The sequence below is a fragment of the Ambystoma mexicanum genome, chromosome 10 (genome assembly GCF_040938575.1).
Source record: "Ambystoma mexicanum isolate Mex_15411 chromosome 10, UKY_AmexF1_1, whole genome shotgun sequence".
Classification (NCBI taxonomy): domain Eukaryota; kingdom Metazoa; phylum Chordata; class Amphibia; order Caudata; family Ambystomatidae; genus Ambystoma; species Ambystoma mexicanum.
Window position 1 is genome coordinate 1,492,832,315 of NC_090932.1, and position 288,358 is coordinate 1,493,120,672.

Consider the following 288,358-nt stretch of genomic DNA (forward strand, 5'->3'; position numbering starts at 1 on the left):
GAAAGCAAAAAAGACAGAACCACAGGAATGTCACATTAAAAAGGATCCACATTCTTTACCCTGCACCAGTTGCAGAACTTTCTCCAACGGCAAAGGTACAGGGACTTTGTTGCCAGCCATCTGGCTGAAAGCAACACCTCCATCACGTCTTCAGGGAGGTCTCAATCCTTCTACCTCAACCTTTCAGAAGCCAAGCGTGAAGGTTGAGGGATCTGACCTCTGGATGGAGAACCTGACCCCCCCTCCCGTGAGAGCAGATCGTCTCGGTAGGGAAGACGACGTGGAGGGCAGATGGATAAGTCGAGGAGGTCCGGGTACCACGTCCTCCGGGGCAATGAGGATCATCCGGGAACCGAACCTCCGTAACCTCCGCAGCACTTGCGGGATGACAGGGACTGGAGGAAACGCATACAGCCGTGGGAAGGACCACTCCACCACGAACGCGTCTCCTAAGGCTCCTCTTGGAGGAAAATCCCGTGAGCAGAACCTTTCGCACTTCCGGTTGACACTGGAGGCAAAGAGATCCACCTGAGGGGTCCCCAAAGGGTGAAGATCTCCAGGAGAATCTCCTGAGCCAACTCCCACTCGTAAGAGATCGCGCTCTGCCTGCTCAGAGCATCCGCCGTCTCGTTTTCGTCTCTGGCCAGATGGACTGCCGAGATCGAAATTTCCTGCTGGATGGCCCAGAACCAGAGCTGCATCGCCTCCCTGCATGGAGGAAGTGACCCTGCCCCCCCTTTTTGTTGAGGTAGTGTGTAATAACTTGGAAGCTGATGAACACCCGAGCCAGCAGGTAAGTTATTAAGTAGATTTATTGTAGTTCAAAGCCCGGAACAAAAACATTGGCATGTCCTTTCCAAGTCAGCATAACTCCAACTGCCAAGCATAGAACCCCCACACACCAACACTCCTCTCACACTGACATCACTAGATTCCATTCAGTAGTGATGTCACCCACTCAGCTTGTAAGACACATTACAACACTTCTCCCTCCTTTACTTTGTTGGAACAGAGAATGATCACACCAAAACCATCACCAGACAAAAACCCCTACATGTACGTGTGGCCAGCACGTAATGCACCAACTAGTAACACCACTGGCGACAAGAAACTGCCCCCAGAGAACACCAAAACCCCGACACTCCAAGGAAGATCAAGGAAACAGGAAAGTGCTCCACCAAAGAAATAAGAACCCAATAAAACCTACATGGCACCCCCAGGATACTAACACTGTGCCATCACGTTGGGCAAATTGGCACTTATATCAACCAAACCCTTATACCAAGTCCTACGCCCAACTATACACCACTTCCACTCCTCCCTTTAACAAAACAGAGAGGAACCCAACGCAGTCTACAAAGGGCTCACTCCTTTCATAACAGAACTGGACAACCTTCAAGAAAAAAAAATAAAAACTACGCACCTCCACCTGTTCCAAGCTGCCCCTTGGAACCTAGGTCCTGCCACGACCCAGCGTCCACAACAGATAACTACCTAACACTCCTCAACCCTCAGTGCACAAACATCCTCCCATCCTAGTCTGCCCCCTAGGACACCAGGGCTGCCACCCCCGGGCACGAACCACACGGCTCAACAGAGCAACAACAAGCACAACAACGAAACAGTTCACCACAGCACCCCTGAGGTACCACAACACTACCAAAACCCAAACCATAGAAAACACAAACAGGACCAACCACCTACTCCACACCACTCACCTAGGACCCCCGGTCCAGCCTACTGCCACCCGCATACCTTGGACCCCAGGCCCAGCCTACTACCACCAGCAGCACACCTACTACAAACCCTGGACCCCAGGTCCAGCCTACTGCCAGCCGCAGCACACCACTCGATACCTTGGACCCCAGGCCCAGCCTACTACCACCAGCAGCACACCTACTACAAACCCTGGACCCCAGGTCCAGCCTACTGCCAGCCGCAGCACACCTACTACACACCTTGGACCCCAGGTCCAGCCTACTGCACCCCGCAGCACACCTACTACATACCATGGACCCCTGGTCCAGCCTCCTGCGAACGCAAAACGCAGCACACTTCACCATGGACCCCTGGTCCAGCCAAACTGCAACAACGCAGCACCTCACCACTCACCACTCACCATGGACCCCAGGTCCAGCCTCACCTACTGCATCACAGCAGAACGCCTCAATAACCAACCACTCCCACTCCTGCACAACGCAATGTTCACCTCACGCACCATATGCAAACCCCCAAAAACAGAATGGGTGGCATACACGCAAAACACTTCACACATGTTCAAATACAAAATGATGTGTAAAATGCATTATTTCAGTTAATTATTGGTAAAAGATAACTGTAAGTGCTGTTCACAAAGAAGCAATTCAACCCGCAAGTGCCCCCACCCACGAGTCCGTACAACCCAATAATGGAAATCCAACCTGCAAGAAAACATATTAAGTATTGAACAGTCCCACCTGCAAAGAATCATTGGATCAGAGACAACACTACGCAATTTAATGCAATATAATGCAGGAACACACTCAACAACATCTAATTAGCACACAAGATTGCAAATTGTCAAAACAACACAAAGCAATCACCCATACACAACTCTCAGCGTGCGCATTCACTCACTCACTCACACAGGCCCATGAAACTCACACACACACAGCAGTTAAACACAACAGTAGTATCACAAATTAGCACTAGTGAAACCTGCCCGTAGGCAGGAAAGTCCTCTTGCTCGCACCGAGCTGCCGCAACATTGGGCCTGAACTCTCCATAACCCATGTAGAACAACGAATCCAATCGCAGACCAATCGCCGAACCCACACATTCACCTGGTCTGTGGAAAAACAGCACCTTGAACGCTCCTGGCTGAATTCCATAGACGCGGGATCACAATTATGTGCAGAGTACTCACGTATGGTTACACTGGCCCCATTACTGCCATCAAGGCCATCCACAACGTGGGCATTATACAAAAGTTGAACTCTCCGAACAACTTCCGAAGGATAAACAGAAAACCGCGTGCTAGTAACGCAGCACAGTCCTTCCTTACGTTCCAGCAGCTGGCGCCTCTTTCGAGAGGCAAGATGGACATCTGTTGCCTGCTCCATAACGATGCCCAATTAACTTTCCTTTTCCTCTCTCAAACCCCCAGAACGCTGCACGTCCTTATGACATTGCGCTTCTCCGATGATCACATATTGTCCTGGGGCTCATTAGCCCGCTCCGCCATCACAACCTAACAGTGCCACCATACACCAAATACCACTGGACGGGCACTGCGAAGGCACAGGCGGGTACAGATACGCCACGGCAGTTTGAAAGAGAAAAAAAAAAAAACTTGCAACGTCCTGCTGCTGCCGCTGGCGGCCGCGCACCACAGCGCCCCCACAGGCTGCAGGGGGCAACGAACCATAAACTGAAAATCTCACTCCTGGCAACTCTGTCACTGGGCGCCGGGATCCCAGGAGTTAAATCGCGGCGCTCAGATGCCGCTCGGGAACCGCTCGCTCTTCACAAAGCTGGAAAGCAGAAGCCGCCTCCCTCTCCGAGGCTCCCGTGCTAGCACCAGCCACTTTCGAGCAGCTCACCTCAGGTGTTGACGGTGCGGGGCTCTGAACTGGACATCTGGAGCCAGAACAACAACTCCTCAAGGCTCCGCACACCAACCTGTGTGCCGTACGACTCCAGGCACGAAAGCAGAAGCCGCCTCCCTCTCCGAGGCTCCCGTGCTAGCACCAGCCACTTCCGAGCAGCTCACCTCAGGTGTTGACGGTGCAGGGCTCTGAACTGGACATCTGGAGCCAGAACAACAACTCCTCAAGGCTCCGCACACCGACCTGTGTGCCGTACGACTCCAGGCACTGGCCGGGCTAACGCCAGCCACAAGCCCCACTCGGCCGACTCCTTCATCACGGCAGACGCTCTCAAACTACCGCACACCGACCTGTGTGCCGGCTGGTTTTCCAAGGCACCAGTTGAGGATCTGCCTACCACAAACTCCACCCGGCAGCTTGGTCCTGACGGCAGACACTCCTCAGATCACTGCACACCGACCCGTGTGCCGAACAGCTGCTCACAACACCTCCCAGCACCACCCGGTCACTGGGCAAGGCAGCTTCTGGAGCAACAGAGCCAAACAGCACTGCACCCGGACCTGAGTGCCGACCCGGCTCCACCTTCAGCACCACCCGGCCTGCTGAAGAATCTTAGACAGCCCAATTAAAACACCTTGGGCTCCAACTTGCTGTCAACTTGGCACATGGACATGAATTCACTGGAGGGCAATGTTTTCCTGTTTCTGGACTGTCCCCTCCTCGACAGGATCCCATCCTCGTCGCCAGTGTAATAACTTGGAAGCTGATGAACACCAGAGCCAGCAGGTAAGTTATTAAGTAGATTTATTGTAGTTCAAAGCCAGGAACAAAAACATTGGCATGTCCTTTCCAAGTCAGCATAACTCCAACTGCCAAGCATAGAACCCCCACACACCAACACTCCTCTCACACTGACATCACTAGATTCCATTCAGTAGTGATGTCACCCACTCAGCTTGTAAGACACATTACAACATAGTGCATGGCCACTGTGTTTTGTCCATCAGAATCAGGACATTTTTTCCTCGCACAGTTGGCAGAAAAGCCTTCAGGGCAAGCCTGACGGCCCTCAGCTCCAACAGATTGATATGGAGTCTGGACTCCGACAGAGACCAACAACCGCTGACTGTCAGCTGGTTGGCATGAGCTCCCCATCCCGTGAGGGACGCGTCCGTCACGATCATCACCTCCGGCCAGGGTAGCCAAAACGGAGCCCCCCTCATCAGATTGCCTTTGACGGCCCACCACAGAAGGTCCTGGGCGACCGAGGGCGGCACCTGAACGGGGTCCGACATCTTGCCGGAGGACTGTGACCACTGGAGCTTGAGAGCCCATTGCAGAGATCTCATCCGCAACCTGGCCTCGGGCACCAGAAGAATGCAGGATGCCATGAGGCCGAGCAACCTCAAGAACTTGAACACTGGGAGACTCTGGGCATGTTGAAACTTGTGCACCATCTGCTGAATGTGATGAGCCCTCGGCTGGGGAGGACAACACTGCCCCAGGGATGTGTCGAGCACTGCTCCGATGTACTGGAGCCGCTGAGTTGGCGTCAAGTGGGACTTCTTTAAGTTGAGGGAGAAGCCCAGCTTGTGAAGGGAGTGGCAGGTGACGGACAGATGATCCAGGACTTGCTCGGGAGAGCGCGCCCTGATCAACCAATTGTCCAGGTAGGGGTAGACGTGAATCCCCCCTTTCGTGAGATACGCTGCCACCACCACCATGAGCTTGGTGAAGACCCTCGGGGCAGAGGTCAATCCGAACGGCAGGACCCAAAACTGAAAGTGCGAGTCGCCAACCGCGAACCTCAGGTACTTCTTGTGCTTGGGATGGATCGGCACATGAAAATAAGCATCCTTGAGGCCTAGAGACGCCAACCAGTCCTGAGGTTGAAGGGCCTGGAGGACTTGAGAAAGAGTAGCCATCTTGAACTTGTCCTTCCTGAGGAGCTTCTTCAAACCGCGCAAGTCCATGATGGGGCTGAAACCCCCGTCTTTCTTCGAAATCAAAAAATAAGGGGAATATCATCCCTTGTTCCTCTCCGCTACAGGCACCAGTTCTATGGCGCCTTTCTCCAGCAGGGATTGTATTTCCTGTGCAAGGAGCGGATCCAGACTCTTCGAAGAGAGATTCCCTGGTGGATTGTCGTGAGGCCTCTGCCGGAAAGGAAGATAGTAGCCGTGGGCTATGATCTCCAGAACCCACACATCTGAAGTAATGGCATGCCATTCTACAAGATGCTGCGCCAGCCTTCCCCTAACCGGCGAAGCATGGGCCTCATGACTGAGCTGAAGCGGCTGCGGCAATACCTGAGGGCAAAGAGGCAACTGCTCGAGCGGCCTTGGCAACTCGAGTACCTTGTTTTCCACCCCTGGCACTCCTACGGTTGCCCCTTTGACTTGCAGCTCCTCTCGATTTACTAAAGGATGAGTAATATCGAAAGGAACCTCCCCTCCATTGCTGTCCCCTAGGACGAAATGTCGGAGGTTGGCGAACTGCAGTGCCCAATGACTTTGCTGCAGCTTTGGAGGTCTGCAACCTTTCAAGACTCATCAGCCTTGCTGCCAAAAGGATGTTCACCATTAAAGGGCATGTTGAGGAGCCGGGCTTGCACATCAGGACCAAACCCCGACTTCCTCAACCACGCAAACCTGCGTATTATGGTGTTCGCCGCCATGGACCGGCTGACGAAATCAACCATGTCCAGACCCGACTGAACAGATTCACACATGGCATCCTTGCCATCCTGCACGATAGCAAGAAAACCATCCCATTCCTCCCCTTCGGGAATATGATCAGCCGCTAAGGAAATACAGTTCCACAGAGTGTGCGTGAAACGAGAAAAGGCACAAACGGAGTTGGCAGCCTGAAGCGCCATACCCCCAGAACAAAACACCTTCTTCGCCCAGCCGTCAAAACGTTTGTCGTCCCTAACAGGAGGGATGGTAGGGTACGACGCCTGCTTTGCGGGGGCCATAGCCGCCTGCACCACCAAACTCTCCGGAGTGGGGTGCGCGTTCAAGTAGCAGGGGCCGCCACTGGCTGGGCGATATTTCTTCGGCAAGGACTTAATCACTGCCGGGAGACTCTCCGGAGAAGTCCAAGCCGTAGCCACCCTTCTCTGCAAGGCCATATGGAATGGCAGCACCGGGTCAGTTGGTGGACCTTGGTTGAGGATATCAGTCAGGTCATCCTGCTGAAAATCCCCAGGGGGGGCCGACCACCCCAGGTAATCCGTGACCCTCGACATCAGGTGCCGGTATGAGGATGCAGCATCCGTGCCAGGCTCAGGCCTACCAAACTCCACCTCCGGAGAGGTGTCTAGACCACTGGCGTCATGCAACAACTGACGCAGGTCCTCAAGTTGGCATATGACCAGAAAGGAGGTCATCGGGAACCTCTGCAGGAACCTCACCTTCCTCAGACCCATCATCCACCTCAGAAATATAATCCAGAGACTGGAAGAAGGGTACAGAAAAAGGAACAAAGACCTGTTTAGCCTTGGCCAGAGCCTATCTGGGGGGTTCCACTGTGCCACAGGGTAACCCCGACAACGCTGCGTCGAAAGGTGTTGAGGGCGTCGACGGAATCAGCGCTGACGTCGAGCGCGGCGCTGACAGCTTTGACGGCGTCGACACAGGCCTTGAGGGCGGAGCCCCGAGCGTGTCTCTCGACTGCCTGGGCGCCGATGGCGTCGACGACTTCCTCTGAGGCAGAGCCTCGAGAGAGTCCGTCGACGACCTCGGTGCCGCAGGCATCGATGTCTTCTTCGAAGACTTCACAGGTTCTCGCGGTCTCAAGGGCGTTGAGGACCGGGACCTGGTACGGGCATGTCTAGAGCGACCATCCTTGTCCGACCGGGACCTCGAAGGCGTCCGGTGGTCGCGACGACCGCTCGGGCCCGAAGACGTACGAGCAGCGTCTCTAGAACGGTCACGGGCGGTGTCTTTCGACGGCGCGGACGGCCAGAGCCCTGCGATTGGAAAATCGCCAACATCTCCTTTCGGAAGGAATCCCATTCCTCAGGAGTGGAATGCTTGTTGGGACAAGCAACCCGCCGATGGGCGGAGTCCTCGGACGAGGTACGGGGAAGGCGACCTGTGACGGCGCTTCCTGGAGTGCCTCGAAGAGGCAGAGGACTGGCGGGACCGACTCCCAGACCAAGAACCCCCGGACTCACGACGACGATGCGGAGAGTCGCCCCTCGAATCATCCGTCGAAAGACCATTGGAACGCGACTTCTGGGGCTTAGCCACCTTACCGACTGACAGCTTCTTCTTACGCTCCCGCAAGGCCTTCAATGTGAGCGATTGGCAGTCGACACAGTCATCCGTATCGTGGTCCTCCCCGAGGCACCAGAGGCAAGCGTTGTGCGTGCCCGTCAGTGACATCTTGGACCCGCACACCTGACACTTCTTAAACCCGGACCGCGGGGTGGAAGAAGCCAAAGACATCATACAATATCAAGGAAGAAAACAGTTTCGAAGAACCGAAAGAACAGGATTCAGTAGAATCGAGGCACGCTGAGATCTCTGAAGAGAACACGTTCGCGGGAAAAACGGAACTGAGGCTACGGGCGTCGTGCGTCCTACTTATAACATCCGGTGACGTCGGCTCGACGGAGGCCCTCGAGGACAGCGTATCGACGTCATCGACGCAGGACGCAGAAAGATTTTCCGAAGCAGCACAGCTGTGGTGATTACTATCATAGATATGGAATACGTCGGAGGACCCAATCCCCTCGAAAGGGACTTCTATTATTGGTAATGGGTTTAGAGGGGCAGGTAAGAGAATATGTGAGCTGGTTTTTTGGCATATCTCGCATGTCTGAATGAAGATATTTATGTCAGCATGGATACCCGGTAATAGAATTTCCCACTATGTGAGTTTGGGTTTTAGATTGTCCCAAGTATCCCCCTGTCAAATGAGAATGTGCAATCTCTAGCACGATCTTGCAATGAGTTTTGGCTATTATTAACTAAGTTTTACTTAGGCCTTCACTGGAGGTTTTCCTTCTATATAGTAATCCTTGTTTCAGGAAGAACAAGGGGCTCCCATTTTCTTGTCCTTCTGCCTCAGTAATCACTTGTGAGAAAACCTCTGCGAGTACTGGTTCATTTCGCTGGGCGAAGACTAGATCGGGAAGGATGGTAGCCTGTTCTTCCCTTTTTACTTCGATGATACGTGGCTCAACTAGATCTGGAGCATGCACCGAAGAAGCTGGTTCTCAACTGCGGTCAGAAGGACCATATCCCTTCCAGACAATCAGATATTGTAAATGACCACAGTGGTACCTAGAGTCACAAAGTCCAACAGCCTCATATTCTGGGCTGGATGTTGTGTCCACTGGAGGAGGTTTACTCCTTGTATTGCGTAGGAAGCTATCTGGAACATGAGGTTTTAACTGAGAAACGTGAAAAACAGGGTGTATCCTAGACCATGACATGGGTAACTGAAGTCATTGGGCAACTGGTGCCACAGAAAAATAATTTTAAAGGGTCCAAAAATTCTGGTAGAAAGTTTGGACGGAACCAAGTATTTGGGTAAAAATTGGGAAGCCAACCAAACCAGATCTCCTGCCTAAATTATAGGTTCTTTGGAGTGTTTTAAATCTGCATATTTCTTGGTTTTAAACAAGACGCATTGAGAGCTGTCAGAGCCTTTTCATGTCCTGCTTGGATATCCAAAATCAAGTCTTCTGCAGAAGGTGACTTGCAGGAGGTGGGATTAGTAGACGGAAGACTGGAGGCATGGAATCCAAATGTACATTGAAAGGGGCTTACTCCTATGGAGGTATGTAGGGTATTGTTATATGCAAACTCCGCCAGGGGGAGTAAGTCTCTCCAATTGTCCTGGGATGCTGGAGCAAAGCAGCAGAGGTATTGCTCCAAGGATTAGATAATGCGCTCAGTTTGTCTGTTAGTCCGGGGGTGAAAACCTGAACTATGGGCTCATTGTATACCCAGTGTCTTACAGATAATAGACCAGTGTTTGGAAGTGTATTGTGGACCGCGGTCTGAAATAATGTTAGTCGGTAGTGTTGAGGTAGATTTTCATTTCTATGCCAAATCTTCCTCACTTGTGAGATCCCCAGAATCTTTTGCTGGACGTGTGGCTTCTTTTTCCTTGTTCCTGAGTGAGTTGGGAACCTTTTTCCCCACTCACCCTTTCATTTACTCTTTTTATGGGTGTCATGTTGCTGACTCTCCATAGTGTATTTTTGTTTCCTATGATTTTGTGGGCCTCTACCTTTCTGTGCAGTGCTGCTGGGTTGCCCTTGTGGCTTCCCTTTTTATTTGTTCTTGATTTAACTTGTGTGAACTACTTTTCCCAAGGGTAGAGAGGGATTTCCAATCACTTTACATTTTTATATAGTGAGACCAGCACACCCCAATTTATGTGGAGTTCTGGTGAGAGACATCCTATCCCCTTTCTCACTGTTCAAGTAAAATTTATGTTACTGTGACAAGCTAACTCTTATGGCTGGTGGCAGTGGACAAACTTTAATGGCTTTTGTGTTAAGATTACACGCAGGCTGTCAAACCAGCCGCTGTAATGCACAGACGGGTCACCATTCTGCTAGAATTGTGGCTTCTTTCTTTTTTTCGTCATCTGTAGTGTGCTTGCCCTTTCTTAGGTCGTCATCTGCCGTCCTGGGTGGGGCAGGTTCTGGTAGAAATGTTGTCTTCGGCGGGAACTCTTTGTATAGACTACAGCGGTTCCAGAGTGTCTGTGAAGGCAGGAAGTGAGGGAGGAAATGTAGAGAAGCCACTCAACGCTCTCACCAGAGAAAATACACCCCATTAGGGAAAAAGGCTCTAGCACAGCTCTTGCAAGAACATTTTTTTTATTATACACTAATACAAAAGTGCACCAGCAAAGAACTCTGCTGCCACGGAACATTCTGGCAAAAAGTAGTATGAGCAGCACCTTATGAAGGCACACAGTGGGCCTCATTACAACCCTGGCGGTCCGGAAATAACGGTGGCGGTAAACCCGCCGCCACCGTTGTTTCCGGACCGCCTGATCCCGACCCCTGCAGGCGGGAGGTGATGTTCCCGCCAGGTCTGACCTGGCGGGTTTAACACCTCCCTCATGCAGGCGGACGAGGAAACACCGGCAGCATTACAAGATACTGCCGGTGTTTCCATGATCCCGATTCCCATTGAGTCCCATAGGACTCAATGGGAATGGGGATTTACACCATTCCGCCTCCGTGATTCCCGGAAAACCGGGGTTGTAATGTCCCGGTAATTCCGGGAATCACGGAGGCGGAATGGTAATACGAGTCCGGCGGTAACCAGGCGGTTTTACCGCCGCGGTTACCGCCGGACTCGTAATGAGGCCCAGTGTCATATATGACGTAAGTGACATAATGTACAAATCCAAATGGCTGCTTGGTATGACCCTATACATAGGCTACCTGCTCCATAGGGGATGCCAGGCCATTGGGCCAAGCCTCTTTTGTCCATCTTCTTGCACGTGGGCTCCTCCTGACATGTTATCGGGCACACAGTCATGAATAATTATCAATTAAGAAAAAAAACAATGCACTATACATCTCTAACCTATTGTGTACCAGGTATTGCAGACAAAGGCTAAGAAGATACGGAGACTAAACTGTTAAGGGCAGAGTGCACTCCTTATTTTTTGAATGAATGGATGTGGTTGCCTAAATTGCAACGGAAAAATGGGACTAGGTTGCTTGATTTGGGTGTAAATATGTGGCAGAGAGCCTGCCAAGTAATGGGAAATCTGTTCCCGTGTTCCCCACAGATACCGCTGGTGGCGCTGGAAGGGATGGATGTACAATTGAGGAGGCCCATCAGAGGGCCTTGGGAAACATCAGGTATAGCGACCCTGGGGGATATATTGTAAGATGGGAAGGTGATAGAGTTTGATACACTGAGAGAGGATACAGGGTTACATCAAGGACAAAATATCACATACGCTAGACTGGTAAAAATGATAAAAAGCATGTGGTCGGAGGCAGAGCTGACCCGACAGCCGGATGCTGCCATAGAGACATTTTGTCATGTGTCAGACAAATATATTAACTAATGATGTCCAGAGTTGGGAAGGAGGTAACTCAGACGAGACGGGGGTGTGAAGAGGAGGCAGGGGAGCCGATAGGAGATGCACTGCCGGCCAAGGTACAGGGATACCATAAGGAAGTGTTGAGGAATGCGATGTTGCAACAGATTCAGTTATATGTTACCCATAGAGCATATATGACTCAGAAGAAGATAGCCAAGTAAAAAATGCCAGAACACAGACATGTCCGAAATGTGGGGAGGGGGATGTGGGAATGATGCATATGTTCTGGGCATGCCCTGAAATAAGGAGATTCTGGGGGGAGGTGGCTCACCTCTTGGCGGGTAAAGGGATACATTTGGAAGTGGACTCCCTATGGGCATGTGTGGTGGGGGTATTCCCCAGGCTGCGTAAACTCAAACATGTGAGTAAACTCAAGGACTTGGCATGTATATTGGCATATATATTGGCTAAACGCAGGATAGCGATGTGCTGGAAAGCGAGTAACAGACCAAAAGTAGAGGCTTGGTGGCGGGACCTTCAGAAATGGGCGGATGCTGAGACAGTGGTATAGAGTGAAGCAGTAAGCAGGGGTGGGGAGGATGAAGGGGACATGTTGATGGCCTGGAGATATTTGGTTGCCACACTGTCTGGGTCTGCACAGGCTGACCCAATAGGGGATAGCCCCATGGGAGAGGAGGGAAGAGAGATCCCTGAAGAAGAGGTGGAGGAGGCTGAAGTTAGACTCTGGGAGGGGGTGGGACTGTTGGGGGGGAGAAAATGACATGAAACTGTATATGATTATTGAAATGCATCCTTGTTGATACATTGTATGGTGCTCAGGTCGAAATCAATTATTATTTAAAAAAAAATTCCAGACACGTCGGTGCCCGTCCAAAGCTACCCACCCTCGTTTTGGCTATGTTGTTTTATCCCTCCCATCACCTCGCAGCACAAATCACATGATCTATGGTGAAGACGACTCGTCCCTGCCTTCTGACCTTTTCTGATCGATTGGGAAGTCTAACAGTTTTATGGTTGGTGGTCTGGGACAGACTGGTACCTCAGAATGCTGGAGGTCCTAGGATGGGGCATTTGGGTGCTATTACTTAGAGCTGGGACAGGGAAGGCCGGATGCTCGTACCCTCCTTCTCTTGGGATCATTCATTACAGTGAGATCTCAACCCCCTTGTGGCCTTGCAGGGCGTATTATTTCTGAGATACGAATGCTGGCAACATGAGACAATGAAAGATCAACAGCTCTGGCCTTTCTCACCGGTGCCCATGCTACAACCTATTCTCGCATGCAAAGCACTTATTTCCCCACGTGTACCTTGGGGCCTGCGGCCATAACTGCAGCGCAACGCTATGCCTCAATTCCATTATGGCTGTGGTTATCTAAGATGCTGTTTGATTCCCAGTATGCTTTAAAGCTAAAACATGCACTACCCTTTCCACGCTATAGTCCCTATTAATACCCCCTCACCCCTGTGACCTCCCAGAGCCCTACTACTCAATTCTAAGCCTCTGCTGCATCTGAAAGCACTTGGGGGGCTGGGACAATCGTCCGTCCTTCCCAACATTCTACCCTTTCATTAATACTTCATTAACAAACTCCCATGCCAGCTTCTCTCCCTCCTTTCCTTTACCATCCTTTCTTCCTCCAATCTTTCAGCTTCTAAGTACCGCGGGGATCCCTCCTTTGGTACCCATGACCTGCATACGTGCCGTAAACTTCCCCCCATCTGGGTGTATTTTTCAGGAATACATGTCATATCTATATATATTTATATATATATATAGCCGTTCCCCTATAGCAACCATGCGTGGCTTGATTGGGTCATCAGTCTGCACTGCACTTTCTTAAGTCCATAGGAATCATCCCTCTTTTCCCAGGAGGAATAGTGACGTCTCTGCAGCTACAAATATCAACGCCTATGGTTTTGTTCGTGGCAATAGAGGGGTCCGAAGCTCTGTGACCACGTTTCTGGAATTTTAGGGTTCCCCAATCTGTCTCAATTTTAAGTCACATCCCACTTCTTACATCACATGTAAGGAAGGCATGGTATCAAACAGTGAAGACAGACACAAGTGATCACAATTCAAGGGTGTTTATTGAACTTCAGTGGGTTGGTTGAACGCCTGTCTAACCATAAATCTAAAGATGGGAGCAAGCTACGACCATCAAATAATAAATAACACAGTCCTAGTGGAGTCTCTGTCAAAATAAAAGGGCCTATATGAAAAAAAAAAACAATTGCCAATCCTTCCCTCTAAGAGCAATTAGTGTGGGAAAATAATGTATGCAAAAGAAAAGTGTTCAAGAAATAATGTGTCAGGATGGATAGTTGAGCCGTTAGCTTCCCTTCCCCACCTTTTCAGCACGGGACAAGGTGGCACACTCGAGCTTTGCACACACTCTGGCTTCTCTAGTACGAGGATGCAGTTTAAAACATAGATATCCGGGCCTTCTGCGCTGAAGTCTCTTTCCCAATAAAAGTCTCTTATTAGCAGAGTGCCTGGATTAACAAACAAATGCCAAAGTTCCTTTCTCATCAGGTCTTTTCACATTCACTAGTTCTCGGGTTTACTGTTCATCACGGGTCTCCCTCCGTCGGGCTCAGACCCCGTTAAACACAAGTTCACAATGGGTCTCCCTCGGCCAGGCTCGGACCTTGCAATCTCACTATCCTTGCTTTCCACACTTTTTCAAAAATAAAGACTTTCGACTGTGCAGTGGATTTTGCATAAACTGTTGCAGGACCACTTCGATTCACTTTATTCATAAGTTTCCCCTAAAACTCTACTTTCGCGTTTGCCACTTCTTGGCTGGATACCTCAAACAAAGACCTTCGATTGAGCACACCTGCGGTGCCGGACCACTCTGTTACTTTGTATCGTACCTCCTCTGATTCATATTAAAGTTCCCAACCAATGTAAAAAGAAACTAAGAGAATTAGACTGGATCAAAACTCTAGAAGGAGCGAGTAGGTATCAATCAGAAGCCCACATTTCTGCTGAACCACGTCAACTAGATACCACATGTGAATATCTGAAACTATGTCTAGATAAGAACGCAAGAGAACAATTCTTAAGAACTGGATTTAATTTGCTACCAACAAACGAAGTTAAACATCTGTGTGGTTTAAGCACATGAAAGTACTTGCCGTTTTTGCAAAAATCCATCTGAAACAGAAAATCTGAAACATTGGGTAACATCTTGCTCAGCTCTGAACAAAAGACAAACAACTTTCTTCAATCATTTCTTTTCCGATTTTCCAAAACAAGACATGGACGCATGTTGGACAACCCTGATTACAGGACACAAAACATCTTACGTCTTACGTCGTAGCTCTAATTACATTTTTAGAACCCTTGTACGATGAAGTGTAACGAAACCTTTTAATTTCGATGATGATTGAATGAATCATTTCTCGTTCTTTTATTTCTTTGCGAAAAAAATTGATTTCAATTTGAATGCAAATAAAATAATAATATTAAAGTTCAAACATCCATCAGCAATTGAGCTTTACTCGCATCTTTCATCACATGTGTTAATATTCTTCTCTCTTAATAGAATGTTGCCGCTTGCAACCTTGCCTTCAACACAGACCGGTCTTGTATCGATCTCCCCAACTCACTGGCTGTGTTGATTTCTCTGGCGCTGCTTTGATCCTGGAGCCAAGAACGATACCACAGCGGCTGCTGCTCCTCCACGACTCGGACAGTCATGCAGGAATGCCCAGGTATCTTCGACACACAATGCAGGATTCTTCAGTCTGGTTTCCTGGCCTTATATCTTTTAATCTGAAGGATTCTGGAAAGTAATGCTTTTTTGCCGACAAAGTCACGGGTATCTCCCTCCTCGTTGTCCCTTCTCAGTCTGCCACATTTCTCCCCTCATTCAGCTGCTGCCTGGAAAACGCTGCTTGTTTGTGTGTTTTACCTCGCTCAGAGTGTGCTCTCGTGTTCTGCCTTTTATTTGTGTGGGAAAGCTTAATGGAAGTCAGGTGTGAGTTGTCAAAAGTAAATTGCCTGACTTTGCCTGACCATAGCAGTAGGCCATGTCATGTGCATTGCTCGGGTATGAATCTGTTTTCTCCCAGAGCAGACTGTGCAAAAGTGTCCATGTAGGAAAAGGGGAGGTGGTTTAAGTTCCCAGGTGTCCTACCTGGTAGGATGGGGTGAAGGTGTTGCGGGGGCTACCGCATCTCGCCATCAGGTGTCCCACTCCCACTCCACGAAGACCCCTCACCCAGGTGATCCTCCCGCACTGGTCCACCCCCAGGTTCTGGATCTAAAGGCGATGGCCGTGCCCTGGCCACCTGAGAGAGAGATCCCCAGGAACTAGCGGGTGAGACACCATCTGGTTTCTCACAACTCGCTCTTGCTGTGTGCGCTGGTTAGTGAAGCTGCTCCAGTGCCACTTTCAATAATGCTGGAGGCATAACTGGCTTTTCAGTGCTATCCTGTCTCCATAAAGCCTCAGTGGGGGATAAAGAACACCCCCTTTGTTTTTTCAGTATGTCCTGCTCTTCCTGTGGGGCTCCACCTTGCAAAAGTTATAAATGGTTGGGGAAAATGCTGCCCTTTTAGCTTCTCCATCGGCGGTTTCGTTACTGCGAGAAATACAATCTGCCCTTTTAGTATGGGCTGCACATTTCATGGCTGCAATAGCCAATGGAAGCTTCAATACTTGAATAAGCTTGTCCAGTAGAGGTGTATGTTGCACGGGTGAGCTGTTGGTGTGGAGGAAACCCCTCCTTTTCCAACGTGACAATCCTGCATGTATGGTTGACGTCACATAGGGGGAGTCAGAGTACACTGTCACTTCCTCATCCTCAAATCTCTGGAGTGCAGCGATAAGCACCACTAATTCTGCAACTTGTACTGAACAAGCGACTTGTCTCGCACTTGTCACTACCTCAAATTCACCATTCTTTTTTTACTTCACTACTGCTGTCCCCAGTATGCCTTTCGCCAGATGTTTGATTCATTTTTGAAGAACCATCAATAAAGAGAACGCCACCACTCCGAGGGCATTTTCTCTCACACAGAGAATATAATCACAGAACTCAGTATACGTAGTGCAGTCATGTACATAATCCTCTTTCCCTATTAATACTGCTAGTAATGTTGCTGGATTGACTGTTCTACATCTAACAATTTTGATCGCTGGATTCAAAATAATCACCTCATATCCTGATGCTCTTTGTGTAGTCAATGTTCTTCTGGGTTTCTCTAAAATAGCAAATAGTGCGTGCTCGACAAATTATGTCATTGAGCATCCCATCGTAATACTTGCAGCCTTTTCAATTGCAAAAGTGACAGCAGCTAAATCTTGTTCGCAAGGATAATGTAATTTCATTAGTGGGTCCAAAATCCCACTGTAGTCAGCGAATGGTTTGTGCCCAAGCCGTTTTCTGTGTGCAAACTGCTGTCATTAACTCTCCATTTGAGTGTGAAAACAAATACAATTCTTCATTGTAATCTGGAATTCCTAACACAGGGGCATTGCAAATTGCTCCTTTTAATTCTTCAAATCCCTCCGTCATTTCTTCTGTCCATGTTATTTTATTGCCCACCCGTGCTACCCTGAGTCCTTTTAAAGGTGGTTGAATGTAAGTGCTGTAATCAAAGACCCAGGCTCTATAGTAATTACATAGCCCTACAAATTGCTCCATCTCTCTTACTGTCTCTGGTTTAGGAGTGTTTTGAATCGCTTCCACTCTCTCAGGTGTCACTTTTCTTCCATCTTGAGAGACCAATTGTCCTATGTACAAGACCTCTTCCTGACAATATTGTAGCTTTTCTTTGTTTACCTTGTATCCTTTCTCTGTTAGTATGGTCATGAGTCAAACTGAGTCTTCTCTACGTCTTTCTTCTGTCTTGCTGCACACTAATATGTCATCTACATCTGAATTGGTGCACTCTCAAGCTGTACATTACCCATATCGATCTGAAGAACCCTATTAAAGATTGAGGGGGACTCAAAGTACCCCTGTGGCAAACAGGTATTTTTCTGGCACGTATTTCTATACAATAATTAGGTCAAATCCTGTGAGTTCTCATGAAGGGGAATTGAGAATAATGCGTTTTTTAAATCTATGACTGTAAAATATTTAGCTGTGGCTGGAATATTGCATAATATTGTAGCTGGATTTGGAATTAGAGGAAACTCTGCTTCAACAACATTATTAAGAGGGTGGAGATCTTGAATACATCTCCATGACCTCCCTTTCGATTTCTTCACGGGGTACACAGCTCTGTTGCACAGCAAATCTGATGGCACCAAATCTCCTTGCTGCATTAAAGCAGCAATGGTTTCAAATATGCCCTCAGCCGCTTCTCTGGACATGTGGTACTGCTTTTCTCATGGCAGGATAGCTCCAGGCTTGAGCTTGATTTTAACTGCTCCTACTCCTTTGATAGACCTACATCATAAGGACTACTAGTCCACAAGATGCTTAGCACCTCTTCTAAATCTTCCAGAAAAATGATAGTTTCTTTCTCACTAATACCAGTCCCTGTGGTATGTCTCTGTTCTCCATTTTAATCCAGTAAGTAAGACTTATAAAGAATACTAATTCATCGTCTGAGTAGTCATCTCTGAACCACTCCTCGTCTGTCAAATCTGTCATCCTTCACCAAAGGCTATCACTGCTCTCCATGCCCTTCCCTCATCATCTCTCCCATGGACAACCAACCTTTCTTCTTTGACTGCTGTTGCATCTAACTCTAGGGGAATTATCTGTCCGTATTCACCAACCATAGGTATTTCTGGTCTGAACAAAAATTCATCAGGTATTCTCAATATTTTACCTACTAATCTGTGAAGCCATGTTAAAAAAACAGTCACTCCATACAAGAATACCTCAGAGTCTAAAGGAACCCCTCGTAATACCTTCTGGCCTGCAAATACCAATATTAACTCTTGCATTCGGAAGTATTCCTGGAGTAGAACACACAATCCCTTTGTCTGTAAAAGATACTGTCATGTTTAATTTTGTCATCAAATCACGTCCTAATATGTTTACTTGTGTCTTTTGAGAAAGCAATTTTGGCATAGACACGTCATGTTCTCCTATGGAAATTGGTTATTCGTCAGTAAAAGGAACTAAACTCATCGCCCCAGAGAATCCCTAAGCATTCATGGCAAATCCAAACATTGGGTATTTTCCCTCTCGAACACAGGATCGAATTGCTCCAGTGTCTACAAGAAACAAACATGTCTTGCCTCCTATCATTACTGTGAACGTTGGTTCCTCTTGGGGGTCTGGTGTCACAGATAGTACTGAACACATCAGGTCACTCTGTGGGGTGTCCTATTGGGGATATAAATTCATCCCTCTACCTGTGAAAGGATTTCCTCCTACCACGGTTACACTCCCTAATCTAGCTGTAGATGTTTACGGGGCTCCTGCATTCGTATTCCATTGAGGTGCCACTGCTAGCTGTATCGGTACTTGCTGTGCTTGTATAGGCGCTTGCTGTAGATGCATTTGTGGCATCTGCACTTGTGCTGGGCTCTGTTAAGCCTGCTGTATTTGCGGCGCTTGTGTCTGATTCTGTGTGTGATCTTGGGCATAATACTCATGTGGTTCTGTATTATACTGTGGGGAATAGCCCATCCCCCCTCTTGGAGCCTGCCAGTTCTGCTGCACATCCTCTCTACTCCTGCACATTCAGGCTATGAGTCCCATTCTCCCAAAATTCCAACATTGCTGCGGCTGTCCTCCAATAAAGCCTCCTCCTCCATGGGGGTTCTGAAATCCCCCCCAAGTCCTCCTTTAGGCGCATTCCCTCTGCCTCATGGCCAAAATTGTATCCATCTTTGATCTGCAGGATACCCTACATTGCTTGACTGTACTGGCTGTACTCCTTGTGTTACCACACCTTCACCACTTGTCAAAACCGCTCCTTCTATAGCAAATTTTGACAGTTTTTTCAGGAACTAACTTTGCTTCCTCTTGCTTTCTGCCCTCAGCTTTTTTCTTGTTCTTTTCTTACAACAATCGACAATTATGTAGAATAATCAACTGTATTTCTGCCCATGGTTTTGCTTCCATTCCTACCAGTTTCTTCATCTGCCTTTGCACTGGTTCAGACAGTCCCTGATGCAAAATGTGGTAAAATAATGCAACTGTTGTATCCCACTGTTCTCTCGTCTGAAGCCTCCAGTGCTCTTCAATCTCATGAATAAAGGCAACAGGGTCTTCATCCTCCCCCATTTTCCTTGTCATAATCGCACCCATGTCTGATATGTCAGGGTACTGTACTCTAAGCGCTCTCCAAACATCTGCTCTACAATTATTAAATGGTGCTTCATCATATGTTGTGTTTTGTGCTGTTACACTCGCATACCCTGCTCATCTCCAAATGTCATCAGCTCTCTCTCCTAGTATGGCTTTTAGCAGGCTCTTTACGTCACCCACTGCTAAAGTCCTTCCCGCTGTCATCCTTTGTAACTCATAGATCAATTTTCCCGTACCTGCAGTCAAAGTAGGTAGTTTACATTGCAAGTAATCTTTATTCATCTGTGGACATGGTATATATTGCGGTCATCCTCCCCCTTTCTCTAGTAAGGGGGATTGTGTATACTGTCGCCCATAATCATACCCACCTACACGTCTCATTTTCCAGGTGGGACTAGTTTCGCCCGTCTGGCTTCATCCTGGCAGCGACCTTAATCTGCTCACATATGGCAGGGATGTATCCCCTGCACTGCACGGTCGTGCTGGGGGCCGTTCAGAATATGGTGTTGGTTCCAGAGTCTTTTAAATCTGAGCATTTTACCCCTTGTTCTGTACTTGGATCTATTGAGAAACCACATGCAGCCTCTCTCTGTACCTACTCGTTTTGCTCCCTTTCTTTGTCTGACATCGTTATACCACAGCTTGTATGGCTATCATCCCTAGTCCTCATCATTAAGATCTAACCCACTTACGAACAGTGCTCTATGTTCGTCTGCCATTATGTCACCCAATCTACTTCCGATTCCTTTTGATAAACATCCCTCATTGTTCCCTTTAGTTTTATAGCCATCCTTGTCCCTCATTTGCCTGTATAGATCCCCAATCCTTTTTCCTATGCCTTCTTCCTCCTGTTCGTCAGCCCATGTCTGTATTCTCAGTATTCCCTGCAGCTCTGTATAAGGCTGTTGTGATCTTCTCTCTTCTTCCCACCATTCTCGTGCTTCAACTGGTAGTATGCATCTGTTAACAAGATAATCTATTGCGCACTCTTTTTGCTCCCTGCTCCTTCTCATTTCTTCCTCCCTTCTCCTCATCTCCCTGTTTTCTTCCTCTCGCCTTCTTTGCAACCTATGTTCTTTCATTGTCTGGGCTTCTATTTCGCTGAATGTCTTCTCCTCTATTCTCTTTTTCTGTTTCTTTTGTTCCTTATACCTTCTTCGTTCTTCCCTTTGTTTTCTCTTTCTCCTTCTGCTCTTTGTATGCTCTTTCATGTTCCTTTTCTTTCTCTTCTCGTTCTTCCCTCTCTCTAACACCATTGATACCTTTTCCGTCTAACTTGAGTAATATCTGTCCTCCCATCCATTTGTTTTGCACTACGATCCTGCTTGGCTCTTCGTTCTCCTCTTTTTGCCTTTTGACATCCTCCTCTATTTCTACTTCTTCGTTCTTCACTCTCTTTATATTCATCGCGTGCCGATATATTGTTTCGTTCTTTAATCTTACTTTCTTCCATGCTGTCTTTAATACTATAAGCGGGAGGTGCGTATGGTGAATTAACATACCCCGCCGCTGCCTTCAGTTCTTTAAAGAATACATTCCCAGTTTATCTTATGTTATGCTATCGTTTTTGGGAGGCGTAAGAGGAGCTGAGGGTGTTATGGTCTCCTCTTTATGCTGATTAAGCATCCACTCCTTCTCAGGAGGATCTTCTTTGTCGCTCTGATACATTTTCCACAATTCTAGAATAGCTAATCTATTTTGTAGCTTCATCCCCATATATGTAGGATACAAATATGTTGCCATATGTTGCAATACCTTTTTTGACAACAAACCTTCTTGAGAGCACAGTATGAGTGTTTTATTAGTTGTGCCCTGTGCCATAGTGGTAGCTTTGCATAATGTTAAGCCTATTCAGTATCTATTGCATAATAGCCATGTCTACGTTCCTTGTCACTAGCAATCAGGACTGCCACAGTGGAGTCCCCCCATGTGAGTCAGCATTTATCCTACCAAATATGTCAGATTCAATTAACAACTCTGACCACATCGGCTCAAAGTACCATGTTGTACCAGGACCAGTAGCCTATGCTTCCCAGCCTAGCTCAACCAATGATAGAAATAACAAATTACATGCCAGACTCAACAAATTACACAAGCTGCCCAGAAGACTTCTCCCTCCTACAAAACGTGAAATGAAACACCAACATAATAGGGAATGTAATGCTCACAATTTCCCTCCTGCCCCACTAGCTACAACGAATTCCCAAACCCTTAAATTTAAGCTTAAGTCTAGTGCTAGAAGTATACTAAATTCTGTACAAATCAAAGTGGAAACAGAAGCTCATTCCTACAAAGGAGCGCTTCTTAAGGTAAGATCACTAGTTGCCCACGCCCTTGATATAGCTGACCTAATCAGTGAAGCCAACTTGGACTTCATTGCTATAACCGAGACCTGGCTACATAACGCGGCAGGGCCGTCACTTATGCTGGCCATCCCCGACGGCTATACTATATCTAGGCAAGACCGAGAGGGCTTTCGCGGAGGTGGCATTGCCATCATATCCAAAACAAACTTATCGCTAAGGCTAGCCCCTACCCAAACCTTGCAATCTTGTGAAGCCCTTACCGCTAAACTCCCTATAAATAACACCCAATCACTAACCATTCACCTAATCTACAGACCACCAGGCATGTCTGGGACCTTTGAGGAGGATCTGCACAGCTTATTAACCAACAACGTTAAAACCACCTCACAACTGCTGGTACTAGGGGACTTTAACCTAGGATTTAATGACCAAGCAGATGTGCACGCTTCGACCATTACTAACACTTTCAACTCACTAGGTCTATCCCAAAAAGTTAACAATCCTACCCATTTGAAGGGTAGAATATTATATTGGGTCGCCGATTCCAACTGTACAGCTGCCATCTCTTCCATCTCGACATTACCCTGGACCGACCATTCCCTGGTGTCCTTTAATCTCCTAACCACCCGACCATCCACCACAGCCTTACCTACGGCACCATCCTGCCTAACCAGAAACAAAAAGAATGACAGTGGCCAACATCATTCCTGCTATCCTCCCAACTCTAAATGCACTGTCTGTCAACTTAGACCCTAGTGCACTAGTTCACAAATACAATAAAATCATGCTTGATACTATGGACAAAATTGCCCCACTTAAATTGCGGACAAGTAAACCCAAGGCCCATTTAAATAAATGGTTCACGCCTGAATTGAAGGCCTTACGCCTAACAAAGAGAAAATGTGAATCGACCTGGAAACTATGCCCAACTGATGAGAATAAGGCTAACTTAACCTCTATCTCTCGCTACTATAAAAATGAAGTCTGCCTGGCAAAGCGAAACTCCTACAATGATCGCATTGCCAACTCTAATTCGAGTATGAAGGAACTATTTTCCATACTGAAAGAACTTGAGTCACCTATTGCCACACCAGACACTTGCACTAAGGATCAGACCCTGTGTGCAGATATCCAAAACGCATTAGCAAATAAAATAAACACTCTCCAAAATAAAATCCAACTAAAAAAAGACTTGCTAAACCTTCCTAACCAGCCCCAGTCACTGCCTAATGTTATCCTCAACGGCCAAACCAACAATTTTAAAGTCTCTACGATATTGTTTCTCTTTATTGCTTCGTTTATAGTTCTGTCGACTGTATCTGGCTTGTTGTTCTATTATTGTCACCGCAAGAACCTTTATTTAACTTTTGCTATTTTATTCTCAGATTTTATCCTTCTCTGATTGACGTCAATCGCTTGATTTTAAGGCCTGATATTCAACTGATTTTATTACTATCGTTTAATATTTCTTAGTTTGTACACACCAAAAGTGTTATACTGACGTATTTATAACCCCAAATAAACGAGCACTTTTCTTTTTCTGTGATCACCCTCCTTTACTATCCCTTAGTAAATGTATCTCATCTCATTATTTACCCCATTTTGGAGTTTAATATAAAACCAGATATTCTTCCTCTTAATTGGCACTTGCCTCAGGAATCCCCATCATATACTCTACTTGGAGTTTAATGCATATTCTTTGCTCCCATTGCAACCCGAAAATGAGGTATCTCCCTTTAAACACAAATCCTGTTACCATATATATATATATATATATATATATATATATATATATATATATATACACACATATACACTTTATAATATAGCCCCTTCCCTTTATTTGCCACTTTCAATGCTCTACCTACATCCATGGCTCAGCTCGAGGCCCTCGGCATCGACTCTTCCCCAATCGACCAGTTCGCCCCCAGTCCGCGGGATACCTTTGGGTACCAGACAGGTATTTTGTCAAAGGGGCACATGTTGACCACTTCTTTCCACACATGTGTATTGCACGCCGCTCTCCACAGGAAGCTCCACGATCTTCTGGTTAATGGCGAAAGTCGTCGATCGTCCGAGAGTCTAGATCTGGGCCTAGGTATCTGGATCTTGAACCATCCGCACCGCTATCAAAATGTGCACTAGCACCCTGGAGCGTGTCCCAGACGCAAAATGGAATTTCCATAATAAATTACCTCGCACCCAAATAACTGGACAGACTCAAAGAATATGGCAAAGTACTACTTTGTCAGCTCAAATAAAGTAGGGAAATCTGGTGACGATACAAAATACTCACTCTCATCAAAGTTTTAATTACTCAAAGGCTTTATACTTCAAAGTGCGTCAGCTTTGACATCATCCTACGTGGCAAACAGTAAAACCTATCGAGGGGAGGGATTGGTTAAGGGAACATATATACCTATAATATGTATAAGTGTTAATAACATGAGTGGCTGCCCCTTATCTAGTAGGCACACCTCAAAATACGTATAATACTACTGATTATGATAATAATAGCAGATTGGTTTCTGCAACATTGTATAGTATATCGCTACATAGCCACTCATGGTTTGTTGGCATACTCTCCCAACCTTGGACATTCGGCTTGCTAGCAGCTCGTGAACAGACCGAAACTCAGGTGCAGAAAACAACATCAAGACCACTGCCCACATATGTCAATTAGCCTACCATCTCTCATCAGTCAGTCCATGAGCCAAGTCTTCTCCTTTGTAGTTGACCTTTCTGGCTGTTTTCTTCTCTGGGATTTTTAAGGGTGTCAGGGTACACTACTACCTTCGTCTGAGGCTTAATGAATAGACCTTATTTTTGAGCCCTGCATCACGTGTCAGTAGGCCAAGAATTTGTCAATTTCGCCCTGTTATTTACTGCTATTTGATTTAATTATGCTGGGTGCTGTTACTCCTATTGGCCTCTGGAGACTTGGTTGCTCTGTGTTACATGTCATTTCTGCCTGTGTTACATGTCATTTCTGCACTCTTGAATGTCCATTACTTGGCACTTGCAGATGTTGTTGCTTCTGCTTAAACTAAGGGATATGTGCCCTTCGTTCATAGCTTATCCTGGTTAACTCCCTTTGCACTTTCCAATTATGCGTTGTTGTGTCATCCTTCGTTTTGGTAAAACAGATATTCCTTGTTCCTCGAATGAAGCTGTTTCCTGCAGCGTTTCGGATCTGCGCTCCTGGTTTGTCTCTGAGGTAGTTTTGACACGATCCATTGTCCATCTTTTCATCATGGCCTCTTTCCTCACATCATATTTTCTACTGCATCAAGCTTCTATGTAACTCAGCTACCTTGCGTTTCTAAATATATACATTTGTTGAGCTTCATCTCACTTGTCTTCTCAGCATAGATGATTTCTTCATCTCTTTATACTTGATTAAATTGTTATTTGGATTACACCTTCATTCATAAAGTATTCTTATATTGTTTCTGTGCGTCATTGTGTCTTCCCTTTATGACATCACTTTACTCTCATCTATTCACACTTACAGCTCTTCTATGTCTGATGGTGTATGCCAACATCCTTCCATCACTTCAGTGTGAGGGTACATTCGATAAGGTTGTCTGAGTGCATAACGTCTCTCATATCTTTAGTGTGGTATTGGGACAATACCTAGTGCCATGCACAGAGTCTTCCTGCTTTGCTTCCAGTATGACGGAGGTGATGGGGTGGGCACTAGAGATGACATCATCTGTTCCTCTACAACCTAAAGTAGGCCCAACTACGGCGAAGCACAAGCACAAATCCAGCTTGCTAACGAAACATAAAAACAGCCAGCCGAAGGAAAAAAACATAAGACCATCTCGTCGACGGACAGGCCCATCAATGCCTATGGGGACGACTTCAGGATAGGAAAAATCCCTGTCGATTGGGCACAAAAAGTCACAAAAGAGCATCTTGTCGCTGATGGAAAATTTGCAAGGAGCGGCAGGGCTTGCACTGGTCCCAGGACCTAGTCACCTAGAGGTCAAGCAAAGGGAAATACCGGCGTTGCTGTCGAACCTGCAAGCCTTGCTGTCCATACACGTACTTTCGTAGCACTGATGAGGCCAGCACTACCAGCCTTACAGCCGCCTCCCTAGCAACCTCCACCTCAGCCGACCACACCACAACCTTCACCGCCCAAGTCCAGGTCTAGGTCAGTTGGCAGGTCCACAAGGTCCTTTAGAGGCAGTTCACGATCCAGATCAATCTCTCACATCGCCCTCACATAAGAGAAGCCACACTATCTAACCACTTGGGCGGACAGTACCTGAGGAGGGGGAATTAACAGACACTGGCTCAGACAAGCCCCATGATACGACGTCCTCATCGTCTCACTCCCCACGCCGGGACGATGATTGGGTCACAGATTCCCAACAGGAGTGTCCACCAAACGAGGAGCCAGCAAAACCTTCCCCTCTGGGGGGCCTTCTCGCCTCGGAAGACAAGAAGGAATGTTTCAAATGGATTGTGTCCTCCAATGTATTCCACATCTTTGACATGTAATGTCCACAGCTGTGATGCTTTGGAACATTTTTCAGTAGAGGTCGTCCTGCGTCGATGGCGTCAGGTCGATGTCCCTCGAAGGCCTCCGGGGAGGGTGACGTCACCGGATATTATAAATAGGATGCACCGCGCCCGTACCCTCATTTCCGTTTTTTCCGCAAACGTGTTTGCTTCGAGAATTCAGCGCGCCTCGTGGTAGAAGATCCTCGTGTTAGAAAATGTCTTCATCTTCTACCCCTCCGAATCCGCGATCTGGGTTTAAGACATGCCGGGACTGTAAGTCCAAAATTTCTATTACGGACCCGCACCGCATCTGCTTGTGGTGTCTGGGTGAAAGTCATGATACCGACGACTGCTCGAAGTGCCAGTCGTTGACTGCCAAGGCCTTGCGGGACCGTAAGGGGAAGTTGCAGGTAGGTCAGGTTTCCAAACCTCGTAAAACCAAAAAATCTACAAGTATTTCCACTGACGATTCGAGGGGTGACTCCCTGTTGGAAGGAAGTGGTTCCTGCCACTCGTCCTCCTCGTCGAGGCACTCCCGGAAGCGGCGTCACCATTCGCCTTCCCCGTCCTCGTCGGATGATGGCTACGTGAGGAAAGTGGCTTGCCCCACTAAATCCGTTACTCCAGAGGAATGGGAGGCGTTCAGGGAGCACATGCTGACGATCTTTCAATCCAAGGGCACAGTTCCGTCCGCGCCTTTGATGGAAGCTGGCAGGGAACGGTCTCGGTCCGATGCTCGCGCGCCCTCGGGCCCGGGCAGTCGGCGCGATAAGCATCAGGAACCATTGAGGTCCCGTTCGGACAAGGTTCCGGTGGATCGCCAGAGACCTGCCAGATCTAGATCTTTGTCTCCATCCCCAACGAAACCGCAGAAGTCTGGAAAGGGCTCGAGGACTGCGTCGACCCCGTCGCCGCCGTATCCGTCGAGTGAGGTTGTCGGGGCTTTGCCTTCGGGCTGGCCCTTGGAGACATCAGCGCCCTTGTTGACGTCAACGCAGAGAAGGTCGACGCCCTCAGGGGCAAAATGGCCAGAATTTGCCTTTGGAAGCCCTTGTGATTGTAGATCCTCTAAGAAAGGCTCTGTCTAAGATGGTGAGGCCTGTTTTTGTCTCCAAGACCACTCCTGTCCCTAGGAAGGAGTTTTTTAATTCTCTGCAGGACATTTATGAGGATGAGGAGAGGTCTGAGGTGGAGTTGGAGCCCTTTGATAATCCTGGTGTAGCACCTAAGGCTCCTGACATGGTCTTTTCTGAGGATAGTCAGTTGGAAGATCTGCATCAGTCTCTACATGATGCCAGTGGCCTTGACACTTTTCCAGAGAGGTTGATGTCGAGGGTTACGGAGTACCTAGGGTGGTCCGGCCCTCAGGTTGCATTCAATCAGGATGACATGACTGATATTTTAGATCAGGGTCCATCCACTGACCCAGTGTTGCCTTTTCATTTGGCATCACAGAAAAGGGTGGAGGCTACTTGGCAGACTCTGGAGTCTCTTCCGGTGGTCAACAAGTCGTTAACTAAGATATACTTCCCATCCAGTAGCGACCCCGGCTACCTATCCACTCACCTCACTCCTGAGAGTTTGGTAGTTCAGGCGGCCAGGGTCACCTCGAGGCAGGCTGCTTACCCTACCATCCCGCCTGATAGGGACAACAAGCGATTCGATGGTTGGACACGCAAGGTATTTTCAGCTGGAGCTGGGAGTATAGCACTGAAGTCGACCAACTACACCTGTGCCTTGGCAAGGTTTTCACACAATATGTAGAATTGTCTCTCTCTAGCGGCTGAGCATATTCCTGAGGGGGAAAAAAGGGATGGGTTCCTTGCTCTTGTGCAGGATGGCAAGGATGCCATGTGTGAATCCCTTCAGTCTGCGTTGGACACAGCTGATGGTGTTAGCCGGTCCATGGCTGCGAGAACTGTGATACGCAGGTTTGCGTGGTTGCGAAAGTTGGGCTTTGCTCCAGATGTGCAAGCCCGTCTTCTCAACATGCCCTTTGATGGTTCGCATTTGTGTGGCAGCAAGGCTGACGAGAGCCTTGAGAGGTTGCAGACCTCCATAGCAGCTGCTAAGTCTTTGGGCGCTGTTGTGCGTCAACCTCTGCCTTTTTTGTCCTAGGGAACAGCAGTGGAGGGGGGTTCCTTTAGTTACTACTCCTCTTTTGGTAGAGCGAAAGGAGCCACTAATAAAAGGGGGAACTGTAAAAGTACCCGTGGTGGACGGGGAAGAGGAACAGCTATGAGGCCAGATCCCATTGTTTGCCGGTTGGGGGCAGACTGTCTCAGCATCTAGAAGACTGGCGAGCCATTACTTCAGATGCGTGGGTTCTGGAAACAATAGCCCACAGCTACTGCCTTCCCTTCCTAAAGCGGCCTCACGGTAATCCACCAGGGAATCTCTCTTTGAAATTTCCAGATCCGTTCCTGGTGCAGGAAATATTGACCTTGCTGGAGAAAGGCGCTATAGAACTAGGGCCTGTGGGGGAGAGGAACAAGGGCTGCTATTCCCCATATTTTTTGATTCTCGAGAAAGACGGAGGACTGAGACCCATCTTGGATTTACGGCCCTTGAACGAGTTCCTCAGGAAGGACAAGTTGAAGATTGTCACTCTTTCTCAGGTCCTTCAGGCCGTTGGACTTCAGGATTGGTTGGTGTCTCTGGACCTACAGGATGCTTATTTTCATGTGCCCATCCATCCAAAGCACAGAAAATACCGGAGGTTTGCGGCTGGCAACTCGGACCTTCAGTTTTGGGTTCTGCCATTCGAATTGACCTCCGCCCGAGGGTCTTCACCAAGATAATGGTGGTGGTGGCAGCGTATCTCTGGAGGGGGGCGGTTTACGTCTTCCCCTACCTGGACGACTGGCAGATCCGGGCAAGTTCTCCCGAACAAGCTTTGGATCATCTCAGCCTCACCTGCCGCTCCCTTCACTAGCTGGGCTCCTCCCTCAATTTCAAGAAGTCCCATATGACACCTTCCCAGCTGCTCCTGTACATCTGGGCTGTGTTGGACACGTCTTTGGGGAAGTGCTCGCCTCCCAAGGTGAGGGCTCATCACATTGTACAGATGGTCAACAAATTCCAACCGGTTGCTCGGCCTCAAGGCATCCTGCATTTCTCTGGTGCCAGAGGCCAGACTGAGAATGAGATCCCTGTGATTGGATCTCAAGTTGCAGTGGTCACAATTCTCAGGCATGATGTCGGATCCGATTCAGATTCCACTCTCGGTCTCGCAGGATCTTCTGTAGTGGGCCAGCAATGATGAAGGGGGAGCCTTTTTGGCAACCATGGCCGGAGATGACAGTGGTGACGGACGCTTCCCTCACAGGATGGGGAGCTCATGCGAACGAGCTGACTACCATCAGTCGTTGGTCTCCGTTGGAGTCCAGACTCCACATAAAACCTTTGGAGCTGAGGGCCATCAGGCTTGCCCTGAAGGCTTTTCTGCCGTCTGTGCAGGGGAACCATGACGGACAACACAGTGGCCATGCATTACCTCTACAAAAAAGGGGATGTGGGGTCACTCCCGCTGTGCAGAGAGGCAATGCAGCTCTGGTTCTGGGCGACACAGCAAGGAATCTCACACTCGGCAGTTCATCGAGCCGGAGTGGAGAATGTGGCGGCGGACACTCTGAGCAGGCAGAGCAGTCTCCCACGAGTGGGAGTCGGCTCAGGAAGTCCTTCAGGAGATGTTCGCCCTTTGGGGAACCCCTCAAGTGGATCTGTTTGTGACCGGTGCCAACCGGAAGTGCGAGAGATATTGCTCAAGGGAATTTCCTCAAAGAGGAGCCTTAGGGGACGTGTTTGTCATGGATTGGTCGTTCCCAGTTCTATACGCGTTTCCTCCGGCCCCCATCATTCCTCAGGTGCTAAGGAGGTTGCAGAGATTCGGGTCCCACTTGATCCGGATTGGGCCAGGAGAGTGTCCTCCACGCCGCCTTCCCCACAGAGAGGACCTTCTCTAGCGCAAGAGGGTCGGGGGGCGGGTTCTCCATCCAGAACTCAAGACTCTCAACCTTCATGCTTGGTTTCTGAAAGGTTGAGATATAAGGATTGGGACCTCCCGGATGACGTGATGGAGGTGTTGCTTTCGGCCAGGCAGCCGGCGACCAAATCCCTGTACCATTGCCTTTGGCGTAAGTTTTGCGACTGGTGCAGAGGAAACAATGTTGATCCTTTTCAGTGTTCCAGTCCGATGGTTCTTTCTTGATTTCTTTGGCCCACAGGGGTCTTCAAGTGGGTACCAATAAAGGTTACCTGGCGGCGCTGTATATTTTCAAGCGCTCGTCTGAGGAATGTTCTTATTTTAAGAGTCCTTATTTTTTCCAATTTCTAAAGGGGCTCACGAATGTGTTCCCGCCGTCCCCTTTTCAGGTGCCGGTTTGGGATCTGAATTTAGTCTTGAAATTCCTGATGGGTTCTCCGTTTGAACCTCTGCACTCTTGTCCTTTGAGACTGTTGTCTTTCAAGACGGTTTTCTTGGTTGCTGTTCATCTGCTCGCAGAGTGAGTGAATTGCAGGCACTTTCATCTAAGCCACCCTTTACTGTGTCCTACAAGGATAGGATTATACTGAGGGTACGTCCATCCTTTCTACCTAAGGTAGTGTCTGAGTTTCATTTGAGCCAGAAAGTGGTACTTCCTGCTTTCTATTCTCCCCCTCATCCTGGAAAGGAAGAGGAGCGACTCCAGAGGTTGGACCCTAGGAGAGCTTTGAGCTTTTATATTTCTAGGATGTCCAGGGTCAGAGTGGACGACCAACTTTTTGTGGGGGTGCACTGGACACCGATTGGGCCAGGCTGTTTCCAAACAGACCTTGTCCAGGTTGATTATCCTCACCATTACTGAATGCTACAGATTAGCAGGCAATGACCCTCCTGAGGGGTTGCAAGCTCACTCCACTAGGGGAGTGCCTACATCCACAACCCTGCAGTCGGGAGTTCCTATTAGAAATTTTGTGATGCAGCGACCTGGTCAAACATTACTCCCTGGAAACACTTCATGGTCAGGATATGGCCTTTGGCAAAGCAGTGCTTTATTCTGCTGTCTGTCTGGGTATTCTAAATTCTTCTCCCTCCTCCTCCATTCACTGATACTGCTTTGGGAGTCTGTCAAAGATGTGGAATACTTTGGAGGATACAATACATTTGAAGAACTAGTTACTTACCAACAGGTAACGTTCTTTCGACTGGATGTTCCTCCAACGTATTCCACATCGCCCTCCCAGCCTGCCCCTCTAAAGAATTTCCTATGCTATTGCAGCTTGTGTTCCCTCAAGGCTTTGTGCAGTCATGCAGGCTTTGTGTACGAGCATGTCACACGTTATGGGGGAAAAACATAAACTTGAAGCTACTGGGTGCCGTGCGTCCTATTTCTAACATCCGGTGACGTCACACTCGACGGAGGCTTTCGAGGGACATCGACCCGACGCCATTGACTTAGGACGCCCTCTGCCAAAAAATTTCAGAAGCAGCACAGCTGTGGAAATTACATGTCAAAGATGTGGAATACGTTGGAGGAACATTCAGTCGAAAGAACGTTACCAGTTGGTAAGTAACTAGTTCTTCTTGTTCGACCACATGGGAAAAAGGAGGAAGGCAGTGAAATCAATACCTATCCTTGATCACGTCTGGCAGTAGGGCCTCAGAACGATGAAGTATCTATTCACGGCTTCAGCAGTGAAAGGGCGGCTGAACAAGAAATATAACCCACCGGAAAACGCACCCAAGTGCCTAACTTCTCAACTTTCACCTCAGTCAGTGATATCCGCAGCGGTGAGCCGCAAGGCCAAGTCTGACGAGCAGAAATGCACATTCCCTTGGGATAACGAGACACACAAGCAAGAAGCATTTGGGAAGAAGGTGCTGGCGCTAGGAACCACAACGGTAGAGGCGGCCAATTCCCTTGCCCTCATCGCCAGGTATACTAGAGAAATGTGCCACAAACTAGCACCGATCCTGGAGAATCTTCTGAAGGAAAAACGGAAAGAAGCAAAGGCAATCCTTAAGGAGGGGGAGGAGGCCTCCAACCTGAGTATCAATATGGTGGTGGACCCCGCAGAGATGCGGTTCAAACAGGTGAGAAATTGAGCTGCCCTGAGACAGCAAGCATGGCTCAAATGAACGGACTTAAGCACTGACGTCCACCATAAGGTGGTGGACATGCCATTCGAGGGAGATGAGCTCTTCAGCCCGAAGATCAATGAAGCCCTCAATAAAGGGTGTCTCGGCCATCCGACCTATGCCCGGACGAGCTATAATAAATCACAACCAGAGGGTGAAACTCAAATCTGTCTCTTGTTTGCAGTATTAAGGGCGAATTTACAACCTACTTTCCATCAATTCTGGGGTGGAGGTATACATAAATAACAAAATCCCAATAACATAATCCCAATTGTAGTAAAATATTTAAACATTAATTAGATGCTAACAAAGTACATGATATTAGTTAATTTCACATAAAAACACAGCTAAAACACATAATAGCCCACTTAAAAACACCAGAAAAACTATTAAAGTGCTCAATGACTATCTTCATACCCTATCCCAACTCTTTAAGTAACCACAAAGAGTTCTCTGATTGGGTGGCGTCTTATAAATTAGTGATCCGTCCTCCCTGCTGCTCAACATGTTTCTGTTCTTTGACCCATCAAATGGTGAACATTCCTCAGGAGCTTAGCAGGCCGATTCATGGAATTAATGTACGCTGAAAATTTCAGCGCAAGCGTGCGAATCGCAGTGCCAGTGCGAAAATCGCAGCGAAACCCGCGCACAGCGATTCATGGAAGTCTGTGTGCGTGTAAATCCCAGGATGTACGCCAAAATTCTGCGTGGCGCACGCTGGCGCACACGTCTCCAAACAGCGTGCGCTACGCGCACAGCGAAATCGCACATAGCGCGGCGCACACAACAAAAGTAGGAGGAACAGAGGGCGTGACACGCGGAATGGGGAACAACGCGTGAAAATGTGGGCGTCACGGGGGAAGTACAGGAGGCAAATGCGCGGAACGCCCACACGCACGTTCAAAACACGTATTCATGGATTCGAACTGGGCTAACGCGTGCGCCAAAAAAGACGCGCTAATCCGGAAACACGTACGCCAGCAGAAAGCAGGCATACGTGGACCCACGCAGCATAAAAGTGCACGTAAACAACAAACAAGCTCAGACGCCAGGATGAATATACCGTTCCTAGCAGCAGTGGTCGTGGGATACCGCAGGAGTAGGAGGTGGATAGTCAGGCCCAGAATGTTCACACCAGAACAGCCTTTTTGGGATGCCTGATGACCAGGTGTATGGGAGGTACAGGTTTCCACCTCACATAATACTCGACCTGGTGAGTGAGTGGGAGGATGACCTCACATCACCCACCCTGTGCTCCCAAGCACTCAGCCCCCTGGAGAAGTTCCGCAATGTACTGCACTTCTTGGCCACTGGATCATTTCAGCGGACAAGTGCTATAGTGGGGGGTGGGGGTGTCACAGGCCACGCAGTCACGCTGCCTACACCAGGTCTTGGCCATCATGACTGCACGCCCATCAGTCCGCAGGCACATATACCTGCCCAGAACACCTGCATAAAGGCAGGCTGCCGTCCGGGATTTCTACAGGGTGGCACAATTCCCCAAAGTCCTAGGTGCCATTGATTGCACCCATATGGCTCTACGTCCCCCCAGGGCATCAGAGCACATCTATAGAAACCGAAAGCACTGGCATTCCATCAACGTGCAGGTAGTATGTGATGCCAAGGGAATCATCACCTCAGTATATGCCAACTATCCAGGGTCCACCCACAACAGTTTTATTTACAGAATGTCAACCCTAAACCAGGACCTAGAAGCTGGGCGGCATGGCGATACATGGCTGCTCGGTGAGTATAAATACCACAGCACATGCATGCATGTCAGATACTGAGTAATATCACAACCCCACTAATGATACCCATCACCACCTCCCCAGGGGACAGTGCCTACCCTCTGAGCATCCACATGATAAAGCCAATTCGGAACCCCACCACGCCACCCGAGGTAAGATACAACACAGCCCACATTGCAACCCGAGGCATAGTGGAGCGCACATTCGGAGTGCTCAAGTCACGCTTTCGCTCCCTTGACCGTTCTAGCGGGCAGCTGTTATACGCTCCCCCAGTAGTGTGCAGGATCATAGTGGCAGCATGTGTCCTGCACAACGTTGCAACACGTCGGGGCTGCCCGTGGATATGGTGGTGCCCCCACATCCCCAACCACATGCACGCCCGCTGCACATGGGAGGGGAAAGGGCACGGGGTGAGGCAGCCTGTACGCAGCTGGTGGCTAATTACTTCACCTAAAATCACACCCCTGTGGAGTGCACACAGCCCCGGCACATACCATCTGACAATCAATGATGATGACATAAGGGACAGTCAACTGTCACAACCATACCAGCCTGGATTGGTCATCTGGAAGTGTTACATTGTGTGCATCCCTACCTACACAAACGCCACCAATGCTGTGTCATCAAAAGACACACTTCTATGCTGCTAAATTCATTACCCCCTTGCAAAATACAACATGACAACAGTGCCATGTCACCCAACCGCTCCCCAGCACCGCCACCCAACACACCATGGCATGTCATGCTATGTGAGAGCAAAGCAATCCCCAAAACATGACACAAGTGTCACAAAGTACAGTGTCCCTAATGGAAACTGGCCACACACAATATGCTCCCAGTAATGTAGAACTAACAACACACATGACCAAATACTTACCAACAATACAATGCAGCTACACAACCTCAAACATAGCATAAACATGATAGTACTAAGTTAAAGTAGTCGTAGTCTTACAACCTGATTATGCCAGCACATCGACCACTTCCAATTGTACAGTACTGCTGCCACGCAAATGTGTAAGTGCACTGCTTACAACATGAACTCCATCTTCAAAGTAGATGGCCTTGTGAAGACATGAGGAATGAACCTGCAAATTAGGAGGAAGACATGGATGCACAAGCACATATCAATACACCATGCAGTGTACAATGCAACAACAATATCCACTAGGAATGTATACACAGTATTGACTACAGACTGCCCACACAGCTCATGGGAGTCCAACGTCACTGTGTAAGTCACTGTCACTTGGGCACACTCTTTGCAAGCCCATGGAAACTGGAAGCAGGAGGGGTGTGTGTCTCACGAACCCAAGCATCTAACCCAAACTCAGGACAAGCCTGCATGTGCCGAGCCACACAAGGCAACACACTGGAAAAAAAAAAAATCAAAAATGGCCATGTGGGGGCCGGCCGGGGTGGGGGGGGTGGAAGGCCACCCAGGAGGTCCCAGGACAGGGTGCACACCAACAGCCACCTGTGTGGATGTTGGGAAAAAAACACCTCCATGGGCTCATGGCCTGCATGGCTATGCCAATGTGGGAGAACTGCTGCTGTCGCTCTCATCACCCTCTGCTGCTGCCACAGGAGGTGGTGGTGCTATGGGAGGCAGCCCACGCAAAGCCCTGGTATGGTCCCCCATGGCAGCAAGCATGCGGGTCTCGTTCTGAAGGATTATAGTGCGGTGATCCCCATGCACTACCTGACGTGATGCCCGGATCTCCTCCCGAGTTGCCTGCATCTCAGCTGAGAGTGAACGTGTGAGCCGCTCCAGCTGCTGTTCTGTCCTCAAGTTAGTGGAAGCCTCAGGGTCAACAAGAGTCTCCCTGAGGTGATGGAGTTCTACCCTCAGGGCTTCCCTGTGGCCCTAGGACTCTATTGATATCGATTGGCGTAGAGTCTCCAGTGCCGCCCGTCTGTCCCTGGTGGACGCCAACATGTCCTCCCTGTGTGATTGGCAAATGGAGTCTGTTGCCTGCTGTAGTTGCTCCATCTGCCTTTCAGGGGGGACAATGGAAGTGGCCACCCTCTCCATTGCTTGAGCCATCATCTCAACTGATGCTGCCTGTTGGGTTGCCATACCGTACATGGATTGTTCCCATGCGGTATTGCCTGGTGGCGTATTGCCACCGAGTCAGCGGGCACCACACCTGTTTGGGGCAAGGCGATCTGCGCCTTGCTGTGCCGGCACTGCCTGAGGCTGCAGGACTGCATTCCCCCTCTGATCTGCTGGCCCAGGAACAGGATCAGATGTTGTGGAGTGTGACCCTGCATCCGTAACCGCCAAAGGCGGACTTACCAACACTGACATCCCCATAGAGGATTCTACCCCTGGTGCAGGTGGGTTGGACAGAACAGAATCCCTGCCAGAAACACTTACCTGCGACGCCACATAGGTCTCATCATCCGAATCAGCACCTGAATAGAGGTCTGGGGAGGTGCACCCAGAGACACCCCTGGACAGAATGGTCTGCAGCAAGATTGGGTTCTCACCCACCACCACACCACGTCCCCCACTGGTGCCCGGTTGTGCCTGAGATCCCTCCTGGGTCTGCACCATCTCCTCAACCTCAACAGCATCAAGTGCGTCATCCCCTGCAAAAACATGAAAGACAAAAAATGGAAACAGGCATTAGCACCATAGCACACAAATAGGCCTGACAAGCTACAGAACCAGTACAAGATTTACACATGTCCCACATGACTATAACCCTCCCATGCATGCATTGTCACTGAGTTGGAAGGGGAGGCAAAAGGCAGACACTGATGACACCAAGATGGAAGAGCAACACATTTGCTGCATGCTGGGTAGCACTGCCAGCACACATTGGCCTGTGAGTGGCATGTCCAATACACATACATGACACATGCCATCACACAGATGGAATGTACCATATCCATGGTACATTCCACAAGTACATCCATATGTCGGTGAATTAATACTGTCAGCCATCCATGTGAGACGGACATGATGAGATGAAAAATGCTACATAGTGTGACAAAATAAGCATGTGCCACACACTGCAACACATCCAGTGTACAAAAATACAGTGATTGCAGGCCGATGTACACATCAATGGTTGTACACTTCAACGTGACAGGAAACAACTATCATGTTCCACATTCAAACAGGCCCCAAATATGTACGTGATTAGGCCAATACTCAATCAGCCTGAATGGTCAAATCATTCACCTAACAAGGTAACACATGTGGGCCAATGTGGGGTTCATCAATGACAGAAGTATGTCACAAATGTGACAATAGGGCTGAGGAATGCATAGCAAAAGTGGGAGGATTGAAACAATCAGCCTGAACGAACACTAAAAAATACAAACAATGTTGTTGCAAGATGCCACTTCAAGGGCAACTGCCGTAATGTTGCGCTAAATTACTACTGCGGGCAGAAGGGATACTGTCACCATTGGTATTGGTGGCTGCCTTTGTCTAAAACCAACACAAGTTTTTTGTAGGTCTAGGTATTTTTGTATAGAGTTCTCTATTTGAATTTGGACATCAGCTAGGATGGAGGCTTGGCATTCCTCTCGTTCAACAACCCTGGTATTTTCCTGCTCATCAGTTGTACTCATATGATAGAGTTGCAACTCAGGAGAAGTCACTTGTGCAGAAGAGATCGAAGCTATTAGGTCATTGAGCAGAGGATAATCTTCACCCTCGTTAGGTTTCTCAACAACATTCTTGGTGCCTGTTACTAAAAGAGGTGATTTTTTAGATTTCTGCACACGTGTTTTAAACCCTGGTTTCATTTGACGAGCCAATCGTTTTATAAATTCTTTTATATTTGCTCTGGCTCGCAACGGTAAAGCTTTTTCATTTTTGTTTTTTTTAAGCATACCAGGTTGCTCGCCTCCTTGTATTCTTGCCTCTTTTACTCGGAACAGATTATAAGAAATCTTTTTTGGCACTGACTCAACTGACAGAGCATCATCGATGTTTATAGTTTCACAATTCAATGATGGAATGTGCTCTGAAAATACCAATGACTTTTCTGTATTGTTTTGTTGGGAACTGGGGCTAATAACAATTCTATGAGGCTGCTCATTCAAGACCTTAGAATCAATGGGTTGAAAAGGTTCACCTGCAGTGTTGGGCGTCAGTCCCCACACTGCACCCCAGAGATACCACCATCGGCTCTAACTGCAATGGCCAAAGGCTCCATTGCCAGAGCATACAAAAGAGGAGAGAGGGGGCACCCCTGCTGAGTGCCTCTGTAGAGTGAAAAACCGGCCCAAGTACAGCCATTCACCAATACCCGCGCCGAGGGGCCATTGTACAAGGCGGCAACCTACCCGCAGAAATTGGCACCCAGACCCATCTTACGCAGCACCCTCCCCATGTATGGCCATTCGACACGATCAAAGGCTTTTTCAGAGTCAAGCGAGAGAAGGTAAGCCTCCGAACCCCGCTTCGACACCTTATACATAAGGTCCACGGTTTTCCTTACCGTATCAGAGCCCTGACGTCCGGGGATGAAGCCTACTTGGTCTCCATGGACCAGAGAGGGAAGGAGATAGGACAGTCGATTCGCCAGCAGTTTAGCTAAAATTTTAACATCAACATTAAGAAGAGAAATGGGCCTATAGGATTGACATAACGAGGGATCCTTCCCTTCTTTAGGGAGCACCACTATGAGTGCCGACATCATGGTCTCTGGGAGAGAGCCAGAGTCCAGGGCCGCGTTGTACACTCTAGATAGAAAGGGGGCCAACGAGGATCGGAAGGTCTTATAAAAGCAGACCGAGAAACCGTCGTCTCCTGGTGCAGTACCACTCTTCAAAGATGCGATAGTATCAATTACTTCCTGAGACGAGATAGGGTGCTCTAGAGATTCCGAGGTTTCCCGAGCTAGGCAAGGGATAGGAAGGGAGTCCAGGAAATGGTCTACTTCCGTACCATCCCCACAATATTCAGAAGCATAGAGACCCTCATAATACTGCCTAAACTGCTCCGCTATTTGGCCATCTTGCAAAACTTTCTCCCCCCCCGGGCAGAGAGCCAATGAACCCTCCTGCTGTTACGCCACTCTCGCAGCCTCCAAGCTAGAATCTTGTCTGCTTTTTCCCCTCTCTCAATGTATCGCTGTTGAAAGAACGCCAGATTTCTCTCGGTCTGGCCTACTAGGAGGGCGGATAGTTTCGCCCTGAGGCTCTGAAGCGCCTCTCGCTGACTCGGGGCAATCTACGATTTCAACTTACCCCCCGGTTGGATAGCGGCGATCTGCTCCCTCAGCTTACACTCCTTCCTCGCCTTCTCCCTCTTTCTATTAGCGCCCATTTCCATCAGGTTACCTCTAATTGTGGCCTTAAATGCGTCCCAAACACAACTGAACTCCACCTCCCTGTGTCGTTAAGGCTAAAGAACTCCTCTATAGAAGCCAGTAGGAGGGACTGCCTCAGCTCCTTATCCATTAACGAGTCATTGCATATCCACCTCGACTTACTCCGGGCAGGGGATGGGATTCCCAAACTAACTCGGACCAGATTGTGATCGGACCATGGAACAGTCACAACCCCAAAATCAGAAACACAATCACGTATCGCAGAATCCACCAGAAGATAATCAATCCTAGAGAAGGATTGATGCACTCTGGAATAATACGTAAAGAGGGAACCGTGATTGCGTCCAACAGGGTGCGCATCTACAAGGCCCAGCTCACCATTGATCCGATTGAATGAGTCTGCCATCTTACATTGGGATCTTAGGTCGGGGCAGGGGTTGGGGGACCTCCTATCGTAATCCGGACTCAAACCATGTTAAAGTCCCCCCCAACTATTAAGGCACCTTCGGCAAATCCCCTGATTTTCTCCCTCAGCCCTTCCCAAAAGACATCTTGCCCTTCATTCGGAGCATACACACCCACAAAAGTGAACAGACGGCCTTTCATCTCGCCCTTGACCATGATGTAACGCCCTTCCGGGTCAGCTTTGTGAGATTTAGGGGAGAAGAGGGCATTATGAGAAATCAAAAGGGCAACCCCCTGCTTTTTCGCCACATAAGAAGCTCGAAACACTTGCTGGACAGCCCTAAACCTAAACGCAGGCTCCCTCCCTTTAACCCAGTGAGATTCCTGCAGAAAGAGGAAATGAAAGAGCAAATTCCCTCAACACCAAGGATCTCTTAGTAGGAGAGTTCAGGCACCGCACATTTAAGGACCTCACCAACACCAACTAAAGAGAATCATCCATAAGAAAAGCCAAATAAAACTTCCACCTCCACAAGGGAGACTAAAGGAATTGCCCGACCCCCCCGAACTCTGTGCCCATATGCAGCCCCAATAAGGACTTGTGCAACCCCAAAAACCAGGTAGACCCAAAAGCAAGAAACAACCCACCCCAACCCCCAAAAAGAATCCCCACTTCAAACATCCACCTCCGTACCCTTCCCCACCAAACCGAACCCCATCCATCACCCACCCAACCTATCCCTGAGCGCCTGGAACGGTCGCGACATTCCAGTTGCCGCACCACCAGGCCTCCAAGGATCGCCTCCACATGGGCGAATTCTGCCAACTGAAATCTGAAATTCTGGGCCCCCCCTACCAAGGAATCACAACCCAGCAGTTTGAACTCCTGCAACGAAGTGAAGACCTGCGGACCCATCCCAAGAGAGTCACAACATTCTTAAACATGGCAAAATAAACAGCCAGATGGTCCCAGGGCTCACAACCATTAATCAGAGACAGGACCCTCCACATCAAGGGCGCGCCGTCAACTGCTCCGGGGAGGGAGGCGCAACTTTTCTGTACTTCCTGTGACCTCGGACTCAGCACCGCCCTGAAGCACCCAAAGGTTCCTTATGACTCCCCTCCCTCCCGCCTTCCACAGCGCGACCTGATGACATGGCCCCCATTAAGTTACTTGACACTTTCTGAATCTCAGACTCCGTAGTTGGGGAGTACTTATAGCCATCCAACTCAAACGTAAGTGAGAACGGGTGTCCCCGCCTATAACGCACTCCCTTCGTTTGCAGCCACTTTGTCAGAGGTACACACAGTCTCCGGCGGGCAAGGGTGAGCGCCGATAAATCCTGGTACATCGCTATTTTGACACCCTCCCACTCAATAGGGCCCTTTCTTTTTTGCCAATTCCAAAATCTTTGATTTCTCTACGTAGTAAGGAAATTTGACCAGAACGGATCTCGGCCTACCCACACGGCCTCCCGCTCTGTGGGCTCTATCAATCGTGGGCTCGCTGGTGTTTTCTCCGATAAATAGTTTGCTTATGATTGACTTGACTCTCAATGCAATGTCCATTTGGGTCTCCCCCTCCCGTTCCGGGATACCCAGAAACCTGAGGTTGGAGCGCTGCTCCCTATTTTCCAGGTCATCAAGCTTGAGAGCGACCTTCTCCTCTCACCTCTCCAACTCCGCCAGGCGCATGTCAAATTGGGTCTCGAAGAGATCTGCCGAGGTCTGATTGGCCTCTAGGGCTTGGACCCGGTCCTCAACATCATCCACCTTTTTATCTAGAGAGTCGAGCCGTCTTCCAATGTCTGCCCTGAAACCGCAGATCTCCTCCAACAGGGCAGCCATGTTCTGGCTCATGGAGTGAGCCTCCGCTGTCTCCGACAGACCCGCGGGCTGCATACTGGCCCCCTCCAGTGACTGTTCAGGGGCACGTCTAAACTTCTGTGCCCAGTTCATCCAAGAACCAGGGAGGCGTGGATTGCCTACGAAACTCCAATGGCAGGTGCCAAGACGTCACCCCACTGACAATACTGCTGCACCTCTCCACAGGAGACCGAAACCCCACTGCCAACTGATCGCTGCTCTGCCACCGCACTCAGAGTTAGTATCCGGCAGGCCCCATCCGCGAGCTTGATCCAGGAGATCAGGTAAAAAACTCAAATAAGAGTCTCACCTTCAGCACTCCAGGGGGCCCGGACCGAGACCCACTCCAGGCCTAATCTCACCCACTCACCAGCCTTTCACTAGATGGTTTCAGTGTGGAAGACAACAGCCAACTTCACCACTCAGCCTCCAGGGACCCGCCACTGGCCAACAGAAGCTCCCAGTCGGACCACCCCAGTGCTTGGGGTCTAAATTGCGGATGCAGGACGCTAGCAGGGCCACGTGAATTTCCCTGGAGCTTCCTCTGTGAGCCAAATGCAGCCGCGCGCCGCAGAACCGTCAGACCAACCACTCCCCCAGGCAACGGGGGGCACCTGGTCCAGACCAAGTACACAGACTACTTTCCAGACAAAATTCAGGGCAGGACCACCTGATACGGCGAACACAGGCGAGCTGGAGGCCCAAGATGCAGTCTCAGAGGGCTGCCACGGCCTGGCGAAAATGTGTTGAAGATGGGGACATCAGGAGGGCCTCACGGCAGCAGGCCGCACGGGGCAGCACCGTGTATTCAACCGTCGGGTCCCTCCAGGCTCTTAACGGGACCCGACACCCCCGATCAAACGGGCGCAGCCTCAGGTCCGATGGGGCTGCTCCAACCTTCCTCCTTCAGGCCCCTGCGAGGATCGCGGCCGTCCCGCAAAAGCTCTTCTCGGCAGGGGAATGGTCCGCGGCAGAGGCTCCTGTCCCTCCCCCTCCGACAGGCAGCCGGCGCTCACGCAGCCCCTGCAGCTGGGCAAGCCTGTCCACCACCACCGCTCACCACAGGCGGACGGCCGAACTCCGGCTTGCAGGCACGCAGCTGCACCGGAGGCACGGCCCACAGGAGCACACCCACACAAGCTCCAACTGGGGGGGTCCAACCTCGACTCCCGAGGGGTTGGGAGGCCCAAATCACAAAAAATCTGAGGAGATCAGCCGAGACCCGTCACCTCATCTCGGCACCCCCTAGCGGCTGTCTGTGGAGTAGATTTTAAAACCAGCGAAGTGCTGAAGTTTTTAAAGCCTTCGGCATGTCTGTTGTAAGCAAATAGCCTCAAAACGCCATGAGTACTTGGCTATCCAAATTAAGCTGTATCCTAAGCAGAATGCCGCTATTACGAACCAAAGAGATTTTATTTTTTGTTCTTCTTTTTTTTCCCCTTTTTTTTCCCCAAAGAAGGGGTGGGGAGCTGGGTGCCCGTTGATTGGACGGAAGCTCAAAGGGACTAGCCCCGTAGTTGCTGCCAATCCGCGTTCACCACACACTTATAGCAGGCTGCTTCTTATAGGTTTCATATGCTGTGCAGCCAGATTTATGTGAGTGACCGACAATGTAGTCCACCGGTGCCCGTTGTAGCTGTATAGCAACCAAATGCTTTTCAGAACACGCTGCCACCGACTGTTCAAAGGGACTAGCCCTACAGTTGCAGTCAGACGGTGTGAATGTGTATTCGTGAGGCAAAGAAGTCTTAATGGATGTAGCAATGGACTCTGAAGGTTGAGACAATGCCATTTGGTTTATCTTCTGTTGCAGATAACAATAGAACTAAGGTACAGGATCAGCGATGAAACACGCATGGCTGTCAAAAAAAAGTCAGTGTTCTGGAAGAATGCAACTCTTACCGCACAGATCCAATCGAGTAACGAGTAAGGAACGCCGCCTCCCGCCGGACACTGGATACCAGACACACTGCTAGCACACCGCGAAGCGCTCTGCGCATGCGCGGTGTTGTTATAGTCTGAGAACAGGCAATCCAGTGAAATAGAAAGAGGACTAACGTTTTCTTCAACGCTGTTGTGAAAAGTCCTTCAAAGTCTGGGGAGAAATGCACAGCACCTTCTCCCAACACCAGCTCCAGACACACTGCCAGCACACCGCGCCACATTTTTATATCCGGGGCAACCTTCGATTTCCAATGATACAGTATACATTTTTTGGCGATCAAACAACCGAGATTGAAGAGGCGACATATTTTAACAGATACCTTGCCAATGTCACCAAACAAGTATTTGTGGGGTAAGAGCGTGGGAGGGACATCTGTGATTTCATACAAACTATTTGCAACCACCTGCCAGAACTGGGCTACCCGTGGGCAGTTCCAGTACATGTGATAAGAATCTGCCACATTTGACACAGCCGCCATCAGCCGTGGGCGCGAACCTAGCGATTCTTGCGGGGGTATAAGGAAACCTATTTAGTATCTTGAATTGGATCAGCCTGTGTCTGGCGTTAAGTGATACCTCTTTGGTTAAGCGACACCAGCTGAGCCACTGAACATCATCCACTGACCTGTTTAAATCTGCCTCCCGCTTTCCTTGACACTTTGAGCTAAAATCTGAACACCCTGACATTTCCCATACAGCCTGGATACCAACCCTCTAGGATTTCCATCAGTAACCACAGTCCCTAGTATTTCACATTTGTTGGGCTTGGCAGGGAACGATGGGAAACACCTCCTGGCCTCTCCTCTCATCCTATAGTATTGTAATGATTGAATTGGATTATTATCCAGTTTCCCAGAAAAATCTGCGTGAGTGACAAAGGAGCCATCAAAAAAAGATCATGCAGTGTCAGTGTTCCCTCGAAGTCCCACCCTCTCTGTATGTCCTTGTCATATGTTGGGGGGAGTCCCGGGCAGTTCCAGAGAGGGAGTGAACTGAAACAGGGGGAAGAGGCACCAACCCTCTTGAATATTCGGGCCCAAGCGTTCACGGTTGTGCGGACCGGGTCGAATGTGCATGTGTCCACGTGTTGGTTGGCAAGGAGAATAGTACTCAAACTCCAAGGGGAGGCACTGTAGTTCTCCAGGGCCACGTGTATCGGCCGTTCTTGTAGAGAGTACCAGTAACCGGCAAATTGTGCCTGTGATACCTCAAAATATAGTTCAAAGTCTGGGGCCTGTAGGTCGCCCTGTTCAAACAGTCTGGTCATACCCTCCCATCTCATCCGTGAGGTTCCAGTGCCCCATGTAAAGCCGATTGCCAATGATCGTAGTCTATCAAAAAACATGCGCCCAGGCCAAACCGGAATATTAGTGAAGTAATACAGCAATTTGGGAACCACAATCATTTTTAATAAGGAGGGTCTGCCGTATAGGGAGATGGGAAGCCTGGCCCAGAGACTCAACTTGTCTGCCAACGTTTGTAGATATTTCTCATGATTTTCAGCCAATAGGGAGCGATGTGTGCATGAAACCACTATGCCTAGATATTTAATTTTGCCCGGGACCCATCTGAATCCCGCCAGATCTGGCGGGGCAGTAGAAATATTGTTCAGCGGAAATAGCTCTAGCTTAGATTCGTTGATACAATATCCTGAGTAGGTGGAGAACTTCCTCCTCCAATATCGGGGCCAGATTTGAAGTCAGATTCCATATGTACAGCAGCGTATTGTCAGCGTAAAGAGACATTATTTGTGGCAGACCAGCTATATGCAAGCGACAGTGAATGTGCTTGAGCATTATGCACGCAAGGGGCTTTATAGTGAGCACAAATAGTAATGGGGACAGCGGGCAGCCCTGCCTCATGCCATGCCCCAGGAGAAATGTGGGAGAGAGTGGGACCCCAGTGCGGACCCTGGCAGTCAGTGAAGCATACAGCAAGCAGACACATTGAATAAAGAAATCCCTCATTCCTATCCGACACAGCACTGAGAATAGAAACTGCCAGGAGGCCGAATCAAAAGCCTTCTCAGCATCGAGTGAGGCAGCAACCGCCTGCGCTTGCGGGCTCAGCTGCGATTTAATATTGAATAGTCTTAGCAGATTAAACGCTGTTGAACACCCAGGGATAAATCCCGATTGATCAGGGTGAACCAGCTTCGACATGTATGGAAAGAGCCGTGAGGACAACAATTTAGCAAAAATGTTAATGTCTGAATTGATCAGGGATAATGACCTGTATGAGTCCAAGTCAGAGGCGGGTCTGTTTGGCTTCAGCAGCACTCTAATTACCGCTACAGAAAGGGATAAGGGAAGTTGGCCAAACCGGAGCGACTCCTCACACACACGCATCAGGGTAGGGACAAGGGTGACACGCTGCTCCTTGTAGAATTCGATGCCCAAACTGTCTGGGTCAGGCGCCTTACCAGATGGAAGTGACATAATGGCATCAGTAATCGGAGGTTAGTTGCTGATTAATTGACAGTCGCGCCTTAAACGGTAATTCGGAAAGCGGTATCTCATAGAGAGATTCATAGAACCCATGGAATTCATCATTTATCGCCTTCGGGGTGGTAAGAGTGATTCCAGAGGATCTCTTTATCCCCTTGATATGCTGCACCCCTTTCCCAGATCTAACCGCATTAGCAAGAAGTCAGCCCTGTCTATCAGCCTCACTGTATCTACGCGCTCGATTGGGATAATACATCAAATGGACCTCCGTATCTGCCGATTCCCTAAACTTCAAAAGATTACCCTTAATACAACCCAACAAGGCCGATCTTGTGTGTTCCATATTCGTCTTCTAACTTCTTGAGGTCTGTTTCTACCCGGCCCAGCTCCCGTCTGGTGTCCTTCAGGGCACCTGAATCAATAGAGATCATCTCTACCCTGACCCACACCTTGAGGGCCTCCCAAACCGTGCTGTGATGCTGTACCGTTCCTTCATTTCTTTGAAAAAATTCTACCACTCCACTATGAAGCATATCCAGGAAGACCGGGGCATTCGCCATGGGGGACGTGGAGTGGCCTGTCCATCCCACATCAACGTCATAGTGACAGTGGTTTGGCCATAAATTGTGCAAGGGAGTATCTTGCTATCTTTTACCTGTGCCATCTGTGTGGCAGGTATCAGCCAATAATCAGTTCTTGAATGGGCATCATGGACCGACGAATAGTATGTGTACTCACGTGTATCAGGGTTACGGTCTCTCCATACGTCTATAAGATCATGGTTTTGCATTATGTTTAAAACTGTGCGGCCTGCATTGGTTAGTTCCCGTTGAGTGGATCTGGATCTATCCAACACACAGTCTAATGTCAGATTAAAGTCCCCACCCAGATAATGCGCCTGTGGGCTCCCCCTAATAGGACGTCCAAAACCTGACCATAGAACTCAGGGTCATCAACATTTGGGCCATATGTGTTCACTAAGGCTGTGGCCACACCCACCAATTCACCCCATAGAATGACATATCTACCTAGTGAGTCTATGTAGCGTTTAGTTTCTTGAAAAGGGATAGAGCGGTGTATCAACATCATTACCCCACGGGATTGTGATGAATAATTCGTGTATCCTCGCTGAGGCCCCCAGGCCGCAGCAAACCCTTCGTTATGGACCCCCAGGGCGTGCGTCTCCTGTAGCATCACCACCCTTGGGGCTTGGCGGTTCATGTACGACACAACCCTTTGTGACTTAATCGGGTGATTGAACCCTCGGATATTCCATGACATGAATGAAATATTATTGTCCATTATTTCTTAACTGTAACTGATTGGGGCCCCAGTATGGATGAGCAAAACCTAGGACAAGATTGTAACGTGTAGTCGAGGAGCAGTTTGCACTGTTTTTCAACACTGTAGTTAACAACATCACTGATTTTCGATACGATATTTAACAACATCAAAACAAAACTTATGAAATCGTTACACCAATGATTTACTTGCATGTCATTTACCCGCAACTTGACACTCCCCCTCCCCACCTCCCACATCATCACCCCCAACTCGGAGTTGGAACCCAAAAGAAACAAAAACACACTTGGATATCCTCTGGGGAGCACCATGAGCGGGGAACGATGCTTTCCAGATGACCGCTCTGCTTCAGCCCACCCCATTTCATGAAATGTGTGTACCCATGGTCAGTGAAGGAGGGTGATACAGGAATATGTGTGTCGATCAGTCATTGTCCATATTATAAGGCTCATTATTGCTCAAGGGGAGGCTGCCCTGCTTCCCCGGTCTCATCTCGGAAGCGGTATAGGAATGGAGGACTCAATGTAGGCTGTTGTTGTTAATGGGTTTTCAAAAAAATGCGCACGTCCTACATGTTGAATACGCAATTTTACCGGATATAGTATTGCATATGGGATTTGTCTCATGCACAATAGCTATTTGACTGAGTCATACGATTTGGGCTTTGCCTGTACGTTGGCGGAGAAGTAAGGATATATATGTATATCGGACAATTCATATTGCAGGGAACCTTTTTCTCTGGCCATGCGCAGGATAAGGTCCCTGTCCCGATAGTGGAGAAGCTTTGCAAGGGTAGTGCGGGGAGGGGCCCCAGACTTGGGAGCGGGGGCCAGCACACGGTGCGCTCTCTCCATAAGTAAGTGATGTGAGAATTTATATGGGTCGAACATTGATTTCAATAAGTTCTCGACAAATTGTTCCATCGGGCCCTTACAGGCCGCCTCTGGGATCCCAATGATATAGATCTTGTTGCATGGGGGGCGTGACTCCAAGTCTTTACACTTATTGTAGATCTTGCTGACCTCCTGTTGCAGATGTGCTATATTGTGCTCGTGTTTATCAACTTTGTCCTCAGTCTTGCCAATCCTCGTCTCCGGCTCTGTGATACGGGCGCCCTCTTTCTCTAGCTTGGACTTCAGAGAGCCTATGGTCAATACAATATTGTCTAGCTTCATGTTAACTGCCATGAATCAATTTTCATGGCCGCAAGGAGGTGGTCATCCCTGGTGGAATTAGAAGCTGAAGGCTGTTCATCACTGGGTGGTGACTTAATAGGCCCCAGAGTTTTAGCAAGGGTATTACTATACGTATCCATTGGACCCTTTTTCTTGGCTCCAGAACCCTTTGTCATGTTGCCTCCCCACGGAGTCAAAGCAGAACACGTGATTTTAGCCGGGGTGCCAACCAGTTTTCAGACGCCCCGCTTGAGAGTCTTTGCCCCAAGGGGCGATGTACCAGTTATCTGCCAGCAGAAGGCCCACCTATCTGTGTGCAGGGCGCCGCAACAGCAGGAATGAGGGCGAATAGGACTTGCCCGTGAGTCGTGTGCTCCGGAGGTGGGGCCCCCAGAGTGTTAGATGACGTATTTGGACACCACTGTTTAGAACTCCTCTGGCCCCTGGCTGTATCCTATAACTCAGGCTATCGTGTCGGCATCCTCTTTAAATCCCAGCCCAGGATTGACAACCTGACGTGGGCTTCTCAGGACACAGCCTCCACTCCATGTGCCGCACACCACGGCGTTGCCTCCGGAGTTCCCTACATGTTTCCGCAGGGGTCAGCACCGGTGCCATTCCTGTATACCCCTCAGGGTCCCCCGTGCCATCGCAGATGTGGATTCGAAGGGGGATTGGGTCCACCCCAGTGCCCTCTCCAGGGACGCCTGCCAGCCCAGTTCAGCGCTCCCGCAGCAGGCCATGCAATGCATCCGGCGTTGATATCACTCAGGGCACATCAGCGGGGAGGGCTACGCAGCTAGCACAATACCCCTTAGGTCCCCCAAATGTCCAAGTCAGATATTATCCGGGGGATTCAGTAAGCACTCTCTGACCCTGGTGAGTTGCATGCGCCAGTCATGAGTTCACTAGGAAGTGAACCGTATCTCCCAGGGCCCCACCCGCATCCACATTGTCACCCCAGTTCAATGGGTGGCGAGACAGTAGGCTTTCGCAGCGGAGGGGGGTAATCAGGACCCCGCACTCAACACAGTTTTAGCTCCCGAATTGGTGGAAACACCCCGCCAAAGATGATTGATGAATGTTGTAGGAGAGATGGCCCAGCTCTAGCCCCACGCCACTTGAGTTGAGGCCTCACAATGCCAACTGCGTGGTGCAGAGCAGCGTGGGCTCCAGTCAAGGTCCAACTGCAGTCCGGCCAATACTGTAGGTCCACCACTGTGCATCAGCAATGCCTTTTGTAGGAACTTAGTATGCAGGGCCAGTCCCCCGCAGTCGCGTCAACTTGCCGCCGCCTACCTCAGATCCACGCCAGGAACCAAGACTCAAAACCTAGCGTTCAGCTGATCAAGTGGCTGGGTAGCAGCCGGCAATGCATAGTGACTGCAGATAGACTGTGCACGGCTGGCGCCACAGGGTGTATCACCTTTGTCGAGAAGCAGCCTCAGCTGAAATCTGCCCCAGAGGGCAGGTAGCCCACGTCACAAACCCTCCTGATCCCCCACCACACCAGCCAGGGCATGCGGAAGGGCCGAGGCACAGGGTCGGTAGTCACCAGGTCGGGGACAGCCCCTCTGCAGTTGCGCCACACCAGCAGCGATCGTTGTGATCAGCAACTCCACAGCCAGGCGTCCCCTTCTGACACCACAGTAAAGTCAATGCGGGTCTACAGCACTTCAGTTCACTTCACTTCTCCCTTCCCAGGAGAAGCCCGGCCCGCCTGCGGAAGCAGAGCCTACCACAGGGGCTCCCCCACAGCACCAGTCATGGAGTCCTGCAGTCCCCACAGGTGTCCTGCCTCAGGGATCCCCACACAGCTCAAGGTGTCGGCCTCCGACCCAAACCTGGCCGGCCCTGGCTGCGTCAGAGCGGATGTTCGTTGTGGCCAGCTTGCTGCGGGCGGTGTATCGGTCCCAGTCAGCGCCGCCTATGAATGCCTCCAGCGCTTAAACATACAGCCATTCAGCACAGGCATGGGTCTGCAGGTGCTGTGTGCTTAACGCCAGCCTCGGCTGGCAGCAGAATGTCAAGAGAGTGAGATTAGCAGGAGTTATTTGGTCATCAGGATGTCGTGGGCCATGAGCTTCCAGATGAGATGGCCATCTTCCTGGCTGCTTGACAGCGCCCACCAGGAGTCCCTTTTGAGAGGGTGGGGATTGACATTGTTGGTCCTCTGGACCCTCCAACTTTTTCAGGCAACCGATTTATATTAGTTGTGGTAGACCATGCTACCAGGTATCCTGAAGCAATACATATAAGAACTATTACTGTTCAGGCAGTGGCTAAGGCCCTCCTTTGTATCTTTACCAGGGTACGTTTTCCTAAGGAGGTCATCTCTGACAGGGGGACACATTTTATGTCCCACTACATGCAGACCATGTGGAAAAACTGTGGCGTGACCTACAAGTTCTCAACAGCCTACCATCCCCAAACCAATGGGCTGGTGGGAAGGTTTAACATATAGGCGCTTTAGAGGAACCCCTTAGAAGAAAGTGGGACCTTCTACTGCCATGCCTTTTCTTTGCTTATAGAGATGTCCCTCAAGCAGGGGTTGGGTACAGCCCCCTTGAACTTATCTATGGTCATCCGGTCAGAGGCCCTTTGGCCCTGATCAAGTAAGGATTGGACCGTGCTCCATCCCTACAGCCAGTGAGAGTCACTGACTATGTGCTGGGCCGCAGGAAGAGGATGGCACAAATGATGACAGCAGCTTCAGATAACCTGAAAACACGTCAGGGTCTGGTCAAACATTGGCATGACCAGAAGGCCAAAATGGTGGAGTTTACTTCAGACCAGCTAGTTTTGGTTATGGTACCTACAAGGCATAGGGCCTTACAGGACACATGGATTGGATCCTTCAAGGTTGTGGGTAAACTTGGAGAGGCCAATTATTTAGTGGACTTGGGCAATCCCAAGGAGGCCCCTAGGTTCTATAACACTAACCGTCTGAAGACTTATGTTTCCAGACGAAAACTAGGAGCTTTGCTTCTAGCCTCTGATCAAGAGGAGAAGGAGAGTGAGCCTCTCCCTGATCAACTCAGGGGACAACCTTCAGATGAGACAATTGAAGGTGTGAAACTCTCTTCAGATTTGACTGTGCAACAACAGGAGGAGTGCAAGTTAAATGTTAAATCAGTTTTCCTCCCTGTTCTCACTGACACCAGGCTTGACCCCTTGGGGCCAGCATGCTATTCTCACTGGTGACAGTCTCCCTGTCAAAAGCAGGGGTTACAGAATGTCAGATCATGTAAGATCCCACATAAAGGAAGAGGTCAAGAAGATGCTTGATCTTGGGGTTATTGAGCTATCTACAAGTCCATGGGCTAGTCCAGTTGTACTAGTACCAAAAGCAGGAACCAAAGAGTTGAGATTCTGTGTGGACTATAGAGCTCTTGATGCAGTCACGACGACTGATGCCCATCCTTTACCCAGGACAGATGAGCTGGTGGACAAACCTGGTTCAGACAAGTTCCTCAGTACATTTGACCTGACCATGGCAAGGACAAAACTGCACTTTCCACCCCAGGTGGCCTCTACCAGTTTAAGGTCATGCCTTTTGGACTACAAAATGCACCTGCTACATTTCAGAGGATGGTGAATCAAGTTCTGAATGGGATGGAGGACTTCTGCATGGCATACTTGGATGAAATTGCAGTGTTCAGCCCCACTTGGGAAGAGCATCTTCACCATCTTGGATATGTTTTGCAGGCTCTTGAAAAGGCCCATCGGACCATAAAGGCTAGTAAATGTCAAATTAGTCAGAGTAAAGTGGTCATTGGACATTTTATTTATTTATTTATTTATTTGCATTTTTAAAGCGCTCACACAGCTCGGGGCCATCGAGGTGCTGATACAAGAATATGTTTCTTAGTTGCGTATTTATAACCTGCTACGTTTTTTTAAAAGCGCGGACCCGGGGATCGAACCTGTGCTGCTTCGTGTCATCTTGTTTCCAAGGTGAGCACATTGCCGCTGGGCTATCCTCCCGGGATATGAGGTAGGAGGAGGTGAAATAAGGCCATTGCCTAGCAAAATACAGGCTGTACAGGACTGGGCCACCCCTACTACTCAGACCCAAGTGAGAGCCTTTCTAGGTCTCACTGGGTACTACTGGAACTTCATAGAGAACTATGGGACCATAGCTTCTCCCTTGAATGCAATCTCCTCACCCAAATTCCCCATGAAGGTCAGGTGGAATGAGGAGTGCACTAAGGCGTTTGAAGGATTGAAGAAAGCCCTTTGTCAAGCTACAGTCTTGAGAGCTTCTGACTACAATCAATCCTTCATTGTACAGACCGATGCTTCTAACACAGGGATAGGTCTATCAGTAGAAAACTGAAGGACCGTGAGACAAGGTGGGCAACTATTGAACGTGAGTGTTTGCCATTGTGTGCTTTCTGAAGAAGTTTAGACCATACTTGGATGGTTCTACTTTTGTTATTCAGACAGCCCACTAGCCCTTGAGATATGAAGGGGGAGAATCCAACATAGTTAAGATGGTCAATCAGCCTCCAAGGGTTTGATTTAACCATAGAACACAGGTCAGGTTGTAAGCACAAAAATGCTGATGGTCTCTCCAGAAAGTATGACCGACTGGAGTAAGGACATTCATCCAGGGGTGGATTAAATCCTCCTGTCCCTTAGTCTGGGGGGGGGGTGACTGTTTGGGAGAAATCTCAGTTCGGTGCTAATTCCCTTCAACCTTAGAGACCCCCAGCCCTTTTGCTAGACTTTAGGACTTTTAATTTTTACGCTGGATTGAGTGAGACATTTTTTCTCACTCTCTCATGTAGTTTGATCCGATTTGGATTATGTGTTTCCATTGTTTTAGTAGTCTGACAAACTGCATAGGCATCTACTTTTTGTATGGTGACACTCAGCACCTTCAGTGCAGTGCCACAGAGAAATGCTTCAGATTTCTCCTAAGGTTTAAATACCTTTTCTTGGGTGAACTACAGTTCCCAAGAATAATACATTGAAATTGACTTTACTTACCTTTTCTATCAGTAGGTCCACCACACAACATTTTATGTGGAGCGCTGGGGGGTTACTTAGTAGCCCCTTTTCCTACTTACACATGTAAAAAAATGTATGTTACCCTCACTATAATAAATGGCTGGTGGCAGTGGTTTAATTTTCCTACCATTGTGCTTTTCTACCACAGGCTGACTCCTCAGCTGGCAGTATAGCACCCATGGGTGACCATTGTGTCAAAATGACCCTGGTCTTCTTTTTTTGCCATTTCTTGTTTATGAGGTCTTTCTTGGGTTTTACTCTGCGCCAAACCAGGTTTAACCCCTTTGTTCGTTTTGCCTTTGGCGGGCTTCAGTACTGAAACTCGCCTCTGGCTCCAGTGTGTCTGGCCGGGCAAGAAGTGAGGGAGGTGCCCGAAACTCCCCTGTCCTTAGTCTCCAGGGAAACCTGAATGCACACAGTGCTGATTGGCTGGCTGGATGTCTGTGCAGGACAGCCACTCTGCTGTGTGAGTGACAGCTAGGCTTTGAATGAATGGGAGAAACCTGCATAAAAAGAGAGGCTTCTTGGACTGAATGTAGAGTCGACCACTGAAAGAAACATCCGATGAAGGAATCGTGACGAGAAACTTGCTGCATCCTCCTGGACCGTTGAACTGCCTGGTGAAGCTGTGCTGCTCTGCTGAAGCTCCTTTTTCTAATTGACAAGAGAAGCTCCGCTAAGGACGACTTCTTCCCTTGGATTAGTGGGACCAACTAGCCCCGAGACGAACTTTGCTGGAAGACCTTCGCCAACGGGCTGTACTTCTTTGCTGCTACTGGAACCGAGTGCCAGGGGTCGAGACATACGTAGTCGAGTGCAACGTCTTTAAGCTAGATCAAAGCTCCAGGAAGATCCTGAGGACCCTCGCGAAGCAGGGTGATCCAAGCTTGAGTCACCTCACCAGAGTGCTGGACTCCAAGAGTGAAGGAAGCCCATTGAGTGTCCAAGATCCACGGTAGTTTTATTTGCCGGTAGCTGAAACCGCGAAGTGCTGCTGAACTGAAAAGAACCCGTAGCTGCCGCTGACCTCTGAACTGCTCTGCAGGGGTCCTCCAGACATCCTCCCTCTTGTCCCCACAATTTAGGCCCAAGAACACAGGATCGGCAACACTGCAACCAAGACAGAAGCCAGCTGGATCCACTTCTTCTAACCTAAGGTACTTTTCTGACTAAGGGGTACTTACCTCTTTGTAGCTTGCTGTTCTCAGTTGAGACTTGCAGTAGCTGCGTTTGTAGAGTTGTGCTCAGCTCTAACTCTCACAAGTTTAACAGCTTATGGCCCAAAAGTGATTTTCTACAACTCTCTAACTTTGTGCAAGGCGTTTTGCTATCTAAGAAGTGCCTCAGCTCCATAATACTTTGCAAATTGACTTTAGCTGTCCTGGCTCCCTGCAGACCCTTCTAGCCCATTGACTTTGATTCTTACTGTCCCTCTTAGGTGATACATTGGTTTTTAACTAATATGTGCTGGGAAAGGTTTTTATCTAGACTTCAATGGGAGATTTGAAAGTGTTTGCATGCTCTGAGAACCTGTTAACCTTTTTCCTTACTCTAACCTTTCCTTTTTGCCAAACCTCAGAATTTACCAAGTACACAAGTGATATATAAATGCCATTACTGTCCTAGTTATTGAAGTCACCTCAGGGTGTAGGAAGTGTGTATGAAGCATCTCTAAAGAGTAGCTACTTGCTTGACTTGATTCTGAGAAAGTAATTCGAAGTGTATTTGTATTGTTGCACATTGCTCATTTAAAATTGACTGTTACATAAATAATTATTTTACTAGTAAACCTTGAGTGTAATTGTTATTTAGATACTTGTATTTGTGGATTTCGATGCTACAGCTCTACAGCCCACATTTACCCCCTTGAGATATGTCTGGCTGCTCAGACACACTACCAACTTGTGTAGTACAGACCTATACCAATAGGTGGGTTACCTAATACCAAGGACAAGACTGGTGTAGTTTTTTCTTATTATTTTTTTTTCATTGAATTTTAGCTATTAATCAACTTTTTTCAATTTCCAAGTTACAGATAAAAGGTGTAGTCTTCCACAGGGTTACTGCATCAATTCTTGCCTAACACTCTTCTATCGACCATATGCGTGTACACATAGGCTGCATTTCTACTCACCTTGGTGATGTGCCACTTCCCACTGTACCGCAGTTTTCAGTCTGTGCAGTGCTGCAAACCTTCTGCTATCCGGGGGCACTGCATCATCCCCAAAGTGGTGGAAGCTTCAATCTCCAGCATACATAAGTAAGAGCAGAACTTTACAAAAATGCTAATTTGAAAACACCCTTATCTAAATATCAAGGTTTTCGTAAGTCGCCCCATTTACCTCACTGCATTTGCACCATCAAGTACTGGCTAGTCTCTTCCTCTTGCTACGGGTAGCCCGAGTGTTAGGAAAGTGCCGCCCCCAACTTAGTTGTTCTTGTTCATAGAGTAGCATCTGGGCATCTTGGACAGGGATCCATAGACCTCTGCTGGCAGCCGTCTTGGAGCGGGTACTTTCGACCCACATTATGCATGTTTCCAGGTTGGCCCTATCGGTCCTCCTATCTAGACCCCTCCATATGGTGTAAATCTCTGTAGCCACTCCCAAAAATCTTTACGGTGCCACATAATTTATATATAAAAAATATATAAAATAGTCTGAAATTCTCTACACAGAATTTTCTCTCAAGTGTAGATCTCTAGTATTACTAAAAATAATTTTCAATAAAATATACAGGTGCAAATATATATAAAAGCTACCTATAGCCAAAGTGTAATCTTGTAACATTGAACTCCCTTATGTCAATATGTCTATAGTTACCATGGTTTAATGGGGGCCTACCTACTATTGGAACCCCATAGACACCCACTTTGTTGAAACAAAAGTATATGCAGTTGGGGTTAGGCACACAATCAAATGTTATGCCATTCTACATCCTCATTGAGTCCTCCACTATTGCTCTTAGTGAGGAATGTAAGTTCCTGTTTCCTCCAGATAAGTTTCTTCTCCTTATCCTTTAGAGTCGGGCCATGTTTTTTTGCCGCCCGGTCCACGAAAAATATTCCCTGCTGTTTTTTTTCCAAATTAAATTCTTCACGATTGGTGCCTGCTCAGTCTAGTTCTTTAGACGGCTACGGTGTTCCATTATCTGTATTTTAACTTTTCTATTTGTTTTTCCTATATAATTCAGCCCATAAGGACATGTAATCATGTAAACTATGTGTTCTGAATTACAGTTAGTGAAGGCATTCTGCGTCCAACGTTTATTCAAACCAATTTCCACTGTTCTCGTTTTTTTGGTATGTTTACACGCCCCACAGTTTCCACACAGGAAATGACCTTTCAAAGGACTCAGTCCCCACATGCTCTGTTTAGTGCTTGTTTTCTCAACATTGTTGGACAACCTGCTCTTACTGACAATATTGCCGATTGAGGCACTGTTTTGCTATGCAAAAAGTGGTTGTTCGCTTTTAGTGCTGCCTTTAAAAAAAAACCACCAATGTTTATTCATTATATTGTGGATTTTGAAACTTAGGTTTGTGTATGTCGACACATACATCAATCTGTTCTCAATAATATTTTTTAATTATTTTTTTCTAATAGACCCTCAACGTGATTATTATAGGCCCGCTTAGCTGCTCTTTTTACCACCTTTTTTGGAAAACTCCTCTCTCAACTTTTTAGAGAGGATGCAAACCTCTTCCTCAAAAGCTGCTTTGGTACTACTATTACGCTTTAAGTGTAAGAATTGTCAAAAAGGTAGGTTGTCACATAGATGTTTAATGTGATGACTTGTATAATTAAGTAGGGAGTTTGTATCGGTCGGCGTATGGTAAGGTTTCACCTATAATCTCCCCTCTTTGTGTCAGATCGTAATCTCCAGAAAGTCAATTTTCTTTATACTATATACCATAGTGAATTTAAGATGGTTGTTTTTAGTATTTAACCAATTAAAGAATGTATTAGCCAGCCTTTCTGGACCCTCCCACTCCATTAGAACATCATCAATGTATCTAGTCCATTCTTTAACATGATGTCTGTATTGGTTGGTACCTGCATAAATTACAGCTTTTTTCGAAACTTTCAACATATACATTTGCGAGTCTCGGTGCAATCGTTGTGCCCATTGCAGTCCCCTCTATTTGTTGATACATGTTGCCTCCAAACTCAAAATAGTTTTGAGTTAGCGCAAGTTCCGCACACCACCACAAAATGAGTTGGGAACCGATCCTGATCGTTCTTGCCCACAAAACCTCTTCTATTTACTCTACTCGGTCGCTTTTTGCAGAATGTTGGAATAGAGTGAAACCACATCCAACCCAATTAACAGATGTTTATTAGGGTCAAATTCAAAGTCTCAATTTTCTTTATTGCACTAGTGGTATCCTTCACATACAATCTTATAGTCAACACAAAACCCTTTATGTAGTGGTCCACAAATTGTGACACCGCTACCTAAAGGGTTTTGTGTTGACTATGAGATCATATTTGAAACCAAAAGAATGCCTGACACAATCAGTTGTCCCGGGGGTTCACTCAATGTCTTATGTAGGTAAGCAGTAAAAGGTGAGGATAGCTGGGTCTTCCTTGCACAGGAAGGCTGCCTCTTGTTTTCCAATCTACCTTCTATCCAGTGCCTTTGTTACTTTGGCCTATATTGTTTTCTTTAGAAGGTTGGTGCGATCAGTGATCAAGACCTTGTAACTATTGGAATCTCCCAGTTGTCTGTGACATTCATTCACATAGTCAACTTAATTTTGTTTAACAATACCACCCCCTTTGTCTGCTTTTTTAATTACAATAGAATAATTGTTTCCCAACGACTTTGCTGCCCATAATTCTCTTGTGCTCAGGTTATGGAATACTGCGTGTGTCTGGCTTTCTAGCTTTGCTATTTCAGCTAATACTTTCTTTTCAAAAACATTTGACTCAGGGGAGTATGTATGGGCTGGTGACATGAACACAGAAGGTTTTCCTAAACGCGTAGCATTATCTGGTTGTGGGCATTCATTCACTGCAAATAACTCTTTGAGATGTATTTTTCTCATGAATTTCATAAATTCACCCCAAAACTCAAAAGGGTCATGTTCTTTGGAGAGGACAAATCCCAAACCTTTATTAAGTACTTCTACTTCCATTTCATCAAGGACATAGTCCGATATATTAACTACGAGAGTGCCCCGCTTCGGGTCACCCTTCTATCCTCCCACTGATCTCTGTTGTGGCCCTATTGAAAAAAAAGCTGATTGCCATTCCTCCTGGTGCCTCTACCCCTCTGTCTGTTATATTGTCCATGCCCACTGTTAAACGGAGGTTGTGTGTTTATTGTGCCTTTATCTGGATCTTCTGTCTCACTTCTATCACCCCTGGTGCTATACGAGGTATCACAAAATCTAACTCGGAAGACGAAGAGGTCCCTGAAGCCTTCATGGGATATGCAGGTCCGACTGTCTCTGATCCAAGAGGGAGCAGGAAATATCATACCAGAACAAAAGCAAGCAGTGAGGAGGGTCAAGTGAGACAAAAGCCTGGCTTTGACCTCAACACCTACTTATCTTCCCCCTGTTCAGACCTTAGGGGGTGCTATCAAGACCAGTTCTTTCATGGCAGGGTACCAGGGGTAAGGAGTAATCAAACTAAAAGGGAATCGCCCCAGTTGTACTGTGCCCAGGGATTCCCCTCTCTCCTCAGTCAATCACCCTATGATTATTCAGCCTATAAATATCGGTTTTCTTCTTGTCCTGTTTCCTCCTCCCATTTCCATCATGTACTCGAATGAGGAAGAGGCAACTGAGAGTTAGAAAGATTATCCATGTGAGAAGTACTGTGAAGAGGAACATGAATGGAGAGGCCTACATTCTACCACTAACATGTCCCCTTAATAGAGTCAGGCAGGGTCAGGCACTTGACACCAACATACACACCTGACTCGAATTGACACTCAGTTAAGGTATAAAAGGTGGAGTTCTGCCAGATAAACGAGCAAGCTGGGGTTGCTGGTTGGATTGCGGAACAGGGAACAGGAGGCTGCAGCTGGAGGAGCCCAAAGGATCTAGAGGAGAACAGGACACCAGGACGCTGACCCAGTGTGTCAGAGGGGTTGCAGCGTGGCAAGGGAGCCATGTCTCCATGGAGCTGGATTGGGGAAAGCTGTGCCCTGTTGACTGTATCCAGGCTTGGTCCGTTCCCCTAGGATGTGTGCAGGTCCCAGGGATGTCTGAGGAGCAGGTGGTGAGACCCAGACCTTGACACACACATCCTGGGGAAACTACCCACCAGCGCTGCGCTACTCAGTGAGTTTCATGAGAGAGAGAAACTCAGTATTGTGCGGGTAGCTAGAGCAGGAGCAGTAGCCGTGGCAGGTGAAACCGGCACGATAATAGAAAAGCAAGAGAAAGCAAAAGAAAAAAGGTTTGCGGGCGGCGCGAAAGCAGGTAAAAAATGAAACAATACGTTGTGAAGGACAGAAAGAAAAGTGAGGGTGTGAGCGACCTGAAGAAAGAAGAAAAAGTGAGAAAGGTGCAAGCAGCACGAAGCAAACAGAGAGAAAGTGTGCGAGCGGCACAACAAGGCAAAGGAAGTGTGCAAGAGGCACGGCAAAACAAAGAAATTGTTCAAGAGGCACAGAAAGACAGAAGGTGCCCGAGAAGTGTGCAAGAGGCACAGAAGGATAAAAAGGTGAAGAAGGAAAGGGTGCAAGAGACACAGAGAAGAAAAAGGTGCCAAAAGGTGTAAGGCGAGGGGCCAGGAATCAGAGTGGTCCCTGCATTCTCGAAAGTCTCTGATACTACCCTGTTGTTCACCAAAGAAGGTGTACAGCGCCAGGTGGAAAAAGGGGGAGCTACACTTAGAGTGAAGTGGGAGTGAAACCCTCCAAAGTGAAGGAAAGGCTATTGTGACCTCACCAGAAAGAACTGTGCTTTGAGAGGTGCATCCTGAAAGGTGAACTTTTCGTGTTTTGTGTTTGTGAATTTGTAAGTGAACTTTGTGATGCAAGAGGGGCCTATGCTTGAGAAAGGGAACCCTGAGAGGCATGAAAGGAACTGTGAATCTTCATTTGAGTTATAAAGTAGGAAAGTGTGAATCATTCTGAGCCAGAGAGGCCTGAGCCTGGGGAGGGGAACCCTGAGAGGCCCAAAGGAAACTGTGAGAGACATTGTTGAAAAGAGATAGGCCTAGAATTGGGCAAGGGAACCCTGAGAGCCCTAAAAGGAAATGTGACTTTTCTTTTGGAACCAGGGGGATCGGAGCTTGGGGAAGGGAACCCCAAGAGACCCAGAGACATTGTGAGCTGTATTGTCCTGCTGCAAGAGCCCTACCTGGAAGGTCCCAAGGGCACCCCTTTTGGGTTGAACTATTTTTAAACTGGCAGAACTAAACATGACGGTAAGGCTACCTGAAACCAGCCTTAGTTTGCATTTCTTTTTGAACCACCATTTTTCTTTAAGAAAACCTAACATCACATTTGTTTTAAGAGTGAGGGCAAGCATAGGTTTGGGCACAGACAGGCTTTGGTTTTGGACTTACGGACTTCAACAGCACTTAGAAGCATCAGTTAAGGGAACAACCCCGTTACAGTTAGAGCCAGTTAGACATTACACCAACCGTAAAAGGTTTTATAATAAAGTTTTTCAAACTGTTACTTTTGAGCCGATGTCTCTTGATACCATGCCTGCCTCACAGGTCCCTGGATCTCCAGGATGCATACTTCCACATTCCCATCCACCCCAGGCACCAGAAATATCTCTGGTTCGTGGTCAACAATTACCACTATCAGTTCTGGGTGCTAGCATTTGGCCTCAGGTCTGCTCCCTACACCTTTACAAAGTGCCTCGCGCCAGTGGCAGCCAGTCTCCACAAGCAGGGCCATCACGTCTGTCCATATTCAGACGACTGGTTACTATGCGCCCCATCTAAAACAAGAGCGAGGATATCCATTGCAGCGACAGTAGGTCGCATTCAAACCCTTGACTTTGTCATCAATTACAGCCATCGAAGAAGCTGTTTCTTGGAGTGGAGTTCTCAACTCAGGGGCCCAAAGTACACCCCTCACGGGAAAGGTTAGACACCCTGGGGGTGCTGCTCAGGTCATTCACCCCGAACAAGAGAAGGACGGTACGCTACTGCATGCGACTGCTCGGGATAATTGCTTTGTGCATACCCCTCATCCCGCACTGCAGTCATTGCATGAGGCCGCTACAGGAGTTCCTTGCAGCAAACTGGTCCCAGGTGTCCGGATCATGGGGAGACAAGGTACAAATCCCCTTCCAACTCCTCCCAACTCCAATGGTGGGCCAACAAGACCAATATCAGCAAGGGGCAGTGTTACAAGAGCCCGAGGATGGGGTGCACACGTGGATCAGATGCACATCAGAGGGCTATGGGCTACCTACGAGAATGAGATGTCCCTCCATATGAATGTGCTTCAGCTCAGAGCGGTTCGGTGGACACTCAGGTCTTTTATTCCAATACTCAGAGGTTGGACAGTCAAGGTTCTAACAGACAATAAAACCACAATGCTGCGAAAGCAGAGAGGGACACGGTTCAAGACTCTATCGCAAGAAGCCCAACTAACCTGGCATTGGGCCATCGCACTCAACACAACATCACCATACAAGCGTTCCATCTTCCAGGAGTACAGAACCAGACTGTAGACCGCTTCAGCAGGCGGAGTTCGCAGAGCTATGAATGGGAGCTCAACCTTGCAACAGTGCAATTACTATTCTGGCACTAGGGCCACCCATCGGTTGACTTAATTGCCACAATCCACAACAAGAAATGTCCCAAATACACCAGCAGGACGTTCCACCAGGGCTCAATGGGAGATGCTTTTGCCTTCCCATAGAATAGCCTTTTCTCGTACGCTTTTCCACCATTCCCAGTCCTGCGCAGAACAATACAGATGATCAAGAGGCAACCGTGCAAAATAAGCCTCATTGCCTCGAACTGGCCACACCAGACCTGGTACTCAGACCTCGTTCAGCTGTCCAGGGACAAGCACATCCGGCTCAGCGGTCGCCCAGACCTCATCACCCAGGGCCTGGGGAAGATACTACATCATGATCTGCAGTCACTCCGCCTAACAGCGTGGCTCCTTTTTTGCCGAGTTTGGAGGGCTAACAATCTCTCAAGAATGCACAGACATTTTGTTGGCCACCAGGGCCCCCTCCATCAACAAATCAAATGGCCTGAAGTGGAAAAGGTTTGGCAAATGGTGTGAAAACCAACGTGGGGTTGGCCAAGAGAGGCTTACAATTCCATAAGGGTGCACCTAGCTTATACAAGATGGAGTAACGGGCTAGAGTGGTCAAGCACTTCTTGAAGGGCTTGTTCCGGACCTTCCCCCAGTGAAATGGATACCACCAGAGTGGAGCCTTAACACTGTCTTATCAGGGATTATGAAGTAGCCATTTGAACCTATAGCCACAATATCGATCAGATACCTGTTGTGGAAGGTGGCTTTTCTGGTGGTGGTGACATCGGCCAGAAGAGTATCCGAACTACAAACACTCAAAGTCAACCAACCATATCTACATTTTCTAAAAGATAAAGTGCTTTCAATGACAAACCCGTGGTTTATTGCCGAAGTCCCCAAGGACTTCCACAAGAACACAGTGATCGCCTTATCTGTTTTCTTCAACAAACCGACGTCCTTGGCTGAAGTAGCCCTGCATTCGCTGGACGTCAAGCAGGCGATAATATACTATATTGATCGAACTCAGTCCTTCTGGAGCTCAACACAGCTCTTTCTAGCATAAGGACCTACTAACAAAGGCAAAGCGCTTTCAAAGCAAGGCATAGCAAGATGGATCTCCTCTGATATGATATGATAAGTAATAGGTCATTTATAATGCGCCTGTACACAAGTGTTTCTAGGCGCAACAAGACAAGGGAGGGAAGACTGAGGCAGGACAAGACAAACAATCTTACTAGGCCTTGTGTCAATCAGATCGTTCAAGTGGGAGAATGAGAAGTGCAAGGGGAAAGGGAGGGAGGAAGTACAGAGGAGAGGAGAGGGGAAAACAGGGCAGCAATGCTCTGAGTAACTACAGCCAGGGCCGCAGCTCTGAGTAGTGCAAGAAGAACAAGGTACTGTAGGGTTATAGTTACAGCCCCTAAGTGCGCGGTAGGCCCAGAGGCAGTGCAAGGGTGACTGATCAACAAAGAGCCTGCCATTGCATTCTGTCATAAATCAGCGGGGAAGCTTCTGCATGCTCCTCACATGTACACTCTACAAGAGCCACAGCGGCCTCAACAGCATTATGTTCGGGGGTTCCGATCGCAGACATCTGCCAAGCTGCTACCTGGTTGGTGCTTCATGCATTCACAAGGATGTGCAGGCGGGAAGAGCAGTCCTGCAGTGCCTGTTTCTCACAACACTGCTAGCTCTGCGACTCATGCCTACCTGCCATGGAGAGCCTGCTGGCGGCTCCGTGATCACCTCTCCCTGGGCCCGTCATGGTCCCCAGCGTCCCCAAATGGGGGCCGCCATGTTGGATGCGGTGTGAAAGCGCAGTGGACACGCAGCCCGGTTTTGCGCATGCGCAATCCGTTTGTATACAGGGGATTGCCATGGTGACCGTTTTGAGGGATGAGCTGTCCCTCACCACTATATATTGCGAACCTACACCACACTCTGTGCGTCGTCTTCCGTGTGCATGAGTGACGCTCCTTGTTCTTTTTCTGTTCTTGCTCTTTTCTTGCTGCCTTGGTCTTGCCTATTGGAGGTCTGCATTCCTCTGATTCCTGCTTGCGCCTGGCGCTTCCTGTCTTCATTATCCTTTCTGCCTTCTGGAACCTTACCATATCTGTTCATCTGGTTGATTGCCATTTCTGGACATCTACGTCAGAGCTCCATGCAGTTCCAGCCACACATTAAACCAGTGGATGTTCTTCTGCTTTCTGTGGTGCTGGAAGAGGGTTCCCAGTTCCCAGCTGTGTTTCACTACGCAGCTTGGGGGCCACGGGCGCTTTCCATAACCATACTACGCTGTGACCTGGACAGGGCAACAGGACATCGTGGAAGCTGGACCACCACAGATCGAGGAGTTCAGGTACAAGGGATTCCCGGGAGTCACTGCTTGACACTGTTTCAATAAGGAACGCACCTATGTTTTGCAATGGGAAATGTACTGGTTTTTGCCTTTACTCAGCTCCAACTGCTGTGTAATGCTACGTAATCTATTCACAGCATGTGAATCTTTGAAAGATCCAGTGCTGGAGAAGATGAAAGTTTCTTACCTGTAACTCCTGTTCTCCATCATTGGTATCTTTCATAGATTCACATGCGTCCTCCTTCCAACCCGTTAAGTACAAACCACACACGCCCTCTGTGCGGCGGTGTGAGGAACTCATGGTGACAACAGTAAGACAGACACAAGTGATCACAGTTCAAGGGTGTTTATTTAACTGTATGCAGGGTGGAAATACGCCTAAATCTAAAATGGGAACAAGCGTCGACCATCAAATGAAAAATAATGCAGTCCTTATGACGCTGTGTCAAATAATAAAGGCCTATACTAAGTGACCTATTACCAAACCTCACAACTTATTCAAAAAGGGTGTGGGATAGTTTTTAAGAAAAGAAAGAAGTGTTTGTAAATAATATGTCAGGATGCAGTAGCTTGGAAATCCCTTCCCCACGTTTGAAGCATGGGTAACATGGGAGCTTGGAGCACAGCACACACTCGAGCTTTCTCAGCACAAGTTAACAGTTCCAATGGCAGCAATCAGGACCGTTGATGGCCAAGTCTAATTTCATTTTGAAAGTCTCTTGCCTTCGAGGGACTTAGGTATTCACAAAACAAACAAACATAAAGTTCTCTTTGCAATTCACGTCAGGTGATGATTTCACCCTCGTGTCCCCCTCTTCTGGGGCTGACCCTTCAAAACTGTTCCTCTTCTTAATGGATTTTGGATGATGACTTCACCCATGGATCTCCCTCGTTCGGGCTCGGATCCGTCTCGACTGTTGGCCTCCCTCCGCCGGGTTCCTTATGGCTTTCAACAAGTCTTCCTGCTATTGTTCTCACAAACAGAAAAATCCGTTCAACAGTTCACTGTGAACCTCCCTTGCTCTGGTTCACGTACTTGCTTTACATATTTTCAGGGAGTTAGCCTTCCACCCCTGGATCTCCCTCTGCCGGGTTCGGACCCTCTATGACAAGAGGGACAATGTACTTCTGTCGTACGGTGCCTCTTGGTTTTTCCCTTGGTCGGGATCAGATTCCAAACAACCAGCAGGACAGTGTACTTCTCTTGTCCCTTCCTGAGTGACTCAATGTCTTTTCAAACATCAACACACTGATTCTTGGGACTTTAGACGTTGCTCCTCCTCGTTAGCACCCCTCTTCTGAGTTCACTCTCGCCAACTTCACATTCACTTGTAATGTTTACAGGATTCACTTTCCCCTTTTTACTTTCACCATGCAGGATTCACTTCCCTATTACTTTCACAAGGTTATAGATCAAAGTCTTTCAATTGTATGAGAATTTGACTAGACCTCCATTATGACCACTTTGACCACTTCTAGCGGCTCTCCTACGGCCTCCTTGTTTCTTTAGTTTCACTCAAACCAGCGGGATCGACCAGAGTCTCTCGGAGTGACACCCACATGGTGTCTGTTCCCTCTGCAGCTGGTCTACCCTCAACACTTTTACAGTTCTTTCACAGTTCATTGAAGCTAAGTTCAAACTTGCCACTTTGCGTTCATCATTCAACACAGCCCCGCTCTTATCGGTTCTCTCCTCGACGCACCGGCTGTGATGAACTGCTTGGCTTTCTGCTTTATTGGAGTCAAGGCCGGTACCATGGTAGCAGGAGTTTCCCTCGCTCCCGCTTATCAGCATCAACACGCTCGGTGTACCGTTGACATCTGCTGCTAGATATTTGTGCTTTTGTTCGTGGTCTCAGGCTCTCCTCTACCAAGGTTCCACGGGTCTGGGACGAAAAGGTCAAGATCACTTCTCTCCTTGCCACCCCCTCGCTTCCTGCTGCCTTTTTCCTCCTCTTGAAACTGCTGCGCCTGCTTAGTCGTCTCATCGTGCTGTCTGCCGTGCTCTCTTGCTCCACCTTTTATCCCTGTGGGGAAAGGAAAGGGCTATCAGGTGGGTGTGATTATCGCCAGTAATTACCTGACTCTGCATGACCCTTGGTTTGGGACATGACAGGTAAACAGTTGCTTCTTTTTGTTTTTATCGTGTTTAGCCAATTTATCAGCTTTTTACAAAAGCTAGAAATATACAATTTAAAACAAATTTGTCTTAACGATAAAACGTTGCATTTTTTTTTATGGTCTAGTTTAATTATAAACTTTTTCATTTGTCTGAGAAGACGAATTACAGAATAGTGTGTCTTAGCTAATTGTTGTTTTTTTCAGCTCCAAGATGATATGGAGAAATAAGTTGATTGTGTAGAGTATTTGTTGTTTTGGCCACTAAGTAACGCAGCCCATCTTTCTTGAGTGTCCATTTGTTGTGCTGAAAGTTCTAAAAAGGTGCCAAATTGTTGCTTTTACTTCTCGCAAATTCATATTCAAAAAGAAAGAAAAAGGAACAAAAAAAAGAGAGATCTGCAAAAACAAAAAAATATAAGAAAAGGAGACACTAAAAAAAACATTTTTAACCTAAAATAGATTAATACCAATCCAACAGCAAGAAAGAACCATAGCAATCCAACAGACTTCAGTAGTCATAAAACCCCCACACTAATGTTATTGTTATATTCAGAGGCAGCCCTTTCCTAACAAGCAGAGGTAGCAAGCCAGTCTTCGCTGGGAACAAATTGTGAAAGATATCTAGCTCTTATTTCTCTCAGAGCAGTGCATTCAATCACAATGTGTCATAAAGTTTGAATCTACCCAGCACCACACTCCAAGCAAAAACAGTTTTCCATACCAGTATTATCTCTAGCAGCCCTTACCTCGGCGGTCTAGATGGTATTCAGGCGAAACCCTCTGACTCGGAAATTTGATTAGGTAACCCAGAAGCGAGCCCCTAGATTTATCAAGAAACGAGAATGGCTTAGCCAGGTTGAAGTTCCGTACCTTATCGATTATCTTAATCCAATCTCGATCTAATAGAGCTTTTTTCAAGCTCTCCGGGTACCCCAACAAATCCTCAGGGCTTTTGTCCAGCTCGTTTAAACAGTTTAGGACAATTTCTTTCAGTCTCATTAATTCTGTATATTTACACTGTCTGAGGTGAACCGCCAGGTCTTCATACAGAGACCTCTTTGGAACCAGAATAGAACAATACAATACAATACAAGTATCCTTTGCTCCAATAAAGCCGCAAGGGACGACAGGCCCAGCTCGTATCTTATGCTGGAGATTGGGAGAGACTGTGGTAGGTTTAATACCCTCTTCCAAATTCGCCCCTTTAGTCTCTCCCAATTAACCTCCCACGCCTGAAAGTTTGACTCTAGCCCAGAGAGCAGTTTGGGAATCACCATTCCCCTATAATAACGTATAAAGGGGACCACAGAAAATGTGCAATATTTTGACAAGAGTATTTTCATCTGGCAAATTAGTTGATCAATTACTGATTACAAACGAGCTGTTACTTTAGAAATTGAGAAGTTAGCATAGAGCATCAGTCCCAAATAGTTGATCTCCTTCTTTACTGGAATAGCAAGACCGTTCAATCTCCATTCAAACTTAGGGATACTTTTGCAGAGTTTGAAAAACAAACAACGCTTGTCTTTGAGGGTTTGATTATTAAGTTGTTGATCACGGCATAGCTCTCAAACCCCTTTATGAGGCATTGAAGGCTATTGGGGAGTGATCCACTAGGACTACATCGTCCGCATATGCTAACCAGCTCAGTGGTTGAGTCCCGATTTTGCGTGCTGCCACAGCACAAAGAATGAGGGCCTTACGCAGGTCAGAGATGTATAGATTAAATAGGCAGGGAGCCAAAATGCAACCCTGCCTAACACCTCTGCAAGTCATGATCAAGCCAGAAAGGTTGCCATTGGCATCCAATCTCACCTGTATCTTCGTGTCCTCATGAAGGCTGTCGAACAATAGCCAAGAACCAAGGCGGGATACCCCAAGCATTCAACTTAGCCCACAGCCTATTTCTGTTAATTGTGTCAAAAGCCATGGACTGGTTGATCCAAGCGCCATATAGGACCGGCCCTCCCCTGGCCCATGATTTACCAATCAGGGTGTGCATCAAAACCCCATTGCGTGAAGTTGACAGGCCTCTTCTAAACCCAGTCTGATGTTTCTGGAGGATTCCACAACCCTCCGCTCAGGCTTCCAGTTCCACCAGAATCAATGAATCAAAGATTTTACTATCAGCGTCAAGGAGGGCGATCGGGCGATAGTTTACTGCCACAGCCCGATCGCCCCCCTTGAATATGGGGACAACTACTGCTGAGCTCCAAGAGGGAGGTGTTTCCTCATACTCAATGATATTCTCGAAGAGGTTATACAGCACCACTGACCAAGCTGGGGCGTTGGATTTCAAGGTCGAATTTGATAGGCCATTCGGCCCTGGGACTCTTGAAGACAAAGCTTTAAGTATCAAGCCTTCAATTCGTTCCCAAGTAATGGTCAATTTACACCGAGCCTTTATTAGATAGGGAACACTTTCCTCAATTACAGAACCGTACAGCTTGCTCCGAGACCGCATTACACTGGAGACCCAACTGTAATTTTTTACCAAAGTTGACTATTTCCCAGAAATTCTGGAATTACTTTTAGAAAGAGCACTCAACATAATTTCCCCATCCCTTTGCAGTCTTGTGGCCCTTTGGCCTTTCCAACAATTTTTATAGCCATTCAACAGGGATTTCCGCTTCAGAGCTACGGCCTGCGGGTCTCCTTGGCAGTACTTCAGTGCGCAAATTGCTCTTCTAAGTTCTTTTTTCTTCCAGTGGGTTACTTCATCAAAATCGTGTTGATGACGAGACCCACCCTTTATGCTCATCGAATTGGGAGCTTCCAATCCGCAGATAAGGTCACTGTAATTATATGGGGTACACGCCCGAAAAAGATCTATAGCGGTCAAGGAGGCGATCAAGTTTCAAATTTAGAGATTCCCCCCCCCCCCTTTGAAACTTAACTGCCCTATTTCCACCTGGTTCACTTCCAGCAGTAACTGATACACCTCACGTATCGAACCACTACCCAAGTTGAGGCTTGTTGTTAAGATGTTATGGTCGCTTCTGTCTGTCTCATTGATCTTGAAGTCAACACAACAGTCCAATAGAAATCTAGACAAAAACAAATAATCGGTCACTGAGTTGTTATGACTATTTGACCAGGTTGGCCTCAATGCTTCCTCTCCCCCAATATAGCCATTCACCATATTTAAGTTCCATTCAGACACAAAATCCAATCACTTTTCACCATTCAACAGAGAGTTCGCATTTACATTACCATTAGTCTTAATTGTAAAACAAGAGGCATTCAGGTCCCTTGCCCCAATATTATTTCCATAGACGCCTCCTCTTTCATTGCGAGCGAGAGGAGAGAAGAGATCAGACAGAGCTGAGATTGCGGGGTTGCAGTAGACGTTGATCACAACTAAACAAAACACCTGGCCATGTACCCTAAAGTGAGCACATGCTGCGCAAATACCTTGATTATTGAATTGAATTTCTACTGCATTCAGTAATATTGAATTCCTGATGGCTATTAATAGGCCGCCGGACGGACGCCCCCCATTCCTGTGTGTTGCTTTCCGACCTATGATGGTGAAGCCATCTATGTTAATGGAATTCAATTACCACATTTCCTGGAACAAAATCAGGTCCAAACCTCCAATGATAAATTGGAGCATAGTGGTATTCTTAAAACGACTGGAACCCTGCATATTCCAACTCAGAAACCTAATCTGATCTTTAACTAGAGCGGCTCCTCAGTCAACCCACATCGATGTTAAAGTTCGATCAGGATAGTTGGGAGGGCGTCAAGAATGCTATCCTTCTTCAGACCAGTCAGGCTACTCTCCCCGCCCCAACCACAGCCCAATCCTCCTTTGGGGTTTCTCCATTGACCTTAGAGTTTAATGGGAGAGAGTTTGAAATTGCCAGACCCTGCGTCTCCAGATCATCCGCTGTTGCCCATAGAGCTTCGACTCCCCCCAGGCGGGATTTCAAACCCCATTCCACTAGTTCAGTTCTCGAGTCATATGGGAAAAACACATATTCAATGTCATATGTGGAGAGCAGGCAGAATGATAGAATTATTTTGGTAATAATCAAGATCGTACTCCTGTTCAGAACCTGCCCCTGACGTTTCTTTGTTATAGACTCTAGCCACATTTTAGGAATCCCAAAAGGAACAGATGTACTTTCATTGGCTGCGAGAGCTGACACAACTCCCACAGTAGACGCTACCGCTGCTGTTGGTACAAGGCCTACGCTACTATGGGAATTCGCAGCCAGGGAATCCAACGATACTGGAGCGGAGTTCTCGACGGGTAGGTGACCCGCAGGTAAAGATCTGTTACTGAATTCCTTCCCCTGCAGAAGATCGGGCCAGCTTGATTGTCTTTTTCAAAATCTCAAGGGTAGGGGTTACCTCGACCGGAACCAAGGTCAAGAAGTCATCAGTTTGGGATGCCGACTCCACACAATGTGTGTCAATGTTAGCCGGTAAGATAGCACAGCGAATAGAGTGCTCGCTTTGACATCTGTGCAGAGCCTGCTGTCACAGGTTCGAATCCCGGCAGGGCCAAACTCAGCCTTTCATCCTTCCGAGGTCGATAAATGAGCACCACACACCGTGGGTAATGCCTGAGTGCTCAGATACCTGAGGGTTCATAGTGCTATATAAATGCAAATTATTATTATTATTATTATTATTATTATTATTATTATTATTATTAAGGTGGTTTACTGACAGGATAGAGGCACGATTGCTCTCTGGTCTGTTCCTAAGATTTGACTTTCCTTTTCTCTTTTGAGCCTTCAAGGAAGTAGCTTGAGGCAAAGGGTTGAATACTTCTGTGGTTTCAGTGGCCTTATCCATGGCATTGAAAAATTGCCTCTTTCCTGCTCTCCTCGATTTCTTTAAATTTCTGGTTCTTAGTTTTCCTCTGTGCCGAACAGGGGCTACTATTTCCCTGATCACTTTCCGTTTAGATTTCTTCTGTTGGATTTCATCCAATACAGATTCCTCAATGATTATCGGGGGCTGGTCCAAGGCTTGATTCTCATTGGATGTACTCTGAGGCTCAGATCCAAACACTAGAGCATCTTTTTTGATTTGATTCGATTTTTTGCTTTTGTAACGCGCACATGACGGAAAACCGTGTAGAGGTGCAGATGGAAGCAAAAATTGAACAAACGTTGAGCTCAAATTCGGCGAAAGGATAGTTCATGTAGGAATGGAGGAATGGGCTCTCTGAATAGGTGGGATCTGAGCAAGCCTAATAAACTCCTCCATTGTGGACGTAGAAAGCAGAGAGTCATCCAACATATCTGATTGCAAAGACGGCCTGGGAGCTGAATCTGTAAATTTCAAGCTGGATAGTAGATCTAACGTTCTGTCAGCTTGCTCGTTTAAATTGATGGTTTAAAGATTAAGGGACTGAACCATTACCTGAAGGGCAGCAAGATTAGAGGACTACAGGAGAACCTCTTTCTTAATTGGAAGAAGACTTTCTATAAGTAATGAGTTAACCACAGTGTTTAACCCAACTATAGGTTTCACAGCCCCCCTACTTCCTTTGTAAATTCCAATTGTGTGCCAGCTTGCACGTGGACTTCTCCATTTAATAGTTTGAAGACCTTGACCATAGATGTTAGTACAAAGTTCAGAGCCACTAATACGGACTGGGGAGGTGAAGCAGAGTCTGAAAGAGCAAAGGCATATATCATTATTTCAGGCGAAGGGGGTGACCCACGATCCATTGGAGTATTCAGGGCCGCTGAATCCAGCTCAGTCAGATCATTTAAAGAACAAGGAGGGCTCAGTTGTGGAACTTTGCTGATATTCAAAGAGGGAATTCCCAAAACCCTAGTGTCCTCCTGATGCACAGGAAATGAATCAAGAGACTTCCTTGCTGTAGAGGTAATTGAGGGAAGACCGTCAAGAATATCGCTTTCTTAAGAGTATGGTTGCTCGCTTTCAGAGGGTGCTTATTCAGCCACCAACCGTTTTTTATCGATAGGAAGACACTCATTGATTTTTCTTTTGATGGAGGAGGAGGAGGACAAGGTGTAATCTAAAGAGTTCCCAAAGGGTTGTTTGCCCCTTTGCGCCAACAAACGCTGACTATGGTGGCTCGTCATGGGTGGGCGGGCTACTCGAGAGTTCCTGGAATAAGAGGCAGAACAGCTTCCGAGAGAGCTGAGCCAGTGTTTTCATGATCCACCTCTATGACAAGTCTATCGTCCCTATAGACCACGCTCCTCAAGTTATAAATGTGGCGCTGCTAGGTATTCCCCCAATGCAGTCAAGTTGTAATGCCCAAATAGATTACTTATTCAGCCAAAGGGGTGTCAACAAAGAGAAGTTCAAAATCCAGCAGCCAAAATGAGGTTGAAATAAAGCAGCTTCCGGGACTCACCAAGTGGCTACACCATAAAGTATAATTCAAAATTGAGATAAAAAATCACCTCCCCCGCTCCCGCGAAACCGAGGAAGCTTCCAAATAACACAATTTCTCCAGCCAGTGCAGTTTCCATACAGCGGGCCCCTTGTTAAGATTTGTTGGAGGAGGTGCAAGTCCGGGCTAGGCAAATTTTCCAGGCTACAGGGGCTCAAACGTAACCTGTACCAGCAGTCACCCCGGTGCCCTCAATTAGATCGACAGTTCACACCGTGACCTAGCCCAGCATAGAAAATACCAGCAATAGATGTATTAAAATCAGCAGGAAATGTGGGGAGAGAAAAGAGAGAGCAAGGCACTTACTGATGCGGATGTGCCTTCACCGTCGAACACGACAGAACACTTCTGCCACACTTCACTACGCTTCAAGTAGCTTGGGGGTTTAAAAGTCCTTCCCCCTTAAAGCTGCAGTACACGCTCCAGCCAGCGAGCAGGCTGAAAGTATCAATTTGCTGGTGAAAACTCTCTCTAACGTAAACAGTTTCATCATTAGTCCATTTTCTATCACAGTAACAAAAAGTATTTGTATTGGAAAAAGAAGGTGTTAGAGCTTTCGAGTGTCTTACGGGGTAGGATGAGGAAGGTTTGTGAAATGGACGAGACGGACCGGGATGCAGAACAGAGCATAGGGGATCGTGGGACCAGTAGTATTCTGTCATAGGAGATTGGGGTTTCAAAAGATGACAATCAGAAGGACAGGATTGGCAGGGTTTGCTGTGTCCGTGGAAATAGTGGGGTTCGTGACATGAACAAAGGGGATTGTGGGAATTGTAGTGTTTTGACCGATCAGGTTGGGAATGCGGAAAATGATAATTAGAGGGACGGGAAGAATGATGGGGAGTATTCAAATGGAGACTGGTGAAACTAGGCGCTAGCTACTCGAGGTCCCATTGGTTGGGACCAAAACCACCCATAATAAGGGTGATAGGCCACAAATTTGAGGCAAGGGAAATCTAAAGGTAACAGAAGATTCCTGGCCTGACGGCGGGGAATATTCACTGCATGTAAATCTATGAAAGATACCAATTCTGGAGAACAGGAGTTACAGGTAAGAAACGTTCTCCTTCTCTGGCTGATCTCCGCTCTTCGTTCGTGCCTTCTGGGTCTCTCGCCCCTGCTTTGGCACCTCCTTCTCTCTCTGCTATGCGATGGTGCCACAGCAGCTTTCTGCTTTCGGGCGGCATGCTCCGTGTGTAGCACACGCTCCAGTTCCTTCGTCCAGCTGGTTGCCCTCTGGCTTCCTCCTTCTACTCGACCGTAGTAGATCCGCCAGGGATGCCTCTGCCGGTGGGCAAGCGTCCCTTTCATTGCACTTTCAGCGTCCCAGTCACTCCAGCGACTCACAAAGCTTCAGGTTCCTCGAGGGAGGATCTCTCTCCCGGTTCGGATTTCCCTCTTCTATTTCATGTATTGTCACAAGTCTCTCCCCTTCTCACCTTTCTTTCCTGTTTGCTTGCGACCTTCTTTTGTGACTTCTTTCGCACGGTCTGGGATTTGTATAAGCCTGTGCACGGGTCTTCAGATTCCAGCGTGCTTCGTTCAGATTGTCCAGGACGGAACCAGGAGGGAACAATGTCCGTGCGCAGAGGCACGGAAGCCGTGACTCGAGCGCGGGCGTAAATCCTGGAAAGTTCGGTAAGGTTTGAGGGATGAAAGGAAAGGAGGAGGAATCAAGGAACCGGGATACAGAAATCAGCAAATTAGCCCCAAGCGAACTCCGGCAGCACACGTCCAGCTACGGCGAGCAGTAGCATTGAGATGCGCAGAGCCGCGGCGGTGTGTCTGTTTAGTAGTGCGCCGAACGTGGAGCGCAAAGGCTGGCAAGCAGCGTTTCGTATTCGACGGCCATGTTGGGAGGGTTACTGCATTCAGTGCTCTATGGGTCAGGGACCACGAGGTCCAGAAGGGACGCAGAAGACGGTTCATGACAGGTATGTTCTCACCAATAGAAAGTCTGTGTTGACTAGACCGCTCAGAATGGTTTCTAAAGATTATCTTCATTCTTCTGCACTTCGTTCTCATCCCAGTACTGATCTTGCAAACTCCCATTGTGTCAGTTGGTCTCTCCCTCTTCTCAATACATAGGGGATATAAGTCCCTTTTGGAGTCTACACTTTTCCTCATCCCAGTACTTTTACATTACTGATATGGCAAAGGTACATGGGTACACTAGGGAAGGTGTTACAGTTAGGGGGGTAGGAAGGTGTTTTGGGGTTAGGTGAGCTATGGGTATACCATGTTCTCCCCAAGTCATCATTATTCCAATAGGGGTTTTCCTCTCCATGAGATTCACCCGCTGAGTACCACGCGCTGTGTACCACCCACATGGGGACTATCGGGTAGCAGCCTCGCCTCTTTGGCCTCATGGAAAGGGGCTTGCCCTAGGGGACGACAACATCCGGGGATTGGTCACAGGGCAGAAATTCTCACCTCCACCTATCTTGAATATAAGCAAGCGACCAGCCCAACCCATCCTCTGGCGAACACATTTTACAGCACTTGTTTTTTTATAAGGAATTGAAAAAATTCATAGCATTTACAGCAGTTTTACATATATATCACATCTGCAACAATCGCTCAACCTCATTGGCTACCCTGGTAGCCTTCTACTGTAAGGAATGTAATATCCCCTCCTATGTGCTGAAAAGTAGGGTGGATGTGACGTGAAGCCCTGAATGAAAGGGCACGTCTCTTACACAGGCGGGCAGTTTCACACCACCTTATGAGTGTCATGTATCTTTGGTCCGGAGCCACACTGGGACTACAACAACTTGGCGACGAGGTGGTAGCTTGGGACACGTGACCAGAACGCCACTGCATACTGTGAGGAGTCAGAAATATGAGGCGGACGACTTTGTAAAGAGTTTTCAAATTCTCCATTCTATTAAATCAAAAAGGTTGGATAAACGCCTCAAGGTCCCTACCCTAATGAAGATTTCCCTGCCTAAAGTAACTAACAGAAAGACTATAACAAAAGATATCTGTCCCTCACGCTTATACATTCAACAAATCAATAAGGTAATACATGGCAGTTCAGCACAACAAATAATATCTCAATTGAACCTGTAATATGACCACAGTCCTGGCTTATGATCTGGGTGAATTACCCTTCCCCAGATTCAACCAGGGTTCTTGCTTCACAATTCAAAAGAAAATAAGAATGTTGCTGTTTTGCTGGAAGCTGACTGTGTTTTTGCTGACCCTGGGCCTCATTAGGAGTTTGGAGGTAACCATGGCGCTAATAGCGCCATGGCTGCCTCCAAACCCTTACCGACTCCGCCCTGGTGAATGGAGCTATTAATGCCCCATTCCAAGGTTGGCGGGGGCGGTAATTCCCCATTCACCAAGGCCCTTCCCCATTCCCATTTGAGCCCCTGTAGGGCTCAATGGGAATGGGGAAGGCGCTAATAATGGTACCGCAAATTGCGGTACCGTTATTAGCTCCAAAGTCCCTTTGCGGGTCCCGTCCTTAACGCCTGGAAAAACCAGCTGTTAAGTGAGGACCCGCAGAGGGAACTCGTAATAGGGCGCCTTACCGGTGCCGGTAATCCCTTACCGCCCACCTCATAATGAGGCCCCATGTGTTTAATCTAAACACTGCCAGTTTAAGAGACCATTTTAAAACAGAATTTTGTCAGGGAGCGCCGGCACGTAGTTCCGCAACGAGTTCAATCGCTCGTCAGTCGGCCGTCGGGACTGCCGGGGGAGTTGTCTGAAGGAGGGCAGGACCCTGAGAAGCACTAAACTAAGGTGCCCAACAACACTTCAACTTGGCTCAAGACGACAACTATCGGGTAAGGGCAGTTCGCATATCGATTCTGTCAACACATGCAAGTCCTTGAACAATGATTGCAATGCGTGTGCAGGAGGCCCACCTTACCAACAAAACAACTGTAGTCCTTTTAAAGTCTATGGTTCCGGCAAATCAGCCACAGTTATCAGCTTTATCACTTAACTCCAGGCTGGTATCTCCCACGGCACCCACTGTGCAGTGCACACTCCTTGAGCCTGTAACTCTAGCGATATGTCTTCCGAGTGCCCCTCTGCTTTTCCTGTTTCTACTCTTACGCTGAGAGCGGCATGCCCCTCAAAAACAACAAACTGGATGAGGGGGCTATGCACAAAGCAGGCCATGCACTGCCTTCCCCAAGCGGGACAAGGGTGTGGTCAGAGTGCAGGATCCTGAGACTTCAAAAACGGATGGTTTTTTGAGCGAGCAAACTCCCCCCACCCCAAGGTTGTCTTGCATATGGAGTCACAAGAAGCAACCTCCCTACCCCCAAGTCAAAGTGCTCCCCTGCAACCAACTTCCCCCCTTTCAAAAACAAGTAACTGCACAAATACACAATACTGAGTGCCCCTCGATCCATTAATTTTCTTCATCTATTCTTCAGATGTCCTCCGTACCTTGGTCAGAGTCTCCATCTTTTACATGGGAAACCGTGGGTGACGTTAGCCTATTAGTAAATAACCCAGGTCAAATAATTCCTTATGGTCCAGAGTCAGAGGAAACCTGGGCAAGGTCCACAAGGGTCAATGCCAACTTAAAAGACCTTTTGGAGACAGTTGGGCCAGTGGGGGCAAGTCCAGCCCTCTGCCAGGTTCCCGGGGCCTCTGCAGCGGAGGCATCGTTGGGTAGCACGACCACACTGGAGAATGTAGTGACAGCTCCAATAAAAAAAAAAACATATGCTATGGAGAGAAAGCGAACCAGCCATGCTAGGCTAGAAACCTACTAATGTTTTCTACTTTTCGGCTAAATCGACAAAAAGGAATTGCACCATGGACACCGCCTGCGAAATGTCTGATGCTGAAATTCTGGAGGTTGCTGGAGAGGGCAACCCGAGGTCGACGCCTGAGATCTTTAAGACTGCTAAGGAATTGGCTGTTAGGGGCTTGGCCCCTGTCCTACCAAGCCCTTGCAGATCATATAGGCCTGATGGAAGTCAGAGTAATAGTTCTGTAGAAACGACTTCAAGGGACCTAAACATCGACCATGCTGCTCCAAGAGGTGGGAGGCCACTGCCTATGAAATCGACGCTGAAATCCAACAAGACACTCAATCAAACCATTGGAAAATTCTCAAGGTGGGAGAGTGAGAACAGGAGTAAAGTAGTTGAAGCAGGAGCTATCTGATTTCCCGGCAGAACAAACAAAGTCTACAACAGCCAAACTCGAACTTCAGGCACATACACAGCCTGGATCCTCTGTCGTGCAAGCACCTGACACCTCCGCCTCCAAGTCCCTGCAGCAACGGAGGCCTAGATCAACGTACGCTGCATCCCTCAGCGGCTTCTATCGGATGGTGGCAAAGTGGCAAGGTCTGCTCCTGACCTCAGCGTGGCTGCAAATTGGCGCTGCACTCCAGGGTAGCCGGCTCCCGACTCACTGCCAGCTCTGCTCCCACGGGTGCCCACACAGGCCCTCCGTGGTAATCAAACACTCAACTGCCGGCGGCCAGGACCAGCAGGGCATCACCATTCCCCCGCAGCCCACCGCCATCCAGGCCGCCCCAGCGGAGCAACAGATCTTGCGAGCTGAGATCTCTATTATGAGGCCAGGTGAAAGAGTGCCATTTTGAGGGCAGGCAGCCTGCCTTTCGTCACGGCTGATCTCTGGTCTGCAGCCACTATTTGCTGTCAGAGAAGCACTCAGAGGTAGAGTGGATACTTAGTCTGCTCACATCTATGTCTTCCAGCGGCAGCACTTTGCCATGAGAGGGGTACTTTATGATTCTTGCCCTCACTTCATCAGAGGCCCTCAGGCAGCCATCTTTCTCAATGATGCTCCTGGCCACACCCAACAGGGGATCCTTCCCATACCTCCCCCAGACCCATGCTTCACTGGCGTAGGGAGTCACCAGGCCTCCTAAATCACACCACTTGATGTCCCAACAGTCAGGCATATGATCTTGTTGCACACTGTGACAAATCAAGAGTATTTGTCCCTTCTCCCCAAGGGGGAGCCACCCCCTTTGAGGCTTGGGAGGTGAGCCTGCTCTGCAAGACCCTCCCTAGGGGTCGGAGCAAGTGGCACCTCACTGGGAGAGACTCCACCTTAGGGGACAAGGACTCCCGTTCTTGTAAGGAATTCCCTAAACCCTCCACCATTGTGGCATATATGGGACTATCAGATATGAGGAATATTGCAAGGGCCAAAGACTTGGCTGAAGGTAAAACTGAATAACCTGTTATTCACAAGAAGAATGGGCTGTCTCCATAAGAGGAGACACACAAATAATGGAAATGAGGAGGCTGGGAGAGGAGAACATGCTGAGCTAAGGAGCAGTGCGAACAGAGAGAGTAGAGCGTAAGGGAGCAGGTGCATAAAAGAGAAAATCCAATACCAAGAACCCATCAGGGGGGAATTTATAATTTGGATTAGGTCATACAAAACCAAGGGAACGTTAACCCTGAAGATTTTAAAAGATATACAAGTAACAACCCGAGTCTGAGAAAATATTTCAAAAAAAGTGTTGTAAAGTTGGTATTAAAGAGAATACAAGGCCCACAAGTATATGGGAAGAGCTACATGAGCTCATGAAGGAAACCTCAAGAGACTATCACGGAAGATAACTTAAACCTATATTCTAAAGAGAGACATTTGTGTATCAAAAACCACAGGAGAAAAGACACAGACTCAAAGAGAAAGCTGATGGGAAGAAAGCAAGAAGAGAGACTACCAGGACAAGAGAGACATCCTCTTGGTCTATTTTGAGTTCTTCAAGTTAGTGGTAGGGTCAGGAAAATTAGACTTTTTAACTTCCTGACGACAAATGAGCACCTTTAGTTAATTTAGATAGGCAGTTTGATCCGTTTAGTAATAGAGAGAGATAGGTATTTCCCTTATATTTTCATAAGCGAAAGGTAACATGTACCTCAATGTATCCGACTCCTTCTTCTGACCCGCCACAACACCTGTTTCGAGGGGATTGGGTCCTCCGACGTATTCCACATCTATGACAGGTAATCACCACAGCTGTGCTGCTTCGGAAACTTTTTTCGGCGTCTGCGTCCTGCGTCGATGACGTCGATGGGCCGTCGTCGAGGACCTCCTCCGACGTCCGACGTCATCCGATGTGATAAGTAGGACGCACGACGCCCGTAGCCTCAGTTCCGTTTTTTCCGCGAACGTGTTGCTTCGTGAATCTCGGTTAACGCCTCGACTCTTTGGAGTTCTGTTCTTCTCGGTTCTTCGAACCTGTTCGTTTTGTGAAAATCCTTCGTGTGAAGATGTCTTCTACTTCGTCTTCGACCCCGCGTCCGGGCTTCAAGAAGTGCGGGGAGTGTGGGTCCAAGATGTCGGTGACGGATTCGCACAACACCTGCCTTTGATGCCTCGGGGAGGCCCACGACACGGATGACTGTATCGACTGCCAGTCGCTCACGTCCAAAGCCTTACGTGAACGTAAGAAGAAGTTGTCGGTAGGTCGGGTGTCCAAGCCCTGGAAGTCGAAGTCTGCGGGGCTTTCGACGGATGATTCGAGAGGAGACTCTCCGCGTCATTGTCGGAAGTCTCGTGGGTCTCCTTCTAGGAGTCGGTCTCGCCACTCCTCGGCCCAATCGAGGCATTCTCGGAAGCGCCGACAGCGGTCGTCTTCCAGGTCCTCTTTGGAGGACTCTGCCCGGCACGTCGCTTACCCCACCAGCCTTGCGACGCCGGAGGAATGGGCTTCCTTCGGGAAGAAAATGCTGGCGATTCTCGAGTCGCAGGGTACTAAGCCGTCCGCGCCCCCGAGTGGGGTCGGTCGTGAGAGGTCGAGAGACACTGCTCGCAAGAGTGGTCGGCACGAGTCACTGGAGAGGTCCTGTTCGGACAAGGTGACTCGTTCTCGACGTGCCCGTTCCAGGTCCCGGTCCTCGACGCGTTCGAGACCGTGTGCACCTGTGATGTCTTCGAGGAAGACATCGCCGTCTGGGGCGTCGACAGGCTTTCTCGAGGCTCCGAGGAAGTCGTCGAAGCCGTCGACGCTCAGGTTGTCGAAGGACACGCTCGGAGCTCCGGCTTCGAGGACTGTGTCGACGCCGTCGATGCTGGCGGCGCTGCATCTGACGTCGACGCCGATTTACTCGACGTCGACGCCGATCCTCTCGGCGCCGATGCCTGTTCTCTCGACGCCAGCGCCGATTCACTCGACGCCCTCGACGCCTTTCGAGGCCGGGGTGTCGGAGGTACCCCGTGGCACGGGGGAACCCCCTAGGAAGGCTCTGGTTAAGAGCAAGCACTCTTGCGTGCCTTCTTTTCGCCACCTGGAATATATTTCGGAGGTGGATGAGGATTCTGATGGCCTGGATTCCAAGTCAGGTTCCAGAAGAAATTGTCTCGGGCCATAGTCAGTGTGACGATTTGAGGCAGTCACTGCATGATGCCAGTGGACTGGACACCTCTCCGGAGGTGGAGTTTTGTAGGCCTGAGCCTGGCTCTCATGCCGATTCCTCGTACCGGCGCCTTATGGCCAGGGTTTCCGAGTACTTGGGATGGTCTGCTCCCCCAAGGGAGTTTGTGCAGGATGATCTCACGGACATCCTTGATGTTGGTCCCCCAACTGACCCGGTACTGCCGTTCCATATGGCTTTACAGAGAAGGGTGGCGGCGGCTTGGACTGCTCCGGAGAGTCTCCCGGCGGTGGGCAGGTCCTTGTCGCGAAAATATCGTCCAGCCAGTAGCGACCCCTGCTACTTGACCATGCACCCCACTCCGGAGAGTTTGGTGGTACAGGCGGCCACGGCCCCGGCAAAGCAGGCGTCGTACCCTACCATCCCTCCTGATAGGGACGACAAACGTTTTGATGGCTGGGCGAAGAAAGTGTTTTCTTCTGGTGGTATAGCGCTTCAGGCGGCCAACTCCATTTGTGCCTTGTCTCGTTTCACACACACTCTGTGGAACTGTGTTGCGTTAGCGGCTGAACATATTCCCGAAGGGGACAAACGGGATGGTTTCCTTGCTATGGTCCAGGATGGTAAGGATGCCGTGTGTGAGTCCGTTCAGTCGGGTTTGGACATGGCTGAATGCGTCAGCAGGTCCATGGCGGCGAGCACCGTGATGCGCAGGTTTGCGTGGTTGCGGAAGTCGGGGTTTGCTCCTGATGTGCAGTCCCGGCTCCTCAACATGCCCTTTGACGGTGAACACCTTTTTGGCAGCAAGGCTGACGAGAGCCTTGAGAGGTTGCAGACCTCAAAAGCTGCAGCAAAGTCGTTGGGCGCTGCAGTTCGCCAACCTCCGCCTTTTCGTCCTAGAGGACAGCAATGGAGGGGTGGTTCCTTTCGCTATTACTCGTCCTTCAATAAAGCGAGAGGAGCTGGCAGTCAAAGAGGCCAACGCAGGGGTACCAGAGGTGGACGACAGGGTACCCGTGGTGCCAAGGCCGCTCGGGCAGTTGCCTCTTTGCCCTCAGGTAACACCGCAGCCGCTACCACTCAGTCATGAGGCAATGTCCCATGGTTCGCCGGTTGGGGGAAGGCTGGCGCAGCATCTTGTAGAGTGGCGTGCCATTACTTCAAATGTGTGGGTTCTGGAGATCATAACCCACGCTACTGTCTTCCCTTTCGGCACAGGCCTCGCGACAATCCACCGGGGAACCTCTCTTTGCAGAGTCCGGATCCGCTCCTTGCGCAGGAAATTCAAGCCCTGCTGGAGAAAGGCGCCATAGAACTGGTGCCTGTAGCGGAGAGGAACAAGGGATGGTATTCCCCTTATTTTTTGATTTCGAAGAAAGACGGGGGATTGAGACCCATCATGGACTTGCGTGGTTTGAACAAACTCCTCAGGAAGGACAAGTTCAAGATGGTTACTCTCTCCCAAGTCCTCCAGGCCCTTCAGCTTCAGGACTGGTTGGTGTCTCTCGACCTCAAGGTTGCTTACTTCCATGTGCCGATCCATCCCAAGCACAAGAAGTACCTGAGGTTCGCGGTTGGCGACTCGCACTTTCAGTTTCGGGTCCTGCCGTTCGGATTGACCTCCGCCCCGAGGGTTTTCACCAAGTTCATGGTGGTGGTGGCAGCGCATCTCAGGCAAGGGGGGATTCACGTCTACCCCTACCTGGACGATTGGTTGATCAGGGGGATCTCTCCCGAGCAAGTCCTGGAACATCTGTCCGTCACCTGCCACTCCCTTCACAGGCTGGGCTTCGCCCTCAATTTAAAGAAGTCCCATTTGACGCCAACACAGCGGCTCCAGTACATCGGAGCAGTGCTCGACACTTCCCTGGGGCAGTGTTTTCCTCCCCAGGTGAGGGCTCTTCACATTCAGCAGAGGGTGCACAAGTTTCGGCATGCCCAGACGCTCCCAGCGTTCGAGTTCTTGAGGTTGCTCGGCCTCATGGCATCCTGCATTCTTCTGGTGCCAGAGGCTCGCCTGCGGATGAGATCTTTGCAGTGGGCACTCAAGACGCAATGGTCGCAGTCCTCCGGCAGGATGTCGGACCCGGTTCAGGTGCCGCCCTCGGTCGCCCGGGACCTTCTGTGGTGGGCCGTCGAAGGCAACTTGATGAAGGGGGCTCCATTTTGGCTTCCCTGGCCGGAGGTGACGATCGTGACGGATGCATCCCTCACGGGATGGGGAGCTCATGCCAACGGGCTGACAGTCAACGGTCGTTGGTCTCCGTCGGAGTCCAGACTCCATATCAATCTGTTGGAGCTGAGGGCTGTCAGGCTAGCCCTGAAGGCTTTTCTGCCGACTGTGCGAGGAAAGAATGTCCTGATCCTGACGGACAACACAGTGGCCATGCACTACCTCAACAAAAAGGGGGGGGCAGGGTCACTTCCTCTGTGCAGGGAGGCGATGCAGCTCAAGTTCTGGGCCATCTAGCAGGAAGTTTCGATCTCGGCAGTTCATCTGGCCGGAGACGAAAACGTGACGGCGGACGCTCTGAGCAGGCAGAGCATGATCTCTCACGAGTGGGAGTTGGCTCAGGAGATTCTCTTGGAGATCTTGGCCCTTTGGGGGACCCCTCAAGTGGATCTCTTCGCCTCCAGTGTCAACCGGAAGTGCGAGAGGTTCTGCTCGCGGGAATTTCCTCCAAAAGGAGCCTTAGGAGACGCGTTCGTGGTGGAGTGGTAATTCCCGCTGCTGTACGCGTTTCCTCCAGTCCCCGTCATCCCGCAAGTGCTGCGGAGGTTACGGAAGTTCGGTTCCTGGATGATCCTCATTGCTCCGGCGTGGGCTCGGAGGACGTGGTACCCGGACCTTCTCGACTTGTCCATCTGCCCTCCACGTCGTCTTCCCTACCGAGACGATCTGCTCTCACGGGAGGGGGGTCAGGTTCTCCATCCAGAGGTCAGATCCCACAACCTTCACGCTTGGCTTCTGAAAGGTTGAGGTATAAGGATTGGGACCTCCCTGAAGACGTGATGGAGGTGTTGCTCTCGGCCCGAAGGCCAGCAACAAAGTCTCTGTACCGTTGCCGTTGGCGTAAGTTCTGCGACTGGTGCAGAGTTCAGAATGTGGATCCTTTTGCATATGACATCCCCATGGTTCTGTCCTTTTTACTTTCTTTGGCCCCCAGGGGCTTGCAAGTGGGTACCATTAAAGGTTACCTGGCAGCGCTGTCCATCTTTAAGCGTTCGTCTGAAGAGTGTTCCTACTTTAAAATCCCTTTAATTTCACAGTTTCTGAAAGGGCTCACTAATGTGTTCCCTCCGTCACCTTTCCTGGTGCCCGGTTGGGATTTAAACCTTGTTGTTAGGTTTCTTATGGGTGCTCCGTTTGAGCCTTTGCATTCTTGCCCTTTGAGGCTGTTAACTCTGGTTGCACTAGTTGCGGTTACATCCGCTCGCAGAGTGAGTGAGTTACAGGCACTTTCAGTTAAGCCACCCTTCACTGTATTCCATAAGGACAGGGTTGTCCTTAGGGTTCGTCCTTCTTTTCTTCCGAAGGTGGTTTCGGAATTTCATTTGGCCCAGAAGGTTGTTCTTCCGGCATTCTATCCTCCTCCGCATCCTGGTAAGGAAGAGGAGAGGCTCCGTAGGCTTGATCCTAGGAGAGCTTTAAGCTTTTATGTTTCACGCATGTCCTGGGTCAGAGTGGACGATCAACTCTTTATTGGTTAAGCTGAAAAGTGTTTGGGACAGGCTGTGACGAAACAGACTTTGTCTCGCTGGATTATTTTGGCCATCTCAGAGTGTTACCGCTTGGTGGGTAAGGACCCGCCGGCTGGCTTGCGGGCCCATTCTACCAGGGGTATGGCTGCATCTACTGCCCTGCAGAGGGGTGTTCCTATTCGCAACATCTGTGATGCAGCCACCTGGGCTTCTGTACATAAATTTGTACGTCACTATTCCCTCGATTCCATCTGGGGACAGGATCTGGCCTTTGGCAAGGCGGTCCTTTGCTCTGCTATTTGATTGGCAATTCTAAATTTTGATTCTAAATTCTTTCCCTCCTCCTTGCCCTGGTACTGCTTTTGGAGTCTGTCATAGATATGGAATACGTCGGAGACCCAATCCCCTCGAAGAACAAGTTACTTTCTTACCTGGTAACGTTCTTTCGATGGGATGGTCCGACGACATATTCCATATCGCTCCCTCCCTGCCTTCCCCGCTGCAGAATTTCTTTTGCAATTGCAGTTTACGTTCCGCAAGGCTTTGTGTCTGACTGGCAGTTGACTAATGTCACACGTTCTGGGGGAAAAAACTACAACTGAGGCTACGGGCGTCGTGCGTCCTACTTATCACATCGGATGACGTCGGACGTCGGAGGAGGTCCTCGACGACGGCGCATCGACGCAGGACGCAGAAAAAAGTTTCCGAAGCAGCACAGCTGTGGTGATTAGCTGTCATAGATATGGAATACGTCGTCGGACCATCCCATCGAAAGAACGTTACCAGGTAAGAAAGTAACTTGTTCATCTCTTCTTCACACAATTCCCACATTACATTCATCAGACTTACTTTTCAAAACTTGTGCTCTTTTTCCACACATCAAACACCTGGCTGGATATTCTTTTCGGTGAGTGAAGTGAAAGGGGCTATCATACCTGAAGTATTTTTTCCACTACTACTTTGGACCACATTCAAACCTTCACTCTCTTTAATGATGGTCTGTTTTGGGTTCAGCCCACTTATTCTTTTCTCCTTCTTTTTCTTTATTGCATGGACCTCTTATTAGTCATCCCTTATTTCTTATCTAATTCACTCACTGATCTCGTGGTGTTCTCCACCCAGTTAGCTACTGGTATACCCTCTTCCGCCCAGGTCACCTTTTTTTGCAGTTCTTCCCTAACTTTGCTCTCATTGGAATCTACTGTAAATTGGTCACAGTCACTTGCCTAACTGCAACCCGAAGTTTCAAATAGAGGTCAACCCCCAGTGGCGGCTCAGAAGAGGGACAAGGACTCTGGTCTTCCATGTTTAGATATGCTTTATTAAAAGAAAAGTGAAAACTCCTGACTTTTCCTAAACTATGGGTTTTCCCTACTGTGATGAATATGATGATGTCATCACTTCTTTTCCTGGAGTAGCCTCTTCTCATGTGGCCAGGGGACGTCAGTCGCTACCTGATCCTGACCTTGGGGGTGGCTATAGGAGGGAGGACCACATGTGGGGAGGCGACCCACAGGGGGGATAGCGTGGCATCATCAGAACCAGTCACATACCCTCCCATTCCCTTTTTGGGATGTTCCCTCCCTTCCTCATGCCTTGATGGCATATTGTGGACCTGAACCTCTAACCAGTCTGCTTCAAGTATTCCACAAAGCCCTCTTTAAGAGTAGGTTTATTAACAAATGAGACGAGGAAGAAGCGGGGAGCAGTGATGATTTCTCCCAATGAAGGTCGATGTCACCCATCTCAACATCTCATCAGAAAAAATACAACAACTGAGACGAGAAGGAGGCGAGGAGTGATGATGATCACTCCCCACAAGACCCATGAGCAGCGGTCTAGTCATTTGGAAAAAACCATTGTCCCGACTTGGTTTAAAACCATGCGGGAAGAGGAGAATGGAGTTCTCCAGCTCGCGGCAGAGCAAGGTACCAGCAGCGGTGCAGATGTCCAGACAGGTGCGAGAAGGCAGCCTGGTGAGGAATGTGCTTTGGAGAAGCTCGCAAGGCACGGAGTGTGGGAAGCAAGATGTTCTTCCCGAGGGCTGCAGAAGCTGGGAAAGCATCCATAGTGCAGACGCTTACCGAAACACATGGACAGCAGCAGGGGGAGCCGTGAAAGCCAGAGAAACACCTGACTTGGAGTTGGGAACGCTGAGAAGCAATACACAGAAAGCTGGTAAGCCCAGGGAAAGGGCTGGGATGCCGAAGCACTGTCGGGCAGCATCACAAAGGCACTAGAGAGTGGGATTGGATTTTGGGACCCTCAATCTAAACTTGGAAAAGACTGAGGAGGGAAACCAGAAAGAGAGATTATATGTTGAACCATGATGAAAAGGTCTACCGAATATTCGTAAAACAAAATGAATGAATGGATGAAAAGTACTGAACAGACATTGATAATATGATAATTAATGACTAATATGAGCAAGTGAGAAGTATCAATACACAGTGTTGAAAATAAACAAGCGTTTGAAAGGAAATTCCCGGAAGTCTTGGCAGGAGAGTAAACCAGGCGAAGTCAAGTGTTTGAAATGAGAAACACACAAGTCCCGGCAGGAGAGTACACAGGGCAAAGCTAACCATATGAAAAGCAGTGAAAGAGACTATATTCAAAGCCTGGCAGGAGAGTACACAAGGCATAGTCCAGTGTGTGTGATAAACCTCTGTAGAATGAAAACCTAAGGAAGAATCATACACAGGAGACTTGGATCTGTTGTAAACCTGGAAAGAACCTGGTATAGGGAGTCTAACAGTTGACCTGCGAGTCTGGGACCTGCACCCAATTTGTGGAACAGTGAAAGGAGAATTCTAAGGAGGACGCATGCCCTTAGGATTCTAACCTGCTTTTGATTGTGACGAGAAACCTGGGGAAGGGAGCCATTTCTCTGGGAGTGGATTGCAGTATCCAAAGGAGAAAGGTATCCTTTTATACTTAAAGAAACTTGATTATTCTTGGTTTGAACTTTTTGGTATTGATAAAAGGAACCTGTGGAAGGGAAGCATCCCCTGTGAACTGTGAACATTGGCCATTTGGAACTTTTTGGTTTGGATTTGTACCTTTTGTGTTGGATTGGAACATTTGAACACTTGTGAAAACAAGAGACAATATCCTTTGCACCTTAGAGTTAGTTTTGAAGTGTGAGGGCCAGAATAGGATTTCAAACACAGGACGCATTCTTGCTTTGGGACATCTTGACAAAGGACAGCCTCAGTCCAAACTAATCTAATCTGTCCCTGCCACTATCAAAACAACTAAGGCACAGGAGAATGACTCTCTTCTCAGCAAGTTCACTTTAGTAAAGTATTTATAGGTATGTATTTATAGCATTTATGAAATGCCCAAACCCAGGGGTATTACAGTGTTTTGTACCAAAAACAGCATGTATCAATTATTCAACAGGTTACATCATGGAAAAAAACATAACATAAAAGTCTGGCAGATAGTAGTACAGGTCAGGTGATGGTAATTGACAAAGGAGTGCCATCTTAACAGCATAGTTAGTCGTATTTATCAAACAGCCATGTTTTCACAAGCCTTTTTAAAGCCTGATGGGTGGGCTCATTTCTGATATGGGGTGGAAGAGTGTTCCAGAGAGTGAGGGCTCTGATCCTGAAGCTCATGTCACCTGCTCTGGCATGTTTGAATATAGGCATGACCAAGGAGGTGTGGTTCGATGAGCGGAGGGGACTGTGCCTGATGTCTCTTGGTGATGCTGTTGTACAGATAAAGAGGTGCCTCATTATAGATACAGCAGTGGGCAATGGTAAGGTTTTTAAAGTCAATACGGGCTTTGATAGGCAACTAGTGAGCTTCTTTGCATGCCGCTGTGATATGATCAAATTGACAGTGTCCCAGTTCAGCACAAAGAGCTTTATTTTGTAGAAGTTGCAGTTTGGTGAGATTGGTAGCTGATGTGCCCTTGTTGAGGACATTACAATAATCCAGTTTGCTGAGTATCAGGACTCTGGCGAGTGTGAGGCAGTTATTAGTGGACAGAAATTGTCTACTCAATGCAATGAGTTTGGAAATATAGGCCGTAGAGGAGGCGAGGGCATTGATGTGCTTAGACATGGCGATCTCTGCATCGAGGTAAACCCCTAGGGCTTTAACCTGTTTGAGGGCTGGAATGATTGAGCCATCAATGGTGAAGGAAGAGTAAACTGAGTCAAGTAGTTTAAGGTGTTGGGGAAGCCTACCATGAGTAGCTCTGTCTTGCCATCATTGAGGCAGAGGTTATTGTTGGCCATCTAGTTCTGGTTAGAGCTGTAAACATTGTTAATTGAGACCACGTCTTCAGAGTAGGTGCCAGAGAGAGGGACAAGGATTTGTGTGTCATCAGCAAACTTGGTGTCGATGATGCCAAGCGAGTCCCGGATGTCGATTAGAGGTTTGGTATATGTTTTGTATAAAGTGGGTGAAAGGAAGGGGCCTTGCGGGCCTCCTGAAGAAACAGGTGTGGGATCAACTGCAGCTTTAGCCATGGAGATTCTTGAGGATCTCTCACTAAGGAAAGATTTGACGCAGCTGACAGAGTCTGTGGAGAATTGAAAATGGGAGCTGAGAATGTTGTGGTCAACGAGATCAAAGGCTGCAGAGAGGTCAATGGGGAGGAGGATGGCTATATTGCCAGAGGCGCGGATCCTGTCAAAATACATTTTAAGGTCAAGTAGTGCTGTTTTCGTACTGTGTTTCGGTCACAGGCCAGATTATCTGGCTCCCAGGAGGTGATGGTATTCAAGGAATTGTTGCACCTGCAGGTACGCAGTACGGTCCAGGATTTTGAGTAGGAATGGATGGTACATTAGTGATAGGGTGGTAGTTGGTGGGAAGGGAGAATTCCAAGGATTTTTTTTAAGAAGTGGAGTCACCCAGGCAGTTCTTATACTAGTCGGTACCACACTAGTCCTGAAGGATGCGTTCACGAAATCTGTGATGATCGGGCTAACAGTGGGGGTGCAGAGTTTCACAATATGTGCGGAGCAGGAGTCACCCTTGTAGTTAGAATGTTTTAGGGATTGGATGACATCCAATACGAAGGTTTGGGTAACCTGTGAGAAAGAGAACAGTGGAAGCGGGCAAGGGTTGGGAGGGATGAAGGCTTTCAGCATGGGTGGTGGTAAAGATTTGCCCGCTAAGAGTGTTTCTTGGTGTTGATTTTGTTGTGCAGTAGATCGATTTTGTTAGTGAGTGCAACCTGAACAGTAGTTCTTGGTGACTACTTTTCTCAAATCATATAGTTCAGATATTGAGTTCTTCAACTTTTCAACAGTATCTTTTACACGTTGGTTCCCCCTCTCTGTTTTATTCTTCTCTCTTGTGACCTTTGTTGTTTCTGTTCCCCTCTTCACTAGGGCAATTCCGTTATTTCCTTATTCATTAATCTTGAGACTTTTTCTGTACTGCATGTCCCTTCTTTTCCTTGGCTTGGCCAAGTAGGACTGTTCCAATAATGATTGTTACTCTTTTCCAACACTTGGTAATTACTAGGACCAGTATGAGTGTTCCAGTAATGATTCTTACTCTTTTCCATCCCTTGGTAGTTACTGGGATAAGTGTGTTCCAGTAATGATTCTCACTCTAGTACAACTCTTGGTAGTTACTGGGACAAGTAACTCTAGTCCAACTCTTGGTAGTTACTGGGACAAGTATGAGTGTTCCAGTAATACTTCTCACTCTTCTCCTTCAGTTGGAAGTTACTGGGATGAGTATGAGGGTTCCAATGATACTTCTCCATCTTCTCCTTCACTTGATTCTTACTGTGACAAGTATGAGTGTTCCAGTAGTGATTCTCATGCTTCTCCTTCACTTGGTAGTTATTGGGACGAGTAGGAGTGTTTCAGTAAGGATTGCCACTCTCACTGGGTATTTCCCCTACTCAACGCCTACTGAGATGGGTATGAATGTTCCAGTAATGATTGTCACTGCCACAGGGTACTTCCCATACTTTATCCTTACTGGAACGAGTCTGAATGTTCCACACATAATTTCCTGTTCCCCACCCAGGTCTCCCGAACTTCCCGCAACCTTTCTGGCTCAGGGATGGTGTCACCAGGCTTGCGGCCTGTATGAGCGGGAGCTTCTCCAGTGAATGTCAGGTTGGATTGTTGGCTTGCCATTTTCTCTTCGTTCGGCACACTCTGCAGGGCCTCTGGGTAAGTGTTCCCTTTGTTGTTTATGGACTCCTAAATCCACCGAGCTTCGGTCACACCACCACTTCTCATTTGGTCACTCCTTAGACCTTCTGTCAGTTCTTCGGCTTCTCCTGGGCATAAGACATAAGACACCTGGCCTCGCACCCCAGCTTCCTCTCTGCCCCTGAAGCTGTGCGTCGTCGCCGCCTCCTTCAGCGCCACTCTCAGAGCGGATTTGAATTTCCAGGGCTTCTCTCACTCCCAGGTCTTCTCTTCTCTGACTCATGATGTGGCAGTGGGATTTCCCTGGCAGAGTGTCAAAGTCTGTCTTCTCTATCCTGTTCACACTCTTTATTTATTGAGTGGTTTTCTTCGTCTCAGTACTGAATAGCTATCCCTTTTCAGATTTACATGGTTCTACATGACAATAACAAATCTCAGCTTGTTCTTCATGTTTTCGTCTGGTAAGTATTAGTAGTGACGGTGTGAGGAACCTGAAGGTGTCTCACCGGCAAGTCCCCAGAGATCTGTCGTCCAGGTGGCCAGGACACGGCCTTCGCTATTGGATCCAGGTCCTGGGGATGGACCAGTGTGGGAGAATCACCTGGATGAGGGGTCTTCGGGGAGTGGAAGTGGGACAACGAAGGTTGAGACTCGGTACCCCCTTCCTTGTAACACCTTTTCCCCATCCTACCCTGCAGGATATTTAGAAGCTCTACACCCCCCTTTTCCGACACAAACACATTTTTACACCGTAATAGACAATGGACAAACACCAGAGCCGTTTACCTGACATGTCCTAACACAAGGGTCAGGCACAGTCAGGCAATTGACAATATTCACACACACCTGACGGACCTTTATCTTCCCCCACAGAGATAAAAGGCGAAGCACAAGAGCACACTATGAGCAAGCCCGAATGCACGAGGAAACAGCTACATGGAACCAGCAGTTCAAACGGAAGAGAAAGGCGGCGAGAGCTGGAGGGATGACGAAGGGGAAACCGCCCTGGCCCTTTGCAACTCCGACCCGCAAAGCCTCCAAAAGGGAATTCATAAGACCGGGAGTTACAGCTGGCGTGTGGCGGAACAGATGTCAACAGTGCACGGGGGCCTCCCGCAGTGATAACCTAGGCGGGGAGGCATGCTGGCTACCGTGGTACCGTCCTTGACTCCAGAAGCAAGCCAAACCAGCTGACTCGACACCATCAGTAAATCGAAGGAAGCTGATAGCAAACCGAAGTATACTGAGCCCAAAGTTGCAAGTGGCAACATTAGATGTACGCAAGAACTTGAGAACAAAGAACTTGTGTGGATTTGAACTTTTGGGAAAGCCCGAGAAGAGCCTGCTGCAGAGCAGTCAGGTTTTGCAGGAGTGCTCATTCAAAGAACTCTCACTGGCCCCTTTTTTCATTGAAATTGCAAGTACCAGAAGGCCCTAGGAAAGGGCAGTGTGAGGTGTCGGAGTGGTCGTACAAGGGTCACATCAAATCCCTTGTACACTCGAAAGTCTATGACCCATTGCCAAGAGAAAGCTAAGCGAAGTGAATCCTGCATCATGAGAAAGTAAAGTGAACTGTATATTTGGCAAACGTGAACCCGGTTGAGGGATGTCTGCGAGTTGGTGTGAAAAGTAATACACCCGTGAAAATTGTGTAGACAAGAGTGCACCCGGCCGAGGGTTGTCCACAGTCGGAAGTTGTTTAAACAGACTTTAATGCTCTTGAATATAGCAAGCTGCATTTGAAAAGCTGTAGTGAACCTGACGGATGGAGGCCAAAGTTGCAAGAAGCAACCGAACCCGGCGGAGGGAGATCCAAGGGGCGGAGAGCAATCGCCCAAGGTACAAGATTACAGAAGGAACTTTTGTTTGTTTGCTGTTTTAATCCATCAGGCCCTCTAAGACAAGAGACTTTGCAGAGAAGAGTCTTTGACCCCTGGAGGTTCTGGTATTGTTTAACTGGAATTGCGAGCCTCGTGCGGCAGAGGTCGAGGAGTGTGCTGTGCTCAGACGTCCTGCCTTGTCCCTTGCTAAAAACATGGGGAAGGGACACCCAGCCATACCATCCTGACTTAACATTTTGTGAACACTTCTTTATTTTCTGGTGAACATTATCCCACACTCTTTTTTTTGTAACTTCAGCGGGTAAGGATTGGCAATAGGTTTTTTAGTATAGGCCCTTTTTTATTTGATAAGACGCTACTAGGACTGCCTTATTATTATTTGATGGTCGTAGCTTGCTCCCATCTTAGCTTTAGGTTAGGCGTTTTTCTCACCCATTATAAAGTTCAATAAACACCCTTGAACTGTGATCACTTGTGTTTGTCTTTACTGTTGCCACCATGAGTTCCTTACAAAGGTTATAGGTGGGTTGGTTTCAGAGTTCCTCGTCAGGGGGAATCTCTCTTGGTGAGGTCCCGCTTGCCTCTACCCCAAGGGAGGGTATTCCCTAGCAGGCTCACCTCCCTAGTCTCACAAGGAAAGGCTCCCCCCTGGGGAGAAGTGACTGAATCCTGCGATTCGTCGCACCCCTTATAGGCATTATATATTTTCCTACCCTGCTGGACTCTCATGACAAAGTGCTAGAGCTCTAACACTATACTCTATTTCACTTCATAATGTTTGTGCAGTTTTTTCATGCAGTGCACATAGTCGTTCAAATTCACCCCTTCCACTTCCTGGAGCTCTGGCAGATTCTCAAATGTCTCATGTTCCTCTGTGCCCAGACGGTGCAAGGATATTTTTCTGTCCATGCTGAAACTTGCTTCACTGGTCAATTGAAGCTGATGGAAAATCCCTTTCTTGCGCTTGAGGACAGGTTTACCGGGTAAGGGCAGAAACCTGATAGGCGCAAATACGTTTAGCATCTCAGAGATAACAGCACCACCACTTTCACTTAGGTGACGTGGGATTACAGTATTGTATTCCAAAACTCTGACGCCTTGTGTGGCCTCCTGCCTCTGTGCGCAATTAGGCACCTAAGATCCTAGAGACCTCCAGTTTTCTGAACCCCATCTGTGGTCGAACAGTGTTGGGTGGAGTTTGGGGCACGGAGACCTGCTGCAGCTGCCCAATTCATGTGGGAAATGCCATTCCAAGATGACAGCTGTCTTGTATCAAGGCTTGGATTGCGTTTTCACAAATAAAGGGGTTCGAGGACACAAAAGCAGCAGGAAAGCTGCAGAGAAAGATAACCTAACAATTTCTGCTTCAAGCTACATCCTCACAAACACTTAAATAGAGTTAAGCTAGGGCAGTCCCAGGTGGCGGGCCCAGGCAACCTTATAAACTGCAGGTCTTTGCATGATAGTATGGGTGTTTGGAAGCAGTGGTGGGGCAGTTTTGGAGACTATTGGAGGCAGAGGCGAGGTAGCTGGAGCAGGGAGAAGGAGGCTAGAGAGAGGAGGTCAGAGTACAGAAGAGGATGTTGGAAGTGTTGGAGAGTGGGGGGGAGGGGGGCACATTTCCAGGACGGGCCAAGGGGTAGGCCATGGATGCCATGGAGCAGGTGGAGAATAAAGAGGTGGGGGGCTAAGAGGAGGTGAGGAGTGGAGGGTTAACCGGGAGGACACCAGGAAGATTGAGGGAGAGTGACAGGAGGAGAGTATGGAGAAAGAAGCATACAGAAGATTGGAGGTAACTGCAAATGAGAAGAATAGTATAGCCAGGAGGGGGATGGGAAAGACTTCTGGGAAAGTTAAGTCATAAGGAGGAGGCTGAAGACAGAGCAAAGTAGGAGGGGGAGAGACAAGACATCTAGGGAGAGGCTGAAGGGGTTCGGGCCAAAGAGCAGGCACTACTACAAGCCTCAATGGAAAGTTGAGGCATGGAGGTGCAAAAGGGTAGCAGATTGTCAAGGAGGTGAAAGAAGGAGGTAAAAGAGTGGGAGAGTTGCCCTTAGACACAAGACCATGCCGAATTGTTGAGGAAGTAGCGATGAGGCAGGGCTCTAAGACATTGAGGAGGAGAGCATAGCCTGACTCAGCATGTGGACAAGCACACCGACCAACCTCCTGGTCAAAGCTGGGGTTTTGTTTTTTGTTACCCAGCCCTACCTTAGGTTGCTGTCTAGGCCTAACATACGAGCACACGTGGGGGCCACAAGACTCACTAAGGGGTCTTGCAGGAGTCCCAGACGATTTGGAACCAGTAGCCAAGAAAAAAGTATGGAGTCATTTAAAACCCCTGAGCTGTGAGTGACAGAAGTGTTGTTATGCCCCAGGAAGGGAGCTCCCGATTGGGAACTGTGAAATCCAGATGTTTCTCATTTGAGATCCTCTTAAGTGAATGTATCCTGTTGTTGAGTTATGTTTTGATTATTTTGCCCACAAGGATAACAAACCGGAATAAATTAGTATCTTTTCACCCCTACTCTATTTCTACCTTCTATTGATCCTGCTCGGCTTCAAGACAGTCGATACCAACCAGAAATAGTACCATTTTCAACTTTTCCTTTAAAAATGGATTTTGGATTGAATGGCCACTTTTCTCTGTCCATTTTGTGTTTCTTTGTTTCAGCCTTGCAGAATGCCCTTGAATCGGAGCAGAGCCAGGACATTTTCTGCTCTGTGCCCAACAGTTCGCTCATTAGCCATTGAGGACTCAGTCGCTGCCAATGGCATCCTCCTCTGTACATGCTTGGCATATTGGCCATGGTGTTCACACAAATATTGTTGAGCTTGGGCCACAGCGCATGCACACCTCTGTGGTTTATGCCCACTTCAGCACTCTAACGGGCCCAGACCATTACAAGCAACTCCCCACTGGCTTAGTGGTCTCACTGTACCAAGGAAACAAGCTACCAGAATTGCCTTTTCTGGGTTTTGGGATGAATTATGCAGAGTCCTCACAGAATCCCTGCCTAACGTCTCCTCCCAAGTGCCCAGGGAAAGGCAGACGATTCCTGATCCTACCCTGGGTGGATCACCTGGGAGGAGAAGGCCCCCAATGGAATAGGAGGGCTCTGCAAGGAGAGACGCAGTATTCCTCCTCTTTGGAGGGTGAGACTTATAGTGGAAGAATACTTGATGGCGTGCTGTCAAGGTCAAACTCCCCTTTCTAAAAACATCCAAAATGTTATTAATGGAGACCCTTATGATCAATCTACGAATAGACCAAAACATCAATACATCAATTCCCTCTTTGGTTTAGACTGTAGAATTGAGAATCAACCAGAAAAAAACTTAAATCCTTATCTAGAGCTATGTGTTATAAACAGAGTATTTTAGGAAGAGTTAAAACCAACATCTGTGGTTAAAAGAAGAAAATGAACGTTGAAGACCTCCAAGTCCCATTATGCCATTGGTACTGAGACGAGGAAGAGGGCCTCAGAGGCACAGAACTGCAGTATGTAGTCTAGTGTTCCAGACAATCTACACCTGAGCAGGAATTTTGACTATTTAAATCCCCCTCAGGTGCAGATACAGGAGAGCAGCAGTAGTTGTAGCAGAAGCAGTTATTAGCAACTGTATGTGCAGCATGGGAAGAACGAAGACGCCGGGACCACTGCTGTGTCTGTGTTGGTTAATGGTGCTGAAAGAGTCGTGAGCAGGAGAAACCTCAACTGGTGAGGTCACTCAGTGGGAAGTGCTGCTGTTGCAGGTTGCCCCGTGGGAGAGAGGTGCTCTCTGCACCTTGTGCCTATCTCCGGTTGCTGTCGAACACCGGGGAATGAACCGAGCAATGGGAGCGCCTGTCTGGAAAGACACGAGTCACAGGACTGCAACTGGACCCGTCAAAGGCTCCAGTTCTGGCGAGGAAAGAAGTGGTGGCAGCAGCGGGATACGCCGACGCACAGGAAGAGACCGATGAGTTGGCCTTGGACAGGTGACTCCGGGCACTCCATGGTAAACTGCTAGCTGCAAATACATATTTTGAATACCAAATTAATTAAAGAGTGTTTTTGGCCCAATAAACATGTGAAGAGAAGTGAAAGGAGAATGTTTGTAACGATCATTATCCAAGTAAAGAGAGAGCAATATTTGAAGAAGGCTGTACATACTATTGCCCAAGGAAAATGGGGGCAACATTGAACCCACAGAGTGACCACCATTGGCAGAGCAAAGAGGGAGCAGTATTAAACCAAGACTGTAACCAGTATTGCCAAAGCAAAGAGGAGGCAATATATGAGCCATATAAAAACCAGCATTGCCTTAGCCAAGGAAAGGTCATTGAAAGTAAAAGGGTAAACAGCTTGGATAAGAGACATAACCAACAGCTACCTGGTGTGATAGTGGAAACTCGGAGATGGCAGGAAAGTCGCCCTCCTTGGGGAGAGTATCAAGGGGGAGAGGAACATAACCTGCATTACATGTGACCAATCAATGATCAAAACAAACAGCATACATTGTATCCTTATGGAAGACGTTGTGAATTTTACTGTTATTGAAAGTCAAGAGACTTTACTGATGTTTGAAGTAAACCACATTGCAGAGTACTTGTAGCAGTGGTAGGAGGTTTATCTTGGCAGGCAAGTACACCAGGAAAGGGATTGTTAGTGGTAGTCCTGGCAAGTTAGTGAACCAGGAAGAAGACATTGAATTACCGCATTGTGGTTGTGGTGGAGAGAAAGTGGCAAGGCCGCTAATGTGTTTAATGAACTGTGGAAAAACCATCCTGACTGAGGCAGTGTTGAGTATAAAGAAGTCTGTAGCAGTTGTCTTTCTCAAGAGAGGCGAAGTCATATTCACTGACAAACAAAAGCCTGTGGAACTTTATGCTGAAGAGTGTTGAACTTTGTGAAATTATAATGAAGTCCCAAAGCCAAGCGAAAACCTCCAGGAGTGAAGTAACTTTGTGTTGGAAACATAACTTGGCTATTGGAACAAATATTTGTGTTTTCTCCTGAAGTCGAACCTGATTATTGGTATGAACTTTATTCATTGGAACTTTTATTTGGAAATTCTACTTTAATCCTGGGGAAGGGGGTCTAACTCTGGTTACAAGAGTACTTGGTTCTATTCATTATTTTGTTGAATTTGAAGAGCCATCTAAATGCTTGTATGATTTTGTTGTATGTATAAGTGTGAGGGATAGATACCTTTTGATGTTAAAGTGTTTTCCTTTAGCCTTATTTTCTTAGATAGGGAAACCAACGTTGGGTTACGGAAAGCGAAGCGTTTGTCACACCCCTGTAAGTTAATAAAATGGCTTCTTGTGAAAAACCTACTTCAAGTTGTCTGCCTCACATTTCTGACCCCTCACAGTGTCGACCCACTGCCTCTCTTTCAGGACGTCAGTGAGGTCACTCTGAGGGTCTAACCTTGCCCGCCCACATAACCGCAGTATGCACAGGGGCAGAAGCTATAAAGAAATGTTTACTTAAGAAGAGGATAATATAACTCCACCAAAGTATCCTAGGTATACACCTAGACAGTGTGGCGTACCAGAAGAAAGACTCAGACCAGAAGCCATACGCTTACTACAGGAGTTTTATTTAAATTAAAGAAAACGCCTTACTGACCCTATTGCTAATAGGGAAGCTCCCTACCAAACAAACTAAACTAAAGGCAGTCATCAAAATTAGTCAAAATATTAAACCTTGTCCTCTGTCCAAATCCTAACTTCTAAGCTGGCCCTAACACTTAGAATATCAACTTAAAAGGGAAAGCGTGCAATATAGTTTGCCCTCAATGTTCTTTACTCATCTCCCATTGTTTCCAGCAATCTCTCCTAGTTTAGGTTCCCACAATTATTTAATAGTAGACATGTCTCCTGACTTTATCGGTTTGTGTCCATCTTGTCAGAGCTCCAAATAAAGAAAAGGTTTGCCTCAGGTATATAGCATAAACTCTCAAGTTCCCAAAAAAGTAAATTGTCTCACTGGTGGTAGACTAAGGGGTATTTCTTTAATCCTCTTCCACCAACTACGTGGGTCTCTCTCCACAAGATTCCAATTTTGCTTGATTCTGGTTTCCCCTTTGAATGATTCCTTACTGGCTTTATAGGGCCCTCTTGGCACCCTTGGTTCTCTTGTTCCTAGTTTCTCACTTGATTCGTAGGGGGGTGTGTTTCCCCTGCTAGTATATCTTTCTCTTGGTTTTTGTGTGTAGTTTTGAGCTGTTGGGCTGATTCAACGGCTCAGGTTTTTAGGTTTCCCCTAACCACTCTTATATTATTTATGTCTTTCCCCCTCTCTGGACCTGGTTGCCGCGTAGGGTTCCAAACTCTTTGTTCCTTCTCCCGTTCTCAAGGTCTGGTCTCTGCGACCCCCCCCCACCCTGCGCCCCTACTATGAGCAATCCGCGTACCATCTCCGTAGCAGGTCCTGCTCAAGCAAGGTGACTTTGACAGGTTGACGCTGCGTTCTCCTCACCTGAATGCAAGCAGAAGTGATTTGCTGCTATGTTGCTCTCGCTCTGGTTTCAGGTAGTGTGAGCAGGGGCCTACTTCCTCTCTCGCTCACCAGGTTCGGCATAGTTTCCTGTGCTTCAGCCCATCGTGTCCTAAGCGTGGTCACACCTTCCCACGGGGCTGGCTCTGCTCACCCTCGCCGACTCCAGACAGCTCGTAAGCACATTTCTCATTCTCTCTGGCTTCTCTCCCAGTCTCCCAGCTGACCTCCGTCCGGCTCCACGCCACAGCTGGCTCCTCTCTGCAGCACGGCTCTACCTCCCACGGATGTTGGTACGTCAGAGGCTTGCTTCTGCTTATTGCTTCTCCTCCTCCATTAAAGGGGGGAAAGTCCTTTTATTCTTGCTACCAGATACCAACGGGATGTGTTTATCTGCAAGCCCATTGAGAGGTCAGCATTGCCTCGAGCCAACTGTTCAAATAAACCTTTTACATTATTTGGAGTATCACAGCTGACAGTCAGATCCACTTCTGGTATATCTATATATGCAGACAACGGGCCTCACTCCGAGTTTGCTGGTCCGGAAATAAGGGTGCCGGTAGCAGCTTACCAGCACCCTTTCCAGACTGGCAAACTACAACTCTGCCTGCCAGGGCCATTGCGCCAGGCAGGTCTGACCCGCCGAGCGCATCGCCCCTGGTTGACAGGGTTGTCACAGAAGCACTGTTGTCACTGTTAGCAACAGCGCCAGTGTTTCCGTGTCCCCATTCCTGTAGAGTCCTAAAATCTGGCGCCTGACTTCCCACTCCACCGGGACTTGTAATGTCCCAGTGGCACCGGAAAGTCAGGCATCGGATTCAGTGTTACGAGTCCGGCGGCAGCACGCCAGTAGCACCGGCAGCTTACCGCCGGACTCGTAATGAGTCCCAATGTCTCAGTTGTAGGGAGTTCCTTACCGGAATAGGAGTCCCTGTTCCCTGGTGGGGAGTGAATCCCAATGAGGTTCCACTTTCCCAAACACCTAGGGAGGCTTTTGCTTAGCAGGCTCACCTCCCTAGCCTCAAAGCAGGTGGCTCCTCCCACAGAAGAAGGCTCTAAACCTCCAGATTCGTCACAACAGCCCAACAGTCACTGGTAGAGTAATGGTCTCTTTGCAATCCCAATCTCTGCTAATGTCTAGTTGCTTTCAATTTAGAATGCCCCACTAAGCCTTTCCACTAAATTGGTCTTGGTCTTCTTCGGCTCTCAAATTACAGCACACCACAGTGCCCTGCTAGCTAGCTGCTTGTGACCATTAATCTAGGAACGGTATGTTATGTTCACACTTCTTTACTTCACACAAACAGGATCTGGATTTTTAAATGGCACTGTTATCATACAATGTTGTGCCCTACGCTACAGTACTTTTGTTGTGTGTCCTTTCACCAGATGACCAAGACCCACTGGTAGGGAAGGAACGCTTCTTTATTGTTGAGTTACAGGATCGGGAAAGTATTACAGGACATAAACAGGTAAAGGACATTCACTGGCATACCCTGTCACTCAAGTAGCCTATTTCCAACCGTCTTTCGAAGAACACTGAGCAGGTCACAAATACACAGAATTCTACCCACAGAACATTTGTGACATCACAGCATGCAAACAGGTAAAATGTGGCAAGATGACAGCACATCACAAGTACTGAAATGCTTAAATGTACTTCAGGTGACGCTGGGGCCTCATTACAAGTTTGACAAAATACTAGTGCTAATTCCTTTACAGCCACTTTTTTACTGCTGAGCTGATGGCAAGTTTGACCTTGAAGTACAGGATTTTCCCCTAGCATCCAGCTGGAGGTAAATCCACCACTTTAATGTGAAATATTTCCAGAATTGGTAATTCCACCAAAATCCCCATGGAGTCCTATAGACTCAAACCATTGAGATTAACACCACCCTCCCACCACTTGTAATCGCATGGTAAACCCATGGGACCAAGTGGCAGTAACAGTCAATAGGTTTGGCAGTAATTTGGCAGATTTGCTGCCAAATTACCCCCAAACACGTAATGAGAGTCAGTGTTTCTAGCTAGTTTCATATTTTAAAGGTACTGCGTGCCTTTGCGCCTGTGATGCTGTCAGTGGTGAGTGACTGCTTTGATGTTGCAGGAGTCCTGGGTATGATTGTCCTGTTCTTTCTTTTGTTCTTTATTGCTTGTCTTGCAGAAATCCATGATCCCACTGTTTCTAGGAGCTGACGTGCTGGCACTGACCCATGTTCGAACTGAGAACCACACAAAACTACATGCAAAGTTTGCAAAGAAAGGCCTGGCTTCAAAACTTAACTTCGGCTCTGGTAAGTTGTGCTAAAATGCAGAGATGCACATGCATTACTGGCACCCTTGGGCTGATTGTATGCACCAGTGTGATTGTTTTATGTTTCAGTTTTGGAATTTCTTTGGGTAGGGGATTATTGAATGTTATGTCGGCTGGTTATTTTTTTAGCATCTGTCTATTTAGTGCTTGCTTTTAGTTGGCTTTGTCTTTGCTGTTATTTAAATATGTGTTCAGTTCTAGATTTTTTTTTACTTTCTTGTAAACTACAAAAAGGAAATGGTTCCATTATTTTGGTCTTTTTATTTGAAAATTGTGTATTTCGTCAACTGTATTTTGATTAAAAAAATCATTTGTACTGTGTCAGATCAGGATGGGGCAATAACATTGAGGACTCTGTGCAATTTATTTTGATTCGTTATGCATCATTTATCAAATATGATTTGTCAATTGTCTGTAGTGCAATATTTTAAACCGCATTATTACAATTATATCATACAGCAGTCGGAAATCAACATTTATGGTAAACCTATCCAAAATGCACATTAGTATGTGGCTTCTTTACAAATCTGTCAGGCTGACCCAAAATCAAACTCTCAACATTATAGGCCGAAAGCAAGTCAGTTCTTGTAAGTGGAGGTGTATTAGAGACCTATTTTCCTCTTCCATCTTCTCCACCTCAGAGTTCCGATTCCACAGACTGAAGCTCCCAGCATCAGTGAACGGTCTTTGGTTTTACAGCATTCAAGGAGTTTTCCGTGTTGCTTTTGAAATGTATACCAGAGACCACCAGCTCGCTCTACTCGACAGCTTCCAGGTATCTATTTTTAAATTTGAGAAATGCACATATTCTGAAACTGGGTTCCTTGAAATCTGGCACATTATTTCTTTAAATAACAATGTTTTAAAAATTTAACTGGCAGCATTCAACAGACTGTTCAAATGTTTCTCAAGTTGGTAACACACTCTGCGACTTGAGCATCTTACATTTGTGAGGCAAGTTCAATTTAAAACACAGTCTCAAGTCTCTAACCGTTGTAAACACCTGACATTCATTGATTACCAATATGCAGCCTGATTTGGTGAGAATTCAGATTTTTATTTTGCAAATGAGCATGAAGTAGATCCAGATCTTCTTGCCAACTTTCCTTACTTAATTGTGAGTACTAAGAGAAGCAGTGGTGCGCTGCGTTCTTTCTTGGATCTGCCGAATGGTATATCAAATAGCAAAAAAGTTTCAAAACAGTGTCAATGTATCTTCAACTGCCTACTAATACAATCCTATTCCTTGTGTGTCCTGTGGTAGGTCAGACATAGGAGACAGACAACTAGATATGGTTCCAACCGATTCACTTTGTTATATTACAGAAGAAATGTCTCTCCTAGCCCTACAACTGCAACGAAGGTTCCCTATGCTAAAGACAAATAACAAAAGAGTGCTCATCAGAATGTCTTACAAGAGTATAAACCTCGTCCTCTGCCCAAACCTATGTGATCACACTACCTGACCCTACTACTAATAAAGGAAAACAAAAGTTGGCCTGGAGAAGGACCACTGCTCCCCCTTCTTGGCCTTGTACTGGTTGGTGCTTGACCCCCTCCCAACACTCTTTGGGGTTTTCTCTGAGTCTTTGATTTTCTATAGCCCTATCAGGCCCGTGGATAGTTGATAAACATTCTTAGCGTTTTGACCTTCCTTTGGATGGAGTCAGCTCTGCCGCCCTCCCTTTATTGGGAACCGCATGCCTGCTTTTCCGTGGTGCCTGCCGATTGGGGAGGACGTCGCTTCTTCCATCCGGGAGCCATACTTCGCGCATCTTTGGTCTCCTTCTGCTTCATCCTGATGGCCTCTGTTCGGAGATGCCAGTTGGTTGTCTGGGTTGCAGCTCAGTTTCTCTGGTCCTGAGAATTCGGGGCTTCTACTGCTCCTGGGATCGGCAGAATTCCTCGGGCTTCCAATTCTTTCCACCCACCACGCATATGTTGTGGTCCTTCCTCCAGGATGCATCCATTCCATGCTGTAGCAGTGGCTTCTGCAATTCGTGGCCCTTCTCACACTGGCCCTCTCTCACGGCCGACCTGTTTTGCACCAGTTCCTCTCCTCCAGGTATGTCTCTTCCTGCAATAAGCGGGGTTGTGGCCTCCAGGAGGGCTCATCAGCACAATCAAACTCATTTAAATGGCCCTTGTCCTGAATATTGTTATCAGTTCCCATGTATGCAACAAACCTTTGGGACATTGTAATAAGGGAAGTGTTACATATTGGTTCACTGCGGAGTCCTTGTCCACTAAGGGGGAGTCCGCCGTAGTGGGGTACTGCATGCCCAATCCCCCAAGGAGTACCTTGCATAGCGGGCTCACCTCACTAGCCCCAAAGAGGGTGGCTCCCTCTTTAGGAGAATGGATGAATTTCCTGTATTCGTGCCAGTCCCTATTCTATTCCTACTACTCAACACCCCCACTTTTGCCCATCATTTCTTTCTTCTTTCTCCACAGATTGCGGTTGGTCACCCTGGTGTAGTGCGTGTGTGAAAATAAGCCAAAAAATGTGGCACCGATGCGCAGCCATTTTGGACATTCCATTACCGGAATGAAAGAGCAATGAAAGCCTATGTTTTCATGGACTCAGCAAGTAAGCATATATTTTTGTAGCAGCGGCAAGGTCACATATTAATGTCAGATGAACTAACTGTAGGGAAGAGTTGTTGTATTGTCCACCGAAGGACGAGCCAGAAAGGGAATTGGAGCACTCTGCAGGTGCAGTGATAAGGGACACTGGGAACGAAAGCAAGAAGTGAAGCTGGGCTTTTCCACTTTTACCTGGAATATTTCACTCTTTTCCCCTCATGCTTATTGTCTGCTCTTCGGCCGAGGGCAGTCTGGTAACCCATGATAGGCGGGGATCGAAAGAGAGGTATATCCTCTTGGAAAACCAGTTAGAACTTGGACCCCGGGTGATGCAGTCTCACTGAGAGGTAGGATGCTGCGCTCCAGACCCCGTTAGCACGTGTTATCTCTCTGCCTACCTGCTCTGGGACTAAGCATTGTTGTGGTGGTCGAGATGAAGGTGTCTTCTGCAACTATCCTAACAGTGAAGTTATTTTTGTATAACCAACTATATGTGTGTGTCTTATTTTATATCACTTGAACATGAATAAAGGGCCTATGACGAGCCATTTATATAATCATTATAACTAGCGTGGTATGTCTAATTCTTTGACTAGCCGAGTCCGGTAACTGACTTTGTAACAGGCCTGGGGGGCGTATGTCTGAGGTCTCCAGACGTGGCCGAGATAAAGCAAAACAATTGGGCCTGTGAGCAGGGTCTTTGTTCTGACATTGATGCCAAGGATTCCTGCTAATCTGATATAAGAAATGATATTGGACGCAGAGAGGCAATAAGTTGAAAGTGAGTTGTGTGTTGTGAGGTATTGACGATAGGGATGTGGAATATCCATTGGGTAAAATGAGTTCCCTATAAGGGAAAAGGGAAGCTCCGCTGGCGGGGGTTGTCCTGAGGTAACTATTCCAGGGTGGACTAAGAGTCTGTATGACAAAGTCGCACAGACTTGGGCATATGGTGCGGACTTGAGTGAGGAATGGGATACTAGTATAGGAGAGGCAAGTCCGGATGAAGTGGTAGGTTGTTTGAAAAAGGTAATGGTGGAGAAAGGGAAGGAGTGTTTGGCCCTAGATAGGAGGGGCTGGATCTTGTTACATGCCTTCCGGAAAATACACCAACAAAATGTGGAATTACAAGCAAATGTCCTAAGACTGGAAAAGAAGCTAGCTGTTGAAAAACAAATTGCGTTGATGCAGCAGCTCCAGATGAAATTGTATCGTGATACGGTGGACAAATATCGAGCAGTAGTCGAGCGTGCTGTGGTAAGGGTTGCTCGATACAAATCTAAAAAGAGACGAGGGAGAGTGAATTCTCGTAAACAAGCAACAGTGATTGCTTCCACAGGGGTGGAGATGTGTTTGATAGTACTAGTACTGAGAGTGGTTCAGAGCCAGAGGTGTTACCCAAGTCAGAAGCTGGCCGTAAAGAGGTAATCGTAATACCTGTGATACAAAGGACGATGGGTCGTAATCCTAATAATCCCGGAGCGGGGATAGTTGATATGACAGCACTTGAAGATTATTCTCAGCAGGAAATTGGGGAAATCATCAGCTGATTGAAGCAGAGGACTGATGAACCATTGCTAACTTGGATGGTCAGGTTATTTGATGGACGGGCGGCGTGTCTGCATGTAGATTCTACAGACTCTACCCTTGACACAGGAAGTTCAGATGCAGGAGATCCTACGTGTACACGCTCCTCTTGAGGATGACGGGGAGAGGCGCAAATGTCCTTGTTACAGATGGCGGCCCCAGGATGTAACCGCAAGTATCCTATCGCATCAGATTGGCCAACTGAGGATAAGAAATGGTATACTTTAAAAGAGGCGATTCAAAGAGTGAGGGAACATGCTATGAAGGAGGTGGTTCATTTAGATACTCCAGAGCATATGGGGTTGCTAGCGTTGTCCGTTTCGGACAGAAATATTATTATTCGAACTGCCCCTGTAAAAATGACCCTATTGGTGGGAATGGCTAGTAGAGCGACAGATGAGGTGATGGATGCTATTAGGCAATTGGCGGATCTAGGGGAATGGGAAAGGACAGAAGAATGACCCCGAGAGCGAGAGAGGGAGGTGCAAAGTGAAAGACGCACTCCTGGGAAGAGGCTTGACAGCCAAGAGTCTCGCGTATCCAAAAAGATATGTTTATCGCCCGGTTGAAAGATGGAGTACCGCCAGAAGACATTGATGGGTTTAAGATGTGGGAAATGTATCAATTGTAAAAAAAGCGGGGTTTAGATTGAAAGGAGCGTTACAAACAAGTGAAGCGGCAGGAGGTACATAAACCTGAGAGGGAGGAGGATGTATTTGTATTGCATCCAGGGAAGGGAGATGATGAATCTCCAGGTATGTCCTCGCCATTCCATCTGACTTATGTAGACTTCAGGAAAATGGTGAGTGCGATAGTGGTGATGGAATCCAAACATACACACTCAAAGTACGAATAGGATGAAGGTCAAACTCCGGTAATAACTGCCCAAATTAAGGTCGATAGACGGCCTCATGTAAAAGTAAAATTATTTTGGCAGTCAGGAAACATATAGGAGGTCAACGCATGAACTGATACCGGGGCGGAGGCCTCATTGATACATGGAAACCCTTCAAGCTTTAAGGGACGACATTTCACCATTACTGGTTTAGGGGGCAAAGAGACCCCTGCCTTTCAAGGAAAATTGGAAATTTGAAAAGGGATACTTATCAGATATTAGTTGTCCCGATCCCCGAACAAATCATTGGGTTTGACATTCTAGAAGGATTGACGCTCGGATTGGGAGGTAAACTTTACCAGTTTGGACTGAGTGCTTTTGTATGCATGTGACTTTAGGGCGATTAAAAATGCCCCTGTTGCAGGTTCTGATAGCCACAAAGAGTGTCTATGAAACAATATGAAATCCCCAGAGGGCAGAAGGAAATTTTGGATGCTATTAAAGGGTATGCGGAAGCCGGTGTGTTGCGCCCTGTGGCCACGGCTTGGAACAATCTGATCTGGTCTATTAAAAAGCTGGACGGAAGCTACAGGATGAATGTTGATTATGGTGAATTGAATAAACACACTCCTCCGCTAATACCGGCAGTACCTGATGCAGTGACTTCGATTTAAAATGTGCAGAAATTTGAGGGAACCCGTTGTGCGGTGCTAGATTTAGCTAATGCCTTCTTCACCGTACCGATTGCGGACGAATGTCAAGAGCAGTTCGCATTTTCTTGGAATGGGAGGCAGTATACGTTCCAACGATTAGCAATGGGTTATATGCATAGTCCGGCAATCTGTCACCGGCTGGTGGCAGAACATTTGGACAAAATCACATGTAAACCGGATGTGGAAATTGTACACTACATTGACGATATATTGATCCAAGCGAAAGATGAACATAGTGTGCAAATGCACCTAGATCTTATCATGTTCGGTTTACGAAAAGAAGGGTGGGAAATTAATGAGACTAAAACTGAAGGTCTGGCAGAGACAGTGATTTTTCTTGGAATCCAGTGGCATAATGGACATCGTGAAATGGTGCCCAAAGTCAAACAAAAGATCCTTGAGTTTGTAACTCTGAGGACTAAAAAACAAGCACAGCAGTTCATTGGGCTGTTCGGATTTTGGAGACAACATTTGCTACATTTGGGGGAGATTTTGGCGCCCCTCTACAAAGTAACACGCAAGAAATGTAATTTTGAATGGGATGAGGAGCAAGACAGAACGTTCCAATTAGCCAAAGATACCATTCAAAAAGTACTTGATTATGGCCATTGAGGGACGATGAGGTGGAACTAAATGTATCCGTACAAGATGCCTATGCCAACTGGAGTTTGTGGCAGAAAGAGGACCAGAAACGAGTGCCCTTACGGTTTTGGAGTAGGTAATTGCCCAAAGATACAGATATACACCGTTTGAGAAGCAATTAGCCTGTTATTGGGCACTTGTGGATAAAGAACAGATGATGGTGGGTCATGATATTATGATTCGACCAGACAATACCAATCATGCAGTGGGTACTGAGTTCCCCAAAAACACATCGAATTGGGGATGCACAAGAGGCTAGTATCATCAAATGGAAATGGTACATTCAAGACCTGACCAAGACAGGAAATGGTAGAATAGCGAAATTACTCGAGCAAGTGGCTGGGGTTCCGCTAGTAGAGTTAGAACCCAAGGGTGAAAGGACAATTGAGGAATCTCTCAAGTGGGAGCTCCCCTGTGGGGAGTTATCTAGTGAACAAGTTGAACATGCCTGGTTTACTGATGGTTCAGCAAAATATGTGGGAGTAGTATAGCGACTCTGGAAAGCTGTAGCTCATAATCCCAAATCGAAAAAGGTGTTAACCACCCCTGGTAAAGGGAAGAGTAGCCAAATTGCGGAATTATATGCCGTATACCAGGCTTTAAAACAGAAGACGCCCGGGAGTTGTTACATCTATATGGACTCATGGTCCGTTGCGAATGGGTTAGTGGTATGGCTGCCCACTTGGCAGAAGAATGGATGGAAGATTCATGCTAAAGAATTATGTGGGAAAGAATTGTGGCAAGATATCACTGAAATGCTAATGCATACTACTGTAACTGTGTATCATGCAGACGCACATTGTGCAACAGATTAATTCGAGCAATAGTTCAATTCTCTTGCAGACGAACATGCAAACATTTCGATCATGGACGCGAGAACTGAGGAAGATGATTTGGTGGGAATTGCTAAATGGGCACACCAGAAAAGTGGACATCTCGGAGAGAGGCTACTATCAGGTGGGCGCAGGACAGGGGAATCAATATTCCGTTAGAAATTGTGAAAACCATAAATCTACAATGCCCCATGTGTCAACATCAGAAGCAAAGATCTATTCCACATGTAATTCATGGTACATTAAAACAGGATAAATTGCCTGGACAGATTTAGCAGATGGATTATATCGGTCATATGCCCATAAGCAGAGTATGTCATTATACGTGTACCATTGTGGACACGTATTCTAGTTACTTTATGGTATTGCCATGCAAAAGAGCCACTCAATTGAACACGATGAAATTGTTGGATCAAGTGGCTGTGAATTTTGGTGTCCAGATCCAAAGTGACAATGGGTCCCACTTCAAGGGAAAATTGGTTTTGGACTATTGTCAAGAGAAGGTAATCAAATGGATCTTTCATGTCCCCTATCACCCTGAGGCATCAGGGCTAATTGAGAGAATGGATGAATTGTTGAAAGCACAGTTGCGTAGAGCGGGAGAGGGTACATTGAAAAATTGTCGAGAATGTGTGTTAATTGCGGTTCAAGTACTCGATAACAGTCCCATTGCGAACAGTGAAATTCCATTGAGGCGGTTGTTGACGCCAGCCTTACAATCCAGACCCACTAATGCTACAGAAACTCTGTTATATTGGGAAATGCCTCCTGGCGCGCTAGCTCCTTATCGTGCCACTCCTGAGTCTTCTGGGGTGGATTTACATGCAAGGGAAGAAATCCGACTTGAACCGAGAGGTATTGTATTGATTGATACTGGGATTGGGGTACAAATTCCGTCAGAACATATGGTATTAATTGCCCTTAGATCTGGCCTAGCCCTAAAAGGTATTCAAGTGTTGGGAGGGATTGTAGAAGCAGATTATCAAGGAGAAATGAAAGTCATTCTCATAAACAGTGGAGAGAATATGTTGCCTATACATAAAGGAAATTGAGTGGCCCAATTGATATTGGTGCTGGTAAAATTATCCATGGTAAAGAAAGGAGAGCCACCCACAGTATTGACTGTTCGTGGGGACAAGGGTTTTGGCTCGTCAGACGCAATGATTCCAGGTGCCAAGGTATGGACTGCACGTCCCGGCGGATGTAATTGTAGCAGGGGAAGATCAGGTGGTTCTTGTGATGGAACCTGGGAAAAGAAAATGGACTTATGTTTCTGCTGACAAATGTTATTTGCATGAGTAATGTACTCCACTGATATCTTGTTTTTGAATTCAGATTTTTAGATCCTGTATGTGCTGACTGCCTGTGTGAGGCTCGGTGGAGTGTCTTCGGGAGCATCCGGGGACATGTCGGAGGAAAATATGGCAAATGTCGCCATCTTATGAATGGAATGGGGGATCTGGATGAGGACCAATGGCCTGCTACGCTCGCACCGAAAGGTGCAACCCTTTCGGAATATTAAAATGCTTTGAGGAAACGGTGAGGAAATAAAATGGATACCTTGCCCCTTTCTGCAATCTCTGTGTCTTCAGGGCAGGATGGGTATTCAGCCATTTCTGGACAAGCCGGTACAGGTGTTGAACGTTTCGCATTTTTGCATGGCTGATGTGAATGACTCCACAACTTTGATTACTACTTGCCCTGGGCGGTACCAACACCCGCCCCAGTACTGTGGTAAATATTTGGAGTCTTGCATAAAGATTCTTTGGTTGAGACTTCCGATGTACATAATGTCTTCTCAGTTTATGAGCACTGCAGATTTTGTGCTGATACAAACCGCAAATGGAGAAATATGACAAGCATCATTACTCACAATATTGCTCCTGCTGATACTTGCTATCACATGACTTGTGATCCGATTTTCATTGGAATGTGCCAACAACTGAATTTAGACTGCGAAAAAGACAGATTTTGAGCTGCGCTTGAGTGCACGACCAACCTCTGTTTGTTTTGATGTATCTAATGGCATGTTGTGTAATCATACTGTTTTAACTGCTAGTCACCTGAATCATGTGAAACTACCTACAGGTTGGTTATTTTCTTGTGGGAATTATACCTATTAATATATCCCTGCCAATATTTTAGGTGGCCCCTGTGCCTTAACATGCCTTGGTCTGACGATCTTGCCATTGCAGCCTGTCATTAGGCGGTCTATGCGGTCCTCTCATTATACCACCCTATCAGAAGATTGTGATTCTAATGTACAGTTATTATCTTTATTGGAAGTATTGTCTTTGGCCATTTTGCGGGTAGGAATTTGGGGTCTGGCGGCGGGAGGATACAAGACCATGATTAAACTGGCTTGCTTAGTAGTTAAAGGGCTTAATGAAACTTTGCAGGCTTTAGCAGAATTGTTGTTGGATAAAAGGGGATTTAGGAAGGCCATTTTACAGAATTGAGCAGCTATTGACTATTTGTTTTTGAAGCATAATTTCTGGTTTAATGTTGTTAAAGGTTTGTGTTTTTTTTTTTGTAAATCTCTTTTTGAGTTTTAATCTTGTCATAAAAGGATCAATTAAGTGCAACCGATGGAAGAACTCTCTAACAATCAAACCGACAACATGTTATATGCAATTCCATTTGCCCCCCTTACCCACTACCCCCACCCCCCTTTTAACATCGGAGGGTAAACCTGTTGGGTATCAGTAGGAGTGGACGACAGTCCCACGAGTGAGTCTTTGGCCAAGTGGACTATAATGACACTGTTTTTACCCCCTTGGGGTGTGTGGCATGTCTTTGTTGCTCAATTCTCTGTTAGGCCAGGTCTGTTCTCCCCTCAAGGTCACTTGTACCCTTCTCTCCTTTATTGAAATATGTTGTTGAACTGTAGCCATTCTGTCTCCACTGTAGCGCTACTGCTGTCGATTGCTGCAGAGATATTTTCCATTAGGTAAATGTCCTTAGAAGTGCCAGACCATTCCCTTACTGAGGCGAGGTGACCCCTTTTCCAGTGTTTGGCCCTGCAGGCCCTTGCCGCCAGCAATAGAAAGTGAACCAGGGGCGGTAGCACCCCCCACGTATCCTCCCTCTTCTCCAAACCAAATAATATAAGCAAGGGGACGAGGGCGTTTGTCCCCCCCCTGCGTCCCTGATCCAGCCCAGAACCTCGGACCAGAACACCTTGACCCGTGGGCAATCCCACCACAAGTGCCAGAAGTCAGCCCTGGATCCACACCCATGCCAGCATTGCGGATTCACCATTGGGAACATCCTGGAGAGGGTGTCCGGTCAAATGATCGAAAATAAAAGATCGAATGACCATTTGATCGAAGTAAAATGGTCGGAAAAAAAAGGTTGAATTTTTTTATTTATTTATATATATAAAAAATGTTTTAGTTTTGGTTGGTTAAAAAATATTTTTAATAAATAAAAAGGGGGGTTGGGGGAGAACCCCCCCCTATAAAATAAAAAATAAAATTCGACCTTTTTTTTCAACCATTTTACTTCGATCAAATGATCATTCGATCATTTCGTTTTCATCCATTTGACCTACAATCCCTGGAGAGGCGTACGGGATCATATTGCCATCGGTGGAGCAAATGTATTGCATGCAACTTATACTGACATGAGACTGAGGTCTTGAATGCCCGCCTACACAATGTCTGCCACAGGTTGTGCCCCATCTACACACCCAAATCCCTTTCCCATTGTGCATGAAGGCCCCTGGCCCCCTCTCTAGTTTGTAGCAACGCCCCGTAGAGGCGTTAGATTAGTCCTTTCATGTATGCATGCCCATCGAGTACTTCTCAACCGGGGTGACTTCCCTCTGAATACTTTCCTTTGATTTTTCGGACATAAACACTCCCTTGAGCCTAAGATATAACAGTACAGATAGACTCCCCATGCCCAGTGCCTCCTCCAGCTTCTGGCTATTTATGAATTCCCTGTTATGTACCAGTTGACCCATCCTGCTGAGGCCCGCTTTGAACCAGGACTAGTAATGGTTAACCTCTGGTATGTCGTCTCTAACCGGTGGTGTCCAGATTTGGCTCATAGGGGAGGGCCATGTGGTGATTTCTCCTCGCCTCCTTCCCAGGGCTAGAACTTCCCAATGAACTCCCAGAATCGGATGATCTCTAATGCGTCTTGGGAGACGGTTTCTGGGGACCCAAAGCCACTGCCCCACCGTTGCCAGGAGCAGTTGCTGGTTTTCGAGAAAGACTCACTGTTTGTCTGGGTCTTCCCTCAAGTGTGGGACCGTTGCTCTTAGCTGTGTAGCCCTGTAATATAGCTACAGGTCCGGCAGACTCACACCTCCCCTTTCCTTTGGCAGAATGAGTGTCTCATACCCTTTGAATTTGCCAGAGGAATCACGTTATCAGCCGTTTGTCCTCTTTCAAGTGTTCCTTTTCTGTGCTGGTAGGGAGCATCTGGAACAGATATAATACCCTCAAGAGGAGGTTAATTTTATCACGTTGAGTCTCTCCATCCAAGAGAGTCTTCCCTTTCCCCAGGTTTCCATGTTAGAAAACAGCCTCTCAGGGGGGGGGGGGCGCTGTTGCGCACGACTGTGATGGCTGCCTGATAAGAGTGCTCCGGCCCGATCGACATCCGTGTGACAATCCTACTTTTGGAGCCACCTGCGGGGTGCCAAGCGGAGGACAGAGTGCAATAAGGCACGGTGCACACACATGGAAAATCCTGGCAGCAGAGGGGCTGTGCTTCCCGAGTTACACCGTGCGATTGATTGACGGAGACCAGGCTGAAGTGCGGGCCGGGCTGGGCAACCAGAGACCTGGGGCCTTGCGCCGCAGATACTCTAGGCTGTCAGAGCATAGAGAGGAGGAGCCTGCGGTGCCAAGGCATGCAGCACTGGCGGATGAGAGGGCTGTGCTTGGCGGCGACGGATCCCCCTCCGTGCCTTACACCTAGGACCGAGGCACAGTGGAGCGCGCTGACCGCGGCATTTGTGTGACCGGGACCGGCTGACTGGAGCTGCCCCGCGAGATACACCCGGACAGTCGCGGCTGCCGAGGGGCCCTGCTGGGCCGAGCAATTGTTCCGTGCCCCGAGGGAAGCAGGTACTCGCAGCACATCGCGGGGACACCGGGCCGATTGCCCCCCCCCTGTGGTGGGAGCCCCCCTCCCTTAGTGAAAGTACTTAATAACGGTGAGTGGAGGAACGCCTAGCCTGAACAAATCCGGACTTCAAAACCGCGGTGTAATGGAGAGAATGAGAAATACACATTCCCTGAAGACTGTGTGACAACAGGCACCGAACTACCCTACACAAGTGTGGTGAGCGAACAACGCGGAACGACTATAAGTATATGCGCGCACACTGAATCGTGAGTTATGCATATGTAAACAGTGTAGTGGCCGCATGCTGGAACCGTTGGGACACCGGTAAATCAAGCCACATGCTGGCTGGAATTCATTAAATGTATTAAGTGCATACGTTTGAGAGCACAGTCCATTGCCCCCATCTCGCAGGGATCTCGGAGACTGGGCCTACTAGCACTGCAAACAACGTGGAATGACTACAAGAATACACTCGTACACTAAAACATGAGTCATGCATATGTAAACAGTGTAGCGGCCGCATGCTGGAACCGTTGGGACACCGTTAAATCAAGCCACGTGCTGGCTGGAATTCATTAAATGTATTAAGTGCATACGTTGGAGAGCACAGTCCATTGCCTCCATCACGCAGGGATCTCAGAGACTGAGCCTGCTTTCACTGGAAACTAAATATTCATGGGAGAGGTGAAAGGGCCGGAGTGTTGGGGTCCAAGTGATCCCCTGCGCAGCAATTGCCCAACAGCTCCCTTGCGGTGCGCATTGGCCGGACAACACCTGTGTGGCCTGTAAAGGTCTGAGACCCATTTGACTGAATTGCTGATCCACAGACGCCATAACCCCCAGGTAGGTTGCGGTGTGGTACCTGCTGCTACGGTTGCCATGGGGAACACACGGAAACAAGAATAAATGGCAGAAGGAACAGGCGCCAGAAAGAAGGGGCCAATGGACTCGTTCACCAACAGTCAAGCAGCAAATTATGAGCATGAGCCATCAACAGCATCAGGCTCCAACCCCGACGCAGATGGAGGCGACAGGGTGAAGCGCCTGACCACCATAGTGCAAAATGGCTTCCTATCCATTAATGTTAAACTGGATGACATTGTTACTATCATCAGGGCATTGAAAACAAGGGTGGACAAGGAAATCTTGAGACTCACTGAGGCAGAAAACAGAAGTGGCATTAATGAAGACACCATCACACGACATTACCAAGACATAGCCCAGCTCAGAGAAGGCCTGTCCAAGATGCCGAATAAATATGAGGATCTCGAATCGCGTTCCCGAAGAAACAATGTTCGTATTGTGAGGGTATCTGAAAAATTTGGCAAGGGTGCAATGGAGCAGCAAGTGGAGTCACTCCTTAAAACTCTTTTTGGTGGAAACTCCTTTTCAGATCACTTCCTGGTAGAGCGGGCTCACCGCACTCTGGCTCCTGTACCAAAGCCTGGGGCTCCGCCACGCACGATCATTGCACGACTCCTCAATTATAGAGACAGAGACACAATCCTTAGGATGGCGAGAGAACTTGGGACACTACAGTACGAAGAAAGCTGCATTCATATGTACCCGGATTTTGCTGCAGGAGTGCAGGCAAGCCGAAGATAGTACGAACTGGTCAAGCGAATGCTGAGAGCACGGCAGGTCCCATACTCACTTATATTTCCGGCCAAGATGCGAATTCAATATGGAGGAAGGGCGCTTTTTTTTAAAACCCCAGCTGCTGCTTTGGCCTATGTTGAGGCCACTATACCTCTGCCCCCCAGAGGCCGTGGGCCGGACCAGAACGGAGGACCCTCACCTGCGGCAGGGGGCCAAGATCCTGCTGAATGATCCAAGATGCACCTCTATCCTTTTTGATTTGCAACAATGCTCGGCTCCCATAGGGGGCTCCATGTAACATTAAAGGCGGGCCGTGAGCCCGATCTGGTGGCCTCGTGATGGCAACGTGGCACCCTCAGGTAAGTTCCTACAGGTTACAAGGGTCCATCATCAGGTTGGGGCAGATGATGTGGACGGGGGGTGGGTTTCGGGGGTTAGGAACGTTGTAGATTGTTGTTGTTACTCAGACGAGTTGGGGTCTTGGAGGGAAGGTTGGGGTGAATAAATGTTCTAGGTTGGTAGAAATGTGGTCTCGCAGATGCTGGTGCTGCTCGCGTCATGTAGGTACAGGGACTACTGGAAACAATGGTCTGTTGCAATTCATATACATGAAGGGCTTGTGACGGATTAAAGATAAACTGACTGTCTTGGAATGTCCGGGGGTTAAACAACCCATAGAAAGCTAGGAAGGTAGGGAACTATGTCACCAGGCATGGACCCCAGATTCTAATGCTACAAGAAACACGCACAAGGCTCTGTCAACACAAACATATTGGCCAAATGGGGCAAGCTGCGTTATTACACAGACTACTCTTCTCAGTCCAGGGGGCTTATTACACTCATACACCCCACGCTGGGGTTTCAGACCAAGGGACACAAGATGGACCCAATGGGGAGATACGTTCTGGTCTGGGGGAAATAGCTGGCAAACAAATAACCTTGGTCAATACCTATGGCCCCAATATAGATGATCCAGATTTTTACCTAAGTATATATGAGGCCCTCAACAAATTAGATAGAACCAACATAATGTGGGGATGGGATTTCAACGTGGTGCTTGACCCCGCACTGGAAAGATCCACTACTGTGGCGAGGGCACCCACTAGGACGGCACTAACTTTGGGTCAACTTCTCTCACAATTGTCATTGATAGGTGCATGGCGTTTACTGCACCCTGATAGTAGGCGATATACATATTACTCCTCTGTGCATGATAGCGAGTCGCGCATAGATTGTTGGTTCATATCCTCAAACATTTCAAATACACTAAAGAACTGTGAACTCTTGCCCCGCACGCTATCTGATCACTCCCCAGTGCTGCTGGAACTCAGGCTGAAACACGTCCCCAGACCGGCGAGGAGATGGAGAATGAACAGGGGAATACGAGGAGATCCAAATGTGGTTGAGGCCTTGCATTTTGAGATAACCAACTTTTTGACAGACAATGTGGGGACAGTGGATCTGATTTCCACAGTATGGGAAACCTTCAAGGTTTGGGTCAGAGGAGTCCTGATGTCGAAATCCACGGGCCTCCTGAAATGTGTTTGACGGGAACTCGAAGGGGTGGAGAGGGAATTAAATAATTTAGAAGAAACCTACAGCCACACTCATAGTGGGGACACTCTTGCCGAAATACACAAACTCTTTAGAGACTTTGATAATCCGGCCATACCCGGGCAAGCAGACACAGAGAGGGGAATGAAGCGGGGAGAACATTGGCCAATTGTCACAACCTTAACCCCAGGCCATGGAACCCGGGCTCCGTGGCCCTCACCACAGTACTTTAACAAGGCCAGTAGGGCCCAATTCAGCCTGTCTCGGGTGCCTTGGACTCAATCCTGGCGCCGTTGGCATCAGCTCATTTGGCAGGTGTGGGTTTCAATGGGCAATGGGCGAACATGGCTGCCCCCACAAGGATCAACGGGAAACTGCAACAAGCAGTCTAGCATCCAGGGCAGGGCCTGGGCGGGGCCCGCCCCTAGCCCGCCCCAAAGGCACCTGGAATACCTGCTGGGTATTTAAATCACGCCCGATCCGAGGCACGCGCTTCGCGTTATTCTCCTCTTGCAGCGTGACGTTCACCGGGTCCTACTCAGCAACCTGGCCTGCATGGGTCGAGAGAAGACAAACATCCACAGCCACTCTTACCTGTCCGGTCTTCTTGGACATCTTCATCGTCCACCTGCAACATCTTCGGAAAAAGAGGCGAGAATAAGACATCAAGTAAGCTTACTTACTCAGCTTTCCTGGAAGGCCTCCGCCATTCTGAACATCTTCCATCGGCGTTTGGTCCCGGTCGATCATTTCTTCCAGGATTCCTCCCGCAACCTGCAAGGAACAACAGCACAGGTCAGCCAACTTGCAAGGACGCTTTCAGCGCCGTATTCTGCGCATCCTTACCTTGTCGAACTCTGCCTTCAGCCTCGGCTCGTTCCATCAGCTCCTGCAAGACAAGAGAAGAAGGTTATTGGAGCATCTATCAACACAGACATTACTCTTAAATATGAAAGACTTACCTGAAAAGTGGAGTCACAGCCGGTCTGGACTCCAAGCCCACGGCAGTGAAGTAACTCGCCGGATTAGTGCCAACAACAACGTGCCCCTGCCCAGCACGGCAGGACGGAGAGTGCAACCTTCCGAAAACCAAGGTGAAAGAAGTCCCAAGGGGAAACCGCAAGGGGAACACAGGGAGGCGGGTCTCGAGGGAAGGAGTAGTCGCTAAGATCCACCTCCTGTCTTCTAGAACTGGTTCCTGGCAGAACGAACCCTGGGGAAGGTGCAGTGTTCCCAGAAGTGTCCCAGACCAGTCGAGAGGCGTCCCTGTGGGTACAAGGTGAGCGTTACAGAACGCAAAGCCGTACTTAATAATCCACCCGGACACCGGGTATAGAAACCTCAGAAACTGATCAGTTGGCCCAATTGTTGGGGCAGTTGCACGCAGAGGTACACTCATCGCGGCAGGAAACCAACGCCTTGTGGAGGGAACTAATTGTGACCAAAGAAAGAACGGACAACCTTAGCAGGCAGCTCCTTCAATCACAAGCCGGGCAAGCTCCGTTGCCAGGAATCGGCCCTTCAACGCCAACTCCAGTGAGCAATCCGGTCCAGATCAACATACCTGGAACTGTACCATGGGGTCCTCCTGAGCGATTCTCGGGAGATCCCCGACGATTTGCGACTTTCATGAACCAGTGTTGCCTCCATTTTCTGTGTAGGCCTGGGGCATTTCCCACCGACCAATCGTGAGTGGCCTTCGTTTTATCCTACCTGAGTGGAAGTGCAGCAGACTGGTTGGTGCTGTTGATCAGTCGGGATGATCCCCTGCTACAGGACTTTGTTTTTTTTTTACAGGAGCTGGAGAAGCTTTTTGCCCGACGTCACCATGGACAGGCTTTAGATAACAAACTCTTGTCCCCTCGTCAAGGGAATCAGGACTTGCTGGCGTACATCACCACTTTCAATAGACTGGTGGTTGAGGCGGATTGGGCAGAGGACAAACGGACTACCTTGTTCCACCGCGGTCTGCGAGGGGAGCTGAATGACGTTTTGGCTCAAGTGGTGGACCCACCCCGGGATTGTGCCGAATTCATTAGCTTGGTGGTGCAACTGGATCGGCGATTGCAAGATAGGAAAAGCGATCATGGTAAGCTGGATGCTCGTCCTGTATTCGTACGACCTAAAGACCAAGCCCCTCGAGGATCCAAAGGTACCATTGAACCCATGCAAATAGGAGGAGTCAGACCTCCTTTGACCAAAGCCGAACGGGAAAAAACAAGAGAGCTGCAGTTGTGTTTGTACTGTGGAAAAGCCGGCCACTTCCTTAAAGAATGTCCTGTCAAGCCGCCCAGAAGGACCGTCGGAGCTACGGATAAAGAGACCTCCGGTGAGGAGTCGGAAAACTGCCAAGCCCGGCAATTGTAGGGGTCCAATTGTCAAGCGAGGAGATTCAACTACAGACCTCCCATTTTGCTCTACCTGTGATCTTAATCACCCACCAGCAGCCATCTGTCATGCACTCATTGGAAGCTTATATTGATAGCGGAGAGGTGGGGAACTATATAGATCATGACATTGCAGCAAAGTTGGGGCTACCTCTCTGCCCTAAACCAACCACCGAGACTGTTACCACCGTTGATGGCACCGAGATCGCTTCGGGTCCTGTATCTGAATGCACCACAGAACTCACCCTCTTGTGTGAGGATGGTCACCGCGAGATCATCACCTTCGATCTGATCAAGGCACTGCAGTTTCGGCTAATCTTGGGAATGCCGTGGCTAGTCGCACATAACCCATGAATCAACTGGCGTGCTTGCAAATTGGTTTTCGCCCATGGCTGCACACACACTTGCTACCCAAAAGGTCGGAAGGGGAAGCATGCCAGTTCTCCTGTGAGTGTCCTGGGAGGGGTCACTAGGCTGCCAGTGCACTATCAAGACTTCCAAGATGTTTTTCAAAAGGAGCAAGCGAATACTTTGCCACCCCACAGACCTTACGTTTGCCAGATCGATCTGCTGCCTGGAGCCCGGATTCCGTGTGAGCGTATTTATGCACTCACTGAACCTGAAAACCAACACCTGAAAACGTATCTGAAGCAATACCTAGCCAATGGTTTCATCCGCCCATCCAAGTCATCGGGCGCGGCTCCGTTATTCTTCATACCGAAAAAAGGAAGGAGATTTGAGAACGTGCATCGACTACCGCGCTCTGAACCAAATCACTGTCAAAAACCGTTATCCTTTGCCGTTGATCCCAGAGTTATTAGACCAGGTTAAAGAAGCCCAGATTTATACCAAGTTGGATCTTAGAGGTGCCTATTAGGCAGAAACCTGTGCAGTTCCCTTTGGGAACACTGCAAAAGATTTAGGACTACAGGTGTTAGCAGTAAACCCACTTGGTAGCAGTCTGTACCACCCAGATTTACCTGGTAGCTGTGGCTGAGCAGTCAGACTTCCCTCAAGAAGAGTTGGACAGTATGCAAAGTATATACAATAGGCACTCAGACACAATAGCACAAGCAAACACTGACCAGAGCTTTGGTATCAAGGTATATAATTATTTATTTAAAAACACACTGATTGAAACACTCCATCACTATTATTTTAAATCACTCTCAACACAGTTACTATTATTATATATGCATCCCTTATTCCTTAACAGACAAGTCTTAGTTAACACCACTTATTTCCAGACAGAGGTGAGCGCTTAACTATAGATGGCACTCCAATAAGTTTCCTACATTGTGTTGCAGGCACGTGATACAATTCTGCACTAGACTTTCTGCATTCTTTTTTATGTGCTCATTCTTCCATACTGTGGATAAATGCTGTACCATTTTCTTTGCGCAAATGTGGGTAGGGCTATGCGCCATTATAACCATTGCAGTTACGTAACAATTTGGCAACATCCAGTTCTTTGTTTCCTTGTCCACCCAACATCCTTCCAAATATAACTCAGCAGAGCCCTTAGCCCACCCCTGAATCTCTTTGGTCGTGGCCTCAGCCTGCATTTCTTTGACTGTGGCAACTCCATTCTCTATCATACAGTCTGTACTGTCATCATTTTATTCCCCAAATCTGTGGATGTTTGCTTTGCAATCCTGTCTGCAAACGTGTTTCCCTCTCCCACTCTGCATGTTACTTTCTTATGCGCCTTGCACTTTACTATAGCTAGGCGCTTTGGAAACGTGAGCGTAGACAACAATCGCACAATCAAAGGGCCATGCTGAATCCTGGCTCCATGTGATGTCAAGAAACCCCTCTCAGCCCAAAGCCGGCCAAAATTGTGAACCACGCCAAAGGCGTACTGGCTGTCAGTATAAATATTTACGTTCAGATTCTCAGAGAGTTCACAGGCTCGGGTCAGTGCTATTATTTCTGCGGCTTGTGCCGAATTGTAGGGGATCCTTCTGCTCTCTACAACTCTCTTTAGGGTAGTAATTGCATATGCAGCCGTTGATGTGCCATCAGGTAATTTAAAACAAGAGCCATCGCAAAATAACTCCCCATCTGGCTCTTTTTGTGGGATATCGCTCAAATCAATCCTTCCCTTTGTTTCTTCTTCAGTGATCATTAAACAATCATGGGGTGGTGATTCGTTGTCACCAATTTCTGCTATGGGCAGTGGCATTAATTCTGCAGGATTCAATGCGCTACACCTCATAATTTGGATGTGGGGTGTAAACAAGATGAGCTCATATCTTGTCAGTCTAGCTGAGGTGAGGTGTTGCGTCTGCGTCCTATTTAATAGAACGTCTATAGCATGTGGCACCATCAGAATTAAAGTGTGCCCCAATAGCATTCCTTCCGTTTGTTTCACTGACGCAGCAGCCGCTGCGACGGATCGCAAACATCGTGGTAGTGCGTGCGCTACAGGGTCCAACGCGCAAGAAAAATAGCCGCACGGCCTATTTCTTCCACCTTGTGCCTGTGTCAAAACCGCCAATGCACATCCTTCACTCTCACTCACAAATAGTCTGAAGATCTTTTTATAGTTAGGAGTGCCTAAAACCGGCGCAGCACACAATGCAACTTTCAATTGCTCAAACGCTTTCTGACATTCCTCATCCCACTGCAAAGGCATCTCTGCATCCTTTTTAGTCAATTTTATCATCGGCTTCACAATCAACGCAAAATTACTGATCCACTGCCGACAATAAGAGGCCATGCCTATTACAGCTCTCACTCCTTTTTGAGTTTTTGGAATAGGCATACTAGAAATACTTTTTATGCGTTCTGGTGTTAATCTTCTCCCTTCTTTGGAAAGTAGGTATCCCAAATAAGACACCTCCTTTTGATTATACTGAAATTTCTTCAAACTTGCCTTATGACCATGGGTCGCTAAATGTGTCAAGAGTAATACAGTACTTTCTTTGCAGATCTCTTTCGTGTCAGCAGCTAATAACAAGTCATCTATGTACTGCAAGAGTACGCAACCTTCGGGTAGTTCTAGCATGTCTAGCTGCTCTTTTAGTGCTCTGCTGTAAATGCTCGGGCTTTCTGTATATCCTTGTGGAATGCGTGTGAATGTGAATGATCGACCTCCTAGAGTGAACGCGAACTGCTTTTATCCACTGGGATGCTCAAGAATGCATTCTTCAAATCAACTACACTAAAGTATTCTGCAGTGGCCGGTATCATTGTCAGTATTGTTGTGACATCTGGGACCAAAGGGAATTGTGGGTCTACCACTTTGTTTAATGCGCGCAGATCAATTATGAAACGATAGGGTACTTCATTACCTCCTTTCTTGTACACTGGAAGAATCGGGCTGTTGCACGTGCTCCCTGCAATTTCCTCAACCATCCCCAATCTCACCAGGTCAGTAACAATCCTTTTCAATCCCTTCTCACCTTCAACAGAAATGTTATACTGGGGAATTCGTGGTAGTGTTACACCTTCTTTCAAAGTTATTTTTGCTGGCTCTATTTTCAAGCATCCTACATCATTATCATGCATTGCCCGCAGACAGGTTGGTACTCCACTTAACTCTTCTGGCAACTCTTTTGACATGAATTCCGTCACCAGTGCATCGTGAGGCCACATCGTGAGGAACACCCCGTCTGCCGTACAATGTATGACTGCCCCCAATTTTCTCAACAAATTTAATCCTGGCAAGTTCTCTCCACAATTCTCTGTCAAAAGAAATGGACACTGCTCCATAAATGGTCCTATTGTAATTGGGACAGCTTCGGACATGGGGTTAATTACTGGTGTACCTGCGAACCCTACAGAAACATTCTTCTATCCCCGACAGTGGTATCTCCGGAACCAAGTGGTGGTCTATCGAACACTTCTGTGCCCCTGTATCTACAAGGAACGGTGCTCCTTATTCCCGGCTCTCATTTCTACGTAGGGTCCTCTCTGATTCACGGGAATAGACACTGGTTCCGACCCCTGTCGTGGGCTGTCCTTTTACGAAAATAACACATCATCCGATGTGTAGTCAAAGCTACTGCTATAATACGTGTTTGGTTGTGTATCAAAAATATTCCCATTTCCCCCTCAATGTCCTCCACTCTGATCATTTCTCTGTTGGCCCTGCCCGCCCTGATTTTGGTTCGAAACACTTTGGTTCAATCTCTGGTTCTGTTGTGCTTGGTTTTGACCATATGATTGGGTTTGAGTACCTCCATTGGTATATCCCTGCTGCTGCATGTCCCTTCTGCTTGGGCCGTTCGACCCTTGATGTCCTCTATGAGGCCTTCTCTGACCAAACCCACCTCTATTCTGTAGGTGCGGGCATTGCGCTCGCCAGTGTCCTTCCTCCTTACAGTACGCACATTGATTTAATCCCAATGACACCCCATGCTTGTTATTCAAATTTCCCCGTCCTTGTGCATTACCTCTACCTCTATTGTATCCAATGACCTGCTGCAGTAACACCCCTACTATCGTTTGCATCGCTTCCTTTCTCATCTACAATGGGTACCCATTACATATCTCACTTCTTTTACTGACGTTCTTTTGTTCGACATCCATCGCATTGTTTCCCCTACCCATACCTGCAATCTTTGTTTATCGCCTATCTGTCCCGGTACCGGCAAATGCTTTGTACCACCTGGAAAAACTTTTGGCCATGATTTTTTTATACTCAACCTTGACGCCTCCTTCCTACCTGTCTTAATAAACTCTCTACTATACTCAGGTGTAGCAAACATTTCAGCATATCTGTCTTCCATTTCATTTTTTACTTCAGTCAGTTTGTGCACATGTTTTCTTACATCCTCATCTCTTTGCTCACTGCGTGCTAACTTATTCAAATCTAACAATCGCTGTGGCGGTAAATTCCCAAGTATCTTTTTCCATTCTCCCACCAGAATTTCCCCCATGCATTCCTACACTACCTGTTTCTCGTCTCTTCTTCGGTACCCATACAATGAGGCCAATGCTGCCGTCTCATCATTTCCTTCTATGTACATTTCTGCCTCTTGTCGTAATTCAATCTTTCTCTCTTTGCTGATTGAGCTTCGAGTTACCCGTCCAAATCCTGTTCCTTCAGCCCCACCTCTCGCCTCCCCAGTCACAATCTCGACTTTGGGAGGGGCGGATGGTGCTGAATCTGTCTCTAGAGCGGGAGGTGCGGATGGGACAAGTGACACAGGTGGCATCTGTGAAGGGCCTTGCTGGGTGCTGGGAAATTGTGTGTCCGCGGTCTGCGCTTGTGGGAGTGCTCGTGCTGTGGGCGGGGCTTGGGTTAACGCTTGCATGAGGGGAAGTGCTCGGGCTGCGGGAGGGGGTATGAGAGCTATTGGTTGGGCCCGCGCAGTCACTGCTGGCGTGTTTGGTTTCGATTCTGGTTTTGGGCCTCGACCCGTGTTAGTTAACAAATGTTCCAATAATTCATCTGCTATGTGTAGTTCCCGCTGCGGGTATATTCTGTCTATGTTCATCTGGTCCTGTCTCCCTTCCCGTCTTAGACCCTCAGTCCACTCCTCCTCTTCCTTCTCTTCTGCTATCTCAAGCTTCGTTTTATGCCTAGGTGCATGCTTCTCTCTACTCCTTAGTCGGAGCATCGCTTCCCTCCTCCAATCTTTGACGGTCTCAAAAGCTGCAGGTTGCGCTTTCTTTCTAATCAGCACCCTCTCTAGGTTATCTATCCTCCCCATCTCAAAACTACTATTACTCGGCCACTGATGGTCGGGTTGCTTTCTAGTTTGCCTATGCTAAATTTCACAAAATATTATCGCACCCACACCATATTTCGCATACATATCATAAGCCGGCGTTCCCCCAGGCGGTGCACTTTGGCCATATTCCAAGGACTGTCTACCGCAGCTGAAAAGCCCCGCTAAAGTGGACAGTACTCCAGGCATGTTTCTTTAACCTTCCCCTTTGGTCAGCCACTTTTACCTGGACGTTTGAGTTTGCAAAATCAACACTCTACCAAAAATCAGGTCTCTCTTTGAATCGGGGAATGACTCGCCTGATAAAACAAGTCGCCTGTTCTAACGCAACCTCTCCCCACGTCTTGTCTGCGCTTCTCTGGCTTCTGCCTCATCTCGGGACCCTCGCCTCCTTTGCCCTCTGGCCCGGTACGTCGATCAGGGATCAGATGTGTGTTCATATTCAGACAACAATGTTAACAGTTGAGCAGAGTAAGCAGAATCCGCAAGAATTGCAAGCTGCAAAGCAGTTTTTAGACAAAAAGCAATGAGCAATGGTTAACAAGCAAAATGGCGATTCTTACTACATTTAAAATGGCCGCTCGTCGGTCAAGCATAGCAGTTCATATTTCTCCAATTCGGTGCATAAAACAGTTGGCCCACGGCCATCAAGTTACGTCTATCATTCAAATGAAGGGTATTCATTTTTCCAGATTGACAACCTTGTCTCAGGATCCTTCAGCTTACGGCTGATGAAGCAAATGGGGTGCTCCCTACCTTTCCCATCCAGTTGGCTAAGGACTGCACCTATTCCTAAATTGTAAGCATCAGTTTGTACAATGAAGGTTTGCAGGTAGTCAGGAGCTCTCAGTACTGGAGTTGGCAAAGCGCCTTCTTCAGGCTTTCAAAGGCCTGATTGCACTCCTCATTCCATTTGACCTTCTAGGGGAATTTTGGAGAGGAGATTACATTCAGTGGAGAAGCTATGGTCCCATAGTTCTCTATGAAATTCCTGTAATACCCAGTGAGGCCTAGGAAGGCTCTCACCTGGGTTTGAGTAGTAGGTGTTGTCCAATTCTGCACAGCTTCAATCTTGCTGAGCAGAGGCCTTATTTCTCCACCGCCTACCTCATGCCCAAGGTAGACTACTTTACTCTGTCCAATTTGGCATTTACTTGCCTTTATGGTCAGATGGGCCTGCTCAAGAGCCTGCAAAACATGTCCTAGGTGGTTCACATGTTCCTCCCAGGAGTGGCTGAAGACTGCAATGTCATCCAAGTATGCCATGCAGAAGTCCTCCATCCCAGCTAGAACTTGGTTTACCATCCTTTGAAATGTAGCAGGTGCATTTTTCAGTCCAAAAGGCATAACCTTGAATTGGTATAAACCAACTGGGGTAGAAAATGCAGTCTTCTCCTTGGCATGGTCTGTCAGGGCTATTTGCCAATAGCCTGACGTAAGGTCAAATGAGCTGAGGTACTTGGCTGCGCCAAGCCTATCCACCAACTCATCTGTCCTTGGCAAAGGGTGGGCATCAGTCTTGGTGACTGCATTAAGAGCGCTATAGTCCACACAGAATCTCAACTCTTTGGATCCTGTCTTTGGTACTAACACAACTGGGCTAGACCATGGACTAGTAGAGGGCTATATTTGTCATGCATGCTGGACGTGGTCCTACCTCCTACGCTCGTAGAACAGCTAGACCGTTCTATTCCAAATGGCGGTTGTTCGATACGTTGCCGGGAAAACGACGTTTTCACTTTTCACGTCGCTAACTTCACGTGTATTCTGCTTCGTCACGTGAACTACGGCATTACGTATTTAAGCAGCGTGGAAACTCCACTCGCTGCTTCTGATCGAATCATTTGGCGTTGTGTAGCTGAACCTCCGGTCTGCATCCTTGCAGGTTACTACAGCTACTTTTTGGGCCTTCTATAGCGTGTTTTCCGCCACACGCTGATTCCTGGAGCTGTTTGGTCGCGTGTAAATCCACACGCGCACGTTGTCTTCAAACGCTGCTGGCCTGGACTGCGTGAATCCTGCTCGTGTGTAAATCCACACGCGCACGCTATCTTCAAGCGCTGCTGGTCTGGGCTGCGTGAATCCTGTTCGCGTGTAAATCCACACGCGCACGCTATCTTCAAGCGCTGCTGGCCTGGACTGCGTGAATCCTGCTCGCGTGTAAATCCACACGCGCACAATATCTTCAAGCGCTGCTGGCCTGGACTGCGTGAATCCTGCTCGCGTGTAAATCCCCACGCGCACGCTATCTTCAAGCGCTGCTGGCTTGGACTGCGTGAATCCTGCTCGCGTGTAAATCCACACGCGCACAATATCTTCAAACGCTGCTGGCCTGGACTGCGTGAATCCTGCTCGCGTGTAAATCCACACGCGCACGCTATCTTCAAGCGCTGCTGGTCTGCGTGAATCCTGTTCGCGTGTAAATCCACACGCGCACGCTATCTTCAAGTGCTGCTGGCCTGGACTGCGTGAATCCTGCTCGCGTGTAAATCCACACGCACACGCTCTTTTCTTCGCGGCTGTACAGAACCGTGTGTACTTGTTTATACCTTAAAAGGAGCGCTATTTCCAACTCCTGCACCTGTGATATTAACAGGGGGATTGATTCATTTCTATACTTTACTCTACGTGGGAAGGAAGCTTTTCAAGGATAACGGGAAGGTGACAGTGAACAGTACTCTGGACGCTATCCTGTGGTGCATCAACCCGGTATCTAGCGTGAGCCTCGTTCCGTTCGGGATAAGTCTCCCTTACTAATCTTCCCTTCCTTGTCGTTTGTTCTACCTTGGATTCCTCAAGAGACTCTGCTGGATTCATCTGCCCTAGACTCAAGGTCAGTGTGTGCATTCATGACATTCTCTATTCCATCATACCCAGGTTGGGGCAGTTATTCATGATACTTTATTTTGTTCTAGGTTGACTTCCTATACCTTACCCACGCCCTTTCCAGTGATCCATCACTCTGCCTGTTTTACCAGTCAGAGAGTTGTATCATTTGGAAGGTCTTAACCTGACTTCACAACTATCAAAACGCGTGAACAGGGATCCGGAAGACCCTACCACCTGTATCCTTTTGAGTACCGTATCCTTTTCAGTTAATACTTTGGTGCTCTCTGACAATATTACCCCAAGATCAAGCATCTTCTTGACCTCACCTTTGATGTGGGTTCTGACATGTTCTGACATTCTGTACCCTCTGCTTTTGACTGGCAGGCAGTCACCAGTGAGAATATCATGCTGGCCCCAAGGGGTCAAGCCTGGTGAAAGTGAGAACAGGGAGGCAAACTGATTTAACATAGATTTGCACTCTTCTTGTTGCTCAGGTGTCAGATCTGAAGGGAGATTAACTCCTTCAACCATTTCGTCCAAAGGTAAGCCTCTAAGGAGGTCAGGTAGAGCTTCACTCTCCTCCTCCTCTTCCGATGAAGCTAGACGCAAGGCTCCTACTTCTGGTCTAGAGACATAGGCTTTGAGGCGGTTGGTGTGGAAGACTCTGGGAGCTTCCCTGGGTTTGCCCAGATCCACCAGATAGTTGACCTCTCCAAGTTTTCCCACAACCTTGAAGGAGCCCATCTTGTCTTGCAAGGCCCTTCTGCCTTGTTGGGAGCATAACGAGAACTAGCTGGTCTTGAGTGAACTCAACCATGTTAGCCTTCTGATCATGCCAATGCTTGACCAGAGCTTGTCCAGCTTTCAAGTTGTCACTTGCTTCTGCCATCATGTGTGACATTCTCCGTCGGAGACCTATCACATAGTCAGTCACTCTGACTGGCTTGGGGGAAGGAGCACTCTCCAACCCCTCCTAGATCAGGGCCAATGGACCTCTGACCGGATGGCCATAAAGAAGCTCAAAGGGAAAATAACCTACTCCCTCCTGAGGGACTTCTCTATAAGCAAAGAGAAGGCATGGCAGTAGAAGGTCCCACTTTCTTTTAAGGGGTTCCTCTAAAGCACCTATCATGCTCTTCATGGTTCTGTTAAACCTTTCTACCAACCCATTTGTCTGAGGGTGGTATGCTGTTGAGAACTTGTAAGTAACTCTGCAGGTTTTCCACATGGCTTTCATGTAGTGGGACATAAAATTCGACCCTCTGTCAGAGATTACTTCCTTAGGAAACCCAACCCTGGTAAAAATACCAAGAGGGCCTTAGCCACAGCCGGAGCTGTAACAGTCCTCATAGGAATTACCTCAGGGTACCTAGTAGCATGGTCTACTACAACAAGGATAAACCTGTTGCCTGAGGAGGTTGGGGGATCAAGGTGACCAACAATGTCAATCCCTACCCTCTCAAATGGGACTCCCACAACTGGGAGAGGCACTAAAGGTGCCGCATTCTTGGAACCAACCTTACCAGAAGTCTGGCAGGTATGGCAGCTCTTACAATACTTATCTACTTCAGCCCCATCTTTGGCCAATAAAAGTAGAGAGAGAGCCTTTCCGTGGTCTTCTTGAAACTCAAGTGACCAGCCAAAGGTATCTCATGGGCTAGTTGTCTGTTTTCTTGAGGTACTACAAGGCGCTTGTAGTCTCCAGGTTCAGACTCAGTTGGTTCACTGTAGAAGAGGCCATCTTCCCAGTGTAACCTGTACTTCCCAGGCTCTTGCCCATCAGCCTGAGAAGTTGCCTGTTGGCGGAGACCTTCCAGAGTAGGACATTCTCTTTGGCCCTTACGGAAAGCTGATCTGCTAGGTCCACCTTCTGCCAGTAAAGACTGCAGCTCAGGATGGTCAGCTGGATCTGAATCTCCAATAAGGTCTTGGCCTCCTACTAGCTCTTCTTCAGGGTCTAGTTCAACCACACAGGGTTCAACCACCCTCTCAGCCTCAGCTGGAGGGGGAGTTACTGGAGTAACTTTGGACAACCTAGGGGAAGTCCTTGTTGGAAGCACTGGAGTGCTTGCTGCTGGTCTTTTTCTTGGAGTCTTGGGTTGCCCCTTGGCTGCTGATCTGGTAGTCACTGCAGTAAGTTGGGGAGAGGAGTGATCTCTGTCATCATCTCCTGAGATGACCCTTGCAGGGATTTCTCTCTTGCAGGTTTAGTGAGCTCCTGTAACATTTTACTAGGAGGTCTGGGGGTATGTGACACAACTCCAAGAGCTTTCAGGTCATTACCCAACAGAACCCTTCCTAGCACCTCACATTGTACACTGACAGGTATCTTTACAGTCATATCATTGCACTGGATGAGAACTGGTAACTGGGGACACATCTGCACAGGCCCTCCAGCTAACATGGTGAGGCATTTGGGTGCCTTAGCAACATCCTCTGCCTTGAAAAATGATTCATCCACCACAGTTATGCTGGCCCCAGTGTCCCTAATGGCAGGAGTCTCCTGACCATTCACCTGGACACTGTCCTTATAATACTCTTTAGTATTATCTGGGATAGAATTATATACATCTAAATTCTGTTGTTCCCACAACCCCAGAGAGGCTAAAGAAACACTGGCTGAGACTCCCATGGGTTCATCAGCCAGCAGTAGAAAGTTTCCACTTGCCACTGGGAATTCCTCTTCTTGAGCGAAGGCTAAGGAGGCAAGCTGGATCCCTGGAGGTTTACCCTTACATCTGGGATCTCCTTTCACATGGTCAGTGGCCTTACAAACATAACAAGAGCCAAAGGCTCCCTGGAATGGAGGCTTGTTCTGACCTCCTTCTGGTCTGGGACCAGAAGGTACACTAGCCTGATTCGGTTTCCCTTGTGGCTTACCCTTATGGTTTTGTTTGGGGCCCTCTTTGGAATTTGCAGTATTAGAATTCTCTTTGGAGTCCTTTTTAGGCTGTTTCCCCTCATCCTTTTTCTGAGTTACCCCAGAATCCTTGTGAGTGGCCCTGTTGGCAAACCACAAGTCAGCAGCCTTTGTCATGCCTGCGGCATGGGCGCATACATTGGCGATCAATATGGACAAATTGTTATTCATTTATCTACAGAAAACTCTTGGATCAACCGCTATTCACTATTTGGACTTTATTTCCCATTTGCGAGACTTTGGTGCTTTTTTATTTTTCCCAAAAAACTACACTTACCATAATGCACTTGGCTATAACCACCTATTCCTGGCGATTCCTATTTTTCTTCATCAGAACTACAATCCTCAGAAGCCCTAGGAATTTGCTCTGCTTCCACCAGCTCAGGAACAGAGAGGGAGGTGGTCGATTGTCTGCAGGTTTGCTGAACCAGGTTCAACCAATTAGCCTGCCTCTGTGCTGGGCTGGGCAGTATAAAAGCTGCTGCCTGCGAGAGCTCAGTCTCTTGCATTGAGAGTCCTTCCGGCACCTTTTTGCTTCGAGCTACAAACTTTGTATGCTGTTTCCTGCTTTCACCTGCTTTTTGTTCCAGTGCCCTGGCGGGCTCCTGCCTTGCAGTCTGATACACTCTGCTGCCTGCCTACAGCCCTAGCCTTTTGGGCTCCCTGCCTCAGCCCTGCTCCTCTGGGCGTCCTGCCTTGCAGCCTGCTACACCCTGCTGCCTACAGCCCTAGCCTTTTGGGCTCCCTGCCTCAGCCCTGCTCTTCCAGGCTCCTGCCTTGCAGCTGATCACGCTCTGCTGCCTTCCAGCCTCCGCCCTTGCCCTGCCAGGCTCTCCACATTGCAGCCGTTCACGCTCTGCTGCCTTCCAGCCTCTGCCCTTGCCCTGCCGGGCTCTCTACATTGCAGCCGATCACGCTCTGCTGCTTTCCAGCTTAAGCCCTTGTCCTCTGGGCTCCCTGCTCTGCAGCCTGCCTCACTCCGGCTGCCTACAGCCCTTGTCCTCTGGGCTCCCTGCTCTGCAGCCTGCCTACAGCCTTTGTCCTCTGGGCTTCCTACTTTGCAGCTTATCACGCTCTGCTGCCTACTACCTACCTTTTTCCGCTGGGTTCTCGGCCTAGCAGCCCTCTACAGTCCTCTGCAACCTTCTACGGTCAGCGGCCCTGCCCCTCAGGGCTCACTCCTTGCTGCCCGGCCCTTCTGGGTTCCTTTCCGTGCAGCCTGCTTTACTCTGCTGCCCTAAGCCCTTTCCCTCTGGGCTCTCTACCTTACAGCCCTGCTCCTGTGGGCTTGCTCATTGCTTTCCTGCTCCTCTGAGCTCTCAACCTTGTTCCTTACTGTCCTCTGCTATCCAATCCTGTTACACGACTTTCCCTTCATTTCCTTCTGCTAGTTTGCTATCAACCTCCTTTTCCTGGATTTGTCTGTAAGTATCTTCTCTTGTACTGTTTGTAGACTCTTTTATACAGAGCTTGTCTGTTGGTTCCCACCAGTCAACCTCTGCCCCTTCCCTTGTCTCGTTTCTACATTACAGACACCCATAGCTGCTGTTCCAAGCCATGAGCAAACAGCGTGGGCCTCTGTTATAGCAAACTGTGCAGAAGGCTAGAGTTTTCCTAAGGTTCGTGGAATACTCTTTTCCTATATCTGCATACACCCCAAGAGGGAATTCATTCTGTACCTTTTTCCTTGTTACTCTTGCCTACTCTTCGTTCTCTTCCCTTTCAGCTGTGTGTATACTTATCTGTCTACTTTATTTTGGCACAACCACCCAAACCCTTTCTGGGTGTCCTGTGCCACTCTTAATAGAGTGCCATCCCTGACAGAATGCAAGAGCCAAAACTTTCTTGTTCCATAGGCAGGAAAGGCACACACAGACCAAGGATGCTTTCCTTTCGGGTTAAGAAACCTTTGCAAAAATCTATACTTTCCCCAAAGACAGCAAACAAGAACCTTAGTCTAAAGAACTGTCTCGCCTTAGTAAACAAAGATTTACAAGCACGGTACTACACTCACTGGCTTGCTGACACTTCTTCCATGTATAACTATTATGACATTTGCGACTATGATCCGCAGTCCTTATCGGTTGAAGAGCTACAGCAAGATAATGAATTCTTGCAGATTTTGTTAGCCCAAACAGTGAAAGACACTCCTGCGTCTGATAATTTTTCTAACACTGTTACAGCCAAGGATATTGCACTCATTGTGGGGGTCTCAAAACCAGAGTACGCTGTTGCTAGAGTGATATGTTTAAGATCTGCTTGGCAAGCTCCCCAGTCTACTGGAAACCCTCATTTGACAGGACACGGCATTATGTATCCTGAGGTTAGTTCACCTAGTCCTACCCCCAGTATCTACCAACCACAATAACCTTAAGGTCAGTCTTCCCATTGCTACAACCAAATTTTCTGCCACACCAGATTCTGAAGCTTTAGATCAGGCTAATGATACATACCTGCTACAAGAACAACTCCTACCCCTTAAAAGAAAGACCGAAGATCTCTATGATGACTTTGTTTATATTCATAGTAAAAATTCTTTGAAGGGACACAATATTCCAGACCTTTTGACACAATGTCCTACACCCGACATACTGTCTTTAGAGATCGACATGTTAAGGCCTGGAATTGCCATGCAGAAAAGGATACAGATTTATACCAAGCAGATGGAAGACCTAAATTTAGCATATGCATCCCTTCTAAAGTCTGACACAGCTCTTTCACTTCCCAACCACAGTAACTCAGGTTCTGGTACTCTAGACCATGATTCCAATCCTGAACAATACCCCGTACCTGCCTGGAATCCAGCCTTTCCATCAGTCAATGCCCCAGACCTACCAAGCAATCTGAGCTCACCAGACTTTGAAGATCAGCCTACCCAATCATGACCCCACATCTGTCTTACTACCTGTTACTGTATCTGCTAGCCCAATCTCTGCTGCTCCTCCTGCTAATACTTCTAAATCTGCTACTGTTGCAGCATCACACATCACTCTTTTCGCAGCAGAAGCGCCCCCTTCCTCGCTGCCTGCAAGGACAGAACCTGTTGCTAAGTCAGATAACAACTTTTCTTTTGGGACTACAGCTCCGGTTGTTCTTGCTGGCGCCTCTGCAGCACTAAAACTACCAGACTCTACTCTATCAGTCTCAGTTGCGTCACTGTCCGCTGGTTCTTCTATGACACCCACTCTCCCAGTTGCTACAGCATCGGAACTATGCACAGCCATTCATGATCTCTCTGCTGCGGTGGCTTCTGAAATTCCTACAAATCATGGAGAACCCGCCACTATGACTCCTGACGTTTCTGCGGCTAATCTTGACTCTGCCATTGCTGTGTCTGATGCCTTGGAAAACCTTCCTAAAGCAACCAGCTCTGCTGTACCTCTGGCTCCACCTTTCACCACCTTACTGTTGCCTTTCAAAGCAAGCTTTGCCATGGAACCTGCAACAGACATTCACAGTTCCTCTATTCATGAACACTCTGTTGGGTTTTGTGCTCCAAAGACTTTGTCTTTTCTGATTTCTACCGCAAAGGTTCAGCACATTGATACCGTCTCCACCTTTCAAGACTCCCCCCTTACAACCTTAAACAGTTTTTGGTGCTTCATGATGTGCCTTTTTGGAATAAGACTCTTTCACGGTGTGACAGACCTTCTTCCTGTTGGTCAGTCTTCAGGGAGCCTGGAGAGGGGCCTGGATAGGGGCATACTGTCATGCCTGCGCCATGGGCGCATACATTGGCGATCAATATGGACAAATTGTTATTTTATTTTTTTTTATTATTTTTTTATGGTTTTACAACCTTTACAAAATCAACATTCTCATATGAGTTGCAGTTTAAAATATCTACATATCCTTTGCAATCCACTTAACTCATTAACTTAAAATCAAAAATATCATACATTTAACATTTCAGCAGAAATATTTTGCGCCCGCATATTACCACAGCATCATAAATCAAGGGTAGTGACAGTGCCAACTCAAATGCGTAGATTACACCAACTGGTCATCTTTTTCAGCTAATTCCCGTTCAATAATTACGAGGAAATTTGTTAAGCAAATGATAAGTGTTACACTTCTTCCCCACATACATCTTTGCCAAAGCGATTCCCTACTCATGCTCGCCTCAGTATAGAGGTGAGTGACAAAGCATCGTTTTCGCTCCAATTCAAAATACCTGCAGTATACAGTAAGATGCTTCAAGGATTCAACTATAGCCGGTAGTTTACAGAATCTACATAATCCTCTCAAAGCAGTATTTTTATACTTTTGCCAAAACATAATCCTTTCATTAGTAAGCATCTGATTAAGACGAAATCTTAGGTAGATCCTTCTTGCAATATTGCATGGAAACGCGATCTGGTACCTTGGGCGCAATCCCCATTGACGTATAAATCTAGCGTACTCAATGTATGATTGATACCCATGAATCTTTTCAATCAGCAAACACCAGTGATATCTGCAGTATTTAGTCTTACATGATGGTAACCCCAGTACCAAATCCTCATGTGAAATCATAGAATCTGAAAGGAATTTCTCCATCCTATTCTTAAATATCAAGATCGACGGAGGATGCCCCTTCTCAGTCATTGTTGCAAGTTCTTCATACAATGAATTCTTAGGAGGAGCCAGCATTTTCCCATAATTAGTAAGCATTCGCCAGTGCCATTTAACTGATAGTGGTAAGATTCCCAACTCATGGCAAACAATAGCATTTGGTGTGGCCATTGCAAGACCCAGAACCTTTTTCAACATTTTCCCCTGGATAACATCCAAAATATCATCAATCTTGTACAAACAAAGATCCAATGCATATAACAGAATTGGTTCAATCTTTTGTAGATAGAAAGTAAGCATTGGAATCATTGAAAATTTCCCAAGGCGATAGTATACCAGTTTAAGCTGTGCAGTCAGCGGTTGGGCTTTTTTGGTTAAGACCAACTTCCAGCTCTCGAAGGAATAACTGCATGCCAGATGATAACCCAAATAATGCATGGATGGTGCCCTCGGAATCGCACAGCAATCAATAGACCATGTAAAGTTATTAATTTTTTGACGTCCTTCGTTGAATGTAATAATAAAGATTTCTCCGTATTAATCGTTAAATTGTGTTTACATGCAAAGGTATAGAAAAGGTTCAATTTAGACTGTAACCCATAGGGGGTCCTATCAAAAAACAGTAGATCATCCGCAAAACTTAGCCAATTCGACGCAATAATACCCAATTTTGCCGGAAAAATCACTGCCTCTTGCCACTGTTCTTCCAAATCCAATAGATAGAGGTTGAACAGCACTGCAGCAAGATTGCAGCCCTGTTTCAGTCCGATCTCAGTCGGAATGGCTTCGGTGAGTGCACCAGCCTTGGTAAGTCGGATGCGATATGTTGGTGCAGGGCCGCTATGATTGAAACTAGCTGCGATGAGAAACCAAATTTAATCAATTTATTCCAAAGTAGCTCTCTGATTACTGAATCAAACGCAGCAGTAAGATCCAAGGCCGCCATGTAAACACAACCGGCCTTGTCTAATTTGTTTGCTGGTACAAATGGGCAATAATAGTTGCGTTAAGCTGGCAGCCCATGAATCGTTGAAAGCCAGTTTGGAATCTAGATAATAGGTTAGACTGATTAATATATTGATTAATGGCTTGTAATAAGAGATTAGTAAAGATCTTTGCCGAGGCATCCATAAGAGCGATCGGCCTGAAATTCATTGGGTCAGTCATTGGCCCCTTTTTATAGAATGGGATAATTATCACTGAGCACCAGGAGGCGGGAATATGCCCAAGATAATAGATAGCGTCAAATTTGGTTTTAAATAATGCTGCCCACATTTCCGGATTGAGCTTAATAAGACATGGCGGGATGCCATCCGGTCCCGGTGCTCGCGAACCATTAGATTTTGTGATGGCCAAATGTATTTCCTCAATAGACCATGGACATCCCTGAAAAGTGGGACGGAATGACAATCTATCCTCTAATAGAAAATGACTTGGCATAGCGAATTTTGCTCTAATATGATTTACCTGTCACGCTCACCTGATTCCCACGGAGGCGCAGGTCTGGCTTCGAGTGCTGATGCTTCTTCAATGGTGAAACGCAGGACTCTGAAGATGGACTGGAAGGGCCCCTCTACTCTGGCTTTTCTGGCTCGCAGGAATATTCCCCTTTGCGTGAAAAGGGAGTATTACCTACTGACGGAATAATGCTCAAGCCTCCCACTCCCTTCCAACCCTCCACGATACCCTTCCACGATTCCCCGTGAAGTCTCACCTTAGGGTCTGGAAGGATGAGTTCTCCATCCTGCTTCTGATGCAGGGGCGCATTGAAACATAGTTATTTCACTGGATTGAGGTTTGATGGGAGTTCAAAATAAGCTTGACTATTCAGGTGAGGCGCTGTAAGAGTTCTGTTGCAAGTTCAAAAGTTCAAGCTTAATAATAATGTTCATTGTCTTATTGCAGCAAGCGCTAATGCTTATGTCTTTTTCCCCTTAGGGGCCGGGGTTCGGAATGCCGGAGATATGGCGCCGACCCGAAGTGAAACGTGCAGTTCCAGTAAATGACAGGTAAGTTCTGGATGAGCGTTCAGGTAATGTCTTTGCATTCGCTCATTCAATGTCTTTGTCTTTTTTCCCCAATGGGGCCGGGGTCCGGAATGCCAGGAAGCGGCAGGACCCGAAATGAAATGGGAATGACCCAACAGGTAAGTCTTAGAAGGAAACTGAGCTTTTCCTATTTCCCTTCCTTATCTCACCTTGTTTTCTTGTCTTTTTCTCTCTAGGCTCTTGGAAGTGGGTGCGGATCCGGATGATCGCTGCTGAAGATGGAGGCGCCCAGGAAAGGTGAGTGAAATGCAGCGCTGCAGCGATCGAAGCGAAATGCTTTTAAAATGATGTCTTCCCTTTCAGGATCGTCGGTGTGATGTCTCCGTGATGCAGCTTTAGCAGGTAAGGTCTTCTTTCTCTCCAATTCTCTCTTATCTCCCTTTGCAGGTGACCCAGGATGCTGACAGGCGTGGCTGAAGTCCAGATGCAGGAGCTGACACGGTGAGCGTCCAGCTGCGAGGAGCAGAACAACGCGAAGCAAGAGTTGCTGATCGGGCGTGGTTTAAATAGCTTTGGAAGAAGTTCCAGGTATGTATCCTTCCACCGATCAGGTATGTATCCTTCCCCGACCACACCCAGGTGGAAAATAGTCCCACAGGTAAAGTAGTTCCATTCATGCCTCAAGAGGGCCTGGATGTAGCAGCATGGTCTGCATCAGGTAAGTGCACATTAAAACACTTGAACACATGTCTAGCTTTATGAGCCTGGCGCCTAAGGCGCCAGGACAGGGGTCCAACATGAGCCTGGCGCCTAAGGCGCCAGGACTGTGTCCAAAGGGCCCCAGCTTGGGCCCGCTGGCACTTCCCTGGGGGGAATGATGCCTGCCTCTGGGGTTGCTGGGTCGGACCTGGCTCCTTGGAGGTAGGCATCATGACAGTACCCCCCCTCAAGGCCCCTCCCAAGGTTGTTCCCTCCGGGGATTTTGGCTTGTTCGGAAATCTCTGGTGGAACCTTTGTATTAATCGAGGTGCGTGAACATGGTTACTAGGCTCCCACGATCTCTCCTGAGGTCCATATCCCTTCCAGTCAACAAGATAGAAGAGTTTTGACTTTAACACCTTGGAGTCTAAAATGTCTTTAACTTCGAATTCTAATTCCCCTTCAATTTGAACTGGGTCTGGAGGCTTGGACAGTCGGGTCCCTGGTTGTACTGGCTTCAAAAGTGAAGCATGAAAAACTGGATGAATACGCATGTTAGACGGTAAATCCAGTTTAAAGGCCACGGGATTGATTATAGCCTTGATGGGATAAGGTCCTATGAATCTGGGATTGAAGGTTCGCGGGCCCTTGAGGGGTAAATGTTTCATTGCTAGCCATACCTGGTCTCCTACTTGGTAAGGAGGAGTTTTACTTCGGTGCAAATCAACGTTTTCTTTATACTTTTTCTTGACTTGCTGTAAATGAGTTGCAGCTTCTTTGAAGGCTCGGGTTATTGTGGAATGCAGATGATTTACTGCGGGCATTTCCAGGGTCAGAGGTGGATCTAGGTCAGAGGTCCGAGGATGGTGACCATACAAAGTATAAAAAGGAGTTTGTCCGGTTCCAGAATGCACTGAATTGTTGTATGCATATTCTGCGATCCAAAGGATGTTTTTCCAATTTAACTCGGATTGGTGTAACATGCACCGAAGATATTGCTCGAGAGTCTGATTGGTTCTCTCGGTTTGTCCGTCGGTCTGGGGGTGGTGGCTGGTGGATAACCGCACATCTATTTGTGCTGGTTGGCAACACTTCTTCCAAAAATGGGAGATAAATTGACTTCCACGATCCGAGACTAATATGGAAGGGAAACCATGTATGCGAACTATATTCTCCAGAAATTCCTTGGCCAAGGTGGAAGCTGAAGGCAAACCTTTTAAAGGGATAAAGTGGGCCATTTTGGAGAATAGATCCACAATTACAAGGATAGTGTTGTAACCAGCACAAGGAGGCAGGTCAGTTATAAAGTCCATTGACAAGGTGTGCCATGGTGCCGGTGGAATATCCAAGGGTTGAAGTAGGCCGGCTGGCCTTTTCTTTTGACCCTTGTTTTGGGCACAAATTCCGCAAGACAATACAAAAGACTTTATGTCTTTTCTCCAAGAAGGCCACCAGAAGTGGCGTTTGATTTTTTCCTCCGTTTTAGCGATACCAGGGTGTCCTTCCATTAATGATTCATGATGATGGGCAATAACAAGTTCTTGCAATTCTTTACTTGGCAGAAACAACCGCTCCTAGAAGTAGGGTAAATAATCCTTAACAGTGTAATGAGGACCCTTTTGACTCCATTCCAGTAAGGCTGAAGAGTCTAGAAATTGTTTTACTTGCGTTTGGATGTCCTCAATATTTTGCAATGAAGTTAGGCCTAGGATTCTTTGTTCACGTATGATTGGCACAGGTTCTAAACTCGAATTGGGTTCTTCCATGCCAATCTGGGATAAGGCGTCCGCTTTACCATTCTTGCAGCCAGGGCGATAGGTAATTACAAAATCAAATTCCGCAAAGAATAGAGCCCATCGGAGTTGTTGTGAAGATTGAGCTTTGGCCGTCTTTAAATACTGTAAATTTCTGTGGTCCGTAATTACGGTGATGGTGTGTCTTGCCCCGAGAAGGCAATGACGCCAAGCCTTGAAAGCAGATTTAATAGCCAGTAACTCTTTGTCGGTAATTGCGTAGTTGATTTCAGGAGGAGAAAATGTCCTGGACCAAAAGGCCACAGGGTGTAGTTGGTTAGTTTCTGGGTCTCTTTGCGACAGGACAGCTCCCATGGCCGAACTGGATGCGTCGGTTTCCACAATGTAAGGGAGATCTGGGTGCGGGTGCTTCAATACAGGTGCAGAGGTGAATTTGGTTTTCAGGTCCTGAAAGGCTTGTTCGGCCTCAAGAGTCCATTCAAAACGTTTGTTTTTCTTTAGGAGAGCTATGATGGGTTGGACTGTTCGGGAAAATTCCGGGATGAATCTTCGATAGAAATTGGCGAAGCCGAGCATGCTCTGAACTCCCTTCACCGAGCTAGGAGATGGCCATTTGAGGATGGCGTCCACCTTTCGTGAGTCCATTCGGACTCCTTGAGGTGTCAGGATGAATCCAAGAAACTCAACTTCTGTGGTATGAAAAACACATTTTTCGAGCTTTGCAAATAGTCTGTGCTGGCGCAATTTCTCAAGAACTGCCCTAACATGTTTTCTGTGATCGGATTTTGAAGAGGAGTACACCAGGATGTCGTCAATATAAACAATGACACAGACATCGATAAGTTCCCGAAGAACATCATTCATAAAGTACTGAAAGGCGGCAGGTGCATTGCACAAACCGAAGGGCATCACCTGATATTCGAAGAGCCCAAATTTGCTGCGGAATGCAGTCTTCCGTTCGTCGCCTTCTTTTATACGCACAAGGTGATAAGCTCCTCGGAGATCTAACTTGGTGTACACACAAGCGTCTTTCACCTGGTCGATAAGCTCAGGGATCAGGGGCAGAGGATAACGATTATTAATCGTTATTTGATTTAGGGCGCGATAGTCTATACATGTTCTAAGGTCGCCCTCTTTTTTCGGCACGAAGAACAGAGCTGAGGAGACAGGAGACTTGGACGGGCGAGTAAAACCATTGGCTAGGTACTGATCTAAATACTGACGCAAATGCAGGTTCTCAGGTTCCGTAAGAGCATAAATCCTACTACAAGGTAGTTGAGCATTGGGTACCAGATCGATTTGGCAATCATAAGACCGATGGGGAGGTAACGTGTTAGCCTGTTCCTTCTGAAAAACGTCTTGGAATTCTTGGTATTCTGACGGTAGCTGTACAGGGGTGGAAGTTGCTGAGGCCAGACCCATAACTGGATTTCTTGGATAACAAGTTGGTTCACAATCAGGAAAACATATCTTCTTTGCTCGCCAGGCAATTCTGGGATTATGTGTTTCTAACCAAGGAATTCCAAGAATTACTTGAAATTGTGGAGCCTTGATCGCATCAAACACGATTGCTTCCCGATGTCCATCCTGACCCACCAGTGTCATTTCAACAGTGGAATGCGTTACAGGCCCTGAAGCTATTTCGGTTCCATCTACTGTAGTAATGACATCTTGGGTTACTTTCGGGCGGAGAGGGAGCTTAATCCTGGAAGCCAATTCACGGTCTATGTAATTTCCAATAGCTCCACTGTCGATGTATGCTTTTATAGCATGCAACTGCTGAGGCTGTTTTGGGTCCACGAGCACCATTGGCATGACAAAATGCGAGGTCAAAGAGTTTGTTTTCAAGCTCGGCAAGTGGACCCCTACGCTTGTCGGGCTAGGTCGTTTCCCGAATCAGGTGTCAATAAATCGTTATAGGTGGCTCCAACCACCTTCTTAGGTGGTTTAACCGGACAATTTCGAAGAAAGTGACCGGAAGTCCCGCAATAAGTTGCATTTGCCGCCTTCTCTCTCGTTCCTTCTGCGTTAATGGTCCTTTAACACCGCCGATTTGCATAGGTTCGGATACGTCAGTACTCTTGGAGTTAGCGTGGGTTTTGATCGGTACTCTGGTTTCGTACTTGAACCGATCTGCTTTTCTATTTTGAAGTCTGTGATCAAGTTGAACCACCAAGTCTATGTAGTCTGCGCAGACCTGGGGTGGATCTACTATCTGAGCTAGAACATCCTTAAGCTCTCCGCGCAGGCCTCGATGAAACAATGTGATCCTTTTGTTTTCTGGCCATCCAGTTTCCACAACCAGTCTATTAAAGGTGGCAACGTAGGACAGGAGATCCTGATTACCTTGTCGTAAGGATAGCAGTTCGTTATCAAGGGCCTGTCCTTGAGAGTGTCGAGCAAACAATCTTTCCATGCTGGCCTGGAAGCCCTGAAAATCCTGGAGAATGGGATCATCCTGATTTACCAATGGAATAGACCAATCGGCAGCACTGCCACTGAGGTAAGATAGTATAAAGGCTACCTTGGTCTGGTCGTTAGGGAAGGCCCCGGGTCTGCATAGAAAGTGTAAACGACATTGGTTCATAAAGACGGCATATTTCTTGGGATCCCCGCAAAACGTTCAGGCGGGGCCAAAGGCATGTGTCCAGGTAGATTGATTTGTACCAGGTTATTCAAACCCATTGATGTGGAAGTACCTCCGGAATTAGGTAAAGGAGTGTGCCCTGCCTGGGCCTGCAATACCCTTTTGGCCAGGTCATCTGTTCTTTCCTTGGATAGGATCAGTTCTCTTTTGAGAGCATTAGTCTCCTGGCGGGCTGAGTGCACTTCTGCCCGTAATTCCCCCAAAAGCTGGGCCAGCTGCTCTGTCTCGAAAGTCTCCATAGCGCCCGGGTGGGAAATTGTGGGTAGGCTTCGCGTTCTGTCACGCTCACCTGATACCCACGGAGGCGCAGGTCTGGCTTCGAGTGCTGATGCTTCTTCAATGGTGAAGCGCAGGACTCTGAAGATGGACTGGAAGGGCCCCTCTACTCTGGCTTTTCTGGCTCGTAGGAATATTCCCCTGTGCGTGAAAAGGGAGTATTACCTACTGACGGAATAATGCTCAAGCCTCCCACTCCCTTCCAACCCTCCACGATACCCTTCCACGATTCCCCGTGAAGTCTCACCTTAGGGTCTGGAAGGATGAGTTCTCCATCCTGCTTCTGATGCAGGGGCGCGTTGAAACCCAGTTATTTCACTGGATTGAGGTTTGATGGGAGTTCAAAATAAGCTTGACTATTCAGGTGAGGCGCTGTAAGAGTTCTGTTGCATGTTCAAAAGTTCAAGCTTAATAATAATGTTCATTGTCTTATTGCAGCAAGCGCTAATGCTTATGTCTTTTTCCCCTTAGGGGCCGGGGTTCGGAATGCCGGAGATATGGCGCCGACCCGAAATGAAACGTGCAGTTCCAGTAAATGACAGGTAAGTTCTGGATGAGCGTTCAGGTAATGTCTTTGCATTCGCTCATTCAATGTCTTTGTCTTTTTTCCCCATAGGGGCCGGGGTCCGGAATGCCAGGAAGCGGCAGGACCCGAAATGAAATGGGAATGACCCAACAGGTAAGTCTTAGAAGGAAACTGAGCTTTTCCTATTTCCCTTCCTTCTCTCACCTTGTTTTCTTGACTTTTTCTCTCTAGGCTCTGGGAAGTGGGTGCGGATCCGGATGATCGCTGCTGAAGATGGAGGCGCCCAGGAAAGGTGAGTGAAATGCAGCGCTGCAGCGATCGAAGCGAAATGCTTTTAAAATGATGTCTTCCCTTTCAGGATCGTCGGTGTGATGTCTCTGTGATGCAGCTTTAGCAGGTAAGGTCTTCTTTCTCTCCAATTCTCTCTTATCTCCCTTTGCAGGTGACCCAGGATGCTGACAGGCGTGGCTGAAGTCCAGATGCAGGAGCTGACACGGTGAGCGTCCAGCTGCGAGGAGCAGAACAATGCGAAGCGTGAGTTGTTGATCGGGCGTGGTTTAAATAGCTTTGGAAGAAGTTCCAGGTATGTATCCTTCCCCGACCACACCCAGGTGGAAAATAGTCCCACAGGTAAAGTAGTTCCATTCAGGCCTCAAGAGGGCCTGGATGTAGCAGCATGGTCTGCATCAGGTAAGTGCGCATTAAAACACTTGAACACATGTGTAGCTTTATGAGCCTGGCGCCTAAGGCGCCAGGACAGGGGTCCAACATGAGCCTGGCGCCTAAGGCGCCAGGACTGTGTCCAAAGGGCCCCAGCTTGGGCCTGCTGGCACTTCCCTGGGGGGAATGATGCCTGCCTCTGGGGTTGCTGGGTCAGACCTGGCTCCTTGGAGGTAGGCATCATGACATTACCCAGGAAACAGCTGAGATAGCTGATTCTTCAATCCTCTCGGCTGTGCCAAATAGGGTACGCATAGTCGCCCATAGATTCCTAGCATTTTTAGAAATTAAAACAGCCATGAGATTTTGATTCTCAATATTGAACAGCTCATATTTCAGCCATTTTATTTGTAATTTATAGCATTTATTAATCTCAGCCTTAGACTCTGCGAAATCACTGTCTACCTGTTTGCGGAAACTTAATTTTCTAATTCGGTACCGTTTTTCTTTCCTTAGATCAACAATTTTTTGACTATATTGGTGTTGGTGCTTAATTGGTTGCCTGCACTCAGACGATACCTTCAAGTTTGACATGTGCACCGCTATTCTGATAGAATTCTGGACCTCTTGCAACACACAAATAACACCTATACTCTCAACACTCACTTTAATCAACGGATCCTCTAGAATTGCAGCACTAAATGATTCACATCTTCTGGAGGTCTACTTGATTGATAGCCCGGCCCGATCATGGGCAATTGCCCTTAAATTCGGCTCCACATCAAGACATAATGTTTCCAGCTTCAATTTGGTTTTCAGGGCTAGATGATCCCCTTTAAATAGATTAACAATCAAAATTGGATCAACAAGATGTAACCATCCTGTAGAGACAAAGAAATAGTCAATCATTGAAGTATAGAGACCTCGTGCCCATGTATGATGATCAAGTACCTGCCTCGAACGGAATCAACTGAATGTCCCAAAGCATAAAGAACTCCACCCATCTTACACCATTCGCATATGATTTCTTTCTAGAATCAGCTTTACATTAATTGTCTACCATAAGATCATCTATACAAGCGGCATTAAAATCACCCCCTATAATTACATTAAAGCTTGCTTTGGTCCTGATGATCTCTTCAAAAAGGGAATTTAGGCGATCTGTTAGGGTTTCGAAGGAAGTCACCACCTGATTCCAGTACAAATTAATAACAATAAAATCTTGAAATCGGTATTCTTTGCTTGACATTTTCACAACTAGTAAAGCCTCATCAGCCCACAGCAAATGGGATATCACTTTCAGCTTTTATCAATTAGGATCGCCAGACCCCCAGCTGGATGTCCTAGTATCCCCCTTGATGCCGGCTGATAGTAGGAGTCAAACCCTTCCAGAACTACCTCACCCATAATCATAGTTTCTTGGACCAAGCAAAGCCCTGGACGAGAATCACAATCAAGTGCAGCGTTCCACGCCCTTAAATTAGAGCTCCCACACGAGTTCCATGACAGCAGGGACAAACCACGCTCATCCTCCTATTTTTTGCCCATCACTGTTGACGGTTTAGGAGAAGTTGATGTCCCCATCCCCATCATCCCCGATAGTGAAGCAGCAAGATTCATAAATTGCTTCAATACCTCTTCACTAATCTGCGGTATCGATCCTTCCACAGTCATGTTCTTTGGTTGCTCCGGGGTAGTTGCAATGTAAATTTCTGCGCATTCCTCAGAATTAAATAGACATGGGAATAGCCCAAGTAACTCTAGGTCCTCCCTTTGTGCCCAAATTAATCGTGCATTGATGTGAGAGTGATAACTACAAATCATCCTCGTAGGGTTATTCTGGGACAATCGCACCCATTCAATGTCATCACTTCTAATAGTTCGTAAAGCTGGAATCGCTTGAAAGGCCTTCAGCATAGCTGATCGATTCAAACTTATTTTGGTAGAGGGTAACTGTTTAGTTTCCCAACCCATGATAGATGGCATATCTACGGTTAGGAAAAGTACCTTATCAGACAATGCCTGTTCATAGGCATCAGGGAAGGATATATTCTCTTTCAACTCTCTTTCTGAAGGTAATCTGTCTCTGGCCCTGCGTTTGTTGATGTTACCTGATGGAGAGTCACAACTACCATTGCCATCCTTTTCAATATTTGCTTTATGCGCGACTTCTTTCACCTGTGCGTTTGCTAGCAGCTCCTGGTGTTGATCGTTTTTAGATAGTTTACCCTCCTGCTTTTTTACTCCACTTGGGAGTAACTCAGTGGGTTGAGTTGGTATTTTAATCGTCTCCCCTGATTTTTTCAGGGATTTCTTGGTGCCTGCTTCCTTAATTTTCTTCGATGCCTTTTTCATGTAAAGAGCAGGGAAGAAATTGAGGAGCTCAGTTTGCTTATGTTTAGGTAAAGACACCTCCTCTGTCTGATCAGGGGGATCTAGTCTGTTAGGCATTATTTGTTTCCCCTTCCCATTACACTTCTCAGCCAGGCTCTGGTTATTTTCAATATTCAGTAGCACCCTAGACTCAGAATTAAGTTGCAATAAATCTATCTTTTCCTCGTCTATTGATGTTTCTTTTATCTCAGCCTTAAAAGAGTCAAGAATAGAATTTGTCACATGTTGTTTGGTAGACATCTTTAGATTTTTAGCTTGTTTAATTTTACGTTTTGACGCTCTCAATAACAATCTCTTCTGCTTTCTTGAAAGTACCAGTTCATGGCATTGGTCTTCAGCCAAAGCAGCCTTGTCTACATCTAAGGCATGATGAGCATTTTGTTCATCATCTTCGAGATCAATTAGCTTGGTCAAAACTGACGGACTATCCGTAGACTCTGCTCTCGCAGAGTTAGACCGCGGTCTTATAGAGTTATCCATCGTTTCCGTCGGACCATATTGGCCATTTACCGGTTGCTGAGTAGAACTTATCTTTTGAATCGTGGTAAGAATCTGTTTGATGGCCCCAGCATTAGCCGTTCTCAGCTCTAACAACTGATTCAGGGCAGGGTTAACAGCCTCATTACTCTTTCTTACATCAGAGGCCATAGCTTCAGCAAACGTGGGAAATGGTTGGAACCCTATTCTTACATCAGGCAATGTTTGTGAGGCTTTAGTACATGCCGTCAGAGCGTTACCCGCTTTTGGTGCACTATTTAACTCAACTATGGTTTGTGACGCTTTTGAACTCATTTTAGGGACTTCCTCTTGTTTACCCTTAGTGAGGGCCGCCACCGCCTCACAGTGCCCCTCAATTCTGTTGATTTTAGCTGATAAGTCAATAATAATATCATGCGAATACATCAATTGCGCATGAGTATATTCATGTCCTTTATCAAGCAAATTGAGTATTCTAGATAGAACTGGGAACTCAACCCCAATATCTGATGACTCCATTCGGTTGCGTTCCGCTTCCACTTCTAGTTGAGATAAGCTCGTTTTGGGGTCATCATGGTGTAACGACCCTGCTATGTCTCCAACTAATACATTGGTGATTACATTTCTACCAGGAGAACTAGTTTCTTGATTAGGGGCCCCCTTTTCATTCTCTAAGTTTGATGAAAAATCATCGAAGCAGGCATGTCCCAAGGCTTGCGTCCCAGGTACATATCCTGGATCCGCATGAACATGTACATCTTCTATGCAGTAATTGTGGGCTTTCACCGGGGTTGATGGCCTCTTGAGAAGCGCATACACTTATCCAAAAGTGCCTCAATAGCCGGGGCAATGATAGACACATTCTAGAATCTTGGTTTGGTTGGTTTTATCCCCATTGTGGCTAGCAAGATCTTTTTGGGTGGAAGCAACAGGCCCTCACACAACCCCTCATTCTCATCATCATGGTTCATTTCTGTTAACTTATAGGTATCTGATTGGAGGGGGGCATTAGGCGAGGGAATTGTAGGCGAAATGACCCCCTCCTTCATTGAGACCATTGTTTTTTCCCCGACATCCTGAGGTACATGCTCACCCACAATTCCCAACAATTCTTCACATACAGACGTTCCTACCTCATTTGAGCAATGTAATGCCTCATAATCTACAATGGGGATATCAGACATATTCGAGTGGTTGCCCAATGATTGATTTAGGTCATTGCTCTTCTCACCACGTATCTTCCTCCCACTACGCAGCCCATTCACCACTGTAGACGAATCTAAATGATGGTACACAGAACTCGCCTGCTCGCCACCCGCGAACAGTACTTTGAGTACTTTACACGGTGCGGGCGCGAGTGCGCGGGCACGAGTCTTTAAATAGGAAGTGAAGCGGGTGTGAGTCACACACGGGGCGGGACCCAGGGAGGAGACCTGAACGAGAGGAGGAGAGAAAAAGAAAAGCAAAAGGCGACTTTCAGTAGTGCAACAATTCCCAAAAACTCTTCGTTACGCAGCACCTCTGGGGCACGTTGCTCGCGTAACGCTAGACGCTACACACGTACCGCTAGACGCTACACACTATCACAATAGGCAGTCCAGCTCATTGGAGCATAACAGTCACCTTGGTTGAGTAGGGCTAAGGCAGGAAGCCAGACAACCGTGGGGTTGCAGATAAAGACGTCCTCCAGGCGTTGGATCTGCAGCCACACTCCTTCAAGCAGCACCAAAGGAAATTTCACACTTGAATGGAAGCGGTAGCAGGGGCAGCACGGCAGCACGGCAGCACGGCAAGACAGTAAACAGTACTTTGAGTACTTTACACGGTGCGCGCGCTAGTGCGCGGGCATGAGTCTTTAAATAGGAAGTGAAGTGGGCGTGAGTCACACACGGGGGCGGGACCCAGGGAGGAGACCTTGGTTGAGTAGGGCTAAAGCAGGAAGCCAGGCAACCGTGGGGTTGCAGATAAAGACGTCCTCCAGGCGTTGGATCTGCAGCCACACTCCTTCCAGCAGCACCAAAGGAAATTTCACACTTGAATGGAAGCGGGAGCAGGGGCAGCACGGCAAGACAGTAAACAGTACTTTGAGTACTTTACACAGTGCACGCCATTCAAATAAATTGTTATTCATTTATCTACAGAAAACTCTTGGATCAACCGCTATTCACTATTTGGACTTTATTTCCCATTTGCGAGACTGGTGCTTTTTTATTTTTCCCAAAAAACTACACTTACCATAATGCACTTGGCTATAACCACCTATTCCTGGCTATTCCTATTTTTCTTCATCAGAACTACAATCCTCAGAAGCCCTAGGGATTTGCTCTGCTTCCACCAGCTCAGGAACAGAGAGGGAGGTGGTTGATTGTCTGCAGGTGTGCTGAACCAGGTGCAACCAATTAGCCTGCCTCTGTGCTGGGCTGGGCAGTATAAAAGCTGCTGCCTGCGAGAGCTCAGTCTCTTGCATTGAGAGTCCTTCCGGCACCTTTTTGCTTCGAGCTACAAACTTTGTATGCTGTTTCCTGCTTTCACCTGCTTTTTGTTCCAGTGCCCTGGCGGGCTCCTGCCTTGCAGTCTGATACACTCTGCTGCCTACAGCCCTAGCCTTTTGGGCTCCCTGCCTCAGCCCTGCTCCTCTGGGCATCCTGCCTTGCGGCCTGCTACACCCTGCTGCCTACAGCCCTAGCCTTTTGGGCTCCCTGCCTCAGCCCTGCTCTTCCAGGCTCCTGCCTTGCAGCTGATCACGCTCTGCTGCCTTCCAGCCTCCGCCCTTGCCCTGCCGGGCTCTCCACATTGCAGCCGTTCACGCTCTGCTGCCTTCCAGCCTCCGCCCTTGCCCTGCCGGACTCTCTACATTGCAGTCGATCACGCTCTGCTGCTTTCCAGCCTCAGCCCTTGTCCTCTGGGCTCCCTGCTCTGCAGCCTGCCTCACTCCGGCTGCCTACAGCCCTTGTCCTCTGGGCTCCCTGCTCTGCAGCCTGCCTCACTCCGGCAGCCTACAGCCGTTGTCCTCTGGGCTTCATACTTTGCATCTTATCACGCTCTGCTGCCTACTACCTACCTTTTTCCGCTGGGTTCTCGGCCTAGCAGCCCTCTACAGTCCTCTGCAACCTTCTACGGTCAGCGGCCCTGCCCCTTAGGGCTCACTCCTTGCTGCCCGGCCCTTCTTGGTTCCTTGCCGTGCAGCCTGATTTACTCTGCTGCCCTAAGCCCTTTCCCTCTGGGCTCTCTACCTTACAGCCCTGGTCCTGTGGGCTTGCTCATTGCTTTCCTGCTCCTCTGAGCTCTCAACCTTGTTCCTTACTGTCCTCTGCTATCCAATCCTGTTACATGACTTTCCCTTCATTTCCTTCTGCTAGTTTGCTATCAACCTCCTTTTCCTGGATTTGTCTGTAAGTATCTTCTCTTGTACTGTTTGTAGACCCTTTTGTACAGAGCATGTCTGTTGGTTCCCATCAGTCAACCTCTGCCCCTTCCCTTGTCTCGTTTCTACATTACAGACACCCATAGCTGCTGTTCCAAGCCATGAGCAAACAGCGTGGGCCTCTGTTATAGCAAACTGTGCAGAAGGCTAGAGTTTTCCTAAGGTTCGTGGAATACTCTTTTCCTATATCTGCATACACCCCAAGAGGGAATTAATTCTGTACCTTTTTCCTTGTTACTCTTGCCTACTCTTCGTTCTCTTTCCTTTCAGCTGTGTGTGTACTTATCTGTCTACTTTATTTTGGCACAACCACCCAAACCCTTTCTGGGTGTCCTGTGCCACTCTTAATAGAGTGCCATCCCTGACAGCCTTAGCTAGTTTTCTGGAATCTAATTCCTTTGAATCAGCCAAGTGCTGTCTGAGCTCAGGAGAACAGGCATCATAAATTGACTCCAACATAAGCAGATTTCTCATACCTTCATAAGTGTTCACTTTGTAACCCTTAATCCATCCCTCTAAGTTTTTCAACCCTTCACTCACCAAGGTAGCCCAAGAGGTACCATCATGCTTTTTGAGGGTTCTAAACCTCTTAAGATACTGGGAAGGGGTCTTCCCAAATCTAGCTATCAAAGCTAGTTTCACACATTCATAATCCTTCTTATCCTCCTCCCCCAACTCCATTACCACATCAGTTGCAACAGGGGGAAGCCTAGAGAACAACCAGGTGAGTAAGTCATTTCCTGTGATGTTCTGGAACCCATGATTATATTCAAACAGAGACAACCAATCCAATACATCCAACTTAGGCTCATACATACCAATCAATTCCTTAGGCATCCGGGGTCTTTTAGGACTGGAACTTCTAGTGGAGTCAGAGAGAGAAGCGTTGTCTACAGATAATTTCTTCATTTCTAGCTCATGCTTGAGCTCCATTTCCCTTAGCCTGAGTTCTTGATTCAGTTCCTGGTGTCTTTGTTCAGCCTGAGTATTCAGTCTCTTGAATTCTAATTCAAGTTTCATTTTCTCTAGCTCAAGATATTGAGGACTACGTGTGGGACCTGGCAAAGGTCCAGTAGGTACAGCTGGCAGAGCAGACAGAGGCCTAGGGGGGACAGTCACAGCAGCCTCACCCTCCCCTTCTGACTCTTCCTCAAGATTATCAACATTTTGATCAACATCACTCTCTATACTGTTTCTATACAGTTTCTGGCATGGTAGGTTCCTCTGAACCATCATTCAGACTTTGGTTAGCGAACAACCTTTCTATCAATTCCATTTTCTTGCCTTTAGTCAGGAGATTCTTATGCTTACAGAGAACTCTTAAACAATCAGCAGTTTTTGTAGCAAGGGACTCCTGACTATAATTGTCCATAGTTGACATGTTAGAAAGATTACTTTTTCAGTGCTAAACTTTGTGGTTAGTTGCACTAAGGTCTCTTAAAGCACTCTAAAATGTATACTCAATACAAATCCCACCGCTGTACACCAGTGTTAGGCAGAAACCTGTGCAGTTCCCTTTGGGAACACTGCAAAAGATTTAGGACTACAGGTGTTAGCAGTAAACCCACTTGGTAGCAGTCTGTACCACCCAGATTTACCTGGTAGCTGTGGCTGAGCAATCGGACTTCCCTCAAGAAGAGTTAGGCAGTATGCAAAGTATACACAATAGGCACTCAGACACAATAGCACAAGCAAACACTGACCAGAGCTTTGGTATCAAGGTATATAATTATTTATTTAAAAACACACTGATTGAAACACTCCAGCACTATTATTGTAAATCACTCTCAACAAAGTTACTATTATTATATATACATCCCTTATTCCTTATCAGACAAGTCTTAGTTAACACCACTTATTTCCAGACAGAGGTGAGCGCTTAACTATAGATGGCACTCCAATAAGTTAACAAAAAAGGGAGGGAAAAAGCAGAATGTAGAAAAATACACCACACTAATACTTAGGAACTCTTAAGCAAGGCAGGAAAGTCAAAAGTTACTTGTGAGCCAAAGTCCATAGGCCGGGCCCACACCTGGAGAGAGCAGGGCACAAATGCACCCAAGATCACACAATGACAACAGGCTTAAAAAGTCTTGCAGGGAGTTCAGAAAGGTTTTAGTTAGGCTCAGAAAAGTTTAGCTAGGGTGTCCCAGGCTTACCCAGGTTCGAAAGCCGGGGGCTAAATCTAACCCGTACAGTCGGTTGCAAGGGAAGCCAGGTGGAACACGGTACTTTATGTGGGAAGGATCCTCCTGCGGGGGCAGTTGTTCCTGGCAGCGGTTGCAAGTTGCGGCATCGTCCAGAGGAAGAGAAAGTCTCGACATGGAGGAAAAATGAAGGTCGTTGCACTGCCAGGGAAGAAACCAGCCGCTGAGTTTTCCGGTTAAAGGTACTACCCTTTGATTCGCGGTAGTGGTAAAACGTGGTATCCCGGTTGCCAGGGTGCTTGGCACAGGCAAAGCGGCCACGAGATGCTCCAGGAAGCGAAAAAGGAAGAAGACTGGTTATCCCCACCAGTCGAAGGAAGAAGACTCTCCGGGCTTGAGATCTCCTCTGTTGTTGGGAAAAGTGGTGAGACGGTTCAGCAGGGCTCCACCAGTGGTGTCGTCGTAGCAGGTCGGCTCAGCTTCTCCCTCGACTCAGCTTCTCCCTCGTCGGATTCTTAGGTCCTGTGGCGACTTCTGAAGTTCCAGTCCCAAAAGCCCTGCAGCCGAGAGGCGTCCCTGTGGATACAAGGTGAGTGTTACACCAATCTGATAAAACACAAAAGGCAACTGAACCCAATTACTAATATCCAAACGGCACAAAGTAGTCACGAGTGAGGAAGGCATAAACAACGAATTTGTTAAATTCTATAAGGCACTCTCTGCGAATAAAGATAGTAAAACACCCACTGAGATAAAAGCTTATCTAGCCATGCTCAATCTCCCGACGCTCCCAGATGAAAATAAAATGGTTCTCGATCAGCCTGTCACTGGGGAGGAAATTACTGAAGCAATCAAGGATCTTTCATCTGGTAAGGCACCGGGTTTGGACGGACTGGGTGCCGAATTCTATAAAGAGTTCCATGAAGAACTAGTCCCTATAATGCTGAAAACGTGGGAGGAAGCCCTAGAGAAAAACATACTGCCCGACAATGAGAGAAGCTATAATTACCGTATTGCCCAAGCCCCGACGTCCGCCACATGATATGTCCTCTTACAGACCCCTTTCGCTCATAAACGCTGACGCAAAGATATTTGCAAAGGTGCTGGTGAATCGAATGCTACCCATAGTATCCACGTTGGTCCACCCGGATCAGAGTGGATTTATCCCTCAGAGTTCCACTGCCTTAAACCTACGCAGGCTGTTTGGTATAATGGCACAGATAGACCCGGACAGACACGCGGTCGCTGTGTCCCTTGACGCCGAAAAGGCGTTCGATTCGGTTTCATGGGTATACCTTTTTTCACTACTAGAATCATTTGGAGTGGGACCCAATTTCCAGATATGTCAGGCTGCTGTATACCGCCCCTGGGACAAGAGTGTGTACCAATAGGACCATCTCCGAAATGTTCTAATTGGGCAGGGGCACCAGGCAGGGCAACCCGTTCTCACCCATTCTATTCGTCTCAACGATAGAACCCATGGCAGCTGCCGTTAGATTGCGACACAGGGTTAAAGGAATCACAATAAAAGGCTCCACCCAATTAATTTCACTATACGCAGACAATACACTATTATATATGCGGGAGCCCGATAAAAACATTGCACCTATAATGGCAGACATACACGAGTTCGCTGAATACTCTGGATACACCTAGATAATGTAAATAAAGCTAAATCATTAATATTCCCGCTTACCCCCTCTACAGAATGTCCAGATGTGATGTGGACTTTAGTGATCGGAACAACATATTAGATACCTGGGGGTGCTGGTCTCCAGGAGCAGACATACCTTCTATATTGATAACCATGACCAGGCACTACAATCACTCAATACAAAATTGCAGGTTTGGAGAGACTCCCTATTTCGCTTCATGGCAGGATTGCAGTTCTCAAAATGATTGCTCTTCCCGAGCTATTATATTTATTTGTGAATGTGCCCATATGGCCTGGCAGGGATTTCTTTGCCAAACTACGATCAATGGCAGTAACATTTCTTTGGAATGGGAAAACGGCCAGAATAGGGTGGGAAAAGATGACGGAACCATACTGCACCAGAGGCATAGCCGCCCCAGACTTTGAGCTCTACTACTTGGTTGCTCAGGCACAATTCGCAAAATATTGGTATGACGAAACAGATAGCTCGCCCCATACATGGATAGAAACACACACAACTTCCCCCACGGACATACGATTGGTCATTTTCGACTCACGGCAGAGATACATGTGAATACGACCCTGTGAGCTGTACTGTTTGGGCCTGGGGGGTGATATGTAAGAGACTGACGCTAGAGACACCCTATAAAACGGAGATTCCCCTGTGGAACTTCCCAAACATCTCCCCTACATTCGATGCAGGTACGCAGGAAACCTGGGACCCTAATGGAGAAATGCAGGTGGGCAACATGTTTATAGATGTGAAGTTTGCGACTCTGGCAGACTTTACGAGAGCTATGGGTGGAGGACCGTTCCAGACACTCCAATACTATCGGATGAGATCTGCATTCCAGGTGCGATGGCCACTCTTCCCTGATGAGCCCCTCCCACACCCATGCCTACAACTGGTTACGAATAAAGGAGGGCTGGGAATTTCCAAATTGTATGCATCAGTGCAGACCCACACCCCCACGGCAAATCGGGTTAAAGAAAAATGGGAATCAGACATGCAGACGCATATACCTGATGAGAAATGGGACAGATATTGCGCGCTTACTAAAAAGGTATCACTCAATGCTGGCTGCGCCTGATCCAGTTCAAAATCCTGAATAGATTGCACTACACGCCGGCTAAGATAGCCAAATTTGCACTAGATTGCTCAAGCAACTGCCCCAAATGTGGCTCTCCGCTGCCCCGTTTTGGTTCGTTTCTGGGGGATGGTGGCTGGAATGCTTGCGGAAATTACGCAAATACCCCCGCATTTGACTCCTCAAAAGTATTTATTCGGGGATATTGGCAAGTGTTCTGAAAAAACTAGAAGGCTATTCAATGTTTCTTGTGCTGTCGCAAAAAAATTTATACTACAAGCTTGGAAAAGTCCCACGCCGCTAAGCATGAACACTTTCTTGCGTGAATTGACGTGTGTTAACGAATGTGAGGAGCAGTACGTTTTGCCCCAACAAGGCACAAGCCGACCAAAAGACATCTGGGGCCCTTTCAGGGTGTATCTATGTGAAGTGCTTTCGGACAATGAAACCACCATGTAACCTGTATATTACCACTGTGACTATAAGATGTACCATTGTATGATGTGCTGGAAGTGATGTGAAGAAGGCGCTACTGTATCTGTTGTGACCACTAATAAAAAGAAGTTTAAAAAAAAAAGAAAACAGCCTCTGGAACAAGGGGGTGGGAGTTGGCCTGGCCCAGGTCCTGGCCCGGACGAACAATATTAATCCCTAGGTATCTGATACCTTCTAACTGGATCTGCAATCCCAGGGGCTCCATTTCCTCTACCTTCCTGGCCAGGTCAGGGGCAAATGGGAAAACCACTGGCTTGCCAACATTCACCTTGAACCCTGAGAACCTCCAAAACTCTTCAATCACCTTCATGGCCGCAGGAATGGACTGGGCTCGTTGTCACAGGTGGAGTAGTACGTCATCTACAAAGAGCCCAAGTTTGTATTCCCTTCCTCCCACCTCAATAGCCTGAGCCTCTGTGGTCCTCCTAAGGTACTCCGCCACTATTTCCATCGTCAGGGCGAAGTGTAGGGGCGATAGAGGGCACCCCTGTCTAGTACCTCTCTGGAGGGGAAATGTCCAGGATAGCCGTCCATTCACAGTGACTTCGGCCGAGGGGCCCTCGTATAGGGCTCGACTGGCCATTTGGATCCCCCTGCCGAAACCAGATTTATTCAGTACCCTGCTGAGGAAGCCCCAGTCAACCCTATCGAAGGCCTTCTCTGCATCAGTGGCCACCAGTACTGGGTTCCCTTCTTCCCCTGCTGCTGCCTCTATGAAGCGGAGCGTCTTGTCCGCTCCTTGTCTGCCCTGGATGAACCCCACTTGGTCCAAGTGGATGGTTTTCGGTATTAGGCCCTACATCCTTGTGGACAATATTCGTGTGAAAATGTTTGCGTCTACATTAAGCAGAGAGATGGGTCTGTAGGATCTACAGTCCATCGGGTCTTTGTCTGCCTTAGGGATAACTGTGACTAACGCCTTCCCGGACGAGGGGGGGCCTTCCCAGAGGTTATTATACTTGTAAATAGGGCGGCTAGGTGACAAGCCAAGGATCCTGCAACGGTCTTATAGAACCCTGCCGTAAAGCCATCTTCCCCCAGTGCTTTCCCCAGCTTTAAGCCTGATATCGCTTTCAGCACTTCCTCCTGCGTGATTGGTTTATCTAGGTCGAGGCTCTCCCCGGGTCTGAGTTTCGGCAAAGTCACTCCTGCAAGGTATTCCCCCAACTGATCATTGATGTATCCCCCTCCTTTCCATATAATTCCTCGTAAAATGCTGCAAAGCCTTCTGCTACTGCCCCCGCCTCTGAAATCCGTTGGCTTCCCTCATTTCTTCCGCGAAGACTGCCTGCGTCTCGGAGAAGGAGGTCGTTGCATCACCACAGGGACTCCCTGGGTTTCAGACCGGACAGTACCACCCGCATCTGTACCATGTCATGGTCTGACCAGTTTACCAGTGATTGCTCGCAGGTGTCCACCCTCCCTATGTGTTGTTGTTCCACAAACAGGTAGTCTATCCTTGTTCTGGAGCCGTGGACCGGGGAGTAGAATGTGTAACCCCTTTGGAATTCCTCCAAGCATCTATCAGCCCTTGGTCCCACATGTGATCAATGAAGTCTCCACTTGCTGCACCCACCCTACTCCTTGCAGGGATTTGCCCGCCACTGTGGTTCATTCCCCTATCCGCCCACATATTGAAGTCCCCCCCTATGATGAGAAGGCCCTCCGTCCTGCCCATGATTTCCCATGTGATTTCCCTCAGGAATTGCATTTGGCCTGTGTTCGGGCAGTAAACAGAAACTTGGTTACTGTAGTGTTATTAATCGACCCAAGACCACCAACACTCTCCCGTCTGCTTGACCCCAGGTCACCGGTTCTGTGAGTCTCAGCCTTCGGTTCAGTAAAATCCCAACTCCCCCCTTTTTGGCGGGGCAGAGGCCCAGGAGACTTGCCCAATGTGGGCCCCTGGGATGCGGCTTTCTTCCCCAAGCACTGTGCGCGTCTCTTGCACAAGGAGCACGTCTAGGTTACTGTTCCTCATTTCTCTGCCCAGCAGTGGGTGTTTTGTGGGGGAGTTGAGGCCCTTCACGTTTAAACTCCCCAACTTGAGAACTTCCACCTGGTCTCCGTCGCTACAGAACGCCATTTAGAGCCAGCTTCTCTCCTCTCTGCCTCCCAGTCCCGTTGGGTGGATCGTCCCCTCCTCTCAATCCAGATGTGCCCCTCCGTTTGTTAATTCGTAAGTCCCCCCTCCGCCCCACCTCCCCTCCCTCTCCCCCCAAGCCACCCTCACTCCCTCCATCCCTCCCTCCCTGCTAAACTTCCCCTTTGTTTTGATGCCCACCATAAGGTGAGCCACTAGGGGTGAAAACACTGCTCCACCGTTAATTCACATAACACCATCCCTCCCCCCAGAGGAAAAAACATTCTGCAAAACCCCCACAATTTGTCGAGCCGAAGTTCTCTCCTTCTCAGTTCTCGTCCCCCTTCTCCTAGCAGGGAGGGGTATTGAGCTTTTTGAATTTTCTAACGCCCTGCATCTTCTTCTTTGTGGCTTGCGGTCCCGAGGGCCTCTGTCGTTGTTTCGGGGGGACCTCTCCTGTCTCCTCTGAGTCCCTATGTTCCTCCTCGTTCTTGATGACTTGGAGCACCTGAAGGGCCTCCTTTCCACTAGTACCTCGATAGTCCACCTCTCTGCGTTCAAAAGTCAATGCAAAGGGGTATGACCAGCTGTATCTAATGTCCTTTTCGGAAAGCCATATTGTGAGTGGGCGCCATTCCCTATGACGGGCCAGGGTCAGGGCTGAAAGGTCTTGGTACATCCTGATAGTGTTGCCTTCGAAGAGGAAGCTTCCCAGGCGCTCCGCTTTTTTCAGGACTTTCACCTTCTCCCTGTACCTTAGAAAGCGGACCACTATGGACCTCGTGCCCTTTCCGCCGCCTCCTCCACCCCATGGGCTCTTTCCAGTTGGACTTCTTTGCCCCCTTCAAGTGCGAATAGTTGATTTATCAAGCCCTGTACTTTCCGTCCAACTTCTGCTGGGGTCTCCCCCTTCTGCTGACTTACTCCGAGGATACGTAAGTTGTTGCGTCTCTCCCTGTTTTCAAGGTCGTCGAGTTTCAATTGCATCTCCTCTTCTCTCAATTCCAGGTCAGTCAGCCATGCCTCATACTTCATGTCAAGGACATCCATCTGCAGATGATTATGTTCCAGACCCTCCATTTTGTCCTCCAGTTTGTCCACCCTGCCCTTAAGGTCACTGATTGAGGCTTGGATATCTGTCCTTATGGCTTTGATCTCTTAGAATATTTCCTTGAGGTCGTCCCTGGTCAAGCTGGGGGCGGGGGTATCTGTTCCTGCTGCCATGCCTTGGGGGCGGTGGGGGGGGTCTCCCCCTGGTCTGTATGCCAAGACCTCCGGAAGCGCTGCAGTGCTATGATCTCTGTGAGGGTCTTGCTGGTCTCCTTGTCTCGTTCCTGCTTTGCCTCCAGGGTGCTCCCCTGTTGCGTCCACGGGGTGTTAGGCCTTATCCCTCAGGGTTGTATGTCGCTCGGTACGTGGGATCCGGCCCACCACTTTCTTTCTTAAGTGGCGTCCGGGGCCCAGGCCTTGCCTTTGGTCTCAAGGCAGGCGTAATTGCTCTCTTCAAGTTTCCCCCTGGGGCTCTCCCAAGTGCTGCTTTTGGGTCTGGTATCTCAAGAGTGTTCACGTTAGGTGCCCAGAGCGGGGGCCCCTCAGCGGGCAAAGTCGTGTGCTGCTGTTGGTATGCGCTGGTAGGGGGTTCCCTCTCCCGTGGCCGCCATTGGGGTCTGCAGGGTGGTGTTGTGGCGAGACTCTGAGTTTTGGCTCTCCCTGATTGCACGTGCGCGGGTCTCCGTCCCTCTTCAGGGTGACTCCTCGTTGGGTGTGGCCCCTGGGGCTCCCCTTCCTCCAGGGGCCGGGCCGGGATCCAAAGTGGCGAAGGGTCGCTTCGTTAGGCACCTCTTGGGCTCAGTGGCGCGCCCTTTTGAGTCTTCCCTACTTCTGATGGGCCTCTCGGCTTGTGTACACTGGGTGGGCTGGTGCTTGGGCCTCCCTTTCAGTTCCACTAGGTCAGGCAATTAATGTTACTTCTCCTGAGAGCCCCCCTGTTTCTCCTTCCGGGCCGGCCTCACTCTTGTGCATGGTCTGCGTCCCCTGCGGGCTTCGCTGCACGGCTCTGGTGCGGTTTCCCGGCTCTCCCCAGTTCCAGTATCCTATGGCCCGAACCCTTACACGTGGGTACGGTTCACTTCATGCGTGCGGCGGAGGCACTGTCCGCTATGCGGCGGGACGGTCCACCCAACAGGAAGTCTCTCTCAGGGACCCCTCAGGTGGGGGAGGGTGTGCTACCTGGTGTCCCGGAGGGAGTTGGTAATTGTTTGTTTCACACGCCGGGCCTGGTCTGACCCGTCACGGAGGGATCGCCTTGTGTCCCGGGTCCTCTGCAGCCAGAGGCCTTCAGTGGGCTTCTTGGTCAGGCCCCGGGTGGTGGGTCCTCCCGCTTCACTCCTCTGCTCCTCTCCTCACTTTGGCTGGACGGATCTCCGGCGTGGCTATGGTCTGGGAGTCCATGGGGCACTCTCGTCCGCACCTCACAGTGCTCTCGTGGGGGGTGCTGGTCCCATTCCTATCACTGGGGCCGGGGTGCCAGTTCTTCTCCTGGTGCCGGCTGGAATCCGCTGTGTGTTCCGGTCCTCGATATGGGTCTGCGTGTGCGGGCCTGTCCAGCCTCACTCCGTGGGCACCGTGCTTGGCTTGGCGCAAGATGGGGGCTCCTGCGCCGGTTGTGTGCGCCGTTGCTCAGGGTCTCCGCTCCGCGCCTCCCCTCCACCAGAGCTCCGGGGAGGGCTGCGGACGGCGGTTGGACTCCGGCTGCTACTGCTGGGCACCCGGGTAACACCTCGTCTTCGGGGTTCCTCCGCTCTTGAGGGGGTGGCCGGATCGTTCTCGCCTCAATCACTGAGGATCTATGTCTGCTCTAGCGCTGTTCTCCCTGGGTTTCCTTTGGACCCTTTGCCCTGTGGTGACTTGAGGGGGCGGGGGTGTCACTGCTCACCACTCCATCCACACCCGGGGGTGTCGGATGGCCCACACCCGGGGTGTTGGATGGCCCGTTCTCCGCCAGGGAGAGAGGAAGCTATTGCAGGCCCAAACGGTTGTGGCGGAGCGCTGTCTTCATGCGACCATGTCGGTACGCGCACCCTAGCAGTCTCCGGTTGTGTTGTTTTGATTATGAAGACCGTTCCTGTTCCATTGAGGATCATATCAATGAACTGAGAGAGCTAGTTGCCCGAGTAACGCAGGATAAGGACGGGGACTGGTGGGGCCAATGTTTTCCTGGATTCACGAGGGGGTGCGTTCTGCGTTGCTTTGGGTTTTTGGTATTTTTGCTGTTTTAGTTTGCTGTTGTTGTGTTTCTTGTATTAAGAATTTGTGGCGTTTGTTTCGCTGGTTCTGGGAACAGCCCTTTTGCCCATTGGGTTATGTTATGTTATGTAATGTTACTTGGCATTTATATAGCGCCTTATGTATCATTGGTATGACCTCAAAGCGCTTGTAGGTTGAACGCCCTCGGGAACTGCAGTTCATGTCATTAGAAAGAGAGAGTGTTATATGGTGCTTGGGCGCACCAGATATGTGTGCAGCTAGTGTGATTATTGCATGATAGCTGCTTCTTAGCAGTAGGTGTGGTGCTGAGGAAATCAGTTGGATGTGTTCAGTCTGGAGGGCGGACACCCAGACTGAGTTCTGCCTGCGTTAGGCCTGAGGAGACACCTAAGCTAGCCGGTAGGTGCTCAGCTAGCAGTGTTTTATTAGGATGATGAGGTGTTCGTGGGGTCATGTTAGTATGAGAACAGGTAGGACGAATGTGTCATAGCATAGCTGTGTTCTAGTTGAATGATGGTTTATAGGAGAGAGTAAGCGTAGATATGGTGGTTATAAGCAAAGTGCCTGCGACCAACCACGAGAGCAGGACAGGGGCCATACATAGCGGCACATGTATATAAAGCGACAGGATGGATAGGGTAAACATGTGGTACAGATAACATGGGGATACAGGTACATAGCATATAGATTGTGTTACAAATAGGTGTATAATATAATACCCCTACCAAACACAACATCTACCTCCACCAGCAGGGGAAATTTATATTGTTCTTTAAAGGAGATAGGTGTATAATATAATACCCCTACCAAACACAACATCCTACCGTCAGTTCTGTGAATGAACTCAAAATGACCTTCACTGGGAAACACAAACATTAATAAGTGTTCTCCCATAGTAGTAGCGTCAAGAAGGGGAGCGCGGAGCTGCGTGCACATAGCACGAGACAAAAGAAGAAAGCCAACTTTATCTATCTCCTTTATAGAACAACATAGCATATACATAGCATAAATAGGAGATACAGAGATATATAGAGATATATCCATCCAATCCATCTACTCTGTTCTTTCCATCCACTCCATCCTTTCTATCCTTTCCATCCGCTCCATCCACCTTTTCCATCTGTTCCATCCGCTCCATCCTTTCCATTCATTCTATCCTTTCCATCCATTCCATCATTTCCATCCGTTCCGTCCGCTCTTACTGCTCCATCCACTCATCATGTCCATCCACTCCATCCGAACCGTCTGGTCCATCCGGTCCATCCGTTCCATCCGCTCTGACCGCTCCATCCGCTCCGTCCTTTCCATCTACTCCATCCTTTCCATCCACTCCGCCCCTGCCATCCATTCCATCCTTTCCATACACACCATCTTTTCCATCCGTCTCATCCTTTCCATCCACTATCTTTTCCATGCACTCCATCAGTTCTATATTAATTTTATCCATTCCGTCGACTTCATCCATTCTATCTGTTCAATCCGTTCCCTCCGTTCCATCTGTTCCATCTGTTACACCCTTTCCATCCTTTTCCTTCTTTTTCCATCTTTTCCATCCACTCCATCCACTCTGTCTATTCCATCCACTCTATCCTTCATCCGCTCCATCCACTTCATCCACTCCATCCACTCCATCCATTCCATCCACTCCGTCCGTTCTATCCACTCCGTCCTTTATAGCCATTCCCTCTGTTCTATCCACCCCATCCATCCATTCCATCCACCATTTACATCATTTACATTCGTTCTATCCCCTCATTCATTCCATCCACTTCATCCGTTCCACCCATGTCATCCGTTCCACCCACTTGATCCGTTCCATCACCTTCATGAGGGGTCAAAACTTCAGGTGCGATTGAACAACTCTGGTACCCTTTCTCACTCCATCAAATCCTCAAAAGGCCTACGTCAACGGTGCATTTTTGCAGTGCTGTTTTGGAAAAGGCCGCTTTTGTATCTCCCATGGTGGATGGGGTGAAGGTCTGCTGGACTGCATACACAAACGATTTTATGTTGTTTGATCATACCCCCCCGGGGCTTACAACATCTGCTAAAAGCCTTACTGTTGCTATGCTGCTCTTTTCAAATGCACCCCTTTAAAGTACTCCTGGTTTCTGAACCACAAAAAATTGGCTGTGAGGAGGTTTATTCCATACCTGGGTTTCCCCATTTTTGGGGACAGGAGGAAAATACACTACAGGCAATAGCTTGGGGAGAGCTGTATCTCAAATCGCATGGATAGTAACTTTGGGAAGTTTTCTCTTCTTCCGGCCCTGCGGTATTACATGTGCAAAGTAATTCCACACTTTTGCTATAGTCTTGAGCTCTTACCGTCCTGGGCAAGAGGGGAACTGCATAGATTTGAGGCCAGGATTTTGCGATCGCTTCTAGCATGCCTTCCTACCTGTGGCCCTCTTCCCGCTATCCGCTATGAGCTCGGCCTCTCTTCCATTGAAAGTGTGGTAATGTGGCGCAGAATTTCTTTGTTTAGAAAGCTGATTACAAGTCCTAAATCCACTCTATATGACTTGATGGGTAGCAGCCTGCGCAACGATTCCAATGTGTCTGTATATCTTGCCGAACTGAAAACTGAATGTGTGGACTCTTTGGCAAAAATGGGTGCATTTTATGAACTCTGTTGTAATGTGTCTTACAAGCTGAGTGGATGACATCACTGCTGAATGGAATGTAGTGATGTCAGTGTGAGAGGAGTGTTGGTGTGTGAGGGTTCTAAGCTTGGCAGTTGGAGTTATGCTGACTTGGAAAGGACATGCCAATGTTTTGTTCCTGGGTTTGAACTACAATAAATCTACTTAATAACTTACCTGCTGGCTTGGGTGTTCATCAGCTTCCAAGTTATTACACTGGCGACGAGGATGGGATCCTGTCGTGGAGGGGACAAGGAACCAGGAAACATTGCCCTCTTTTGAATCCATGTCCATGATGCAGTTGTCAGCAGGCTTCGGATCCAGGGTTTCCTCCTTTGGTCTGTGTGTCCTTTTTCAGCAGGCCGGGCGGTGCTGAGTTGGGGGACCCAGTCGGCACACAGGTGGTGTGTTGGTGCAGGTTTGCACGCAACTCTGAGAGGGCCGCCGGACCCAAGCGCCACAGGTCGGTGTGCAGTGCCCCGGTAAGCCTCTGTATCTTCTCCAGTGTGGAGTGTCTGGCAGCACAGGTATCGGCTGCTGGTGTGAGGTTTCCAGTGACCGGGTGGTGCTGAGGGGTGCCTGTCGGCACACGGGTCGGTGTGCGGTGCCCTGGGAAGCCTCTGTATCCTGCTCCGTTGTAGAGTGTCTGGCAGCACAGGTGTCGGCTGCGGTGTGAGGTTTCCAGTGACCGGGTGGTGCTGGGGGGCGCCTGTCGGCACACAGGTCGGTGTGCGGTGCCCTGGGAAGCCTCCGTACCTTCTACGGTGTGGAGTGTCCGGCAGCACAGGTGTCGGCTGCTGGTGTGGGGCTTCCGAGGTGGTTTGCAAGGAGTGGAAGCATTTTTCTGCGTGGCCACAGGGCCGCCCGAACGGCCCTGTTGGCTGTCTCCTATTTGTATGCGGGACAGGTTTGGAGTGTTCCACGTGTTGGGCGGAGACGCGTGTGAAGCAGGAGTCCGGACTGCCTTCGATGCCGGGGAGAGCGAGTCGGAGAGCATGTGGCGGACGGGACCATGGTGACTCTTTCTCCTGGTGGCCTTGGTGTTCCGTGCTGTATGAGCTGAGGGAGAGCGTCCTGGAAAAAGGGTCCCAGGTGCTGTGGACCTTGGTGAATCACCTCTGTTGTTTTGCGGGAGAGATGTTGCTGCGACCCCAACTCTAAGCAAATGGTGACGTGGGGTCCCATGCGTCATGCGTTCCAGCACGTTACGCTGGAACGCGGACGTATTGCTGATGAATGGATAGAACTCACGTCAGGGCTCATGTTTTCCCTGTTGCTTCGTGTTTACCAGCGCGAGCTGCAGGAACGCAAGGGAGAACTGTTTGGTATGGCGAGTACGCGGCACAGGGATGTTCATTTATCTGATCGCGACTCCACGGACGATTTTCAACTTGCGTCGAGGGGATGCAGCAAGGAGAATTCTTGGTGCTGGAATTCCATCAGGCTGGGTACAATGGAGGAATTGCCTGCGCCTGGTGTATGGAGTTGTGGCGACGCGCGGGCCTGGAAGCAGTGGAGTTCTCAATCAATGCGGTCCGTTGCGAGGAGGAGGACGTTCCCTTTCATGGAGAACTGTGTTCACTAGTGAGATTCATTGGTAGTTGTGCCGGCTGTGTTTTGGGTGTAGCGTGTATATGTAATTTGGGCCCGTGTGAGTGAAGTGGATGCGCGCGCGCTGGTTGTTTTGTATGAGTGTGAGTGGCTGTCTCTTAGGGTAGTGGTTGTAGTATGCCACAGGTGAGTGTGAACTAGTGATATGTTGTTGTGTTAATGTATTGAGAAATTGCAATCTTGTGTGCTAATGAGATGTTGTTGAGTGTGTTCCTGCTTTATTTTGCATTGAATTGCATATTGTTTTCTCTAATTCAATGATTCTTTGCAGGTGGGACTCAACTTGTGGGATTTGGACTCGTGGTTGGGGGTACTCGCCCGTGAATTTCAGGGTTGATATACTTAACTTGTATACTAAATGGAACTGTTCAATAATTAACTGAAATGATGCATTTTACACAGCATTTTTGTATTTGAACATGTGTGCAATGTTTTGCGTGTATGCCACCCATCCTGTTTTTGGGGGTTTGCATATGGTGCGTGAGGTGAACATTGCGGTGTGCAGGAGTGGGAGTGGTTGGTTATTGTGGCGTTCTGCTGTGATGCAATAGATGGGGACTGGTGTCCTCAGTGGTGATGAGGCTGGACCTGGGGTCCATGGTGAGTGGTGAGTGGCGAGTGTGCTGCGTTGGTGCAGTTTGGCTGGACCTGGGGTCCATTAAGTGAAGTGTGCTGCGTTTTGCGTTCGCAGCAGGCTGGACCTGGGGTCCAAGGTTTGTAGTAGGTGTGCTGCTGGTGGCAGTAGGCTGGGCCTGGGGTCCATGGTATGGAGTGGTGTGCTGCGGGTGGCAGTAAGCTGGACCAGCGGTCCGTGGTGGTTGTGTGTTTGGTGTGTGTCTGGTTCAGGTGGTTGGTCCTGGCTGTGTTCCGCATTCTTGCGGATTGGTTCTCTATGGTTCAGGGTTTTGTGGTGTTGTGGTACCCTTAGGGGTGCTGTGGTGAACTGTTTCGTTGTTGTCTTGTTGTTGCTCTGTGAGCTGTGTGGTGTGTGCCTGTGGGTGGCAGCCCTGGTGTCCTAGGGGGCAGACTAGGACGGGAGGATGTTTGTGCACTGAGGGTTGAAGAGTGTTAGGTAGTTATCTGCTGTGGACGCTGGGTCGTGGCAGGACCTAGGTTCCAAGGGGCAGCTTGGAACAGGTGGAGGTGCGTAGTTTTTTATTTTTGTTCTCGAAGGTTGTCCAGTTCTGTTTATGGAAGGAGTGAACCCTTTGTAGACTGCGTTGGGTTCCTCCCTGTTTTGTTATAAAGGGAGGAGTGGAAGTGGTGTAGAGTTGGGCGTAGGACTTGGTATAAGGGTTTGGTTGACGCATATGTGTCATGTTGCCCTACGTGTTGGCACAGTTGTGTAAACTGGGGGTGCCATGTAGGTTTTATTGGGTTCTTATTCCTTTGGTGGAGCACTTTCCTGTTTCCTTGGTCTTCCTTGGAGTGTCCGGAGTTTTGGTGTTCTCTGGGGGCAGTTTCTTGTCGCCAGTGGCGTTACTAGTTGGTGCATTACGTGCTGGCCACACGTACATGTAGGGTTTTTTGTCTGGTGATGGTTTTGGTGTGATCATTCTCTGTTTCCAACAAAGTAAAGGAGGGAGAAGTGTTGTAATGTGTCTTACAAGCTGAGTGGATGACATCACTGCTGAATGGAATGTAGTGATGTCAGTGTGAGTGGAGTGTTGGTGTGTGGGGGTTCTAAGCTTGGCAGTTGGAGTTATGCTGACTTGGAAAGGACATGCCAATGTTTTGTTCCTGGCTTTGAACTACAATAAATCTACTTAATAACTTACCTGCTGGCTCGGGTGTTCATCAGCTTCCAAGTTATTACAAACTCCTTTTTAATCCCATGAAGTTGAAAAAAATGTGGGAGCACCTGGACTGGAGTAATACCATTGACAGGGTCTCGGAAACCAAGCTGTATTTACATCTGGTCTCTCACTTTAAAAGGGTGGGGTGCTTGGAATCTTATTTGATCCACTTATCTGATAAAAGGTAGCGCCAGATATTTATGCGTTTTAGATTTAACGTATTGCTGACTGGTGAGATAATGGATCTAAGGGGAAGCGGAATGTGTTTATCATCGGTGTGCAGATTCTGGAAAGTCAGTGGTATTACGGAAACTCTGAGGCATCTGGTCACTGAATGCCCGTCCTTGAGAACTGAGCATATAGGATGCTTTAAGGCGTTTGTGACGAACTTGGACTACGTAAACCTTGATAATTTGTGGTGGCAAAAGCTTCACGGGAATAGGGTCTCTTTACAGATTTCTATGGTTCGCTTTCTGCTGCATCATTGCAAATAAGGTGTCTGCATTGACTACACTCTTCAATCTATTTCTGCAGTTTAGTCTGTTGCAAACACGCATGTAGCATTCTGTGTTATGCTATGCTACTGTAAACCCAGAGTTCTCACAAACCATTTCCCGCTATCTGCTACCACGGCATCATTTTTCTCTCCTGTTCTGTGTCACTGTGATCAATCTTCGGGCCCCTAAATGAGTTCACCTGTGTGAATTTATTGTAGCTTGTGAATGTCTAAAGGTTGAGATAAAAGTTTCAGATTTTATGTAAATGATGTAATTAGGCTTAGTCCAATGTTATGCCATTTTTGTTTCTTTTTAATCTGTAATTCGGTTCTTTGTACATGAATCTTTTCTGTTTGTTATGTGAGTCATATTTGATATTTCTGTTTTTGTGAAGCATTTGTTCAAGTTTTGTTGTACATTTTAAAACTTTTTTTGTAAAGGATTTTTAAAACCCAAATAAATAAATGAAATGACATTAAATTAACTCCTTCTTCCTCATCTCAGTACTTGAGGCTTTATGGGAGTTGGAGTCCAGAGGATTTCTGGAACTTCTAAAGTGATACTGTTTCGGATTTTTGTTTAGAACAAAAACATCAGAGACAGGAGGTGTTAGGTTTGTGTTCTATATATATGAGGTATGAATGGTATTCTGTTTAGAGTGTTTTGCAAGAAGGGTTTTTTGAAATTTACAATGGAGGGATCTGTATAGTGACAACAAGACATCAAGAACTCAGGAATTATGTTTATGTTTATTAATTTATATTGGGCGCCTATTAACCCGAAGGCTTGAGGGCGCAGACAAGACAAGACACATAAAAACAAATAAAACAAAAGAAACAAAAAAGATCATAGTAGATGGAGGTAAACAAACGGTCATACAGCGACTTGCTCCAAAGACCGAAATCAGAGAATTAAATTACAATTCGATGACCCTTTAGGCAAATATTTGCAACGTCTAAGGAACACAGGTAGGGAGCTCATCCAACAGCCCACTAGAATACAGTCGCTGTTGGGTAAAGGGCACCAGTCACTCAGCTCTATCCTTTTAATGATCATTAGATCATTGAGTCTAACTACTCCTGCACCTCTTCTCTGGCGCATCCATGCACAAATCTTATGTCGCAATGCTTCTTTGGTCTCTGTTTCATTAGTTTTACGAATATTGGTAATAATAAAGTTTCTCTCCTCCATTACAAAGTCATAGGAGTTCGAGTTCTTTAATGATGGCATTTGTGCTTTTTTTAATTGTAAATTTCGTGAGGATATCCTTTTCAATTTGGCATTCATGGCTGTGGAATGATTAACCTCTTTATGGCCACTAATTGGTTTCTGCAAGGATGAAGATGGATCAGTTTCTTGTGTTATGTGTGCACTGGAGACTTTTGCTTTTTCCTTGCCTAATAAAGGTGGCCCAAAGGATCCCGGAGAGTCTTTAGTGCTTACATCCGTTTGCATGGTTTGATCTATCATTATCTTTTGTGTGGGAGTTTGACAGGCCATGTTTGCCCTGGATGCCCGTGACAAAACATCCGCACTAAAAGGGCAATGGGTCTGAGAAGCAGAATTTACCTTCCGAGTCTGTAAATCCGCTACTCAGTCATTTAAAGCGTCTACCAGGAGACCCAGGTCAAACGGTTCCTTACAAAGAATTATCTTTTTGGCACTGTTGGCCATGAGCACAGGCCATTGTGAGGGCACCATGTGCTCAGGTTGATCAAGTTTAAGAATATCACTCCCCTGAGAAACCAGAGGTGGTAGAATTATAGGTAACTCGGGGTTAATCGCTAATCGACCATTTGCCAATAACACAGGCCCCCTTTCATCTATGGAGCTATGAAAGCTAGCCGATGGTGTGTGTTCTGGGTGGCTTGCCTTCCCGGAGAGATTGCCCATGATCAGTATTGAATCCGGTGCCTTGCATGGGGATAGAGGGACGTCAGGTGGAATCATTTTATTAATCAAGGGTCTACTTTGATTGTGTTGCACTCTTAATCTTCTGCGCTTACTAAGCGCCAAGACCTCAAGTACACGGTCTCTATTAGCCACTGGGTAGAGGGTCATGCAATCTCCTAGCCAATACCAAGCATGGACCCCTTATGTCCATGCTTGGTATTGGCTTCAAGCTCATTTTCTTATGGACAGCCATAATTTTGGACTGCTGGACAGGTTTAGATGAACGTGCAGCTAACAGACAACAAAGTATAAGTCAGAGTGATCCCCAAGACTGCCTCTAGGGCACCAATACCCAGGGACTACATCTCCCACAAAGAAGATATATGCCAAACAATATTAGCAGAGAGTCGCGGGAGTCTTCCTAGGCTCTGCAGCTCTTACCACCAATTAATTGTTCCCGGTGCGTGTCATACGTGGTGCTCAATGCGACCACGGTGGGGGTCTTCCGACACCCTACCCTGGACTGGCCTTCCTTGGTCGTAGACTGATCCGGAAAGGCACAGCCGCAGCTGCCAGAGACCGGCCAATGCAACTGGACGCCGACAGCATGCCGACAGGGAGGAAGGAGCGAGGAGGATTTGAAAAAAAGGACCTAACCTCACATCAAGCTGCGCACAAGCCTAAGGCTAGAGCTGCTTCCGATGCTGGCCCTTCTTCTCTGGGAAGGGATGAATACTGTGTCGTTCCTGATGGGGTCACCACCTTCCCCTGAAAGCCGTCTCCTCCCATGTGATCCTCCCTCATAATATCACTCCCAGGGTCAGGATCAGGTAGCGGCTGCCGTCACCTGGCCACATGGGAGGAGATCTTTGCTGGGAAATCAGTGATGACTCCACAGGATTCATCACAGTAGTTACAGACGCCTCCCTCACAGGTTGTGGAGCCTACGTCAACAATCTAACCATCAGCGGTTGAGGGTCTCCATCGGTGTCCAAACTACACATCAACATTTTGGAGCTGAGGGCAATCAGACTAGCACTAATGGTCTTTCTGCCCTCTGTACGGGGAAAGAATGCCCTGATAATGATGGACAGCAATTTGGCCATGTACTACCTCAACAAGAGAGGATGTGTAAGGTCACTAGCACTGTGCAGAGAGGCAATGCAGCTCTGGTTTTGGGTACTGCAAGAAGGAATCTCTCTCACGGCTGTTTAACTTGCCGTAGAAGAGAATACCGCAGCAGACGCTCTGCGAAGGCAGAGCAGTTTCCCACCAGTGGGAACTAGCTCAGGAAGTTCTTCAAGAGATCTTCACCCTTTGGTGAACCCCTCAAGTGGATCTGTTCGCGTCCGGTGTCAACAGGAAGTGCAACCTATTGTGCTCCAGGGAATTTCCTCTGAGAGGAGGTCTAGGGGACACATTTGTAGTGGACTGGTTTTTAACACTCCAGTATGCATTTCTACCAGTCCCCGTCATTCCTCGCATTATCAGGAGGTTGAGGAAGTTCAGGAAGACCCTGATTGCTCCGGATTGGGCCAAGAGGATGTGGTACCCGTACCTTCTAGACATGTCCTTCTTCCCTCCATTACGTCTTCCGCAAAGAGAGCACCTTTTTGGATGACCAAAAGGGAGGTTGGTTCCTCCATCCAGAAATCAGGTCCTTCAACCTTTACATCTGGTTTCTGAGTGGTTGAGATTTAAGGATTGGGACCTCCCTGAAGATGTAATGGAAGTGTTGCTTTCGGCTAGAAGACCAGAAATTAAGTCTCTGTACCACTGCTGTTGGAATACGTTTTGCAGCTGGTGCAGAGAATGTAGATCCTTTTCTTTGTGACACACTGATGGTTTTGTGCTTTTTACTTCATTTGCCCAACCAGGGGTCTCAGGTTGGCATGGTGAAAGGATACCTGATGGCGCTATCCACCTTTAAGCGCACGCCAGAGCCAACATCCTATTTCAAGATCCCTATTGTAGTACAATTCCTGAAAGGGCTCACTAATGTGTTCCCTGCATTCTCCTTTATTGTACCTTTGTGCTCCTACCGCTACATTCATGTCCTCTAAGGATGTTAACTTTCAAAATGGCTTTCCTCACAGCCATTACATTGGCCCGTAGAGTCAGTGAACTTCAGGCTCTTTCATGTAAACTGCTGTTTACGACATTTTTCAAGGAAAAAGTTGCTTTTAGTGTCCGCCCCACCTTCTTCGGTATATGGTGGATGTGTGTCGGAGGCGGCCTCTGATTCAACGTTGTTCTCCTTGCGTTGTAATCTTCGAGGTGCTGCTTGACACGTGATCGCCTTGACACCGCGTGTCCTTTCCTCGAACGGTTCGTGTGTGCAGCGTTCGTTCGTGTGAGCTTCTGGAGGCTCCTGGAGGCGTCGGTGTCGGCAGTGCCGGGCATTAAGAGTTGTGAGAGCTAGGCCCTTTCTGGGTTTGCTGAGAGCCCGCTGTGTGCTGCGGTCACGCTCTCCGGGGGGCCAGGTCCTCTCCAGTCCGGGATGAGCAAGTCCCTGAGGTGAGTGGGAATCTGCGTGGGCCTCCAGTCTGCATTCCTGAGGCATTCCTGACACAGCTAGTTGGGCTGCTTGAGCTGCCCTTCTAAGGGCTTGCTGCTTGTTTGCTTGCTGCTGCCTGCCTGTGCACTGGAGAGTCTCTCAGGACTCTCAGGATTCTCAGTTGCCATCTGTGTGTATTGGTGGGTTCCAGGGTGGCCTTTCACTAGTTAACTTGGATCACCCTTAATACAGTCGCCCCTAAACACAGTAAAACACAGCTGATACGTCATCTCTAGACTTAAACGTGTGAGGCTAAAGCGGATGTGCAGTAACTGTGGGGGAAGACCCTTTGAGCTGCCTTCTGCTATTTAGCCCCCTTTGGCTGCTAAAAGAGCCAGGTGATATCACGTCTGCCTCAGATCCTGTTGGTGTGAGGAGCTGCAGCGACTGTTCGTATTTCTGTTGGATTCCTGTTGGACCAATCCCTATTTTGGTCGCTGTACCTGTAATTTTACAAGCAAACCTACATAAACTACAACCGGTTGCGGAGCGCGGCGCGGAGTTCGGCAGTGAGTCCAGCCTGCCCCAGTCCGCCCCAGTCCGCCCCGGCAAAATGACACGTGGTGTGCCGACCGTTACTGCTGCCGCGGCACCCCAAAAACAGCTTTTGCCACTGCTATCGTCATCTGGCCCTCAAACGCGTCACGAAGTGCTGCAGCTGCGTCAGAATTGATCAATGGAGCGGAGTCAGAGTCTAGCAACAATTCCATTACTGAATTATATGTTGCCTCCTCCGCAAATGACACTTCTGTAATACCAACTTTAAAATTCTTAGCAATTGTGATAGTAAACAAGGCAGCTCCCATTGCATTTCATGAGCCACAGGATGCTCATGTTTTGGAAGCACAAGCAATTTATGATCCTCGACCACCAGAAACAGTGAGAGCAGCTGAGACTACTCTACCACGTGGGCTCCCAGAAACGAGCAAAATGCTCTCAGCTTCAGTCTTACCTTCGCCGTCAGTTTACATTGATGCTAGCGAGTCTCCTTTTGACGTAACTGATTCTGAATTGCTAGCGCTGCGACTGGTGAGTGAGATTAGTGCTGAAGAACTCCCCGTGACATGCACCAAAATTGTACACTCAGACCTTTGTCGTCCAACTAACGCTCGGGTTGACGACCCCCGACTTTACCAGGCTGCGAGTGGGCGTGTGGCTCACAATGCAGGCCAAACCATCAAGCCTGATGTCTTCACATTTCCACAATCTTTCAGCTCAAACAAGTTGGCCGCAATGCCACAAAGAAACATAGAAAATAATGACAACTGTCCACAGACTCCATCCCACTTGAGAATTAATGCGGAATTGATAGTTGACCCAAGACCTGCAAAACGGCCGCATGTCGATGGATTAAGGGCCAAGGACTCACCTGCCAAAAGCTTGCGAAGCTCAACATAAACAACGAAATGCCAAACAAAGTGGGAAGCGGCTCTGGAAGCCCTGCTGTCCCAGTGAATACAACCCCAATACACAAGGAGCTGGCTGCATCGGAGTTGGCCGCGAGAGAAGTGCGTCTAACTGAAAGATTAAAGACGGATTTCCTAACGATGCGAGAGAGACTAGAGGAAAGTTTCATTCATAAATATGGAAAGGCTTGTGACACCACTAACTCTGAAAACAGACCGGGCCTCAACTCCCCGCTCTCAAAGACAAGTAGGCCCTATAGGAAAATATCTGTTGGATGCAAAACCACCAATGATGACATAAGGAAAACAACCTCACATTCTAAAACAAACGAGACTCCCAAAGTGAGCTCGCAATCTTCTAATGCCTCGGCTGTACATGACAGCGACTCAGACTTCGACGCTAAGAATAAGGCCCATCTATCTACAGCTGCCGGACTGCAAATTCATAATAATGTTCTAGCAGCAACATCGATTGCCATACTTCCATTCATGAAGTTGTATGAGGCCATGCACGATTCTCTAAATAACCGGATTTCATTGATGGCCACAATAAACAGCAAATTGTGCAAGATGGAAACGTTATCGCAAAACATCACCCAGAGGCTCGACTATAAAGCCGACGCCTCACGTTGCTGGCAATCATGATTAAGCGATATTGCCAGACAAGAATCTAACGATAAAGCTGATCTGGTGACAGCTGTCATAGAATGTACAAAATGGATGCGACACAATATGGCACCTAAGCACGATTTCACGGCCATCATGGAACGCAGATCAACTGAAAAAAGGCCCACAAGGAAGTCAACGTCAAAACCACATGGGCCAAATCACACTTCTAAAGAGCTTCCAATTATTGAGATCATTGACTCAGAAGCTGCAACAAATTCTTCTGCTCCAAACATAATGGCTACAAAGCAAGTGACATCAACGTCCGCTTTGGCCTCAAAAGAAGGAACCAATCCATCATGTTCAGAGAAGACAACCCCAGAGCTAGTTCCAACGAGCTCTGTAGAGAATGCCCAATTGATTGATGATGCTGAGAAAGTAAAATCAAATGAAAGTACAAAATCAAACATGACGAATTCTCAAATATCTACCGACTCAGGCCTGCAAGACCTGACCACCAAACTATCCTTTGGAATATTCTCAGGTCAAGCCAAAACAATAAAGGTGCCAGACAGGAAAAAAACCCAACCAGGAACAAAAGCAAAAGAAAAATCTTTAAAAGCGAGACTCGAACCGAAAGCATAGAGACCGCGAACCAATGAGGCAAAAAGATTTATCAGGAACATCACAACCCCGCCGCCACTCTGCATGTTCAATCGAGCGACAAAGAAGGGAAACGCCTTGAATGAAATAAAAAAAGCTAACAACTCGAATATGGGGACAGCTCCATATACCAAGAGAATGAGGGAAGAACAAAATGAGGATGAAGACGCAGAGAGCGAACTTTCGATCGATCTCTGCGCTCTATCGACCTATTCTGCTGATGACGATAACGATGATTCAGCAAAGAGGAACTGGGACAATATAACCAGTGAAAAAATAAATGTGGCTAAGTCGATTGATGTGAAATCTCGAAAGAGGTCTGAAAATTCGCCCCTAATAAATGCAGAGATGATGAACAAAATCATCAAAAGCCTAGCTCTGGCGGAGACCGCGAAGGCAGCAAGCACAGAAAATTGCCAAAAAGGAAACATGGGGAACAATAAACAATCCTCACTTGTAAATCTAAATCCAAAACAGACAATGGCTCAAAAAGCAAAATGTGATGGACAAAACAAAACAAGTTCTAAGGAATTTGTCAAATCTGTAAAGACCCACAGTTGGAAATTACAACTTGAGAACATTCTAAACGAACAGAATGATGTGAACCTAAATCGTCACAATATTATCAAGCTCCTACATAGCATACCTATATTACGAACAATTGAATCCGACGACATTGCAGTCGTCGAATATATGTCGAAGGCAAAACTAGACTGGGTCACCCTTCATCTCAAGTCAAAACTAATTGCTAGGCAACTTCTTGATGCCAAAGAAGACTTGTTGTTCTTTGGCTTCGATGTTCAGTTCTTAGAAGAAGGTTCATCCCATCAAAGATGCTCAAACTCAAGCTTGCTCGCTCGACAGAGCGACGAACAAAACCGCACTGATCTACGAAATCAGTTAAGAGTTTCACCGGCGTCTGCCCAAATAGACTCCTCAAACTCACGAGGGCAGAAGAGAGGTGATCACTAGGACAAGACCCCTGGAAAGATTGTTATCCACCGTTTAACATCCTGGAACACAAGAGACTTTGCCCACCTATTCAAAGAGAAATGGCCACAATTAGACGAATGCACGCTCATATGTCTACAAGAAACTTGGCTCAGGCATAAACCAACAAGCGATGGATATACAGTACTGTTTAACGCAGCTGGCAAGAACGAGCTTGGTCGACCGTTTGCTGGGCTCATCACGATGATTAAAAACAATCTAAACTGGACCATTGTAAAGGCTGTAAATCCAAACTTGTTTACTCAAGCGACCACGGTAAAACTCCCCACGACCAACGGGGGTCCTGGGTATTACTTGCTAATAATCAACGTGTACTGGAATCCAGCGATGATTCCCCAAAATAAACTAATAGCGACTGTCACTGCATTAATCAATGAATGTCTAATCACTTACAACGATACAATAATAATTATATGTGGTGACCTAACTACTCTTGGTTCAAGGCGCAAAGTCCACTCTACAAAACAAATACTCTGATAAGCAATCAATCATTAGACAGAGATGCTCGCTGGACGAAGTAGATGACGATAAGAAACTGCTCTATGTTAAATGGATGCACAAACGGAGACATCCCAGCTGCACCAACATGGCACTGTGGATCCAGTTCCAAAACACTTGATTATATTTGGGTGTCCAGAAATTTAAAAAGCAAAATCACTCACTTGACAACAGCAAAAACTACAAAAAGCGATCATGATGCATTAGTGATGATGTGGTATGAGATGGTGATGCCGAGTCAATATATACAGAACCCATAACAACAAACCACTCAGGATCAAGGTTGAGAATTAATACCAAACAACTGAACGCGTTTACTGAATAATACGTGACAATCCCTACACTGGCTTCAAACATCAACTATAGGCCGCTCCTGATGCAGTTTAGAGTGGTAACTTCAAATCAAAGGACACATCAAACATTCAATGGACACTCCTTTAGTGCAATCCTTTACTTAGCAAAGAAACAATTGCACAGTGACTTAACAAAGATAAAAAAGGAAAAGGCAAAGAAAATGCCACCCAAATGAAAAAACGACGGCTCGAATATAGAAATTGGCTAAAAGCATTTAATATCAAGCGTGACCAGGAGCAAGCGGAAACCATGTTGCAGCTCATCATGCGAAAAGACACAAGACTGCTATGGGAAATAATCAACACCAGCTCTGTAAAAGCAGCCTACGACATGGCAAATGGGGTAAACGATGCAAGATGGGTCTCCTACTATACAGCCGTCTTCGACTCACAGAGCATTGCATGCACAATACCAGAGATTGAAAATACCTGCAACTGGCTCATTGCTGAAACATCGGAGGACATAAAATGTGCCATTCAAAAACTAAACAACTCTAGAGCTGCAGGGCCAGATGGCATCTCTAACGTAATGCTGAAGACAAACAGTTCTCTATGGGCAAAGTTCATATCCATATTGTTCGAGAGGATTGCATCGAGCAAGACCATACCTGAACCCTGGAGTACGGCAATAGTTGTGCCCATTTTCCAAAAGAGTGACCGCAACGATCCGACGGCCCATCACGCTCCTCGACACAATAGGAAAAGTGTTTGCTGCGTTTCTTAAAAAGAAACAAGCGCTCTGGGCCGAGCAGGCAAAGGTAATCGACAAACGCCAAACAGGCTTCACTAAGGGGGTCGGTGTAGAAGTGAATTTAATCATCTTAAACACCATAAAACTAGAATCCATGAAGAACGGCAAAAATGTCTTCCTTGCCTTTATAGACTTGAAACAAGCCTTCGATACCATCAACCGCCATAAACTATGGAGAAAATTAATATCATGGGCATGCCCTCTGGAGATACTGCAACCTATCATGGCACTACATTCTAACACTTCCTTCCATGTAAGACTGAACGCAAAAGGGGACCTATCTGATGTAATCTTCACAAAGAGGGGAGTAAAACAAGGCTGCCCACTGGCAGCTCTATTGTTTAAACTTTTCATATCAGATTTACCCATCGCTTTAATGGAGCCAAGGACTTTCCCCCCAAAGATAAACAACCATAACGTTTCCTGGGTCACATATGCTGACGACATAGTCCTGCTAGATACCACACAAATTGGGCTGCAACCATCATTAGACGCACTTCAAACGTACTGCAAGAATAACGACCTACTAATAAACACAAAGAAGTCAAAGATTATGTCAATCATCAGTGGATGCCCACGAAGCAAAAAAAACTTCAGTTGGTTCATAAACAATGAAAAAATAGATGCTACAAATTCCATCCGATATCTAGGAGTGCAATTCAACACCTCAATACATGAATGGAACTGGACCCAAGAGTTGCTAACGCGAATAACAATGTTCGCCTTACAAGGATTGAAACTTCATGCTGCATATGGCAAATTTACATTAAAACCGTTACTCTTCTTCTACTTACAAAAAGTCGTACCGGCCATAACGTTTGGCATTGAAGGTGGTTGGAACATACCTGCAGACATCTGGTGTAAATTGGAGGGCAAATTTTGGCGGAAAGTGCTACGATTACCACAGAACCTCTCAACAACAGTGATCCGCTATGAACTCGGCATAGAGTCATTATACGGCACAGTGCTGTGGAAGTCTATCTCGGCATGGTGGAAAATGAGAATGGTTCCAGTAGCTGGCCCTTACGAAATCCTACAAAAAAGCTCCAACACTAACACATCTGATCTAATAAGCGTGTGGGGAAAAAAACTGTTCGCGATCATGCGATCTGCAGATCTGACGGAAGAGCTTGTCATAAAAATGCCACAAAGAGCCAAAATAAAATTGAGACGCTGGAATTGGATACAGATGATGAAAGGCGAAAAAAGGTGACATCTATTCAAGATCTGGGAACGTCGTCGCATGGCCTCGACGAAACCCCTAAGTACTTATGTAAATAACCTTCACAACATCATCGTAATAAAATTCATGAGACTGCGCTTCAACCTTTACAAGACCAAAGCAGTTCTAATGATGAGACGCGACCCTGACACCACTGATAATCAATGCAGATACTGCAACAATGCAGCGGAGTGAGCCAAACATCTGATAATTGAATTCCCAGCTACCAAAGTCCAAAGGACACTACATCTTGCAAGCTATGCTCCAATAGACAACAACTTAGAACAGGCTGACGTGTGCAGTGATAAATTATATGGACTTCATACTGCCAGAAATCTGATGAGGTTTTGGCCAGACCTAACAAGCAGCAACATGATGGACTGTCAAGTAAAGGACATATGGAACGGTGTAATAAAAAGTTAGTTTTTTTGTAAACTAAACTAAAAATTACAATAATAATTTAAATAAAAAAAAGAAAAGTAGTATCAGAGTTTCATCTTGCCCAAAAAATAGCCCTATCTACTTTTTATACTCCACCTCATCTATCTAAGGAGGAGGAAGGACTTCATTGTATTGATCCTAAGAGGACCTTGAGCTTTTACATCTCTAGGATTGCAAACCTTAGGCAAGACAGACAGTTATTTGTGGGTTATACCAGACACAAGCCAGGACTGGCTGTGACCAAGCAAACCTTGTCCTGCTGGATTATACTTTGCATTACTGAAGGCTATAATTTAGCGGGTAAAGACGTTCCTGTAAGCCTACTGGCACATTCTACAAGGGGTGGCCACTTCATCGGCTTTACAGAGAGGTATACCAGTACACAACTTTTGTGCTGCTGTCACTTGGTCCTTTCTGCATACATTTTCAAAACATTACGACCTGGACTGCTTCGGGACAGGAAGCAGGATTTGGGAAGAATGTACTTCACAGCATTAATGACAAGTACATTCTTTCTCCCACCTCCTACAAATACTACTTTGAGAGTGTATCAAAGATGAAGAATACGTGGGAGGACATAATCCATTCGAAGAACAAATTACTTACCCCTGGTAATGTTCTTTCGACTGGATGTTCCTTCCACGTATTCCTCATCACCCCTCCCATCCAACCTCTCAGTAGAGTTTCTTTGTATTACACCTTCCTCTATTTAGCGTCTGGTATTTTGACCCCGCAAATGTCTGTACTGAAGTAACGGGTGCAGTGTATGCTATATGTACTGTCGGTGACATCATGTTCGAGAGCGGACGGAGACCGTCAAGGGACATCGAGTCGACAACGCAGAGCGCCCTCTACCGAGAAATGTATTTCTGAAGCAGCTGACAATGGAAGGAGATTATCCAAGGTGAGACCTATGTGGGAAGAATATCCAGTCGAAAGAACATTACCAAGGGTAAGTAATTTGTTCTTCTTGTCGGTCCCCACTTGGAGAAGAGGCAGCAAATCTGGCCTTGGTGAAGTTCCCATTTGTGGCAGGACCTGAGTTCCCTTCTGAGCGAGTCCGCTTTCATTTTGTGGATCCCTGGCATATGGAAGAGAATTGGAATATGTTGTGCATCGGCGCCCATGTCCACAACGCCTAGGCATCAGCTGACAGAATCGGCGTGCAGGTCCCCCCTTGCATGCCAACATAAAGCATGGTGGTGGTGTTGTCAATGAAGACTCGGACCACCCCGTTATGCAATTGTGGTTTGAAGGACTTCAGAGCCCAGAACACTGCTCTCAGCTCCAGAACATTGATATGAAGAGCCTTGTCTTTGGGCAACCAGAGGCCTCTGGCAGGGGATTCTTCCATGTGAGCTCCCCACCAGCGAGGCATCATGACTCTCTACCATCGGAAGGCATCTCAAAAGGATTGTGTGAAGTGAAGTTTGTCCTCCCATAAACCCTGGGATTTGTTGTCAACAGGCATCCAGGAACTCCTGAAGAGTTCTCATTCAAAGTCTGCAGTGTGGAATTGATGGAATGCAGGAGGACATCCGCCCCAGGAGGGACTTGAGAGAGCAGACGCAAGCAATCAGCAAGTGTGACATCTGCTGGACATTTGTTCAGGATGATATTCACCCTGTCCTCTGAAGGTGTGGTGCCACATGCAAGACGGTGGACGTATGAGCCCAAGAATAGCGAATTCTTCGCAGGACTTGAGCAAGACTTTGCAGAGTTCACAGAGTATCCCAGTAATGTTAGGCATAGGATCGTGTCCTTTGTGTACTGGGTGTGAGGAATCAGGAATGAAACTCAGACACAAGTTTGTCATGCTTTTGGTTAAATACTTTTATTGAAAACAAAAGGGTTTGGAAAAGGCCTTTCTGACCCTGTTCTTAGAGGAATTCCCCTACCTAAAACCAAAAACGAAGGTTCTGTCTGTCAGGATGCCAAAATGAAAACCGTCCTTGTGTCCAAATATTCTCTTCTGACCCTCACACTATAAGCTAAACTATAAATTGAAAAGGGAAATGTCTTTAACCTTAGGTGATTGCAAAATAATTTGTAAAGGAAGAAAAAAATGCTCCAACACAAAGGTTCTCAAAGAATGAAAAGCCTTGGCTCCAGGGGGTGGGTCCCTTCCCCGGGAATTCTCCTAAGTACAAATGATTCTTTGTTTAACCTTTCTTTGTGTCTTTCTTGGCCCACAATAGTACTGTTATTCACAAAGCTGCTTAGCATTGTAGTTCCACTTCGTTCAAAAAGTTCCTTCTGTCTGGTAAACACAGTTCTATGTTTTTTCTTATGATTTCTTGCAGACTTGCAAAACTGTCTGGTTTACTCCCCTTGCCAGGACTTCTCATTCATTGCCTGGTATACTCCCCGACAGGGCTTCTCATACTCACACACAACGGTAATTGTCTGTTTACTCTCCTGCCAGGACCTCTTATAGTTACACTGCTCCTCTTTCACTTCCACAGTGGTGCATACACTTTTTGGTATAGTATGTTTCCTTGATACATTATTTGCTTTGGATTCCCCACATATTTGTATTCCATACAATCATATCTTGTTAGGGGCCTTATTTGCAATATACTTTCTTCTTTCTCATTCAGTCTCTTTACTTTCTTTCCTTCTATGTCTTTAATTATTATAGTTCATATTTGGTGCTGTCGCCGAAACGGCCCAGAGTCCCCACTGTGTTTGGGTTGACTCACCGGCTCTTGTTGGCGTTCCCCGCCCTGTTCGCACTCAGTCGGCAAATGTGTACTGCCAGCTTTCTTACTGGACTGCTCTCGCTTCGCTCTGGTGTCTCTAGCAGCCTCGTCTCAGCACACCTGCCTCGACCCAGGTTGCGGTAGGTATAACACTGCTTTCTGTAGTTGCTGCACGCCCAGGAGTTTTCCACTCACTCCTGGCATGTCTGCGGCGTGACCGGACCTCGCAGTGTTTCTCTTCTCCCTTCTTGGCGAGCTGATTGGCTCCACCACACCGGTTTGTGCTTCCAGGCTTCACAAGACTCACAGATGAATGACACATCTTCTTCCAAACAGCAGCAGTCGCTATGACTTGGTCTCTGGTCTTTAAATCTCCCACATACAAGTGCATCTTGAAAACAACTAGAATGTTCATTGAGCTTGTGGCTCCTTTCGTTCTGCATTGTTCTTTCCCTCTTCCTCGTCCCAATATTTGGGTGATCGTGGGAAAAGCAGCCCATAGCTGTTGGGTGATATAGATTACTTAGACAAGCACTTTCAACAGTTTTATAAGATCAATCAGTTCTAAATGGTGAATAATTAGAACTGAAAAAGGTGGTTTTGGAGCTTGCACTTTTTAGACCAGGGATGGAAGTTTGGTCTATTTTCGCTAAAAGGGGGTTTAGATGTATGGCAATGGGCCATGAGAGTATTACAAAGTGTTTGTCTTTATGGGCAAATGGGGATACTGTGTCTAATCCAATGAAGCCATGACACCTCCTCAGAGGCTGTCAACTCCCATGTGATCCTCCCTCATATAGCTGCCCTTAGAGTCAGGATCCGGTAGTGGCTCCTGTCCCCTGGCCACATAGGAGGAGGTTACCACTGGGAGATCAGTGATGACTCCATTGTATTCATCACATGGGTCGCTAGTGGAAGTGATGGGCCACACACCAACCCGTCTTCCAGATATGGGAAGAGGTGGATTTCCGAACGCCAAAGGTGGCCCGTGACAGTAGCAAGACATTTGGGGAACACCCTTGGCGCCGACTTTAGTCTGAAGTGTAAGGCCTTGAATTGGTAGTGTTTTCCCGCAACCTTGAATCTGAGAAAACGCCTGTGCCGCTGATGAATGGAAGTACACATCCTTTAGGTCTATAGAGGAGATGAAATCCTGTTTTCTCAGCTGGCCCAAGATATGCCAGAGCATCACTATGCAAAAGGTTTGAGACTTGAGGAATTTGCTGAGTCTTCTCTGGTCTAGTATGGGTCTCCAGCCTCCTGACTTTGTCTTCACCAGAAAGTATCTGGAGTATAATCTGGTGCCCCATAGGTGCGCTGGTACAACCTTGATTGCCCCCTTTTGTTGAAAGAGCAGGAGCAGGTGTAGGTGTTTTTCTGCCTTTGGAATGGGATGAATGGAGGGGAGAGGCACTAATGAACTCCAAGGTATGACTGTGCAAGCCGCCCCCTTGGTGGGGTGTCAAAGTGGGGGTTCGTGGCCAGAGCCTGGTCATGCCTGCATAAGCACTTGGCTTATGGAGGAAACGCTGCAGCTTCCCTGGTTTCCTCAATAGGCTTGCGATCTTCCCTTGTAAACTTCTTGGGTGGGGCTGGTGCAGGATGTCTGCAGATGGTAGGAGAATCTTTAATCCCTTAAAGTCCTTGAAAATCTCCATTTCCTAAACAAAAGGACTGGTGGTGGTGTTGTTGCAGAGTACCCAACAAACAAACCGTTTCTGTATCAGTCTTGATGGCCTGCAGGGATTCATCCACCTTCTTACCAAATAAATCTATGCTGTCAAATGGAATGTCGACTAACTTGTACTGGGCGTTGTTGGCCTTAAACCAACCTTGACAACGTAACACTGCCCCATTAGCCATCTGGCAGAATCCTGTGTCTGCGATGTCAACAGCATTAGAGATGGCATCTGATACTGCTTCTCCCTCATGCAGAAGTGTAAGCGCCTTATCCTGTTTATCGTCAGGAAGAAAATCAAGGATTGGCCCCAGCTTGAACCAGAGCTACCAGCTGTAGTCGCTTTGATGGTTGTAACGGCCGTAGAGATGATCCTCATGCCAAAAACGTTCAGTTGTTTGCCTTCATTGTCTGGGGGCACTATACAAGAGGTTGAAGGATTGGCAGAACACTTACGGGCGGCTGAAGAGATGACTGAGTCCGAGTAGGACTGTGTGCGGAGGCATTTGGGTGCTGAATCTGGGATCTTGTACTTCTTCTCAAAATAATCTTTCTTGGGTGGCGCTGAGAATGGATTTCTCATGACTAGAAGACTGTCCTCCCCAATATCTTCCAGCACTGGAATGGCTACCAGTGATTCTCTTACAGATTCATGCCTTTGGTAAAGGAATCCCTCCTTTTTCTGCTCCTCTGGGAGAATATCAAATAGCTTTGCTGCTCATAACATGAGAGCATGAAAGGAGCCAATTTTGTCTGGCAGGGAGTCTCTTGGATGTAGATCTGCTGACTCGCCCTCACCTAGCACCAGACCCTTGTCTGTAGAGTTAGTGTGTGGAAAACAGTTTGTCGGCTAGTCGTCCGTATCTGTGACCGTGGCTGGTCTCAAAAGTAGGGCCTCTGGGTGGAGGGGGTGGGGGTCCAGATGGTGGCAGAGGAACCAAACCTTCTTTCATAAGAAAAGCATGGGGTTGTGCTGGAGAAGGCAGCAGTGGAGCTGGGAGCCATTGCTGAGCCGGGCGTTGCTTAGATAGAGCAGGACATTTCTTGGGTGTAGCTGGTGGTGGCATACTAGCAAGAAACCTAATTACGATTATGATTTTATTCCAGTTTACTTAGCAAGATAAAAAATGCTCCATGCCTAAAATAATTCTTGACAGCTTTCGTGAATGCGTCACTGTCCCAGGGAAGCGTGCCCCAAGAACTTAAGAAATCGTTTCTGTCTCTGCTACTAAAGAAACCTTCTCTAGACCATCACGTTCTTTTCAACTACCGGCCCATTGCTGGCCTGCCTTGGCCATCAAAGTTCTTAGAAAAATCTGTAACTATAAAGCTTCAGAATTACCTGGAGGAGAATTCTATTCTTGACACTTTTCAATCTGGGTTCAGGCTGGGACAGGGAATGGATTTAAGGAACTGGGTGCTGAATCCGAGACCATGTACTTCTTCTCAAAGCAATCTTTCTTGGGTGGCGCTGAGAATGGATTTCTCATGACTAGAAGACAGTCCTCCCAAATATCTTCCAGCACTGGAATTGCTACCAGTGACTTTCTTGCAGATTCATGCCTTTGATAAAGGAATCCCTCCTTTTTCTGCTCCTCTCGGAGAATATCAAATAGCTTTGCTGCTCGTAACATGAGAGCATGAAAGGAGACAATTTCGTCTGGCAGGGAGTCTCATGGAGGTAGATCTTCTGGCTCGCCATCACCTGGCACCAGATCCTCGTCTGTAGAGTTAGTGTGTGGAAAACAGTTTGTCGGATAGTCGTCAGTGTCCATATCTGTGAGGGTGGCTGGTAGCAAAAGTAGGACCCTCTGGGAGGGGAGTGTGCGGGTCCAGATGGTGGCAGAGGAACCAAACCTCCTTTCATAGGAAAATCCTGGGCTTGTGCTGGGGAAGGCAACAGTGGAGCTGGGAGCCATTTCTGAAGCTCTGAAACCAGTGTCTGTAGTGTGAACAAGATATCCATAGACACATCCCGTGAGCCTGAGGGCACGAGGGCCTGGTGACATCTGGAAGGTGTGTCAGCCTGCACTGATGTCTGTGCAGAGCCTGTAATTAGAGAAGGTTGAGCCAGACGATGCTTAGGTAGAGCAGGACATTGCTTGGGTGGAGCTGGTGGTGGCATACTAGCAAGAAACCTACCAATTACGATAATGATTTTATTCCAGTTTACTTAGCAAGACAAAAAATGCTACATGCCTAAAATAATTCTTGACAGCTTTTGTGAATGCATCACTGTCCCAGGGAAGCGTGCCCCAAGAACATAAGAAATCGTTTCTGTCTCTGCTACTAAAGAAACCTTCTCTAGACCACCACGTTCTTTCCAACTACCGCCCCATTGCTGGCCTGCCTTGGCCATCAAAGATTTTAGAAAAAGCTGTAACTATACAGCTTCAGAATTACCTGGAGGAGAATTCTATTCTTGACACTTTCCATTCTGGGTTGAGGCTGGGACAAGAATGGATCTAAGGATGTCCCAAACAGCCACTAGGGCTGTCTAGCCCTAGTGGCTGTTTGGGACAACATCCTTAGGGCCGCTGATGACAAGTTATGAGCATCTTAATCATGCTCGACTTATCAGCAGCCTTTGACACGGTTGATTTTGAGCAGCTTCTGATCAGACTTGCTGAGGTTGCCCAGGTCTCAGAGGATGCATTTAATTGGTTCTCTTCTTTTCTGTTAAATCTAACCCAAGCTGTTAAATTGGGAACTTTTTATTCTTAAAATCTTCCCGTTTTATGCAGAGTGCCTCAGGGGTCACCACTCTCTCCTATTTTGTTTAACATTTACATTTGGCCAGTAATGGATATCTTCGATAGGTTTGATTTGAGTTATGATTCCTATGCGGATGAAATGCACATTTATGTCAGACTAAAATCCCCATCAGAAGCCATTGATCGCATTCTGGCTTGTGCCAATGCAATAACAAGCAGGATGGTCGAAAGTAAGCTCCAACTTAATCCTTCAAAGACTGAGGTTATTGTTTTCGGTCCTAAAAACCGGTTGACCACGAAGGAGCACGGATACCGGACCTGCCTGAGGAAGATACAGAAGGACGTTGAAGCTCACAAAGAAGAGAAACATGGTAAAGGGGGCCGGTGGAGTGGAAGACCGTTTCAAAGAAAGGTAAAGGTGAAGACAAGCAGACCTCCAGATAAGGTGCGTACTAAGCCTTCTTACGCATGAAAATCGTGTAAATACGACAGCTTTATTATTTTCCTGTGTACATTTATACACGGGTTTAGAGCAGAGGGCATTGCAAAGGTCAGGTTACTTGACAGAAACCAGAAGGCTTCTTTTGATTTGTATCTACATTGATGTAATTACAAGCCACCTCTGAAACAGAATGTATTTCTCTGAAGCCTTTCAAAAAAAGAAACTGCACACTGTGATAAAAGGAATGGTTTCTTTCCATTCAAATTCAGAAGCACTGTGCATATTTTCCTAGAATTTTAGGATTGTATAATTAATAAGATGGGAAACTAAGTTGCAATTGAGAATTAATATTTTGTAACAAATTATGCTTTTGTTTCCAGTGAAAGCAAACCATTAGTGCACAATTGTATTTTGTTCCGGTGCTGTGTGCATAATCATGCAGAGGCAAATCGTTTTTACACTTATATTTTAATGTACACTCTAATTATAAAAACAGTGTGTAAAATGATGACTATGCACAATCTAGTTTACATCTATTCAACCTTGCAGTCAATGGGGTACATTACTATAAATGGTCAGTGGCAACAGAGTCTTTGCTCAAGGGTGAGTGATTGTCATTACACCAATCACGGGTGTTCCAGCCTCTCAAATCTTCAAGTCTACAATTAAAACATCCAAAACCTGACTCACCAGGAAATGCAAGCACTGTTCAAAAACAAACAAATGAAAGTTACATTGGTAATTGAAATAGCAAAACCTGTCCCTGTGATAATCCAGATAGGTATTTAACTTTATGTAGCGCTTCATAAATGGTTCGTCCAACATCTAGGTACTGTGATTATTATACCTCAGTCGATACTCAGTTAAACGACCTCTGAAGGATGTTAGCCAATAAGATAGCTCAGCCGGTTGAGCACTCGTCGTTACAATCTGTGCGTGATATGTAGGTTGCAGGTTCGAACCCCGGCAAGTTCAACTCAGCCTTTCATCCTTTCGAGATCGATAAAGGAGTACCGACTTTGGTTTGGTGATAATTGTGATAAATATGTTCTATGTACAGCGCTTTCCCAAAATCACTATATAAATTACCATTTGACTAGATATAGAATTCAGCATGGAGTCCTTGCCTCTCTGCGCTGTTGTATAATAACATTTGCACACCATTTGGTAGTAAGAGCTCCAGGAAATTAGCACTTTCATTAAACATCAAAAGACAATTCTGCTATCGAACCTCAAAACACAAAATACAATTCATGTTTGCTTTACTATGTAATTGGCTAGGTTTTTGTGATTTCAACATTTAAATATATACTGGAGAGAGCAAATGGCCAGACTTAAGAGAAATAATTCTGTCACAATGCAGAAAGCTGCCGCATAGTTATGATTTCCATAGAGTTTTTGCACATGTCGGCTGGATGTCATATACGTTTTACTCTCTTGCAAAGCAGAAAAGTCATTTTTACTCTCTTAAAATCACGTTTACTCTCAAAGTTTAAAAATAGGGAATAAACTACTGCCACCTCAAAATCTTATCTGGAGCACTGGAGACTAGAAATAATAAAGCAAGTGATCCCCAATTTAACGACCGTATTGGGCTAAACAATGAGGAGCAACCGCCATGGAATAAGGATGACAAAAAGGATGTGTAGGAGAAGCGAAGGTCCGGGATTGAAATGCAATGCAGCAAGATGGACAGATCCAGGAGGGAAAGTGGAATTACGATGACACCCAGCCGAGGGGTAAGACCTATACACGTTATCATGTAGCTTGTGGCCAGAGGGGCCGAGACGGGGGGAAGGAACTTGGCATCTCTAGTGTGGTTTAGCAGTCCCCACAATTACTTCTCTGCGATTCTATGAGGGCCAGGTCTGCAGACACATCGTCTGAGCGATTTTTCAAAAAAGGTAGCAGGCGCCCCTCTCCAGAAAGAACATGGCATGATAACCTGTTCTGTGGTTTGTTCCCACTACGAGAGTTCGCACCATTGCTTTTTGCTCACTGTACCTTTCACAGATGGGAAATAACCATTTGCATATCAGTCTTTGTCCTGCCCACATGGGCAGTCCAGCATCAAAATGCTATGGCAATTCCCCTCTGAACAAGAGTACCAACAGCAACCACATACACATGTTTCAGCCTTGTTGGGTCTCATTAGTGATGTGGAGATGTGCCTCTTTGAGCACAGTGAGCAGGGAGTGCACGTCTGGGTTCCTCCAGGTAACTCAGGGTAACCAACCCCAAGTTCCTTGCAAACATTTTTCAAAAAAGGTAGCAGGTAGCATCGTCCGAGCGATCCTAGGAACCTGAGCCTCCTCGGGAAGGGGAGGGTGGGTGTTCAACAAGTTGGGGATTCAAGTTGTTAGTTGGGTATTGGGGGGAGGGTAAGGGATAGTAAGGGGAAGCCGGTAATGGGGAAAAGTGGGATGAGGAACGGAGTGTATGGGGGAAGGGGGAGAGAATCATTAAGATGTATTTTTGAATGTTATCCTCAGTGACAGAAAATTATGCTGGTTACAGTGTATGAACCAAACAAGGGACAAGATGGAGTTTTGAGGGGGGTGTTGTTGAAGTTAGAGGAGTTTGCCACAGGGGAAATCATCTTGGCAGATGACCTCAATATAGCATGGGAGCCCCTACTGGATAGGAGTAAAAGAACAACACAGGGAGCGATGGCTTCGACCATGGTACTTTAAAAAAAAATGGCTGCGTTCACTCTCCAAGATGTTTGGAGGATTGTGAAAGGACACGAGTAGGCTATACTTACTATTCCCATATACACTCCTCCCAATCCAGGATCAATTACATTTGCGTTTCCACAGGGCTGTTGGGGAAGGTAGGGGACATAGGGCTGGGTTCAATATCTTTGTCAGATCGCGCCCCGGTGCATATGACCTTCATACTTGGAAATATAAGGGGAGGTTTCCCACAGAACTCTTACAAGATCAGGCTCTAGTCAAGTCGATCGGAGACAAGATAGACCAGTATTATGTAGAAAATGAAACAGTTGACACGCCACAGGAAATAGTATGGGATGCCTTCAAGGCGGTAATGAGGGGGTACCTAATAGCACTTTAGGCACGGAGGGACAAGCAGAGACGTCAGTGGGAGGAAGAACTAGAGGGGAAGCTGAGAGATATTCAGGGGGAAATGTCCAAAAACCTGACAAACAAATTAAGAAGTGCTCTGAGACATATTCAGGGACAATTAGGGATGATTCGAACGAAACGGGCCGAGAAGTCACTACTATAGTTAAAACAGTGCTATTATGTCAAGGCCAACAAGGCTGATAAGCACCTGTCCAGGCAACTGAAGAAGGGGCGCACTCAGACAATTATTAAGCTTCTGAATAGTCAAGGGCAGGTCAAGACGACGAACAAAGCCATAGGAGAAATGTTCAGGGAATATCATCAAGCCCTGTATACATCAGATAGACCCATTGGGGATAAACAGGAGGAATACTTTGAGAAGCTCGTGCTTCCACACATTACAAAGGAGGAAAGGGAAATCTTAGAGGAAGACATACGGGTAGAAGAGGTAAAAAAAGGCCATCAAAAACCTACCGAAAAAACATACCAAAAACAAGGCACTGGGCATGGATGGGTATCCTGAGTGCTTTTATAAACAATATCACATATATTTTAGCCATGAGGCTTACAAACCTATTTAGTACATTTAAAATAAGGGGCTCCATCACACAATCAATGAACAAGGCAAAACTGGTGGTATTTCCCAAACAGGGGAAGGACCCGATGCATCCAGGCTCTTATCGGCCAATAGCACTGATACATTTGGATGCAAAATTGTATACAAAGATATTGGCAGAAAGACTAACACACTTGCTGCCGCAACTAGATCAGTCGGGATTTATACCATCCAGGCAAACGTGTGATAACACTTGTAGACTCTGCCATCTAATAGAAAAGATAGGTATGACCCAAATCCCGGCAATACTCATGTCATTAGACGCAGAAAAAGCTTTTGACAGGGTCGAGTGGTACCCGCTATTTTGCACATTGAGGCATATGGGGTTTGGTACGGGAATCATCCAAATGGTACGGGTGAACTATAATTCACCAACAGTCACATTGCTCTAAATGGGATGTTGTCACAACCAGTGAATTTGCGGCGAGGCACCAAACAAGGATGCGCATTATCTCTGCTGTTATATGCAATCTACCTAGAACCTCTATTGATTATATTACGGGTGACGGATCAGGTGCAGGGAATTATAATGGTGAGAAAGGCGCACAAAACAATCGCCTTCGCAGATGGCGTGCTTGCAGCATTCTCAGATCCAGAAAACTCCTTGCCAGAGCTTATGAAGGAGTTGGAAGCATTTGGGGCAATATCTGGGCTAAAGATCAATAGACAGAAATCAGAAATTCTAAATTAATCAGTAAATCCGGGGGCAATAGATAGGCTGGGGTCTACAACACATTTAAAAATTGCGGGAAAAGGAATTGCATATTTGGGTGCAATACTAACAAAAACGATAAGGCAAATCTATGGGGCAAACTGTCTGCAAATGTTGGAAACAATTAAAACAGACCTCATGAAATGGAACCCCCTGACAATAACATGGTGGGGATGAATAACAGCAATAAAGATGGTGATACTGCCGTAATTATTATATTACTTCCAAGCACTGCCTATTAGTGTTCCAAAGATTTTCTTCAGATCCCTGAACAGAGCCATAACATCATACATTTGGAAAAGGAAACCCCAAAGTATATCTGTGTCTACATTAACGGCCCCAAGGAATCGAGTGGGCTTTGCACTCCCCCATTTCCACAGATATTACGAGGTGGCCCAACTACGGGTGATGAGAGAATGGTTAGCAGACGACCAACAAAGAATATGGGCTCAACAAGACAGGGCGGTAGCGGGAACACCTTTCTCAGGGTTAATGTAGTTGAATAAATAGCATAGACACCCAAATATCAAGAAAGTGTGGTTATTGGGGTAGGGGTGGAAGTATGGGATCAGGCGGTTGAGTGAGGTGCCTTAACGGTAAACCCATCCGCATTTTACCCAATGTTCGGAAATACAGATTTTCAGCCGGGAATGGAAAAAGGGGCATCAAATCTTGGAGGGTGGGATGCCAGAAGATACGGGATATGTACCTGGGGCAGGCCCTGAGGACCTATGAGGAATGTATGCAGGATATGTGGTTAACGGAGAGGGATCGTTTTAAATATAACCAACTGAACATTGGTTAGCTACCTCAATAATTAAGGAGGCAGCCACAAGACAGCTGACCCCTTTTGAAGAATACATAACGACTCACACGGGCACACGAAGCTTGGTATCAAACCTATGTAAGTACTTAAAACGAACGCGAAGAAATAGTTCAATAGAAGTATATGAAAAATGGGAAGGGACACTGGGGGAAGCCATTCCAAGAAGACAGTGGGAACATCTGTGGGGAATAATACAGAAACTAACCCACACTATTCAGGTGAGGGGGGATGTGGGTTAAAGTGCTACTTCAATGGCATTATACACCCGCGAGAATTCACGTAATGTTTCCCTTGGCATCAGATATATGTTGGAGGGGGTGTAAGGCGCTGGGGAACTGGAGGCATATTTGGTGGAGCTGCCGGTGCTACAATTATATTGGGCCGGGGTGAAGAGGCATATGCAGGAGATGTTTCAGGGCACAGAGTTACTAGGGGAAAGGGTATGATGTGTGGGATGTGTGACCCAGGGTCGCAAATGTATACTAAAACGCAGAAACAGGGATTTATGACCCTCCTGATGGCGGCCTGGTTGGTGATAGCGCAACAATGGAAACAGCAATCAGCACCCACGACTGGCTACAGAAAGTGCAGAGCTTTGTCTCACTGGAATGGGTAACATATTGTTACGCTCACCTGGCTCCCACAGGGGCATCGATCGGACCCGGACAGCTGCAACCTCCTCCAACGTGAAGCGTAGTGCAGAGATGACAGACTAGACTGGACCGCCTAATCTCGTCTGCTTGACCCGTAGAAATATTCTCCTGCAAGTGGAGAAAGGGATTCAGCCACCCGTGGATTTTAGTAATGGCACCCCACTGTTCTCCCCACTAATCACCACCGATATTCACTTTCTATAAGCTCACCTTATGTTTGTAAATGATGAGCTCTCCATCCTGCGTGGAATGCAGGGGCGCGTAGATACCAGTTACTCCACTGGTTTGAGGGCGTTGGAAGAGTTCCGGATGAATATTGACTCTGAGGTTCCAGGCGAGAACCCGTAAGTATAAAGTTCAAAGAGTTCAATATGTCCGATGTTCACTCTTGTACATTCCTTTCTTGTGTTGCAGCTGAGTCCAAGGGAAGATTGTCTTGTCGCAGCTGATGGTGTTGAGAGTCTGTATTACCCAATGTATTACCCAACACTGTCCGGCAAAAGATGCGTGTGTTTAAATTGCTGGTTTCTCTCTCCTTACAGGTGCGGCGTAAGAAGTTGCGGTTTGTTACAGAATAATGCCTCCGGTTGTTAATCAGGTAAGTCTATGGTGGAGAGGTTGTATTTGTTGGCTCTCTCGGCTCACCTTATGTTTCTTTTGTCCCCTAGATGGTGGAATTCGGCTGAGAAAATGATGGAGGCTGCGCCGGATCAAAAAATGCTGTGAGGACTGGTGAGTATGGCGCGGCGCTGAAGCTGGCGATGCGACGCGTGTGGAATAATGTCCTTTTCAAGTTCGAAGACGTGATGGATCCGGAATTCAGGTAAGGATTGAAATATCTGTTTTCTAACCTTTCCTTCTTCTTTCTTCTATTGCTAGGAGCTCTGGATTCGACATGGGCGTGGCTGAAGACTGGATGCTGACTGCAGGCACGTTGAGCGTTACTCTGCTGGATGCAGAATAACACGAAGCATGTGCTGCTGTTCGGGCGTGGTTTAAATAGCCTCCAAAGTAGTTCCAGGTAAGAAGTCCCTAGAACCACACCCGAGTAAAAAATAGTCCCTGTAGAAAAATAGTCCCATCCAGGCCTCACGTTGGCTAGGATTCATTTGCAGCATGGTCTGCATGAGGTAAGTAAAGTCTATGAGCCTGGCGCCTATGGCGCCAGGACTGATTTCTATTTTGAGCCTGGCGCCTAAGGCGCCAGGACTGAACCCAGACAGCCCCCAGCCGGGGCTGCTGGGGTTTTATTAAATACCTGGATGCCTGCTCCTGGGGCTGATGGGCTTGATCCGGATGCCCGGGGCTAGGTATCATGACACATATAAGATCCAGGGAGACCAGGATATCTTCAAAAGAGACTGGGGGGCAGATATTGGTGTATCTACAAAGTGATTACATGCCTGCATAAGATCAGGATAATGGACATATTATATATTATGTAATATGTGATCTGTGGAAAATAATAATAACATGTTTAAAAAAAAAAACCTGTTGACCGATTCCCTACCCGGTCATCTTTGATGTTCCAACCTCCTTCTCCGGTAAGGCACAAAACCTAGGTTGTATATGGTAGGCAACTTTGGGGTGTAAAGTGCATGTCATGAAAGTTGTAAGATCTGTTTACTATCGGCTTAGGTTATTAAAACCTGTTTTACCCCTTATTTCCGAATTGTACCGTGCTGTGGTCCTAGGGACAATGGTCAACTCTAAACTTGATTATTGGGGCACTCTTCTTTTAGGAGCACCATAAAATCAGTTACATCAGCCTTAAGAGGCCCAGAATGCCGCAGTCAGACTTCTATACAATATTTCAAGAGCTGTATATGTTTCTTTACATCACAGGAAGCTACACTGGTTTCCTGTCCAAAAACGAATCAAGTTTAAAAATATATAAATGTATTCATGGCATGGCACTCAGCTACATGGCTTCCAAAATCTACCTCTATCATCCCTCCTGTTCTCTTCGCTTGATTGGGCAAAATCTGTTGGTTGTTCCATTTTCTAATTTTGTCATCCAGGGTGACCGATATTTCTCAATCAGAGGTCCCGAATTTGGAATGCATTGCCTGCTGAACTCCGGAAAACATCTCCTCTGGCTCTCTTCCTTAATAAATTGAAGACTCACCTGTTCCAATAGCCTTTGCTTATGTGTTGCTCTAAGTTGTTTCTTCAGAAGATGAGCATCTGTGCCTAGATGCAGGTTTCTGCTTGGCTCCGTGAGGATGTGCGTGATTAAATTGTCAAATCACAAGGAGATACAGCACCCAACTTGTCGTCAGAGAATACTTCATCTCGTACATCCATGCCAGAATTGACACCCTGCTGTAGCAGTTGGCCAGAAGGGGCCATGGTCGGAGAGGGGACCGCAAGCGGTGCATATGGAGCCAGTGAGAAAAGTGGCTGAGCATGAGTTGGCCTGGGGGCCCACTACAACTCAGTTTGGAAGGGATAAAGTCTAGGGCCTGTGAGCAGGCTTCATCGTTCACAAGGACGTGCTTGTCGACGGAGTGGTTCTAGCTGACAACAAGGTAGTTGGTGTAGTTATACTCGAAGTGGACTTGGTGGCCGACAAGGTCGTCGATGGAATAGATGTAGTTGTCTTGGTCATCGACATTGTTGATTTGGTAGTCGACATGATCTTCGTCGTCAAAGAGTACGTGCACCGTTGGTGGACCGTTGACCGGTCATCGACGAGGATGGCGTAGGCGGAGGGGCCGCAGTTGTGGAAGAGGGATGCTTCTCCGAAGCATGGTTACATGATGATGATGGTGTTCTTGTCGCCATAGTATTCACTGAGGTGACCGTAGGCGTGGACAGAGACATCAACTGAACTGTCGATGAAGGAGCAGCCCGAGCGTGTGACCCATGTCCCTTCTTGGTTTTCTTTGTTCTTCATGGGACCTCAACCTTTTTGATGAGGGAGTGCGCTCCAGAGGTCTGCTGTGCCTGGCAGAACCATAACAGCGGGCAGAGGCTGAGTCAGAGGCCCCAGCACTACCGTCCAACCAAGCCACTAACTTTCTGTGGCGATCCTTGCGGGTTTTGGACGAGAGCGACTGGACGATGGTACAGTTGTTCAGGTCATGGCCCGGATACAGACAGTAGAGGCATTGGTTCATGAAGATTCTCAATGTACATGTTCTTAAGGTGACAAGTCGAGCAGGCCTTGAACAGGCTGTCTTTCATGATGTGTACAGACTTCTGAAGGACTCAAATGGATTGAAGCAGTACAGCAAACCCGCAGGCGACAGAATGGGCTGAACGTTCTCACCAGCTGGCGAGAAGCGACACAGCACTAAACCAGATGGTATTATAAAAAAAAAAACAATAAAAAAGACAAAATCTTTGAATATCTGAAGGGAGATTTCTCTAGGACTCCCAACACTTGCGGTAAAGAAATCTGAATATGGCCACCAGGGGTGGCGCTAAGGGGAGCTGTCTAATTAGCTGTGGGCAGCATGACCCAAAATGACACTAATAGAGCACTAAAATGAAAAGCAGCTTCGAAATTTAAATGTAAAATGCCTTAATGTTACTTAGTATTCCCAGCCTGACGACGGGAAATATTCAAACAGCATGTGAATCTATGAAAGATCCAGTGCTGGAGAAGGTAGCCTTTCTCTCCTCTTATGAGCTGTGTGTCAGGTTTCTTTTCCTTTATCTCTTTATTATTATTATTATTACTATCCCTTTTAGATTGGCCTTATGTGGGTGGGAAGTTTTCTATTGTAGTTGGTTTGGCCTTAATTTCTTAATACAGAATCCTGATTCTGACCCAAGGCAAGATGGAGTTTCTCAGTGACTGCTCTGATTGGCTAGAGAACCCTGCAGAACAACAACAAACATTCTAAACTGTCACTCTTTGCCTTTCATCATCTAACACCCAGCTGAGAGGACGTGTGTAGTGGCTGCTCCTGCTTTAGTCTTGGGCCTGGTGGATTTTATCCTTCAGGCGCTAGCAGTTGAGCGGCTACTCTCTAGAGGGTGTCAGGAGAAGATCTTTGTTTACCAGGAAAGTGATCTGAAGACGGGAAACCCTGAAGATATTTAGAAATCATTTTGGAGATAAGTGACTATTTTTTGAGATTTTAATTCTACTGCTTTGCCTTCATCTTGAAGTTGTTTGAGAGAGAATTTGTAAAATGTTTTCTTGGAGCCTTTATCTTTGAATTGTTTAAGTGCGTGAACTTTGGTGTTCGTTTGAAAGTAAGCGCAAGGTTTAACGTGTGTTATGCGCGTGAGCTTTCTATCGCGACAATTTCCGCGGCGCGAGAACTTGTCTGCGCAAGAACTCTACTGCTCGTGTGTAACCATCGCGTGTTTTTCTTAGCGCGAGAATTCGTCTGCGCGTGAACATAAAAAGCACGAGTGTGTTATGTGCGTGAGATTCCTATCGTGAGAATTCCTCGGCGCGAGAACTCTACTGCGTGTGTGTTTACCAGCCCGTGTGTTTCCTAGCGTGAGAATCCTTCTGGGCGTGAACTCTGCTGTGCGTGCGTTTTCAAGCGCGTGTGTTTCTGCGCGTGTACTCTATTGCGCGTGTGTTTACCAGCGCGTGTGTTTCCTAGCGTGAGAATCCATCTGCGTGTGAACTCTGCTGTGCATGCGTTTTCAAGCACGTGTGTTTCTGTGCGTGTACTCTGCTGCGTGTGTTTTGAAGCACGTGTGTTTTAGCGCATGAACTCTGCAGTGCGTGTGTTCTTCTGAGCGGGTGCCCTTCAACACGTGGATTTTTCAGCGCGTGTGATTTTAGCGTGGGTATTCTTCAGCGCAGGTGCGCTTCAACACGTGGACTTTTCAGCGCGTTTGATATTAGCGTGGGTATTCTTCAGCGCGGTTGGGCCTCAACACGTGGACTCTTCTGCACGTGTGATTTTAGCGTGTTTGTTCTTCAGCGCGTGTGCATCTTTGCGCGCGTTTCTTCAAGAATCTACATACTCAATTGTATTGTAGATAGTTTGGAACTTAAGAAAAGAATAAAACAAAGACATTTACTAAAGACAATCTTACTGGAGCAATTTGTCAACTTTGAAAAGGCAAGAGCAAGACTTCTCACGTTTGCCATAAATAAGAAGTTGCTGTAAATTTCAAGAGACTCAAGTATGAAAGATTTTCAGCTACTTCTGCAAACTTCTCTAAGAAGTTTTAGGAGAAGAACCAGGTATGATTCTTAACTTATTAGTTATGGATTTAAAGTCAATTCTAATCATTGAAGTTAAGTAAGTAATGAGAGGATTTGCATCTGTTTTCTTGTATTCTCTGCAGGTTCAGTTTCGGTTAGTCTTGACGCAGTCAGCCTGGTGTTTTTATGTTATCCACTTCCCCCTTTCCCTTAGGGGTGTAGTTAACAGAGCTGAGTTGTATTTCTGGTTCTGAGTATTACACTTCAGGGGGATTGTCGGGGGTCCAGCAGCTTCCGCGGACACAGGACCTCTCAGCCTGACACTGTGCTTGTGGGTTCCCCTAAGCCTGCCTCCCTAATAGTTGACCAGAACCTTGGTGGGCTGGCCAACTCTCCCTTCAAGGTTTCCTGACCCTGTGACTACAACTGTGGTTTGTTAGTCCTGTCTAAATTTTGTTTAGTTTTCCTCCTCCTGTTCTATAAGGAAATCTTGTGTGACCCAAGGAATTATGGGAGTTGTAGAGGTACCTTCCTATCTTTCCCCTAGTGGCCTTGCTATTTGATGTTGGGTTCCCTCAAGTGGAGCGGTTACTATCTGGTGTACCTGGTCACAGTCCCTGCTAGGACGAGGGGCTGGTAAGGAGATGACCCGCAGGGTTTTGCAATAACTCCTCTAAGTACTCCTTAATCGCAGAAGGGGTCCTTGTCATACTGCTTAGTCACATAACTGCTAGATAAACTAATGAAAGTTTGAGGAAACCCTTGTTTCCTTCACCGTCACTTAATGCAGGGACGAGAGAAGCCAGCCTAACAATAATACATTTATTCAACGACCATTGGATCTTGCTGGATTATCCTGCATTGCCAATCCAGTTCAACCATATTAGAATTCAGGTCAGCTCTGTTCTAGGATACCATTTTCAAATATATCGAGCCTCATTACAGGTCTGGCGGTAACCCTGCCGGTGCTACCGGGGGGTTGCCGCCGGACTTGCAATATTAACCAGCGCCTGGCTTGCCGAAAACACCGGGTGATTACGACCCCGGCGTCCGGGAAGTCAGCCACTTGTGAATTGTTAATCCCCATCCCCATTTGATTTCCATAGGACTCAATGGAAATGGGGACCACGGAAGCACCAGCACCATTAATAACGGTGCTGGTGCTTCTGTGAAACGCTGCAAGCGGGTGCTGGCGGGCAGGACGGCACCCGCCTGCAGAGTTGTACCGTGCCGGTCCGGTAACAACGGTGCCAGTAGGCTTACCGGCACTGTTGTTACCGGACCGGTATGGTTATTATGAGGCCTGTTTTTGTTGCATGGGCAAATAGGCCTTTACCATGTCATTTTTCTATCTCTGATTTTTCACACCATCTTATTTTGCTTTCTCTTCGTACACTACAAAAACGCCACATTTTAATACATTAATTTGAGCTGTCTGCCATTGTCTATATTTGACTCTTACAATATTCAGTTTCTGTATGAATGGCTTTTACTTCTCCAGTTCTGTATCGCATCTTTCTGATTTTTAAGCGTCTTTCTAGAGGAAGTTTAATCTCAAAATTCCTTAATTCACCATGCGTTACATTTTCTATCATGTTATTTTTCATATTTCTGTACCATTTCATTTCTTTTACACTTCAGATTCATTTGTCTTTCCTTTTATCCCAGAGTTGCCAACAAAGAGGTTCTGAGTTTTCACTTCTTTTCACTTCCTTCAAAAATAATTCTTTGTAACTTCTCTAGTTTTGATTCCACTTGCAAAATATTTCCCACCTCCCTGAGCTACTTCCAATTAATGTGCTTCTAATATATCCGAAGTGTGCACTGCAAGTGTGGTGATTGTTTGGCTGGACATGCTGCTGCTGCTCATGCCGATTTTGTTTGGATGTTGATAGTTTTTCTAGCGCTGTATGCTGTATGCGCAAGCTGAAGGGACTCACTGGCTAAAGAAGTGAAACGAAGGTCCTGTCAATTCCACATGCCAAATCTCCATGTTACTGCACTGCCTGCCCCAGCCCACTGACACTGATCAGCTATTTCAGTGCGATTCTCTCGCACCCGAAGTGTACACCGCCGGTGTAGTGACTGTTTGGCTGTTCGGGTGTCTCGGGGTTGGGGTCAGCCGCCTATGGTTTAACAGGTGAAAAGGTTGTTTTGGTTCTATGTGCTGTGTAACCCTTGTCTAATTCTTTTCAGTGGTTTACATTCTGGTATTTCAAAGTTTCTCTTCTTTCTTTTTTTTTCTTTTCATTTTACTTAAATCTTGATTTTGCTATCGGCTATTGGGGCTTGTTCCTAAACTCAGAATGGAAAGGAATAAAATTCTGCTGCTCAGGAAGGAGCCAGGGGCCGATTTTTTTGCGGCAGTTAATACGCGACGAGCGAGCATGGCACGGGCTGCTGGAACTCCTGCAGTGCGCCCAGGATTGTTCGGCGGAGTTAAAGAGCAATAATAACAATGATGATGCCTCGCAATCGTTATTCATCGAGGATTTGCCAACTGGAAATATGAAAGACAATTTTTCTTTGCTATCACAAGAGGCCCGTAGAGCAAGTGATATCAGTTCATTCATTGATACACCAGAAATTTTCTTGACTGGTGACTTACAGTTAGAACCAAATTTTGCCTCTCGAGGGGAAGAAAGGAGGGAGATGGGGGGGGGGACTCGCAATGATGTTGGGTATCTTTAATAGATTAATTCTGTATGAACTATGTAAACAGACAGAAGTCCTTATAAAATCATCAAAGGACTCGTAAGTGCTACCCGCTTGGCTAACTGATGTGTTAATACTAACATTGCAGAGAGCGAATTTGGGGAAACAACCATGTAATATTGATACCAAGTCTGTCGAGGTGAATGTTACGGATGCTCATGTAACGCCGGTATTAGGAGAAGTGATCATAATCCCCGATTCTATCATTAGCTTGGATACGCCCGAGGATCTTACGAATGAAGTAATAGTCGTGGGTCGTAGTTCGGAGGATACCTAAAGGGGCACATTGGTGCCTCCGGAATAGTCATCTAAAGTTAATAGCAAAACTGCGAAAAAACATGGAAAAGAATTGACAAAACAAAAAAGAAAATCTGATTTAAGAAATAAATCATCTAGAAAGTTTCTCAGTGATTTTGGCTTTAAACACACAATTGAAGAACAAAGTGGGGAACTGAGGGCAGCACCTGTCCCCCCTACAATGTCCTCCAAGGCTAGCGAAGTGGCGGCGGGATACCTCATTCAAAAGTTCAAAATGATCAGGCCACCCAGAGCGAATATGTGGAAGGGGACGAATATTTGTCTGACATAATGAAAAACAAAAAAAGATCCCTCAACTATTGTTAATCAACTGAGAACTTTAGAAAACGGACTAAACAACATATTTGAGATTTTTTAAAATCCGGCCAGCAACATAAGAAATGAGACATTGAAGGAAATGTTAAAGAGTAGAGAGATATTTGACAATAACAGACCCTTGACCACTTGGGAGGGTGAAGCTATGAGGGTACAGGCTTCTAACCGAACCTTGGAGTCAACTATACCTATTAAGAGAAGTGTGAATAAATCAGTGAATAAAGGTCTGGGCCATAAGGAAGGTGTTATAATTAACACTAACCCTTTTACCAATAACTCTCTCGTGACTGACGCAGTGTCATGTAAGGAAATGAAGGGTTCAACCAAATCAGTGACTGCAGGTAATAACGACCTAACTGATAATGCTTCTACAATGGCACATCTGAGCGAAGAAGCTTTGTTTCGTGTTGTGCAGAAGGTCTTGGCTGAGAGTCAACTACCTAAAATGAAAGAAACTGTAGAGGCTTTCAATGATAACATAAGGACATCTAATGATATCTGTCAAATAGACAAGACCAGTTTTGTCGAGGGTAATACTAACAACTCTGTACCGTTTAATTACACCACAGATGAGGGGGGTGCTTTGACAGACGTCGGGATGGAAAATATTGCTTACAATCTGAGGCAGCCCGTTTTTCCGGAACAACGAGGTCTGATTCTACACTTACTGTTTAAGGAAAGTGGACATTTATCATTGAATCGGCCATACATTCTTTCTTTATTCGCATCAATACCGGAAATTAGCTTAATAGCCTCAGCTGATTTACTTTTGGTTGACTTTATACATAAGCATCGATATGATTTTGTAAGACTGGTTCTCCAGCATGGGGTCTGGCATGGATTCACATTCTCATGAATATTCCCCGTCGTCAGCCTGGGAATCCTCGGTAAAGAAAAAATCATTTTCTGTTTCATTTCTGAACTGTCTTTCTCTTAATAACCAATCAATGGTATCTGGGTCATACTGCCCCCAGCCAATGACTGCCCTCTACCAAAGCCCCTTCTCTGGCAGCCATCTTCAGATTTTTACCACACGTTCAAGTGTTGGGAGTCCTCGTGCTATAGCTCTCGAGCTTTTACTGCGTTTTGCGATTTTTCAAAGAGTTTTACCTCATTTTTTCGGTCAATCGAGCCTCAAGCTCCACCGTTTCTACTTCCGATCAACGAGGACCCGTTTCGGAATTTTCCACGCCCCTCAAGGGCAACGTTTTTGTCGAGTTTCGCTTCTTGGAGGATTCCGGAAAATCTTTGAGGCCTACCCCGCGTGGACATGGCCCAGGACAAAAGAAACACGACGGCCAGATCCAAGCTTTTCAGGAGCAGTCCTGGATGCGGATTACAGAATGTCTTCAAGGAGGATGAGCATTCTCGATGCCTCTACTGCATTCACGAAGACAAGACGCACGTGGAGAGGGACTGCGCGTTTTGTAAGAATATGTCCGAACAGACTATGAAGGATCGTCGTATCCGACTCACCAACTGGCTGGAGGGGAAGAGCCCAGCAGCAGGTGAGAAGAAGTCCGAGCGGTCTTCTAAGAACATTGAGTGCGCTCCGACGACGGGGGCCCAACAAAAGGCAAAGAACTGCAAGTCCGCGGGCACCGGGAGCGCCGATCGGTCGGGCTCCTCGGCTGCCAGGCAGGGCGCATTGTAACCAACGCCATCAACCACGAGCCAACGCTCTGGCTCGGTGAAGAGGAAGTCGGAGAACCCGAATCCCTACGGAGACCGCCGAGGGGGAGCGAGGTGAAGACCCTCCCCCCAAGGTGAAGGCCTCAGGCACGCCCAAGGTCGTGAAGGCCCTGATTCACCCGACTAAGGCCTCGATTGAGGGAGTCATGGCAGCCCTAGCGAAACCTAAGGAGGCTTCCCCAGTGGAGACGGCTTCAGGGGCTAGAGTTTCCCTGCCACCCTGGAGGGAATCATCTTTTCTGCCTATTGAGAAGACCCCCGTGAAACCCCAGCAGGGAAAAGATGGAGGGGGCACGGTAGCCATAACGGACATGGACACCACCTCTGACGATGAGTTGGAGAGTGTCCAAAGGATCCTGGACAAGAAGTTCGAGGAATCCAGGGTCCACGGGAAGTATCCCGACGAGGCCGACGAGGAAAGCAATGAGGGGGCCGATGAGGAAGATGGGGCCACAGAGAAGCCCATGCCCCAACCGTCAGTACTGTTGCAGCCGGTGGCCATACCACAGGACAATTCAGGGGCTATCTTGATGGCTATACAGAACCTGTGCACGGAGATGAGTACAAGGATGCCCTTACCCCCCACCGACGACCCAGCGGAGCCTGGTCCGTCGGGGAGCCGGCGGAACAAGCGGAGACGAGTCCATCCTCCACCCCCCTTCCAGCCTTCACCCCCATCCCCTTCTCCGAGGGATGAGATGGGAACGGAGACGGCGACGACGGGGACGGACGACGACAGTGGTGACAACGGAATGGACCTCCCTTCGCCACCTCCTCAGGCTTCTCCCCCTGACGCAATTGGCTCCTTCCACGCCATGATCGCCAGGGCATCTGAGCTCTTACAGCTCTGCCCCGAAGAACAGAAGAAGGAAGGTTTCCTCTACCAACGGCGGGAGGCCAAGAGGAAGACTGTCCTCTTAGTCCCGTTACTCAACGACATCTGGGACGAGGGGCTGGCGCTCCTGAACAACCCATCCACGGCTCCTGCTAAGAGAGACCGGTACGAGAAGAAGTTCCGGGTCCCGGACCCCGCTCCTATGTGCCTCAGGGCACAGCCGTCCCCGGATTCAGTAGTCTCCGCCGCGGCCAAGAAGAAAGCGGCGGGGGCGACGGCCCCAACTTTAACATCCCCGCTGGACGGCGAGGGGAAGAAGCTGGACGCCATGGGACGACGGGTCATCTTGTCAGCGGTGATGACGATTAAAGCGGCCAATGCCCTCGCGATTGTGACACGCTACGACAGGGAGCTGTGGTTCAATATCGCTCCCTTGCTGGACTTCCTCCCCTAAAGAAGTGTCCCCGTATTCCACCCGTGGCCATGAAGGAAAACCATGTCCCTAAACGGCTGCAACAGGGCCAAGTGGATCTCCTGTTCCGACGATGGGGCAATCCACAGATTGACCTACTCACCATGGCGACGAACGCCAAGTGCCATATGTTCGGCAGCAGGTTTCCCCAGCCGGGGAGCATGGGCGATGCCTTCTCATTCCCCTGGAACGGCCTGTTCCTGTATGATATGATATGATATGATATGATATGATATGGCATTTGTAATGCGCCTATACACAAGTGTTTCAAGGCGCGACGAGGTAGGGAGGGGGGAACAAGGGGAAGACAGACAACGATCCTACTAGGCCAGGTGTCATTCAGACCGCGCAAGTGCAGGGGTAGGGGAAGGGAAAAAGTGCAAGGAGAAAGGGGTGGGTGAGTGCAGTAAATAAGTAGAATAGAAATAAAATTATAAATAAATAGGGCCAGCTGGTGGCAAGTGCAAGGTAAGTACAGACAAGTGCTGGGGGGGGCTGTAGGGATACAGAGACAGTCCCACAGTGCAGGGGTTGCCAGGGAGGCAGTGCAAGTGAAGAGTGACTGGGCCCAGGACCGAGGTCGGTGAGAGTGGCCCAGTTGCAGAATCAGTGCAGTTTAGGTGAAGAATTTAGCAGGGGAGAGGGAGAGAGAAAGCAGAAGTGAAGAGGAAGGTTTTGAGGTGCTTCCGGAACCAGAGATGGTTCTCCTCAAGTTTCAGGGAGGCAGGAAGGCTGTTCCAGAGGGAGGCCCCTGCCGCGGAGAGAGATATACCCCCAGCTCGTTGCTTTGAGAAGCGGCTGACCCTGAGGGAGTTGGAGACGGATGAGCGTAGGGCTCGGGAAGGAAGATATTTAGGAAGAGAGAGTTGAAGGTATTTAGGCCTCAGGCCCCAGAAGGCCTTGTGGACAATGCAGAGGGTTTTGAACTTAATCCTCGCAGCCACTGGGAGCCAGTGTAGAGATTTCAGTCCTGGAGAGATACGGTCCCTGGGCTTGAGGCCAAGGACAAGTCTCGCAGTTCTGTTCTGGATGAGTTGCAGAGGGTGGAGAGTGGAGGCAGGCAGATTAAGATAGAGGCTGTTACAGTAGTCCAGCTTCGAGAGAACCAGGGCTCGGGAGACAGTGAGCTTCTGGGGGAAGGAGAGGAAGGAAAGAATACCTCTGAGGAGGTGCAGCTGGTAATGTGACTTCTTAGAGACGTCAGATATATGAGGAGAGAAGGAGAGTGTGGAGTCGAAGATGACCCCGAGGTTTTTTGCCTTGCAGGAAGAGGGCCAAGAGAGGCCGGCCAGAGAGCTGCAGGGAAGTAGGGAGTGGGTGTGCCGATGAGTAGGATCTCAGTCTTACTATCATTAAGGCAGAGGTCATTGGCAGCACACCATTCCTGGATAGCAGACAGACAGTCAGAGATGAGGGAGGGAGAGGAGGAGGCCGAGGGTAGCCTGAAAATGAGCTGGGTATCGTCCGCATAGCACTGAAAGTTGGGGCAGAGGGCGGCGATGCGGTGGGCAAGGAGTGCCAGATACTGGTTGAACAGCCAGGGAGAGAGATTAGATCCCTGGGGAACGCCACAGGTGGAGAAAAAGATGTCAGAGAGTAAGGACCCAAGTTGGACCTGGGAGGGTCGATTGGAAAGGAAAGAGGTCATCCACGCAGCCTGACCAGTGATACCCAGGTTATCACGGAGACGGTTGAGCAGGATGGCATGGTTGACAGTGTCAAAGGCAGAAGAGAGATCGAGCAGAATGAGAACACACGGAGTGTTGGAGTCGAGGTTCAAGAGCAGGTCCTCACGGATGTTCAGGAGAGCAGTTTCCGTGCTTCTGGCCGCTCTGAAGCCAGATTGATGGTCATGGAGACTATCAACAGCTTCAGCATGGAGGTTAAGCTGGGAGATGGCCAGTTTCTCCAGGAGCTTGCCCAGGAAATGAGTGATGGAGATTGGGCGATAGTTAGCCGGACAGGAGGGGTCGGCAGAGGGTTTCTTAAGGAGAGGGTGCACAAGGGAGTGCTTGAGGGGGGATGGGAAGACTCCAGAGGCGAAGGAGTGGTTGCAAAAGTCAGCCAGGGCAGGAGCCAGGGAGTCGATGTGGTCCTTGATAGTTTTGGAGGAGCAGGGGTGAATCTGTTTAGACGAGACTTTCATAGATCGGACTTGTCTGGAAACCCCGTCAGCAGAAAAAAGGGGAAAGGCAGAGAAGGAGGGAGGAGGGGTGGCTGCAGAAGGGCCAGAGGAAGAGCAGGGAAGAGAGGGTGGGAGGTTATAGGAGGAGAGTGAGGACAGGATGTCCTGAGTTTTAGAGATGAAGTGGGAGGCCAGTGCAGTGCAAAGGGCCTGGGAGGGGACAGGAGAGGTAGAGACTGCAGCAGGGTTAGCAAGCTCCTTTCAGATTTTAAAGAGTTCAGCCGAGTTGTTAGATGCCGCAGAGATGCGGGCTTGGATAAGGGCTCTCTTCTTGGTGAGAACAGAGAGACGGTATTGCCTTTGGAGCAGGCGGCAGGCCAGTTTGTCAGAGGATGAACATGAAGCACGCCATTTCCTCTCTGCCACCCTGCACTTGCGTTTTAGGGTGACGAGATCCGAATCATACCGTTGCTGCTGCGACTCATCAGTCAACTCAGATGGTCCCGGTGCAGGATGATCCTCGTTGCAGCTGCGTGGCCGAGGCAGATCTGGTTCCCGGACCTTCTGGACATGTCAGCACCCCCCCCAGTCAAACTGCCGACGGACGCAGATCTTCTCGCCAGAGAAGGCGGCGCCATCCTCCACCACGACCCAGGGTCACTGAACTTGCAGGCCTGGCTCCGCAAGCACTAGAGTTCGGAGGGTACGATATCCCGGTGGACTGCAAGGAGGTGCTTGCAAAGGCCAGGGTGTCCTCGACCCTCAAATGCTATGGACACAAATGGAAGAGGTTCTCTGTCTGGTGCCGTGCACAGAAGATTAACCCTCTGCGGATTATGGCCCCTCAAGTGCTGCCGTACCTATTGTCGCTGGCCAAGACGGGGCTAGCTCATGCCCCCATCAAAATCCATCTAGCGGCGATTTCCCGCTATACCAGAACTCCGGGGCGATCATCTCTGTGGTCCCATCGTCTGGTGAAGGAGTTCATGAAAGGACTGTTCCGGTCATTCCCGCCGGTGAAGGCTCCGGCCCCGGCATGGGAGCTCAACGTGGTGCTGAGCAGGCTCATGGGCCCGCCATTCGAGCCTCTGCATTCGCCACCGTTCAAATTCTTATCGTGGAAGACAGCGTTTCTTGTGGCCATCACCTCCGCACGATGAGTGGGAGAGGTCCAGGCCCTCTCCTGTAAACCTCCATACCTGACATTCCACGAGACGAGGGTAGTGCTGAGGACGCACCCCTCCTTCATGCCCAAGGTGCCGTCGGACTTCCATTTCAACAAACCTTTGGTGTTACCTGTTTTCTTCCTGTCGCCTTCGTCGCCGGCTGTGAGGACTTTGCACTCGCTCGATGTGGCTAGAGCGCTGAAGTTCTACGTGGACCGCACGAAGACCCTTCAGAAGACATCACAACTATTTGTGAATTTTGGACCTGTGAACCAAGGGAAGGCCCTCTCGAAGGCTTCCATTTCCAGATGGCTCTCCGGCTGCATCATACACGGTCACTGGTTGGCAAACCGACCGTTGCCTGGCCGTCCGAGAGCCCATTCAACCAGAGCGATCGCTGCTACCACGGCGTTCCTGTCTTGTTTGCCCTTGCTGGACATCTGCAGGGCTGCTACGTGGAGGTCGATGCACACCTTCACGAGATTCTACTGCGTCAACCGGGATTCCAGGGAGGAGTCCAGAGTCGGCCAGGCAGTGCTGCGCAACCTGTTCGCCTGAAGGTGGGCCTGGTGAGGAGGTACGAGATGCTTAATGTTGAGTTGATGAAATGCTTAATGTTGAGCCTTGCCACCTCATGTGGTTGTGCATGTGTGTACTGCTATGTATTCTTGTATTCATGAGCATGTGAATCCATGCTAGACCCCATGCTGGAGAAGGAACAAGTTACTTACCTGTAACTGTTGTTCTCCAGCATGGGTCTGGCATGGATTCACATGCGAACCCTCCCTCCTACCCCTCTGCGGCTCTTCTCTTGGTCCTACTGCCACTTTACGTGCTACCAAATCTGAAGATGGCTTCCAGAGGAGGGGATTAGGTAGAGGGCAGTCATTGGCTCGGGGCAGTATGACCCAGAGACCAGTGATTGCTTATTAGGAGAAAGACAGTTCAGAAACGAAACTGATTTTTTCTTTACCGAGGATTCCCAGCCTGACGACGGGGGAATATTCATGAGCATGTGAATCCATGCCAGACCCATGCTGGAGAACAACAGCATGGCTGTGACTCCATGCCTGCTATGTATTATTGTATTCATGAGCATGTGAATCCATGCCAGACCCCATGCTGGAGAAGGAACAAGTTACTTACCTGTAACTGTTGTTCTCCATCATGAGTCTGGCATGGATTGACATGCGAATCCTCCCTCCTACCCCTCTGCGGCTCTTCTCTTGGTCCTACTGCACTTTACGTGCTACCAAATTTGAAGATGGCTGCCAGAGGCGGGGCTTAGGTAGTTGGAGTTTGAGCTAACCCCTCTTGGTGAAAAGATTAATCTTTGGCTCTATGACAATCTAGGGGGTCAAATTATAGTAGCGGGAGATCTGTACGCTGACTGTTTGGTTGACAGGGTTGTTGGGGACGTCGTATATACTAACAGGGACGTCTCCTCCCCGATGGGTGAGAACCCAAAACTTAGATGTATCCTCTGGCTATATTTTGTGGATCTATGTGGATTGGAATTGGTTTATAATGAGCATTATACATGGAAGGCAAGGGGTTACTCGTCAATAATTTACTATATCTTTCTTTCGGCGGCATTGAGTAATAGTATCTCCAAGTTTGAGGTTAAAGAAGTTCCTGTCATCGATCACTGTATGCTAACTCTGGAAATTGCGGTCAAGGTTCTTCAAGAAAGCTCTAGTCTCTACACCAAAGGTGTTTTAGTATGCCCTAAAGGTAACAGAATCAAATGGTCATTCAACAAAACACAGAGGTTTAAATTTACAATGATCAAGGAATACGATTTGTCCCCATTGAGTCAACGTATTTGCAGATACTCAGTAAACAACTTCCTACCATACGTTAGTAAAAACATCCATGCCTTGGAGGGGCACATGAGCGTTAGGTGTACGTTAAATAAAACTAATAGACACTGTATGGACATTGAGGTACATGAACAGAAAATAAGTTTGCAAAAAGAGATACAGAGATTCCAAAAACAGGGAAGGTATGAACCTGAGATTCTGAATAAGATCAAAAAATGTAAACGACACTAAACAAATTGGTTGATTAATCATCAGGGCAGAAGAGCCCAATTAGATGGAGAAGAGATGTTGAAATCGATGAGTGACGTTAACTCAGCAAAACTTTGATATATTATTAACAGTACTGAGCGTTCACAGAAAGATCTGAGTTTGAATCCGATCTCTGAGGAAATATGGCTGGGTCACTTCTCTAACATATACAAAGGTGGGGAGGTAACTGATAAGTTACCATCGGACAGCAATCTGCAATGGTCAATTGGCAACTCCGTAGAAACAGTGAGGAGACTCATTGTGAAATCAAAAAACTCAGGAGCACCGTGCCCAAACAACCTCTCCAACAAAATTTTGAAGTCCAATCCTTTATACTTGGGCAGAATTCTGTGTATTCTGTTTGAAGATGTATTGCTAACTAAAAACATTCCACAATAATGGAGGGTTTCTATTGTCCTACCAATTTTCTAAAAAAGGATTGTGTATGTGCCCTACAAGCTATAGACCTATAGCCATTGCTGACCCAGAATCTAAAATCTTTGCCTCTATGGTATTAGCTGATATTCAGGAGTGGATCAACGTAAATCATATTTTGGACGTCAAACAAATTGGCTTTAAAAAAACTGTGGTACGGATTGTGGGGGTCTTATGTTGCGATGCTTGCAAAGTCAATCAATGATAAAGCAAGCAATGCCAACTTTCATTGCGTCAATGGACCTCAGTATGGCTTTCAACCTGGTGGACAGGCCGACACTATGGAGAAAGTTGACAGTACTGGGTATGCCAAAACATCTGCTAGAAATTGTGATAGCCCTATACACAGAAACAAGTCTAATGGTACGTTTAAACTCTGAGGGGTTGTTATATTCTGAGATGACGATTACCAACGGCCTACGCCAAGGCGGTATGCTAGCCCCTACAATTTATTATCTTTATGTTAGTGGTGCAGAAGGCACTCTGGCTAATAAAGGTCTAGGATCTCCTAAACTGGGCAATGTCTGCATACCTTGGCTTGCATATGCGGACAATTTTTTGCAGTTGGATAATACAAAGGTTGGGTTACAACGTTTGATTAGGGAATTTGAAAAATGAATCTCACAGTTACATCTAAAGATGAACGCAACTAACACCATTGTCATCCGTATGGGTAAACCGAACAAGCCTCAAGGTTCCCATACATGGTTATGTGAGGGAAAACACATTAAATGCCAGACTGCACTTAAATATCTCAGCTACTGTGTTTCTGGCACAGGCTCGACCTCTTTAATTAAAAATCAGCTAAAGTTAAAAATTGAAGTAGCCCTACGGCAAATGCGCTTAATTGAAAAGAAATTTGGAAAGTGTTCAATGAAACCATTGAAGGAATTTTATATGATGAAAGTGCTGCCTAGGCTTACATATGGTTTGGAATTCTTTGCCTCAGATTTTGTGGAGTATTTGAAGGTTCTGGAGGGAAGGTTATGGAGGGGTATTCTGTTTTTCCTTCACAAATGTTTACCCATTGAATTAATAATATACACATTTGGTCTTCAATCAGTACATTCACCTGTAATTTGGAAAAGACTGCTACTCTGGAGAAAATGCCTAATGTCATGGGAGAATGATCTGTATGTTATTGCTGGAAGAGACTCAACATGTGTGTTCATGACCAAATTGAAAACAGAGGCTGAAAACACACTAAGTTCCTTGGGGATGGCTGTCTGTACATTGATCCATAAACCCATCAAGATTAAACGAATTATACGGGGGAATGATTGGTCAAATACATTGTACAATTTCTATTTTGAGACTGTACTCAATCAGGCCTACTCTTTTTGGACATTTTTTCCTGAAATGGAAAAATACTTGTTGAAGTATCCAAGTAGGAGCATTCACAACACATTCATGCATTTTAGGATGAATGTTTTGCAGACTAATCAAATTATTAAAATCAGAAACAAAACAGCTGAAGGCTGGAAATGGTGCAGATTCTGTAAAATCGAAGGTATACAAGAAACACTTCAACACATTCTGCTTATTTGTCCTGCGCTCCTGTCCCACAGAATTAACTATTTTTCCCAGTTTGTTGTTTCAACTGCCTCTGTTGATAGATATTTAATCTGGTATAGAATGATGCATGAAAGTTCAACAATTTTAATTATACGAGTAACAGCCTTTTTGAAAAACATTTGTGAACTCTCTTAAACCTTGGTAGAGTGAGTTCGGGTGAGTTATGTGTTTGTATTTTATATACATACGAGAATCAAATGTTTCATCTATGTCAATGTCTTGGTATATACAAAAGTCTAACAAATCTAATGAAATGAGTAATAACTCTCTCGAAAATATTTGTGATCTCCTTTAAAACTTTCCATGTGGTTGGCAGTAAATGTATAGGCTAGTTGTGCTTTTGTATTTTACATAACTATGTGAATTGACTGTTTTATTTATGTTTATTTTGTTGGTCTGAATTTTGTAAATTCTGTGTGTTGTGGTTAAACATGGTAATGAGATGCTGACATACCTTAAGGAAATGGTTGTTGCATCAGTCTGTATTTTATTCTGTATGTTAGTGTACATTTTGTAAAGGTTTATAACGACCCAAAAACAAATACATAAAAAGAAAATATATATATATATATATATATATATATATATATCTTGAGGATTATATCCGTCCCAACATAAATGATCTGTGTATGAAGTTTCCAGGTGTCTATTCCACCACCTAATAATGATCCAACTGTTTACAGAACTTCATTGATTCAAGTGCCCTTCCAGGTTTTCAGCAGCACCTCATAGGGTCAGTCAACTCTTGGGTTTGAGTGCTTCTTTGGGTTCTTAGCATCGTTCATGTTCACACGCCTCTCTGGAGTTCTAGTCCATTTTTAGGTTCAGGTACTTCCCATGGTTCTCAACAAATGTCCAGGTTCATGTACCTCTGCTGGGTCTCAACAGCTCTTGGGGCCAACTGCCTCTTCCGGTTCTCAGAATCTCTCAGTATTCTTCGGTTCAAGTGTCTCCACGAGTGCTCAGCACCTTTCAGAGTTCTCAACTTCACAAACCTTTCAGGGTTCTCAGCACCTTCTGTATTCTCAATTCCTCTTCAGGCTCACATGTCTCTTCGGGTACTTAGCACCTCTTTTGTTCAACTGCCTTTTAGGGTTCTGAACTCGCTATTTGCAACACCTCTTCAGGCTCACGTGCCTCTCTGGGTTCTCGGCACCTCTTCAGTTCAAGTGCCTCTCCGGGTTCTTAACAACTTTCAGGGTTCATAACTTCACAAACGTCTCAAGTCCTCAGCACTTTTCATGTCCATGTCCATCTCAGGGTCTCATCCCCTCCCCCCTTCAAGTGCTTCCCGCCTCAGTCCGCTTGCGCGCTTCCTGAGGTAAACTCAGAGACACCTTCTCCTTCTTGTTCCTGATATGATATATGATAGGTTATTTATAATGCGCTTAATACCCTGAGGTTTCTAAGTGCGGACCCGGGGATCAAACCTGCATTGCTCTGTGTCGTCTTGCTTCCAAGGCGAGCACGTTGCCACTGAGCTATCCTCCCGTGACTGATGGAAATCAACTGATGGAATTGGCTATACAAGCCATTTGTGAAAGAGTCAAGATACTTCCTTAGTTCTTCCCAATACTGATGGTAGGTCATTGCTTCTTCCAGTCCATAGAAATGGGTGTATTTTAATGTTTTCTATGGCAATATTGTTTTTGCAATAGAGGTATTCTTTTATCACTGAGCCCTGGGTCTGGTCTTCCGGGCACTTGCATAGCTACGGTGGAGAAGAAATCAAGCACATTATAGGCCATTGCGGATATGGATATTTGGAGCTTGAACTTGGGGGGGTGGGGTCTGCATTGGCAACAGAGAGGCAGCTGTTCAGACTAGCCCCCACCAGTCCAGCAGTCCAGTAAAAAAGTGTCAGTAATTCCATTACCCTCTATTTTTTAACAGAATTACCACTGCTTTTAGCACGCTGATAATTTCCGAGTTTGAACTTGCAGTGGAGGATCCACCTTAAGGCCAAAACAGGAGGCTTTACTCTGTGGATTTACCGCTCATTGTTAATTCACCAAAAATCCACATTGGGTCATATGAACTCCAAAAATGGGGATATACACCGCCATAACACCACTCATAATCTAATTTTAATGGTATTGGACCAAATGCAGTTACAGTAATGGATTTTGGTGGTAAATCAGCAGATTAACCACCAATTTATCACCAAACTCTCAATTGGGCCCGTTGTCCCATGTACTCTTTAATGTTTGAACCCTTGAAGCCATAGTCCCCTGAACTCTGGTGCCCTTTTACTTTGGTTTTCAGTGTACTGCAACCTAAGATTTGTGCTCTTTGTGCTTTGAATCTGGGACTCTGGACAAAATAATTCACAGGTTGGACTCCGAGGGCATTCAATTGGCACCCCTATGCTTGGTTTGGGTAACCAATTTTTAATACATATACATTGTACTTGTATTGTATTTTTCATTTATATAGTTCCTTTTACCATTATTATAGTCTCAATGCGCTTGTGGTGAGAACGCCCTCGGGGACCGCAGTCCAGAATGTTTGTGGTCACAGAGTAAGATTACAATGCGTGTGTGCATTTGGATGAATAAGGCTTAGCGAGGCTGGCCAGGCTCTGTTATAGAGCAACCCATGAGGTCATGCGTGTGGATGGGTGCTGAGGAGAGCAGTCAGGGGATGGCGTGAGTGCAAGAGACTTGCTGTGTGTTCATCGTGCCCAAATGTGTCATAGGTCTGTGCTGCATGCTGGTGTCAGAGGTGGTGAAGCATAGTCTGGTGTAAATAGGCGGAAAGTTATGTGACCAGCATGACTAGATTTTGTAATAGTACTTGCTGTTTTCTGATGTGTGTGGGTAGCCATGCCTGCAGCTAGTGTCCACTGAAGTGGTGTGTTATATACGTATCTAGCAGCTTCGGTGGTAATTAATTAATTAATTAATTTGTCATTTGTATAGTGCCTTTGGTCATAGTTATGGTCCCAACATGCTGTTGGTTGAACGCTCTCAGAGGGACCAGAGTCCAAGTTTGGGAAAATTGGGGTGTGCTATTGTGTGTGTGTGCATTTCAGCCATTACAGTTCAGTGAAGGTGGCCAGGACCCTGCTAGTCGCCCATGTCTGAAAGGTGTGCGGATGGGCACATCAGAGGTATACTATGCACTAATCAGGTAGATTGTGTCTAAGGAGACAGAGAATTATGTGGCAAGCTACAATTCGAGATTGTCGTTATGGTAGCTTCATTCTTATGGCAGAAGTGTTGTTGAATAGTGTTTGTGTTATTCTGAGTGCAGGGTAAGTTACGAAGGTGCGATATGTGGGAGGAGAAAATGGATTAGTCGTGCAAACAACAATGCCTACACATCCTTGGTTGCATCTGGGTACTACACCCAATTGGGCCAAATACGAGATATTGGTGACTATCAGAAATGGGCTAAATGCGAGATATGGCTGACTATCACAAATAAGCTAAATGCGAGATATGGCTGACTAACACAAATGGGCTCAAATGCGAGATATGGCTTGACTATCACAAATGGGGTAAATGCAAAATATGGCCGAGTAGCACAAATGGGCTAAATGCAAGATATGGCTAACACAAATGGGCTAAATGCGAGATATGGGTGACTAACACAAATGGTCTATGTTATAGTAGGTAGTACGAGGTGTGGGGTTTCACAGAAGTACATTAATGTGTGTACTCCCTGCCCAGACCACACTTACCTTATCAGTCCATGCTGGTTGACTGCGGCAGGCTTCCTAGGCAAACACAGGCAAACACGGACTGGAGCTGCTTGGTCAGGAGCTGCCCTTTACCTTGTGGCCCATAGCCAGTGACTGCCCGGGCAGAGGCTGCCCTGGGAGGTTGACCTAAATGCATCTACCGGGCCAATCCGGGGGAAGGGCGGTCCTGGGGGGCAGTAGGAGGTGGACTAAGCAGGAAGTGGGCTGGCGGGAAGCGGGGAGACTATTCGGGCGCGCTCCGAGTGCGGATGCACAATTAAATGAAAATGCTCGAAACAATCAAATGCAGGGTTCGAGGACCAAAGGCAGTTACCTTAGTGAAGAAACAGTGCGGCAATGTGGCTGCGGAGCGCACAAGAGCTTGTCTACGGGGCCAATCAGGAGGAGGGCGGACCTGGGAGGTGGGTGAGAGGTGGAATAAGCAGGAAGCGGATTAGAGAGGGACGAGGAGGCGATTTGGGCGCGCGAGGATGCACAAATAAATAAAATGCCCAAAACAATCAAATGCAGGGTCGGAGGAAGTTGCCTTAGTGAAGAAATGCTGCAGCAATTTGGGGCTGTGGGAGTAGAGAGGTGGGGGTGTGGGGGGGACATTTGGGGACCCTGCCATAACAACAAAAGAAAATGTCAAAAGTGTTGACTAAACTGCAGTCTTTCAAATAAAACTCTTCAAAAACACCATAGGGTCTTGTTACAAGCTTTGTGGTGCAGGGAAAAACTGGTAGTAATTCTGTTACCAGCACTTGTATTGGTGGTAACGAAATTACTACTGTTTTTACCAGACTGCCAAAAGTTTGATCTTAATGTGGGTGATTTTCTCCCAGCAGTATACTGGGGGTAAATCTGCCACTTTAAGGTAAAATGTCAGAGGAATTACCGCTCACAGTAATTATGCCAAAATCCCAGTGTAACTCTATTGGCTCCAAAAATGCAGATTAACACCGTGCTACCACCACTTGTAATCCCATGGTCAACACACGGCACCAAGTGGCGGTAACAGTAAACGAGTTTGGTGATCATTCAGAGGATTTACCACCAAACCCATAATGAGGCTGATAGAACCCTTTGTTTGGTAATAATCTGCATACAGCACAGTTTCATCATACCTATGTGATAGGGCCAGCGTTGTGGCGAATGCCGCGGGGTGCAGAGAGTGGCACAACACCAGCCGCCCAACGTCAGAGGATGCAGCAAAGGGGATGCACAGGACGATGGGGGTGCTGCATCAACTACAACACCGGCACAGCTGCAGCAGACTGTGGGCCTCATTCCGAGTATGGCGGTAAGGGATAGCGGCCACCGCTAACAAGACCGGTGGCGGTGATCCCTTACCGCCATACTCCGAGTTCCCTTTGCGCCCTCGCCCTTAACGCCTGCTTTGAGCAGGTGTTAAAGTCGAGGGCGCAAAGGGGCCTCCAAGCCAATAACGGTGACCATAATGAACGGTCACCGTTATTTGCATCTTCCCCATTCCCATTGAGCCCTATGGGGGCTCATTTGGGAATGGGGAAGAGCCTTGGTGAATGGGGAATTACCGCCCCGCCAACCTTGGAATGGGGCGGTAATTCCGCCATCCACCAAGGCGCTGCCGGTCCGGGTACGGCGTCAACCAAGGCGTTAATAGCGCCATTGGTTAGCGCCGTACTCGGAATGAGGCCCTGTGTCTACTGAAGCCCGTGTCCAAAGGGAGCCTCCACTACACTACCAGGGATATTTGGGCAGGCTTTGACCTACAGGGTGGCCTTTTAAAACATCTAACCTCCCTGGACCCCGTCAGGGTCCATGTTGGAAAGGGGCAGGGCTTCCAACCCTCTTAAGCCCTCACATGGCCTTCCCGTGTCACACTATCTGGAGACAGATACGTCTATTTGATAGGGTAAATATCCAATCATGGGAGGGGTGGAGTATTTAAGGGGCATTGTAAGAATGGTTGAGTGTGGGTTAGTAGTGTTAGCACAGGAGGCGGTGAAGGAGTCTGAGAGACCAGAGGAGGCAAGAGCAATTGGAGTGCAGAGGCTATCGTTAAGAGTGGGTCTTTAGAGTGTTTGAATGTGGAGTGGAAAGTATGTGGGGTAGAGATAGAGTAGGGGCAATGGAGTGTTAGTGGTGGTGGTAGTAGTAGTTGGAAGTGGAGATAGTAGTAGTGGGAGTAGCAGAATAGCAAGTGACGGAGAAGGAGTAAGCAGTAGTAGTGGTAGTGAGTTAACAATAATATTGCAAGGTGAGTAGGTAGTAGAGAGCATTAGTGAGTAGAAGAAGAGGTAGAGAGATAGTAGGTAGTAGAGGGTGATAGCAAGGGTTAAGTACGCAGTAGAAATAGTATGAGCAACAGAATAGTAAGAGCGACAGTGAGTGCGAGAATAGGAGAAACTATCAGCATAGAGTGAGACAGAGATTACAACAGAAGAATAGCAAAGAAGTGGGAGAAAGGAGGGAAGAGAAGATAACGAAGGTAGAGGGGTAGTTGGAGGTATGAGCGATAGTAAGAATCGGAGTGAGATAAGAAGTGAGAACAAAGGGTGAAGGAGGAAAGGGGGAGTGGGCGATCAGAGGGATAGTAACATGGTGGCAAGGGAACATAATAAGAACCCACTGTACGGAAGGGTCAGGTAAGAACTTGTGTGTAACGCTCACCTGATTCCCGCAGAGGCGCCGGTCTTGACTGGGTGAATGCCGTATCTTCAAAGGTGATGTGTAACACACGGTTGGTTCTTTGGGCTGGACCTCTGTGCACTGTATGTCTGACTCGAAGAGTAAGATGTCTGCAGATAGAAAATATGGGATTAATGAACTGGGGTTATTGGGTGCCTCTCTCCTCTTCCCTTTCTCTTCTCCTGTAGAACCCCAAAGGTTAACGCCCTCACCTTAGGTAAGTGAACGCCGAGCTCTCCATCTGCCTCGGGGCAGGGTGCCGTAACCAGTTTCTTCACTGGATAAGGGTGCAGGCCTCTTGACCTCAGAGGACTGCTGTCCGTCGTTAACTGCACGAATGGTAAGTTCTGGGCACTTCAAATGTCTTAAAAGTCTTTTGTAATGATATCTCTTGTTTTGCAGGGTTCCGGCGATGGCGGATGGCGGGCTGATGAGAGTTGAGGATCGAACCCGCGTGAGGAATAGAAGCGCCTGGAAGCACGTAAGTAAGCGCTTGTAGCCTGCTTCACGATGCGCACTAACTGTCCCTTTTATCTTGCAGGTACAAGTTCGGAGCTTTAGAGAAGCTGAAGGGTGCTGGAATACCCACTGGATTCGGCGTGGGAAGGAGTAATGGCACCTGAGTAATAAAGTTGCCCAATGTCTTTAAACGCACCTTCTTTTGTCTTTCAGATGCGGGATGCAGTGCGAAGACCTCCGGAGCATTCGAAGAGTAGGTAAGCCTTTATCTTTTAGATGCCGGAATGCAGCGCGAGGCGTTGGTGACAGCCGATGGACCAGGTAAGAGATGCGCTGCCACTGAAGACCGTAGTGCTAACCTGTTCTTTCTTTGTCTTTACAAGTGCTGCTGAAGACTGGATTCCAGGATGGTAAGCCTTTGTTCCCTTAGGCCCAGGATCAGAAGCAGAAGACACGATGAGCGTTCTGCTGCAGAGAATGCAGAATAACACAAAGCAAGATTCATCCATCGAGTGTGGTTTAAATAGCCTCCTGTAGTGCTTAGGTGTCTCCTTCCACAGCTTCGCCTAAGAAAAGAGTTCCTGCTTTCCAGAAGAGTTCCAGTGTTCTGAACCTAGGGCGTGGCTCCTGCCCCACCCAACAGGAAAAGTAGTCCCAAACAGAAGATGATCAGGGGCTCAACTGGCAGGTAAGTAAGCAGCATGGTCTGCTGCAGGTAAGTCCACCCAAGCATTATGAGCCCGGCGCTTCCAGCGCTGGGACTGGGCATCTTTATGAGCCTGGTGCCACTGGCGCCAGGACAGGGTCTAAAAGGTCCCAATTGGGACTGGCTGGCACTCGGAACCGGGGTTATGGGTCTGCTTCCAAGGGAGTTGGGCAAGTCCTGATCTTTTGGAAGCAGAGATCATGACAGCACCCCCCCTCAAGGCCCCTCCCAAACCGGGCTTCTCCGGGGGTTTTGGCTTGTTAGGAAATGTTCGATGAAATCTTTTGATTAGACGAGGCGCGTGGACATATTCTGCAGGTTCCCAGGATCTTTCTTGGGGACCGTAGCCTTTCCAGTCAATCAGGTAAAATAGTTTAGATTTGGAGATCTTGGAATCCAGGATGCTTTTGACTTCAAACTCGAGTTCTCCATCAACTAGAATAGGTTTTGGAGATTTAGTTAGTCGGGTTTGAGGTTGCACGGGTTTTAATAGAGAGACGTGGAAGACCGGATGTATCTTCATGTGAGGGGGCAAGTCCAACTTGACCGCTACTGGATTTACTATGGTAGTGATGGAATAGGGACCACGGTATCTTGGGTTGAATGTGCGTGGTCCTTTTAGAGGTAGATATTTGGTGGATAACCAGACTTGATCTCCTACTTGATATTGGGGGGCTTCCTTCCGATGTTGGTCTGCTCCTTTCTTGTATTGTTCTTTAGCCCTTTGAAGGTGAGAAACGGCTTCCTTAAAGGCTTGGGTGATTGTAGAATGCAGGTGGTCTACTGCTGGTGTTCCAAGATCTTGGAGTGGATCCAACTCCGAGGTTCGAGGGTGACTACCGTATAAAAGAAAAAACGGGGTCTTCCCAGTTCCCGAGTGGACAGAGTTATTGTAGGCATATTCGGCTATCCAAAGGATATCTTTCCAAGTTTTTTCAGTTTGTTGTAGCATGCAGCGCAACTACTGTTCCAGAGTTTGATTGGTCCTCTCGGTTTGTCCGTCGGTTTGAGGGTGGTGGCTGGTCGAAAGTCTCACATCAATTTGAGCCGACCGACAGCAACTTCGCCAAAAATGAGAAATAAATTGACTACCTCGATCCGAAATTAGAACTGAAGGAAAACCGTGCAGTCGGACGATGTTTTCGAGAAATTCTCGGGCCAGAGTTGCTGCTGTTGGTAAGCCTTTGAGTGGAATGAAATACGCCATCTTGGAGAATAGGTCCACGATTACTAGGATCGTATTGTATCCGGAGCATGGAGGTAGATCGGTGATGAAGTCCATAGAACGCGTATGCCAAGGGCGAGGTGGGATGTCAATAGGGCGTAAGTGGCCTGCTGGTCTTTCCTTTTGACTCTTGTTTTGGGCGCATACTCCACAGGACATTATAAAGTCTCTGATATCTTTTTTCCAAGACGGCCACCAGAAGTAGCGCTTGATCTTTTCCGAGGTTTTGGCCATACCGGGATGTCCTTCCATTAAAGAATCGTGATAACAAGAGATTACCTTATTCTGTAAATCTGTGCTGGGCAGGTATAACCGTTCTTGGAAATATAATAGGTTGTCCTTCACCGTAAAGTCCTTTCCCTGCAGATGCCAATTCTGTATGTCTGCTGGAGTTACCAGTAGCCTGGCTTTATCCTTAACTTCCTCTATGGATTGTGTGGCGATTACACCCAGAATTCTTTGTTCGGGAATGATAGGTACAGGTTTAGGATTGATCAAATGTTCTCCCACTCCCATCTGAGAAAGGGCATCAGCTTTACCGTTTTTTGTACCAGGTCGATAGGTAATTATGAAGTCAAACTCGGCAAAGAATAGTGCCCAACGGAGTTGCCTAGAGGATTGAGCTTTTGCGGTTTTCAAATATTGTAGGTTTCGGTGATCTGTAATCACAGTAACGGTGTGTCGGGCCCCCAGAAGATAATGCCGCCAAGCCTTAAAGGCGGACTTGATAGCTAGAAGTTCCTTATCAGTAATAGTGTAATTGATTTCAGGAGGCGAGAATTTGCGGGACCAAAATGCCACGGGATGCAACTGATTGGTTACTGGGTCCTTTTGTGATAGAACTGCCCCCATGGCAAGGCTCGAAGCATCAGTTTCAACGATGTAGGGGAGTTCTGGGCGAGGATGTTTTAAGATCGGTGCAGAGATAAATCTAGTTTTCAAATTCTGGAAAGCTTGTTCCGCCTCGGTAGACCATTCAAAACGTTTGTTTTTCTTTAACAAGGCGGTGATGGGCTGGACTATTCGAGAGAATTCGGGGATAAACCTGCGGTAAAAGTTAGCGAAGCCTAACATGCTTTGAACACCTTTTACGGAGGATGGCGATGGCCATTTGAGAATTGCATCGACCTTCTTTGAATCCATACACACTCCGCTAGGTGATAATATGAATCCCAAGAATTCAACTTCAGTCACGTTGAAAACACATTTTTCCAACTTAGCGAAAAGTTTGTGTTGACGCAATCTCTCGAGGACCATTTTCACGTGTTTCCGATGTTCAGTTTCCGATGAAGAATAAACGAGGATGTCGTCAATGTAAACAACAACACACACATCTATGAGCTCTCTGAGGACATCGTTCATAAAATATTGAAAGGCGGCCGGGGCATTGCAAAGTCCGAAGGGCATGACCTGATATTCAAATAGCCCATACTTGGTGCGGAAGGCCGTCTTCCATTCATCGCCCTCTTTTACTCATACCAAGTGGTAGGCTCCTCTAAGATCCAGCTTTGTATATATGCATGCTTTTCTGACTTGGTCCAGGAGTTCAGGGATCAAAGGTAACGGATATCTATTCTTAACGGTGATCTAGTTCAGGGCGCGGTAATCTATACAAGTTCTAAGGTCCCCTTCTTTTTTTGGAACGAAGAACAAAGCTGAGGAAGCAGGGGACTTGGAAGGACGAATGAACCCATTCGCTAGGTATTGATCCAGGTATTGTCGGAGGTGAAGATTCTCAGGCTCGGTGAGGGCATAAATTCTACTACAAGGAGGAGTAGATCCAGGTATCAGGTCTATCTGGCAGTCATAAGACCTATGAGGAGGTAGAGAGTTAGCCTGATCCTTCCGGAAAACATCTTGGAATTCTAGGTATTCGGGAGGTAACTGGGGAGCCTCTGAAGAAATTGCTGCCAGTGCAACACCAGGTCGAGGGTGACAAGTAGAGACACATTCTGGAAACTGAACCGTTCTTGCTCGCCAATCGATCTGAGGATTGTGCTTCTCTAACCAAGGAATTCCTAGAATAATCTGGAACTGAGGAGCCTTGATCACATCGAACACGATCTTCTCATGGTGTCCATCTTGACTTACTAGCGTCACTTCTTGGGTGGTATGCGTTACTGGTCCGGAGGCTATCTCCGTACCATCCACCGTAGTAATGACGTCCTTTACAGCCTTTGGACAAAGAGTCAGATTCATCCTCAAAACCATTTCATGATCCACATAATTGCCGATGGCACCGCTGTCGACGTAAGCTTCAATCGCATGTAATCGATCCGGATGTTCAGGGCTAATGAGGACCATAGGTATCACGAAATGCGAGGTCACAGAACTGGTTTTAACGCTCGGCAAGAGGACCTCTATTCTTGTCGGGCGAGGTCGTTTCCCTGCTCAGAGTTTGTGACCCTGGTAACTGCAGTTCCCACTGACTTCTTGGCTGGTTTCACCGGACAGTCTCGAAGAAAGTGCCCCGAGTTTCCGCAATAGAGACATAATTGCAGCTGTTTTCTCCTTTCCCGCTCCCTTTGTGTTAGTGGTCCTTTCAGGCCCCCTATTTGCATGGGTTCCCCGGAGACTACTCCTTTGGTAGGAGTTGGTGGTTTGGAAAATACTCGAGCATCAAACTTGGAACGATCGGCTTTCCTGTTCTGCAGTCTGTGGTCTATTTGAACGACTAAGTCAATATAGTCCGAACAGTCTTGCGGGGGGTTCACTACTTGGGCAAACACATCTTTGAGCTCTCCACGTAGACCTCTATAAAACAGCGTAATCCTTTTGTCCTCAGGCCATCGAGTTTCCACTATCAGTCTGTTGAAAGACGCAATATAAGCCAAAAGGTCTTGATTACCCTGTCGCAATGAAAGGAGCTCATTGTCCAAGGCCTGCCCCTGTGAATGTCTTGCAAACAGTTTTTCCATACTGAACTGAAAAGCTTGAAAATCATGGAGAACCGGATCATCTTGATTAACTAGAGGGATCGACCAGTCTGCCGCATTGCCACTAAGGTACGAAAGCACGAAAGCTACCTTAGCTTGATCAGTTGGAAAGGCTGCTGGCCGGCATAAGAAGTGCAACCGGCACTGATTAATAAATACCGCAAACCTCTTTGGGTCACCAGAAAATCGTTCGGGCGGAGCCAGAGGTACATTCCCAGGTAGGTTGATCTGTACTGGGTTCGTAGAGGATGTTGAAGGAAGATTTGCCCCTGATGCGGGTAACGGAGTTTGTCCGGCTTGTGACTGTAGCAATTGTCTAGGGAGATCGTCTGTTCGCTCCTTGGAAATAATCAGTTCCCTTCTTACAGCATTTGTTTCCTGACGGGCTGCATGCACTTCTGCTCTTAGTTCCCCAAGTAACTGGGCTAGCTGGTCGGTATCCGAGGTTTCCATAGCACCTGGGTGGGAGTTTTGCGGTAGGCTTTGTGTTCTGTAACGCTCACCTGATTCCCGCAGAGGCGCCGGTCTTGACTGGGTGAATGCCGTATCTTCAAAGGTGATGTCTAACACACGGTTGGCTCTTTGGGCTGGACCTCTGTGCACTGTATGTCTGACTCGAAGAGTAAGATGTCTGCAGATAGAAAATATGGGAATAATGAACTGGGGTTATTGGGTGCCTCTCTCCTCTTCCCTTTCTCTTCTCCTGTAGAACCCCAAAGGTTAACGCCCTCACCTTAGGTAAGTGAACGCCGAGCTCTCCATCTGCCTAGGGGCAGGGTGCCGTAACCAGTTTCTTCACTGGATAAGGGTGCAGGCCTCTTGACCTCAGAGGACTGCTGTCTGTCGTTAACTGCACGAACGGTAAGTTCTGGGCACTTCAAATGTCTTAAAAGTCTTTTGTAATGATATCTCTTGTTTTGCAGGGTTCCGGCGATGGCGGATGGCGGGCTGATGAGAGTTGAGGATCGAACCCGCGTGAGGAATAGAAGCGCCTGGAAGCACGTAAGTAAGTGCTTGTAGCCTGCTTCACGATGCGCACTAACTGTCCCTTTTATCTTGCAGGTACAAGTTCGGAGCTTTAGAGAAGCTGAAGGGTGCTGGAATACCCACTGGATTTGGCGTGGGAAGGAGTAATGGCACGTGAGAAATAAAGTTGCCCAATGTCTTTAAACGCACCTTCTTTTGCCTTTCAGATGCGGGATGCAGCGCCGAAGGCCTCCTGAGCGTGCGAAGAGCTGGTAAGCTTTTGTCTTTCAGATGCCGGAATGCAGTGCGAAGACCTCCGGAGCATGCGAAGAGTAGGTAAGCCTTTGTCTTTCAGATGCCGGAATGCAGCGCGAGGCGTTGGTGACAGCCGATGGACCAGGTAAGAGATGCGCTGCCACTGAAGACCGTAGTGCTAACCTGTTCTTTCTTTGTCTTTACAGGTGCTGCTGAAGACTGGATTCCAGGATGGTAAGCCTTTGTTCCCTTAGGCCCAGGATCAGAAGCAGAAGACACGATGAGCGTTCTGCTGCAGAGAATGCAGAATAACACAAAGCAAGATTCATCCATCGGGTGTGGTTTGAATAGCCTCCTGTAGTGCTTAGGTGTCTCCTTCCACAGCCTCGCCTAAGAAAAGAGTTCCTGCTTTCCAGAAGAGTTCCAGTGTTCTGAACCTAGGGCGTGGCTCCTGCCCCACCCAACAGGAAAAGTAGTCCCAAACAGAAGAGGATCAGGGGCTCAACTGGCAGGTAAGTAAGCAGCATGGTCTGCTGCAGGTAAGTCCACCCAAGCATTATGAGCCCGGCGCTTCCAGCGCTGGGACTGGGCATCTTTATGAGCCTGGTGCCACTGGCGCCAGGACAGGGTCCAAAAGGTCCCAATTGGGACTGGCTGGCACTCGGAACCGGGGTTATGGGTCTGCTTCCAAGGGAGTTGGGCAAGTCCTGATCTTTTGGAAGCAGAAATCATGACATTGTGTGGAAGGAGAACGACTGACAATGGGTGGAAATATTGCTCCATCCCTAACTCCCTAGACTACTAAGCGGGGTAAGTCAGGGAAAGTTAAAAAATCCCTGAGGGAGTTAGGTAGCCACTGTCCTAGGGAAACATCAACAGAAAAAAGCAGCTGACATATACATAGGTAACCCCGTTGGTGAGAAATGAACATTCCTGTTAGGAACGCCTGGACTAGCGAGGGGGGTAAACCGGCAGAAAGTAGAGAGCGAGGGAAGGCCCTAGCGCCAAACTTCCCTAAAAGCCTGTTAAGCCCTGCAGACAATTCTAAGATCCTACAGCTTGTCTGTCATACATTTTACAATAAAGACCCTTGGACTTGCTGTTGTAGTCAGAGTGGTTCTTTGTAGCAGGCCACCCTGTCACACCATGTTTTCAAAATGTTTACTTACCCTGTGAATTGACATTACACAGGGAGTGAGCAGCATTTTTGGTACGTATGGTACTTGTTGTTGCTTGAACCTTCACTTAATCCTATCATGTGAACTGATATTATTTGTCTGATGGATCTGTATGTTGAGTTGCCTGCCTGGGTTTCCTAACAGATTTTGACGAAAGATGTAGGGGGAACTAGAAGTGAATGAATGGTGTAAGGCTTTGGTATGCCCTAAGGAGGTAGCGATCTGTGCCAAACTAAGACCAGCAGAACTTATATACATATATAGGAGCTATTATGGGAGATTGAAACGGAATAATTTGGGCTTGAGTGATACGCCCAATTATATGAGTTGTGGTGAGGAGGAGGGCACACCTTTGAGCATGGTGTCAAGTTGTGGGTAAATACATGGATATTAGGAGTAGATAATATATGCTAATTTCGATAGTGCTGGATTGGAAGCTGATGGTGTGCCACAAGATGGCTCACTGTGGATACTGGTGGAATTTGATCTTGCAAAATATATATATATATATGAATATTTATAGGACTTGCCCTGACGATTGTGAGGAGGAAAAGTGTGGTGAAGTAGAAGGACCCAGTCCACAACCCCCATGGGAAAGTATGAGTTAGTGAAATGGACTGGTGTATGCTTTTATGAAAAAAAGTGTTAATGAAAATAGAAGATATCCACATAAATTGAGATGATATGAGGAAACTGGGATAATGTAATCCTTGAAGATAGATTGGTGGTAGAATCTTGAGTAGTACAGGAAGAATGAAAACCCTGATGCTTGATCTACAATTTATCAATACAATGGATGTAATAAAGTGAACAACCTGTGCAAACACACCTTCATATGTTTTAAAGTTATTTGTTTTATAACAATAATGAAAAGAATGTAGTTACAAGTATGGCTCCATATTGAACCTTTTAAATGAAACTACAAATATTGCCGGTAATGAAATCTTCTATCCTGCTAATACACCTTTGTTTTGATTTTGCATAACAGGGCCTATGGAAAACCAGAATTATAGATGACCCTCTCAACAAGGTGTATGAAATAAGCACAATCCATGGAAATATGCCACTTCAGAATACCACTCCTGGAAATGCAAGTTGTTTGAGTGAAGCAGAAATCTATGACACTCTGGGTGGATTAACTTCAGAATTCCTGTACAGAACACACACAGATGATGTTTGCAATTCTTTAAATGTGGCATCAGCTCAAGTGGTTGATGTTTGCTTCCAGCTTCATACCGAGGATCACAATTATTGCTTTCCAGAAAACAGACACGCTGCATCTATTGAAGCATCTGTTTCCAGAGGATCTATAAAGAATCCGATTTCCCAGAAAATTAAATCACTGTTATGTACTTGTGAAACTCTTGCTAGTGACCTAGAAAAACAGTTGGAAATAGAAACAGTAGTAATGTTGCTCATAGAGATTGCTGAATTGTTACTGAAAGGGGCTCAATCCTTGATGAGACTTACACAACTGATTCCACAACTCTTGGATCATGTATCTTGCCTATTCAGCAAAGATAGCTCACAAAAAGGAACACTTCCTCTGTACTCCAATAAGTTACTGTTTGTGATTAGCAGTTGGCTAGGAAGTAGATTCTGTTCTGAAAACTCCTCCATAAGCCTGCAGGTGGAAGAGTTTAAACGAGGAAACATTGATCGCATTAACGATCTACCTCCAGCAGAAGAACTGATCGATGCTCTGTTTCCCGAAGCTATGAAAATTCTCTTGATTAATTGGATGGGATTGGCTGGGGAATCTTCCACACAGAAACTCCAAAGTGAATATCCAATCTTACTCCTCATTTTAGAATTTGCAAACCACAATCTTATCACTGGTGTGTCACACGTTTTGTATTCCAGTTTGATATGTAAATAAACGAAGATTTTGCTAAAATGCAGTAGTTTCTCTTTTATTTAAAAAAAATGTATTTGAACTTTACTCAGTTACAACTAAGTTTTGTCAAAACTTCCACGTCTTCAGGAGCTTGTTCTCAGAGAAACTACAGAAACCTCCCCAAAGCTGGCCAAGACACTTAAGCTTGCTTAAATACTTAATTCTTGATTCTTCTTTTCTTTATCCTGGGTCAGAGTCCTGCAAAGTGCAGCCGTCGGGCTGTAGACGGTTTATCTGATCAAAAGCAAGTTCGATTAGTTTGGCCAAAGCTGTGGTCCATCTCGTGTTCTCGCCGGAAATTAATCTGTTCCACAGATCGTCCGTTTGGAATATCCAGAGATTTTCCACCAGCAAGGGGAGGTAGATGTTTCTGTTTTCGTTCATTTTTGCGCACTCTTTCACAAGGTGCTTCAATGTTTCGATGGATGGTTCCTTTTTGCAAAGGCGGCATCGCTTGTCGGTTGAAGCTCCTCTGATTGTTATGATCTCTCTGGTTGGCAGTAGGTTAAGTCTTGCTCTCATAATACAGATTCTCAGGTTCTTGTCCGGGAACTTAGCACAGTAATTCAGTGGTATTTTCACCTTATTGAATGTTTGAGGCAGGTTGTTCAGAAGTTTATTCCCCACCGCTTTCTCTGTTGTCAGAATCCAGTCTGTTTCTTCTGTTTTTCTTTTAATTCGATATGGATTTTCTTTCAGCTCTTTTTCAGTACATTCAATTTTTGCCAGATCATCCTTTCTAGCTTTTACCCATTTTTTCAGAGCCTCACATTTGCCTGTTTCAGTTTCAGCCCTTATGATGTTAAAGATGGGTAGTGTGTCCGACATGATTATTCTTCTATACAGACGCATAGCACTTTGATCTACCATTGACGCTAATGACACAAGCCCCAGCTCTCTTCTGATAGCCAGCATTGCAGTTGATTTCGGAAGGGCTAACACTGTTTTCCAAACATAACCTTCTAATTTGCTCCAGATGTTACGTAGGAAGTATACCGAGGCCTCCATTCCATAAGTCAAAGCTGGAACCACTTTGGCTTTGTAAAAGGTTATTGCCGGTATCAGTGAGAATTTTCCGAACTTGCGATCGACTGCTCTTGTTTGGGCGGTCAGGCATTTTGCTTTTTCCCATAGTTGGTTTTGGAGACTCTTTTCTGTTCTGGAGCTGTCCATTTGAATCCCTAGATATTTGAAATGTTTTACTATTTCGATTTTGGTGTTGTCGAGGAACAGATTTAGTTTTTTCGTTGATTTACTGGGAACTTTCTCCATCACCAGAATTTTTGTCTTTGTTTTATTTAGCTCCAGGTGGTTTCCAGCAATATAGTTCTCCAGATATAGTAATTTTCTTTGTAGGCCCACTTTCGTCTGATCGATCAAAATGACGTCATCCGCATACAATAGGCGTGGGATCTCCGTTTTCCCGATTTTCGGGGGGAAAGATCGGATTTTGCTTTCTGAGAGTTGGTAGTCACCTAGAAATGCTATAAACAGTGCCGGCGCCATGGGACAACCCTGCTTAACACCTCGGTTCACAATGATCTCCTCTGATAGAGCGCCCTGATGGTTTAATTTAACTCTAATTTTCGTTTGCGAATGGAGGGCTTTTATGGGATAAAGTATTTTAGTTGGACATTTCCAACCTTGCAGCTTCGACCAAAGTCTGGGCCGGTTGATCTTATCAAACACCTTTGAGAGGTCCACGAAGGCCAGGTAGACCTTTGCAGCACCCTCTTTGACCTTGGCTTTCAAGATGTTTATTAACATTAGGTTGATTGAGGTACACCCATTTTTTTTGAAAGCCAGTTTGTAGTTGATCTTTAGACTGGCTGTCTTTTCCCCATGCTCGGAAATGCTCAAGCAGGAAGGTTGCATATATTTTGCATATTATGTCCAAAAGGGCAATAGGCCTGTAGCTCGCTTGTTCGAGTCTCACTCCTTTTTTGTAAATTGGGACTATCACCGCTTTCTGCCAGGATTCCGGAACCATGTTCGTTCTGCCGCATTCTGCAAAGATCTTGCTAATCATTTCAGCCCATTCTTTTGGAAACGTTTTTAGGTCCATGTTCGTTAGTCCACCCGGACCCGGGGCTCTGGATGTTTTAAGTTTCCGTATGGATGCTTCAATGTCTTCTGCCTTCGAAAGATCAACCCAGGATGTTTCAGGGATCTGGTTTCTCATGTGTGCGTCCAAAGTCGGACCCTCAAATTCTGTCGTGAAATACCTAACCCACCTTTCTTCGGCCACTGCATTGGACAGAGAGGAACTCTGGGTGCAGTTTGTCTCTTTTATCAGCGTCCAAAATTCACTCGATTTTTTTGTTTGTAATTTGTGCATCATATCTTCGGCGTCATTTTGATATTGAATAGCTCTATGCTGTTTGCGCCAGTTATTGTAGCTTTTTACTTCCAGTTTCCAGTTCTTCCAGTCGTCCACGGCATTAGATTTCTTTGCTATTCTTAGCAATCTACGGCCCACTTTTCTTTTTATCACCAGATCCTTGTCATAAGTATGGTTGATATGGTCAGGTTTCTTTGGTTTCTTCGTCCCCTTTACTTGGAATGATGATAATAGAGGCAAGTAGTTCGGTCTTTCTTTCCTATCATTCCGGGCATGATCGGTGACTCTATTCTCCCAGGTCCGTTTGATTTTCACAATGTCTTGTTCAGTTAGCCGTAGACGAGTCTGTTGGAGATTTGTTTCAATCGCCCAATCATAAGTTCTTGATTTCGGACTTCTTGTTTGCCACGTGCAGCACAGTAGATTGTGATCACTGTGCACGTTTTTTTGGACCTTGAAGCCGGTCAGATCATGTGTAAGTCCATTTGAAACAAAGATGTAGTCAAGCGTTGCTTTTGAACCATTACGTTCCCACGTCGGGATATTCGTTTGGTTAGGGAACAATGAGGCAACATTTTGTATGTTTCTTGAGCTGATAGATTCATTCCAGGCCTTTCCTCTCTCGATGGTGGAGTCCACACCTCCCCGTTGATGGATGAGTCGTCGTTGGTCGACCAAAGCCTCCGGGCATTTGGGGTTAAAATCGCCATAGATGATAAGCTCGATTTTGTCAAATTCGACGTATAGCTGATCAATCGTAGGCACACATGTTGGAGCAGAAGGTTTTTATTGACATTCGCTGTGGGTTCCAATAACAGTTCACAATGGCCAAGGGATTTTGGGGCCCATTTTCCCTCTTGTCCTTCCAGTGGGTTTGAGAGGTCAGGGTGACCAACATTTCGTATGACTGTTTCCTCTTTCTTGGTTCACTCAGACCCGTTCCCGTTTTAATTACAGTTAACAGACCCGACGACGGTCTGCCTAGCAGGCCTTTAACTGCAGGAGAGATCACCACTGAGAACCCGTCCAGTGCAGGTTGGTTTATCAGCCAGGTTCCTTGCAGGCAAAGGATATCGTAGTGACCCAGATCGACGTCTCCAGATATCGTGAGATGAATATGGCCTCTCCTATTCCATGAGCCCAGATTGTATGTTTCCTTTATGGGCCGCTCGCATCTTCTTTCACTGATGTTGTCGTCGAGGCGAGCTGACCCTGGTCATTGCTATTTGCCAGTGTTTTTATTCCAACTTGACATTAGCCACTTCCAGGGTCCTTTTGGTTGTCTTTCATCTTCTATTTTTGCTTGGTGATTTAAATGGCTATTTAACTTGTCCTCCGACTGATCCCGCCCTGGATTTCTGCGAGAGAAAGCCTGCCACTGTTTCTCTTTATTGGTTCTGGTTGGTTTCCGACTCAAGTCGAACTGGTCCTTTGTACATTGGTATTGTCTCGGGTTTGTGTCGCCTCTCTCCGTCGGCTCAGTGGACCATTTCACTGCCCTACCATGATGCTGTGGTCGTCTATACGGTTCCTGAGGCTCCTGTGGCTTATACCATCGACTTTGGTGGTATAGATCCTCTGTTTTTGAATGTTAGTGGTACTGGAGTTTTGGCTTTTCCACCTTTTCCTCTTCAGGATCTTGTCTACCCATCTTCCTTTTTAGTTCCGTAAAGCGAAAACCCATTTGCTCGAGTTCTTCATAGGCTGACTCATCAATGTGTTTGATGCCGGCTGATTTCAGATGTAGAAATGCTTTAGCCTTCTTTTCCCCGTGATAGGGTTCCACAAGCACGAGATCCTCCGTTCTAATATTTTTCAGAGTTTTCATTTCATTTGTTATTTGGAGTATTGTCGGTCTGTTTAAAATTAGGAAGTTTTTGTCTACTTCCGTTTGTTCAAGCTTGAAGACTCGTATCTCTTCTTTTGCTTTTTTTCTATTTTCGAGTTCGCCTTTTTGTGCGCAGTACTTCCGCAGACTTCTTCGGTTGTCGGCCTCCTCTCGTGCAGGACGGGATTTAGATGGACTTCTTCTGTTCTGAATACATGACTTTTGACCTTCTCGTCCTCTGCACTCGATTGGGATGTAGCTTTATGTGAATCCGGCGGGATTGTTGCTCTCTTATCACTCTGGACGGATCCCTCCTTGTCCATTTTGGGCCTGACTGTGGGATTTTTGTCCCGTTCTATGCAACTTTTTTTTCACCACCTTCTGTATGAGGCTCCCTTGACTCCTTTGACCCCTTCTCTGAGTGTGTGGATATGTTCATTAAGTCTGTACAGCAGAGGTGTTGCTAGGGGGGGCTAAGGGGGCTATAGCCCCTGGTCTTTTGGTTGTAGCCCCGGATAGAATCTCAGGAGCTACAGCCAAAAGACCAGCTAGCCCCCAGTCCTGACAGTTCCAACATTAGCATAGCCCCGGGTCTTTTCCAGACCTAGCAACACCCCTGCTGTACAGCCTAGGAATTCGTCCACGGTTCTTGGTGATCTCAGTGAGCCGATCTCCTCCAGCCGTGGCGTTGGCTCTAGTCGGTTATCCTTGGTTCGTGTTTCACCCTGGCTAGACTCCCTCGCGTCAGATTTCGCCAACATTTTGGTATCCTTCTTGGGGTTTAACTTCCTCTCCGTCTGGAGGATTATAGGCGGCTGCGTCTTTTGTAATTTGGCAAGTTGACCCCCTTCAGGTTTCTCTTGTGTCAATATCAAAAGGCTTTTCTCTTTTTCCCTTTGACCACACTGGGGCCTATTCCACTGCTTCTTCGGGAGCCGATGTTTTTGCTAGTGAATTTCTGTTCAGGATTTCCATGGTCTCGATCTTTTTTTCCAAAGCTTTGATTTTTCTTTCCCACTGGGTTTTCTGATTTGGAGCTTTATCTGTTACCTCGGGGCGTGATGTTCCTAATAGTGGAGTTCTGATCAGGATTTCCATGTTCTCTGTCTTTTTCTCCAGGGCTTCGATTTTTCTTTCCCACTGGATTTTCTGATTTAGAGCTTTATCTGCAGTTGCTGGTATGAGGCTTTCCATCTGGGCCAATTTCTCCATCATATTCGATAAAATTGCTGTGTTGTCATGTACGTTTTCTTTGATCACTTCATACAGTTTACAGAAAGGTGCTAGCACGATGGTCATGGCCGACATGATGGCAATCATGTCCGGTTTCTTGTTTGGTGATTCATTTTGTAATGCCACTGCAATGTCACTGAGTCGTCTCTTTTTAGGCGAGACTTGGGTTTTATCGGATCTTCTCAATGGTGCTGATGAGTCCAGGACCGGGCATTCCACTGGTGATCTTGGATTCCTATCGGTGTTTACCGAGTTTCTCGGTAATCCAAATTTCATATGCGGGTTTTCCTTGTGAGATTTGGACAGGTCCCCTTTTGTCGTAAAGCTTGAATTGGACTGACGCATGGACAGATGGGGCTTTGTCCAGGCCAGACGGTGATCTCTGTCCTGCTGTAACTGGGACATTCGATTAGGGTCCCTATCTAATTGGACCACCTTCACCCCCTCCTCTTCTTGCTCATCCTCCAGAACGACTATCTCCTCTATGGTCGCTGGAACCCCTTTTGGGGCACTTTGCATCTGGGCGCTGGGAATCCTACCTCTTGGATGGCCCTTTAAGTTCGATGGGCAAGTAGCTGGACTCTCAACCACATTTGGTTTTTCTGTATCCGTGCACAGTTCATTTGTGGGTGTCGTAGCTTTTTCCTGAGGGGTGACCTCAATCCGCCCTTGTTTGTCTCTTAATGCTGTAGATGAGTCAGTTCTCCTCTGTTTTTGAGCGGGCTGTGTTTCGATTGCTATTTCAAGCATTTCGGCGTCGGATATTTCCGTCTCTATACTCTGTTTTTTTTTATGTTGTTGTGTGAAGAAAACCTTTAGCGGGCATGACAAAAGTAGATTGGGCAACCCTTTTGGCATTGGTCCGCAACTTCTGGTGCTTTTTCTTGCTTTTTGTTCCACCAGTAGAGTTTTCTTTAGCGCTCTCGTGTTCGCCGTCTTTTTTGATCCTTGTAGCCTGGCTTTAGCCAGGGTGTTGGTTTTGTTTCTCTTTTTCCTTTTTGCACCAGATGCAGTTTTAAGTTGCTCGCCGTCAGTTTCCTTGTTCGAATCCTCCGGCTCTCCCTCCGTTTGGTTTTCGCTCTCCAAACCATCTTCATCCGATTTCGTGCCTTTGTCAGGGTCGGCGTCTATCACTCTGTCACTGGTCTCTCTAAAGAACTTGGTGGCCCTTGCAAAACTTTTGCCCGGCCCTTGCGTGATTTTGTCGCAGTCACAATAAGTGTCATGGAGCATTGCTTGAATGCGGATCACATTGGGCTTAGATTCGCCTTTTTCTGTTGTGACTGGGGGCTTCATCACCGCTTCCCCTTCAGCGCTGAGGTTTCTTCTCTCCCCCTCAATTGTTGGTCGGTGAGGCGATAGTTCAGTTATTTCGGTTATTTCGTTTTTCTCTAATCCCTCACCTGGCTCTTTTAACCCCCGTAACACCCTGTTGTCCGGGTTACGGGCGCAACTTCGATAAACTTCGGTATTGCTCTCTGGTTTAGCCGGGGAAATGACTTCAATCCGGTCCTCATTTCGCTCCAGTTCCAGGTCTTCTTCAATCCCGCTGCACGACTGACGATTTGAGTCGGGCGGGCACCGTCCTCCGACCGCGCCCGGCGGCGGTCCATTTCGTGGCACCGGACTGGTTGTTTGGCCCTGGGGAGCGGGAGGAGGCGTGCGCAGCCCCACTTGGCCTCCCGTCCCGTGATCCTCAAGAGCAGTTGGATTGTGACGCTCGTCTGCTCGTTCCTCCATCGATGACGAGGACATGGACTGGAACGCCGTCAAAGACGCGGACTCTCGCGCTTTCCCTCAGGGTTCAGGTAGGCTGATATTTTCTGCTCTGTTTTTGTGGGCGAGTCTGTGTAGTGGGCCCTGTACACGAGTCTGCCCACGGGTTGTAGATAGAAAGTCTCGGATCGAGGGAGCCACAGTCGGTCTTGGTGCTGAATGAAACTTACTCCTCCTCCTTTTACCCGGGCTCATTGTCCCCCCTGACTTTGCTGTTTTTGTCGACGGTGAGTACTTCGGGAAGGTTTTCAAACTTTTCAAAACTTTCAGAGGTCGGACCTCTGGCTCCATACGACTTCGGCTACGCGTCTGCACTGGACTGCTACAGACTGGCTCGCACCTCAGGCTCGCAGCTCCGCTCACCGCTCCGCGGTGACAAAGGGCTTTAATAGGCACTTCCTGCACAACGATGTGGACTGCTGCAGACTGGCTCGCACCTCAGGCTCGCAGCTCCGCTCACCGCTCCGCGGTGACAAAGGGCTTTAATAGGCACTTCCTGCACAACGATGTGGACTGCTGCAGACTGGCTCGCACCTCAGGCTCGCAGCTCCGCTCTCTCAGTAGTTTCTCTCTGCAGATCAATCATGAGGCTGCAACTGACAAGAAGATCTTTCGTCTAATAATCTACATGTCTCCCAGTTCATATTTTTTGTAAACATTTTAATTTTTCTCTTTTTTTCGATTTTCAAAAAGGACAACAAACACTACATTACAGTTCCCGAGAAAACAGCAAATGTCAAACTCTGGCAATTGGCAGAACTTACAGAGCATACCCCATAGTCCATCACAAATCTAGTCATTTAGAAGGGCAAACACAGTAGAGTATGTATTAAGGCGACACAGCAATAAGATACATAGCAGGGAATTTCAGGTGCATGTATCACTATACAGAGATAGGTATTGTATTAAGTTGAGCTTTTATACTCCGACATAAGAATTACCTAGAATGGCAGAATTTGGAGAAGTGCTTGGGAAAGTGCAGTCAAGCAAGCTGACACTCTGAGTATTGAGCTTAGTTGGAGGTATTGGAACTCTGTTATTTTGAGGACTGGTGGCCCCTCCTTGCCTGCCACATTACAAAAGCAGCAGCCGCATGCATAGCGTGTGCTTTGGAGAAGTGCTTAGGAAAGTGCATTCAAGCAGTCTGGCTGGTGGTGGAAGTGTTGATCTGAGCACCTCTCTATCAGAGTAAGTCCACCCTCCACACTCGTTATCTCCCCTCACACTACCAATGCTATTATCAATGTCTTTCTTCTGTCGATTGATATCCTCTGGTCTCTGCTCTCCTAATATAGCGGCAAAGCCAAAAGGTTTTTTTTTTTTTAAAGTTTTATTTTGAAAACAAATAAACAATACAAACCAAACTTGCAGCATTATTTACAACAGACTCGTGAACATCAATTAATGCGCATTACTGCTCCCCAAATCCCTCCCCCCTCAAGAGCTTGTTTGCGTTTCTCATTCTGTATCTGCTGCGTGTGGCCGGGTATCGCTTCCTTCCGAAGCTGCAGAATCCATTATTGTGCCAATAAGCAGTTGGATTGTGACCTGTTATTAACACTCTCCATGCCATCAGGTTACCCACTTCTTCTTCCCCGCACTTGCTACATGCCTCCTGCCATACTACCGTTTCAGCCTCCGCCCATTTTTGCAAATCCCGCCACCATACCTCAACCCGTGGCTTGTGGCACTGCTTCCAGCCCATGGCAATCCTTCTTTTTGCAAGCACATATGCCAGGTCCCTCAGTTTCCCAACATGTTTAGTATTCTGTGGTCTGGGAAACCCTCCCAGCAGGCAGGCCCAGGCCGTATCTATGTTGAGCGTGACCCCTTTATCTGCTAGTTTTTGTGCCACCTCGCCCAAAAAACCTTCAATCACTGGGCAAGACCAGAACATGTGTGTCATGTCAGCGTATTCTTCATCGCATTTTGGGCATGCTTGTCTTCCTGCGTTTACAAACTTAGATATTCTCTTCGGGGTCATATAGGCTCTATGCGTTATGTATAACTGTATCTGCTGCAATCTGGCGTTTCTGGACACCTTCTTGTGGTATCCCATAGCACGCTCCCACATCCCATCGGACATCTGTGCTCCCACCTCCGCTTCCCAGTCCAGCCTCAAATGAGTCAAATCCTTCCCCACCCGGGTCATCACCATCTCATACAATCTAGAGATCTCGTGCCCTAACTTCTGATATGTCATATATTGTTCCCATTATGACGTCTGGCTCCTCCGCCAGTACAGTCTCTGGCCAGGTTTTACGAATAATCTGCACTAGCCTAAGATACGTGACATATTGGCCTCTGTGCAAGCCTGCCTCTTCTCCCAGTTCTTCGAAATCCTTAATGATCCCCTCTTGCCATACATCTCCCAATGTGACCAGCCCGACTGATTCCCAATAGGTCCTGATTATCATTCTGAGTTGGTTGTCTCCCCCAGCCAAGGCGACTAGCGGCACCTGTGGGGAACACGGGTACGGGTTCTCCATCAGTCGGCATACTCTGCGCCACATCTTCCACCCAAGCAACATCATACCAAGGCGTTCTTTCATTTCAAGTCTAGGCACCCAGATAAACTCCTTTAGGTAAAACGGAGTGCAGTCCTGTCCAAACAGCCTAAATTCAGGAGTTACCTCATCAGAAAGCCATTTGGTTACATATTGCAACTGACCAGCTACATAATAGGCCTCAAAATTTGGCAGCTTAATGCCCCCTCTATCATGGAAGTTCTGTAGCTTCCATAGCGCCACTCTATTGCGAGTGCCATGCCATAGGAAGTCTCTGCACATGCTATTTAGTTTGACAAAAAACTTTTTGGGTATCAAGTATGGTATATTACTGAAGAAATGTAACAGCCTGGGCAGGACCACCATTTTGAGCATCGCCCCCCGTCCCATCATCGCCAGCGGCAACTTCTCCCAAAACTTCATACTTGTTCAGATTTTTCCCACAGCCACCTCGGTATTATGCAAGTGCTCCTCCTCCACCGTGTGGTACACATCTATTCCGAGGTAGCGGAAGGAATCAACCGCCCATGGTACGGACAACACTGGCAACCGCTCCAGAGGGGCTCCTCTGTTGCTCCCCAATGGGAACATGCTCGATTTTTGGGGGTTCACCGCTATGCCGGACAGTTCTGCATACCTTTCCATAACCTCTAGAATATATTGAAGATTTTCCTCCGGATATTTCAAGTATAGTAGTAAATCGTCAGCATACAAGGATATTAGATGTTTCTCTCCCCTTACTTCAATACCAACCATGTCATATTGTTGTCTGAGGTACACTGCCAGGGGCTCCAGGGCCAGAATGTATAACATCGGGGACCAGGGGCACCCTTGTCTGGTGCCCCTACTGAGTTGCCATCTCTCAGATATTACCGATCCTGTGCGCACCCTGGCCAGTGGTTCACTGTATAGTAATTTTGCCCACCTAACATAACCCGGCCCCATCCCGTATTCTTTCAGGGCCTCCAGCAACCATGGCCACCTCACTGAGTCAAAAGCTTTGACTGCATCTAGGGACACCACCGCCATTTCCCCCTCGCTCCTGTTTCCCTCTTCAATCACCCGGTGGAGTCGCCTATGGTTATGGGTTATATTTCTGCTGGGGACATAACCTGTCTGGTCCGGGTGTATCAGTTTGCTAATAACTCTACGCAGCCTATTGGCCAGGACCGCCGCCAATATCTTGCTATACTGGTTCAACATTGACAAAGGCCTATAGGAGCCGCAGCTATGCCCTGGCTTGTTGGGCTTAGGAAGCGGCACAATTAACGCTTCCCTAAGCGATTCCGGCAGCCGGCCCATCTCAAAAGACTCATTGAGCATCTCTAGCATAGGGGGGAGTACTTCCTCTTTATATGTTTTATAAAACTCACCAGGGAATCCGTCCGCGCCCGGGGTCTTACAGGTGGGTAGCTGCTTCACCACCTCCTCCAATTCCTCTAAGGTAATCGGTGCGTCAAGCTCCTCCCTTTCTTCAGCACTAATCTTAGGTAAATCCATGTCTTTTAGAGTTTCTCTAATCTCCTCTCGATTGCCCCCCCTTCTGTCCTCGTATAATGTCCTACAATAGTCGAAGAATGCCTCGTTGACTACTCCCTCTTGGGTGTCAACCACCTCCCCGTCTTCTCTAGTTATTGTCCTAATCGGGGGCCTGGGGGTTTCGCTCTTATATAACCACGCCAACAAGCGGCCAGTTTTATCCCCACCTGCATGTTGCCTCTCAACATACTTCTTATAGTTAAGGTTGCAGAGCCTTTCCCAAAGCTCTGCACACCTCTGCTGTAGTTAGAGGACAAGTTCCAAATCCCCTCCCGCCCTGTTGCTTTCCCGTTCCAGTTTCTCTTCCGCTTCCTCTAGCTCCGTTAGGACCCCACCCTGTAGGCCTTTTGATTTAGCAATAGCAGCACCCCGCAATACCACCTTAAAGGCTTCCCAGAGCGTGCACGCTGAGTCCACGCTGCCTGTGTTTACCTCAAAGTAATGTGTGATCGCATCCCTGATATCTTCCCTAAAGACCGGGTCCCGAGGCGCCTCTGCCCGGAGGCGCCATGTCGGTATCTGCGCCCTGGGGCAGCAGTACTGCCAACTCAGAACCAGAGGCAAGTGGTCTGACAGGACCCTCGCTCTATAGTCTATTTGGGTGGTCTCTATCACCACATCTGGCGTGGCAAAAAAGTAATCAAGTCTCGTATGCAGTTGCTGCGGAGCTGAGTAATGCGAGTACTGTGTTTCATTAGGGTGTTTCAGCCTCCAAACATCTGCCAACCCGAAGTCGTCCAGTAATTTCTGCAATACCCTGGCTGCTGGGGTGGGCCTACCAATCTTATCATCAGATCTGTCTGCCTTTGGGTTGAGCACGCAGTTGAAATCCCCTCCCCAGATAACCGCTCCTCCCATACACACGCCCAGATGAGTACACAGGGTTCTAAAATATGCCGCAGTATTTTGGTTGGGGGCATACGTATTTATAATGCACACCTCTCTATTCTTCACCAAAGCCTTTAATATGACCAACCTCCCCTCAGTGTCCACCACTTCTTGTGTAAGTTTGAGCGGAACGTGTGGTGCCACCCAGACCAGCACTCCCCTAGCGTAGGCAGAATACGGAGAGCCTATTACAGTACCTCTCCACTTCTTCCCCACCAGTTCCAGTTTTTGCCGGGTTCAAATGTTTTTCCTGCAACAACGCAATATCAATCTTCTGTCTTTTCAAGTACATCATGACTTTGTTTCTCTTTAAGTAACTGTTGAGTCCCCTGACATTCCATGTTACGATCTTAAGGTCCCCCATGGCTCATGAGTGTCTTCTTGCCTTCCGTGTAGCAAAACCCCACTTGCCCACGTGATACATATACAGCTCTCCATATTTACTTGTAGCTTCTTGTACCAGCTCAAGCTATCCATAACTATGTACACAACAAATTCCCAACTTCCCTCCCCTCCCTCCACCCGTCCCTCCCCAACACCACACACCCCAACTGCTGCCCAGCTCCATTCTCGGAACTCAGGCACCCCCACATCTAGCCCTGCAAGCACCAAACAATGCACAGAGCTCAGTAGGGTGAAGTCGCCCTAATGGCCACTTCACTAAGATTATTGTGGGGTAAAGAGATCCGCTCTGTAAGGCTCCCATTACTACAATAATAATTACAGTGCTCATAACATCTAGTGCAATAGTCTGACCTTCTCTAGTGAAGGCTGTGCAAATGACTATATTCAAGTCCCACGGGTCCGTGCCGCGCCATCTTGTGGCACCTTCCTCGTGCATTACTTATCTCTTCCGTGCTCTCTCTCCGTCCGAACTTCTGACTCCTGGGAACATCCCTGCGCATCGAGCCATCCCATGGCATCCTACGGGGTCTCAAAAAACAAAGTTTTGTGTTTGTGTATAACTTTCAATTTTGCCGGATACAGTAACATGTATTTGTGGCCCGCCTCTCTCAGTCTCTGCTTTACCGTCCCAAAGTTCATGCGGCTACGCTGCACAGACAGGGTATAGTCCGGGTAAGCCGTGATGTTTGCCGCTCCTCGTATAATCGTTCCTCCCTTGCGGAAGTGTTCCAATATCCTCTCCCGGTCCCGGTAATTAAGAATTTTGGCTATCACCGACCTAGGCGGGTTTCCTGGCGGCGGCCTCCTTGTTAGAGCTCTATGTGCCCTTTCCACCGCAAATCCTTGAGATAGGGCTCCTCTGGGTATCTCTTGCAGTAGCATAGACTCAATAAACTCCGTGGGATCGTGGCCCTCCAATCCCTCCGGCAGGCCCACGATGCGGATGTTGTTCCGTCGAGCGCGTCCTTCCGCCTCCTCTGCTCTGCTCTCCAAGTTGCCCACTCTCTGTATCAGGGCATGCAATTCGGCCTTATGGGAGGAACAATCCGCGGTATTCGGGCTAACTTCCTTCTCAAGGGACTCTGTGCGCTCCACCAAGGCCCTGACGTCCTGTCGGAGTAGATTAACATCCTCCTGCACCTCTCCGACCTTAAGGTCCAGTGCTGTTTTCAGTTCAGTGACGGCTATTTCGAGTTTAGATTTCCAGGCCGCCTTTAGGTCTGCAATCGCAGCTAGGACTTCTTGGTTAGCGCCCGTTGTCGTCATGCTGCCTGCAGGCGGCTTATCCTTGCTCTTTGCATTGTCTTGACCAGGGGACGTCTTAGCGAAGTCGTCCAGGGTGGGCTGTTTCGCCTTCGGCCTCACCGTTCTATTCGACATGACCCAGAGGACCTGTGTTCTGCACAAAAGACAACTGCGCACCCAGTACGCCTCTTTCGCCCGATCACCGTGCGGCCTGCTCCTTCCCTTGTTCCGGACATTGGTCGGCCATTTTGTGTCGTCTTTTGTCTCCGGCGCTCCTTATGCTTTCCACACAGATCTCTGCCGCCGTTCTTCCTACACCTTCCAAAAGTTCACCAAGCGTGGCCCAATCATTCACACACCGACATGTGTATTTTTAGCAGTCGTCGGCCCATCGTTGCGCACTCTTACGTCCGGATCATTTCAGGATCTCGGGAGCTCCTCCAGATCACGTCCTCCTACATGGCCCTCGTAGCCACGCCCCCCGGCAAAGCCAAAAGGTTAGAATTTGCACAGCATGGCTCAGGCAAAAGAGGAAATACATCTCAAGTCAGTACTGGCGCAGCTACGCGAGTCCCAAGCGATCTGATAGTAATACAACTGTGGGTAATACCTCAGAGCAAAAGTACTGAGTATTTTCCATCATCTACTCAGAAATAAATCAGAGAATCTGTAGCAAGGAGGTAATGTCACAGCCATATCGCAAACAAAGACTACTTCTCTGCCTCCTATAGACAATAACTCTCTATTAAATTTGTGCTACAACCTTCATGGGATATCCGCTACCGAGCTCTCCTATCTCGCGCTTTGAAGATCATGGCAACATAATAGGCACTAACTTATCAAGGCCACATGACTTAGCAAAAATTGCTAATGAACTCTGACTACTATAATGGCTCCATTTTGTCTTCCAGCTCTGAATTAAATGAGACTAATGTGACTGAGAATTCTATGGCATCTACTGTTAAAGCTGTCATGTTATGCTCTGCAATTTCTAAATAACAAAGAGAGCTTAGCTTTATCATTTTGAAAATATATATAAGATATAGTGCTTAAGAACAGCACTTTGGAAGTTACTAAGATTTCATCTATGACTGAGTGTGATTTTAACAGACCACTCTTCTGATCATCAGCAACGGGCAGAATTGGCCTTATTGGGTTCTTCCGTGGCCATAGAGTCAGATGCTGTAGCATTAATTGAAGAAACTCAATCACTGTATACTCAGAGGGAGATAACCTGCTCTGATGAAATGAATGCTCCACAGAGGATGGTAGTTACTGCAGACAAGCTGAATATTCTCCCTTTTACTATTTCTTATGTCATGCGCAAAAGAGCACAAAGTAAGAGGAACAAAAAGAAAAATGCTAAAAATAAGATGTCCAAAGCAAAGTTGAATACAAACGATAACCAAGATAGAATGCTGGTGCATTGGCAAATACTATGGCTGCCAATGTCTCGTGTATCATTTCTAAGGATAATTATGTGCTTTTAAAAAAGGTGTCAAAAGAAGAAAAGGAAACCCTCTATGTGTCCCCCAACAAGAAGTTTAAAGGGTCTTTGGACACTTGGTTGTGTTCAGATAAAACATGTAACAAGGAGTCAAATTACTTATCTCCCTTACGGCCACAGGTCGCTGCCAATCAATCTAATGTTGATACACATGTTACCATTATGGGGATGGAAGACCTAGCCCTGATGGCTAATGTAAAAAAAAGTAACTCAACCTTTGAAGGAGGATGCTTTGGTAGCAGATTCAGAAATGCACTACACATTTTGACTCAATGTTGCCCTATTTGGAACATAGCTGATTCTTTGCCAAAGATTGGTGCTGTTGGAAGAAAGCCCTTTCCTGAATAGAGAAATGGTTTTCCAGCTACTCCATTGTATACAACAACTTAGTATGATTAGTGTCAGTGATATAGAACTAGTTGAGCTACCGGATCTTTATAGCACTATTAATTAGGCAATAGTGCATTTTATATCACCTGTTATTGTTGAACACTCTTTTTTTGAAAATGTTTTCAAAATGGGTTTTGAACATGTTGTTCCCAAAAGAAGTGATCGGGACTTGGACAACTGTGGTAATGAGCCCTGGGAAATAGTCTGCAACTTGAACATTGTAAAGAATTCAACTGGGTGAGTAATTAAGGAGAGTGCACCTAAATACAACATGAACTCCAATGACCATATGAAGGAAGGTTGGCCATGATCCAGGCAGTTCTCCAAGGAACACAGCATCCACCTAATTCTGCATTTTCGAATTGCCACTTTATTTCCTGGAACACCTGAGGGTCTGTGGCATTTGACATCAAATGATGCATTTGGACCCAGGGAAATTTGGTTATGTGACAGCTTTTTAGTTGACGGGTAAAACATAATTTGCAGGCAAACAGCTAGAACCTCTATGGGCAGACCTTCTTATGGGCTCAACCCTGCCTGAACTTATTTGAATTCAGCCCGGAGGTGTCCCATCCTAATGTTTTCTGTGCTGCCCTTACATGTTCTGTGGCAAAATCTTCATTATCTTCACTCCTCATTATTAAAGTGTATGCTCCTCAGGGTGGTGGTCTTACAATTGCCTTCGTTCATTTTATTGAATACATATTAGAGGAGTGGGTTAATCTCTATCCAAAATCACAGTTTATACTAGCGGGTGATCTCAATTCTTCATGTGATCTCGCTAAATTTGTTTACACTGATGAGAATGATTTTACATGCACTTCTCTGGAGCCGGAAGTAATGCATTGTAAAATTACCACTTTTAAGAATGTTGCCAATTATACTCATTCAGCATTGCCACAGATCTCTAATAACCGAAAATAGATGGAGTTTTTACAGGCCTAGGATCTTAGTTATTTAAATCCTAAACAAATACGTTCGTCATCCACGTTTCACCATGGACTAATAGCAAAGTGAATTCTATGACTCATCGGCCCTCATTACGAGTTCGGCGGTAACCATGCCGCTATTGGCGGCATGGCTGCTGCCGAATTCGCGTCGGGGTCTGGGTCCTCGGAATGAGGACTTACCGGGCCATTCCGAGTTCGGAAGGCCCGGTAATTCCTCCCTCCAAGGACCCGGACACGGTCCTTCCCCATTCCCATTTCTGCCCCCATAGGGCTGAATAGGAATGAGAGAGGGAGCAAACAACGGGCCATTACGAGATGGCCCGTTGTTTGCTCCCTCTTCCCCTCGCGGGACCCGGTAAGCACGCCTGGTTTTCCCAGGCGTGCTTACCGTGTCCCGCGAGGGGAACTCCTAATGCGGCAGTACGGAGTGAACGGCGCCGGCACCTTTTACGGCGCCGTTCACTCCGTACCGCCAGGGTCGTAATGAGGCCCATCATGTCTTTACTTCATTGAGACTTATCAAACTTATTATCAACTGCAACACACCTTAGTGACCATGTAATCTTGCAGTTGACATTAGGAATGTATCTCAATGTATCTTGTGCAGTTTATCGGGGTGTAACACTGATTAACCCGCAAGGCAACAGAATAATTTGGAATGAAGTTAAATTAGAAAGCTATAACAGCAAACCTATGAGTAATCCTTTGCTCTCTGATGAGTTAGTCATTTACAAAGTTTCTTCTAACATGTCAGAACTTGATAGTGTATTATTGTCTAGGCTTTCCTCTAAGAAAATAATTCTTGCACTTAAGCCCCTTGGTTCTAATGTATATGTTGCTGCTATAGAAGGGAAAAAAAGAATGCTTAAAAATTGCTATTAAACAAATTATACCCTTCCCTGTAACACCTTTACCCCATCCTACCAGGTAGGATACTTAGGATCTCAACCCCCCAACCCACTTTCACAACACACACTTTCTCACATACAGTTCGCTATGAGTGAAAACGGACTAACACCTGAGCTGTATAACTGACATGTCCCAATACGATAGGCAGGGTCAGCCAATTACTGACCATCACGTACACCTGACTTCCATTACACTTCCCTACATAGATAAAAGGTGGAGCACGAAATCACACCCTGAGCGAGGCAATGAACATGAGGAAGCAGCAGTTTCAAGTTGGCAGCTTAATACGAGGTGAAAGACGGCAAAACAGAAGGGGATCGCAAGGAGAGAAGTGCCCTTGAGCTTTTCGACGCGGAACCGTTACTTTCACCGAACGTCGAGAATAGAAAGCATAAGACCAGGAAACCATGCTAAATAATCCTGGATTGTGTGTCGGAGGTACCCGGGGCTCGCCTGCGTCAGTAAAAAAGGCGGAGAGAATCGCCTCCTACCATGGTACTGTCCCTGGCTCCTACAACAAAGCAGTACCAGTGAAATCAACACAGCCGGTGAGTTGGGGAGGCCAATAACAGACCGGTCTGTGTTGAAGCCAAGGTTGCAAGCAGCAACATTGTATGGTGAACGCTGAAGCGAACAGTGTATGAAGCGCATGTGATTACCAACGTGAATAAAATCGGACAATAGATGAGTGTTTGAACTTTGAAACCAAGTTATATGATACCTTTGACAGAGTGGTCTGGCACCACGTGCATGCTTAATCAAACGTCTCTGTAAGATGTCCAGCTGAGAGTTGACAAAAGTGAAAGAGTGGCAAAGGATTGTTAATTGAAGTGGTCTTGCAACGGATCAAGGCAAATCCTGTGCACAATCAAACGTGTTCGATGTTGATACAGTAAAGGAAGTTGATGGCAAAGTAGATAAAGTTGGTCTGAGCCCAACAGAGGGAGATCAATTGAAAGTTTTGTGTTAAAGCAAGTTTGTGTTACAATAGATGCATTGGTCCGAGTCCAGCAGAGGGCGACTGATTGAAGATTTTGTGTTAGAATGGATCTGAGCCTGGCAGATTGGGATCCGGGGTGAACCGCGAAATCACCAGAGAAAAACGTGTAAATCCTAAGAAAAATGTGTGTATGTGAAAATACGAACTTTGTGTTGAAGTGGATCTGAGTCCAGTGGAGGGGGATCCAAGGAGAACAGTAAATCACCTGAGAAAAGTGTGCATAGGAGAATCCTGGAAGGAAGAGAACTTTATTATTTGTTTGTTGCATCAGGCCCTCTAAAAGAAGAGACTTTGAACAGCAAAGAAACTTTGGCAAATAAAGCCATGATGTTGAAGTTTAGAACTGCACCCTCGTGTTAGAGAAGCCAGAGACTGTGCTAAGCTCGAGTGTGCTGCCTTATCCCATGCTGAAAAAGTGGGAAAGAGAAGCCAACGGCTTGAATAACCTGACATATAATTTCTTGAGCACTTTTCTTTTGCATAACAATGTTTCCCACACTATTTGTATTTAAAGGTAAGGATTGGTAATAGGTTTATTAGTATAGGCCCTTTTATTTTTACAAGACACCACAAGGACTGTGTTATTATTATTTGATGGTTGTAGCTTGCTCCCATCTTTAGATTTAGGATTATATAGGTGTTTTTCAAACCCAATTGAAGTTCAATAAACACCCTAGAACTCTGGTCACTTGTGTCTGTCTTACTATTGATACCATGCCTCCCTTACAAGTGGTGTCAGGAGTGGGATGCAACTCAATTGAGACAAATTGGGTAACCCTAAAATTCCAGAAGCTTAGTCATAAAGCCTCAGATCATTCTTTCGCCATGAAAGAATCCATAGGCTTTGATATCTGTAGCAGCAGAGAAGCTACTATCCCTCCAGGGAAAAGAGGAATGATTCCCACAGACTTCATTTTGATACCCCCTCCTGGGTGTTATATAAGATTGGCTCCAAAATCTCCAAAGTTCGTACTAGATGTCGTAGCAGCATAGATCCTGACTTCGGGGGAGACATAAAGGTTCTCCCACAGAACCATGACAAAATTCCATTTGAAGTACATCGTGGGGACAAAATTGCACAGGAAATTCTTGAAAGGGCTCTATGTCCTAGATTTAGAGAAGGTGAACGAGAAGATACTGAGAGAGGTACCTTAGGCTTTGGAGAAGCTGATGAACCATCTACCACTGAAGCAGAAAGGGAAGAAGAACCTATCATTCTTACCGACCTAGCCTTTGCCCAGCCTAATGATCCCGCATCCACAAAGGCTTTCTTGCAGGTAATTCCTGAAGGGGAAGGATTAGAGAAGGGAAGGCCCCTTTTCTTCCTAAGGCAAGGATTACTGTACAGAAAGGAAACATCCACAGAAGGCCTAAGTAAAACTCAGTTAGTAATCCCCAAAACCCATCCTAAAATCATTCTAGAGATTGCATATTCTCATTTGACAGGGGGACACTTAATACAATCTAAGACCGAGGCGCACATCAGTGGGAAGTTTTATTGGCCAGGTATCCATGCTGATATAAAGAGCTTCATTCAGACATGTCAAATATGTCAGAAAAACCAGTACTCAAATTCCCTTGCCTGCCCCTCTGAATCCTTTACCAATAATAGAAGTCCCTTTCTCAAGGATTGGGATGGCTATCATTGGACTGTTGGAAACCTCTAGACCGGGTAACAAATATGTCCTCGTAATCATCGATTACGCTACAAGATACATCTATTGCCATATATTTCGAGGTTTGGTTTTCCTGAGGAAATTCTGACTGATCAGGGATCCAATTCTATGAGCAAACTCATGGGTGAAGTCAAGGAATTGCTCCATATCGCCACCTTCAGAACCTCAGTTTACCACCCCCAAACAGACCGATTGGTAGAAATAGTCAATAAAACACTCAAAATGATCCTAAGAAAGTTGGTAGATAAGGATGGGAAGGCCTGTGACTGGATGATCCACTGGGCCCTATTTGCAGTAAGAAAAACCCTGCAGGCGTCCACTGGATTCTCTCCTTTCGAACTACTGTATGGTAGAGAACCTAGGGATGTCCTGGACATGCTCCGGGAAGCCTGGGAAGAAATAGAAGAGGCACCCATTCCCCTTTCGCAAACCGCTACCAGATTGCGAGAGCATATGAAACTTGTTCAAAATGTAGTCTATACTCATATGGGAAAAGCCCAAGCACAACAAAAATCCACCTACGACAAAAAGGTAAACTTAAGATCATTTTCAATAGGACAAAAGGTATTAGTCCTCTTACCTACCTCTGAAAATAAACTTGTTTTAAAGTGGCATGGGCCGTATGAAATATTAGAACAAACAGGGACATTTACCTACAAGGTAGCCCAATCTGACATGAAACAAAAGACCCATCTCTACCACATAATACTCTTAAAAGAGTTGAAAAAAAATCCTTCCGCCGCCAATGCCATGACACTATCTTGATTGGTACTAGAAGAAAGAGATAACTTTGAATTAATCTAGTCAACAACAAGGAGACTTAAAATATTTAGTCACAACATTCCCCGATGTATTCTTTGAGAAACGAGGATTGGCAATAGGTTTATTAGTATAGGCCCTTTTACTTTGACAAGAAACCACTAGGACTGTGTTATTATTATTTGATGGTTGTAGCTTGCTCCCATCTATAGGTTAAGGATTGGATAGGTGTTTTTCAAACCCAGTTGAAGTTCAATAAACACCCTTGAACTGTGGTCCCTTGTGTCTGTTTTACTGTTGATACCATGCCTTCCTTACAACTGCAAAATAACAAATGTGTGCCCTGGTACTTTGCAGTAGTCCCTGAGGGATGTACTAATGCACAAGGAAGTGTTTATGAAATCTAGTGTTGTATTTAAAATTACTGACAGCATTAGACTGTCGACCATTCGATTCCCTTATGATGGCTTGAGGTTACCCTATTTAGGGTTTAAAAAACAGGATGTGAGAAGTACTATATGATCACAGCCTAGAGCAGAACTTAGTGGACCTCGCAAATCAACTGCTGAACTATACATTATGTACCTCCTTGGACGAGTAGGTGCGCCAGAGCATGCTGAACATTTCTTGGGCAACAATTACATCTGGACTTATTTAAGAGTTAAATTCAATGGAGTACAGACACTTGAGCTACTAGGAGCACATCTTGGGACCCCTAGGGCAGGAAAGATTGTGTAGACTTTGTGGTGAGAACTTTATTGAAAGGGCAAAACATCTACTGTTAAGTTATTCTACATTGAGAGTCACCAGAAGAAGATATTTACTGGCCTGGGGCAAATGTGAACAACATAATGATAATGGCATTTGGGAATTACTCAGGACGGCAAATGATGATGCATGCATACTTAACTTGATGTACTTGAAGTTCTGGAAAACAATAGAGAGAATTTTAAGGATTATTAATTTTTGATTACTGAAACTGTTTAATAAATATATACTATAAGTGGAATGGAAGAGTATTAAAAGTTGACTTGTAAGTTAGATGTATAATACTAAATAAATAAACTAAATATGAAAACACTAGATGCTAAGGATGATGACAGCTCCCGGTTGGGTTTGTCTGGTTGGGATTCTCTTGGGAGGCATAAGAGCAATGAAGCTTTTCGAGAATGTAAGGAGTCCTGTGAGGAATTTCAGACGGCAATTGGCTGGGATCCATTGACCCATATATAATCGGTGTATACATGAATAAGCTTAGAGTTAAAGCCCTAAACTGGGATCATGTTTCTAATCTTTAGAAATTAAATAGGAAAAAGAATTACAGTGAACATGTAACTCAAGGTGTTGTCCCTCTTAAACCTCTTGGCGATTTCATTATGACATGTAACATAGATTTAAGAAGGTTTATCATGAAATTATGTTTTAACATACTGCCTACATATTCTCATACAGGCTCCCGGAACTATGTACCTTATGAATCAAGGATTTGCCACCTTTCTAATGGCAGGGTTGAAACCTCTCGTCACATTTTGACTGTTTGCCTGGCTCTTATTAGTCTGTATAAAAAGGGCTATATGAAATTTGCATGTGACTTATCCCAAATACAAACTAACCAATTCTGGTCTAGCATTTTATGGCAAAGCCCTTAATGTTGACAGCAGCTTCCTATTATATATGGAATATTGCAGAGAATTGTTCAAATGATTTGAATATATGATTGTTTTATTCCTCTCTTTTTAAATAATATAATAATGTTGTTGATCTTGTCTGTTTAATAGATTATATATATGTCTTAGGTGATTCTGTGGTCAATTTTGGTCTCTCAACAACTTATGTGATTCTGTTATTCTAGTTTTTTTTCATGCAAAATGTTTTTTTATTTTGTATAAACCATATGCACCTTAAATTTAAAAAGAAATAAGAATGACCTATTACATTCCTGAAGTAATGAACAAAGCAGGTCTAGCAGTCTTTACGTCTGTGCTAGTTCTATGTAAGTGTGTTCTTATTTTTTTTAACTCTTTATTTACAATTTTTCAACATAGATTAACAAATGAACAATAATTACCTCTTTGGTCATTGCATTATACATATCATAATCAAACAACGCTCAAAGCAAGAACTACCGTTACTATACAATTAACAAAATGACCTAGACCTGACACAGTAAAAAGCTACATCTACACACTAACTAGATACCATCAAACGATGAGGACTTGACAAACAAACAACATGACAGCCACCAACAACCCCCCATCCCAATATTTTCCTTATTACTGAAAACAAAACAACTCCACTATACAATACAAACTTTGGTCATCCATAAAGTTCGGTGAAACTTCCCCACATTTCATCATAGAACACTTCTTCATGTTGCTTATGATACATAGGGACTCATTACACGTTGTGCGGTAAAAATTGCAAATTACGGGCATTGCACTATTAACGTGTCCGCCCTCGCAAAAGGATGCTAATAGCGTACCATTACGAGTACGCGGACACGAGCATATCGCCATGCCGGTAATGACCCCACCGCCATGCCGCTAAAGTCCCCAAAAAGTCCCTTACTGGCTTCGACGAAAGTGCAGATAGCACCTCCGCCCTCACGCTACATGCAAATAGCGGCCACCGCTATTAGCGTTGACCGTTAAATACCGGAACCGGAAATAGCGTCATCGCACAGGAACGGGAAAGAGCACGGCGGCCATCTTTAAAAACACAATCCATTGCCATCCTCTGCCCCCTGGACCTGTTCTAAGTAGTTTGCAATAGGAAATCCACAGGGACACCCTCGACATGCCTAAGGCTGTAAAAAAAAACTACCGACCGGCAGCGGAAGGAAAAATTCACCACGGAGGAGCTAATGATGCTCACCCAGACCCTTGCTGCCAATGCCGCCGTGGTCTTTGCCAGCGACATGCGTCGGAAGACACTAATCAGAAAGAAGGCAATCTAGGCTGAGGTTGCCTTAAAAGTCAGTGCCGTGGGCACCACCACCCGCAATGTGCGTGAGTGCAGAAAGCGGTGGGATGATCTCTGACTACGGGTTAGAAGCATCCTATCAGAAAACCACAACATTGCCACATCAGGTGGATCTGATTCCCCTATTAAATTGAAGGAATGGGAAGAGACCTGTGCCAACCTCATTGGAGTGGAATCCATAGAGGGAGTCGGGACAATGGAGCATGGCGTGGCAACCACTTCAGATGGAGGTGAGTGTACACATGAAAGTATGCAATGTGAATCTACTGTTCCCCCCAAATGTGAGGCCAGAATCACCTCATGCATGGCCAAACATCCACAAATGCATGCAACCCTGGCTATATCAGTGTCAAACCCAACTTGTCCGTTGCCCGTGTGCTCTGCCAGATGAAAGGTAGGCCTCTTGCCGACACCAGAGTGAACCTGCTTTTTTATGTAATTCACAGCGATATATTTATTTATATCTGGGCCGTTCCTCGAATTTGCCCAGGTGCCCCTCCTGCATCAGGAGCACCCTAGATTTGCACTGGAGTGCACCAGCCACCATTGCAAGCCACAAGGCTTACCACCCTCTAAGATGGCCACCCGCCATCACCACAGCCTCCCATCTGGCCCCTCAGCACTGCACGCGCTGTGATTGGCTCCTTACCACCATTTACACCCAATCACAAGCCGGCAGGCTGGGAGCCAGCCCACGCTCGAAGGCACACGGTCAAATGCACAGTGCCTGTCTCTCGCCTGTCTACGCCGGCGAGCCCAGGGCTACGACCCCTAGCCCTCCGGTCTGGCCCTCATTCCACAGGGTAAGCACACCGCTCTTCCTCTACAACCCTCTCCAAGAAAGTACTTTCAATGGACTGGAATGCGCCCCTACTACCACAGACCTATTTTCAAGTAGCAACTAACTTCTTCACCCTTGAGGTCCCCGCTGTAGCGCTGTTTAGTATCTAGCATGAATATATGCCGCCTCAACTTGCACACACGTAACCTTGCACTACCCAGACCCACCACCGTTATCATTACGCACCGAGCTAGGATCCCGCTCTGCATTAGTAGAAGCATCCAGCTCTCCCTCATCCCATTTCAGCAACCTTGAACTCTGCATAAATGCAACTGCCTCCCTGCAGATCAAATGAAACTGTTGTCGCACAACTGTAATCGCCTGGTTCAGATGCCGCTCATCTGGCAGGGCTACCCTGCTGCTGTCTCATTAGCTATCCTCGATTTTTAGTGCCCTCTTTGCACCTTAGCAGTAATTTCGAATTTAGCCTGTGCCTACCTGTTGTTGTATCACTAGAACTGCCCTTTTTGCACCTTAGCAGTAGTCTCGTATTTAGCCTGTGCCTACCTGCTGTTGTATCACTAGAACTGCCCTTTTTGCACCTTAGCAGTAATTTCGTATTTAGCCTGTGCCTACCTGCTGTTGTATCACTAGAACTGCCTTTTTTGCACCTTAGCAGTAATTTTGAATTTAGCCTGTGCCTACCTGCTGTTGTATCACTAGAACTGCCCTTTTTGCACCTTAGCAGTAATTTCGAATTTAGCCTGTGCCTACCTGCTGTTGTATCACTAGAACTGCCCTTTTTGCACTTTAGCAGTAATTTCGAATTTAGCCTGTGCCTACCTGCTGTTGTATCACTAGAACTGCCCTTTTTGCACCCTAGCAGTTATTTCGAATTTAGCCTGTGCCCACCCGCTGCTGTATTATTGAAACTGCCCTTCTTGCACTATAACAGCAATTTCAATCTGTAACCACGGCTGTACTCTAATTGAAGTTGCCCTCCTCCGCACCACACTAGCTAGTTCGAACCTAGTCCCTGCCCACCTTGCTGTGCTAACAACCAAATTGCCCACTCTCTGTTTAATTCCAACTATGTTCCTTTGGCTCATGCTCACCATGTTCCCTTTTTGCATCATAAACAACAACACTCCATGTAGCAATAACAGCTACATACCATACAACAATGGTCTAGCTAAACTAGGCTGCCCTAGACACCACCCCATCCCCTGCCCCACACCCTTCCTCCCCTCCCTTTCACCTTTCACACACACCACTCACCAACAACTCACTGCTAAAAGTAAGGCTACACCAGCCAATATCCTACCTAACAGTACCAACTTAACTAAAGTTGACCACATTGCCTCCAACCCTCACCTGCCCAATCCATCAGCTCACTGCCCCACAATCAACCCCACCCTCCAGGACTGCAATAACAGACTCGGCGCTAGACTGCCTACCACATCTAGTAAGTTGCCTACCACACCTGGGACCAAGTCCACAACCACTAAGGCCAGCGCTAAGGCCACCAACACGACTTCTCTAAAAGGTGCACTACTCAATGTTAGATCTCTAGTAGCCCACCCCACCGTAATTGCCGACATTATCCTCTCAGGAGACCTCGACTTCCTTGCTACTACAGAAACTTGGTTACATGAAGCAGCAGGACCCTACCTCACTCTTGCCATCCCCAACAACTACTCTATCCTCACAGCAGATAGACCCAATGCTTGCGGAGGAGGTGTAGCTATAATTTTCAAATCCTCACTCGACCTCAGACTAATCACCTCCCCCCCGCTAAAGTCCTGCGAGCACCTCACCATCAAAGTACAAACCACCCCTAGGAGTACCATTACTTTGCAACTAATATATAGGCCCCCAGGCCCCACAGGCTCCTTCGAGGAAGACATTACCACTCTTATAGCAGAGAATTCCAAGCCCCACTCCCAAAATATTATTCTAGGAGACTTTAACCTAGGATTTAATGACCCTAACGACTCTCCAGCTGCCTCCTTGGCTAACGCCTTATCCGAGCACGACTTCACTCAAGTCGTTACACTACCTACCCACCAGAAAGGTAGAACCATTGACTGGGTCGCAGCCCACAACTGCAATATCACCTGCAAAGCCCCACAACCTCTTGTATGGACTGACCACTCCCTCATATTATTCGACATCAACCAAAATAATCCTAACCCCAAGCAGCGCCCCTATGCACCAGCCTGCCTGACTGGAAACAAGCGCAACATCACTGCGGAGACCCTCACACCTCTGATCCTCCCCCTTCTAAACACACTTCCAGCCACCGCCGACCTTAACCTTCTAGGCAACACCTACAATGATGCCCTTACCAGCGCCATTGATGCCATTGCACCCCTAAAGGAACGCAAAGGCAAATCTATAGCTCACTTGAACCCTTAGTACACACTGGAACTCAAAATTCTAAGAAAAAAGAAAGCTAAGATGGAAACCCTATGGAAAACCAACCCCTCTGCAGAAAATAAATCCAATCTCAAAACCATTTCCTCCTTCTATAAGAAAGAGATAATCCGCACTAAAAAGAAGCCTACAATACTAGAATAAATAATGCCCAATCTTCTGCTAAAGAACTCTTCACCATTCTGAAGGAATTAGAAAACCCGAACCCTCCAACCGATACCTGCGTGAAGGACAAGCCATGGTGCACCAGCATCCAAAATGCCCTGGCCAACAAAATTACTTGTCTCCAAAACAAAATTGACGCCAAAAGATTACAACTCTCAAATAGCAATGCCTTCATACCTAGCACACCCACCCCGACCAGCAACACCTCCGGCTTCACATTCAAACCGGTCACCATACCCGAAATCCAAAAAATCATAGCATCCCTTAAACCTTCTAATTGTAAAGGGGACAGCTGTCCCGCCCAGATCATCAAAGATGCTGCACGAGACCTAGCCCCCTTCATCTCCAAACTAGTAAACCTATATTTCTCGACCAAATCTGTACCCAACAACCTGAAACAGTCCTGGGTTCTCCCACTCCTAAAAAATCAATCTCTCGACCCGGCCATTACCACCAACTACAGGCCTATCCCCACGGTCCCCTTCCTGCTAAAAATCCTCAACAGAGTTGCCTATCTGCAAATCCAAGATTACTTGGAGACCAATCATCTGTTAGGCCTGCGTCAATCTGGCTTCGTCCTCAACACGGAACAGAAACTGCACTTGTTGACCTCAAAAGTCAGATTGATGACATCAAGGACAAAAACAAAGCAGCTATCCTACTCCTCCTAGACCTCTCAGCAGCCTTTGACCTGGTTGACCACAAAATACTCTGCAACCACCTCTCTTCTGCTGCCCACTTCTCACCTTCTGCTGTCACGTGGATACAATCCTTCCTAGCCAACAGAACCATGAGGGTTTTCTCATCTGTGGCTGCAGCAGACCCCATCCCCATCACATGCGGTGTCCCACAAGGGTCCTGCATCTCCCCTACCCTCTTTAACATCTTTACAAAGCCGGTCTTTGACAAACTGGACCATCTGGGTGTCACCTACACCAACTACGCAGATGACACCCAGATACTCCTCACCATCACTGGCAACTACAACACTGACGCCACCAGGATTAACGAAATCTTCGCCATCATTCAGGCATGGATGGCCACACACGACCTCTGCCTGAATGATGAGAAGACCGAGCTCCTCCTGGTCGGGTCCCCCAATAACCTACAGAAACTCAGCCCCGATTATTCCAACTTCATCATAGATGGCAACATCATTCCAGTTGTGAATAATGTGAAAACCCTTGGCTTCTACCTTGACGCCAATACCAACCTTTCCAAACAAGTTAATATGACCGCCTCAGCTACCGCCTACACGGGAAAATTAATCAGGGCTTGTAGACCTTTTCTATCTACAAACAGCTGCCTTATTCTGGCGAGGGCCCTCATACAATCGAAGCTTGACTATTGCAACAGCCTCTACCTTGGTGCCAACCAAGCTATAATCAAGAAACTCCAGATCCTCCAAAATAATGCGCTGAGAGCAGCATTAAATATTCCCAGGAGAGAGCACATCTCCCATATAAGAATATCTTGCAAATGGTTATCTATTCAACAAAAAATCGACCTGAAAACCCTCTGCCTCACCTATAAAGCCTTAAACCACCTAGCCCCCCAGTACCTCACCAACAAACTCTCCCTTAAGCCAAACACAAGAATCACCAGATCATCCAATACTCTCTGCCTCACCGTGCCTAGATTCTCCGTCAAAAGAGCGGGGGGCTCGAGCTTTACTGTCCTCGCCCCTCAACTCTGGAACACCCTGCCACTGAGTATTAAACTGACCAAATCCTTCCAATTGTTCAGAAGACTAGTCATTTGTTGGCTTCTGGAGAAGGCAATCCTCAGATAGACTAAGATTACTACCAACTGTATATATTGTACATACTCTGAAATGTTTCCTACTTCCTGCCTGTACATACTATATATGGCATATTAACGCCACAATTGTATAACTGCTTATATACTGTAACTATGTAACCTGTCCTTAAGCGCCCATTTACCCCTGGGTCTGGAGCGCTATACTAAATAAAACAAACAAACAATCAAACAAACATCACCAGAGACAAGTGCCACACACAACCATGCATGGATGAGCCACTGAACTGACACATCACCTGCATCCTTAACAATGAAGTCAAAATGCCCACAACTGCATTATTGATGTATACTGCATTAAGTACATATAACCGTAACCAATGCCATCCCCCTCTTTGTCCCCGACAGGCTCACATACAGACAGTAAGGATGCTGCCACTGCATCTCAGGCACCCCCTGCGAGTAAAAAATCAAGGGCACAGGACACAGAGGACACCCCCACGACATCAAGGGGCAAAGGTAGAAGGGTCCACATGCAGAGTGGCAAACATCGGTGGAGCGCCACTGCCAAGATGCAAGTGTCCACACCACCAACAACTGCCCCACCTCCGGAGGTGAACCCACCACCACCGATCCCAACCACGGAGGGCCCACCCTCCACTGCAACTAGTTCCGCAGGAGAGGCGAAAGCCACTGCACCACTCTCAGATGTGGAGGATACGACCGATTTCCACATGGAGATGCACACCCCAACCCCCCCTGGAAACCTCGAGGCATCACCACAGCAGACACCTGGGTCTAGTGTCACTGGCGAGGACAACATGGGAGGTTTTAGTAGCCCTCCGGTGGCTTCACCTGTTGACCTGGTTGCATCAGAGGGCACAGCAGCCACACCACCAGAAGGCAACACTGCCCTTCGACCTGGCCAGCATCAGCCAGCGGCAACAGGAAATAACTGTGCTGGTTGGGCAGCATGTGGAGGAGGCTGCCCGTCTCAGGGCGGACATTGCGGAGACAGCAAGGCACTCCAGGGAGGGGATGGAGGCCTACACAGACAGGCTGTGTGGGGAGATTGTCCGACTTAGGGAGGTCCTCACACGGATAGCGGACGCAATGGACCACCAGTTCCCACCACCACCACCTGGACAGTCAGCCACTTCCTCAACCGCCAGTTCGAGGCAGACAAGCCCCCACCGCCGCTCCTCACTCACCACCAGGCACACGTCTAGGCAGCCTCCCAATGCTGGTGGTGGCAATGGCGAATAGGGAGTGCATGGTCAAGCTTCCGCGTGTATGGCTGGAAGAAAACATTGTGGCAGACACATGAGGAACTGTTGTGGGGGTGAGGGGAAGGGAGTTTTTGCACTGTTGTGGGGGGTGGGGGGAAGGGTGTTTTTGGACTGTTGTGGGGGTGGGGGAAGGGTGTTTTTGGACTGTTGTAGGGGGTGGGGGAAGGGTGTATTTGCACTGTTGTGGGAGGTGGGGGGGAAGGGTGGTGGGATGTTTGGGGACATGCACTTTTACATCTTTACATTTCTCAATACACTGGTGTTTGATCCATACACAGGCTTGGACATCTTCATTGTGTATGTGTGTTTTATTGGCGACAGGGTCCATTGTGCGCTTCCAAACAGACACTAGTGCATAACTGCCCATATCCATTCCCACAAAAAGAAAAATTGTAACTCAGAATATTTAGTTTTGCAAAGGTAGCGGGCGCCCCTCTCTCGAAAGAACAGACTTGATAACCTGTTCAGTGGTTATTAACCACTTGAGAGTTCGCAGCCACTGCTTTTGCTCACTGTGCCTTTCACAGATGGGAAATATCCATTTGCATATCAGTCTTTGTCCTGCCCAGGGGCAGTCCAGCACCGAAATGCAATGGCAATTCCAACCTGAACGAGAGTACCACCAGCAACCCCATACACGTGTTTCACCCTTGTTGGGGATCATCAGTGAGGTGAAGCTGATGCCTCTCTAAGCACAGTGAGAGGGAGACCACGTCTGGTTGCCCCCAGGAGACCTAGGGTTACCAATCCCAGGTTCCTTGAAAAATAGTTTTGCAAAGGTAGCGGGCGCCCCTCTCTCGAAAGAACAGACTTGATAACCTGTTCAGTGGTTATTAACCACTTGAGAGTTTGCAGCCACTGCTTTTACTCACTGTGCCTTTCACAGATGGAAAATATCCATTTGCATATCAGTCTTTGTCCAGGGGCAGTCCAGCACCGAAATGCAATGGCAATTCCAACCTGCTGATGGTACTCTCGTTCAGGTTGGAATTGCCATTGCATTTCAGTGCTGGACTGCCCCTGGGCAGGACAAAGACTGATATGAAAATGGATATTTCCCATCTGTGAAAGGCACAGTGAGAAAAAGCAGTGGCTGCGAACTCTCAAGTGGTTAATAACCACTGAACAGGTTATCAAGCCTTGTTCTATCGAGAGAGGGGCGCCCACTACCTTTGCAAACCAAATTTCAAGGAACCTGGGATTGGTAACCCTAGGTCTCCTGGGGGCAACCAGACGTGGTCTCCCTCTCACTGTGCTTAGAGAGGCATCAGCTTCACCTCACTGATGATCCCCAACAAGGGTGAAACACGTGTATGGGGTTGCTGGTGGTACTCTCGTTCAGGTTGGAATTGCCATTGCATTACGGTGCTGGACTGCCCCTGGGCAGGACAAAGACTGATATGGAAATGGATATTTCCCATCTGTGAAAGGCACAGTGAGAAAAAGCAGTGGCTGCAGACTCTCAAGTGGTTAATAACCACTGAACAGGTTATCAAGCCTTGTTCTATCGAGAGAGGGGCGCCCGCTACCTTTGCAAACCAAATTTCAAGGAACCTGGGATTGGTAACCCTAGGTCTCCTGGGGGCAACCAGACGTGGTCTCCCTCTCACTGTGCTTAGAGAGGCATCAGCTTCACCTCACTGATGATCCCCAACAAGGGTGAAACACGTGTATGGGGTTGCTGATGTTACTCTCGTTCAGGTTGGAATTGCCATTGCATTTCGGTGCTGGACTGCCCCTGGGCAGGACAAAGACTGATATGCAAATGGTTATTTCCCATCTGTGAAAGGCCCAGTGGGAAAAAGCAGTGGCTGCGAACTCTCAAGTGGTTAATAACCACTGAACAGGTTATCAAGCCTTGTTCTATCGAGAGAGGGGCGCCCGCTACCTTTGCAAACCAAAACTCAGAATATTTGGTTGATCAGATGCTGTCTCACAGCACGTCCCTCCTGGCCATCCCATCTTGCATGACCTGCATCCCCGTCAACTCCATACTCATCACCATTATCATCCTCATCAGGTGCTTCTATTTCTACGTCCGGGGGCAGTGGCACATTCCGTCTGATACACATATTGTGCAGCATGGCACATGCCATGGTGATCTTGGCAACCTTCTCATGGCCATACAGGAGAGCGCCACCAGACCTGCTAATGCACCTAAACCACGTCTTCAAATGGCCAAAAGTCTGCTCGATCACGATGCGGGTACGGGTATGTGCACAATTGTAGTCCTCTTCATGCCTGTTCTGTGGGTTCCGTACAGGGGTAAGCAACCACCTCTTCAGGGGATAGCTGGCATCACCTGTATGGGGGGACGAATGGGGTCTGGTTAATGTTCACCTCAAGAGCGGCCTGTTCATATCACACAAATTGACTTTGCATTGTGATTGTAGTCCACAATTGGCAGCATGCATCCAGACGGTCTGTGTGACTGCAATGTGCAAAGTTGAGCTCGACCATGCAAGTGAACATGCCCCATTAATGCCTCCTAAAGTAAATGACATGTCCTGGGTGAGGCCAGGTCTTACATGTCCTTGGGCCCAGGCAGAATTGTTACCACACTGCTAGTGTAGTGCCATTCATACATTTATGTTGCCATGCTGAGAGGCGTCACTTCAGTGGTGCTATAGGTGCGTGGTACAATGCCATGGCTAGGGGTGATCCCTTTGCATGCACTCAAGGGCACATTGCATTATTGTGGTTGTGCAGCGCTGATTCTGTATGACTATCTGGACGGCATGTAGGAGATTGGTGTATTTTGTGGTGTTGAATGTTGTGCAATGTGGATGGTTGCTTAATGTTTCTAGGCCTAGATTTTTCGCTATGTTGTGTAGCTTATACTTGCATGTGGGTTCATCTCAGGTAGATTGCGGCCTTCCTAGATGGACATGGGCCTACATGTGTATGTCCATTTGTCCTACGGACGACAAGCTACACCCAGTTGGAGTATGTATCTCTTCCCCCCTTCACACTGACATGTGCCTGCCCTGCTACTCACCAAGTAGCCATGAACGTTGTCCGGCTTGTCGCTCCATGTAGCGTGGGATGGTTGAGTTCTGCAGGACCATGGAATCATGGGTTGATCCGGGGAAACGGGCACAACAATGTGTGATTATCTTGTTGGCGTCACATACCATTTGGACATTGATGGAGTGGAATTGCTTCCTGTTTCTGTAGACAACTTCATTGTGATGTGGGACCACCAATTCCACATGGGTACAGTCGATGGCCCCAATGCCACTTGGGATGCCTGCCAGTGCATAGAAGCCAACTTTGGTGTTTGCAATCTCCTGGGCAGTCCGTGGCATGAATATGTGTTCAGGTGAATGCCTCAGGAGGGCATCGAGTACCTAATTCAGCGTGCGTGAGAATACTGGTTGTGAGATGCCATGCATGTGCCCCACTGTATGCTGGTAGGTGCCTGTGGCCAGGAAGTGGAGCACGGTCACTACCTTTAGTAGAGGGGTGATGGCAGTTCTGATGTCTATGAGGCTCACAATGTCATCATGTATCATGTCCACGATGCTGGTGATGGTATCCCGGTCCAGACGGTACAGGGTGTGTATCTGCTCAGGGGTTAGGTTAAATGGACTGGCTCTGATCCTGGGGATTGGTGGCTGCCTCTGTGGTATGACTAGGTGCCGTGGTGGTGCTTTCTGTGCCTGTCTTGCCCTCCTACTCCTCCTCCTCCTGCGTCTCCTCTGTGCTGCCTATTGTAGTTGCTGCTCCACTGCAATCATGTCCTCCAGTCCATCTAATGCTGCTAGTATTGGGACCATCTTGGTGTGGGAAGGGGTGTGGGAAGGGGTGTGGTGTGCTCCTTTTCTGCTGCCAGAGTCTCCATTGCCTCCACCTGTGCTGATTGTGTCCACCTGTGGCAGGTGGGAACACTGCTCCGTTCTCTTAACGGGTGGTTTGCAATGCCGGTATTAGCGCCATGGCGGTAAGGGATTAGGGGGGCTTTACCATGCCCCTATTGGCATGTCTGCTTGGCTTGTGATGGTGTGCTATTAGCGGCATGGCGTTATTTATGGGATTGGAGGGTCTCGCGCATGCGGACTGCCCGCTATTAGTGGCACCGTACTTAGCGGTGCCGCTAATAGCGGTGAGCCGGGTCGTAATTCACATGGGGATTTAACGTTACCGGTATTCCATTACCGGTAACGTTAAATCCCTACCACCTACCGTGTAATGAGGCCCATAGTCTTTTCATATCTTGATAAAACCAGCACATCTAAAATCCATTCTTCCACTGTGGGCTTGTTTCTGGTCTTCCACACCTTTAGTATTTGCTTAGTCTCCACCAATAAAGTTTTGCTAATCCAACAAGACGTTCCCCAACCTATATTATGACCACTTCTTGGTAACTGTAGGATGATTGCCAAGGGATTACGCGGATAAGTAATGTTCCAGATGTGGGCTAGACTGCATCTAAGATAAGGAAATGTGCTTTTAGGCTTAGAGCAAGGTTGTCAACCATACGGCCCACGGGCCACAATGAGGCCCGCCAAGCCATTTTATGTGGCCCGCAAGGCCGTATGTTGGACAACTCTTGAGTTAAAAAAACAAAAATGTATTTATTTTTTTTAAATGTGCCTGTGCGCAAAACTGTTACTTCCTCTGGTGACCCCATGGGGTCAACAGAGGTAGTTACAGTCCTCAGCCACGAAGCATTAATTTATTTATTTATGCAATGTCGGATATCCGACAAACATTGCATAAATAAATAAATTTGTCAAGAAGATCTTGGGACTTGATGAAGGAGGAAGGAGAGACTAATTTGTATCACGGCATAGTGAGGGTTACCTCGGCAATACCATTTATTTTCAGTGAGCGCGGGTCCATACAACTGCGCAGTACTCCCACAAACTATGAACAATGGGATTAATATAGTAGCAATCACTTTGCATTTAAATATCCCATTTCAGGCAAGTAGGACCCACCATGCAAGAGTGGAACGGGCTCCGGCCCAGACATGCCCGTTCCTCTCTTGCATGGTGCTCCGAGGGGCAAAATGCGAGCCGAGATGAAGGGAGGAGGTGGTGAGGTGAGGAGAAGAGAGTGCTGGCCCGGGCGAAGGATTATGTGGACAGGTGCTGTGCAGGAGTTCCTCTCGGCGTGGGCAGCACAGTGGATTCCTGAACCCCTGATTAGCCGTGGGCCGCTGCTCAGAGGGCCATTGTGCGGAGTTACTTTCAAGGTTTGTCATCTCTGCACATATGTTTAGCAGGCGTTGCGGCGACACAGCCTGTCTGCCCCAAAAATCGTTCTTTTGAATTGCGAATGTCACCGAAGATGAACCTTTATCAGCTGAGAAACTTAACCTTTGCAGTGCTTTTTTTCCTCGTCTTGAGACAAAGAAGAACAGTGGGAGCTCAGTTACGTTTACCTCTAAGCACAGTGCGGATTGATGAAAATGTCCATGCATTATACCAAGTACATTGGACATTATAGATGTGGCCAGTGGGGTATCAAAGCATGGCGAATACCACATGTACAGCACAATATGTTACCCTAGTAGTGCCCCAATAGCACACTGCAACCTGCAAATGGGCCTCAGTGGACCAACGGCCAAGGTTTCTGGAAGTTGCTTATGATCTTGATCTGTGATCTATGATATGATCTGAAATGATAAGTTATTTATAACACGCTTAATACCCATGCAGCAGTGATCCCAATCATAAAAGTGAAACAGGCAAGCCCAACAGGTATAACTTATTTTCACTCTTTTGGTAGCGCAGTCTGAGGGCAGCCTATACCCTTCAGGAGAGGTGTGAGCTGATACAGTTGCAACACAAAAAACAATAGTACTATGTTCCCAAAATACCTTAGTTCTTATCTTCCGGACCTCAGCAGAGCTAGGCTTTTCAGCATCAGACCAGAACCATGGGTGCCTTTGCGCTGGGCTGGGCTCAAGTCGGAGAGCAGCAGCGATGGGCCCCAATGATGCAGTTCTGTTTAGCAGTGGTGCTGATTTGCGGGTAGAAAATGCAGGGAACAGTAGGCCATGCCAAGTGGATGGCACTGGAAGACTTCTGGGCCCGGACAAGGGAATACTTGCCTTTGGCGCTGTGCAGGCTCGGCTGACACAACACGGCATATGGTTACGGCAAAGATGTCAAAGCTTCAGCATTGCCATTGTGCAGAACTCTGAGATTCAGGGGTGGTGGAGTGTCGAGGTCCAGGATGATTATGATGGTGTCAATGGGGCCAGTGCTGAGCAGCTCTGCTCAGGAGGGCCATGGGCCCGTGTGGGGCCGACAGGCCAGTGGGCAGACTGCAACAGGCCTGCTCGAGCCATCCTGCTATTTATACAAATCTCGGGCCGAGCAGGGCCTGATGGGAGAAAGGAGCTGCGCTACAATCTGCTCTTCTGCTGGGCTCTGCCTGCTGGAGCTTCCCCCTACACACGGGACAGGCAGCTCTGCAGATGCTCAGAACTTCCAGGGGGTTGGGGCTGGGTCAGGGCCTGCTTTCTCACCCTCGCTTAGCGGGGCTTCCCAGAACTGACCCAACCCCTGCCCTCTTGCATGCAACTCATACTTAGCTGGCAGGGGACAATCTGATCTCAAGGGCAGATCTCCCAGGGTGAGGCTTACCCATTGCACATCGGATTTGCTGACCCCTGCTATGTTCCCAAATGCGGGATACACGACTGCATTATTTCTGGTAGTGGGGGACTGCGTTTGCGCTCTCCCCCTGATTTATTGGTGAAAGAAAAGGTAAAGTGTGCACTAGGCCTGCTAGGTTGCATACTTTAAGATTGTGCTCACATTGCGTTTCTTCAATTAGGTTCACCTTTGGGTGATCGCTTTTCCACATTTTATCAGTTGAATTGAATTATGCTTCTTTCATCACCACAGAAGTAATGTGTATTACAGAGATAAGCTGCCATATGTATTGGGCACACTGCACATGCTCAGGCAGCATCAATCATGCTTTGTACAGGACAATGCTGGCCTAAATTGGGAACAGCCAGCATAGACATGTTGCTACAGGGGCATATTTTGGGTACAACCAGCATGACAATGTGTTACATCAGTGACAGTGCTGTCTTACACTGTGGACACATTGATCATTAAAATGTGTTGTGTTGTAAAATGTTCTTTTCTGCTGTTGGTGACATGGAATGTCCCCTTTAGAACTGATTGTAAACTTTATGGCTTTTTGGTCACCTTTTCTGCTGTAAAATGCACCATTTCAACCCCATATTTGAAGAAAAAAAAAAATCTTGGGGTGGGGAATCCCCCCAAACCCTCCCTAGAACCTTGTAGCTCCCTCGCTACGCTCGGTCGCCCCCACTATTTCATAAAAATATTAACACATAGACACTGAAAGAAATCACAAGCAACTAACCTTTGATCACTGCCCATGACACCAAAAGCTATCTTTGGGACTGCATGGCTATCACTGCCTGTGATGCTATTGTGTCAAAGGTCACACAATATCGCTTTTTAATGTACTGCTTTGGGTGAGGTTGTTGACTTTTGTCTCGCCGGCCCATTAGGTGACAAAAAGTTAATGCTTCGCCCCCACATTCAAAAAGGTTGGACAAGCCTGGCTTACAGGAAAGCTATGCTTTGGAATTTCCGAACATGCCTTGCAGAAAGAAGCCACCCACAGAGCAAACAAAACGATGTGGTCAAAAGCACACAATTTCAATGATTTCAGAAAGTAATATATATACGTCACCCTCAAAGTTATATCCTATGGAGCATGGCCACTGTCGATCTATACAGTCGGTGTCATCCATTTTACAGCTCTGACAGGCCCCAAAGGACATTGGATCAAACCTTGACATTTATATTGGGGCTTAGTAGTTTTAGTGTAAGTGTTTGAAATGAAGAATCTAATGCCCATAGTTAATAGAGATGTGTCTGGTCTGCACACACGTTGTCCCAGGTTGCATCATAAACTTTCATTCTAAAAAAAACAGGCCTCCTTCCAACGCCTGGCAGCCAAGAGCAACATTTATGCCAAGACATCACTTGCCTATATAAAACGACAGCATGACATCAGGAGCTCACCGACAACCACATAATGGAAAACAACTATGTCAGTTCCACCACACGCCCTAAATCATCAGCAAAGGTAGTGCCATGGAGCCACCTCCATTCCAGAAATGTATGAAATGACAAAATAACATTCTTCAAAAGTCTTCCAATTTGACAAATCCTGTTGTGGCAAAATGACTACTGGTCTGCAGAAGTCTGAAACACCTACTCAGCCCCACACTACTTCTAAACCAGTAATGATCTCAATCATAATGGTGAAATAGGCACAACATAAATTGGACACCTCCTTCGCCTCTTAAAATAGCATGTACAAAGGGCAGGCTATACTCTTCAAGAGGGTGTGTGTCTCACCTCATCCAGTGCTGGGGAGTCCACCTACTACTGGACATCATGTGTGCCCAGATCCATCAGGTCAGGCTGCTCTTGCAAGACCAGGTGAAAGTCTGACTGGTCTGTTCCTCCTGTTGACTTTCAACTCAGTTACAGCAGACATGATCCCTCCGGGCTGAAGTTTGGGGAGCTAGAGCCAGCTCAGGTTCCTCTCTTCTAAGCGTAGGGAAATCTGAGCCACTGGATCCACTCCCTCAGGAGTAGGAAACTTAGGGGCCACTGGGCCTTGCTGTCGGACTGTAGGGTAGCCCTGACTTTAATTTTTCCCAACATGTGAACAAAGGAAATCAAGTGTCGCACATTTGAAGTGTGCGTAGAGAGTTTGTTTGGTCTGGGCCTCTAGAGTTCTGTGGCGCAGACAACTTGGAGGGGGGGCTCCTTCATAGAAAATAAGCACACCTGGTCCTGCTATTTGTGCCCTCACTCAGAAGTAAGGAGCATAGAGGCCAAGACAGTGGATACCGGGCCAGTCAATACTGCTGCAGGTTCTCCCTGCCTCCTAACCCTCTTGGTTTGCTGGAGCACATGGCTCAGAGTCTTATGGTCTGACCTCCGGACCTTCTCTAAGGTGAGACCTGTGGTTTTCAAAAAACCGCCTCTACCTCAAGAACAGGCAGTGTTTTGCCTAGAATGCACTTACTAAGAGGATGAGAGATATACCTCTAAATGTCTTTTGGCAACTACCCTTCCTGGTATCTCATGTGGTTCTGTTATTGAGCCTGCACAGAGAACAAAGCAAGGGCTAACCCTTCCTGCCTGCCCGCCCCCAGAGGCTCATCTAAAAAGGGGTGGCGGGGCGAATGATGCTGGACGTGGCCTAAAGGAGGTGCACATAACAAGCAAGGATTGCGTGCCACAAAAAGACAATACATTGTGAGGTCCTGCAAATATGAACTGCGTACCACCTAGCATAGTCTTGCGTGGTCTTGTTTGCACCCAGTCTCCAACCTGTACATAAAACTCCCTCTGTTTCCAGAAAACTGCTGCCTGTAAATAAATCCTTTTGTGACCCCAGGTATAATTGTGAGAACAATTGTGAACATTGTGGTAAAAAGGGCTCCGAGCCTGAAGGAGGGAGACCCATGATTAACACCGGAAGCGAGAACTTGTGAATGTGAAAATCCTGATAAGAAAGGCTCTTTGGTGCTTGTTTGTTACGACAGGCACTCGGCAGTAAGAGACTGTTATTAGGAAAGATGCTTTGGCAGAAGGCCTTTATGCCTATGCCTTGAACTGCAGCCTTGTGACAGAGAAGCCAGAGTGTGTGCAAAGCTCGGAAGTGCCTCCTTGCCCCGTGCTGAAAACGTGGGTAAAGGAAGCCAACTGCTCACCTATCCTGACATATTTCTTGAACACTTTTCTTTTTACATACACTATTATCCTGCACCATTTGTATTTAGAAGTAAGGATTGGCAGTAGGTTTATTAGTATAGGCCCTTTTATTTTGACAGAGACTCGACTAGGACTGCGTTATTATTTGATGGTCGTAGCTTGCTCCCATTCTTAGATTTAGGATTAGATAGACGTTTAACCAGCCCATTGAAGTTCAATAAACACTCTTGAACTGTGATCACTTGTGTCTGTCTTCACTGCTTGATACCATGCCTTCCTTACAGAAACTCACCATGAGGAGATGCAGGCATTAGGTCAAACGTGCATTGATATATGAAGAATATCGCTTGCACCATAAATATACAAAGACTATATCACAAGCAATGTATACGCTGAAACGCAACACGAACGATATACGCAGGTAACTTATTAACATAAAAATGTAACAGTAAAAGGCTGCCATCTTTATTAAAATGGAAGTCGTAGCTCACATTGAAGTCAATAGAGGTCTCAAAGCTTTATGAAAAATCAAAACGGTTGAATCTACTGAAGTAAAGATGCATGCCGGGAGCAGGCAGGGGCAGCGCGGCCCCTCTCCAAGGTTATGGAAGAATTAAGGGAGGGCTTGAACAGTCCAGAAGAAAGCAGAAGATAAGGATTGTCAAGGCACAAGACATATTTCTCTTAGATTAATTGAAGAACAAACAGCCTTTTAATGCCAGGAGCCGACTAATTATAAGTTGAAATCTCATAGAGAATGGATCAACCAAGTCCCGGTCTTTGGAACAGTAATAACACTTGTGCTCATATTAGCTAAGCTAGAATCTCAAATAATACACGATAGAATAGTTCAGAACATGGTTTCCTCACATGTGACTCATAACTCGAAACACTGTCTATTCATTAAGGCCAGACATGTCCCAGAACCTGGCTTGACTCCCCGCTTGTTCTCAGAAACAAGGTGCAAGGTCAAAAACAAAAGGAATAGTTTGGCTCATGGCCTATGGATAAGGGATAGCGGCTTATTGAATTGGAAGAACGCAGATCTTGGACTTCTCACACCTCACCTCCAGTTTTTGTTCATGCGCTGATGACTTGTCATAGCCAATGTTGGTGAGCAATTTACCGACCAATGAAAACTCTTAATGCTGTGCCGCCCAGTATATGTTGCATTAGCCAGAAGTTAACTTCAAAGATGACATGTATTCTCCATTATCAAGGACTAACTCATATATTTTCAATATATTTTCCCAGATGTTTGCAAGCGATCAGCGCTATATAAATAAATAAATAAAATAAATATGTAGACAAGTCCCTTAAGTAATCCCCTTACCCCCGTAGGTTTTTGTAACCAAGATTGTAATGCAACGTCAATGGTGACATATTTAATGTTTTTAAACTGTTGTCATGCTTGAGAAGAACGAGAGCGCACAACTATTTTGTTTGTATGCTGTCCCTGCTGTATGTGGATTGTTAGTTAAGTGGTGTTTTGCCATTTACTTTGACTATTTCTGTTAATGGGTGCGAGATTTCCCGGCACACCTGTACCGCTGAGACTGGGCTTTCCTGTCTACCTTTACACTTACCTGGAGGGCTTAGACCTCCCATGCTTGTAGGAATGAGAGAGAGAGGCTATGGATGCTCCAATAGACCAAGAAGTGATCACAGCTATAAAATCATTAAAGGCCCTAAAATTGCCGGGTCCAGATGACCTGACAGCCCCTTTTTATATGCCACTGAGCCAGATACTAGCAGTCCCGCTTGATAGGTTCTTCAATGCAATTATGGAAGGAGGGGACCTCCCACCCTTAATGAGAGAGGCCCATAATACATGAATCCCAGAAGCCAGGAAGTAAATGTGCATCCTACAAGCCAATTGTTCTCTTAAACCTAGACAAGAAAATGTTCATGAAGATCCTGGACAAAAGAATGGAACAATTAATTCCCTGCCTTATCGACCCAGACCAATCAGGCTTTGTGCTCAGAAGAGGAACAACCGACAACATCTGTAGAGTCCTTCATTTTGTAGATAAGGCAAATAGATCCCCAGTCCACTCTCTATTAACACTGCATGCTGCATGCTGACAAATCATTCAACAGAATGAACTGGAACATTCTCAAAATTACACTATCTTAATTCACGTTTGACCCGGGGATGACCAAGATATCAGCCAACTACAAGCACACAGCAGCCAGAATACAATTCAATGGGGAACTAACATGTCCAATCCGATTTACTCGAAGTACTTGGCAGGGGTGCCCATTGTCGACTCTCCTCTTCGCCCTCAAGGTGGAGCCGCTGGCAGCCCACCTCCGGGACAATCCCAACATCTCAGGTATATGATACGGGAAACAGAACATAAAATAAGTCTTTTTGATGACATTATAGCCTCCCTGACACGCCTGGAAGAGCTACAGTCATTTTGTAAAGTGTCCGGATTTGAAATTAATTAGACCAAATCAGACATCTTAAACATAAATATCCCGCCTCCTGTTTGAGAAATCTTAGAAAACGAATTTTCCCTTTACCTAGGCTAAAAAGGGAATAACATCTAGGGCTCAAAATTACAGCGAACCTGGGCCAACTATATGATGCCATATATCCACTACTTTGGTCAAAAATTGAGGATGACAAGGGCCCATGGGGAAAGCTGTGCCTCGCATGGTTTGGGAGGATTTACAGTGGTCAAAATGAACATACTACAGAGAATACTTTACCTATTTCAGTTCAGAACAATCCTGCAATTAAAAAAAGAGAATCAAGCTCTGGGAAGATGGACTACTTAAATTCATTTAGGAATGAAGTCCAGTGAGAGTAAATAGGATCACACTATACTTGGCCAGGAACAGGGGGACAGGGCTGGCTTTCCGGAAGCTCCTGTACTATTATTAGGCAGCCAATAAAACCAGTGGTAGAGTGAGTACAAACGCACACAGAAAAGAAGAGCGTTTTCATGGAGCAATAGGTAGAAGGCAGACAGACACCTATGAACACAACCGTGGATCACACAATCATCTAGCGTACCAAGCCTATATTGTCGTCCAATCACAAAGCCAACACTGTGAAGTGTGGGACAGTGTTAGAAAACTATCAAGATGTATTTCTTTCTGCTCTCCCTACATCCCCGATTACGCATAAGCCCGCCCTGAGGGACCCAACTTTTGGCCAAATGGGTGAGGGGCTCAGTAAAATAGGCAACCTATTCCAGAATAGAGATTAGATCCTTTCAGAAAATGAAATAGGATTGCAACTTGGCAGAGGGAGACAGATTCCGCTACAGACAGGGTCGACTTTGGGTACATAACCCTTTGATTAAAAAAGCAGCATCCAAGCCCCTTACATCCTGGCAAGAGATCTTCCAATTTTCTGCTTCTGGGAAGGGTCTGACCTCCGAATTATATGAGGCCATTGATGGGGAGGGAACCCCGACTAACCATTCCTATTGTTTGGGATGGGGGAGAGATTAGGGGTAGATATAAGTGAGAAGGAATGTTAGAGGATATTCAAAAACACTAAAAATACGTACTTCTGCACACGACTAGCAGAGACCCAAGTCAAGGTTCTAGCCAGGTGGTATCTCACGCCACAGAGGTTATTAGCAGCTAAGAAATCCCCATATGGCCTATGCTGCAGGTGCAGTAAAGACAGCGGAACATTGTTACATAGTTCACAGGGCTGCCCTGTCTTTCAAGCGTTCTGGCTGGAACTAGCTCTAAATTAAAAGGAAAACTAGATGTGGAATGCTCGATGGAGATTTCTTTTAATGTCAAAGTTATTGTATATCTTGGTTTCAAAGTTCAATCACTCATCTGCAGTTCAACTTTACTCATGTTGGTTATCAGTATGAACTAACCCAGGGACTAGCTTTCTCTCTCCTCCCTAAGTTATCACGTGTAAGGACACGTGATACCTTAGGGGGGAGAGGAGAGAGAAGCTCGCCCCTGGAGGCCGAAGTAAACTAGCTTCACACACGCTCCTAGCAGCTAAATTACCTACCCTGGCGAAGTGGAGGCAAACAGCACCGCCATCAGTCGACATCTGGCTACATAAAGTATGCCTCATACTGGCGATGAAAAAGCTACCGGGAGCATCAGAGAGAGAGTGAACACATGTAGAGGCCCCGGAGCCGCTTTCTGAACTGCAAGAAGGACTAGAATGGCCTATCTTGTCACAAATGCTTGAGAGCATTAAACGTGATTGAGACGCCATAACTGACGCCTGCATTCAGGCATTGGCCGCTTGAGAAACATTCAGAAATAAGTGAACAGGGTAGTGGTGGAGGAGGGGAGGTCCAGTAAATAGTTGTTAAATAAATGAATTTGTGATGTATGGGAATGGCTTATCCTCTGAAAAAAATTAATTAAAATGTGTTGTTAGAAAAAAATCCCTATGCCCATAAAAAACATAAATCCACAATCATTCAGACTCCCAAGGCATTATAGAAGTATTAATGCACAGTCAAATATAAAACAATGTAGCCATAGAGAAAATTAAACCATTGTACCCCAGAACCAAAGCCATCTAAGAATCAAAACTGTTACCTTCATTAAACATTACGGGAAAAATAAAAACCTTGTTACCAGATTCAGTCGCAGTGTTTAAAGTACAAGTCGGTGTGGAAACCATGCAACTTGTGACTTGACCTGCCTTTCCAGTGAAGATGGCCACTGATCAGCGCTCCTCGGTTAAAGGAGAGAGATCTGCTGAATATCTATGCTAAATTCTGGGAATCAGTTCCTTATTATTGAGTCAGGAAGGATTTATTCTATATGTTTTTTTTATGTATTTATGTATTTATTTATTTATTTATTTTTGACACCTAGTTACGGAATTGTAGAGGATCTAAACGCTTTGTGTGTCTGCACTCTAAGGGCCCAATTCATGCAACTTTTGGCTATGCACCGAAAAAATACACTTTGCACCGTTCTCTGAATCAGGGGGCCTCATTACGACCCAGGCGGTAAGGGGTTAACGGTGCCGTAAAAGGTGGCGGCGCCGTTAACCCCTTACCGCCTAATTACGAGGTCCATTTGCGGGTCCCCACCTTAACGGCTGGTTTTACCAGCCGTTAAGGAAGGAACCCGCAAAGGGACTTTCGAGGTAATTACGGTACCGCAATTTGCGGTACCATAATTACCGCCTTCCCCATTCCCATTGAGCCTTCTGGGGGCAAAAACGGGATTGGGGAAGGGCCAATGGTAAATGGGGAATTACTGCCCCGCCAACCTTGGAATGGGGCGGTAATCCCGCCATCCACCATGGCGCAATCGGTAAAATACTGGCATCAACCATGGCGCTAATAGTGCTATGGTTAACGCCTGGGTCGTAATGACCCCCAGGTCTTTGTTGGCAGTGCTAAGTGATTTTGCAACAGTGCAACGTCACTTTGCACTGCGCTAAAGTTTCCATGAATCAGGCCCTTAGTCTTTGGGCCTCATTACGACCCGGGCGGTAAGGGATTACTGGTACCAGTAAGGGCACCGGTACTGGTAATCCCTTACCACCCTACTACGAGTTCCCTTTGCGGGTCCTTCCTTAACGCCTGCTTTTAGCAGGTGTTAAGGACGGGACCCGCAAAGGGACTTGGGTGCTAATAACGGTACCGCAATTTGCGGTACCGTTATTAGCGCTTTCCCCATTCCCATTGAGCCCTATGGGGGCTCAAATGGGAATGGGGAAGGGCCCTAGTGAATGGGGAATTACCGCCCCACCAACCTTGGAATGGGGCCGTAATAGCTCCATTCACCAGGGCGGAGTCGGTAAGGTTTGGAGGCAGCCATGGCGCTAATAGCGCCATGGTTACCTCCAACCTTGTAATGACCCCCAGTCTCTCTTGCCATTGCTGTTTAGCGACCCTTTGAAAGGAACTGTTCACTGGGTAGGAATGTGTAACACATACAGAAATGCACTGTTTTACGAGTTGCTACATGTTGTCGCTAGCACTGTATCTAGCGCTTTACCTTGTGCTCTATTCATGTGTAACCACACGCTTGCTCACTTGCGTTCCCTGGCGCGTGCCTTGTTTAGGTTAATTTCTTGGTTGATAGATGAAGTTTGAGGGAACGTTGCCAGGTGGATGTACCTTGGCTGCATGCGGTAGTGCTGACGGTGCTAGCTCAGCCAGCATTGCTTATTTGTTTGACTGTGTAGGGTGTGTGGTGCACTTCAATGGCAGTCTGCTTGCTTAATCGTGCTGCATGAGCGCTCCTGATAAGGTAAGCGTTCTGTTCAATATCTTTGTTAAATGTCAGCCATCCAGCAGTTGATCTCAAAGCTTTTCATCAGACACATTTTTCTGTTCTGTATTTTTCCAGTGTAGTGTACACTGGGTCACTTGGGTTCGCCATTAATCACACAAGGAAAGCTACAAGCTATCATACGAAAGTAAAGTAAATTAGCGGTGCCCGCTCATATTCTTCATTTTAGCCATCCAACAGTTTACCATACGTAGCCGCAACAGCCCAAACGGGGCCCCTAGACCCCGTTTGTAGGTACCGGCTTACTTTCCCGCCCCTGATGAGCTCATCCCAGTTTTGGCCACCCCTCACATTGTCCCATTCCCCCCACCCCTATAACAGTATCAAGCGGACACATATTGTGGGTGGATAATACAGGTGTTTCGCTTGTGGCAGCGCAGCATCAGGGTTATGCTGTGGGCTGGCACCCTTACACATTTATAACTTTCCCCAGATTATCTCCTCCTGTGATCAGTGGATTTCCCAGGTTGTTAAACCTCTTACACACTTACACATTGCCAAGGTGCTTTGAGCTCTTACACAGTTTCTCATTTCCCAGGTCTCCTGACCTCTTATACAATTCCCCATTGCTCAGGTGTCTTGAACTCTTACACCTCTTACTACTATCCCCAGGTGCCTTGACCTCTTACTCATTTCCCTGGTCTCCTGAATTCTTAATCTATTCCCTGTTGCCCAGGTGTCGTGAACTCTTACCTCTTACCCCTATCCCCAGGTGCCTTGACCTCTTACTCATTTCCCTGGTCTTTGGCCCTCTTACGCCCTTCCCCATTATCTAGGCGACTTTACCTCTTGGCCAGTGCCCCTTTCCCCAGGTTTCTTGTCATCTTAACCAGTTGCTCCTTCCCTGAGGTGCCCCATGTGTACTGCCCTTGCCCCCTTTACGTTTCCCCCAGTGACTTGTCCTCTTCCCATTCGCTTACTCCCCCCCGTGGTGTTGCCTTCATTCCCATCGTTCATTCCCATCGTTCTACAGAGCCATTGTCCTTGTCTATGCTTTCCTTGCGTCCCTGGGTCTCTGGACCTCTCACCCGTTCCTTGGGTTCCTTCGGTTCTTGACCTCTTCCCTCCTCTCTTGGTTTCTCCTGCTTTCCCCATCTCTCTTGTCCCTTTCCCTGTCTCCTTTGTTTCTGACATTTATGTCCTCTGCTAAACTCTCCAACCTAACTCTCCAAGCTGAGGTAACCTTTTGCCGTGCCTTTGGATCCCTGCCCCTTCCCCAATTTAACTTATTTCCCTGCACACTTATAACTTGGTGTTTGCAAGCCCCTTCCGCCTCCCTCCCTAGTCCTGCCATTTTACTTTGCACAACCTCTATCAAATCTCCCACCCACACCACATGACCCGTGGCTTTTTCAGAGGCTATGCGCAGCTGCCGTCAACTTCGGTGACTGCACAGTCCCTTGTGGTTCCTGACAGCACTTCCAGCCTGGATGCACCATGTACCTCCACTGCGACAGTTCTGCTTTAAATTAGACAATCTGACAATTTCAACAATGAATATTCATAACATCACCAACGGCATGGGTTTGCGGGAATCCTTTGTCCTCAGCGCTGCAAATTCTGTAAAAGAGGGTGTCTGCCTGCGGGTGCTGGGTTTTAAACCCCTTTTTGTGGGTTTGGCCAGTACTTGCTTCCCTTGCCCTTCCCTGCCCTTTTCTCTCGTAGGGTACCTCCTCCCTTCTAATTCCCTTTTTGCCTGGCGCCCCCTTGTCTGCCTCTGGTATCACCATATGCTTGGGGGGCAATGTTCTCCCGAGGCCTGATATGCACTGTGGCTAAGACAGCGTCCATCAAGGCCTCCCGTAGCTCTGCACATCCCCTGGCATTACCTTTGCGGGAATGCAGTGACAATTGATTTTACCTGTGCATGTACATTCTGCTTCACTTTGTTATTTACACACAATGGAGACATTTATATTGGGGCTTAGTAGTTTTAGTGTAAGTGTTTGAAATGAAGAATCTAATGCCCATAGTTAATAGAGATGTGTCTGGTCTGCACACACGTTGTCCCAGGTTGCATCATAAACTTTCATTCTAAAAAAAACAGGCCTCCTTCCAACGCCTGGCAGCCAAGAGCAACATTTATGCCAAGACATCACTTGCCTATATAAAACGACAGCATGACATCAGGAGCTCACCGACAACCACATAATGGAAAACAACTATGTCAGTTCCACCACACGCCCTAAATCATCAGCAAAGGTAGTGCCATGGAGCCACCTCCATTCCAGAAATGTATGAAATGACAAAATAACATTCTTCAAAAGTCTTCCAATTTGACAAATCCTGTTGTGGCAAAATGACTACTGGTCTGCAGAAGTCTGAAACACCTACTCAGCCCCACACTACTTCTAAACCAGTAATGATCTCAATCATAATGGTGAAATAGGCACAACATAAATTGGACACCTCCTTCGCCTCTTAAAATAGCATGTACAAAGGGCAGGCTATACTCTTCAAGAGGGTGTGTGTCTCACCTCATCCAGTGCTGGGGAGTCCACCTACTACTGGACATCATGTGTGCCCAGATCCATCAGGTCAGGCTGCTCTTGCAAGACCAGGTGAAAGTCTGACTGGTCTGTTCCTCCTGTTGACTTTCAACTCAGTTACAGCAGACATGATCCCTCCGGGCTGAAGTTTGGGGAGCTAGAGCCAGCTCAGGTTCCTCTCTTCTAAGCGTAGGGAAATCTGAGCCACTGGATCCACTCCCTCAGGAGTAGGAAACTTAGGGGCCACTGGGCCTTGCTGTCGGACTGTAGGGTAGCCCTGACTTTAATTTTTCCCAACATGTGAACAAAGGAAATCAAGTGTCGCACATTTGAAGTGTGCGTAGAGAGTTTGTTTGGTCTGGGCCTCTAGAGTTCTGTGGCGCAGACAACTTGGAGGGGGGGCTCCTTCATAGAAAATAAGCACACCTGGTCCTGCTATTTGTGCCCTCACTCAGAAGTAAGGAGCATAGAGGCCAAGACAGTGGATACCGGGCCAGTCAATACTGCTGCAGGTTCTCCCTGCCTCCTAACCCTCTTGGTTTGCTGGAGCACATGGCTCAGAGTCTTATGGTCTGACCTCCGGACCTTCTCTAAGGTGAGACCTGTGGTTTTCAAAAAACCGCCTCTACCTCAAGAACAGGCAGTGTTTTGCCTAGAATGCACTTACTAAGAGGATGAGAGATATACCTCTAAATGTCTTTTGGCAACTACCCTTCCTGGTATCTCATGTGGTTCTGTTATTGAGCCTGCACAGAGAACAAAGCAAGGGCTAACCCTTCCTGCCTGCCCGCCCCCAGAGGCTCATCTAAAAAGGGGTGGCGGGGAGAATGATGCTGGACGTGGCCTAAAGGAGGTGCACATAACAAGCAAGGATTGCGTGCCACAAAAAGACAATACATTGTGAGGTCCTGCAAATATGAACTGCGTACCACCTAGCATAGTCTTGCGTGGTCTTGTTTGCACCCAGTCTCCAACCTGTACATAAAACTCCCTCTGTTTCCAGAAAACTGCTGCCTGTAAATAAATCCTTTTGTGACCCCAGGTATAATTGTGAGAACAATTGTGAACATTGTGGTAAAAAGGGCTCCGAGCCTGAAGGAGGGAGACCCATGATTAACACCGGAAGCGAGAACTTGTGAATGTGAAAATCCTGATAAGAAAGGCTCTTTGGTGCTTGTTTGTTACGACAGGCACTCGGCAGTAAGAGACTGTTATTAGGAAAGATGCTTTGGCAGAAGGCCTTTATGCCTATGCCTTGAACTGCAGCCTTGTGACAGAGAAGCCAGAGTGTGTGCAAAGCTCGGAAGTGCCTCCTTGCCCCGTGCTGAAAACGTGGGTAAAGGAAGCCAACTGCTCACCTATCCTGACATATTTCTTGAACACTTTTCTTTTTACATACACTATTATCCTGCACCATTTGTATTTAGAAGTAAGGATTGGCAGTAGGTTTATTAGTATAGGCCCTTTTATTTTGACAGAGACTCGACTAGGACTGCGTTATTATTTGATGGTCGTAGCTTGCTCCCATTCTTAGATTTAGGATTAGATAGACGTTTAACCAGCCCATTGAAGTTCAATAAACACTCTTGAACTGTGATCACTTGTGTCTGTCTTCACTGCTTGATACCATGCCTCCTTACAGAAACTCACCATGAGGAGATGCAGGCATTAGGTCAAACGTGCATTGATATATGAAGAATATCGCTTGCACCATAAATATACAAAGACTATATCACAAGCAATGTATACGCTGAAACGCAACACGAACGATATACGCAGGTAGCTTATTAACATAAAAATGTAACAGTAAAAGGCTGCCATCTTTATTAAAATGGAAGTCGTAGCTCACATTGAAGTCAATAGAGGTCTCAAAGCTTTATGAAAAATCAAAACGGTTGAATCTACTGAAGTAAAGATGCATGCCGGGAGCAGGCAGGGGCAGCGCGGCCCCTCTCCAAGGTTATGGAAGAATTAAGGGAGGGCTTGAACAGTCCAGAAGAAAGCAGAAGATAAGGATTGTCAAGGCACAAGACATATTTCTCTTAGATTAATTGAAGAACAAACAGCCTTTTAATGCCAGGAGCCGACTAATTATAAGTTGAAATCTCATAGAGAATGGATCAACCAAGTACCGGTCTTTGGAACAGTAATAACACTTGTGCTCATATTAGCTAAGCTAGAATCTCAAATAATACACGATAGAATAGTTCAGAACATGGTTTCCTCACATGTGACTCATAACTCGAAACACTGTCTATTCATTAAGGCCAGACATGTCCCAGAACCTGGCTTGACTCCCCGCTTGTTCTCAGAAACAAGGTGCAAGGTCAAAAACAAAAGGAATAGTTTGGCTCATGGCCTATGGATAAGGGATAGCGGCTTATTGAATTGGAAGAACGCAGATCTTGGACTTCTCACACCTCACCTCCAGTTTTTGTTCATGCGCTGATGACTTGTCATAGCCAATGTTGGTGAGCAATTTACCGACCAATGAAAACTCTTAATGCTGTGCCGCCCAGTATATGTTGCATTAGCCAGAAGTTAACTTCAAAGATGACATGTATTCTCCATTATCAAGGACTAACTCATATATTTTCAATATATTTTCCCAGATGTTTGCAAGCGATCAGCGCTATATAAATAAATAAATAAAATAAATATGTAGACAAGTCCCTTAAGTAATCCCCGTACCCCCGTAGGTTTTTGTAACCAAGATTGTAATGCAACGTCAATGGTGACATATTTAATGTTTTTAAACTGTTGTCATGCTTGAGAAGAACGAGAGCGCACAACTATTTTGTTTGTATGCTGTCCCTGCTGTATGTGGATTGTTAGTTAAGTGGTGTTTTGCCATTTACTTTGACTATTTCTGTTAATGGGTGCGAGATTTCCTGGCCCACCTGTACCGCTGAGACTGGGCTTTCCTGTCTACCTTTACACTTACCTGGAGGGCTTAGACCTCCCATGCTTGTAGGAATGAGAGAGAGAGGCTATGGATGCTCCAATAGACCAAGAAGTGATCACAGCTATAAAATCATTAAAGGCCCTAAAATTGCCGGGTCCAGATGACCTGACAGCCCCTTTTTATATGCCACTGAGCCAGATACTAGCAGTCCCGCTTGATAGGTTCTTCAATGCAATTATGGAAGGAGGGGACCTCCCACCCTTAATGAGAGAGGCCCATAATACATGAATCCCAGAAGCCAGGAAGTAAATGTGCATCCTACAAGCCAATTGTTCTCTTAAACCTAGACAAGAAAATGTTCATGAAGATCCTGGATAAAAGAATGGAACAATTAATTCCCTGCCTTATTGACCCAGACCAATCAGGCTTTGTGCTCAGAAGAGGAACAACCGACAACATCTGTAGAGTCCTTCATTTTGTAGATAAGGCAAATAGATCCCCAGTCCACTCTCTATTAACACTGCATGCTGCATGCTGACAAATCATTCAACAGAATGAACTGGAACATTCTCAAAATTACACTATCTTAATTCACATTTGACCCGGGGATGACCAAGATATTAGCCAACTACAAGCACCCAGCAGCCAGAATACAATTCAATGGGGAACTAACATGTCCAATCCGATTTACTCGAAGTACTTGGCAGGGGTGCCTATTGTCGACTCTCCTCTTCGCCCTCAAGGTGGAGCCGCTGGCAGCCCACCTCCGGGACAATCCCAACATCTCAGGTATATGATACGGGAAACAGAACATAAAATAAGTCTTTTTGATGACATTATAGCCTCCCTGACATGCCTGGAAGAGCTACAGTCATTCTGTAAAGTGTCCGGATTCGAAATTAATTAGACCAAATCAGACATCTTAAACATAAATATCCCGCCTCCTGTTTGAGAAATCTTAGAAAACGAATTTTCCCTTTACCTAGGCTAAAAAGGGAATTACATCTAGGGCTCAAAATTACAGCGAACCTGGGCCAACTATATGATGCCATATATCCACTACTTTGGTCAAAAATTGAGGATGACAAGGGCCCATGGGGAAAGCTGTGCCTCGCGTGGTTTGGGAGGATTTACAGTGGTCAAAATGAACATACTACAGAGAATACTTTACCTATTTCAGTTCAGAACAATCCTGCAATTAAAAAAAGAGAATCAAGCTCTGGGAAGATGGACTACTTAAATTCATTTAGGAATGAAGTCCACTGAGAGTAAATAGGATCACACTATACTTGGCCAGGAACAGGGGGACAGGGCTGGCTTTCCGGAAGCTCCTGTACTATTATTAGGCAGCCAATAAAACCAGTGGTAGAGTGAGTACAAACGCACACAGAAAAGAAGAGCGTTTTCATGGAGCAATAGGTAGAAGGCAGACAGACACCTATGAACACAACCGTGGATCACACAATCATCTAGCGTACCAAGCCTATATTGTCGTCCAATCACAAAGCCAACACTGTGAAGTGTGGGACAGTGTTAGAAAACTATCAAGATGTATTTCTTTCTGCTCTCCCTACATCCCCGATTACGCATAAGCCCGCCCTGAGGGACCCAACTTTTGGCCAAATGGGTGAGGGGCTCAGTAAAATAGGCAACCTATTCCAGAATAGAGATTAGATCCTTTCAGAAAATGAAATAGGATTGCAACTTGGCAGAGGGAGACAGATTCCGCTACAGACAGGGTCGACTTTGGGTACATAACCCTTTGATTAAAAAAGCAGCATCCAAGCCCCTTACATCCTGGCAAGAGATCTTCCAATTTTCTGCTTCTGGGAAGGGTCTGACCTCCGAATTATATGAGGCCATTGATGGGGAGGGAACCCTGACTAACCATTCCTATTGTTTGGGATGGGGGAGAGATTAGGGGTAGATATAAGTGAGAAGGAATGTTAGAGGATATTCAAAAACACTAAAAATACGTACTTCTGCACACGACTAGCAGAGACCCAAGTCAAGGTTCTAGCCAGGTGGTATCTCACGCCACAGAGGTTATTAGCAGCTAGGAAATCCCCATATGGCCTATGCTGCAGGTGCAGTAAAGACAGCGGAACATTGTTACATAGTTCACAGGGCTGCCCTGTCTTTCAAGCGTTCTGGCTGGAACTAGCTCTAAATTAAAAGGAAAACTAGATGTGGAATGCTCGATGGAGATTTCTTTTAATGTCAAAGTTATTGTATATCTTGGTTTCAAAGTTCAATCACTCATCTGCAGTTCAACTTTACTCATGTTGGTTATCAGTATGAACTAACCCAGGGACTAGCTTTCTCTCTCCTCCCTAAGTTATCACGTGTAAGGACACGTGATACCTTAGGGGAGAGAGGAGAGAGAAGCTCGCCCCTGGAGGCCGAAGTAAACTAGCTTCACACACGCTCCTAGCAGCTAAATTACCTACCCTGGCGAAGTGGAGGCAAACAGCACCGCCATCAGTCGACATCTGGCTACATAAAGTATGCCTCATACTGGCGATGAAAAAGCTACCGGGAGCATCAGAGAGAGAGTGAACACATGTAGAGGCCCCGGAGCCGCTTTCTGAACTGCAAGAAGGACTAGAATGGCCTATCTTGCCACAAATGCTTGAGAGCATTAAACGTGATTGAGACGCCATAACTGACGCCTGCATTCAGGCATTGGCCGCTTGAGAAACATTCAGAAATAAGTGAACAGGGTAGTGGTGGAGGAGGGGAGGTCCAGTAAATAGTTGTTAAATAAATGAATTTGTGATGTATGGGAATGGCTTATCCTCTGAAAAAAATTAATTAAAATGTGTTGTTAGAAAAAAATCCCTATGCCCATAAAAAACATAAATCCACAATCATTCAGACTCCCAAGGCATTATAGAAGTATTAATGCACAGTCAAATATAAAACAATGTAGCCATAGAGAAAATTAAACCATTGTACCCCAGAACCAAAGCCATCTAAGAATCAAAACTGTTACCTTCATTAAACATTACGGGAAAAATAAAAACCTTGTTACCAGATTCAGTCGCAGTGTTTAAAGTACAAGTCGGTGTGGAAACCATGCAACTTGTGACTTGACCTGCCTTTCCAGTGAAGATGGCCACTGATCAGCGCTCCTCGGTTAAAGGAGAGAGATCTGCTGAATATCTATGCTAAATTCTGGGAATCAGTTCCTTATTATTGAGTCAGGAAGGATTTATTCTATATGTTTTTTTTATGTATTTATTTATTTATTTATTTTTGACACCTAGTTACGGAATTGTAGAGGATCTAAACGCTTTGTGTGTCTGCACTCTAAGGGCCCAATTCATGCAACTTTTGGCTATGCACCGAAAAAATACACTTTGCACCGTTCTCTGAATCAGGGGGCCTCATTACGACCCAGGCGGTAAGGGGTTAACGGTGCCGTAAAAGGTGGCGGCGCCGTTAACCCCTTACCGCCTAATTACGAGGTCCATTTGCGGGTCCCCACCTTAACGGCTGGTTTTACCAGCCGTTAAGGAAGGAACCCGCAAAGGGACTTTCGAGGTAATTACGGTACCGCAATTTGCGGTACCATAATTACCGCCTTCCCCATTCCCATTGAGCCTTCTGGGGGCAAAAACGGGATTGGGGAAGGGCCAATGGTAAATGGGGAATTACTGCCCCGCCAACCTTGGAATGGGGCGGTAATCCCGCCATCCACCATGGCGCAATCGGTAAAATACTGGCATCAACCATGGCGCTAATAGTGCTATGGTTAACGCCTGGGTCGTAATGACCCCCAGGGTCTTTGTTGGCAGTGCTAAGTGATTTTGCAACAGTGCAACGTCACTTTGCACTGCGCTAAAGTTTCCATGAATCAGGCCCTTAGTCTTTGGGCCTCATTACGACCCGGGCGGTAAGGGCACCGGTACTGGTAATCCCTTACCACCCTACTACGAGTTCCCTTTGCGAGTCCTTCCTTAACGCCTGCTTTTAGCAGGTGTTAAGGACGGGACCCGCAAAGGGACTTGGGTGCTAATAACGGTACCGCAATTTGCGGTACCGTTATTAGCGCTTTCCCCATTCCCATTGAGCCCTATGGGGGCTCAAATGGGAATGGGGAAGGGCCCTAGTGAATGGGGAATTACCGCCCCACCAACCTTGGAATGGGGCCGTAATAGCTCCATTCACCAGGGCGGAGTCGGTAAGGTTTGGAGGCAGCCATGGCGCTAATAGCGCCATGGTTACCTCCAACCTTGTAATGACCCCTAGTCTCTCTTGCCATTGCTGTTTAGCGACCCTTTGAAAGGAACTGTTCACTGGGTAGGAATGTGTAACACATACAGAAATGCACTGTTTTACGAGTTGCTACATGTTGTCGCTAGCACTGTATCTAGCGCTTTACCTTGTGCTCTATTCATGTGTAACCACACGCTTGCTCACTTGCGTTCCCTGGCGCGTGCCTTGTTTAGGTTAATTTCTTGGTTGATAGATGAAGTTTGAGGGAACGTTGCCAGGTGGATGTACCTTGGCTGCATGCGGTAGTGCTGACGGTGCTAGCTCAGCCAGCATTGCTTATTTGTTTGACTGTGTAGGGTGTGTGGTGCACTTCAATGGCAGTCTGCTTGCTTAATCGTGCTGCATGAGCGCTCCTGATAAGGTAAGCGTTCTGTTCAATATCTTTGTTAAATGTCAGCCATCCAGCAGTTGATCTCAAAGCTTTTCATCAGACACATTTTTCTGTTCTGTATTTTTCCAGTGTAGTGTACACTGGGTCACTTGGGTTCGCCATTAATCACACAAGGAAAGCTACAAGCTATCATACGAAAGTAAAGTAAATTAGCGGTGCCCGCTCATATTCTTCATTTTAGCCATCCAACAGTTTACCATACGTAGCCGCAACAGCCCAAACGGGGCCCCTAGACCCCGTTTGTAGGTACCGGCTTACTTTCCCGCCCCTGATGAGCTCATCCCAGTTTTGGCCACCCCTCACATTGTCCCATTCCCCCCACCCCTATAACAGTATCAAGCGGACACATATTGTGGGTGGATAATACAGGTGTTTCGCTTGCGGCAGCGCAGCATCAGGGTTATGCTGTGGGCTGGCACCCTTACACATTTATAACTTTCCCCAGATTATCTCCTCCTGTGATCAGTGGATTTCCCAGGTTGTTAAACCTCTTACACACTTACACATTGCCAAGGTGCTTTGAGCTCTTACACAGTTTCTCATTTCCCAGGTCTCCTGACCTCTTATACAATTCCCCATTGCTCAGGTGTCTTGAACTCTTACACCTCTTACTACTATCCCCAGGTGCCTTGACCTCTTACTCATTTCCCTGGTCTCCTGAATTCTTAATCTATTCCCTGTTGCCCAGGTGTCGTGAACTCTTACCTCTTACCCCTATCCCCAGGTGCCTTGACCTCTTACTCATTTCCCTGGTCTTTGGCCCTCTTACGCCCTTCCCCATTATCTAGGCGACTTTACCTCTTGGCCAGTGCCCCTTTCCCCAGGTTTCTTGTCATCTTAACCAGTTGCTCCTTCCCTGAGGTGCCCCATGTGTACTGCCCTTGCCCCCTTTACGTTTCCCCCAGTGACTTGTCCTCTTCCCATTCGCTTACTCCCCCCCGTGGTGTTGCCTTCATTCCCATCGTTCATTCCCATCGTTCTACAGAGCCATTGTCCTTGTCTATGCTTTCCTTGCGTCCCTGGGTCTCTGGACCTCTCACCCGTTCCTTGGGTTCCTTCGGTTCTTGACCTCTTCCCTCCTCTCTTGGTTTCCCCTGCTTTCCCCATCTCTCTTGTCCCTTTCCCTGTCTCCTTTGTTTCTGACATTTATGTCCTCTGCTAAACTCTCCAACCTAACTCTCCAAGCTGAGGTAACCTTTTGCCGTGCCTTTGGATCCCTGCCCCTTCCCCAATTTAACTTATTTCCCTGCACACTTATAACTTGGTGTTTGCAAGCCCCTTCCGCCTCCCTCCCTAGTCCTGCCATTTTACTTTGCACGACCTCTATCAAATCTCCCACCCACACCACATGACCCGTGGCTTTTTCAGAGGCTATGCGCAGCTGCCGTCAACTTCGGTGACTGCACAGTCCCTTGTGGTTCCTGACAGCACTTCCAGCCTGGATGCACCATGTACCTCCACTGCGACAGTTCTGCTTTAAATTAGACAATCTGACAATTTCAACAATGAATATTCATAACATCACCAACGGCATGGGTTTGCGGGAATCCTTTGTCCTCAGCGCTGCAAATTCTGTAAAAGATGGTGTCTGCCTGCGGGTGCTGGGTTTTAAACCCCTTTTTGTGGGTTTGGCCAGTCCTTGCTTCCCTTGCCCTTCCCTGCCCTTTTCTCTCGTAGGGTACCTCCTCCCTTCTAATTCCCTTTTTGCCTGGCGCCCCCTTGTCTGCCTCTGGTATCACCATATGCTTGGGGGGCAATGTTCTCCCGAGGCCTGATATGCACTGTGGCTAAGACAGCGTCCATCAAGGCCTCCCGTAGCTCTGCACATCCCCTGGCATTACCTTTGCGGGAATGCAGTGACAATTGATTTTACCTGTGCATGTACATTCTGCTTCACTTTGTTATTTACACACAATGGAGACATTTATATTGGGGCTTAGTAGTTTTAGTGTAAGTGTTTGAAATGAAGAATCTAATGCCCATAGTTAATAGAGATGTGTCTGGTCTGCACACACGTTGTCCCAGGTTGCATCATAAACTTTCATTCTAAAAAAAACAGGCCTCCTTCCAACGCCTGGCAGCCAAGAGCAACATTTATGCCAAGACATCACTTGCCTATATAAAACGACAGCATGACATCAGGAGCTCACCGACAACCACATAATGGAAAACAACTATGTCAGTTCCACCACACGCCCTAAATCATCAGCAAAGGTAGTGCCATGGAGCCACCTCCATTCCAGAAATGTATGAAATGACAAAATAACATTCTTCAAAAGTCTTCCAATTTGACAAATCCTGTTGTGGCAAAATGACTACTGGTCTGCAGAAGTCTGAAACACCTACTCAGCCCCACACTACTTCTAAACCAGTAATGATCTCAATCATAATGGTGAAATAGGCACAACATAAATTGGACACCTCCTTCGCCTCTTAAAATAGCATGTACAAAGGGCAGGCTATACTCTTCAAGAGGGTGTGTGTCTCACCTCATCCAGTGCTGGGGAGTCCACCTACTACTGGACATCATGTGTGCCCAGATCCATCAGGTCAGGCTGCTCTTGCAAGACCAGGTGAAAGTCTGACTGGTCTGTTCCTCCTGTTGACTTTCAACTCAGTTACAGCAGACATGATCCCTCCGGGCTGAAGTTTGGGGAGCTAGAGCCAGCTCAGGTTCCTCTCTTCTAAGCGTAGGGAAATCTGAGCCACTGGATCCACTCCCTCAGGAGTAGGAAACTTAGGGGCCACTGGGCCTTGCTGTCGGACTGTAGGGTAGCCCTGACTTTAATTTTTCCCAACATGTGAACAAAGGAAATCAAGTGTCGCACATTTGAAGTGTGCGTAGAGAGTTTGTTTGGTCTGGGCCTCTAGAGTTCTGTGGCGCAGACAACTTGGAGGGGGGGCTCCTTCATAGAAAATAAGCACACCTGGTCCTGCTATTTGTGCCCTCACTCAGAAGTAAGGAGCATAGAGGCCAAGACAGTGGATACCGGGCCAGTCAATACTGCTGCAGGTTCTCCCTGCCTCCTAACCCTCTTGGTTTGCTGGAGCACATGGCTCAGAGTCTTATGGTCTGACCTCCGGACCTTCTCTAAGGTGAGACCTGTGGTTTTCAAAAAACCGCCTCTACCTCAAGAACAGGCAGTGTTTTGCCTAGAATGCACTTACTAAGAGGATGAGAGATATACCTCTAAATGTCTTTTGGCAACTACCCTTCCTGGTATCTCATGTGGTTCTGTTATTGAGCCTGCACAGAGAACAAAGCAAGGGCTAACCCTTCCTGCCTGCCCGCCCCCAGAGGCTCATCTAAAAAGGGGTGGCGGGGCGAATGATGCTGGACGTGGCCTAAAGGAGGTGCACATAACAAGCAAGGATTGCGTGCCACAAAAAGACAATACATTGTGAGGTCCTGCAAATATGAACTGCGTACCACCTAGCATAGTCTTGCGTGGTCTTGTTTGCACCCAGTCTCCAACCTGTACATAAAACTCCCTCTGTTTCCAGAAAACTGCTGCCTGTAAATAAATCCTTTTGTGACCCCAGGTATAATTGTGAGAACAATTGTGAACATTGTGGTAAAAAGGGCTCCGAGCCTGAAGGAGGGAGACCCATGATTAACACCGGAAGCGAGAACTTGTGAATGTGAAAATCCTGATAAGAAAGGCTCTTTGGTGCTTGTTTGTTACGACAGGCACTCGGCAGTAAGAGACTGTTATTAGGAAAGATGCTTTGGCAGAAGGCCTTTATGCCTATGCCTTGAACTGCAGCCTTGTGACAATGAAGCCAGAGTGTGTGCAAAGCTCGGAAGTGCCTCCTTGCCCCGTGCTGAAAACGTGGGTAAAGGAAGCCAACTGCTCACCTACCCTGACATATTTCTTGAACACTTTTCTTTTTACATACACTATTATCCTGCACCATTTGTATTTAGAAGTAAGGAT

The 288,358-nt window shown here is 47.2% G+C and overlaps 1 protein-coding gene and 1 non-coding gene across 2 annotated transcripts; both read left to right on the forward strand.

Annotated features, from left to right (window-relative positions):
- Nucleotides 1–15,293: 15,293 nt before the first annotated feature.
- LOC138492466 (uncharacterized) lies at nt 15,294–227,995 on the forward strand. Its single transcript, XM_069619622.1, has 4 exons — nt 15,294–15,367; nt 102,261–102,390; nt 103,052–103,185; nt 227,087–227,995. The coding sequence occupies exons 2-4, from the start codon at nt 102,267–102,269 to the stop codon at nt 227,975–227,977; spliced, it is 1,149 nt and encodes a 382-aa protein (XP_069475723.1). The 5' UTR covers nt 15,294–15,367; nt 102,261–102,266; the 3' UTR covers nt 227,978–227,995.
- A 36,903-nt stretch (nt 227,996–264,898) lies between these two features.
- LOC138496220 (U1 spliceosomal RNA) lies at nt 264,899–265,060 on the forward strand. Its single transcript, XR_011277758.1, has one exon. It is a non-coding gene; the product is annotated as a U1 spliceosomal RNA (small nuclear RNA).
- Nucleotides 265,061–288,358: the final 23,298 nt, after the last annotated feature.

Excerpts from the sequence above, each read along its gene's own strand:
- LOC138492466 (XM_069619622.1), top strand. The coding sequence starts at position 102,267 with ATGATCCCACTGTTTCTAGGAGCTGACGTGCTGGCACTGACCCATGTT. Across the intron at positions 102,391-103,051 it reads AAAACTTAACTTCGGCTCTG|AGTTCCGATTCCACAGACTG; the intron begins GTAAGTTGTGCT and ends TCTCCACCTCAG. Across the intron at positions 103,186-227,086 it reads CTCTACTCGACAGCTTCCAG|GGCCTATGGAAAACCAGAAT; the intron begins GTATCTATTTTT and ends TTTGCATAACAG.